Below are 273108 nucleotides of genomic sequence, written 5' to 3'. Positions count from 1 at the left end.
CCAACCAATGGACCAAGGAGTGATCATGGCAACGAAGAGGCTGTACCGACGGAAGTTCCTGGACGAGGTGATGGTTGTTCTCAAGGACGAGGACGAGCGCAGGGAGGGACGGGACACGCGAGGCCAGTGGACTTTGAAAAACCTTTGCAGCTACAAAATGAAGTCTGCAATCTACAACTGGGCCAGTGCATGGAAGGAAATCCCTGTCCAGACTCTAGAAAATGGTTGGTCTCGTCTGCTTCTCGGAACGGATGTGGAGCACGATTTCCTATGTTTTGACATGGATGACTTCCATGCACGTCTACGTGCACATGCCGACGATGTTGATGTGGACGAAGTGCGTGAGTGGTTGGATGACGACAAGGGCAATCCTGGGTATCAGACATTGTCTGATATTGAGATAGCATCTTCAGTTGCAGGTGTCAGTACCCAGCTTGAAGATTCCGACGAGGACGGCGACGATGATGCAGACTCCTCTCAGCATGACACTACTCCAGCCATCCCCAAGCTGAGCACGCTCCAGGAACACTTAGAGTTCATTCTGGACTACCTGGAGCACCCGGACTGCGACAGGGAGATGGGGCCCTTGGGACTTGTGGAGGAAGTGTGCGCTTTCAGGCAGCACATCATTAATCGTCCGAATCGTCGTTCCTTGTGTCAATCAACCATTGACAGCTTTTTCAGGCCCATGACCCCCGCTGTGCCCAGCCCTGGCTCCACTCCATTGCCTCCCCAAGACAGGCCCTCATGCTCCGAGCCACAGCCCAGCACATCAGCCACGGTGGAGTCACCACTTGACGTGAGTTTGCGCCTCTCTTCAGAGTCGTCTGCAGTGGGTATGCCATCACCATGACCCAGCGACGCACCCCTAGGTCACCTGCAAGAGCTACTCTCAGACTCTGACAGTGATTAGACGCCTACAACTTCTCCACTAGACCACACAGGAATTTACAGTGTTGTGCAGTGAAAAAAAACAGTGCATAGTGTTAAGGAATTACAATTCTGAGTGAAAAGACAAAGATTTAACTGACTTTCAATGTAACATAAATTAACTAGAGTGTGTTAGGTTTAGAAAATGGTTTTATGAGTGGAAAGACTAAGTGCAGAGTGTAACACATTTCATGAAGGTACAATGGAGCGCAAGTAAGACTAGAGTGCGCAGGGCTAAGAGAATGGAATTCTGAGTGCAAATGACTAAGTTCAGTGCAAGACTTCATGAACAGTGTACCGCAAGTGCTTCAGGAAATCCTTCTTACTGTCAGAATCTGAGAGGAGGCGCATTATTCATCGAGATGGCCAGGGACTTGCTGTAAGTACCCAGAATGTTTCATATTGTACTTTATTATCCATTCTGTACTTACCTCTAACACCTCATTTCACTCTTTTATGTCCCTTATTGGTGTCGTGTCAATAGCATCTTAGGTGCTATGCATGTGCAGTAGGGAGGTGTTTTTTTGAGTTACGCTAGGTTAGGGTCCATAACTACCACTCCAGGACCCAGAGACTTGTAAGTACCCAGAATGTTTAATACTGTATAAAATCACCTCTAAAACCTCATTTTATGGTTCTTTTGCATTTATTTCAGCCTTTTATGTCCCTTATTGGTGTGATTTGGGTGTTAAATAGGTGCTATGCATGTCCAGAGGGAGTTGTATAGGTGTTTTTCTGAGTTAGGGTCCATAAGTACAAGTCCAGGAGGCTGGGGCCCAATATCCGGACAGGACCAATTTCCGGACGTGCCTTTGGCTCTACTACATCGGATATTGGGGGTATTACATACATATATATATATATATATATATATATATGTACAGTATATGATCCACAGATATAAATGGCGAGTGATGAGAAGGGTGGGTGTTGAACTGAATGAAAGGAAGGCAATGATTGATTATGTGTGTGTGGATGAAAGGATGCGAAGATGTGTAATGGATGCAAGACCCTATAAAGGTTGGGGGAGTGGACTTTCTGACCACTACTTGGTGGTGGCCAGAATAAAGATCCAAACAAGATGGACAAATAGAAGAAGGGAAGGACGGGAAGATGGAGTATTTGCAAGGAGAGCGGAAAGGTTACAAGACGATGATAAAAAGGCAGAATATAAGAGAGAACTGGAGGAACGATTGGGCAAACATGAATTGGAGCAGATGGGAGACATGGAAGGTGTGTGCAGGATATTCACAGAAGAAATATGTGCAGCATGTGATGTGGTGTGTGGGATGAAGAGAAGACGGAGGGGGGTGCAAGGGACAGCGTGGTGGAATGAAGAGGTGAGACAGGCTGTGGCACAAAAGAAGAAAGCATACAATGAATGGATGAGAAATAGGGGCGTGGAAGAAGTTGAGAGGCGGAAGACAGAGTTATATGTAGAAAGAGAGAGAGAGGTGAAAAAATTAGTAGGAGAGAAAGAAGAGAGTAGATGAGGAATTTGGAAGGAATTTGAGTGTAAAGTGGAGTGACTAAGAAAATGCTCTGGAAAGAGAAGAGAAGAGAATAAGACAGGGTGGAAGTGAAGTTAGCAGGGGAGTGAAAGATAAAAATGGTAGATTACTAATGGAGAAGGGAGAAAAAGTGAGCAGATGGAGAGAACACTTTAAGGAATTGTTGAACATACAGGATGGAAGTGATGCGAAAATAAGTGGCTGGGGAATGGCTGGGAGAAGAAGGGAGGTGAGAAGACAGGAAGAAATCAGTAGGATAAAAGTTGTGGAAACAATGAAGAAAGTTAAATTGGGGAAAGCCCCAGGAATTGATGGAGTGTGTGGTGAAATGCTGAAGCATGGGGGAGAGACAGTAGTAGAATGGATGTGGAAGATGTGCAGATTGGCCTGGGAGGAAGGTAGAGTCCCGGAGGATTGGAAGTCAGGTATAATTATTCCCTTGTACAAAGGAAAAGGGGAAAAAGAAGTGTGTGGTAATCATAGGGGCATTTGTCTTCTTAGTATAATAGGAAAAGTGTATGGTAGGATACTCACTGACATAGTTAGAGAAAGAACAGAGGAACTAGTTGGAGAAGAACAGGGAGGCTTTAGGAAGAGAAGAGGTTGTACAGATCAGATATTCATTCTCAGATCTTTAGTGGAAAAGTTTCTAGGGAAGGGAAAGAAGTTGTATGCAGCTTTCATGGATTTGGAGAAAGCATATGACAGGGTCGATAGACAAGGATTGTGGAAAGTGGTAAGAATATATGGAGCAGATGGGAAGTTGTTGAATGCTGTGAAGAGTATGTATGATGATGCTAAGGCTGCAGTGCATGTGGATGGTGAACTGAGTGAATTTTTCTCTTTGAAGGTTGGGTTGAAACAGGGATGCGTCATGTCTCCATGGTTGTTCAGTCTGTACATGGATGGGGTAATAAAAGAGGTACAAGGTAGGGTAGTGGATGTTGGAGTGGCCCTTTGTGAGAGAGGGTAGTGTTTGGAAACTCCCTGTACTGTTGTTTGCAGATGATACTGTGTTGTTGTGTGAAGACGAAGGGGAGCTGCAAGGCTTGGTGGATGAGTTTGGGAGAGTGTGTAAGAAATGGAATCTAAAGGTGAATGTAGGGAAGAGTAAAGTGATGGTCTTTGAGAGAGGTGAAGTCAGTGAATGTACAGCGTGGTTGGATGGTAAGGAATTGGAAAATGTGAGTACGTTTAAGTACTTGGGAAGTGTGACGAGTAAGGATGGAGGTTTGGAGGGTGAAGTGCTTGAAAGAGTACAGCAGGGAAGAAAGGTTGCTGGTTCCTTGAAAGCAGTGATAAGAAACAAGGAAGTGAGCATGGAAGTGAAAAAGTTACTACACGACAATATTGTGATACCAACTCTAACATATGGATGTGAAACTTGGACGTTGTTGGAAGGACACAAGTCAAGAGTGAGAGCAGTGGAAATGAGTTATTAAAGAGAAGCCTGTGGAGTCACATGGAGAGACAGGTTGACAAATGAGGATATAAAGGAGCATTGTGGTGTGGATGTGATAGGAAGTGTTAGGAGGATCACAATGAGGTGGTTTGGCCATGTGGAGAGGATGGAGGGTGAAAGACTGACAAAGAGAGTGTATGCGAGTGAGGTGGAGGGGGGAAGAGGGAGGGGGAGGCCGAGGATGAGATGAAGGGATGGGGTGGAGAGGTATATGAGAGAGGGGGGTGTGAGTTGGGAGCAGGGCAGTGAAATGGCGGGGGACAGGGCGACTTGGAGGCGATTTGTTTGTGGCCACCCCAAACGGGATTGAGGCATCTGGCAATAGATAGATAGATAGATAGTCTAGTGGAGAAGTTCTTGCTGTTTAATCACTGTCAGAGTCCGAGAGTATCACTGGCAGGTGACCTAGGGGTGCGTCGCTGGGTCGTGGTGGTGGCGTACTCACTGCAGACGACTCTGAAGATAGACACAAACTCACATCGAGCGGTGACTCCACCATGGCTGATGTGCTGGGCTGTGGCTTGGAGCATGAGGGCCTGTCTTGGAGAGGCAACGGAGCGGAGCCAGGGCTGGGCATCGCGGGGGTCACGGGCCTGAAAACACTGTCATTCGTTGATTGATGCAAGGAATGACAATTCTGACAATTGATGATGCGCTGCCTGAAAGCACGCACTTCCTCCACAAGTCCCAAGGGCCCCATCTCCCTGTCGCAGTCCGGGTGCTCCAGGTAGTCAAGAACGAACTCTAGGTGTTCCCGGAGTGCGCTCAGCTTGAGGATGGCTGGAGTTGCGTCATGCTGAGAGGAGTCCGCATCATCGTCGCCGTCCTCGTCGGAATCTTCAAGCTGGGTACTGACACCTGCAACTGAAGATGCTATCTCAATATCAGACAATGTCTGATACCTAGGATCGCCCTCGTCGTCATCCAAACACTCACGCACTTCGTCCACATCAACATCGTCGCCATGCGTACGTAGACGTGCATGGAAGTCATCCACGTCAAAACCTAGGAAATCATACTCCACATCCGATCCGAGAAGCAGACAAGACCAACCATTTTCTAGAGTCTTGACAGGGACTTCCTTCCATGCACTGGCCCAGTTGTAGATTGCAGATTTGATGTTGTAGCGGCGAAGGTTTTCCAAAGTTCACTGGCCTCGCGTGTCCCGTCCCTCCCTGCGCTCGTCCTCATCCTCGAGAAGAACCATCACCTCGTTCAGGAACTTCCTTCAGAATAGGCGCTTTGTTGCCACAATCACTCCTTGGTCCATTGGTTGGATGAGAGCAGTCATATTAGGTGGCAGAAACATGCACCTAATGCGGCCATTCTCAGCCACCAAGTCCTTGTCGCATGGGTGGGCAGGTGCATTGTTGAGGAGAAGAAGGGCCTTTACCTGGTAGCGTGGGATTCCCAGTGTCTCCGTCTGGTAATGTATGACCTCCTTGAAGTGGCAGTGGAACCAGTCTTTGAAGATCTGGGCTGTAAACCATGCCCTCAAAGAATGGTACCAGACGACAGGAAGGACATCCATCACCCCACGAAGACACCGAGGCTGCTTTGCATGGCCAACAATAACGGGCTTAAGCCAGTGCATGCCGTTAGCACTGGCTCAACACAAAGCTGATATCCGTTCCTTGGAGAGCTTGCGGACAGGTACACGCTTCTCCGTATCCTCGGCTAGAGTGTTTGTTGGCAAAGAGCGATAGAATAAACCAGTTTCGTCAGCACTGTAGACTTGACCGAGAGTGAGGCCCTGCCTGTTGATCAAGCCCTTCACCTTGTGCTGAAACTCGTCAACTCCATCCTCGATAGCGTCCAAAGCTTCGCCATGAGCTTGACGGTTGGTAAGGCCATGCCGTAACTTGAATGCGAAGAGCCAACCCTCGGATGCCTTGAAGTCTAGGGCGTCGTGAAGCCTGGCGAACTTCTCAGCAGCAGCCTTCAGCTCCGTACCACGTACCATCACACCAGCAGCACGTTGCTGTCGATACCAAATCAACGCGGAGCAGTCGACTTTAGCAAACTTGGGAGTAAACATCACCTTCCTATCCACGTTGTGTTTGCTTCTCGATGAGAAGTCAGCCATGTACTGCATGAGTCTGTCTCGAGATCACTTAATATCGAACAAAGTAGATCGGGCCAGGTTGAACTCGCGGAGGATGCGGGAAGACCACCACCCCGCATCTACTTTCTCCAAAATCTCCCATTTCTTCTCCAGAGTCAACACCACTCTCTTCCTCTTCTCAGGCGGCGGGGCCATCATCACACACACGAAGGAGAGGCACGAGAGCAGCAGGAGTGCCTGCAGCAGGTAAGGCACCACCACAAAAGCGAGCACGTGGGCAGCCATGAACGACAAGCGTGCACTTCCGATGAGAGACAGGCGGAAAGTGGGGAGGATGCAGGGGCGCCCTAGCGGACGTTGGAGGAATGACGTGCCACAACAAAGCTGTCCCGTGCCCCGCGCGCCAAGTTCAAATTACGGGCGGGAAATATTCGTCCCCCCCCCCCCGGTTTTCAGACCATTTTGGGAATATTGGATCCCGGGATGATTATGTCCGGTTAGTGGGGATGTTCGGATATTGGGCGTTCGGATATTAGAGGAATTACTGTATATCGTATATATATATATATATATATATATATATATATATAGTAGAACCTCTCTCATTCGGACTATATGGGGGAAGGGTTGTCTGAAATAGCAGATTGTCCGGACCATCAGGGTAATCTCCAGTTCATACCAAAAACTATCTACATATGGTATGTTTGTTAATTATTAACATATGTGGCATATGTCAACCCTACGTAACTGCAAAAGATGAAAGGATACTAAAATAACCAAACTAATCATGTACGATAGTTCTATATTGCATAATTTACAGGTAAGGCCATGCCAAGAAACTAGCCTACATTTTAAATTGTATTAAGTGACTAAGGCCCATGTAGGCAAAAAAATAAATTAATTAACTGTAATATTTGGAATAAAAATAAAACTTATGAAGGCAAAAAATACATTGTCATCTTTGGCATATTGATAACGCCCATATGGGCAAGAAGCTAATGTTTGATGTACAAGTAAAGCACATTTAAGTACAAAAAATAACCTACAGTAATCATTAAACACTGCAGAATATTCTGACCCATTTTTGTGTAAGCAAACTCCTCCTTTTAACACCTTTATTCATTGCAGAAGCTACACTTGCATTAAGGGGCATGGTAAGGATTAACTTTTGAAATACAATGTAAAAATATAAATGGTTGGTGAACTAGTTGATGGAACGAATGCTAGCGTGAGTTTAAACAGGCGCCCAGGTAGCGACCTAGCGTGATCCGAGACTAAACGAATGACAATCGCTTTCCGTGCCGATACTGAAAATGACTTTAGAATTACTTTCAACATATTTTTGGAGCTTATTATTTTTAAATTTTGTCCAAATTAACAGAAATCCGGATTAAAGGGGTCCGGACCAAAGAGGTTCTACTGTATATCCATCCACCATCCAAACCTACAATGCCCCACGAGAAGCATAGGAGCCCGGGGCTAGGCAGTTGGTCCTGACATTTAATATATATATATATATATATATATATACAAGTGTATATATATATATATATATATATATATATATATATATATATATATATATACAGTATACAGGTAAGCCCTTAATTCAAGCGAGGGTTACGTTCCCAGACCCTTCGCGTATGTGGTAAATTCGCGTATATCTTCTGCCCTTGTGTGCACATAATTAAGCATGTCTACTAAGTATATTACATCTGAATAATACTGTTTATGCACTACATACACCTTATAAACTAGCATAAAGTATGAAAAACAACAAAAATGTAAGAAATTTAACACTGAAACCTGACAAGCACAGGCGTAGATGGAGACACTTCAGCAGTCTGGTGCACAACCCCTCAGTGCCTCCCATATGCTACATTCTGCCTTCTTTATTGTCCAAACAGTTGACTCATTCACCCCAAACACACGGTTCCAAGCCAGTTCACAGGCGTAGGTGGAGACACTTCAGCACAGTCTGGTGCACTAGCCCTCACTGCCTCCCGTATGCTACGTTCTGCCTTCATTATTGTAAGAACAGTTGACTCACCCCAAACACATGGTTCCAAGACAATTCACCACGAAGTCAATTCACCATCAAAACATGGATGATTTCCTGTCATTCTATAAATATACTTATTATTGATTAATTAATACTTTAATAACTAATTTTCAGGGGGATTTTATAACTCATATAAGTAAAAAACTAGTGTACTGTACTTGCTAAATAAACTGGTATGTAAATAAATGACGGGGAATTGTCCTGACAGAGAATTGTCGCCGACATTCCTCCCTGAAGTTTGTCCAACACTTTAACTTTCTCTGTCAGCAACATCACTTTACTATCATAGTCCGTTCTGGTGTGTTACCACATGCATCACTAGCACTACGCTTAGGCCCATGTTGGCAGACAAAGCAAGCAATCACAGGAAGGCAGAAAAATAAGCCACAAATAACGATTCGCGAGTCATGCATGGTTCGACCGTCGGATTCAAACTGACTGTGTGGACAGTGTGGTGCGTGGTAGACAGACCTCCCACACACACACACACACACACACACACATACATATATGTATGCACACGGGCAGCAGGTAGGCATTTTTATATTTTATTTATTTCTCTTGTATATTAAAATTATTTATTTGAATACTATAATTTTGTTTTAATTATTGTACGAAAAATTCGTGGATAACCGAAATCGTGTGAAAAAAGTTTGCGTGAATTAAGGGCTTACCTGTATATATAGGCTTACCTGTATATATAATACACACATATATATATATATCTATATATCTATATATATATATATATATATATATACATAAATATATATATATATATATATATCTATATATATATATATCTATATATATATATATATATATATATAAATATATATATATATATATATATATATATATATTATATATATATATATATATATATATATATATATATATATATTATATATATATATATATATATATATATATAATATATATATATATATATATATATATATATATATATATACATATATATATATATATATATATATATATATATATATATATATATATATAAACTTCAATATAACAAAACTTTTTATGGCAAACTTCAGATATAATGACCCACCATTTCCAGAGCGAACTTCCGCCAGATATAGCGACCTTTGGTCACTATATATGGCGGAAGTTCGCTCCCTGGCATGGTAAGTGCACTATAACAACAGTACTGTACGTTACATTATAGGCATTGTATTTATATGTACAACTTCATACAGGTTGGTATTTACTGTACATGTAATGTATAACTACATAAACCATTGAATTCTCCACATGAAAATTCATAAAGGAAGGTGTGGTTGTACACGTAGGACCGAACGACTCCATGGATATAGCGACCTTGCGTTGGTAATCCCTCGGTTAATAACGACTATCGGATATGGCAAACTTTCCGATATAACCATCCACCCCTTCCCCCAATTAGTTTGTTATATCGAGGGTTTACTGTACAGTATATACTGTGTATATATATATATATATATATATATATATATATATATATATATATATACAGTGGAACCTCGGTCCTTGAACGTCTCACATGTCAAACAAATCGGACCTCGACCAAAATATTCAAGAAATTTTTGCTCCAGAGGTCAACCAATATATCGGACCTCGACCAACACGAACGTGGCCGAACGAAGGGAAGCTGGCCGACCGACAGTCACGCGTCCACCTTTGTTGTTCGTCAACGTGGTCGTCCTGCTGTGCTTCACATTTTTCTTGATTCAGTGCAGTATTAGCCCCTAATAATGGCGCCAAAGAAAGCAAGTTCATCCAGTACGGCTACTGGCAGTGAAAAGAGGAAAGTAGTGCGGAAAATAACTGAAGAAGTGGAAAAATTATTGCTTCATCAATGAGAAACAGTTAGCAGGAGACAGTGTTAGTGAGGATATAATTTGTGAAAAGGCAAGAGAAATATAGTCACCTCGTAAAGGAAAGCACTGGTACCAGTGCTGAAACTTAAATAGGTAAGCATCTGGGGTCTTGGAACGGATTAAAATGATTTACATTATTTCTTATGGGGATAATTAGTTCGGTCCTCGACCAATTCGGTCCTGGAACAGCCTTCCAGAATGGATTGTGTTCGAGGACCGAGGTTCTACTGTATATATATACAGTAATCACTCTAATATCCGGACACCCAATAACCGAACATCCCCACTACCCGGACCTTATCGTCCTAGGATCCAACATTCCCAAAATGGTCCGAAAACCCAAAAAGAATTTTTAAAAAATCGATTTTTTGCCGTCCGTAATTTGAACTTGCCGTGCACGCTGCGGGAGAGCATTGTTTTGGTGCGTCATTCCTCCGACGTCCGATAGAGCGCCGCTGCATCCTCCCCACTTCCCGCCTGTCTCTCACCGCGACTAGACCTACGCTCTTCGCAATGGCTGCCCACGTGCTCGCTTTTGTGGTGGTGCCGTACTTGCTGCAGGGCCTCCTGCTGCTCTCGGGCCTCCTCTTAGTGTGTGTGATGATGGCCCCGCCACCTAAGAAAAGGAAGAGAGTGGTGTTGACTTTGGAAAAGAAGAGGGAGATACTGGAGAAAGTTGATGCGGGTTGGTCTTCTTCCCGCATTCTCCGCACGTACAACCTGGCCCGGTCGACTTTGTTCGATATCAAACATTCATGAGACAAACTCATTCAGTACACGGCTGACTTCTCGTCGCGAAGCAATCGCAACGTGGAAAAGAAGGTTATGTTTACCCCCAAGTTTGCAGAAATCGACCGATCCACGTTGATTTGGTACCGACAGTAACGTGCAGCTAGTGTGATGGTACGTGGAACGGAGCTGAAGGCTGCTGCTGAGAAGTTCGCAAGGCTTCACGACACCCTAGACTTCAAGGCATCCGAGGGTTGGCTCTTCGCGTTCAAGTTGCGACATGGCCTTACTAACCGTAAGGCACATGGCGAAGCATTGGACGCTAACGAGGATGGAGTTGACGAGTTTCGGCACAAGGCGAAAGGCTTGATCAACAGGGAGGGCCTAACTCTCGGTCAAGTCTACAATGCTGACGAAACTGGCCTATTCTATCGCTCGCTGCCAACGAACACTCTAGCCAAGGAGACGGAGAAGCGTGTACCTGGCCGCAAGCTTTCTAAGGAACGGATATCTGCTTTGTGTTGTGCCAGTGCTAACGGCATGCACCGGCTTAAGCCCGTTGTTGTTGGCCGTGCAAAGCAGCCTCGGTGCCTTCATGGGGTGATGGATGTCCTTCCTGTCGTCTGGTACCATTCTTTGAAAGCATGGTTCACAGCTGTGATTTTCAAAGACTGGTTTCACCATCACTTCGTCAAGGAGGTCATCCATTACCAGACGAAGACACTGGGAATCCCACGCGACCAGGTAAAGGCTCTCCTTCTGCTCGACAATGCACCTGCCAACCCGTGCGACAAGGACTTGGTTGCTGAGAATGGCCGTATTAGGTGCATGTTTCTGCCACCTAACACGACTGCTCTCATTCAACCCAAGGACCAAGGAGTGATCGTGGCAACAAAGCGCCTGTACCGTCGGAAGTTCCTGGACGAGGTGATGGTTGTTCTCGAGGACGAGGACGAGCGCAGGGAAGGACGTGACACACGAGGCAAGCGGACTTTGGAAAACCTTCGCCGCTTCAACATCAAGTCTGCGCTGTACAACTGGGCTAGTGCATGAAAGGAAGTCCCTGTGAAAACTCTTGAAAATGGCTAGTCTCGTCTGCTTCTCGGAACGGATGTGGAATACAATTTTCTAGGGTTTGACGTGGATGACTTCCATGCACGGCTATGTACGCACAGCGACGTTATTGATGTGGACGATGTTCGTGAGTGGTTGGACGATGACGAGGGCGATCCTGGGTATCAAACGTTGTCTGATATCAAGATCGCGTCTTCGGTTGCTGGTGTCAGTCCCTAACTTGAAGATTCCGACAATGAAGGCGACGATGATGCGGACTCCTCTCAGCAGGACACTACTCCAGCCATCCCCAAGCTGAGCGCACTCCGGGAACATCTAGAGTTCGTCCTAGACTACCTGGAACACCCGGACTGCGACAGGGAGATGGGGCCCTTGGGACTCATGGAGGAAGTGCGTGCTTTCAGGCAGCGCATCATCAATCGCCAGAATCGTCAGTCATTGCGTCAGTCAACGATTGACAGTTTTTTCAGGCCCGTGACCCCCACTGTGCCAAGCCCTGGCTCCACTCCGTTGCCTCCCCAAGACAGGCCCTCATGTTCCGAGCCACAGCCCAGCACATCAGCCACGGTGGAGTCACCGCTCGACGTGAGTTTGCGGCTTTCCTCAGAGTCCTCTGCAGTGGGTACGCCATCACCACGACCCAGCGATGCACCCCTTGGTCGCCTGCCAGTGATACTCTCGGACTCTGACAGTGAATAAACAGCAAGAACTTCTCCACTAGACCATACGGGAATTTTGAGTGTTGTGCAGTGAAAAAAACGGTGTGTTGTGTTAAGGTTTTCGAGTTGAGAGAAAAGACTCAGTGGAAACTAAATTTAACGTAAATAAACTTCTTTGTTTTGGCTTTGGAAATTTTGAAAAGATTGGGAAAAGTTAATGCGCAACACAAAATTAAACTGGAACATTATTTGGACTAAAGTGAACACCGTGAAGAGAATGGACTTCTGCGTGTTATTGACTAAGTTCAGTGCAAGACTTCAGGAAGAGTGTACTGCAAGTGCTTCAGGAAATCGTTCTTACTGTCGGAGTCCGAGAGGAGGAGGTTATTCATCGAGGTGGCTAGGGACTTGCTGTAAGTGGCCAGAATGTTTCATACTGTACTTTTTTCCATACTATACTTACCAAAATGTTTCATACTGTACTTTTTTCCATACTATACTTACCTCATGCATGTGCAGTTGGAATGTGTTTTTCAGAGTTAGGCTAGGTTAGGGTCCATAAGTACCAGAATGTTTATTAATGTACGAACATACTTCTAAACCCTCATTATATGTTACTTTTGCATTTATTTCAGTCATTTATGTGCCTTATTGATGTGATTTGGGTGTTAAATAAGTGCTATGCATGTCCAGAGGGAGTTGTATAGGGGTTTCTCTGAGTTAGAGTCCATAAGTACAAGTCCATAAGCTGGGGCCCAATATCCAGACAAAACCAATAACCGGACCTACCAATGGCTCTATTACGTCGGATATTGGAGTGATTACTGTATATAAATATATATACCTGTATGTATATATATATATATATATATATGTGTGTGTGTGTGTGTGTGTGTGTGTGTAGTAACCTCTCAACTAATGCAAGTTTAAACAACGCATTTTCGTTTTAACACAAGCAAATATTTAAGGAGATATATTTAACTAACAAGGGTTTCTTGATTTAACGTGACTTTACATGTACGTGTTGTTTTCAAATTAGCTGCATGCGCCTTGGACAGTCCCGAGCTGATAGACCTTCTTGGGGATGGTTTAATTTATGCAATTGAAAAAAAAACATACTGTATATATACTGTATCTGTTCCATTACGGTAAATTAAGTCTTTACAAATCAGGACAGGAGAGAGAGGAGGGGGAGCGGCAGGAGGTGGGCGAGAAAGGTGAGGAGGGACAGCAGCAGACGACGAGTGATGCACAGATGAAGTGATGCTTAGTGTTGTTAATGTTTGTGAACTACTTACCGTAATGAAAATGTTGCTTTTACTGTATTGTTTCTATGACCTAATACAGTATATGCATTAATAATGTTAAGGAACTTTCACAATGCCGTAAAAGACGTAAAATTGAAAGAAAATCCGTGTTAAAAACGAAAACAGTACTGTTTGTATTTGGGAAGAAGTAAACACCACTTCGGCCCAGCTAGGGCTCAAATGTTGTTTACTTCTCCTCAAATACAGTATACTGTTTTTGTTTTTTACGTGGATTTTCTTTCAAATTAATATTGTTGCTTTTAAGTTTAGAGTGGCATAACTTCCCAAATGGGTAGACTTTCCCAGAGTCCAAGAACGTAATCCCCTATACAATATTACCATTGTTTCTTATGGGAAAATTATGTTTAAATAACGCATTTTTAGATAACGTGACCTCTCCAGGAACATAACCCTCGTGTTATTTGAGAAATTATTGTATTATATATATATATATATATATATACAGTGCTCATCAGAAGTATGGAGCGCCCTGCGTCCCTCCTGAGAAACAAACCTTTCAACATTGAAAAACATATAAATAATGCATTTTATTTACCTTTAGTGCTTCGTAGGGTAGCCTTGACGTTTCTTCACGGACCTGAGACGTCTTGGAAGTGAAAGGGCGAGGCTCCTGAGGTGCTGGAGGGGTATTTTGTCCCAGGAGTCACGTATGGCGGCTTCCAACTTAGGCAGAGAGCTCACGTCTTTCCCTTGGAGACTCTTCTTTACGAGGTACCAGAGGTTTTCAATCGGGTTGAGGTCTGGGCTATTTCCTGGCCAGTCTGTCATGAATGATACCTCGCAGTCACGAAGCCAATTGGTGACCGATTTGGCCTTGTGAGCAGGTGCACCGTCCTGTTGAAACACTCGTGCACCTGTTAGCTCGAAGGAGTCTGGTAAATGATCACAGAGAAGCTCCAGGTAAACATCCTGATTCACTCTGAGGTTCTTGGGAAGTACAACAAGCTTCTCCAAACCCTTCCCTGAGAAACAACCCCATACCATGAGTGAATCAGGATGTTTAACTGTGCTTTCTACATACCGTGGGTCAAGTGGGTCACTACCTTTGCGTCGATACACACGTGCTCCTCAGTTACAGGTAACACTAAACGTTGCCTCATCAGACCACAACACTGACAACCATTGCTCCTCACCCCAGGTTAGATATTTATTAGCAAAGGCAAGCCTACGAATTCTCTGGCTCTTGGTGAGAAGAGGCTTTTTCACAGGCCTGTGACTTGTGTAACCAAGCTCATGCACCCTACGATACACTGTTCTCACTGACACCTCACCAAACACTTCCGGGTTGCTCTCCTTAATTTTCCTTGCACTCACACGAGGATTAAACTCCACTGCACGTTTTAAAACATTAACAGACCTTGGGGAAATTTTCCTAGGCCTACCAGACCTCGGTTTCTTTGTGGGAACTGCACCACTGTTTTCCTCCCGAAACCGCGCACACCAACGACGCACTGTCGATCGTGCCACACCAACCAATTCACTAATTTCCTTTGTCTGGTGGCCTGCCTCCTTTAGAGCAATGATCTGGGATATGATTTCACTCGATAGTTCACGGGTAGGTGCCATAACAAAGTTCTGAAGGCGAAAACACTGCGGGACACTCGGTAAAAAATGCCGCAATTTGAGAGGGACACTCGGCAGAGTTCCTCTCTCTCAGGCAGCCCGTGGGCGACTGAGGCGGGAACCAACCAGCGCGTCGGAAGGCCTCAGGCTACCGTGACGTCATGCTCGGAGCTCAAACTTGTGGCTCAATTCTTACCCCCCAAAATGGGTGATTCTTTTTGGACCATAAGTATTGCGCGCCTGGCGGACAACGCTGAATACTTCTGACGAGTACTGTATATATATATATATATATATATATATATATATATATATATTATATATTTATATAACTATCTATCTATCTATATATATATACACATATATATATATAGATAGATAGATAGATAGATAGATATATATATATATATTATATATATATACTGTAGCGGTATATATATATATATATATATATATATATATATATATATATATATATATATATATAGTGTGTTGGGTACACTATTACACTGTTGTATTATTTATAAAGGCTCCAACATGTTTGCATGCATCAGCCTTGGTCACCTAATGGCACCTCTCCATGCTTCTCGATCTCTGGCTGCCTCAATATTCAGTCTCTTCTCCCTGAGGTCATACTCCATGACCTCGTCCCTGGCTTTTTTAGGTCAACCTCTCACAACTCTATCCCCAAATATTCACACTTCTCAACCTCCATCCTTTCAACATGCCCATGTCATCTCACTCTACTCCTCTTCATCACACCAGTATATTCCAGTCCCATCCTTCCTCTTAACTCTTCAGTCGTAATCCTAGCCCCCCCAGGTATTTTGAAATTTTTCATGGGTATTTGGTATGATGACAGTAGCTGAATATCCTTAACAACCACTGCATTCTTGAATGTGTCCAAACACTACTTTTGAAGCTTTCAGGAACCCACAAAACTACAGTATTAACACACTCAGTCCTCACCTGACCCACTCAGCCCAGAGATGTCTTCTTTACTATATTTTTCCTAACTCCTATATTTTTTAGAAGGATAAGGTACAGCCTAAATAAATCCTTTCAATACAAAAGGCCTTTCCTACGTTCTGGTATCAACAAAAATAAACTACTGAGCAAAGGATGTCACTGAAATTCATGGGGTTAGTGTCTAGGATGTGTGATTGGAAAATTCTACTTCACAACAGACAACTTTCAATATGAGACAATTTGCTTAATGACTATGGAGATAAAAGTACAATCAGCCAGACCTCTTTTTCCATCTAAGAATGGGGTGAGGTAGGGTCCAGGAAGCAAGAAAAAATTGATAACAGCAAAAGAAGCCAAAGACTGTCCAATTAAATGGGCCACACACTCATCGTTCACCATTCAAGTCATTGGAATAAATCATCATGGGGTTGATGTGGATGTGGTTGAGAAGATTAGGAGAAATACACTGAGGTGGTTCGGACATGTGGAGAGAATGGAGAATGAAAGACTGACTAAGAGGGTGTATGTAGGTGAGGTGGAGGGAGGGAGAGGGAGGGGTAGATCGAGGATGAGGTGGAGGGATAGAGTTGAGAGGTATATGAGGGAGGGGGGGGGTGAGTTGGGGGGAGGGTAGTCAATGGTGGGTGACAGAGCGACTTGGAGGCGTTTTGTCTGTGACCACCTTTTGCGGGATTAGGGCGTCGGGCTATAGATAGATAGATAGATCATCATCATCATTATTAGCATCATCATTATCACCATCATCATTATCCCACCTCTTTTTCCCTCCCGTAGGTGGGGTGAGATTGGAACCATGAAGCATGAAAATAGAAAAAATATGACTGGTAGTGCCAACAACATGCTTAATTAGATGGCCCACACGCACGCACGCACGCACACACACAAACAAACACACACACACACACACACACACACACACACACATTAAATCAACATGAAATAAAAGTCAGCTCAACTCACTACTGCAGACACTGGAGAAGATATCCTGAGGTGCGGGTGTTGATGGCGGAAGCAGCCTCAGTAAGTTTGTACTGCCCATCTTCGTTGTACACACCCACCACTACACCCTTCTGGCAAAAATAAATACAGGTACTGTAAATAAATAAACAGTACTGTACTAGCTGACATAACTAGTCCAATACCATGACTTAAATTTTGTACCGGTGCAGTTACAAGAACTTTGTGGAGGGTGGGAACAGTCTCAAAGGTAACTATAATCAATGTACACTCCCACCACCACACCCTTCTGGAGAGAGAGAGAGAGAGAAAAAAAAAAAACTATTACCTGACAGAACTGGCTCACTCTCACAATTTAAATTCTATACTGGCAGGGTAGTATGAAATCTGAAGAGGGTAGGAACATCTTGGTTACTAGAGTCATTGCATACTCCCACCACAAGACCCATCTGCCCCCCCCCCCCAAAGAAACACTCTACTATCTGATGGAATTTGGTCACCCCCACAATTAAAATTCTGTACTGTTGTAGATTCATAAAATTTGACAACGGTAAGAATTAATTAGAAAATAAAAAATAAACCCAAACTTCTTTTCTAACCTAAGGATAAGGTGAGGTTCAGTCATCATCATCATCATCATCATCATCATCATCCAGACCTCCTTTCCCACCCTAGGGCAGGGTGAAGAGTAGCAATATCCAGACAGCCCAAATTTCCCCAATCCAATGGGCCACACTTCCGTTCACTCACCATTCAAGCCCCCAGAATCCTGGCTCTATCGGATACGCCAGAAACATTCACCACTTGCTGTAGCTTCACATAATCGTATCCGACAGAGTCAATCCAGACGCTGCCACGTTAAAAGGGGTGTCAAAACCCCTGATCGTGCACTTCTCCTCACAACATTCATCCAGCCAGCTTGATCTCCTGTCAGTTCCCTAGCCTCACCGACTTCCAAACCTCTCTTCCTCACACACTCATCCACCATATCTCTCCACCTTCTCCTTGGCCTACCTCGCCTCCTCCCTCCTTCGAATTCACTCAGATATACATTTTTCACCACTCTGTTGTTATCCATTCTCTCCACATGACCATTACATCTCAGTACACTCTCTTCAATTCTTGTGTCCACCGACATCTTCACTCCACATCTTTCATGAAACATTATTTCGTATCCTATCCACCCTCTCTACTCCACATACATTCCTCAGCAGTCCCATCTCCACTGCTCTTACTCCTAACTTTTCATTTTCATGCCACACCATAGTCTCACATCCATATGTTAAAGTTGGCACTCACGCTACGGTACTTCATGTTAGCCTCATGCAGCTGCAACACTCAAGCCTCTGTTTCTTATCAAGGCCTTCATTGCACCAGCTACTTTTCTTCCTTGTGTCACTCTACAGTAAAACCTCGATATAACGGACTTCAATAGACCGGAATACTCTTTTATCAGACTCGAGGAGCTATTGGACCAAACTCCTATGTATCAGAAAAAGTCTGATACAGCCAGAAGCAGTCGAGACTGCCTGACCACTTCAGCTATGTTCACCACAATAATGTAAATAAAAGACATATTTATCAGTTTACAGTACAGTATTATTATATATAATTATACCATTTGATTAATGTAGTGAAGTTATGACACTGTACTGTACAGTACTGCATTGGTAGTCAAAACTGTTTAAAACCGTTCATGTGATCCGGACTAATGTCTGATATACGGGAAAAAGTCCGGATTAGCAGGGGGAAGTCCAGATGTCACTTTTATCGGAATTTTGTATTTTTCGGAATGGTTTGGGCCACAATTAGTCCATTATAGTGAGGTCTTATTGTACTTTCAACTTCTTTTGCACATTTTCCTCTCTTTTCTATCACTGTACCCAGGTATTTGAACTCTCTCATCAATTCCAGTCTCTCTCCATTCACAGTTACATCACACTGGGAGTCACCTTCTCTCTCAATAACCATCACTTTACTCTTCTCTGCATTTACTCTCAAGGCACGACACACACACATCAGCAAAACTCTGCACTAGCCTACGAGGTTCTTGTCCGGTACTTGCAAGCAGTACTGCATCATCAGCAGACAACAAATCTGAGACATTCCATCCATCATCATTCATTATGAACGCCATCCCTCTCTCCATTCCTCGTGTTTTTACTTCTCTCATCACCCTATCCATATATATATTGAACAACCATGGGGACATCACACAACCTTGTCACACAACCACACTGATCGTGAACCATTCACTTAGATGCCCATTAACCCTTACACATGCTTCACTACCATCACAAAAACTCTTGACGGCACCTAGCAGCTCACCCTCTACACCGTACATGCGCAAAACCTTCCACAATCCTCCTCTGTCCACTTTGTCATATGCTTTTTCCAGATCCATGAATCCCATAAACATCTCATGGTCTTTCTCACAAGCCTTCTGTACTATCTGTCTCACTACAAATATCTGATCCACACATCCTCTGCCACTCCTAAAGCCACCCTGTTCATCACTCACTAGGAGTTCTGATATCTCTCTTAACATGCTCTATAATAATTCTTCCATATACCTTCCCTACCACATTCAATAAACTTAGGCCACGATAATACTTGCACTCACTTCGCTCACCTTTATTTTTGAACAGAGGTACAATCACAGCCTTTTTCCACTCTGGAGGCACAGTTTCATTCATCCATGCCTTCTTACATATCTCCAACAAGCACATCATTCCTCTCTCCACTACACTTAAGGATCTCTGCATACACCTCATCAATCCCAGCTGCTTTCTCATTTTTCAGCCGCTTCACGGCACTCTTCACCTGTGCGTGTGTCATGTCTCCTGGTACTGCATTCCTTCTCTGTACATCCCCAAAACCAATCATGTTTACAGTCGCTCTTCTCTCTCAATTCCCATTCATCAGGCTTTTGAAATATTCCTTCCATCTGTTCCTTACTTCATCTCCATGGGTTAATTATCTACCACCTACATCCTTCACACCATCACATTTCTTTCCACTTTCACTTCTATATTTCCACACTTTTTTTTTTTTTTTTTTTTTTTTTAACAGAACAGAGGAAGGAAAAACAAATGAATAAAAAAAAAATACTCCATACACCACATTATTGATGTCCTCTGTTCATAAAATATATGTAACAGTTAGACTTGAACAGCTGTAGGTTGAAGTTTTGAAGGAAACAACTCTGGGGAAGCAAGTTCCACAGAGATGCGGTTCGGGAAATGAAAGAATTCTGATAGGCAGAAGTTCTGCAATATGCTAATGTGACAGTCAACTCATGAGCGCTACCAGATGCCCGTGTAGCATGATGGAAGGCATGGAGAGGTGGCACAATGCACGCAACTTCATCTGAGCATTTGCTATAAAAATATCTGTAAAATAATGCAAAGGAGGCAACATTCCTTCCTACTTGTAGGGGAGGTAGTTTATTAGTATAGCAGGGTTATTTATAATTCTAACAGCTTTGTTCTGAATTTTGTCTAGTAGTTTTTAATGCAACCTCTCCACATCCATTCCACAAGGGTGAGTAGTATTCAAGCTGAGAGTGCACATGACTTACAACTGCTCGTCAGTGAAGAAGTTACGGACTCTGTACAATAATCCAAGTTTCTTTGAGGTAGTTTTAGCAAGTGATCTGACATGAGAGATCCAGCTGAGGGCACTTAAGTGAGACACTAAGAATTTCAATACTTTTGGAGATGGGAATATTTGTAACATTGAAGGTAATATACAAATCTGGCAATACCTGTCTATCAGTAAATTGTATAAATTTTTTACTGGCATTATGTGAGACAAGGTTGTTTTGTCCCTATTCACTGATCATAGATAAGTCTTGATTTATGGAGATGGCTGTACTGAGTTGAGAGTTAGAGATATCAGACTTTGTAAATGGGTGTCTGAGTGTGAATGAAGAGTTGAGTCATCTGCATATGAATGGATGGGACTGTGAGTGACAGATATGAGATCATTAATATGAACCAGGAATAGGGTTGGTGCCAGAACTGAATAACTTTCTATTTTCAGAGTAGTTCGCAAACATTTTTCTTCCTAGATCATCATTTACCTCCTTCAACATATTAACTTATTTCAACTGAACCCCTGTCCTGTAACCACTTTAGCCATTTCTTCCTTTTTTCCTCCACCGCTCTCTTTACCTCCTCATCTCACCATGCTGTACCTTTCTTCTTTGTTGTTACTCTTGCCACACCAAACACCGCTTTAGCATTCCTAACTCAGCAATCCCTATATGCATTCCACAGACTGCCCAGATCCATTTAATTCCAATTCACTAATTCTAACTCCTCCTCTACTTTGGTCCCGTAATCATCTGCCATTTCTTTGATCCTAAGCTTCTAAACTTTCAGTCTTTCTCCCTGACTCCTCCTCTCTCTCCTAATCCACCTCACTCCCCTCAGCTTGATCTTGCATACTACAATCATATGATCTAACAGACCTCCACATCGTCCTCTCACGGCCCTTGGATCAGCAACCATTCCCATCATCGACCTCTCTACAAGCACGTAATCAATCAGGCTTCTTTCAACACGATCCTCGTTCCCTCTATAACATATATATTTATGTGCATCTCTGTGTTTAAATACAAATTATAAATGCACAACCTCCTCTCCTGACACATATCCTTTAGTCTCTTCCCATTATCATTTTCTCCTGGTACTCCATAACAACCCATTAAGTCATCCTCAGGACCAGTGCCTACTCTTACCTTCATATCCCCCATTACAATCACTTTATAGCTCCTGGGCATTTCTCCAACTACTTCACTCAGCTCATCCCAAAACCTGTCTTTCTCTCTTTCATTCCCATCCTCACACAGTGCATATGCTGCAATCACTACCACTTTCACCTTCTCAAACTTGAACTTAACATATATACACCTCAAGCTGACACATACATAGTCTCTCATTCCATTCTGCCACACCTCATCCATCAACAAAGCAACTCCTTCCTTACATCTTCCTCGCTAATTCATTCCCTATCTTACACATTTCACACCCTCCCACTCCTCCTCTTTACACCCTTTCATCTTCATTTCACACAATGCCATCACGGCATATCTCGCACTCTTGAACATATACACCACTTCCACCCTCTTGCTCTCCTCATTCACACCTCTCACATTCCACATGGCCACACGAATCTGCTCATTTGGTTGAGGCCCTGGGCAGGTATTGGGCCCTCCGAGGCTCTCTGAAACGACTGCCATGATTAAATGATTTTGGATAGGGGAATCTGGGGGACACTTAACCCTGCCAGAAACCCCGGTTATATGGTTACCACCCTGTGCAGTAAATGGTTCCCGGGTACAGGAAACCATTTGGCTTGTCACTCAGTGTAGAGATCATATGGCATCTCTACACTGAGTGAGTGGATCATGGGTGCCACCACCTACCAATGAGGTTCAGTCTGGAGAAGTACCAGTACCAAAATTCTGACCGATACCGATATCACAAAATTGGACAGATATCGATATCAGTGAGGAAGGGTGGTGCCTGCCATCTGAGGGCCATAGCAGGACCCTGAGCCGCTGATGCGAGGCTACCAGCCTGCCTTGTACATGTCCATGGTGGCAGATGTGGCTCATTATCAAAGAATGTACTGTTTTACTACACACCATGTACTCAAAATAATATGATACTAAATAATTGGATAATACCAATAATTTATTTTTCTATCTATCTATCTATAGCCCGACGCCCTAATCCCGCAAAGGGTGGCCACAGACAAAACACCTCCAAGTCGCTCTGTCATCCACCATTTGACTACCCTCCCCCCAACTCACCCCCCCCTCCCTCATATACCTCTCAACTCCATCCCTCCACTTCATCCTCGGTCTACCCCTCCCTCTCCCTCCCTCCACCTCACCTACATACACCCTCTTAGTCAGTCTTTCATTCTCCATTCTCTCCACATGTCCAATTTATTTTTCATTCCTATAAAAGATCCAAATTGTGTTTAACAAAATAACTTCCAGTGAATGATATACTACGCATGAAATTCCTTTTATGCATCTGTAGTATCGGCAGAAAATCAGCCAATACCGATTTCGATACCCATACTCTAATAATGGGCCAATACCAGATACCGATACATCGGTACAGCTCTACTTCAGTCCAGGAAACAATATATATATATAAACAGAAAAGAACCAAGACTCTGTTCAATTAAATGGGCCTCACTCTCATTCACCCACAATTCAAGACCCTGCAATCCTGACTCCACCCCACAAGCATAACATCCACATTTACACACTACATGCCTCCTATTAGCTACATTATCCAACAAATATAAATAATAATAATAATAATAATAATAACTACAAAATGGTAATAATAATATTAATAATAAAAATAATAATAATGATAATAAAAATAATAATAATAATAATTTGAGATATTGTCGTTCTATTTTATGAAGGCAGTTTGGGTGGGGCAGCCTAAGACCGGCAGCCCAAGACCTCACACCACTAGCTCTGTTGACACATCACCGCCGCAACACACATGTAATTACACCTGCTCACCTCTCTCTCCATCTCCTATTTTAAGTTAGTAACTACTTATAAATGAATTTTACATGCTCTGTATAGATGTAATTTAAAAAATCTACAGTATAGTGTAAATCCGGTAAGACTTGTCAGCATTGCTTTTGCGACATTGTCAAGTGGAGTGACATGGGAGATAGCCTTGTGTGTGCGTCTCATACTCGGTCAGTCTCCCGCCATGGAAGCTTGCCCATCAAAATTCAAAACAAGAGAAAAAATAAAGAAAATAAAAACAGAAGTAATCCCTCTAATATCCGAACGTCCAATATCTGAACATCCCCACTAACCGGACATAATCATCCCGGGATCCAATATTCCCAAAATGGTCCAACAACCGCAAAAAAAAAAAAAAAGATTTTTCCCTGCTCGTAATTTGAACTTGGCACGCGGGGTGCGGGACAGCTTTGTTGTGGCGCGTCATTCCTCCGACGTCCGCTAGAGCGCCCCTACATCCTCCCCACTTTCCGCCTGTCTCTCATCGGAAGTGCATGCTCTCCAAGGAACAGATATCTGCTTTGTGTTGAGCCAATACTAACGGCATGCAACAGCTTAAGCCCGTTATTGTTGGCCATGCAAAGCAGCCTCGGTGTCTTCGTGGGGTGATGGATGTCCTTCCTGTTGTCTGGTACCATTCTTTGAAGGCATGGTTTACAGCCCAGATCTTCAAAGACTGGTTCCACTGCCACTTTGTCAAGGAGGTCATACATTACCAGACGGAAACACTGGGAATCCCGTGCCACCAGGTAAAGGCCCTCCTTCTCCTCGACAATGCACCTGCCCACCCATGCGACAAGGACTTGGTGGCTGAGAATGGCCGGATTAGGTGCATGTTTCTGCCACCTAATACGACTGCTCTCATCCAACCAATGGACCAAGGAGTGATCGTGGCAACAAAGCGCCTATACCTAAGGAAGTTCCTGGACGAGGTGATGGTTGTTCTCGAGGATGAGGAGGACCGCAGGGAGGGACAGGACACGCGAGGCCAGCGGACTTTGGAAAACCTTCGCCGCTACAACATCAAGTCTGCAATCTACAACTGGGCCAGCGCATGGAAGGAAGTCCCTGTCAAGACTAGAAAATGGTTGGTCTCGTCTGCTTCTCGGAATGGATGTGGAGTACGATTTCCTAGGTTTTGACGTGGATGACTTCCATGCATGTCCACGTACGCATGGCGACGATGTTGATGTGGACGATGTGCGTGAGTGGTTGGATGACGACGAAGGCGATCCTGGGTATCAGACCCTGTCTGATATCGAGATCGCATCTTCAGTTGCAGGAGTCAGTACCCAGCTTGAAGATTCTGACGAGGACGGCGACGATGATGCGGACTCCTCTCGGCATGACACAACTCCAGCCATCCCCAAGCTAAGCGCACTCCGGGAACACCTAGAGTTCGTTCTCGACTACCTGGAACACCCGGGCTGCGACAGGGAGATGGGGCCCTTGGGACTCATGGAGGAAGTGCGTGCTTTCAGGCAGCGCATCATCAATCGTCAGAATTGTCATTCCTGCGTCAATCAACGATTGACAGTTTTTTCAGGCCCGTGACACCTGCTATGCCCAGCCCTGGCTCCACTCCATTGCCTCCCCAAGACGGGCCCTCATGCTCCGAGCCACAGCCCAGCACATCAGCCACGGTGGAGTCACCGCTCGACGTGAGTTTGCATCTATCTTCAGAGTCGTCTGCAGTGGGTACGCCATCACCACGACCCAGCAACGCACCCCTAGGTCACCTGCCAGTGATACTCTCGGACTCTGACAGTGATTAAACAGCAAGAACTTCTCCACTAGACCACACGGGAATTTACAGTGTTGTGCAGTGAAAAAAAAATGTGCGTTGTGTTAAGGATTTACAGTTGTGAGTGAAAAGACAATTTTTGAACTAAATTTAACGTATAGACTTGTTTGTTTTTGCTTTAGAAAATGGTTAGAAGAGTGGGAAAAGTTAAAGTGCAGAGTGCAACACTTAGTATGTTACAATGGAGCATAAGTTAGACAAGAGTGCGCACTGTGAAGAGAACGGACTTCTGAGTGCGATTAACTAAGTTCAGTGCAAGACTTCATGAACAGTGTACTGCAAGTGCTTCAGGAAATCCTTCTTACTGTCAGAGTCCGAGAGGAGGTGGTTATTCATCGAGATGGCCATGGACTTGCTGTAAGTAGGCAGAATGTTTCATACTGTACTTTTTTCCATACTATACTTACCTCAAACACCTCATTTCACTCTTTAATGTCCTTTATTGGTGTGAATAGGGTGTTAGGAGCTCTGCATGTGCAGTAGGAAGGTGTTTTTCTGAGTTAGGCTAGGTTAGGGTCCATAAGTACCAGTCCAGGAGCCAGGGACTTGTAAGTACCCAGAATGTTGAATATTGTATGAACCTACCTCAAAAACCTCCTTTTATGCTTCTTTTGCATTTATTTCAGTTTTTTATGTGCCTTATTGGTGTGATTTGGGTCTTAAATAGGTGCTATGCATGTCCAGAGGGAGTTGTATAGGTGTTTCTCTGAGTTAGCATCCATAAGTTCAAGTCCATAAGCTGGGGCCCAATATCCGGACAGGATCACTATCCGGACCTGCCTATGGCTCTATTACGTCAGATATTGGAGGGATTACTGTAATTAACATATGAGAGAGAGAAGCACGGGTGTGGCAGCGATGTGGCAACAGAACTAGCGGTGTGAGGTCTTAGGCGGCCCCACCCAAACCACCTTCATAAAATAGAAAGCCTATAGGTAGGGCCACTCACCATCCACTCACTCAATTAAGTGCTGCTTTGGGTGTCTGCCCTTTCCTCTCTTCCTTCCTTCCTCATTTGTCTTCCTTTCCTTCATTCTTTCCTCTTCCTTCTGCCCACAACTGACTTTACACTCCCTCTTCCATCTTTCTTTCCTTCATTCTTTTGTCTTCCTTCTGTCTATGGGTGTCTCTACAATGAGTGACAAGCCAAATGGTTTCCTGTACACCATTTACTATGCTGGGTGGTAACCATATAACCAAATTATGGTGCCTGGGTGTTTAGTGAGTACTTACAGTGCTCCAGTTCGACTGAGCCAGTGCAGGTTTATATCCAAGGGGTGGCTGGAGTTAACTGCTCATGTATTACCACTCAGGGATGGGTGAGGCTGGTCACTCTCACCTTAACTGCCAGGACCAACTTGCCTAGCCCCGGGCTCTTACGCTCCTCATGGGGCAACATTGGATGGATGATGGATGTATAGATAATAATACCAGTAATACAATAATAATAATAATATTATCTATCTATTGCCAGACGCCTCAATCCCATACGGGGTGGCCACAAACAAGTTGCCTCCACGTTGCCCTGTCCCCCGCCATTGCACTGCCCTGCTCCCAACTCACACCCCCCTCTCTCATATACCTCTCCACCCCATCCCTCCATCTCATCCTTGGCTTCCCCCTCCCTCTCCCCCCCTCCACCTCACTCACATAATAATAATATTCTACCTATTATCTATTGCCAGACGCCATAATCCTGTACGGGGTGGCCATTTGACTCTGAGTTACAGTAATCACTCCAATATCCGACGTAATAGAGCCATAGGTAGGTCCGGATATTGGTTCTGTCCGGATATTGAGCCCCAGCTTATGGACTTGTACTTATGGACCCTAACTCAGAGAAACACCTATACAACTCCCTCTGGACATGCATAGCACCTATTTAAGACCCAAATCACACCAATAAGGCACATAAATGACTGAAATAAATGCAAAAGAAACATAAAATGAGGGTTTAGAAGTAGGTTCATACAATAATAAACATTCTGGTGACTGGCTCCTGGACAGGTACTCATGGACCCTAACCTAGCCTAACTCAGAAAAACACCTTCCTACTGCACATGCATAGCTCCTAACACCCTATTCACACCAATAATGGACATTAAAGAGTGAAATGAGGTAAGTATAGTATGGAAAAAAGTACAGTATGAAACATTCTTATGTCCGGATAGTGGAGATGTTCGGATATTGGGCGTCCGGATATTAGAGTGACTACTGTATTTGTTTTACAGGGAGGGGCACTAACCCTCCACCAACCCACTTGACACGTAGGGAGCACATATGGTTTGGTTATATGGTTATCATCCAGCGCTGTAAATGGTTTCTTGGCTTAAAGGAAACCATTTGGCTTGTCACTCAATGTAAAGCCACCTGTAATGGAAAGAAAAGCATTAAGTAGTGACAGGAAAGATGGGAGAAATAGGAAGAGAGGAGGGCAGGCACAGAAAAAGAATGATAATAATAATGATATTAAAAATAACTAATTTTTTCATTCATTCATTGCCAGACGCCATGTATCCCAAACGGGGTGGCCAACGGCTTAGAGTTAACTGTTTTACAGGGAGGGGCACTAATCCTCCACCAACCCCACTTGACACGTAGGGATGCCAACAGCATCTGGTGTTCCCAGGTGGTCACCCATCCAAGTACTAACCAGACACAACGTTGCTAATAATAAACAATAATAATAACAAAAACATGGGTAACAAATTATGGTAATAATCAGCATGAGCTTTAACAGATTTGCTGCAAGTATGTTTGTTATCTGATGACAAAGATCAGTTTTCCCTTTCCAGCTTTGCTGACGGCCAAGCATTGTAAATCAGACTATTAACTGAGGAGACTCATTCCTGTCATAACTAAGGCTCATTCAGTTTCACACAACCATGACTTAATACACAAGTTGTGGGAGTGGCAATGTTCCATCAGATGAAAACAAACTGGCTACTGATACACTCTGGTATGTTATGCACACTAACATCAGGCAAGTCAGGAAACCATTTACAATGCAGAGTGGTAACCATATAACCAACCCATACATGTTCCCTACATGTAAAAATATGGGTTGGCAGAGGGTTATTACCTGAAAAACAATTAACTCAATGACAACAACCACTCCTTACAGAATTATGACGTCTGGTTACAGATGTATCACATAAATCCTAGTGACAATTAAAGCAATCTGGATATGTTGTTGAGGAAACACCTAAGCAGTTAAATCTGGCTAAACTCCAACAATTTTACTTACCAGCAACTGAAACAAACCCTGATATTAAAAAAAAAAAATATAAAAAAAAATAAAAAATGGAAAAGAAAAAAATATAGCTGAACAAAAATATAAATAAATAAAACTACCACATAGTCAGAACAATTCCATCCGTCTTCTTACATTCTCATGTTTTTAAGGAAAGTAACTTTAGTACAATATGTACCACAGATGGCAGAGGCAGTGGCTGAACCAGTACAAAGGTGGCCTGCAGTCCTAATGTACCCAGGTTCGAAACCCGGCTGGGGCAGGGAACATTTTGAGGATCTGAATTTCATAAAGCAAACTTTACGAACCTATCAGAAGACCTGCCAATATGTCATAGAAATACCCCCGCTAATACCAGTCCTATATGAGATAGCCCTAGCATGTATTCAATATAGACAGAGGGTGTTAGTGCCGAAATCGTGATATATAGAGATGTATGGCATGTACGAAGACTACTGGGCTTTGGGAGCAGGCTGTGAAGCCTATGCCCAGAGTTGGATGCATAAAAAAATAAATAAATAAATAATAATAATAATAATAATGATAATAATAAATGCTTGTAGACTGCACAATGTACTGTGCTTTTTTTAATAATAACGGAAGAAAAAATAAATTAATACAAAAATAATAATCCATACACCAGGTTACTGGTGTCCTCTGTTCATAAAATATCTGTAACAGTTAGACTTGAACAGCTGTGAGTTGAAATTTGGAGGGAAACAACTCTGGGGAAGCGAGTTCCAGAGAGATGCAGTTCGGGGAATGAAAGAATTCTGATAGGCAGAAGTTCTGCAATATGGCTGAGTGACATTTCAGTCATAAGGGCTACCAGATGCCTGAGTAGCACGAGGGAAGGCATGGAGAGGTGGCACCATGGACGCAACTTCGTCTGAGCATTTGCCAAAAAAAATACATGTACGGTATCTGTAAAATAATGCAAGGGATGCAACATTCCTTCTTGCGGTACCTGCAGGAGAGGTAGTTTATTTGTAATGGCAGGTTTGTTAATAGAACAAACAAATTTTTAACAATTTTAGGGTATTTAAGGAAGCTGCCCAGACACTCACAGCAGTTTCTTTACTGACAATCCCACCAACCTAACCTACCTGGGGGCTTTGCCCTCAGACCCCGTATGAATTTAACCACCGAGGACTGCTACTACACATAACATTGGCCCTATGAATTTAACCACCAAGGACTGCCACTACACATAACACCGGAAGCCCCAAATTTCTATCAGATCAAAACTTCTACCCTAACCTATCCTAATCAACATGTGAAAGACTCATTTGAAGAGAAAATTTGGAAGACCTGTGATCATGCGATATTAATTAAATAAAAAAAATATATATATATTATGGTTTCAATCTGTCAACTTTGTCAAGTATTCCAGGCTATTTTTGGACAAAACCCAAACATGGGGGGGGGTGGTCTTCTCTAACATTTCCTTAACCCCTAAAACGCGGCTGTGTACGCACGATCCCCCCCCTGTGGCGGGGTTGTAGCGGGGTCTGAGTACCTGTGGAAAAATATTAGCCAAAAATCATAGATTAACCCTAGAGCATTAAAATTTTTATGGCATATATTACTTACATTCAGCTATCTCCTGAGCCACATGTTGAGCCTTCGTTGACTACCCAAGGACTTGTGAAGACTTGCAAAGTTGGGTAACAGTCTTCACTCTCACACCTCCAGAAACCCGGTTTTCTTTCTACCACAGCCTCAATCTGTCACAGTACACTTTATACAACAACGTACAGGTTGTTTGGAATCCGTATTTGTAAATAAGAACTGAAAATAAGGCTAAAATGGACGGAGCGCACGGCAGATATGCAGCGCGGTGGCGATCTTCCCGTCAATATTGTCACATTTGCCTTTTCTCGGCAAAAAACACGTATACTCCTTTTTTTTCCATCATAGGACTTCGCAAACGTTTGCCTGTCACTATTACGGTAATAAAAATCAATGTCACTGCCGGTATTGTGGACTGGGAATGAGGAAGACCACCGCGGCGCGAGTTTATTCAGCCTTACGGCAGGCACTTTATTCTCGCTCCTGTCAGCCACTCGCACTTCATTTCTATCGCTCACTTTCACTGTATCTTTTTTTTTTTTTGCCTTATTCATCAGTGTCACTGTCCAGTGTTATAAAAATAATATTTTATACACAAAAAACTTTTACTTTCAGAACACAGAATAGGAAAATATGCTTTTATCTTTTTACACTGGAGTGACTGTCACTCGCAATACTTATATGATTACTATGTACAATTATTTACAACAAAAAACACTGTAACTGTCAGTGCTTTTACAAGTACATACACTAATTTACACTCATCAGGCTGTCACTGTCAGCACGTAAAAGAAAACTAAACAATATTATCACTGTCACTCTCAGTATTTTTCCCAATATTTTTACCCTTATTTTCAAAATCTACTTAGGCTGTGGTAGTCGAAAAAACACGGGTAAGCACAGAGGGGAACTTTGCACTCTTTGCACCGCAAGGAGGTGCGCCTAAAAGCTCTTTCCTGCCTGGTAGTGTGGCTGCACACATAACACCTCCTCAGTGCTTTCCCCCTCTTTGCAGTGGCTGGCAGTGGCTCCAGGCGGTGTCGCTGAAGGTAGGCCATACACTGTAGGCGGTCTGGAGGTGTGTGAGGGTGGCGTTTGGGACCTGTTGAAAGCACCTGGCCATAACGCTGAACCAGCTGGTAGACACAAGTCTTGGAGAATCTTCTGAGAGAGTAGTTGGCTGGCTTCCTGTTCTTGATTTTATACAGGATGAAGGCGTTCAACATGCACATGTCAATCAAGTGCAAGAACACCTTCCTGTACCAACGACGATTTTTCCTCAGACAGTCAATCTCTCCAATCATCATATCCGACTTGTCCACCAGCCGCATATTGACGTTATAGTCAATTACAGCATCAGGCTTCATCACAGGCTCGCCAGTCCTTCTGTCGACCTTCCCTGTTGCCAGCTTTTCACCCTTGTGTACTGTGGTGAGCATGTTCACGACTCTCTTATCATGCCACCTGATCGCAAGCATCTTGTCAGATTTCTTCAGGTGCACGTCTCCCCGCTTTGACTTTTCAGCCTCTGGGAAGGCAGGGTAATGTGCCCTGTTACTTCTGACAGTGCCACAGGAGCCGACGCCGTGTTCAGAAAGGTACTTGGCGAGTTTTGGAGCTGTATAATAATTGTCCGTATACAGGACATGATTCTCGCCAAAGTACTTTTCCAAAAGCACTTTCACCACAGAACCAGAGAATCCAAGGGGGTCAGTCTTATCCAAGTCGACATTGCTGGCGGTGTAGATGACGAAGTCAAGGATGAACCCCGTCTTGCAGTCGCACAGCACGAAAAACTTGATTCCAAAGCGGTGGCGTTTGCTTGGAATGTACTGGACGAACCGAAGACGGCCCCTGAACAATACCAAAGACTCGTCAATCACGACTTTCTTGAAAGGGCGCAAGAACCTCATAAACTTATCTTTGATCATGTTCAGGATTCCCCTCACTTTCCATAATGGGTCAGTTTGGGAAGGCTCATCATTATTCGCGAAGTGAAGATAAGTCATCAGCTGCCTAAAATGATCGCGGCTCATGTATTTATTGAATATTGGTGTTGGGCACAGCTCGTCGGAACCCCAGTACTCTTCCAACTTATGCTTCCAGTTGTGCGGCATAAGCAACATCAAGGCAATAAATACAAAAAGCTCGCGGATCGTCAAAGGCACCCATGATGCCATCCGCGACGTGGATGGCGTCGCAGCCTCACCTTCTTCTTCGCGAATTGGCGCACATTGCCCCTCGTACCTGTTGGTCTCGGTACAGATGTGCTCCATAACCTCGTCGTCAAGGAAGGCCAACAGGTAGTCAACACATTCACCATCGTCGTCCACAGGGAAGTCAGCCTGAAGTCCACACTCACTTTCGTCAAAGGGCAGATCTTCAGGCACAAAATCTGATCCCTCTGACCACACAAAAGCATCTAAAGTTCCCTGCCTAGGCTGGGAGGTGCTTGGGGCGGCGGGGGGTGAGGCACGTCGTGTGGGAGTGGGTGAGGCAGGCTGGGCAATAGTAGGTAAGGAAGAGGTTATCCCAGGCCGTGTTGGTGTTGTGGTGGTGGTGGTGGTGGTTGGAGGGAGATTATCGCTTGGGTCAAGGTCACCCGCGGTGGCGTGACTCCTGAGTTGCCTAGTGGGAGTTAGCCTAGGGGACTTAACTTTACTGACACGAACACTAGGCCTACGATAACCTCTCATACGTAACATTGCTCGTCTACTTCCCTTTCTCGGTGGTGATGGAGACTCCGATGACTCAGGAGACAGGACAGCAGACGAGGAGGACGAGAGAAGAGGGCTGGGAGAACGTGGCGGGCTTGCGGTGGTGTGGCGTAGCGTAGTGGACAATGGCGGTGCACTGCTGTCTCCGTTCCTCTTCCTTTTCTCTCCCTTTCCATATTTGAGGCCCCTTTTCACCGGGGCCTTCCCTGTAGAGGTGCTGGGCACAGTCACAGTTTCCTCGGGCACAGAAATCATCACTTCAGGGGCTGAATCAGCACTCGATTGTGTCTCTGATTCAGCCAGGCTAGACAAAACACCCACGTCACTGCCGTAGTCCATAGAGGCTTTCAACAGTTCAGATGCTATGGCCGAGTCACTTAGCCCCTTGGTAGTCACTTGTAAAGTTTTGAAGGGCGTAGAGGTAACAAAACCCTTTTTCGGAGGGCTAGAAGGCACGGAACTAGAAGAGCTAGAGCCTGACATGGTGTCACCGTGGCAGATTTGCGTGGACTGACGCTAATCTGGGGCAAACCGCGCAAAAAAATGACAGTGTGACAACTGGGGAAACAAGCGTTTCCCAATAGCAAAAAGTGCTTGCGAGATGACGGCGCAGATTGACACGTATCAGCCATCCGCGCGTTGCCATATCGCACGACGAGGGAGGGCCGCGCATCGGTGCGTCCGTGGGTAAAAAAAATGAGACTTGGCAACAACCGAGGTCAGTAGTACAAAGGTCAAGTGTGCTAAAAGTAGCTCACGGGTGGCGGGACTGAGAGACAATACCAGCTTGAGCCTGCTTGCCCGCGGTTATTCAAAATTAACTCAAATCGCAAACGCGACGACCCGCCGTCTTGCCCTTTGGGCCGACCGTCGCAAAAGCGACGATCCGCGTTTTAGGGGTTAACAAATGTGTCTTTAACCCTAGAATGCTTATGTTATTATCCTCACAGTACTGCTTTCGCCAGGAGAATTTTTTTTTTTCGACATTTTCTTTCAGTTTAGTCTATTTTAGTCTCTGTACACTTTAGTCTCTTTGATATAATCATACACTAATTATACACCTGGGAAAAAACAAAAAAAATGTAACACAAATGCTTTTGTCGGGTAAAAAACACTGAATCCACATTATACCTGTGAAACACCTTTTTTATCAATTTAGACTCTTTTAGATTGTTTTCACCCTTTAGTCTCTTTGATTTAATCAAAATCTAATTATACACCTGGAAAAAAAGGAAAACACAAAAATAAAAAAAAATGTAACAAATGCTTTTGTCAGGTAAAAAACACTTTAAACCTAAATATCATGGTGATAAATGCGAGATGAAACCACACCACTACCTATGTAGGTAGGGGGTAGGGTGGATTGAAGGTATAGGGAAGGACAGCTCCAAAGCTCTTATCATAACAAAATAGCAAATAAATAAATCGCCGAACAGGGAAATTAACCCGACGTAAGCATTCTAGGGTTAAGATGTTATCAATTTTGTCACGTAAAAATTCACCATACTGTACACTGACACATGACCTATACCCTGCGACAGATGAAAAATTATGAGCTCAAATGGTGCTGCCACCTGATGGTCATCTTGGAACTGGAGTATTGACCCGAAAAAAGCTGAGGTGACTGGGGATTACCCATCAGTGCCAGGCATTTTAAAATAGCCAATGAGGGCTCAGTATTTTCCACAACCCAACCCAACATTTGCTGAAGTCACCCAGGTTTGTCCGTGACAGAAAGCGGTGCACATTTCCAAGATGTCCTCGCGTCGTGATGGTACCCACCTCCAGCATTGCCAAGCCAGCTTGAGGCCAAAACAACACTTCTTCTCTAAGGTAAGAGGTTTTCACAGTTAATTTTGGTTAAGTTAGGGGTTTGGTTTGGTTAGGTTAGGTTAGGCTGGATTTAAAAAAAAAAAAAAAAAAAAATCTAAAATACACCAGCTGAATTAAACCAAAGAAATCCCCACCTAGGTGACATTACGTTACGTTATGTTAGGAGGTAAAGGCACGCTTTATTTGATGCAGTGGAAACACCTTACAAAATCAGTTCTTCTGGATAGTCTATTATATTTTTCTGATATTTCTGGGGTGGTAAATAAACATTTCAAGTAAAATCTATTTCCCTGTTGTTTTTAGCTATATTCAGCTGTCAACTCGTCTGACTCATCAGGGTATTGGCGGAAGGGACTGTCCTTACCAAAGTGTCTACCTAAACCTAACCTAACCTAGCTTAACTGTACTGTATCTAATTATTTACTCTAATCTAACCTAACCTTACCCAGCCCAACCTAACCTAACCTATCATCCAGCTGGAAAGTTGGGAAACGAAAACCACTTTTGAGTACGGTACGATGAGTAAGATAGATATTCGTAAGTACAGGTTAAGGAACATGATGATAAAAACAGAGGGATGTGTTTCAGCAGGAAAAGGTAATTTACCACCCAGTAAATACTGTAGTCCGAAAAATACAGAAAACAAACTGGAGGACTATGAATTGAACTGGTAAGGTTCTTCTACTGCTTCAGGTAAAGCATACCTTTACCAGTTAGCATAATAAAAAAGGAAAAAAAAAAAAATGTATTTTGTTCTTTTTTGGACTTGTTATTTTGTATCGACTTCAACCCCATACAGGGGTTAGGGATCATTTGTGGCGGAAATTAATCCGAAACATTCCCCCAAGCTGCACCTCATTAGATCATATAGCCCTGCTAAGTGACAAGAGGACGCTACCCCTCCCGGCATGGCTAAGGTGACCAGAGTCCCGCTGTTTTGACGTCTGTCCCGCTGTTTTAATTGCGATTAAAACGTCCCGCTTTTTTAACAAATTATCTTAAGTGTCCCGCTTTTAGAAAATTACTATTACATTAGATATAAGATGACCTTCTTTTATGAAACTATAATGAATTAGTAAAATTATGCATAACCTAAACCAAATAATTGTTATTATAGAATCTGTTATACTCACTAACTGACAACTTTGGTCAGCCATTCGCCGTACCATACGGTATGTTCGGAGTTTGTCTAAGACATTAGGGTTGGCAGCCTTATGTGAGGTGCAGCACTGTATATAATATATATATATATATATATATATATATATATATATATATATATGTATGTATATATTATATATATATGTATGTATATATTATATATATATATATATATATATATATATATATATATGTACATATATATATATATATGTACATATATATATATATATATATATATATATATATATATATATATACATATATATATATATATATATATATATATATGTACATATATATATATATATATATATATATATATATATATATATATATATGGGCGACAATGTCCCGCTTTTAGCTCCAGTAAATCTGGTCACTTCAGGCATCGCACCTACCAGGCGTGGCTAAAACTCACAACCTCATGGTCCCAAGTCCGACGCTCTACCACAGAGCCACCCTCCCCCCTTCGAAATAGGAGTAAATCGTTCCCCTAGTGAAAAAAATATATATCTAAAATACATATACGGTAATTAATTAAACAAAACAAAACAAAAATGCAAAAAAAAATCTACAGCAAAATACATACCATACTGTAAGGCAACAGACTAAGTAAAATTTTACCAGCTAACCTGATTTTGACAAGCACTGATAGAATTACCCTAAATCGTATTTCACTCCTACTTTTATCTCGGGGAAACTTTTCTTAGCTGGAGGGGTTATACAGGCATCAATAACCCTTTCACTGCTTTAATTCTCCTCTACATTAAGTCTGGATATTTGAATAACGTAATCAAAAGACCACTTTCTCTTGTTATGTATGTGCTGTATACCTTTATAACAAAAACATTTCCATCAATTTTCTCTTGTTTAAAGAATTCTGTTACAGGTCTCGGCAACATTTAAGTTTTACCAATATGAACCGCCTCTTACCTTAGCCTGGGTAGCGCAGGATCTGCACGATCTGTGTAGTGGGGACGCCATAACCCTGTTAATTATTCTCCTGCCGCCTAAGACCGCCATGGTGGAGGATGAGGCCAGAAATATGAAGATTTCAAGGACGGCTGGCTGGCTGGTTGGCGTGATGACCCTCAACGTTCTCCCCTGTTTTACTTTTTTTTCTCTCTTGTCTCCTTACTTATCTTTCTTACATAATTCGGAATATGGCACAAAGGAGGCGAATGTCCCGTGGTTATACTTGGAAGTGATGAAAATCGTTGTGGATGAATGCGAGGATCAACAATTATTTCCCGTCGGTCCGTGAAGTGCAAATCAGTGTAGCCAAAGCAACCAACATCGCAAAACTTGCTCTCAAAAACCGCTAAAATACAAAACTATTCAAAAATCCCCGGAGAAGAGTATAATACCACTAGAATATTATTAAAACTTTGTAACATCTCTACAGTGAGGAATAGATATTATCTCTAAATGTGTTAAAAAACGCTAGATTGCCGTTAAATAGTTAAGATTGATAAGAATATCAGCAGAAAAGAACGATCTCTAAAACATTCCACAAATTTTGTAAAAAAAAAAAAAAATCTGTCATACAGCTAAATTTAATACCTTTAATAACTAAATATATTGCTACAAGGAGGCAAAAAAAAAAATGTTAACAAAAATAGCCAATTTGGCAACTCTGAAAGCTTAAACTATTGATATTGGTTAGGATGACTGCAGCCGTAGGTATAAACATACACTCACGGCTACGATGACGGCACTTACAGAGCTTTAATACATATAGTGAATGCTAGAGTTTATAGGCTAGGGTAGGTAAGCTTAATACCAGTACAATTCAGTTTAAGTTGCTAGAATTTAGCGGTTATGTTTGGTAGTTCGGTCAAGAACATGCTATATAGGTTAGGTTGAGTTAATACCGCTACAATTTAGCTTGAACCGCAGGAATTTAGCTGCCATAATCCTAACCACGACCTAAAATATTTCGTCATATTAAGTCTGTCATGTTAGGAGTTTTTAGGTCGACTTCCCGTCCCAAGAACACTAGCTACTGAGCGGGGTTCTCTTTCGAGACCGGAACTAGAATACACACAAGAGGGACAGGGCATAAAAACTCGGCAGACCAACCTTACACATATATTGCCTTACTTACAATCCTTCACAAAATATAGCAATAATATACAGGTACAGCTAAATATGGACATTGTCAGGCTTGACTTGTGCTGCTGGGTCCTGGGCTAGTTACAGGTGGTGCCCTGGCGTGGGAGGTAGCTCGTCAGGCATGCCCTCTCGAAGGGGCCATGGAACTACTGCCAGGGGTGATGTCGTCCGGGGGGGGGGGGCTGTTGGTTGGCGTACAGGGAGGCTCTTTCCTGTGGGGCCTCGACCTGGAAGGTGGCCCTCTGGACTGGGGCCGAACAGGGCCAACAGGCGTGCCTTCCTTCGCCTGCTCCTGGCGGAGGGTCGTCTGCGGGTGGGGCTCGGATGGTCCCGCCCAGGGGTCCTGGGGGTGTCCCTGGGTGACTGAGGGCTGCGCGGTCTCCACCGGGTTGGACCGCCGTCAGGAGCTGCCTGCCTACGGCATCCCTTCCTCGTGGCGTCCGTCAGCGGCGGGCGTTGTCCAGGGGCAACCTGTAAGGTGTGGATCCACGAGCTCGGAATAGGTCGACCTCCAGATGGGTGGTGGGCCAAGCCAGGAACTTCCTCAGAAGGGGTAGTCTCTGGGGCTGTGGATGAGGACGTACAGTGGCGCCGTCCCTTCCCCAGTGCATACAGAGGCCGTCACCGCAGTTCCACAAACCCTAGAGACAACAGCTGAAGGGCTTATAGTGGCCATTCCTTCCCCGGTGCGTACAGTGGCCATCACCGCAGTGCTGTTCCCTACGGAGGAGGAAGACGAAGGGCGTACAGTAGCCGTCCCTTCCCCGGTGCATACAGTGGCCGTCACCGCTGTTTGGGACTGTGCAGAGACAAGTCCCACCCCGATCCTGGCGAGGGCTGGCCCGGCTGAGATGTAGTTGGCCGGGACTGCTCTCCTGCTGGTGACCAGCTCGAGCAGAAGAGGGGCTTAGAGCCGTGGGACACCTAGGCCCGTCTCGCTCGGGCCCAGCGCTCTCTCTATATGCCCCTCCGTGGTGTCCTTCTGGGGTGGGTGTGAGGCCATCCTGGGGTGGGTTTTGCGACACTCCTCCCTGTGTTTCCCGTGGGGGTGGGTATCTCACCACCGTCTTTGAGGAAAAAATCACGTCCCCGTGGCTGGAGGTGGTAGGTTGATTGGGCAGGTGGAAACTTCCACTGTGCTTGATGCAGTCTTTGATGGGGGCTGTATTGGGGGTGGTGAGGCTTGTTGGGGGTGGTTGTGGTGATGTTGGGAGTGTGGGGGAGGGCATGGCGGTATACCTGGTCGTGCTGGTGGTGAGGACTGGTGTTGGTGGTGAGGTGGTGGAGCCACGTGGTGTTTTTGTCGTTCGTGTGTGGGTGGTTGAACGCCCTGGTGGGGGAGTACGTGGGGTGGTCGTGGTTGTGGGGCTGGTGAGCGGGGTGCTCATATGGGGAAAATGTGTGGGTGTAGGGGTGGTGGCAGGTGTTGCATGTGGTGTGTTGGCCGTACGCGGATGGTGGGTTGATTGTGTAGGTGGTGGAGTGTGGGTGGTTGTGGCGGTTGTGATGGGTGGTGGGCTGGGGCGTGGTTTGGTGTTGCCAGTGGGTGGGGAGTGGGTATGTGCGGGGGGAATCTTGGCAGGCGTGGGAGTGGTGGTGGGCATCGTGCTGTGTTGTGGTGGGGTGACGGGGGGTGGGTGGGGGCGTCCCGGGGAATCGTCCTGCGTGTCGGGCGGTGGTGGCATGGCAGCGGGAGGTGAGGTGTCAGGTGAGGTCGCCGATGAAGCGTCGAGGGCCCGTGGGGGTGGTGTGGAGCTGGGGGAAGGTGGGGTGGGAGAGGTGTTGGTGGATGAGAGGGTGGGTGACGGTGAGGAGGAGGAGGGTGTGAAATAATAATTGTACAGTATGAGTCAAGAAGAGTGTTCTGGGAAGACGAGAGATGGCGGGGCGGTGTGGTGGGGGGTGGAATGGGTGCGGCCTGGGTAAGCGTTGTTGTGTGGGGCACAAAATAGCTGCACATGGCGGTTGCAGTACATACGTGTGGTGCCGTGGTGTTGAATAGCAACTTGACGGTGTAGAGTCCCTCGAATCGTGGTGAGATTTTGCTCGGGACCAGTAGGCGTTCTACCACTACTGAATCTCCTGTTTAGTAGGGGTTGGATGTTGTGACGTCCGGCTGGAGATCTTGATGTTTCTGCAGATGGTGCAATCGCCTTTTGAGGTGATGAAGGGGGTCAGAGGTAAGGGATGGGGAAGGTGGTTGGAGATGGTGTTGAAGGGGAAGAGGAGGGGGGTTTGTCCGAACACCTGTTCATGTGGGGTGATCCCGTTGTCTCTCGGGCAGGTATTCATGCCCCACTGTATTATTTTAATATGCACCAGCCAACCCTCGTTGCCTGTTTCCTGTATTCAAGCCCACACTTGATTGAGGATGGTGCGATGGCTCCTTTCACATACTCCGTTCCCTTGGGGCCAGTAGGGGGAGGAGTGGGAGATCTGGTATCCGAACAAGGTGGCTAGTTCTTTCCAGATCTTGCTGGTAATTCTGAGGCGTTGTCTGAGTGCAGGGCTTGGTGAATTCCAAAGTACGGGAAGACATGGCAAACTAGTGCTTCAGCCATGGCCACGGCGTGGTGCTCCTTGGTTGGGCAGGTGATGAGGAATTTTGAGTAAACACACAAATTTTATGATGTATTTGTACCCTGCTTTGGATGGTAGAGGCCTGACTATGTTTACGGATAGTAGTTGCCATGGTTTGTGGGCAGTGACTTTTTCACAGTGGCCCAGGTGTGTGGGTGATGTCCTTACACAGTGAGCAGGCTCAGAAGGCTTGGATGATTTGCTTGGCCAGGTTGGAGTGGCCGGGTGTCCAGTAGATGTCATTGGACACTTTCAAGAGTTTTTTCGTGCCGAGGTGGATGCCGTTATTGGAGTGTAGGTGGGTCATGGTGTCGAGGGCGGTGTTGGGATAGAGGACTATGTGCCCGGCCTGAGTAAACAGGTGGTCGCCGTGCCTGTGGAGCTTGGAGAACATCTGGTGTGGTATCCAGGAAGGGCACTCCTTATCTTGCCATTGTTGTATAAGGTCGGGGGTGGCGTTGATGGAATTGATTGGTAGGCGGGACGAGGCGTCGACGTTGGTGTGTAGTTTCCCTGGTCTGTAGGCGATTTCGAAGTCAAATTTCTCCAGGGCCTCCCTCCATCTGATCAGTTGAGCGTTGTTGGTGTTGGATTGTCAGAGCCCCTGGAGGGATTGGTGGTCTGTGATGATCGTGACGTGAGTGCCGGAGAGGTATGCTCAGAAATGCTCCAGAGCCCATATAATGCCTAGGCATTCATGCTTGGTGGCAACGTATTTTTCTTGGCTTGGTTGAGGGTGCAGCTAGCACAGGCGATTATGTGTTCTCGTCCCTCTTGTACCTGGGCTAGGACGACGCTGATTGCCACTAGAGACACGTCTGTGTACAGGCGAAAAGGCAGGGTGTAGTCGGGGAAGACAACGACCGGGGCGGTGATGAGTTATGATTTGAGTGTGTAAAAGGCGGTGATTCAGGCATTGGTCCAGATGAATGGTTCGTCTTTCTTGGTTAGGTTGTGGGGGGTTTTGCAGTGTCAGCGAAACCCTTGACAAAGCACCGGTAGTAGGAGGTGAGCCCGAGAAAGGCATGCATGTTGTGGACATCTTTTGGTAGAGGGAGGTCTGCGATGGCCCGCAGTTTGTTGAGGTTGAGAGAGATGCCTTCTGCTGAGATTATGTGACCCAGGAAGGAGGTGGACCGTTCAACTAGGATGCATTTCAAGGGCTTGAGTTTGAGTTCCGCCTGGCAAATGCACATGAAGACTTGCTTGAGGCGCTGGAAGTGGTTGGCCCAAGTCCAGCTGAACACTATCACGTCATCCAGGGCTGCACCTGTGAGGGGAGAGAGAGAGAGAGAGAGAGAGAGAGAGACATCCCACTTGGCCTCCTGATGGGTGGTGGGCTGAGCCAGGGATTTCCTCCGAAGGGGTAGTCTCAGGGGCTGTGGATGAAGGACGTACAGTGGCCATCCCTTCCCCGGTGCGTACAGTGGCTGTCCCTCCCCCAGTGCATACAGAGGTCGTCACCACGGTTCCACAAACCCTAGAGACAACAGCTGAAGGGGATACAGTGGCCGTCCCTTCCCCAGTGCATACAGTGGCCGTCACTGCAGTGCTGTTCCCTAAGGAGGAGGCAGACAAAGGGCATACAGTGGTCGTCCCTTCCCCGGTGTGGACAATGGCTGTCACCGCGGCTCTGCATCTGCCTGGTTTGCCAGCCGACATGCTTACAGTGGCCGTCACATCCAGCCCAGTGCGTACAGTGGCCATCACCGTGGGGTTGGTTCCAGGGGTGGCTGCAGCCAACGTGCTACAGTGGCCATCACGTCCTGCCCAATGAGTACAGTGGCCGTCACCGCGGGGCTGCAGAGGGCAACAGCTGAAGGGCATACAGTGGCAGTCCCTTCTCCAGTGCATACAGTAGTTGTCACTGCGGTGCTGCTTGGGACTGTGCAGAGACAAGTCCCACCCCGATCCTGGCGAGGGCTGGCCGGCTGAGACTGCTCTCCTGCTGGTGGACATGTTGAGGGGAAGAGAGAAAGAGGGGTTTAGGGCCGTGGGACACCTAGGCCAATCTCGCTCGGGCCCGGCGCTCTCTCTATACTCTCCTCCGTGGTCTCCTTCTGGGGTGGGTGTGGGGCCGTGGGTCCTTCCTGGGGTAGGTGTTGCGACAGCCCTCCCTGGGTTTCCCATGGGGACAGGCATCTCAAAGTCTATGCTCATTTTACAAGTTACAGTCAGTGACAAATATACAAACGAAATAATTATGTACAGCACTGAGTAACGTAATCAGTGTAGCATTTGCTGAGAAATGTGAGTAATACAAGACTGAAAAACTAGTAAGCATTCATTGAGCGCATACCTCCTCGAATGCCATTGCCATTAAAAAGGATCCGGGTCCATATCCGTGGTTATATTGTGTGGAATACATAGGATCCGGATCCGTGGTTATATTGTGTGGAATACATAGGATCCGGATCTGCCCCCAAATTTAAACAATTGTTCCTTGACCTATGGCACACCTTTCCACAAAATTTCACTGAAATTCATTGAGGCCTTTTGGAGATATCGCGCAGGATACTCCGGACCTAGATGCGACCCCAAATTTAATAATTTCTTCCTTGGACCATGGCCCTCCCCTTAAACAGGATTTCATCAAAATCGGTACATAACTTTTTGAATAATCCTGCTAAGAGACATGCAAACAAACAAACGCTGGCAAAAGGATAATCTTGGCGTAGGTAGTAGTTGTATGTGTTACTCTCTGTGGTTACTCTATACGTTATGAATATGCTTTCTACTGTAGAATTTTGGTGCAAATTCAGGGTATTCACAGAGAATGGGAATTAATACATCTCACTTATTAACTACGAGATTTGTTTTGTTGGCGTATTAAGATGTGGATTCCTATGTAAGAGGAGGGTGTAAGTTGGAGAAAGGACAGGCAGATGGCGAAGGACAGCTAGGCTGTTCTCTCTCCAACTCGCCCCCCCTCCCTCATATCCCTCTCCACTCTATCCCTCCGTCTCAGTCACACCTAGCTTGCAACACCCCTATAGTCAGTCACAGACCAGTGCCTGTTCAGCAGCGGTGGAGTCAACATCTCTCTCTCCAGCCATGGCCTCTTCTCCTGCCTCAGCCTTCGACCCACTGAGGGGGAGCTAACACTGGCAGTGAGCGCCCACAAGCCGAGACCATTATGGGGACGGTGAAGTAATACAGTGTGAAGGCGGGGTGCGGGTTCATCTGGAGCCAGGACACCGGCACTGATGTATTCGTGCACCGCCTCGGGATCATTGCACCCACTTCATTGACGCCTCCAGCGCTCATTAGGCGAGGGCAAGACGGTTGTTTCGTCTCCACCAATCACCGAAGGGTCCCGAGGCTAAGGACGTCACCGGGCCGGGGGATGCAGCTGTGCAGGGCTCTGCCCATGCACGGCAGCGCCCTATGACCTGGGGGCGCCGGCCCAAGGATCGTTGATGTACTGGGGAGACTGACATTATCGTCGCCATGTGCACCGCGACGGCAAAGACGTTCTTTGGCGAAGACAAGGATGTGTTGCTCGTTTTTCTCCCCCAGATATTTGATGAGAATGGGGTTTTGCGTCTTGCCATCTCTCAGAGCTACGCCCGTGATGCACAGCCAGCTCCTCGTCAGGAGCGTCGAGCCCTGAAGCTGCAGCCTCCCAAACCCCGCACAACACCGGGGAAAAGGCTACAGCTTAAAATTTCCCTTAACAGGGCTACGTCTTCCTTCACCACCACACCTGCCCTGCCTATGGACATCGATCATGACGACATTCCCACCTCTCACCACTCGCCGTCAGCAGTCGTGGGGAGGGTTGCTTCTCCCATCCCATCCACCCACCAGGACGCTGACGTCCCTCCCCTCCCGGCACCACCACCCACTACTGATGGCAATCCGCCTGCCATAGCAGACCTCCAGACCACCATGGAGGCAAGTGCTTCTCCTTCGTCCACATTGCCGACGAAAAAGAACAAAGCGGGGAAGACGACAAGGCAACCTCCGGTTAATTGTTAAGTGCCTCGACCTGCCTCCACCCTCCACCAAGCCTGTCAGCGACCTTACATCCAGCGTGTCCCCTCCTACCAGCGCCGACATTGTCATCGACTGGAGCAAATCTGACGCTCATAAACTCGTCTACAACATTTTAAAGAAAATGAAGCTGAATAGCAACTTAGAGCCGTATAATGGACTCAAGTGGTTCCCTCTGATGTCCATCTTGCTTATTACTCTGACGGGCTTAGTCAGTCACAAAGATGAACCTGTGGCAATAGCTATTACTGCTACTACTAACCCATGTATTGGTAAGAAATAGGAGTATGATGACTATCTATCTATCTATCGCCAGACACCTCAATCCTGTAAGGGATGGCCACAAACAGATCGCCTCCACGTCGCTGTCCACTTCCATTTGGCTGCCCTTCCTCCAGCTCACACCCCCTCCCACTTATATATCGCCTATTTGGTAATTATAGGAAGAAAAAATAATATACTCTGTATACCTTTACAACAATGAATATTTCAACCGATCAATCAACATATCATAATATTAGCATCCTACCCGGGATATTTACGGCAGGAATGGCCAGTTGATGATCCTTAAGTGACATTATATGAGCAATAAGCCCACACTATACCCTGCAGTTAAACCCCCGATGGACCACAACATCCTTTAGAAGCGCCTTAGGCCCGTGTCCTATACTCAAATTCATCTTCGAGAACGGCCCCAATCACCACGATCTTACCCTTAAGGTATGATCTTCGTGAAATGCCACGATCATACCTCAAACGGTAGGCCTAAACGGCCATTTCATGACACAGTCACGTTAGTGCTAAAACACACAGAGACACTGCTACGACATCCCACGACACCCTACGAATGCGTCACGTTATCCTGACAACACACTACTGAAATACTAGCACCGGGAAGACCAGCACCAAGGGGAGACCACAGGAGGCGCGTACAAGGTCCGAGCCAAACAGGCATGTCATCTATCACCAGACATCCCTCTTCCCCTCAATGGAGCCCATGGAAAGTACGCCACCCCGCCGCACTACTCTCAGGCCGGATCAGCACCCGTCAGGATCAGGGTGAGACTTGCTCCTTGACAGCAGGTAGAACAGCAACAACAGCCACCATCCGCATCGAGGAGAAGACGGCCACCATACGCTTCTCATCTACCACCCCCTGCAGGACCGCAGCAATGGCCACCGTCCTTCCTGTAATGCTAGGTGTTTTTGGCTCGGCTTCCCGTTCCGTAAACGCCTAGTGTATAGCGAGGCTCTCTTTCGAGACTGGGGCTTAGACAAATAAGAGAGAGGAAGGACACTAAAACTCCAAGCAACAACCTTACAGGTGTATTGCTTAGTTAGACAGGGGAATGAGTAGATGTTACAGACACAAGTATACTGGGCGATTATAAACACTTATATCTACATATGGTCAGTAGTATCTCGCAGGATACTGTTTTACGTCGCAGTGAATAGCACTTAATGCAGAGCTTTCTCAATTATGGAAGTCTAGGGTTTCTATACGTGTGGAGTTGCTAAGGTTAATTCACAATGGGGAGGGTGGTGTGAGGCACTTGGGTCTGATTTTGATTATGGTAGTATGAGATACTTTCTGATGGCAGCGTGTTTACTTTATTACCCTCCACTTGTATTCCGCTTTTGACTAACTGTTATCACTCTCTCTACCGCTTTGATCTTGACACTGTATTATTCTGTACACTGTTCACTGTATCTATTATTCTCTGCAACACTGGGTATTGTTGCTGATTCCTGCGACAAGGTAAATTCACTGTTCTGCCTAGGCACTGTTTGATCACTGATATTTCACAGTTAGGATCACCCCGGTCTGCGTCTGGAGCCAGGGGCACGGGCGGAGGGGCGGCACAGCTCCGCTACTGACGGGGCTGGGCACCACCAGGGGCCTCCGTACTCAGAGGGCACGGGACCACATGCAGGGGCGTCTTTCTCGTCCACAGCTGTGGGTGGCGAAAAGTCCAGCGCTATCAGGGCTGGGGACAGACGTGTGGCCCTCAGGACTGGGGCCGAACAATTGCCTGAAACAGTCATTCAGGCTCCTGACGGAGGATGAGGGCCTCCGCCATCGAGGTGTGGGGAGTTCCCGCCTGGGAGTTCTGGGGGCGGTCTGGGGTTCCCGAGAGGTGCGGTCCCCGGGGCTTGGCGGTGCCGACAGGAAGGGGCTGCGGCACCGGTCTGCATCAGGGTCTGTCAGGTGGGTCTTCTCCAGAGCCAGTTGTAGGGAGTAGAGGCCAGGTGAGATTACCGGGCCTCTCCAATACTCCCCTATGCCCGAGACTCCCGCTGTGTCAGGGGTCGGGGAACAGGCGTCAGCTACAGGCGGTGGAGCGGCTACAGGCCGTCTCCTGCCGTAGGGCCTGGCTACAGGCCAGCGCCAAGGCCCGGCTACTGGCTGTGGCCTGAGAGAGTGGGTGGCTGCCAGCAAACCCAGGAGCACCTTCGGAGTGGCTACAGGCCATCTGACGAAGGCGGGAGCAGCTACAGGCCATCTCCTGCAGGAGGGGTGTTGAGCGGCTACAGGCTGTTTCAGGGGGAACACCTTCGGAGCGGCTACAGGTCGTCTGACAAAGGCGGGAGCAGCTACAGGCCGTCTTCTCGTTACCCTCAGAGCAGCTACAGGCAGTCTCCTTCAGGAGGAGTGAGCGGCTATAGGCCGTCTCAGGGGAATCACCTTCGGAGCTGCTACAGACCGTCTGACGAAGGCGGGAGCGGCTGCAGGCCGTCTCAGTGGGAACACCTTTGGAGCGGCTACAGGCCGTCTGACAAAGGCGGGAACAGCTACATGCCGTCTCCTCGTTACCCTCAGAGTGGCTACAGGCGTCTCCTTCAGGAGGAGTGAGCGGCTACAGGCCGTCTGACGAAGGCAGGAGCGGCTACAGGCTGTCTCCTGCAGGAGAGGGTTTGAGCAGCTACAGGCCGTCTCTGGGAGAACACCTTCAGAGCGGCTCCAGGCCGTCTCCTGGCGAAGATGGGAGTGGCTACAGGCCGTCTCCTGGTTACCCTCAGAGCGGCTACAGGCCATCTCCTTAGCGAGGGGCAAGCGGCTACAGGCTGTCTCAAGGAAGACACCTTCAGAGTGGCTACAGGCTGTCTCAAGGAAGACACCTTCAGAGCGGCTACAGGCTGTCTCAAGGAAGACACCTTCAGAGCGGCTACAGGCCGACACCTGACAAAGGCGGGAGCGGCTACAGGCCGACACCTGATGAAGGCGGGAGCGGCTACAGGCTGTCTCCTTAGAACCTTCAGAGCAGCTACAGGCCGTCTCCTTAAAGAGGGGTGAGCAGCTACAGGCCGTCTCTGGGATGCTGGCAGGAGCTGGATAGGCAGCTCCATCCCTTAGCTGGATGATGAAGGCTCGCCTGGAAGGTAGTGTGGTATTCCTGCTATGGTGACGGCGGGCGGGCTGCGGGTTATAGGGGCGCACAGCCCGGGCTGACTTAGGCCGTTGTCGCATCGTGTCCCAGCGTGCTGCTGCTGCTCCTCTATGGGCTCCTTGTGGGGGTGTCTGGGTGTTCACAGGGGCACTATGTTGCATTTTACCACCGTCTGCCGGGAAAAAGTCACGTCCCTGTGACTGGAGGTGATAGACTTGCGTATTGTAGGTGGCGTAGACTGGCTGCAGATGTCGGAGGAGGGCGTGCCAGGCGGTGGTGGCGGTGTCCTCGTCCTGTTCCTCATCGCAGGCAAGGAAGAGGGTGGATGTGGTGGTGAAGGAGTGGAGGAGTTGAAGAAGGTGGAGTGGTCCTCGGACTCGCTGGTTGTGTCCGAGTGACGGTGCCCATACAGCTCGCCGTATCTTCATGGTGGTAGTTGTTGCTCGTGGTGTGGTGTGGTGTTGAATGCTTGGGATGGATGGTGAGTGTCGGGTTTTATGCTGGGGTAATGCAGCATAGCGTCTCGGAGGAGTGTAGGTGGCTGGGATTTGTGCTTGCTGTATCATGAGTGTGAGATGGTTTAGGGTAGGGGTGGGGGTGTGATTTTGCAGCGAGGCAGGTGGGGTGGGGGAGTGGGTGTATCAGGTGGCTGGGCAGGAGAGGTGCCTGGAGTGGGTGGTGGTTGTTCTGAGTGTAGGTGTGGGTGGTGATGTGGGTGTGCAGGGCTGGCATGGGCGCGAGGTGCATGGGGCGCATACGGGTGGGTGGGGGGGTGGTTGGGGCAGGGCAGGGGGAGTTGGGAGTGTGTGTGTGTGTGTGTGTGTGTGTGTGTGTGTGTGTGGTGGGCTGGAGGGTGTGGGGGCGGCGGTGGGTGGTGGCAGAGGTGGGGGTGTGGGGGTGGGGGCAGGACATGTGGTGCTGGGTGTGGGGGAGGGGGTGGCGGGTAGAGATGGGGTGGAAGAGTGGTGGGGTGTTGGTGGTGTCAGTGGGTTGTCAGGTGAGGTGTGATGAGGTGTGACAGCCAGTGAGGCAGAAGTGATGGGGGGGGAGGGTGAGGAGGATGGGGAGAAGATGTAGCATTCATAGGTAGTAGGAGGGGGTAGCGCGGGAGTAGAGGGTGGGACGGGGCATGGGGCCGGGGCGGTGGGGGCAGGAGTGCGGAAGGGGCGCATGTGCCGGTTTCGGAGGGTGCGAGGAGTGCCGTGGTAATTAACGATGATCTGATAGGGGTTAGGGATGCGGGTGATGGTGTGGGGTCCTGTGTAGCGGGGTGCGAGCTTGTGGAGGGTAGGGAGCTGAGCTATCATGACTGTGTCACCCGGCTTGTAGGGGTTAGAGGCAGTGTTGGGGCTGAGGTCTAGGTTGTGTTGGAGGTGGGTCAAATGGCATCTGAGTTGGTGTAGTGGGTCTGTCGTGGGAGTGGAGGCGGGAGGTTGTAGGTGTTGCCGGAGGGGTAGAAGGAGGGGTGTTTCTCCAAACATTCACTCATATGGCGAAATTCCGTCCTCTCGGGGGCAGTAGTTGATGCCCCATTGTATGATTCATACGGGGGCGGGCCAGTCATCATCTTTAGTCGCCTCTATTCATGAGTGGAGCTGGTTCATCAGCATATGATGACTGCACTCGCACACTGCATTTCCTTGTGGCCAGTAGGGGAAGGAGTGGGAGATATTGTATCCAAAGATATGGGCTAGTTCCTCCCAGACCTTACCAGTGAATTCGGGCGCATTGTCTGAGTGGATTGGTTGGGGAATGCCGAAATAGGGGAATACGTGCCGAAGGAGGGCGTCGGCTACTGCGACAGCATGGTGTTCTTTCGCTGGGAAGGCCACGATGAATTTGGAGTATGTGTCGATGAAAGTGATGACGTATCTGTCGCCCGATTTTGGGGGTAAGGGCCCTACCATGTCAATCGCTAGCAGCTGCCAGGGTTTGTGGGCGGTGATATGGCCCAATGGTCCTGCGGTGCAGGTGATGTCTTTACCAAGGGCGCAGGCACGGCAGGTTTGGATAATTTTCTTGGCAAGGGCGGAAGGGTCGGGCACCCAGTAGGTGTCATTGAACACCTGCAACAGTTTTTTAGTACCCAGGTGAATGCCGGTGTGGGTGTGAAGGTGTTGCAGGGTGTCATGGGTGGTGTCAGGGTCTAGGAGGATATGGCCTGATGGGGTTAGGAGGTGGTCGCCCTGGTGATACAGTTTTTTGAAAAGGTGGTGAGGAATCCAAGGGGGCTGCTCCCTGCAATGCCACTGTTGGAGGACGTCTGGTTCGGGCTGGGCGGCGTGGATGGGGAGCCAAGAGAGAGTGTCCGTGTTGGTATGGAGTTTGCCGGGGAGGTATGAAATCTCGTAATTGAATTCCTCCAGGGTTTCGCGCCATTGGATGAGCTGGGCGTTGTGGGTGTCGGATTCTCGTAACCACTGGAGGGATTGGTGGTCTGTAATGATGGTGACTTGGGTCCTGGGGAGATATGCCTGGACGTGCTCGAGCGCCCAGATTATGCCCAAGCATTACCGTTTGGTGGCAGCATAGTTTTTCTCCGCCTGATTTATGGTACGGCTGGCACAGGTGATGATGTGTTTGCAGCCCTCCTGGACTTGTGCTAACACAGTGCCAATGGCAAGGAGAGAGACGTAAGTATAGATGCGGAACAGGAGGGCATAGTCGGGGAAGGCCACGATGGGGGCAGAAACGAGCTTGTCTTTAAGCTGCTGGAAGGCAGCTCGTCTCTTGTCTGTTCAGAGGAACAGCTCCCCCATACGGGTCAGGTCGTGGAGGGGTTTGGCGATGTGGGGGAACCCCTTCACGAAACGGCGGTAATAGGACGTCAAGCCGAGGAAGGCTCTGATCCCATGGACGTCCTGTGGTGGGGGTATATCCGCAATGGCGCGGAGTTTGTCAGGGTCAGGAGATATTCCCACCTGGGAGATGACGTGCCCCAGGAACGAGACGGTCCTGGCGACTAAAATGCACTTGATGGGCCAGAGTTTCAGGCCTGCCTGTCGGATCCTGGTAAAAACCCGGCGGAGGTGCTGCAGGTGGTCGGCCCAGGTTTGGCTGAAGACAATGACGTCGTCCAAGTATGCGAGGCAGATTTCCCACGTGAGACTGCTGAGGACGGATTCCATTAACCTGGAGAAGGTGGTGGGGGTGTTGCAGAACCGAATAGCAGGACGTTAAACTCGTAATGTTTCCTGTTGCTGGTCGAGAAAGCAGTTTTGCCTCGATCCTCCTGTCACATGGGAACCTGCCAATACCCCGACTGGAGGTCCAGGGTTGAGAACCAGGAGGCTCCATACAGGGAATCCAGGGAATCATCAATGCGTGGGATTGGAGTGGCGTCTTTGGTAGTTATGACGTTAAGTCGGCGGTAGTCGACGCAGAACCACATCGTGCCATCCTTCTTTTTTACAAGGACGACAGGGGAGGACCAGGGGCTGGTGTAGGGGGAGATGACTCCAACTTCGATCATCTCTTGCATTTGGTGGTCTTCATCTTCCCTCTGTTTGGGGTCCTTCCATCGGGATGGCTGTCTGATCGGTGGGCCCGTTGTATGAATTTCGTGAGCCAGGTAAATAGTATGTCCAATGTCCGCTGGTCCTGCTGCAAACAGGTCCTGGAAATCCAGGAGTAGGCGGCGAAGGGTGTCTGACTGATGGGCGGAGAGATGGTCGGGGATAGGGAGCAGGGGGATGGGGGAGTTGGAAGGGGAAGGGGTGCAGGGGTCGGCCTCCTCCATCTCTCTGATTACGAGCCCTTTTGGGAGTGTGAGGGGTGAGGGGGCAAGGTTGGCGATCCGGACAGCCATGTGATGTGGGGGAAGGAAGGTTGGGGGCAGAAGGCAGGCCAAGAGGGTTCCCGGCAGCAGGAGTGGGGAAAATAGGACGGAGGGGCCGGAGGGCCGGTTAAGGGGCACCCAAGCTTCATGGTGGGGGGAATGGGGACCGCGGCAGAAACGGTGGCAGGGAAAGAGGGAGGGGGGGTGGTGGGGGGAGAAGAGGGGGAGGAAGGGAGGGGGGGACAGAGTCTTCCGGCCAGGGCCAGGGCGTGCAGGTGCAGACGGCCTGGGGGGGGGGGCGGGGAGTGCACGGAACTGGAGCTGTCTGTTGCGGCAATCTGTGGTGGCTCCTAACTTCTGCAACAGATCCAACCCCAGGTATCCATCGTAATTCCGGCAGGAGGAGTCAAATATTATAAACTGGTGTTGGGTTGACACCGGTTGGTGGGTGTCGACTTTTGGGGTCCGTGTCTCCCCACGAATGGGCAGGGGGCCATCCCCCGCATCCACAAGGTGAGTGGCTGTGGGGCAGAGTGGGCCAAAGGTCAACTTGTGACGGGAGAAGTAATGGCTATTAAGGTAGGATCTGGCCGCTCCCGTATCGACCAGAAGTTTGGCTTTCACCCCTTTCAGCTTCATCTTGTGGTAAACTGGGGGGCAATATTTGGGGGAAATGGCCCCCGCCGCCGTGGGAGGGTGCGGGGACGGGCCTAAAAATCCAGCTCTCTGGGGCCTCCTTCTTGCTCCAGCTCCTGTTCCCCGGGGTCAGTCTCCTCCACAGGTGCAGGTTCGTCCTCTATTGCCTCGTCCTCCAGAGAGGAGACTTTGTGCTGGCCTGGGGTGGTAGCTTTCCGACGCTCAGCCTTTAACTGGTCCCGGATATCGTGCAGTGGGCACCTGGAGCTGCACACCGAGAATTCCCAAGGATTCACTAAGATGAGGTTGGGGTTCTCCCTGTGGGCGGGGCGCCGTTGTGTGGGGTGTGCCCTAGTTGGGCTAGGTGCTGGGGTGGGGCTGGTACGGGGCATAGGCGGACGTGGCTTGACTGGGGGAGCCGGAATTTTGATGGGAAACTTCCTCACCACGATGATCTGCTGGGGTGCAGGGCGGGAGGTCAGGAGGCGCCATATCAGTTGGACGTCTCTATCCATGTCTCCTGTAGGGTCATGGATCGTAAAGTGCTCTTTTACTACACTGGGGAGCACTCTCAGGAGAGTATTAAAGGTATGTTGTTCCAGGGTTTCGTCATCTGCCTCCGGGTAGGCAGAGGTGACCAGGCGTCTTGCCCGGATTAAGGTATCATCTAGATTCCCATCGAAAGGCAAACTATCCAGTTGGGATAGTGCCACCACTTTCCCTAGAGATGGGGTGATGGCTTGGATCACGAGTCTCGTGAAATTCTGCCAGGTAAGCTCCGGGACGATTTTGGGTGCTATATTAGCCGCCGCTTTGCCCAGCAGTGGGAGTGTAACTGCAATTTTTTGTTGGTCATTTTCAAAACTGATATCTAGCAAAGGTTTAATAATCGCCAGATATGTGTGAACATTATACTGTTCAGGGTCGAACTTAGGCAATGGCACGTGCGGTTTGGTTGCCATTTTTCCGGTATTTCCTGATTACCTCTCTCATACGCCCGGGTCAAGAACCACCGCTGTCCACCAGTGTAATGCTAGGTGTCTTTGGCTTTGCTTCCCGTTCCGTAAACGCCTAGTGTATAGCGGGGCTCTCTTTCAAGACTGGGGCTTAGACAGATAAGAGAGAGGAAGGACACAAAAACTTCAGGCAACAACCTTACACGTGTATTGCTTAGTTAGACAGGGGAATGAGTAGATGTTACAGACACAAGTATACTGGGCGATTATAAACACTTATATCTACATATGGTCAGTAATATCTCGCAGGATACTGTTTTACATCGCAATGAATAGCACTTAATGCAGAGCGTTCTCAATTATGGAAGTCTAGGGTTTCTATACGTGTGGAGTTGCTAAGGTTAATTCACAATGGGGAGGGTGGTGTAAGGCACTGAGGTCTGATTTTGATTATGGTAGTATGAGATACTTTCTGATGGCAGCGTGTTAATTACCCTCCACTCGTATTCTGCCTTTGTCTAATTGTTATCACTCTCTCTACCACTTTGATCTTGACACTGTATTATTCTGTACACTGTTCACTGTATCTATTATTCTCTGCAACACTGGGTATTGTTGCTGATTCCTACTACATGGTAAATTCACTGTTCTACCTAGGCACTGTTTGATCACTGATATTTCACAGTTAGGGTCACCCTGGTCTGCATCAGGTGCCAGGGGCGCGGGCGGAGGGGCGACACAGCTCTGCTACTGACGGGGCTGGGCACCACCAGGGGCCTCCGTGCTCAGAGGGCACGGGACCACACGCAGGGGCGTCCGTGCTCATCCAGGGCTGTGGGTGGCGAAAAGTCCAGCGCTATCAGGGCTGGGGACAGACGTGTGGCCCTCAGGACTGGGGCCGAACAATTGCCTGAAACAGTCATTCAGGCTCCTGACGGATGATGAGGGCCTCCGCTGTCAAGGTGTGGGGAGTTCCCGCCCAGGAGTTCTGGGGGCGGTCTGGGATTCCCAAGGGCTGCAATCCCCGGGGCTTGGCGGTGCCGACAGGAAGGGGCTGCGGCACCGGTCTGCATCAAGGTCCGTCAGGTGGGTCTCCTCCAGAGCCAGTTGTAGGGAGCAGAGGCCAGGTGAGATTACCAGGCCTCTCCAATACTCCTCTATGCCTGAGACTCCCTCTGTGTCAGGGGTCGGGGAACAGGCATCAGCTACATGTGGCGGAGCGGCTACAGGCTGTCTCAGGGGAAACACCTTCAGAGCTGCTACAGGCCGTCTGACGAAGGCGGGAGCTGCTATACAGGCCGTCTGACGAAGGCGGGAGCTGCTATACAGGCCGTCTCAGGGGGAACACCTTCGGCGCGGCTACAGGCCATCTCCTTAAAGAGGGGTGAGCAGCTACAGGCCGTCTCTGGGGTGCTGGCAGGAGCTGGATAGGCAGCTCCACCCCTTAGCTGGTTGGTGAAGGCTCGCCCGAAAGGTAGTGTGGTATTCCTGCTATGGTGATGGCAGGCGGGCTCCAGGTCATAGGGACGCGCGGCCTGGGCTGACTTAGGCTGTTGTCACACCGAGTCCTGGCGCACGGCTGCTGCTCCTCTGTGGGTTCCTTGTGGGGGTGTCTGGGTGTTCACTGGGACATTATGCTGCATTTTACTTCCCTCACCTGCATCCTTTGCTGGGAGTAGGACCACAGCGATGGCCACCAAACGTGCTGGGGAGAGAATTCCCACCATCCCTCTCTCATCTGCTGTCCAAGAGCAAGGCAGAACTGTGGTGATGGCCACTGTCTGCACCAGGGAGGGAACGGCCACAGTCCTTCCCCTGTCTGCCGCCTCCACAGGGAGCATGACCACAGCGACAGCCACCGTCCACGCCAGGGAGAGAACGGCCTCCATTCTTCTCTCACCTGCTGTCCCAGGGTCAAGTGGAACCACAGCAGCGCCCACTGTGCCTGTCAGGGAGGGAATGGCCACCATCTGTCCCTCATCTGCTACCTTTGTAATGAACCTCAAGGGTAAATCTCTTGCTCGTCTCACCCCTCCAAAGGCCGAGTGGGACATTCCTCTTGGTCTCCCCAAAGAGCTAGACCCCCAGCGGAGTTGCAGCTGGAGAGGATCTGGAGCAGACCCATAGTGAGTTCGGGGATAAGCTCCCTGCAGACAGTGCCCCTATGTCGCCCGTTGCTCTCGGACTCCTGGAGGAAGAGACGCTGCAGGCAGTCCCTGACGGCCTCTCGACCCAAGCAAGGCCACAGCCCCCAGCCACACATAGGTGTCCCCAGGGCTCCCAGCTGAGACCTCCCCAGCCTCACCAATGAGCAGTCCTCCCCCAGGAACAGGCACAAGGAAGCACGCCTGCTCGCCCTGTTTGGCCCCAGTCCTGTGGGCCGACCTACCCACCAAGGCCCCACCAGGGAAAGGCCTCCCTCTACACTGCCCAGCAGCCCACCTCGGACGACCCAGTCCCGTGCTTCCTGCGGGAGAACATGCCTGACAGGACCCCTTCCACACCTGGATGACACCTGTAGCTGCCCAGTCACTGGTAGCCCAACCCATGTCCTCTATGTCTCAGAGAGTGTATTTAATTTGTACATTGTATTGTGTCTAGTACTGTGTATCTTTGTGGCAATATACATGTAAGGTTGGTTGACCTAAGTTTTTATGCCCTGTTCCTTTGGTTGCATGCTATATGTTATGCAGAGTATTCTGGGTTCAACTTCTTGAACTCAGCATATGGGCATGGACTTGGGTTCTTTTGTTCAGGACCAGGCCAGGGCATGCAACAAAGGAAGAGGGCTCAAACATGGCTAACCAGTCTAACATGTATATTACCTACAAAAATACAGTGGACTTGCACATTATATAGAACACAGTACAACACTATATGGTACAGTAGTAAAACACAAAATCTAGTTCACAGGTAGGTGCAGGTGGCGGCCAGGTGTGGGAGGGGGGGGCCATCAGGGGTGCACTATCAGGAGAGGCGCTGCTCTCTGGCTGCATATTCAGGCATCTGGTGTAGGCTGAGGGGCAGCGTCATGGGAGGCCCTTTCCTGGGGGGGGGGGCTTAGAAGTGTGGTGGCCCTCAGGGCTGAGGCCAAATAGGGCCAGTAGGCACACTGCTCGGTGCCTGCCCTTGGCTGTGGTGGGAGTCCCGGTGGAGGGTCCAGGCTGGTCTGGACCCAGAGTTGTCAGGGCGCCCCTCAATGGTCGGGGGCTGCAGTCTCGTCAGAAGGGTGAGGCCGTCAGGAATCATCTGCGGCTGCTCACTCCCGTGGAGTCTGACAGCTGCTGGGGGCGTTGAGGGCTCGGCTGCAGGGACAGGACTCCAAGGCTCATAACTGATCTGCTCCAGACCTTCTCCAGCAGGAACTCTGTAGGGGAACAATCTCCACCCTTAGTGGTACAGGGGGAGCGTGAGGAGCGGGCCGAGCCAGGGACGTCACTCTCAGCGGGACCCTCCAGAGTATTTAACGAGGGAAGACCAGTGGTCTTTCCCTCGGCTTGGCAGGTCTCTGCTGGGACTCCACTCCGGGGCAGTGGAAGGAGATCTGGTGGATTCTCCTTCTGCCTGGTAGGTCCGGTGGACTCCACCAAGGCTCCCTCCCGGAGTAGTGAAGGAAGGAAATTCGGTGGACTTTCCTTCTGCTCAACAAGTCTGGTGGACTTTGCTGGGGCACCACCTGTCCTGGGGACAGCAGGAGGAGGAAGTCTGATGGACGTTCTGACTCCAGCTGCAGGTCCAGTGGACTCTGCCACTGTCCTGCTGCCAGGGGAAAGTCACAGCCGAGGGGTATCCGGTGAATTCTCCCTCTATGGCAGGTCCGGTGGACTCTACCAAGGCTCTGCTCCCTTCCCTGGGACTACAGGTGGGGGAAGTCCAATGCACGTTCCAGTGCCCCTGCTCCCGAAAGTAGGTTGCAGAAGAAGGAGATCCGATGGACTTGTAATGGGGTGTATAAATGCCCGTGTTGCTTAGAGCCAATGTAGGGATCCTCTCTTTGGCTCAGTGGTAACGTGCTCATGTACGAGGCGTGAGGGCCTGAGTTCAAATTTTGGCCAGACCAGTGATTAATTTGCTAAGTTTCAGTTTGGTCCATCACAGACTCCCTCTACAGCAGGTCCGGTGGACTCTACTGTGCCACTGCTCCCCTTGGGATACATAGGACTAGGAAGTCTGGTGGTCGTTCCTCCTCTTCTAGTGGCAGGTCTGGTGGACTCTACCGCCGAGGGCCTACGTGGGACTGTATGAGAACAAGTCCCACCCCGAGTCTGGTGAGTGCTGTCCTGGTCGAAGGGTAATGCACCTGGGCGATGCACTTCCTACTGGTCTGGATGGGTGGAAGCGGGGCATACGGTAGCGGGGGACGTGGGCCGGTGTGGATCGGGGCCCCTGTGCGCCTCCCCGTGGCCTCTTGGGGTGGTTGTTGCGCCCTACCTGGGGTCACTTCCTCGGGTGGGTATTTCATTCTCGACCCGGTCTTGAGGGGAACCCCAGACCAGTCGCTCGTGCACAGAGAGCAAGGAGTTGAGCTCTGGACACGTAGCATAACAACTACGATCATCCCTCAGTTAAAAAATTAACGGTCACTTTGACTGCACGTCACTCCAAGACATAGCCACGACAAGCTACGACACGCCACGGAACCGCTAAGTTACCGCTGAGATTATCAGGATATATGACGATACACGACGATATCCGGGATCCTCGGTGCGAGGCTACATATAGGAGGGTGGAATATAGGCAGGTGACAGTGTGTGTCGTAGTGGGTCTTCGGGATCTCTCCAAGTTATTGCTACGACACCTCAAGTCACACCTACGTCATTGCTAAGTCACGCTACGTTACTCATGGCAACATGCGGCGACACACGAAGACACGAAGACGTAGCGTGTCGTGGGAAAATTCCAGACAGTGGGTTAGTCTTTAACCCACTGGACCACTCTCCAAGGGAGTGCCGAAAATTATACTGATCTTTAAAAAAGAAATTAGAAAAAATATCTTTAAACGACTATGTAATAATATGAATTAAATAATAATACAGAACCAATTCAAAGAAAGGCAAATATCAAACAGCCGAAACGAAGAAGATTCCGAAAACGAATGCTGGCGATCAGCTGAGGCTGGCCTGGGACTGGAGGGTGAATGATACCTGAATAACCTGATGCTTATTTAGTGCCTGAATGCAGACCAGTGCTATGACCTCTGTAGTGGGCACGGCATGGAAGGTAAATAGGCCTTACTGAATATTTTTAACAACCTTCACAGACGTTTTATGTAAGTTCTTGATACTCCCAAACCACTTCCAAAATATGTATAATATTGCACGTGAAGGCTGTATGGTAACTGACTAACTCGAAAATTCGTTAAGTATTGAGCATTTGCCATATAGATTAGACAGTTCCCCAGTTTGTTGTCGTGGTCCCAGGCTCCTGTGGATATGAACCCGGTGGAGTGCAGGCAGAAGTTGACCATTTCCAGCATCCACGATCATATTTTCAGAGGATAGGAGGGGAGCCGAGGGATGCTTGTATATCTGTTGTAGGTTTGTTTTCATCTAATGAAGCTGGCCTACTCACAGCTTGATATATAGCATGCCATAGTTGGATGAAGTTTATTAAGTCTTAGTTATGGGGTAGGAATGAATATCCTTGATTCCTTGTCTGATCAAACCTCCCATGTGAGTACCAAGGTCTAGTGAGAAAACAGGTCTGATCATTCTGCCTCCTTGCGCATCTTCATGAAGTCACACGGTACATTTCTCGAGGGTTCAGAGAAAATAAGTGCAGTGGATGGGTAACTACGACATTACCACAATTTGCCAATTTATGTTGTTGCCCTCGTCAGTGTTGTAATATAACTATATTTGTGTTAATCTTACTATTGTTACTGAATGTTACCTAATTTATAGCTTCAGTACCATACTTTAAACTTCATAAGCAGAGTACCGGTACAGTATATGAACTTCGAATATCTGAATTCATAATTTGTACAAGTCTGATTGTTGTTCAATCTGTACATGGATGGGGTAATAAAAGAGGTACAAGGTAGGGTAGTGGATGTTGGAGTGGCCCTGGTGAGAGAGGATAGTGTTTGGAAACTCCCTGTACTGTTGTTTGCAGATGATACTGTGTTGTTGAGTGAAGATGAAGGGGAGCTGCAAGGCTTGGTGGATGAGTTTGGGAGAGTGTGTAAGAAACGGAATCTAAAGGTGAATGTAGGGAAGAGTAAAGTGATGGTCTTTGAGAGAGGTGAAGTCAGTGATTGTACAGTGAGGTTGGATGGTGAGGAATTGGAAAATGTGAGTATGTTTAAGTACTTGGGTAGTGTGATGAGTAAGGATGGAGGTTTGGAGGGTGAAGTGCTTGAAAGGGTACAGCAGGGAAGAAAGGTTGCTGGTTCCTTGAAAGCAGTGATAAGAAACAGGAAAGTGAGCATGGAAGTGAAAAAGTTACTACATGACAGTATTGTGATACCAACTCTAACGTATGGAAGTGAAGCTTGGACGTTGTTGGAAGGACACAAGTCAAGAGTGAGAGCAGTGGAAATGAGTTATTTAAGAGGAGCCTGTGGAGTCACATGGAGAGACAGGCTGACAAATGAGGATATAAAGGAGCGTTGTGGTGTTGATGTGGATGTGATAGGAAGCGTTATGAGGAACACACTGAGGTGGTTTGGCCATGTGGAGAGGATGGAGGGTGAAAGACTGACGAAGACAGTGTATGTGAGTGAGGTGGAGGGAGGGGGGGGCCGAGGATGAGATGGAGGGATGGGATGGAGAGGTATATGAGAGAGGGGGGTGTGAGTTGGGAGCAGGGTAGTGAAATGGCAGGAGACAGGGCGACGTGGAGGCGATTTGTTTGTGGCCATCCCGAATGGGATTTAGGCGTCTGGCAATAGATAGATAGACTGATCGTTTCCAGTATGATGGTGATGAAACATTATTGCTGTTTATTCCTTAGTATTAATGCTTTTCATCATTATCGTCGTCATCACTATTAACATACCTCTTATCATCGTCACCATCAACTTCTATAAATTTCATCACACACATACAGGTATTCTGACAAATAAGGCTTAACAGGACACTAGAAACATAAGTACCATCATCGTCATTTACCATGATTACAGCTACCACTGTCACCATCATTATCACCATTATAATAATTACCATCACCATATATGAGAGAGGGGGGTGTGAGTTGGGAGCAGGGCAGTGAAATGGCGGGGGACAGGGAAACGTGGAGGCGATTTGTTTGTGGCCACCCCATATTGGATTACGGCATCTGGCAATAGATAGATTGAGAGACCATCACCAGTGCATCACTACCGTAATTCCTTCAGCTTCTACAGTATACCTGTCTTACCATTATAATCACCAATACCTCATCCACCACCATCATCATAATCACCAGCCTGTGACACTTCCCTGTTGTTACTTCAACTTCCATACCAGTTGTTTTCACACACATATTTCAGGCAAAGAAGGGAGGGAATGGAGGGCACTACAAACACAGAGTGAACTTTTTACAACTTTCCTTAAAACATGAGAAAAAATTATGACAACAGTAGGCTGATCGGTCCATGCTAAGCAGCTCCTGCAAGACTGTGACTACACTAGTAACACAACACAACACCACTTGAGATATACCACATTGCACACACCACCACACCAAATCAGATATACCACATTGCACACACCACCACACCAAATCAGATATACCACACCATACATGCCACCACACCACATCAGATATACCACACTACACACACCACCGCACTACACCTTCCTAAGGATGATAAAGGTGTTAATATGTACTGTATATATTTTTGTCTTTCATTCCTTCATTCTTTCCTCGTTCTTCTGCCTATGGATGACATTACACTTCCTCTTCTGTCTTTCTTTCCTTCATTCTTTCCTCTTCCTTCTGCCTGTGGGTAACTGTACACTGAGTGACAAGCCAAATTGTTTCCTGTACACCAGGAAACCATTTACTATGCTGGGTAGTAACCATATAACCAAATTTTGGTGCCTGGTGGTTTAGTAGTTAATTACGGCGCTCCAGCTGGATTGAGCCGGTGAAGGTTTATATCCAAGGGGTGGTTGGGGTTTATTGCTCATGTAATGCCACTCGGGGATAAGTGAGGCTGGTCACTCTCATCTTTAATGTCAGGACCAACTTGCCTAGCCCTGGCCTCCTACGCTTCTCATGGGGCAACGTAGGACTGGATGATGAATGTATGAATGAAATATACTGTATATTTCAAGGTTATATTTTACAAAGTATCACCATAATGGCATCATTTACCTTGTTTTCCCTGAACATGGGGGGGAAGAGAATCAAGGTACAGTACTCTTAAAATTTTAAATGGTTGTGTTTTACTCTTAAAATTTTATTTGGTTGTGTTTTGATTTGACCCGGGAATTCAAAATTTCAGATGTGTCTAGACCATCTTACAAACTTTATAAGGCCCCATTTTTAAATTAATCCACACAAATAACTATATAATGTATATTTTATTTTGGCAGTCATTTCTTCAGTCAGTTATTGTAACCTGTATTGCTAATAATGGTTGCACTTTAACAACCAGTCAGCTGCAAGGTTACCTCTCAGCCTTGGTAAGTTGAATTTGCTGACATTAATATGATCTCTTCCACAAAGATAAATCCACCTTTTTTTCAATTTCTCATCCTTTGGGAAACAACATAAATGTTTATCTCCATTTTCCTTATTTTAACGTTGCGAGGATGTGCATATGTAAACTGCACGGCACACCATTAACCTCTAATGGGCAGATGACGTTACATAATGTCCATGCGTGAGGAGCCGGGCGACGTTACGTAACGTCCGGCCATTTTTGGTCCTAATTTATGGGTGAAATTGGGTGATAAGGCATCCTTGTCACCTGTTGTCTTGCCCCCTACTTTCCCAAGCCTTGAAACAAGTAAAATAGAATAGACATATATAAATTGTAGTGTTATAATTGTTCAAGTAAAATAGTACTGTATACGGTAAAACCTTGATATAACGGACTTCAATAGACTGGAATTCGCTTTTATCGGACTCGAGGAGTTACCGGACTAAATTCCCCTATATCAGAAAAAGTCCAATAAAGCCTGAAGCAGTCCGGACTGCCTGGCCACTTCAGTTATGTTCACCACAATAATGTAAATAAAACATGTCTGTATCAGTGTACAGTACTGTATTATTATATATAATATACCATTTGATTAATGTAATGAAGTTATAATACAGTAAAGTACTGCAGTACTAGTCAAAATAGTTTAAAAACTGTTCATGCAATCTGGACTAATGTCTGATATATCGGAAAAAGTCCGGATTAGCAGGGGGAAGTCCGGATGTCGCTTTTATCGGAATTTCACATTTTTCGGAATGGTTTGGACCCCAATTAATCCGTTATAGTGAGGTCTTACTGTACAGTTTATGTACTTCAGTTTTATTGTTATAAGTGTTCAAGTAAAATAGAAAACACATACATAAGATTCTGAAGACAATGAATAGTGTAAAGAATGCATAAGTGATAGTGTTCAGTGGTGAAGAACAAGCAAATGAGTGAATAGTTTGCTAGCCTTGCAGGTGTGCCTGGTGATAAGCTGCCTGCCCGCACTCCTCCCCTCCTGTTCCCACAGCCAGCAGAGACGTATTACCACGCATGTAACACCTCTTGCCTTCGTTTTTCATCCATTTTCATCGATTTATGTATGTTTAGGCTTATTCCTTGATACTTTATTTTTCCATAAATATGCCGCCCCACACAGTCGTATAATTGATATGTTGCCCGCCCATAAGGGGTTAACCTAGCTTGGAGTGAAAAGCCAGGAGCTGAGGATCTTCACCCAAGTGGAGTCCAAGTCCAACTGATCGCCTTAACCCTACTGGAGTGGCGGGCTCGGGTGTCACGTGACATCACGCGGGGAGTCGTCCCATTTTTAGCCAGAAATGATCAGACCTTATATCTCACTAGACCTTGGTGAGTACATTCCACCTTCAATTGAGTTAAAAGGGATTAGAGATTTTTTTCCTCTTAGGTCATTCTTTCCCTGTACCGGTACCTATAACTTCCACTTTCTTAGTCGCAACATACTGTATTGACGCTTCACAGTATGAAGTTTCTTATTTAACTCATTTAACTTTCTTTAGACAGACTGAGTTTTTGAATTTAACTTTCTCTAGACAGGGTGAGTTATTGAATTTAACTTTCTTTAGACAGGGTGAGTTTTTGCAGATTCAACCACTGGTTCCCCCTTAAGCATGAAAGTATATCAGTATTAATAATAAGTTCTCATTTGAAGTAGCTTTTTTATTTTTCTCCTTTTTTCAGGTAAATACCAAGTACATATTATACATTAAAAGGTGAATCACTGGTTAAACCTCTATAGTACCTATAAAGTCAGTTTGCCATTTCCTTCAATTCAGAGAACCGTTTGTATGAAAATTATGTAATGAGGACTACCGGTACCTGTTGTTGTTGCCCCAGGACCATTTGAAATGTGAATCTGGTGGACTAGAGACTGAAGCTACTGCTCCCCTGGAGTCCACCGTCTTTCTTGAGGACAGGAAACTAGTTTAGGGACGTTTTTATAACAAGGCAGTTGCTCTGCATGGTTATATCAGTGCCACCGCATAAAGGCATCCCTCTTTAGCGTTGAAATACTGTACCTTTACATGTATGGTTATTGAATGACAGCACAACACACAGTACATCACAGTATTTAAGACTCTTGCAGAATACTGTTTAAAGAATAGGGAGAATTCTGCTTTGTCTTGTTTTTGTTTTTTTTATTATTATTTCCTGCTGTACAATATCTGTCTATCTATTTAGGCTGTTGCCAGACACCTCAACCCTGTAAGGAGTGGCCACAAACAAATCGCCTCCCTGTCGCCCTGTCCTCCGCCATTTCACTGCCTTCCCCTCAACCCACACCCCCATCTGTCATATACCTCTCCACTTCATCCCTCCATCTCATCATTGCCCTACCCCTTCTTTCCCCCCCCCCCCTCCACCTCACTCACATACACTTTCCTCGTTGGTATCTCGCCCTCCATCTTCACGTGGCCAAACCACCTGAATGTATTTCTCTTAACTCTTTCTAACAACACCTACATCCACGCCACAACGCTTCTTCACGTCCTCATTTGTCAGTCCATCTCTCCACGTAACTCTACATGTGCCTCTCAAATAACTCATTTCCACTGCACCCACTCTTGTGTCCTTCCATCAAGGTCCAGGCTTCACTTCCATACATTAGAGTTGGTATCACAGTACTGTTATGCAGTGACTTTTTTACTTCCTTGCTCACTTCCCTATTTCTTATCACTACTTTCAAAGAACCATCAACCTTTCTTCCTTGTTGCACCCTTTCAAGCATTTCATCCTCCAAACTTCCATCCTTACTCATCCCACTACCTAAGTACTTAAATGCACTCATATTTTCCATTTCCTCATCATTCAGCCTCATTGTACATCCACTGACTTCATTTCTCTCAAAGACCTGAACTTTACTCTTGCCTACATTCACAGTGTACGCAACAACCTATCTTGCTCTCGTGTTCCTGGACTTGATTCTTCTAAATTCTCTACTCTCTGGCTTTGGCTCTCCTGTCATTCTCTGACTAATATATCTGCGCTATTTACCTATCTCCTAATTCTACTGACTATCAAAAATTCTTCGACTATCTTACTTCTACAAGGGAACACATTCTATCCATTTCTCCATTCTCTGAAATATCCATTCTAGGAGATTTCAGTGTTTACCACCACCTTTGACTCTTCTCTCCTTTCACTGATCCACCCGGTGAACAAGCCTTCATCTTTTCTATCCTTAATGACCTAGAGCAGCTTGTACAGCATCGTACCCATATCCCTGACAGCCTTGGAGAGAGCTGCAACATACTTGACCACTTCCTTACAACTAATCCTTCTGCTTACATATTAATCTTTTCTCTCCATTGGGCTCCTCCGATCATACCCTTATTACTTTAACCTGTCCTATCGCGTCGGCACGGCCTGTGGACCCTCCAAAGAACGTCATCTGTAGCACTTTGGAGCTGTGGATTGGGAGGCCCTCAGGCAGTACTTCTTTGCTTTTCCCTGGAATGATTATTGCTTCCATGGCCAGGAGCCATCTGAGTGTGCCTTGCTCATTACAGAGGTTATTCTTTCGGGCATGGAAGCATACATTCCTTTCTCATATCCTTTGACTAATGCAAGAAAGCCTTGGTTTAATCACGCTTGTTCTAATGCTGTCCGCAACAAGGAGAGGACCTATAAAAAGTACCGGAGCCAACCCACCCCTGAATCACGTCTATTTTATGTTTCTGCCCGAAATGCTAAGTCTGTTCTTCACTTTGCTAAAAATAATTTCATTCATACTAAATGCTTTCAACTCTCCAACTTGAATTCTTCCTGTTCCTTCTGGCACCTTGCCAAAAACCTTTCTAACAACTTTACCTCATCATCCTTCCCTCCTCTTTTCTACTCTGATGACTCTGTAGCCATTTCTTCTACTGATAAAACAGATCTCTTCGCTTAGACTTTCTCCTCCAATTCCACCTTAGACAATTCCGGTGCTGTTCCTCCATCACTTCCCCCCTCTGACTTCCTCATGGCTGACATTAAAATATCTTCAGCTGATGTATTTTCTGCCATCACTGGCCTCAGTACTAACAAGGCATATGGGCTTGATGGAGCCCCTCCTGTTGTCCTCAAGAACTGTGCTTCTGTGCTTACACCCTGCCTAGGTAAACTCTTTTGCCTTTGTCTGTCAACTTGTACCTTTCCTTCTTGCTGGAAATTTGCTCTCATTCAGCCAGTTCCAAAGAAGGGTGACCATTCCCAACCCTCTAACTATTGTCCAATTACGTTAACATCCTGCGTCTCAAAAGTTTTCGAGTCTGTTCTTAACATGAAAATTGTAAAGCATCTTTCTTATCATTCTTAACATAAAAATTTTAAAGCATCTTTCCTATTACAACCTTCTTTCTGATCGTCAGTATAGCTTCTGTCAGCGATGCTCCACTGGCGATCTTCTCACCTACCTTTCAGACTACTGGTCATCCTCCTTTTGGGACTTTGGCAAAAGCTTTGCCATTGCACTTGACATCTCAAAGGCTTTTGATCGAGTTTGGCATAAATCTTTCATTTCCAAACTGCCCTCTTACAGTTTCTATCCTGCTATCTGTGCCTTCATCTATAGCTTCATTTCTGGTTGTTATATAGTCGCTGTTGTAGACAGCCATTGTTCTTCTCCTAAATCTATCAACAGTGGTGTTCCTTAGGGCTCTGTCCTGTTACCAACTCTTTTCCTTTTATTCATCAATGATCTTCTAAGCTGTAGCTACATCTAACCCTATCCACTCGTACGCTGATGATTCCACCCTTCACCTTTCCATTCGGTTCCTGCAACGTCCACCTCAGCAGTTACTTCAACAAACAAGGGATGAGGCTATGGCACACCTAATATCTGACATGGCTCGTATCTCTGACTGGGGTAAAAATAATTTTGTTGTTTTTAATGCATCAGAGACTCAGTTTTTACCCCTATCAACCCGTCAGAATCTTCCACAGGAGTACTGTTTTGTTTTTCGTTTTTAAAGGCTCCAACATGCGTCAGCCTTGGTCACCTAATGGCAGCTCTCCATGCAGCACGATCCATTGCAGCCTCCCTGTTCAATCCCTTAACCCTGAGGTCAAACTTAATGACCTCGTCCCATGTCTTTCTTGGTCTACCCCTCATAACCCCACCCCTAGTATTAACACTTCTCACCTTCCTCACCCAGTTATCATCCCCCATCCTCTCCACGTGTCCAAACCATCTCAGTCTACCTCTTCTCATCACAACACCAATACACTCCACTCCCATCCTACCTCTCAACTCTTCCATCGTAAACCCAGCCCCCCCAGACCTTGCATGCAGGGACGCACTACACATCCTCCTAATCATTGTCATTTCTGTACGTCTGAGCTGGTGAATATCCTCCTCATTTACTGCCCAGGTCTCACTACCATACAGCATTACACTCATAACACATGCTGCATACAAAGACCCCATAGCACGTAGGGAGAGTCTTCTCAATGTCAGGAGAGGCAAGAGCTCCTTGAACTTCTTCCAACCACTCCTCACCCTAGCCATAGAGCTAGCTCCAGCCCCACCTCCAGCACACAGCATGTCTCCCAAATAACAAAACTCTTCCACACACTCAAGAGATTCACCAGCAAGTTCAATCCTTTCAAGCCTGACAATCACCACCTGCTCTCCCTGACAAGCCATACACATAAAATCAGCATTGTCTCGCAGTCTACCACTGATACCACTACATCTCTTGTGCACCCATTTATCACAAACACCACACAAGATGGAATGTGGCAAACTGCACATGGCCACTCTCCCTCGTCTTTGACAGTACCGCCACCAGCCCTAGATATCATCACTTTTGTTTTATATGCATTTACCCTTAATCCTTTGTGTCCCATACCATCTCTCCACTTCCTAAACCGTTCCTCCACCTCCCTTTTTGTTCTCTGCAATCAGCACCAAATCATCAGCATAAAACATCTCCCACAGGAGTCCGTTTCTAAAGGCACGTGAGAGGGCTTCAAGTACCATGATAAACAACATGGGACTTAAAACTGACCCCTGATGCACACCAACATTCACAGAAAACTCATCACTCAAATCTCCATTCACTCTTACCTGGATGTGAGCACCCACATACATAGCCATAACCACCCTAACTAGCCACTCCTTCAAGTCAAACTTTCTCATTGCCCACTTCACCACCTCTCTAGGGACTCTGTCAAAGGGCTTTTCCAAGTCAACAAAAACAAAATACAGATCCCTTCTCCTTCCAATATATTTTTCTTGGAGCTGTCGAACAATGAATATGGCATCAGTGGTCCCCCTACCTGGCATAAACCCAAACTGCATCTCATCAATATTCACTCTTTCTCTAATCATGCCTTCTAAAACACTCCATTACCTTCATTATCTGATCTAAAAGCTTTATACCTCTATAATTTCCTCTTTCCAGGACATCACCCTTCCCTTTATACACATTTATAATTACACTCTTCAACCAATCATCTGGGACAACACACTCATAAATAATCATATTTATCAGGTCAGTGACTAACCTCACCCCTGTATCTCCTGAGGCCTTCAACATTTTGGCAGTCAACCCAGACACACCTGCTGCCTTCCCTACCTGCATCCTGCCTATTGCCTCACTCACAGTAGCAGCGTCAATCAAAGGCCAAGGGACAAACACTGGATCTGCTGGCTCCAAACCTTCCCTGTCCCAGTCAAACTCCTCATTCAACAACCGGCTATAATGCTCTCTCCATGCATCTTTAATATCCTCGCTGTTCACCACTACCCTTCCTTCATCATTCTTCACACACTGCTCACCTTTAATATCCCGATTATCCCTCTTCATCTGATTTGCCACCTTTTAATATCATATTTTTCCTTTCTCCACGATTTAGCTTATCAAGTAAAAGTCTCTGTGACTCAGACTTCGCCCTGTATATCTCTCTTCTAGCCCTACGCTTGGCAGCCAAGTATTCCTTCTTGTTACCACCCTTCTTCCATTCTCGGAAAAGCCTTCTTTTCTCCTTAACTGCAGCTTCTACACCCTCATCCCACCACCAAGTAACTTTATGTCTTGGTGGTCCTCTTGTCCAATGGCATGTTACATCTGTAACTCTCAAGAGATTGTTCTTGACGGCTCTGTACTGTTCATTAACACCTCTGTCGATGGCTCCCTGCTCAGCCACCACTCTCCTCATGTCGCTATAGAAGGCATCCCTTACTACTTGGTTTTTCAGCTTCCATATTTTCCTCCTAGGTACATAAGTCCTCTTTTTCGTCACTCATTCGTTAAGCACCATATCACAAATCAATAGTTTGTGCTGCTGCACCCACTCCTCACTTCCTATAACTTTAACATCCCACACTAACCTCCTGTCAGCCCTCCTAACCAGAAAATAATCTACAGTATCTGACTACTATTTCCCCCAGACTCATACGTAATTAACCTACTCTTTCTTTTCCTAAAATATATGTTGCACACAATCATGTCTGTTGCCTCCCCAGACTCAAGTATCCTTTCCCCTTCTGCATTCCTTATACCATACACACATCCCCCATGTACTCCTTGTATCGGTACACGGCTAGCACTAAATATCGTGCCACTGCTAGCACCAATAAAATGTATCGTCGCACTGCTGGCCACCAATTTAGTGTAGCCGTTATGGAGTAGCAGTTGACTACATATTAAGTGTTCTGCTGTAAGTATAACTAGACCACCGTGTTGGATCGACGACACTGTCTGTAGTACACGTCAGCTACTCGCCGTCACTGCCCGACACTTCCCCACCAAAAGGTCCTCTGCCACGAGAAGGTGGAAGCTGGTCTGTTATTAAGTGGTAGCGTAAGGTGACAGAAATGAGCAGATTAAATCTCTCTTTACTGGGTACAGAATAATATAACTGCGACCCGAGAGATATGTAGGAGCGACACCACCTCCCTTTATAACTGTAAAACGGGTTCTGACGCTGAACGCTCACCGTGCCGACTAGGGCGCGGTGCTTAGGTCAGCTAAAAAGTGAGGTGCCAAGCATTACATATACTCTGGGCTTATGCAAAAAGTAGAGATAAATGACAACTCTACTAGCACATTATACACCTCTATAAAATGGTATTAAGTACATTCACATATACCAACATAATAAATGGTTCCCCAGGGCTTTACGCTTACGCACTTATTCAGATATCTTTTCACTTCTCCTAACCTTCTTTTTATAATTGAAACAGGGTGGCCCTTGTGGTCTGCCATCCACCTTCTTCCTGCAGTATACCACAGCTAACAGCGAAATGATATTTGGTTGTTCATCATTCACACTTCATTACACACTGTTAATTATGACTAAACAGCTTTAAAAATTATTATGTAAAATGTGTGATACTACAACTACATATGGAAAAAGATGTTGACACCAGAACATCGCTCGGCCACACCATAGACGTCCTCGTCGACATTGTTGTCCTAACTACCGTGTAGCCTAACCAGAGTGTAGGGTAGCTAATTATTCAGGAACATCCACTTGCAATCCTCGAGTACGGACACGTGGTATCAGTGGGTTCCTTAATTGGCGCCTTAAATAGTAGCCTAAACCACAAACACAGAACAAGACCACAATAAGTAGAAGACCAACGCCAGGACCAAAATAGGAACGAGAAAGGTATGAAGGAAGATAGGACAGTACATAAGGCTCTAAATCAGTCCTGTTCAGGTGGGAGAGGAAGGTAAGCTCCTTTAATACATGAGACAGCCTGTTCACATTCAAGAAGTAACATTGAATGAAGGTAAAAAGGGTCGTAACTGGGATGAGAAGTTCACTGTCAAAGCTAGATGATGCTTACCAGGCAGAACTGCTATCTCTTTACTGTGTAACTCACAAAAATCAGGTGCAACATAGTACCCCTTTACTGTAAGGAATTGATTCTGTGAGGCACAAATCACAGTTACATCCTCTGTCTCAGAAAAGTAAAAGTACTGTTTCGCATGAATATGAGCATGGAAAACTGACTTCAATTGAATGGGTTGGAAGGTGCAACGTTGCAGAGCAGAGGAAGTATTTGTGTTCAACAAGGCCCTCTTACGCTCCTCTACCTTTAATGGTACGAAGACAAAATGCAAAGTAGGACATACATGGAGATCAAGAAATGAGGCCTTACACTTCTCAAATTCATCTACAGTCGTTTCTGCTACATATTTCTTGTCATCTGAGACAACTAGCACCTCTGGACCCTCTTCAATAACAACGTGTATTATTAGCAGTAGCAAAAGGGAAGGTAATGAACCGCCATGCCTGGTATATTACAGCATTCCTCATAGGTACCAGTATAAGGATGCCTTCATGGGTCAACTGGGCCTCTAACAATGGGTAATAATATTCCAGCTGACTCAGATCAAAGAGTGGCATAAGTCCATGCTTCCACATCGCTATATCAGGTGCATTTGTTACTATATTAGTAGGCAGCAATAAAGCATTAACCCTGTTCAAACTTGCATCGATTAAGCCGTCCACCATATTGGCTGCATGCTTCTCCAAAGCAGTGGTTGACTCGTCGAGAGCATGTAAGTACTCAGTGAATAACACCAAGTTAGCAAGGGTTAGTAGATTAATTTAGATATTGTTCACAAGCTCTACTAGATGGTTGGTAGTCCTGTTTATCTTGTTAGCTTTGTTAGTGAACTCATCTAACTGTTTATACACATGCATGATTAATCTATTATTGGCTTTAGCGGCCAGTGTCAAGTCATGCATCTGTCTACCCAATTGCACTACATCCTTATCTAATGCCATACCAAAGAGTTATCCACGTCCTCTCTTAGTACGTGCATGGAATCAGAGTGTACGTTAGGTAAAGCTACATGCAAGTTAGTGAGCCTGTCGGTGAGCCTGTCTATATGCCTAGTCTGAAGCTCAACAAAGCTTCAGTGTCGGAGTTTGTCAATCGTGGGTTTCGATTAAACATCTTTCCCACTTCCAATAGTTGCTGTCTGAGATTCGACAAGCCCTTGGAGACCTCCTTGACAATATCTGGCGTTTGGAGATAGCCTTCCATTGGATAGTAGACGCATACTGCATCTTCCACTACCACGACTTCTCCAAGTGGGCTCTTCAGTGCTCCTGGCATTAACGCAGTCGTGTCCATGTCCGATGTCGTTCCATAGGTCCACCCCAAGCAACGCACGAGGAGTTTGAGCCACAGCCACATTTTTTTCTGCAAGAGTAGATACTCCCTTAATCACTCTTGTTGTGGGATCGTAGCTTGCTGCGATACTCTTGGTTAGGGACAGGTACGGATGACGACATAGACTGCGACGAAGACAGAGGGCACAACACATCAGACGATAGGCCTAGCTCTTGACTTACTAGTTTGATCCTATCAGCATATACTGCCTCCTGAGTTCCATTAGCTTCATCCTTTATTCTATAAGTATTTCCACATACTCGTTCCACAACGGTATATGGTCCGCGGAACTTAGGTCTGAGCTTGGAAATTCTCTCAGGGTTGTGGATTATGACCTTCTGGCCTGCCTGTAACGTCTTTTCTTGACTACCTTTGTGTTGTTTCGCCATCATCTCCGCTCTTAAGGCTTTTAATCTTTTCCGTACTTCATGTGTATAAGTTGGAATTTCAACAACTGTACCTTTGCGTAGTCTTCTTCGTTGTCTACTGGAGTAGGAGGTCCAGCCAACAAATCGTAGGGTAACACTTTCTCTTCTTCATAAAGGATATAATGAGGAGACTTCCCAGTTGATGAATTTTCTGAGGAGTTGATGGTCGCCGCTACGTGGTAACCAGTCTTCCCAGTTATCCTCCTGATTTGAGGTTACTGGTCTCAAGACTTCCAGTATCTTCCTGTTTGTTCTCTCCACCAGGCCATTGCTCTTAGGACTGTAAGGCGTTACAAAAACTTGCTTTACTCCATACATACGACAGATTTCTTGTACAACCTGGTTACGAAATTCACTGCCATTATCACTGAGCAATACCTTAGGTGTAGAGTATGGACAAATCACTGAAGTCACAAAAGCGTGCGCCACCTCCTCTGAAGTTTTCGTCTGTAAAGGTGCTAAAACAGTGAATCGTGAGAAATGGTCCACTGCCACCAGTACATAACTTGAACCTTGACGACTTCTCGGCAACGCTAAGAGATCAATGGAGACTGTATCCCAGGGTTTTTCCGGTAGAGGATACTCTAAGATGGGAGTCGGAAGTCCCGTCATTCCTCGTATTTCCGCGCATTTGACGCATTGACTGACGTGGGCTTCTATGTCCTTCCTCATGGTCGGCCAATAGTATTTCTTTCTCGCCTCACGTATGCATCTATCGCGACCGGGATGACCCGCTTGAGGTACGTCATGAACTAACTATAGCACGGCTTGCTGTAAGGTAGCAGGAACAACCACGTTGTTCCGCTTTTACCGTGTCTGAGGAATACTCAGCAAGAGCAACATCCTCGGCTTGGTAGCAGCAATGTTTCTACTCAACGCGTCGGCTACAACATTTTGACGGCCTGATAAATATCTGACCTCTGGATCAAACTCCATTACCTTGCCAAACCAACGCGCAACCTTACCGTGCAAGTTTTTTTCCTTTAAACAAGTCGCGTATGGGTCCATGGTCAGTTTAAACAATTATCCGGTAGCCAAAGATAATATCCCGGAAATGTCCTAACGCCCACACGACTGCTAATGTCTCCAAATGTGTCGTCGAATAGTTCTTCTCTGGGGGTCTTAATGCCCTACTAGCATACGCTATGGTATGTGTCTTACCTTGCTCATCCTTCTGCTGTAACACCGCTCCCAGACCCAGACCTGAGGCGTCCGTGCACAGACAGAAAGGGTGAGTATAATCAGGAAACGCTAATACGGGTGTTTCTGACATGGCTTGTTTGAGCTCGTTGAAGCTTTTCTCTTCCGAGGGTCTCCATTTCCATGCAGCGTCCTTCTTAAGTAGCGTTGTTAAAGGTGATGCTATGATGGCATACCTGTGGACAAAACTCCTATAAAAGCCAGTGAGGCCTAGGAACGATCTTATCTGATCCTCGTTCTGTGGTGTAGGAAAATAGGTCATCTAGATACGCTAAGACGTCTTGCCCTAACATCTCGCCAAACAATTGGTTTATCATCCGCTGAAATGTTAAAGGAGCATTACTCAGTCCAAAAGGCATCCGGAGAAATTCAAAGTGCCCACAGTGAGTGCTGAAAGCAGTAATGGGACGCGACTCTTCGGTCAGCTCCACCTGCCAATACCTTGACACTAGATCCAGACAAGTAAACACAGTATTTCCCTTACCTAATGATTGAAGTAAGTCTCGCAAAATGCGGAATCGGGTAACGATCCGGTACTGTTTGTTCACTTGCTGAAAATCCACAACAGGTCTCACACCACCGTCCTTCTTAGGCACTAGAAAGAGTGGTGCATTCCACTGCTTCCCTTTGGCTGTGCGGTAGACGGTATGCGGGCACATAAACTGGATTTGTACCAGGGCACAAACCAATATGATGCTTCACCCTATCCGTCCTACCCAGCGCTTCTCCTGGAAGTGCTACTACGTCGGAAAATTCTCTAAGGAGGGCTAGGAGTCGTGTTTTATGGTCTACATTATCCGTGACCTTCACGTATTGCTCCAGCTGTTTTTCCTTAGCCAGACGTATGGGTTCCGACTGAGTCGTTGCTTGAGATGTAACTACAGGAGAGATCACCGGCACGTCGTCGACTTCCTTTATGGGGGCACCATAGCACATCAAGTCGCCTATATAAACCATCTCTGAGCTTAACTGCGCCACCACTCATATTTGCAATGAAGAGGGGCGTCTTCTGGTCTTGGCCAACGCTAGTCAGAGTCGATTCCAGCGACAATGCCTTATGTTTCACAGTCTCAGTTAAGCATGCTACATCAGTTCCCACCGACACGTCAGGTACTCGGACAGGAATTTTACAGACAGTTTGACTGGGTAAGTGGTGATTACCACTCACTATAGCCCTGACTTTCTTCCAGTCCATACCCTCGGCTTCGTGTGCATCCGGGGACTCCCTTGACGCTTCACTTGTCGGGGTCACAACTGGTTGGACGGCTCCTGATTGGATGCCAGTTCCAGTTTGTGTTGCTGAGGGATTAAGGCCTACAAACTCTTTCCCGTTAAAGGAAATAGACTCAAAGCCTAACAGCCCATCAGCTGACAGAGGAAAATCCTCAACCACATAACGTAGCACGTAACACAGGAGATCGTTTATCTGCCCTCAATGTCAACGGCACCTGGCTTACAATCTTCATTCTACTCCCTGTCACACCTGTCAACATTACATCAGGTGGTGATAATGTCCAGTTTGTTAGAGGCAATTCACCTTTAAGTCTTTCCAGCGCTTTACTAGAAAATGTTTGTACATGCCCCTGTATCTACGATCAGGGACACTTGGCCTTTCCCTATGATCCAAGGAATAGATAATAAGTCCACCTTAGTAATAGCTGCCACACACGCATCGGTGGATTGTACTATTTTAATTACTTTTGCGCGCGGCCCTGAGCTTCCCCCGAACTAGCTGGGTTCCCTAGTTTCTTCCTCTTTTCAATGACAAAGGGGCAACAGTCCGTTTCATGAGGACAGTGCCCATGTATGACACACCATCTTTTCACCTCTGGCTTAACAGCCTTGGTCCTTTGCTGTGGAGAACTAGTAGCTGTATCTCTCCAGCCTGAAGTTTGCAAGGCTTTGCTAGCTTCTGCATAGCATATGCCTGCCTTCGCCAAAGCCTGACTTTCAGTACAGTTAGGATGCTGCTGTACTATATCAGTAGCCAGATTAGGTACAGGTATCTGCCACAAAGGAGGAGGGTTAGTCTGACTTTGCACGCCCATATTGTTAGTCATGCCCCAGGTATTTGGATAAGGGCCCTGGAATTGCATGCCAGTATTAGTATTCATGCCCCATTGATTAAGATTCTGGGTTTGCATGCCAATACAATCTGTGTTTATACCCCATGCATTTGAAGAAAGAACAGAAAATAAATTCTGTCCAGAACCTTGTGGTGTACTAAAAACATCAGAAGTATACACAGGTATGTGAGTGGTTGTAGTACTATCACTAATGACTGGATTTTGCATATCCTGAGTGACCAAAGGTACTGTTGTAGTCTCAGCTTTCACAGTCTCCTCACTAGGATTACCCTCATTAGCAAGACTAGTGGCCATTTTGGATCTAACTGATTGCTCTGGGACTGTTGAATAAGTATGACCAGAACGCAAATGTAACACGTTCAAATCCTCATCCTGTCCTTCAGAAATATCCTCATCACCTTGATCCTCAATATGTCCTTCACTCATTTAATATGTCTGAGCACTTTTATTTGATGTATCAACCCACTCATAAAATTCTGAGTCTAGTGGGATTAATCTCTATTTCCCTAATTCTACGTCCCCACTTCACTGTATCCATCCAACCTTGTCAGTAATATTCCCCTCCCAGTTACAGGAAGATAAACTGACATAAAAAGGATAGTTACTCCCAGTTACAGGAAGATAAACTGACATAAAAAAGGATAGTTATGGTAAGTGACAGAGAATGGAACATATATACAATACACAGAAAGTATATTTATTTCAAGGGAATTCTGAGAAACCTTTATTTCCACTCATCAACTAACTAACGTGTGTTGATTCAAGTGTGTGTGTGTGGATTACTAATGCATGGATGCTACCTAGATATGAAAGTCCAGGATGATGTTCCACATTCCACGTTCCACACTCCATCAGACTCCTCGAACCATGCAGCACACGCTCGCTGTGGGAGTTAGCAGCACGCCAGGCAGTGACGCCACTCGACGCACCACATACGATCGTGGCACCACATACGCCCGCTCTCGCTCTCCCTCGGCTCGCTGCGGCCGTCCGCGCCTCTGGAGTTGCCAGAAGTCGCTCGCTAGTTGACCCACTCCTCACCGCACTGGCTTGAACTCTCGTTATCTCGCCTCTCGCACACGAGAGCGAGATTCTTGCCAGTTTGCGTTTGAAGATGGAGATATCTCGCACACCACAGGGCGAGATAACTGCCAGTTTGTGCTTAAGATAGGAATCTCGCACTGGCAGAATAATGGGAGGAATTAATATTCACCACTCCAGTTTATCTGCTCCACTTAACTCACGAGTAATTAGTCCCTTTACAACAGTAGAGTAAGATTTTCTGTTTCACCTTCAGGAACGAGCGATTGCAAGGGTTACTGGTTCACAGCATAAAGCCCTTTAGCACGTATCGTATCCCAGCACTGAGCACCAATTTAATGTATCGGTACACGGCTAGCACTAAATATCGAGCCACCGCTAGCACCATTAAAATGTATCGTCGCACTGCTGGCCACCAATTTAGTGTAGCCGTTATGGAGTAGCAGTTGACTACATATTAAGTGTTCTGCTGTAAGTATAACTAGACCACCGTGTTGGATCGACGACACTGTCTGTAGTACACGTCAGCTACTCGCCGTCACTGCCCGACACTTCCCCACCAAAAGGTCCTCTGCCACGAGAAGGTGGAAGCTGGTCTGTTATTAAGTGGTAGCGTAAGGTGACAGAAATGAGCAGATTAAATCTCTCTTTACTGGGTACAGAATAATATAACTGCGACCCGAGAGATATGTAGGAGCGACACCACCTCCCTTTATAACTGTAAAACGGGTTCTGACGCTGAACGCTCACCGTGCCGACTAGGGCGCGGTGCTTAGGTCAGCTAAAAAGTGAGGTGCCAAGCATTACATATACTCTGGGCTTATGCAAAAAGTAGAGATAAATGACAACTCTACTAGCACATTATACACCTCTATAAAATGGTATTAAGTACATTCACACATACCAACATAATAAATGGTTCCCCAGGACTTTACGCTTACGCACTTATTCAGATATCTTTTCACTTCTCCTAACCTTCTTTTTATAATTGAAACAGGGTGGCCCTTGTGGTCTGCCATCCACCTTCTTCCTATACCACAGCTAACAGCGAAATGATATTTGGTTGTTCATCATTCACACTTCATTACACACTGTTAATTATGACTAAACAGCTTTAAAAATTATTATGTAAAATGTGTGATACTACAACTTCATATGGAAAAAGATGTTGACACCAGAACATCCTTCATAACCTTGTGCTGCTTCACCTACATGACCATTTAAGTCCCCTCCAAAACCACTATCTCAGCATCCCGCATACCACCTACTACACGTATTAAATCAACCGAAAATCTATCTTTCTCTGCTTCATCCAATCCTGCCTGTGGAGCATATGTTGATATAATTGCAGGTATCTTTCTACCGAATAGAATTTTCACTACCAATATCCTATCGCCTACTCTCATAACATTCATAACATATTCCATCCATTTCTCCGCAACCATCACACCAACACCCCCATATCCATCTGTCCCCCCCTGCCAAAACAACTTATAGTAACAGTCCTTCCCAACAATCTTTCTGGCTGATCCACCCCTGTACCGGACTTCCTGCAAACACATCTCATCCACCCACCTCCTACTGAATGCCTCAACGACTTCCCCTGCTCTTCCCCTCAAACTGCCCACATTCCATGAACCTACCCTCATCCCCCTGGGTGATTTACTGTCCTTAGGCTTCCTTTGAAACATACCACAGGCCCCACTCACTGCACAGACCCAGGTCCAGGCAATGGATCTGGGACCCCTAGCCCACCAGCTTACCAGTGGCTGTGGTAGTGGCCTCGGGGCACCCTGCCAGGACAGCTGCAGGGACACCCTCCAAGCGCGCCTTGGCACTGCAACTTTCCCGCCGTTATACACCCGCTGATAGGGCAGCCCCCTGGGGCGCTACTCCCAGGTTCAGGCCCCTCTCTATTGGGCGGAAGTGGCAGCCTGGGAACCGCAATGCCCTGTACCCTCTAGCATAGGCTCGAGCCTCATCTTGCCCCGGACCCATGATCTATGCCGGCAGAACCCCTGTCACGCTTACTGTCAGAAGTCCGGCACTAGGTAGCGGGGGCGAAGTTGTCTGGCCGCATGCCCTTGCTGTCACCAACCCCTGCAACATAGTGGGATACGTTGTGTGAAATGTAAAGTGCATGTGGTGTAGTGCATAAGATAGTTAGAGGAAATGTTTGGGAGAGTATGCTCGTCTACTGTCCATGTTACTGTCATGCTGAAAAGGTCAGCAAAGGGGGATGGTTAGATAGCTAGCAAAACAGGAGCTCCAGCTCTCCCTATCACCAGCATTCCCATTCCCCTCGGGAATACCACCCTGTTCGGCCCATGCTGCAGCCTCCTCCCAACCCACTAATGTATAATAATATCCAGCTCAATCCTGCATCATCCTTGAACATGCTTGGGGTTTCATTCACTCGGGACTTATCTTGGGAAGATCATATTGCATCTCTTGTAAAATCTGCTTCCAAGAGAGTAGGTGTGCTAAGCCGACTCTGTGCCTTCTTTACCCCTGCACAGTTGTTGACTTTATACACGGGTTTTATTCTGCCATTTAGAGTACAACTCTCATGTGTGGGGAGGCTCCCCCCATACAGTTCTTCTCAATAGATTGAGTCAGAGGCTTTTCGTCTCATTAACTCTCCTCCTCTTACTGGCTTCCTTCAACCTCTGTCTCTTTGCCGCACTGTTGCCTCTTCATCTCTTTTCAGTCGCTACTTCAATGGTCGCTGCTCCTCTGAACTGTCTGCTTGCATCCCTCCACCTCTATGATGGGCGCGTAGCATCCGTCTAGCAACAAACTCTCATCCCTTTTCTGTCCAGCTCTCTAATGCAAGAGTTAATTGTTACTCCCAGTCCTTCATTTATGCAACAGGTCAACTCTGGAACTGTCTCCTTCTGTCTGTTTTTCCTACTTCCTATGATCTCCAGTCTTTCAAACACAGTGTGTCCAGGCATCTTGAAATTAACGGATCTTGAATTTGGCTCTTTTCTTGTATTGTTTTTGTTATTATCTTGGAAGGAACTGTATTTGTGGGCTCAGCCTTTGATTCCTTCTTCCTCACTAAAACAAAAATATAAACAGGTATATTATAATTGTAAATGTCCCTCTGCAATATTATGCACACTTTTTCCATGCTTTGTGGATCCTACCTCACCCCATCCTTGAGTGGGAAAGAGGTCAGTAGTTGTAATGGTGATAATGATGACAGTGGTAGTTATTATAATGATGATGATGTTGCTAATTTCCACAGGCAGTGAAGCCACACATCCCTCTTATCAAGTTCCGGAAAGGAGGACTCATTGAACTAGGTAAGTAAACTGACATTATTTTTACCTTTGTGCCTGTGAGATTCCATAGGCTTAAATGGTGAGTGAATGAATGTGTCTGGCCCTGTACACTCAGCATGCTGTTGATAGTACTCCTGCTGCCATGTTATTTTTTATTTATTTTTTTAAACTCTGCCTCACTCCATACTTTGGTGGGAAAAAGAGGTCATAATGATGATATATACCTGAAGGAAGTAGAGATAGGATCATGATGATAATGATAAGCATGATGATGATGATATGTACGGGAGTAGGATTAAGATGATGATGATATTTCCCCAGTACGTGGAACCCCCCAGGCAGCTGCAGCCACAGCCATGCCCAGTGGTGGTGGTGCACCCAGCAGTGATAAGCAACCAGAGGTGTTGGAGGAATGGCAGATACCACACAAGTACCGTAGGGAACGCATCAGTGAGGAGGAGATTGAGTATATAAATGTAAGATGGAGTACATGTCATATTTCGTTCACCTGAACTTGGCAGTAATTTTTTTTCTTTTGCACCCTTTTTTTCCACACAGTGCTGAAGAAACAATAGATATTAGGGGAATGGCAGATACTGTACCTTACAAAAAGAAAAAAAAAGTAGATTTGTGCAAGGAATGCATCTCCCTGGAGATTGAGTATATAGATGTAATATGGAGTACACATTGTAGTTTTCACCATAACTTGGGAAAGAGTTTGTGAACAGAAGGCAGTGATTGATTATGTGTGTATGGATGAGAGAATGAGAAGGTATGTGATGGATGCAAGAGCATACAGAGGCTGGGGAAGTGGACTTTCTGACCACCACTTGGTGGTGGTGAAAATCAAGGTTCATGTGCAATGTATGAATAGAAGGAAGGACAGGAGGAAGCAGTCCATACAAGGAGGGAAGAAAGGCAGAATATAAGAGACAAGTGGAGGAGCAGTTGGGTACATATGATTTGGAGCAGATGAGGGAGGTGGAAAGCGTGTGCAAGATATTCACGGAAGAAATCTGTGCAGCATGCGAGGTGGTGTGTGGGGTGAAGAGAAGATGAAAGGGGGTGCAAGGAACAGTAAGGTGAAATGAAGAGGTGAGACAAGCTGGAGTGCCAAAGAAGAAAGCATATAGTGAGTGGACAGGAACCAGAGACATGGAGAAAGTTAAGATATGGAAGAGAGAGTAATATGTAGAGGAAGAGAGAGGTGAAAACATTAGTAGACAGAGTTAGAAGAGAGTGGATTAGGAATTTGGATGGAATTTGAGTGTAAAATGGAGGAAATGTAGGAAAATGTTCTGGAAGGAGGTAAAGGGTGTCAAACAGGGTGATAAAGTAGTAAGGGAGTGAAAAATAAAAATGGTAGACTGATAGTGGAGAAGGGAGAAAAAGCAGATAGAACACTTTAAGGAGCTGTTAAACACAGAGAATGAAAGTAATGCAAGTATAAGTGGCTGGGGAATGGCTAGGAGAAGGAGGGAGGTGAGAAGGGAGGAAGAAATCAGTGGGATGGAAATAATGGAAGCAATGAAGAATGTCAAAATGGGGAAAGCCCCAGGAACTGATGGATTGTGAGGTGAAATGCTGAATCATGGGGGAGTGAGAGTAGCAGAATGTGCAGTGGAATCTCCTAAATTGCACATTTCTAAACAGCGAATTCATAATACACAGCAACATCATGCAACAGTTTGCAATGTCAGTTGTTTACCAACCACTGCACCGACTGGATGCATCAGTGTATCACACAGTCTAAATCCTCATTTATAGCTTTCAGAGTTATGTTTATAAATATACCCAGTAGCTGGGGGTAATCCAGGAATAATAAAATGCAATCTGTGAAAGATTTATTTCAATAGAAAATAAGGAAAGCCTGCATCCATCTGGTAAAGAATTAATCACACAGCATATATCTTCACTTGAAGGGCACCGTGATTCTATGTAAAATAACAAACTCACGATCTCAAGTAAAATTGGTACATATGTAACACAGATTTTAACTGCTGTATTGACTGCAAGAGTGAGTGGAAGAAAACAAAATTGGGGTATTCAAGGAAGCTGGTAGGCCACTATCAGCAGTGTTTATGAACAATCTCTCCAACTGGCTGTGCTGTTTACCAACCACCACTGACTGGAGGCATCAGTGTATCACACATTCAAAGTCCTCATTTATAGCTTTCAGAGATAAGTTGATAAAAATGCCCAGTAGCTGTGGTTATCTAGGAATAATAAGTAACCTGTAAAAGACTCATCTCAATGGGAACTATGGAAAAGCCGCGCCTGTTTGGTAAGCTTAACGAATTACCCACTTACGATGACACAGAGGCAACTGGGGGCGACAACGACACTGCTTCTGTTGCCTCCGCACTGACCTTTGAGGGGTTCCTGAGGGAGGTTGATGAGGAGGAAGCAGCACAGAGGTGGCAGCATGAGACAGTTGCACACTCGCTTCATGTTGAGAGACTCTAGTCTGCCTCAAGCCTCGAAACCCCTCCCCTCGCATCACGGTCATTTCTGCCATAAACCAGTTCGGCTGTAGCAGCCTAAAGTGGCAAATGGCTGAATTGCCTTACAGCCAAAATGTAGATTAGGTTAGGTTAGGTATGGCCTAAATGTCTTCGACCTAACATGGTGATCATGGGCAAAAATAAATAGCCGGATTGTCCCGGACTCCTATCCCCTCCCGGTCCATTCAGTGTTGTCAGTCAGAGTCAGGTAAGAATCTTGCAGTATAGTTCATTTCCATTAAATATGCTTTACTAATTTCTTTTCTAGGTTGTTAGTGTTCATTGACAACCAGTTTGATGGAAGTTTGGGGGTAAGGAGGGCAACTTTTCAAAGATGACAGACTCATAAGTAATTTTCCCTATAAGATTACTTATTTCTAACTTGCAAAATTGTGCAAAGGAAAAGGGGAAAAGAAGTGTGTGGTATTCATAGGGGCATTTGCCTTCTTAGTGTAATAGGAAATGGGTGGTAGAATACCTACTGACTGAGGGAAATAACAGAGGAATTAGTTGGAGAAGAATAGGGAGGTTTCAGGAAGGGAAGGGGTTGTTTAGACGAGATATTCATCCCAAGGTGTTTTGTGAAAAAATTTCTAGAGAAGTGAAAGAGATTGTATGCAGCCTTCATGGATTTGGAGAAAGCATATGACAATGGATAGACAAGGAATATGGCAAATATTAAGAATATGTGGAGTAAATGGGAAGCTGCTGAATGCCATAAAGAGTATGTATGAGGGCAATGGGGCTGTAGTGCGTGTGGATGGTGAAGCGAGTGAATTACTTTATCTGAATGTTGGATTGAAACAGGGATATATATCATGACTCCATGGTTGCTCAGTCTGTATATGGATGGAGTTAAAAAGGATACAAGGTAGGGCAGAGGATGTTGGAATGGCCCTGATGAGAGAAGGCAGTGTTTGGAAACTTCCTCTACTGTTGTTTGCAGATGATACTATATTGTTCAGTGAAGATGAAGGAGAGCTGCAAGGATTAGTTAATGAGTTGGGAAGAGTTTGTAAGAAACGGAATCTAAAGGTGAATGTAGGGAAGAGTGAAGTTGTGGTCTTTGTGAGAAATGAAGTCACTGAATGCACAGTGAGGAAGGATGGTGAGGAAATGTAGAATGTGAGTGCATTTAAGTAGTGTGATGAGTAAGGATGGAAGTTGAGAGGATGAAGTGCTTGAAAGTGTACAGCAGGAAAGAAAGGTAGCTTGTTCTTTGAAAGCAGTGATAAGAAATAGGGGAGTGAGCATGGCAGTAAAAAAAAGTCACTATGATAGTATTGTAATACCAGTTCTGATGTATGGAATTTGAGCCTTAGACCTGGTTGGAAGGACACATGTCAAGAGTGAGAGCAGTGGAAATTGGTTCTTAGAGAAGAGTATGGTGAGTTATATAGAGAGACAGAACGACAAATGAGGAAGTGAGGGTGCGTTGTGGTGTGGATGTGACAGAATGCACCAGGAGAAATATACTGAGGTGGTTTGGCCACAGGGAGAGGGTGGTGAATGAGAGACCAATGAGGAGAGTGTATGTGAGTGAGGTTGAGGTGGGTATAGGAAGATGGAGACCAAGGATGAGATGAAGGGATGGAGTGGAGAGGTATATGAGAGGGGGGTGCATGTTTGGAGAAGGGCAATGTAATGGCAGGGGACAGGGTGATATGGAGGCGATTCTGTGGCCATCCCTTACGGGATTAAGGCAGTGTCTGGCTATACAGTCTCATCCTTTCGCAGTATATTTCCTGTATAGTAGGAAAACAACCAAAAGTGTTAGAGGAATGGCAGATACCACACAAGTACTGCAGGGAATGCATCACAAAGGAGAGTGAGTATATAAACATAAGAGGATCATCGTCATCTGGGCGTCCTTTCCCACCCTAGGGCAGGGTGAGGAGTAGCATTGTCCAGACAGCCCAAATCTGCCCAGTCCAATGGGCCACATTTCCATTCACTCATAGTCAAGCCTCCTGAATCCTGGCTCTATCGGATACGCCAAAAACATTCACCATGTTTTGTAACTTCACATAAACGTATCCGATAGAATCAGTCCAGACGCTGGCACGTTAAAAAGGGGTGCCAGATCCCTGATCATGCACTTCTCACAACATTCACCCAGCCAGCTCGATCTCTTGTCAGTTCCCTGTCCTTACTGACATGCAAACCTCTCTTCCTCACACATTCATCCACCATATCTCTCCACTTTCTCCTTGGCCTTCCCTGCCTCCCCCCTCCTTCAGAGTCACCCAGATATGCCTTTTTCACCACTCTATTGTTATCCATTCTCTCCACATGACCATACCATCTCAGTACACTCTCTTTGATTCTGGTGTCCACAGACTTCCTCACTCCACATCTTTCTCGAATTACATTATTTTGTATCCTATCCACCCTTTGTACTCTACATACATTCCTCAGCAGTCCCATCTCCACTGCTCTTACTCTTGACTTTTCATTTTCATGCCACACCATAGTCTCACATCCATATGTTAAAGTTGGCATTAACACTCCTTCATGTAAGCCTCGTGCAGCTGCAACACTCAAGCCTCTGTTTCTTGTCAAGGCCTTCATTGCACCAGCTACTCTCCTTCCTTGTGTCACTCTGCTTTCAACTTCTTTTGCACATTTTTCTCTCTTTTCTGTCATTGTACCCAGGTATTTGAACTCTCTCACCAATTCCAGTCGTTCTCCATTCACTGTAACATCGCAGTGGGAGTCACCGTCTCTCTTAATAATCATCACTTTACTGTTTTCTGCATATACTCTCAAAGCACAATGCTCACAGACATCAGCAAATCTCTGCACTAGCCTTCCAAGTTCTTGCCCAGAATGTGCAAGCAGTACTGCATCATCAGCATACAACAAATTTGAGATATTCCATCCATCACCATTCATTAGCATTGTCATCCCTCTCTCCATTACTCGTGTTTTTATTTCTATCATCACCCCATCCATATTTATATTGAACAGCCATGGAGACATCACACAACCTTGTCGCACTCCCACACTGATCGTGAACCATTCACTTAGATACCCATTAACCCATACACATGCTCCACTACCATCATAAAAACTCTTGATGGCACCTAGCAGCTTACCATCTACACCAGCCCTTTGCTAATGGAGCATGACTAGACTGTAAGAATAGCTATATTCCTGTACGAGAGCTATTACTGTACAAGAGACTTGGCATAGAGGTAGACTGAGAAAGAAATGGAACTAGATGATGTGTGCTGACCTTAAATCTGCTGTAGAGGTATTACTAGAGGTGGAGAGGTGGTGGTGGTGGTGAGGTATCCAGTAATGATAAGGAACCTGAGGTGCTGGAGGAATGGCAGGTACTATCATGAGTATTAGTTTCTTTACCCCCGACGATAACGAGGTCGAAGTCACGGTTGGAGACGGACCAGGCGAATGAACACAGACGGTTCACAATAGTCAGATATGCGTCAATACGACAGAGTCGTTCACTCACTTGGACTCAGCATCTTTCACGCTGGCATGAATACTTGTAACAAAGTTTAAAGGATGCTCTTATATCATCCACTTGTTAACCACTCCCACTGTGAAATAAGCTTCGTGGTTCGAAAGTATGACGCCTAAGACAGTCTGCTTTCAAGTATCAGACCAAAAATGTGTTGAAAGGGGACCTAGAACGATATCGAGAAATACACATAAACAGTAACACATACACTGAAAGAAACGTATGTGGGAATCACTTTACAAACAGTAACTAATTCCATGTTGTTTATGGCGGTGTGAGATGAGGGTAATATTGTGGCAAGAATGCCCCACCAAATCCCACGAAGCATTGACTGACTACTATGGACCGACTAATGTTCGAATGGCCCGTCTCCAGCCGGGATGTAGACTCCGCTCTTGCCAGAGGGGTAAAGAAACTAATTCTCGTGATAGTACAATATAAACACCAGAGAGAGTGCATCACTGAGGAAGAGAAAAAGTACAGTATATACTGTACACACAACATGGAGTACACAGAAGTGTTTGTTCACCTTAACTTGGCAGCTTTTCATTCTTTCACAGCTTATTTCCCATATAGTATTAAAGCAAGCAGAGGTGTTAGAAGAATGGCAGATACCATACAAGTACCACAGGGAACACTTTACTGTAAAGACTGAGTACTGTATATAAATGTTAAGAGGAAGTATGAATGAGTTTCCGTGCTTTCTGTGTCATTGTCTTCCTGTTCACTTTTTTTTCCCCTCACAGTAAATGAGTGTGGCCCATTTCACTAGACAGACTTTTGCTAGTTCTTCTACATTTTTTTTTTTTTTTTTTTTTTTTTTTTTTTTTTGTACCCTACCTCACTCCATCTTTTAAGTGGGAAGAGAGGTCTGGATGATGATGATAATGATGATGATGATCATAAATTTGTTTGAAGAGTAATCAGAACTAATAATTACGTAATTCCTAATCCTTCACTATTTACCATTTCAGCGAGGAGGTCCAGCCTAGGCTGAAGCTGCTACACAGTGTAATTAGTGTACATAAAATGGTTACTTTACATCTATTTTAAGTCATTACATGTTACATTTGGTTATGTAATAAAACAGTAAAAATTGATAATAGTTGTATGATTTAACATTCAATGTGATTCCACAGGCTTGAATACCTTGGTGAGTCAGAGGTGTGTGGCCCATTTCACTGGGCATCCTGTTGATAGTTCTCCTTCTGTCAGTTTTTTTCTTGTTCTCTGGATTCCTCACACCACTGTTGTGTTAAAAGAGGTCACGATGATGATGATGATGAGTTATTGTATTTAGAACTGCTAAAAAGAAAACCTTCATGTGGTGACTGATATAATCAGGCAGCCCAACTGTCTGGTTATGCAAATGTCCCTTGACTCTCTCCCTGTCCCCCAGAAGGAGGATGCTGGACTGCAAGAGATCAACTTAAGCATACAGTCCACTAGACGAACAGCATATCTTACTCAAAATTAGTCAGAGAACAACCTCCTGAACTCTGCCACATATTCAAGGAAAACTCTATACAGTATTGCATCTTTTCCTGACTGTTACATAATTTCTCCCACACAAATAGGAAACAAAGCATCTCCATGTATACAGTTTCTTGTTCTCAGTTCCATTGTTAACTCCTTCAGTATGATGACACCTTTTTCTGTTTTGTTCCTGCTTTATAGACAATTTTATTCAGCACAGAACAGCCACCTGTTGAGAAAGATGTTGATGGAGGCTATATCTAACCCTTTCAGTTTAAAGTCTCCATTTAGCTGAATACTGAACAATCATCTTGCAGTGACAAGACTAAAATACAAAACTACATCATACTGAAGGGAATAAATATACAGTATATTAAAATATCAAACATCTCAATTGGCCTGGAGAATGTAGGTGTTAAATTGTCATTACTTTAATGGCCAAAACTCCTGGATCTGCATCTATGTACTGGGTCCATGGTAACTGTCATACCCATGGTGTCATCCCTTGTTTTACACAAGTGATAAGGAATGGACACACCCACAAATAATGAAAACTCATCTAATACTGGTTCCCACATAATTTATGTAGCTCCCCAAAATCCATTTGTGGTAATCTAAAATATTACCAGACTAGATTCTCCTTGTTTAAAATTCCCTTCAATTGACAGTCTTTGGTTAGCTTTTAAGTCTGGATGATGATGATGAAGTGTATTTTTGGATTATTTAACAACACATTATGTTAAGTAATTCCAAAATATACCTTAAACTATTGTATTCTGTGATGGTTTACTCATCTGCAAATGGCCAAAACCATGAAAAGAGAAAAATGATTATCAGTGGTAAGGAATGACCAGAATATTATTGGAACATATAAAATTGTACTGCAGGTCTTTATTAATTTTTTAAAAACTGGTGAATCCCATAACAAATGACAAATGGACCTACAACAAGTAAATTTACATAGTATATCAAATCAATTTACCTGCACAGACACCCAGTCAAAATTTATGTACAGTATATCTAAGTTGGCCAAAATATATGTACATATTATTGACAGATGTCTTAATCTCCAAAGGCATGACTGCAAACAAACTACTTCCATTTCACCCTGCCCTCTGCCATCAGGCTAGCCTCCCCCCAACTCACACCACTTTCACTCACTGGTACTCCACCACCTCAGCCTTGATCTCCCCCAGACATAATCTATTTACAGTACCAATCTATACACGGAAACCTTCACCCTGAAGGGGGTGGCCACAACCTGTCTCCATGTTACTGTCATCTACCATCAGGCTGCACTCCCTCCAACTTGCATTACCTTCATTCATATACCTCTCCATCCCATTCCCTCCACCTCATCCTTGTGTCCCCCAATCAAAATACTTTTTATTGTACAATAATGAATGTGCATGGGTTTCAACTGAGTGGCCATTTAGAAAGAATGAGAGAAAAAAACTGACTTGAAGAATGTGAGTAAGGTGGAGTGGCCAATTGGAAAGAAAGGAGACTGAGAGATTGAACAGGAGTGTATGTGAATGAGGTGGATGGGGGAAGAGGGAAACCAAGGATAATGTAGAGAGATGGGGTAGTGAGGCTTATGAGAGAGGGGTATGTAGTTTTAAGAGGACAGCCTGATGGCAAAGGAGCAAGTGATGTGGAGGCAATTTATCTATAGCCAACCTCTCCAGATTATGGCATCTGGATAGATACATACTGGTAGATACAGGTAGACAAATACATACTGTTTGATACAGATAGACAGACATAAAACTAAACATCCACCATAATACAACAATAATACTGTAATAATAATAATAATCTGATCATACAAGTTTAAAAGACCAATCCCACAGTTTGTTATAAATAAATGAGTACAATATGAATGTTTATCTATTTATCTCTATCTATCTATCTATAGCCAGATGCCTTCATCCTGGAAGGAGAGGCCCCAATCAGGCTGCCTTTGCTCCACTACACACCACCCTTAACATTAAACAGAACAAGTGACCAGTTCATTATAAATACAGGGGTTCAATAGAAAAGTGTTATACAAAAAATAAATTACCGATTCTCACATGATCTGACCACCGAGCCTAGAAAATAATCTGGGTTATCGGCACGTGGATGCCTTCTTCCAGTGGCATCAACATGACTGGTAGGCTCCACTGCCCATTTATACAAATGTCCCTCATCGCCCTCACTATCCCCCTAAGGGAGGATGACTGACTGCAGGTGAAGGGCAACTTAAACCTACAATCCACTGGGTTCATGTTCAGATGAGCCTGGGGCCACAACAATGACTGAAATTAAACTACTGGTACAGTGACTAGAAGGGTAACTTATGCCTTCAGTCTAAAGGGTCCAGATTTCAGATGTGCCTTGGACCACAACAACATCTGAATATATACTACCCAAACCCACAAAATTATATAAAATTGCAGACTATAAAAATTGTGGAGGGATGTAAAAACTGGATGGCAGTGGTAGTGGTTGTAGCCCCTGGTTCATCTGAAACATGAACCCGGTGGACTGCAGGCTGAAGCTGCATTTCTCTGGCAGTCCCACTTTAGGGAAGAGGGAAGCAGACAGTATAGTATATAAACTAAAGTGGTAATACATGCTGGGCAGGCATACAGACAGCCTGAGCTACCTGACTTGGTGTAGTGGGTAGTATAGTGATAGGCAAGTCCCACACCATTGTCTCTATGTCTAAGCTACTCGGTGCTCGCCATTCTACCTGATCTTCGCCTTCCCGAGGTTCATCAATTTTTGCAATGCTTGTCACAAACTCAAAGTGGAGGTGCCATTGGAGACTCACTGAAAAAATAATAAAGTTTTCAGACAAGGATACAAAAAGACATCTTATTCAGGCTAACACCACATAATCTCATTCAGCACCAGAGATACAGGCATGGGACAACGTCATGTGGTGGCACCAATATAACCCAGTACCTGTACAATAATTCTGCTGTCCACTTATACAAACATCTCTCAGCTCCCTCCCTCTCCACAAATTGGAGGATGGTAGACCACAGAAGGGCACCTTCAGCCAGCAGTCCCATGGGGTCACTTGCCGGGGCCACAATGTTCATTCATTCATTTGTTTGTTTATAAAGTCTCCAACCTGCTTTTATGCACTGGCCCTGGCCACTTAATGATGGTTCTCATGCTGCATGATCTCTAGCAGCCTCTCTATTCAGTCTTATCTCTGAGGTTATACTCTACAACCTCGTCCCATGTCATTTTCGTTCTGTCTCTTGCAACTCTACCCTCAATATTCACACCTCTCACCCTCTAAACCTACTTGCTATCCTCCACAGTATATATTGTATAAAGGTACAACCTTATAAACAAACACACAAACACAAACTAAAAATGCCAATGAAAAATAATGGGGAATAGATGAAACCTTCACAGATGTCAATGGAAAAAGATATTTATCCAGTCTACCTATATACAAGACAATGACATACCGTATACTGTATAATACAAGTACACAGACATATGAAGATAAAGACATGACGAGAGACCAAAACAAACACAGACAGACAGACAGACAGAGACACACACACACACACACACACACACACACACACACACATACACACACACACACACACACACACACACACACACACACAATCAACAGAACATGGAAATTATCAGAAAAGGAGTTCAAGAATGTTTGGATAAGGAGAGATGCAAATGAGGAAGAAAGAGCTAAGATAAAGGAGCCAGTAAAGGAAGCAAAGGCAAAAAATGAACAGAGAATGGAGGAAGAGAAGACAGTGTTCTATTGGAGAGTTATGCATCAGAAATTAACCCGAGGCATCCCACTGACGTATGGGTACGTCACAACATTCTGTCACAGCTAGAGCCGTCAACGTACTGGTACGTTGCGCAATTGCACGGTTCATAATTTGCACAATTTTAGATTTTTGTGCGTGATTTTTGGTACGTATATACGGGACACCTTCCTCTATTCCTCTACAAGATGCCAGGCAGGGGAATGCCTTACACCGCATAACCTCCCCTCCCCCCCCCCTGCACGCCATTGTCTCGGCAATTCACCTGTTACCAGTGACCTGGCCAATAAAGACATTCAGGGCCAGAGTGATTCCCCAATCGATGACAATGTGGAGGACAAAGTTTACGTAGCATTAGAGGAAGAAACAGTCAGAAATGATGATCAGGTAATGTCGCCAAAGAAGGTCAGGAATGGTGATGTGTTAGAGAGTGAAACAATGCTTATATTGCCTATATTACTGTTTGAAAACCAATATACTCTCGTACTACATATAAATTCGTACCAAATAAATAAATACTGTTTATGAGTGACGTGGAATAGTTACCCTCCCACAGAACTCGTTTTCTTTGGAGTCAGCCTGATAGAAAACCCGGTAAAGTAAGGAGTAGTGCTATCTGTATCGAGTGTTTTAAACCTCAGGTGAGCGATTTCTCTATGAATTTTCGATATTTCTCACCAAAAGCGGAGGTTTGAGCCAAAAAAAAATTTTTCCCAAAATTGGTCGGGACTGGGGGGTCAGTGGCGGAAAATCGGTTGGGACGTGACGGGTTAAGGAAGTGGTACTGACGAGGAGAGCGAGCGAAGAGGAAATAAAGCACAACGAAAAAGTTGGACAGTGGCATATACTAATGGTGATGGTTTAATATCGGCAAGGTTAGAAATCAACGATTACTGGAGGGTACATGAACCAGATATACTGTATATTATGTGTTTTGTAGAGACCAAGTTAAGAGAGGATATTGATATCCATATGGGAGATGGTAAATACAAACTGCGGAGAAGAGACAGAAAAGAAAAACTGGAGGAGGGGTGATGATAACAGTGAAGAACAACATCAATGTGGAAAATGAGGAACTGGGAAAGGGTAAGGCTGATGCGATAAATATGAAACTAGAAACTGGAGAGAATGGCAAGAAAGACCGCATGGAATGACGATGAACACCTGGAGATGCTGTCAGATGTGGTAAAGTTATCTGCAGAAAGTGACTGACGAAAGTAACAACATAATTCTGATGGGTGATTTTAATTGTAAAGAGGTGAACTGGGAGGAATGGGACTCAGAAGGCAGTAAAGATTCGTGGGGCACTATATTGTTAAATATGGCAATGAATAGTGTAATGACCCAATGGGTCAAAGAAGAGACAAGATTCAGAGGTAAGGACACACCAGCAAGACTAGATTTACTGCTAACCAAAGAACCTGACGTAACTGAATCTTTGAAATATCCGTGACCTATAGGAAAAAGTGATCATGTGGTCACTGAGTTCCAGATAATAAGAGGGAACGTGGTGCCAGGAGATGAGCTTTATAGGCAGGGAAGATACACCTTTGGGAAAACAAACTTTACAGGATTGAGGAAATATTTTGAAAATGCAAATTGGAGAAAATTCAGAGAAGCAAGAGAGATACAGAGGAAGTGGGGTATCTCTCTAGACCTCTACAATTCAGGAGTAGAAAAAACGTTCCAAGAGTAAATGGGAAAGAAATCAGGAAGGATTGGTTTAACCGAAGGTGTATGACAGCAAAAAAAGAGAGGAACATGGCATGGAACAACTGGAGAAAGAGAGGTAATAATAGAACAAAGGAGGAATATAGAAGAACTAGAAATGAATATAAAAGAATACGTAGACATGAAGAAAGGAACTTTGAAAAAGGTATAATAGACAAGTGTAAGGAAGAACCCAAATAAATTGAAGCAAAAGGAAAGAATCACCAAACTAAAAGTAGGAGAGGTCTATAAATATGCAGCAATGCAAGTGGAAATAATGAACAAATGTTTCAAAATGGTTTTCACTAAAGAAAGGGATTTTATGGAAGGGGAGGGAGTGACTAGAAATCTATCTATCTATTGCCAGACGCCTCAATCCCATTTGGGGTGGCCACAAACAAATCGCCTCCACGTCACCCTGTCCCCCGCCATTTTGCTGCCCTGGTCCCAACTCACACCCCCCTCTCATATACCTCTCCACCCCATCCCTCCATCTCATCCTCGGCCTCCCCCTCCCTCTTCCCCCCTCCACCTCACTCACATACACTCTCTTTGTCAGTCTTTCACCCTCCATCCTCTCCACAATGCCAAACCACCTCAGTGTGCTCCTCAAAACGCTTCCTATCACATCCACATCCACACCACAACACTCCTTTATATCCTCATTCGTCAGCCTGACTCTCCATGTGACTCCACAGGCTCCTCTTAAATAACTCATTTCCACTGCTCTCACTCTTGACTTGTGTCCTTCCAACAACGTCCAAGCTTCACTTCCATACGTTAGAGTTGGTATCACAATACTGTCATTTAGTAACTTTTTCACTTCCATGCTCACTTCCCTGTTTCTTATTACTGCTTTCAAAGAACCAGCAACCTTTCCTCCCTGCTGTACCCTTTCAAGCACTTCACCCTCCAAACCTCCATCCTTACTCATCACACTGCCCAAGTACTTAAACGTACTCGCATTTTCCAATTCCTCACCATCCAACCTCACTGTACATTCACTGACTTCACCTCTCTCAAAGACCATCACTTTATTCTTCCCTACATTCACCTTTAAATTCTGTTTCTTACACACTCTCCCAAACTCATCCACCAAGCCTTGCAGCTCCCCTTCATCTTCACTCAACAACACGGTATCATCTGCAAACAACAGTACAGGGAGTTTTCAAACACTATCCTCTCTCACCAAGGCCACTCCAACATCCACTACCCTACCTTGTACCTCTTTTATTACCCTATCCATGTACAGATTGAACAACCATGGAGACATGACACATCCCTGTTTCAACCCAACCTTCAAAGAGAAAAATTCACTTAGTTCACCATCCACACGCACTGCAGCCTTAGCACCATCGTATATACTCTTCACAGCATTCAACAATTTCCCATCTACTCCATATATTCTCAATACTTTCCACAATCCTTGTCTATCCACCCTGTCATATTCATTCATTCATTCATTCATTGCCAGACACCATGTATCCCATACAGGGTGGTCAAGGGCTTAGAGTTAATTGTTTTACAGGGAGGGGCACTAATCTTCCACCAACCCCACTTGACGTAGGGATGCCAACAGCATCTGGTGTTCCCAGGCGGTCACCCATCCAAGTCTCCAAATCCATGAAAGCCGCATACAACTTCTTTCCCTTCTCTAGAAACTTTTCCACTAAAGATCTAAGAATGAATATCTGATCTACACAACCTCTTCCCTTCCTAAAGCCTCCCTGTTCTTCTCCAACTAATTCCTCTGTTCTTTCTCTAACTCTGTCAATAAGTATCCTACCATACACTTTTCCTATTATACTACCATAAACTTTTCCTATTATACTAAGAAGACAAATGCCCCTATGATTACCACACACTTCTTTTTCCCCTTTTCCTTTGTACAAGGGAATAATTATACCTGACTTCCAATCCCCTGGGACTCTACCTTCTTCCCAGGCCAATCTACACATCTTCCACATCCATTCTACTACTATCTCTCCATGCTTCAGCATTTCATCACACACTCCACCAATTCCTGGGGCTTTCCCCAATATAACTTTCTTCATTGCTTCCACAACTTCTATCCTACTGATTTCTTCCTATCTTCTCACCTCCCTCCTTCTCCCAGCCTTTCCCCAGCCACTTATACTCGCATTACTTCCATCCTGTATGTTCAACAATTCCTTAAAGTGTTCTCTCAATCTGCTCACTTTTTCTCCCTTCTCCACTAGTAATTCGTTTTCGTTTTTAAAGGCTCCAACATGCTTGCATGCGTCGGCCTTGGTCACCTAATGGCGGCTCTCCACGCCGCACAATCCATTGCAGCCTCCCTGTTCAGTCCCTTAACCCTGAGGTCACACTTAATGATTTTGTCCCATGTCTTTCTCGGTCTACCCCTCATAACCCCACCCTCAATATTAACACTTCTTACCTTCCTCACCCAATTATCATCCCCCGTCCTCTCCACATGTCCAAACCATCTCAATCTACCTCTCCTCATCACAACACCATTACACTCCACTCCCATCCTACCTCTCAACTCTTCCATCGTAAACCCACCCCCTCCAGGCCTTGGACGCAGGGACGCACTGCACATCCACCTAATCATTGTCATTTCTGTACGTCTGAGCCGGCAAATATCTTCCTCCTTCACTGCCCAGGTCTCATTACCATACAGCATTACACTCCTAACACATGCTGCATACAAAGACCCCTTAGCACGTAGGGAGAGTCTTCTCAATGTCAGAGGAGGCAAGAGCTCCCTGAACTTCTTCCAACCACTTCTCACCCTAGCCACAGAGCTAGCTCCAGCCCCACCTCCAGCACACAACATGTCTCCCAAATAACAAAACTCTTCCACACACTCAAGAGATTCACCAGCAAGTTCAATCCTTTCACGTCTGACAATCTCCACCTGCTCTCCCCGACACACCGTACACATAAAATCAGCATTATCTCGCAGTTTACCTCTGATACCACTACATCTCTTATGCACCCATTTATCACACGCACCGCACAAGATGGAATTACTTCCCACGCCCTTGTGGTAAACTGTACATGGCCACTCTCCCTCGTCTTTGACAGTACCACCACCAACCCTAGATATCATCACTTTTGTTTTATCTGCATTTACCCTTAAACCCTAGTGCCCCATACCATCTCTCCACTTCCTAAACCTTTCCTCCGCCTCCCTTTCGTTCAATGCAATCAACACCAAATTATCAGCATACAACAACTCCCACGGGAGTCCGTTTCTAAAGTCACGTGAAAGGGCTTCAAGTACCATGATAAACAACATGGGACTCAAGACTGACCCCTGATGCACACCAACATTCACATAAAACTCATCACTCAAATCTCCACTCACTCTTACCTGGGTGTGAGCACCCACATACATAGCCATAACCACCCTAACCAGCCACTCCTCCAAGCCAAGCTTTCTCATTGCCCACTTCACCACCTCTCTAGGGACTCTGTCAAAGGCCTTTTCCAAATCAACAAAAACAAAATAAAGATCCATTCTCCTACCAATATATTTTTCCTGAAGCTGACGAACAATGAATATTGCATCAGTGGTCCCCCCTACCTGGCATAAACCCAAACTGCATCTCATCAATATTCACTCTTTCTCTAATCACACCTTCTAATACTCTCTCCATTACCTTCATTATCTGATCTAAAGCTTTATACCTCTATAATTTCCTCTTTCCAGGGCATCATCCTTCCCTTTATACACATTTACAATTACACTCTTCAGCCACTCATCTGGGACAACACACTCATAAATAATCCTGTTTATCAGGTCAGTGACTAACCTCACCCCTAATATCGCCTGAGGCCTTCAACATTTCGGCAGTCAACCCAGACACACCTGCTGACTTCCCCACCTGCATCCTGCCTATTGCCTCACTCACAGTAGCAGTATCAATCAAAGGCCAAGGACCAGACACTGGATCTGCTGGCTCCAAACCTTCCCTGTCCCAATCAAACTCCTCATTCAACAACCGGTTATAATGTTCTCTCCATGCATCTTTAATATCCTCACTGTTCACCACTACCCTTCCTTCATCATTCTTCACACACTGCTCACCTATAATATCCCGATTATTCCTCTTCACTTGACCTGTCACCCTAAATATCATATTTTTCCTTTCCCCATGATTTAGGTTATCAAGTAATAGTCTCTGTGACTCAGACTTTGCCCTGTATACCTCTCTTCTAGCCCTACGCTTGGCAGCCAAATATTCCTCTTTGCTACCACCCTTCTTCCATTCCCGGAAAAACCTTCTTTTCTCCTTAACTGCAGCTTCTACACCCTCATCTCACCACCAAGTTACTTTATGTCTTGGTGGTCCTCTTGTCCAACCGCATGTTACATCAGCAACTCTCAAGAAATTGTTCTTGAGGGCTCTGTACTGTTCATTAACGCCTCTGTCTACAGCTCCCTGTTCAGCCACCACTCTCCTCAACTCGCTATAGAAGGCATCCCTTACTACTTGGTTTTTCAGCTTCCATATTTTCCTCCTTGGTACATAAGTCCTCTTTTTCATCAATTGTTCTTTAAGCACCATATCATAAATCAATAGTTTGAGCTGCTGCACACACTCCATAACTTTAACATCCCTCACTAACCTCCTGTCAGCCCTCCTAACCAGAAAATAATCTATCTGACTGCTATTTCCCTCAGACTCATATATAATTAACCTACTGTCTCTTTTCCTAAAATATGTGTTGCACACAATCATGTCCATTGCCTCCCCAAACTCGAGTATCCTTTCCCCTTCTGCTTTCCTTAGACCATATGCACATCCCCCATGCACTCCTTCATAACCTTGTGCTGCTTCACCTACATGACCATTTAAGTCCCCTCCCAAAATCACTATCTCATCATCCCGCATACCACCCACTACACGTATTATATCATCCCAAAATCTATCTTTCTCTGCTTCATCCAATCCTGCCTGTGGAGCATATGCCGATATAATCGCAGCTATCTTTCTATCCAACAGAATTTTCACTAGCAATATCCTATCGCTTACTCTCAAAACATTCATAACATATTCCACCCATTTCTCCGCAACCATCACACCAACACCTCCGTATCCGTCTGTCCCCCCCTGCCAAAACAACTTATAGCGACAGTCCTTCCCAACAATCTTTCTGGCTGATCCATCCCTGTACCGGACTTCCTGCAAACACGTCTCATCCACCCACTTCCTACTGAATGCCTCAATGACTTCCCCCGCTCTTCCCCTCAAACTTCCCACATTCCATGAACCCACCCTCATCCTCATGGGTGATTTACTGTCCTCAGGCTTGCTTTGAAACTTATTTTATTTTGTCATCTTCAGTATTAATAAAGGGGGACAGACATAGCACAGGTCCCACTCACTGCACAGTCCCAGGTCCAGGCAATGGATCTGGGACCCCTAGCCCACCAGCTTACCAGTGGCTGTGGTAGTGGCCTCGGGGCACCCTGCCAAGACAGCTGCAGGGACACCCTCCAAGCGCGCCTTGGCACTGCAACTATCCCGTCATTATACACCCACTGATAGGGCAGCCTCCTGGGGCGCTACTCCCAGGTTCGGGCCCCTCTCCATTGGGCGGAAGCGGCAGCCTGGGAACCGCAGTGCCCTGTACCCTCTAGCACAGGCCTGAGCCCTACCTCGCCCTGGACCCACGATATATGCCGGCGGATCCCCACCACGCCTCCCCCCAGAAGTCCGCCACTAGGTAGCGGGGGCAAAGTTTTCCGGCCGCATGCCCTTGCTGCCACCAACCCCTGCAACATAGTGGGATACGTTGTGTGAAATGTAAAGTGCATGTGGTGTAGTGCATAAGATAGTTAGAGGAAATGTTTGGGAGAGTATGCTCATCTACTCTCCATGTTACTGTCACACTGAAAAGGTCAGCAAAGGGGGATGGTTAGATAGCTAGCAAAACAGGAGCTCCAGCTCTCCCTATCACCAGCATTCCCATTCCCCTCGGGAGTACTACCCTGTTCGGCCCGTGCTACGGCCTCCTCCTACCATTTTTATCTTTCACTCCCCTGCTAACCTCACTTCCACCCTGTCTGACTCTCTTCACCTCATTCCAGAACATTTTCTTACAGTCCCTCCACTTTGCACTCAAATTCCTTCCAAATTCCTCATCCACTCTTTTCTTACTCTCTCTTACTAATCTTTTCACCTCTCTCTTTCTTTCTACATATAACTCTCTCTTCCACTGCTCAACTTCTTCCACGCCTCTATTTCTCATCCATATGATAAAAGATATAAAAGTGGAAGTGAAGGAAGTGTATACATTACTGGAAACTCAAGATGTAAGGAAAGCCCCAGGACCAGATGGGATCTCCACTTGAGTACTGAAAGAATGTAGAGAACAAATGGCGGATAAGATTCACAGTTTAATTAGAGGCTTCACCAAACCCTGTTTCAGAGGTCTGCCACCAGGTGGTCTAGCGTCGCCCAGCCTTGATTACATATTTTTGCGGTGTTTTAAAGACCTGTGAAATTGTACCTAAGTTTATAATAATACTGCTATTTAATGGAATATTTTTTCCTATTCAATCAAGCGCATATATATATATATATATATATATATATATATATACAGTGTGTATATATATATATATATATATATATATTTATATATCTGTAAAGAAAGAATAACCAGGCTTTCAGAGAATCTTAGCTTGGGGACTAAAATAGTGTGTGTCTATTTATATATATTTGAACAAATCGTGTGCAGTTAGTAAAAGAAGATTACCTTCAGGACTTCTGATGTGTGTGTTTTAGCATGCTTTAAAGAAGTAAGCAGTTCCACTGAAAATAATGTACTAAACGACTGCTTAGTTGGCGAATCATCCATATTAATCCAAACAAATGGCAGTGCGGTACGACACTATAACCATAACAGAGTATGAGGAGTTGAAGTGTAAACTTACTAAACTGTGCAGTGGAGCCAAGTAAACATTTAAAAGAATTATTTGTTAGACTTTGGTTACTATGATGACCAAGACGTCAAACATGTCCGATATTGTTAGGAAACGTCATACGTCAGGTAGGGCAGCATATCGAAAGGTGCTGCTAAATATGCGGCTACACATCTATTTTTTTTTGTGGATACTAACGAATGACAAATATTTTAATCACTGTTATCTTACTTTATGGATAGTTCTAGTAAAATTGCCTAGGTTTTGTCCCTATGTTATGCTTACAGAGATGAGTAAACTGATGAAAGTTGAGTTTACAAAATCTATCTATCCATCTATAGCCCGACACCCCAATCCCGCAAACGGTGGCCGCAGACAAAACGCCTCCAAGTCGCTCTGTCACCCACCATTTGACTGCCTTTCCCCCAACTCACCCCCACCTCCCTTATATACCTCTCAACTCCATCCCTCCACCTCATTCTCGGTCTACCCCTCCCTCTCCCTCCCTCCACCTCACCTACATACACCCTCTTAGTCAGTCTTTCATTCTCCATTCTCTCCACATGTTCAAACAACCTCAGTATATTTCTCCTAATCTTCTCAACCACATCCACATCCACCCCACAATGTTCCTTCACTTCTTCATTCGTCAACCTGTCCCTCCATGTCACTCCACATGCTCCTCTCAAGTACTGTAACTCATTTCCACTGCTCTCACTCTTGACTCGTTCCCCTCTTGCAAGGGGATCATATGTCAGGGTAGAGATCACAATACTATCATGCAGTGACTTCTTAACTTCCATACTCACCTCCCTATTTCTCATCACTGCTTTCAGTGAACCAACAACCTTCCTTCCCTGCTGTACCCTTTCACGCACTTCATCCTCCAAAGTTCCATCCTTACTCATCACACTACCCAAGTACTTGAATGCACTCACATTCTCCATATCTTCACCATCCAACCTCACTGTACATTCTGTGACTTCATTCCTCTCAAACACCATAACTTTACTTTTGTTTACATTAACTTTCAGCTTCCTCCTCCTACACACTGTCCCAAATTCATTCACAAAACCTTGCAACACCCATTCATCTTCACTCAACAATACTGTATTATCAGCAAACAGCAACACCGGAATCATCCAGATCTCACCCTCATTCTTAGAGCCACCCCACATCCACTGTCCCACCTTGCACCTCCTTTACAACCCCATCCATGTACAGTATATATAAAACAGCCATGGAGACATCACACAACCCTGTTTCAGTCCTACATTGAGATCAAAGAACTCAATCAGCTCACCATCCACTCTCACCGTAGCCCTAGCTCCTTTGTACATATTCTTCACAGCACTCAACAATTTCTCCTCCACTCCATATATTCTTAATACCTTCCACATACCTTGCCTATCTATTCTGTCATAAGCTTTCTCCAAGTCCATGAAGGCAGCATACACTTTCTTTCCCTTCTCTAGATACTTCTCCACTAAACATCTTAGAACAAATATCTGATCTACACACCCTTTCTCCTTCCTAAATCCCCCTTGTTCTTCTCCAACTAGCTCCTCTGTCATATGCCTAACCCTATAATGAGTATTTCACCATATATTTTACCAGTCACACTAAGAAGGCAAATACCCCTATGGTTACCACATACTTCTCTCTCCCCTTTTCCTTTGTATAAAGGAACAATTATACCTGATTTTCAGTCCTCTGGAACCCTTCCCTCTTCCCAAGCTCTACACAACTTCCATATCCACTCCATAACAAAACAATCTCACCCCCATACCTCAGCATTTCACCACACACTCCGTCAATTCCTGGGGCCTTTCCCAACTTGATCTTCTTCATTGCTTCCACTACTTCTGCCCTACTGATCTCTTCCTCCCTCCTCTCATCTCTTCTTCTCCCAGCCATTCCCCAACCACTTATACTCACACTGCTCTCACTCTCTACATTCAACAAATCCTCAAAGTGCTCCTTCCATCTCCTCAATTTCTCTCTTTTCTCCACCAACAATCTATTATTCATATTTTTCACTCCCCTACTATTTCCCCTTTCACACTGCCTTACTTTCTTTACCACCTTCCAAAACAATTTCTTACTCTCCCTCCATTTCACACTCAGATTCCTCCCAAACTCTTCATCCACTTTCTTCTTACTCTCCTTCACCAGTCTCTTCACCTCCCTTCTCCTGCTCACGTATAACTCTCTCTTCTCTCTCTCATCTTCTCCCCTACCTCTACTCGCCAACCATTCACTATATGCCTTCTTCTTTTGTTCCACAGCTCGTGTCACCTCGTCATTCCACCATGCTGTCTCTTGCATCTCCTCCTCACTCCACAAACCACCTCACACGCAGCGCCTATCTCTTTCATGAATATCTTACATACATCTTCCACCCCTTCCATCTGCTCTAGCTCAAACCTTCCCAATCTTTCTTCCACTATGCTCTTATACTCTGCCATTTTCTCACTATCCTGCAGCTTCTCCACTCTTCTCACAGGAGCTGTTTCCTCCTGTCTTCCCCTTCATCTTCTCAACCATTTTCTTTGCAGCTTTACCTTGGCCATCACTAAGTGATGGTCCGAGACTCCATTCCCCCACCCTCTCCACACTCTTGCATCCAACACTTGTCTTCTCATTTGCTCATCCACACACACATAGTCTATCATTGCCTTTCATTCAACAAGCTCACCATCCATCCTCCTCACTACTCTCCATGTATACCGGTGGATCATCTTGTGCCGAAAATAGGTGTTGGCTATTGCCAACCCCTTACCAGCACAGATGTCCACCAAAGAACTACCATTCCCATCTACTTCAGCTGGAACACCCCACTGACCAACCACTCCATCCGCTCGTACATTCCCAACTTTGCCATTCATGTCTCCAATCAAAAGCACTCTCTCGCTCCTCTCAAATTTGTCCATACATGCTTCTACTCTCGTCCAAAACTCATCTTTCACTCTTGCCACTCGGTCCTCTGTCGGAGCATACACACATACAATCACCCACGCTTGTATACTTACTTTCATCCTCACCCATACAATCCTAGCACCCACTGTTCCATACAAAATGACACTTATAATACATTATATACAATCAAAGGGCTCCCATATTGTAATTTCTTTGTAGCATTATCATGCCATCTGGGTAATTTGATGAGTAAAATATGTTCTGAGGTGTTTTACTTTGTGTCAAAATTAAAAAGAAATTAAGCACTGGATACTTTTTCAATGCCTACCTGGGCAACGGAAGTGAACCTAGTGGCAGATTTCTGAAACAGGATCTGGTGAAGTCTCTAACTGTGTGTTCACTGGAAGAAGGGAAAGTGCCTCAGGAATGGAAAAGGGCAAATGTGGCACCAATTTGTAAGGGAGGAAACAAGGAAGAACCCCTGAATTATAGACCAGTGTCCCTGACCAGCATAGTTGCAAAATTGTGCAAGAGAATCCTGAAAGATAAATGGATAAAATATCTGGAGGAGATGAACATATTGGCTAAGAGTCAGTTTGGATTCAGAAGTGGAAAGTCATGTGTTTCCAACTTGCTGAGCTTTTAGTCTAGAGCAATGGACGTCCTACAGACGAGAGACAGCTGGGTGGACTATGTGCATTTAGAGTTGGAGAAAGCCTTTGACATGGTATCCCACACGCGACTAATGTGCAACTTGGAGCGCATAGGAGGACTGAAAGGAAACCTCCTGGAGTGGATGAGAGACTTCTTGAGAGACAGACAAATGAGGTCAGTTATAAAGGAAAAGATGTCTGGATGACGGGAAGTAACAAGTGGAGTCCCACAGGGCTTGGTGTTAGCGCCAGTAATGTTCCTGATTTAGGTAAATGATATGGTAGATGGAATGAACAGTTATGCAAGTCTGTTTGCTGATGATGCAAATATCTTGAGGAGAGGAGAAGTCAAGGAAGACTGTAAATGCCACAGGAAGACCCAGATAGGATTCATGATTGGAGCCGGATGTGGGAAATGAAATTTAATGCAAAAAAAATGTAAAATATTGGAAATGGGTAAAAGTACCAAGAGGCCATCACTGAATTATATGATGGGTAATGAACCAATCACAAAAGTGACGGAAGAGAAAGATTTGGGAGTGTTGGTCCAGGATAGTTTGTCACCGGAAAAACACATTAACAAGATAGTCAGAGAGACGTGCAATCTCTTGACTAACATAAGAGTGGCATTCCATTACATGGATGAGAAGACGATGAAAAAATTTATAGAGGCCATGATCCGCCCCACGTTGGAATATGCGGCAGTAGTGTGGTCCCCACACAAAAAGAAAGATATAAACAGATCAAGAGAATACAAAGAACAGCAACCAAGATGGTCCCCAGCCTGGCAGATCTGTCATGGAGAGAGAGGCTGGAAAAGCTGGCTCTGCCTTCCCTGGAGGAAAGGAGAGAGAAGGGCAACATGATTGCAGTGTTCAGGACTGTGATGGGAGTAGATAAAGCTGACAGAAAAGATCTGTTTGTATGGGATGGGACAGTAACAAGAGGGCACGGAATGAAACTGAAAAAGCCAAGTTCCTTGAAGGATATCAAGAAATATAACTTTCCATATAGATGCACAGGCCCATGGAATAGCCTGGGCAAAGAGATCATCCAGTCTAAAAACTTAAACAAGTTCAATGCAAAATTTGTCTTATCGAGAAAGAGAGACGGGACCCCATGAGCATCTCATTTCCTGTATATCACAACTACCGTAGGTAAATACACACTAAACAGAAACAAACAAAAAAATACAGCCAAAGAAGTAACAAGATCTGTAGTTAAAGTAGGTATGAGATGGAGTGGTACAGACAGGGGAAGGTATGTGTGGGACATGATGAGACACAGACACACACAAAATAACACACAAAGACACATACTGTACATACAAACATACATCATCTAATTCTGTGGTGCCCCATGAGGAGCGTAAGAGCTCGGGGCTAGGCAAGATGGTCCTGACATTTAAGATGAGAGTGACCAGCCTCACTTTTCCCTGAGTGGCTGTAGGTGAGCAATAATCACCAGCCATCCCTTGGATATATACCTACACCAGCTCAATCCAGTTGAGCACCTTAATTACCCACTAAACCACCAGGTGCCATAAGTTGGTTATATGATTACCAACCAGCATAGTAAATGGTTTCTTGGGGTGCAGGAAACCATTTGAGTCACCCATTGACAGAAGGATGAGGAAAAAAAGAAGGAAAGAAAGACACATGAGGAAAGGGCAGTCACCCGAAACCAGCACTACATCAGGTGAGTGGATGGTGAGCGACATATAAATTGAAACATACCCATATCAATAAAAGCTGGTGTGAGGTAGAGTGGGTCTGGGTAGGAGAAGATGTGTGTCAGAGAAGTAGAAACACATAGGCACACACAAATCAGACACAAAGACAGACACAGGTAAAGAATCAAAGACACAAACACATACCCAAATCTGTAGTAAATGTAGGTGTGAGATGCAGTGGTATGGGCAGGAGAAGGTGTGTGTGAGATAGATTTAAACAAACTTCATGGCTCTTGCTGTATGCCACCAACATCGGCTTTTGGTTGACCCGCTGACGGCAGGATTCTGCAATGATCTCCTCACTCTGCAGCGTCACTGAGTACTGTATGGAGGAGATATATGAACAGATTAATTTCTGAAGGTCAACATCATCATCATCATCATCATAATCATCATCATGGCCAAACCATCTCAGGGTACTTCTACAACACATACACATCAACATCTGAATGCATCTCCTTCATTTGTCTATCTGCCTCTCCAGCTGACTCAACATGTTTCCTCTCTGTTAACTCATTTCTACTCCCTTCACTTGTCATATATGGGGTGTCCTATGAGATTTTTTAGAAACTTCATGAGGTCAGGGTTTGAGGGAAGGAGAGAACAGAAGGGAGGGAGAGAAAGAATGCATTATCAGTCTGTTCCAATTCACACCCATCATGGAGCTACAATTACTGATGACCTCACTGGTTCACTGTGAGGAAGACCATTTTCATTCATAAGGTCATCAGTAAATATAGCTCTCACAAACAGATGGACAATGACAGATGTAGACAGACGGATATGTAGACAGATAAACCAACAGACTGACTTGAGAATTGGACCCACGGTGATATAGCATTTTTTGTGACATTTGCTCATGAACAACTTTCATACATTTAACAAAATCTCATGGGACACAATGTACACAAGACACTCACCTGAACACAAGGAACTTCAGCCTCTGTAAAGTCGAAGGTTGCCACAATATCCTCACCGAGCCTAAAGCTGGTCTTGTAGATGCAGAAGCGCACGACTTTGCCTCGAGTGTTGGTTATGTTGTACTGGTTCAGGTTCTTGCGTGTTGATGCATTCTGTTCACGGGTGATGTGATTTTTATAAATTAATCCGTACACTACAATGACATCAATACATTCCTGCTACCAATGGACAAGTTGATACAGTCTGATCACATGGAGAAATGCTGTTTGGATTAACTAACTGACTACTTAAGGTGTCTTTTTGTTCAATAAAGTGATCAGTCTAGCTATTTATACCCAGACACCCTAATTCTGGAATGAGTGGCCACATCATAGGATCTATCTATAACCAGATCTTGCAAGGGGTGAACACAAACAAATCATCTCTATGTCACTCTATTCTTTGCCACTAGGCTGCCCTCTCTCATCAATCATTGACCAAATTTAAACAACAAGGTACTATTGATGCTCTAAAAAAATTATATTACTGTGTTTGGCCCTCTGTCTAAGCCTCCCCTCTGCTGACTAAAACTTTCTGCGGTCAGTGAAAATGAAACCTCTAAGGCTGGTCCTGTAAATGCAGATGCACACAACCTCCCCTCTCCCCCTCACTCACACTCCCTTGATCAACCATATTAAGTTACTCCTCCTAACACTTTCCAGGATATTCACATCAGCACTACAATGTGAATTTCCTCATTCATCTTAATTTCTCTTTAACTGGTAGGGACGCTACCAGATACGTTTATGTGAAGCCACAAAACATGGTGAATGTTTTTGGCATACCGGTATCTGATAGAGCCAGGATTCCGGGGGCTTGAATGATGAGTGAATGGAGGCATGGCCCACTGGATTGGGCAAATCTGGGCTGTCTGGACATTGCTACTCCTCACCCTGCCCTAGGGTGGGAAAGGAGGTCTGGATGATGATGATGATGAACTGGTAGGGTGCACTTTGCATTTTATTCTGGCTAAAATTACTATATATTATTCAGCAATGGGAAATGAACAGTATAGGTTGGTTAAAAGATATCATCATCATCATCATCATCATATGGACCTCCTTTCCCACCCTAGGGCAGGGTTGGAAGCAGCAATGTCCAGACAGCCCAAGTTTGGCCAGTCCACTGGGCCATGCTTCCATTCACTCATCATTCAAACCCCCAGAATCCTGGCTTTACCTGATACGCCAAAAAAACTTTCACCATATTCCGTAGATTCACACGAACGTATCCGATAAAGTCAATCCGAATGCTGTCATGTTAAAAAGGGGTGCCAAATCCCTGATCATGCACATCTTCTCACAACATTTATCTAGCTAGCTCAATCTCTTGCCAGTCCCCTAGCCTCACCGACTACCATACCTCATCCACAATATCCCTCCACCTTCTCCTTGGCCTACCTCACCGCCTCCCTCCTTCAAATTCACTCAGATATACTTTTTTCACCATTCTATGTTATCCACTTTCTCCACACGACCAAATCATCTCAGTACACTCTCTTCGATTCTGGTGTCCACAGAGTTCCTCACTCAGCATCTTTCATGAATCACATTCTTCCGTATCCTATCCACTCTCTGTGCTCCACACACATTCCTTCAGCAGTCCCATCTCCACTGCTCTCACTCTTGACTTTTCATTTTCCTGCTTCACCATAGTCTCACATCCATAATGTTAAAGTTGGCACTAACACTCCTTCATGTAAGCCTCACACAGCTGCAACACACAAGCCACTGTTTCTTATCGAGGCCTTCCTTGTGTCACTCTACTTTCCACTTCTTTTGCACATTTTCCTCTCTTTTCTATCACTGTACCCAGGTATTTGAACTCTCTCACCAATGCCAGTCTCTCTCCATTCACTGTAACATCACTCTGAAAGTTACCTTCATTACCATCACTTTACTCTTTTCTACATTTACTCTCAAGGCATGATGCTCAGACATAAACAAAACTCTGCACTAGTCTATCAAGTTCTTGTCCGGTATATGCTCGTAGTACTGCATCATCAGCATACAACAAATTTCAGATATTCCATCCATCACCACTGATTACGAACGCCATCCCTCTCTCCATCACTCGTGTTTTTACTTCTCTCATCACCCCATCCATGTATATATTGAATAACCATGGGGATGTCACACAACCTTGTCGCATGCCCACATTATCATGAACCATTCACTCAGATGCCCATTTACCCTTACATATGCTTCACTGCCTTCATAAAAACTCTTGACGGCACCTTACAGCTTATCATCCACAACGTACATGCACAAAACCTTCCACAAACGTTCTCTGTCTACTTTGTTATATGCTTTTTCCCGATCCATAAATGCCATAAACACCTTACAGTCCTTCTCACAAGCCTTCTCCACTATCTGTCTCATTGCAAATATTTGATCCACACATCCTCTGCCACTCCTGGCACCACCCTGCTCATCACTCACTAGGACTCCTGATATCTCTCTTACTTTCTCTATAATAATTCTTCCATACACCTTCCCTACAACACTCGATAAACTAATGCCACGATAATTCTTGCACTCACTTCACTCACCTTTATTTTTGTACAGGGGCACAATCACAGCCTTTTTCTACTCTGCTGGCACAGTTTCACATATCCATGCCTTCTTATATATTATATACCTGAATTATCTGGAACGCAGTGTGTCGCGGTGTGTCACGCTGTGGTGTATGTAGGAATGGGTTTGATGGTGCCAACTCACCACTCTCACTGTATACACATGCCTCACTCAGACCTGATGATATAATGTTACATTAGTTACACTGTCATTATCGTGATGGTCATATTTCTTGCTATGTTTAATAATAATAATAATAATTTTCGGTTTATTTACTCATCGCAGCCAGAATCTGAAAATACACAAGTCCTTAACCCGATAACTGCGCATGGCGGTTTTTTGGAGGTGTCTGTGGTGTGCGGACATAGGGGTAAAAATGAAATTTCCCAAAGGCCAAATTTTGTCATAGGAATTGATAGAACACATGCCAAAGTACATAGTAACGAAATATTAGCTCAATATTTACCTTGGTAAAGCCATAGATGAACATCAAAGTGTCTGATTCCCTATTGGAATGTATGGTTTTCATTTTGTTTTCGGTTTCGGTTTTGAGGGCTCAAACATGCTTGCATGGGTCGGCCTTGGTCACCATGGCACTATATTCGAATTTCACCTGCGTAGCCAGGGCTGTATTGAGCAGTCGCACTCGGAACAGCCCAGGATGTATAGAGCAGTTAACGGGTTAATCTAGTATCCTAACCTACGGGGGTCAACAGACTGACCCTTGCTGCTCCTGAGGAGCACCGACACACTGCCAAGCCTCATCGAGGTTGGAGTGAGGCGTAGGCACAAGGGGACAGATGGCCTAAGCTCTACCCCACTGAGTTTCGAACCCTTGTGGGTCTGCCACCACAGTGCGCCTTGAACTACACTTGACAGGTGAGAGCTCACCTCACCCATGCAAACAGCGCAGTCTAAGCGTGGCTTGAACTTGGGTCACTTGAACTGGGATTCGAGTGTTCTGTCAACTGTGTGTGTGTGTGTGTGTGTGTGTGTGTGTGTCATCTCTTTTTGTGACCTATTCCGAACAGAAACTTGATAGTAGAATTATCACCAGCATGAGAACTATCACTACTGTACCTTGCAAAACAATAACTCTGATGGGTATCCTCAGTAGCTTAGTAGGTGCTCCAAGTCTCTGTGTACCAATGGTAATCTTGTAAGCATACTTCAGTAGCTGCCCTCGGTAGGTTGGTGGTGCATCGCATGGGAGTGTCTCCTTGTACACAACTGCAATGGGTACAAAAATACATTCCTGGTTTACATGGCAGTATTTCATAATGTAAAATACAGTACCTACAAAAAGTATTCCTCAGGTGGGGTCCAGTGATATCCAAAATAATCAATACAGCTTATGGCTGACCAAGAATATTAATATACAGTATTATCATCTGATATTATCATCATACAAGGAGGGTGGAATGTTTACAAGAGGATGGAAAAAAGGCAGAATATAAGAGAGAAGTGGAAGAGCGAATAGGTAAATACGGATTGGAGCAGATGGGGGAAGCAGAGGGTGTGTGCAAAACGTCCAAAACAGTGGTCTGTGCGGCATGTGGAGTGGTGTGTGAGGTGAAGAGGAGGTAAGGGAGGGTGCAGGGAGCAGCATGGTGGAATGAAGAGGTGGGACAGGCTGTGGCGCAGAAGAAGAAAGCATATAGTGAGTGGATGAGAAGTAGAGGTGTGGAAGAAGCTGAGAGATGGAAGCAAGAGTTACATGTGTAGAGGAAGAGAGATGTGAAAAATTTAGTGGGAGAGAGTGTGGAGTAAGTGGATAAGGAATTTGGAAGGAATTTGAGTGTAAAGTGAAGGGAATGTAAGAAAATGTTCTGGAATGAGGTAAAGAGAGTTAGACAGGGTGAAAATGAAGATAACTCGGGAGAGAAAGATGAAAATGGTGGATTGCTGGTGGAGAAGGGAGAAAAACTGAGCAGATGGAGAGAACACTTTACGGTATTACTGAACACAAAGAATGAAAGTAATCCGAGTATAAGTGGCTGGAGAATGGCTGGGAGACAGAAGGATGAGAGATGAGAGGAAGAAATCAGTAGGATGGAAGTTGTGGAAGCAATGAAGAAAGTCAAAATGGGGAAAGCCCCAGTTGATGGTGGGGTGCTGAAGCATGAGAGAAAGATAGTAGTGGATTGGATGTGGAAGATGTGCAGTTTGGCCTGGGAGGAAGGTGCAGTTCCGGAGGATTGGTAGTCGGGTATACTGTAATTATTCTCCTGTACAAAGGAGGAGGGGAAAAAGAAGTGTGTGGTAATCACAGGGGCATTTGTCTTCTTTGTGTAACAGGAAAAGCATATGGTAGGATACTTATTGGCAGAGTTAGGGAAATAACAGAGGAATTAGCTGAAGAAGAACCGGGAGGTTTTAGGAAGGGAAAAAGTTGGGTAGATCAGATATTCATTCATTCTTAGACCTTTGGTGGAAAAGTTACTAGGGAAGGGAAAGAAGTTGTATGCAACCTTCATGGATTTGGAGAAAGCATATGACAGGGTGGATAGACAAGGACTGTGGAAAGTATTAAGAATATATGGAGTAAGTGGGAAGTTGTTGAATGCCGTAAAAAGTGTGTATGAAGGTGCTGGGGTTGCAGTGCATGTGAATTGTGAACTGAGTGAATTTTTCCATTTGAAGGTTGGACTGGAACAGGGATGTGTCATGTCTCCATGGTTGTTCAGTCTTTAAATGGATGGGGTTTTAAAAGTGGTACAAGATAGGGCAGTGGATGTTGGTGTGGCCCTAATGAGAGAGGGAAGTGTTTGAAAACTCCCTGTACTGTTGTTTGCAGATGATTCTGTGTTGTTAAGTGAAGACAAAGGGGAACTGCATGGCTTGGTGGATAAATCTGGGAGAGTGTGTATGAAACGGAATCTAAAGGTGAATGCAAGGAAGAGTGAAGTTATGGTCTTCAAGAAAAATCAAGTCAGTGAATGTACAGTGAGGTTGGATGATGAGGAAATGGGCAATATGAGTACGTTTAAGTACTTGGGTAATGTGATGAGTAAAGAATGGAAGTTTAGAGGGTGATGTGCTTGAAAAGGTACAACAAGGAAGAAAGGTTGCTGGTTCCTTGAAAGCATTGATAAGAAACAGGGAAGTGAGCATGGAAGTGAAAAAGTTACTGCATGACAGTACTGTGATACCAACTCTATTGTATGGAAGTGAGGCTTGGACCTTCTTGGAGGGACACAAGAGTGAGAGCAGTGGAAATGAGTTATCTGAGAGGAGCGTATGAAGTTACATGGAGAGACAGACTGATAAACGAGGAAGTGAAGGAGCATTGTGGTGTTGACGTGAATGTGATAGGAAGCATTAGGAGAAACACACTGAGGTGGTTTGGCCATGTGGAGAGGATGGAGAGTGAGAGACTGATGAGGTGTGTGTGAGGTGGAAGGTGGGAGAGAGAGGGGGAGGCCAAGAAGGAGATGGAGGGATAGGGTGGAGAGGTACAGTAGGCTTGCACAGTGCGCGTCATCACAGTGCACGATTCGCATTGTGTGCGAGTGACCAAAAATCATAACCAAAACCCTTGAATGCACGAGTTTATCTCACAGAATGCGAGGCAGAGGCAAGGAGTGGTTCAAAAATGCCATTTTCTATTAATACGCGACCACGCCTCACACAACGCATCGCGTGTCGTCACGTTGATGTGCAGAAATTTCCGGGCATTCTACTGTGCAGCTTGGGGTACAAGGCAGCAGGCACGCCATAACAGTCCTGGCTCGTGCACAGTGCGGATCCGCTCTCTACAGCTAACCTGACGCATACAACGTGTGGCGTTTTTTTTTGCTACTCCATCCTGGCCTGTACTTCACCGCACCATGGCACCAACCCCAAGAGTTAAGAAACTTCTGACGCATGCCATCAAGTTAGAGATCATCAAGATGAAGGAGGGGGGTCAAGGAAACACCGCCATCGAGAAAGCCCTGGGACTGGCTGAATCAACAGTGAGAACAGTGTGGAAGAACCGTGATGCCATAAGGGCTCTAGTGAAGACATATGGTGCCTCTGACCTAGACGGCCGTTCATGGGTGGGATAAAATGCGATGATACTAATGGCCGTTCATGGGTGGGATATCATGCGATGATACTAATGGAATGGTATCTTGCCACCTTCATAATGAGGAAGGAGAAGGAAGGTGTTCCACTGAATGGCAGATTTAGTCGGAACCAAGCCAAGCTCTTTTACAAGGCAGCATCTCGCAAGTTAAATATGGACAAACCTTTCAAGGCATAGGTTGGATGGCTGGACCATTTTCTCAAGCGCAAGGAACTCCGTCACGTCAAAGTGTCTGGTGAATGTGCCTCTGCCGACGAGCTGGCTGCGAGAGACTATCCTGCGATATTTAAAGCGCTTCTTGAAAAGGGACAGTACACCCAGGACCAATCTACAACATCGATGAAACATCATTATACTACAAGGCCATGCCCAAATCAACTTACATCGCTAAAACACAGAAACAAGCCCCTGGTCGCAAGCTCCAGATGTGTAAGATGACGGTAATGTTCACTGTAAACCTGTCTGGGAGCCACAAGATGAGGCCAGTTGTTGTACACACAGCTTCACACCCAAGGTGCTACAAAAACCTCAAGAACATGGACTCAAGTGGCGTGTACTGGTACAAGTCTGCAAATGGCTGGATGACCGGGAACATTATGGCAGACTGGTTAATGAGGCGCTGCGTCCCTGATGCCAGGGCCAAGTGTCGGGAACTGGGCATTCCATTTAAGATGCTCCTTGTGCTTGACAATGCACCAAGTCACCCTCCATACCTAGATGATCTGCACAAGGATTGTCGTGTTGTGTTTCTGTCGCCCTGCACGACGTCACTAATGCAGCCACTGGTTCAAGAACTGATCGCCAATGTGAAGCACTTCTACCATAAGCAAGTGTACGACTACCTATGCAGGAAGACCGACACACAAGAGGAGCTTCATGCCCTACAAGAAGATCACGATGAAGACCTCGATGAGGCACCTGCTCCCGTTTCATCTCCGTCAGCAGCTGTATCCCGACCCGCCACAGGTGCCATGACTGTTGAGGCATTTTGGTGTCATTTTTCAGTGAGGGACGCAGTTGAATTTCTCCTACAAGCCTGGCACCAGATTACATCTGCAACGGTGAACCATGCGTGGTGAATGCTCGTGTCTCGCTTATGCACGACCCAGGAGACGGCCATTCAACCACCGGCTGAGGCCGAGGCAGCAACACTGACAGCAGCACAAGCTGTACCAGGTGTCGAGGACGTTACATTGGCGGACATATGAGAAGTGCACGCTGCTAATGAGGAACAGCCTCCCGAGGAAGTGTTGCAATGGATAGACGAGGCTGACGCAGAGCCCGACGCCAGGCAGAGTCAAGTTGAGCAGCCTAGTGTGATGGAGGGCAGGACTGAGCTGTGTATGTCAAGAACAAGCAAGATCCTTGCTGCCGTGGATAAGCTCAAGGAAGAGGTGAGAGAACAGGAAGTGAGCAGCCTAAGAATGGAGGAAGTTCTGGTTGGTATCGACAAACTCTTCCGTTTCTACACAGATGGGCACAGGCAAGAAATAAACAGAAGAAGACAGACACTTGTAATAAGTTACACACAGCGGGCTCAAGTTAGTGAAATTCAGGAACCAGCTACATCGTCTGCTCCTGTTCCTGTTGAGGATGAAGAGGATGCAATGTCAGAAGTGTCAGCATAGGACTTCGAGGGTTTATGGCCGAAGTGAGTAACTTTGAGGCTCCTGGGGAAGGTGCTCAAGAGAAGTCTGTGGAGGGAAGTGTTGGTGCGGTGGGAGGTGCAGCAGGGAGTGCGGCGCTGTAAGTGTTGCCATGCTTCGGAACCCCCGTTATTTAAGATTATCAGGCCTGTTGTCTACTGTTGTTAAGGTGACTACCCATATTTTTGTTATTGTAGCTATATCTGTAGTACAATGTCCGAAAAATTTTACCTTTATTTTGTCTCTAAGGGCCAAAAAATGTCCAGGTATGAGGGGGTACCCCCCATATGTAATTTTTCTCACAAGATTATGTATTCACAGTGCGCGAGGTCGTGGACCATCCAATCTCTCGTGCACTGTGCGAGCCTACTGTAAATAAGAGAGGGGGGTGTGAGCTGGAAGCAGGGCAGTGAAATGGCAGGGGACAGGGCGACATGGAGGCGATCTGTTCATGGCCACCCCTTATGGGATTAAGGCATCTTTTTTTTTTTTTTTTTTTTTTTTTTTTTTTTACTATGTGTCCGACTCTGGGCAAAGGCTTTAAGGCCTATATCTCGGGGGCAGTAGCCTATCCCAAGGCCCAGTAGTCCTCCTACACCTCCACATGTCACCACTTCGGCGCTAACACCCACCGTCCATACTGAATACATGCTAGGGCTGTCTCATACAGGACTGGTGTATTGGTATTAGCGGGGGTATTTTCTCGACATGTCGGCGGGTCATCTGGTAGATCAGGAAAGTCTGCTTTTTATGAAATTCAAATCCTTAAACTGTTCCCTGCCCCAGCCTGGATTCGAACCTGGGTCCATCAGGACTGAAAGCCGCCTCTCTACCGATCTGTTGGCAACAAATAGATAGATAGATCACCTGAATATTTATATTATAATACTATTGACAAGGAAATGTAACAAGTAAGCAATACAATGCATCCTCATGAAAGCAGGTTTACCGTAATGGGCTGGAATCAAACATTTTGCAACAACCATTACCTGTGGTGTCAAGACTTTTTTACAGGAAGCGTATGGTACCTGTATTATATTCATGGCAAGGGTAATTGCCACAACCCACTCTCAAGACAACAGAAATACTGCAGTACAATATGGTCACTATCATTACCGGTATCTTGCTCCAGAATACAAACATTTTTTATTACTTGATTCATTATCATACTGACTGAATTTAAAATTCAAGAAATACTACAGAACATTATCATCCAATTCAAATACTGTACTGTAGCTATAGTACTCATTTTCATCTTGGGTCATTCCATCGTGAGGAACGTTACATTCAGAGACTATCTATCTATCTATCTATCTACTGCCAGACGCCATAATCCCGTAAGGGGTGGTCATTTGACTTTGAGTTATTTGTTTTACAGGGAGGGGCACTAACCCTCCACCAACCCACTTGTTGACATGTAGGGAGCACGTACAGTGCTCGTCAGAGGTATCGAGCGCCCTGCGTCCCTCCTACGAAACAAACCTTTCAACACTGAAAAAACATATAAATAATGCATTTCATTTACTTCTAGTGCTTTGTAGGGTATCCTTTATGCTTCTTCACGGACATGAGATGTCTTGGAAGTGAAAGGGCGAGGCTCCTGAGGTGTTGGAGGGGTATTTTGTCCCAGGAGTCACGAATGGCGGCTTCCAGCTTAGGCAGAGAGCTCACGTCCTTCCCTTGGAGACTCTTCTTTACGAGGTACCAAAGGTTTTATATCGGGTTGAGGTCTGGGCTATTTCCTGGCCAGTCTTTCATGAACAATACCTCGCAGTCACGAAGCCAACTGGTGATTGATTTGGCCTTGTGAGCAGGTGCACCGTCCTGCTGAAACACTCGTGCACCTGTTAGCTCGAAGGAGTCTGGTAAATGATCACAGAGAAGCTCCAGGTAAACATCCTGATTCACTCTAAGGTTCTTGGGAAGTACAACAAGCTTCCCCAAACCCTTCCCTGAGAAACAACCCCATACCATGAGTGAATCAGGATGTTTAACTGTGCTTTCTACATACTGCGGGTCAAGTGGGTCACTACCTTTGCGTCGGTACACACGTGCTCCTCTGTTACAGGTGACACTAAACGTTGCCTCATCAGACAACAATACTGACAATTATTGCTCCTCACCCCAGTTAAGATATCTGTTAGCAAAGGCAAGCCTACGAAGTCGCTGGTTTTTTGTGAGAAGAGGCTTTCTCACGGGCCTGTGACTTGTGTAACCAAGTTCATGGACCCTACGAGACACTGTTCTCACAGACACCTCACCAAACACTTCCGGGTTGCTCTCCTTTATTTTCCTTGCACTCACATGAGGATTATACTCCATTGCACGTTTTAAAACATTAACAAACCTTGGGGAAGTTTTCCTAGGCCTACCAGATCGTGGTTTCTCTGTGGGAACTTCACCACTGTTTTCCACTCGAAACCGCGTGCACCACCGACACACTGTCGATCGAGCCACACCAACCAATTCACTAATTTCCTTTGTCTGGTGGCCAGCCTCCTTCAGAGCAATGATCTGGGATATGATTTCACTCGATAGTTCACGGGTAGGTGCCATAACAAAGTGGCGAAAGTCAAAACACTGCGGGACACTTGGTAAAAAAGGGCGCAAAAAGAGAGGGAGACGCAGCGGAGTTCCTCTCTCTCAGGCAGCCCGTGGGCAACTGAGGTGGGAACCAACCAGCGCGTCGGAAGGCCTCAGGCTACCATGACGTCATGCTAGCGCCGCAAACTTGTGGCTCAATTTTTACCACCAAAAATGGGTGATTCTTTTTTGGCCATAAGTATTGCGCGCCCGGCGGTAGGCGCTTGATAATTTTGCCGAGCACTGTATTGTTTGGTTATGTGGTTACCACCCAGCATTGTAAAGTGCTTCTTGGCTTCCAGAAAACCATTTGGCTTGTCACTTGATGTAAAGCTACCTGTAAGGGAAAGAAAAGCAATAAGAAGTGATAGGAAAGATGGGAGAAATACAAAGAGAGGAGGGTAGGCACAGAAAAAGAATGATAAAGGCTAAGGAAGAAACAGGCAGCATGACATTTGGAAACAAGTTATTGAATTATTCTGTTATATCTGCAAAAGTATGAAATATAAACAAATGGTTTTTGCAAGCTATATAATAAACACTTCATCCTACATCATGGCACAGTCAGATTGTCTGCATGTTTTAATTTGGATGTTATACATACTTTCAAAAGTTCCATAAGGAACGTTACCACACTGCTACCCCCTCCTGTAGTTGGCATAAGTAATTTCAATAAGTCTGTGATTTGACTGGTTCGATCAAAGAGTGCTTCCTACCAATAATATGTTAATAGATAAGGATCATCACCATACCTAGCAAATTTGACTTTTGCTAATAACTGTTGTGCTGTTAAGGCATGTGACCGTGAGACACATTAGCAAAAAAGTGAGCAACGTTACTTGTGCAACTTTTATTGAAATATGATTATACAATCAATTCTTATTATGGTTACAGTAACTGTATCACAAACATAAAAAAAACGTCTACTGATGTGAAATCTAAACTTGAAAACTAATCAGAAAGTGGCTGGTGCTGGCACTCACCATAGCTGGGCGTACCAACATACAAAAGTGCCGAGTTACAGTTCAGGCACTGGTAGCAGTAGTGACGCTACTTTTTTCGTGTACCGAAATTACTACCGATGATACATTTTTAAGCATATTTTGTCAGTACTCAGTACCGGTACATCTTATTTATTCATATTCATGCATCATGTGATAATGAAAAGATGAGGAGAAGGCCTACATGGGGGTGCTGCTGCCGACGCTGGCCATATGCCTCGAGAAATTAAAAGAGGTGAAGGAAAGCACCAAGATGATGGTGTGTGACTCTCGATTCTTGTAGTAGGAGTTAAAGATGAATACAGGGAGTTGATCTTAATTTATTATCTTCAGAGAAAATCTAAGTTGAGCAGGGTATGTCTTACAGAGACTTAATATACTAAGTAAGTCTAGTTGGACCCCTCTTCTTGTTCACTCTCTCCACTACCTGGCGGTTCTATAGCTAGCCTCCTTCTAAGCTCTGGTTCCTAAATTCTGGTGTAGCAGGGGTGGTGTCACGTGTGTTACACTGTTGTTGGAATGTTCTAGAAACCTGTGTGTGATTATGTGTGTATGTGTGTGTATGGTCACTAGGCATTGTTCGTATGCTACTCGCTGACACACTACCTATATCATCCCCTGACTTGCTGCTTCCAGTGTATTGTCAACATTTCCTCAGTTACACTTGCAAGCTCATTTCCCATTCCCAGGCTTGCCTGGTGCTCTGTCTATCTATCTATTTATCTATCTATCTATCATGTTTTCTATAATTAATTGTATTTATAATATGGAGTCCTAACATTGCTCGGTCACGCGCTGGAGGTCCTCCGACAGTAATTATCACTGACATATGTTAATCTTTTAGTACATAATATTGATTATAATATTGTATACATATAATATTCATAGTAAATTGCAATGATCTAGTAATATTACATTACGCACTAAAGGTAAACTATTTATATAACTGTAATACAGTATGTACATGGGTTATTGTTGTGAAATGCATACATGCACATTATAAATACAATTAATTATAGAAAACATGATAGATAGATAGATAAATAGATAGACAGACAGAGCACCAGGCAAGCCTGGGAATGGGAAATGAGCTTGCAAGTGTAACTGAGGAAATGTTGACAATACACTGGAAGCAGCAAGTCAGGGGATGATATAGGTAGTGTGTCAGTGAGACAGCATATGAACAATGCCTAGTGACCATACACACACATACACACATACTCACATACAGGTTTCTAGAACATTCCAACAACAGTGTAACACACGTGACACCACCCCTGCTACACCAGAATTTAGGAAGCAGAGCTCGGAAGGAGGCTAGCTATAGAACCGACAGGTAGTGGAGAGAGTGAACAAGAAGAGGGGTCCAACTAGACTTACTTAGTATATTAAGTCTCTGTAAGACATACCCTGCTCAACTTAGATTTTCTCTGAAGATAATAAATTAAGATCAACTCCCTGTATTCATCTTTAACTCCTACTACAAGAATCGAGAGTCACATTTGGAGGCAGCGAACGTACGGACCTCGTCTACGAATCTACAGTGAATTTCTACAAAAGCAGGCGAAACTCTAGAAGATTAGCTTCAGTTCTACATTGAATTCCTACAAAATACAACCTACGAGCCTACAAGCCTATGAGCCTACAAGTCTACAAAACAACTCTATAATCTTCACGTAACTTCAAGCAGCAGCAAGAAGAATAAAAACAAAGCAAGTAAAGAAAATGAAAGACCAAAGCAACAAGCACACAAAACCCCAACACTCTCTCCCGCCTACCTCCATCGCTGACGCAGAGGTCAAGACACACAGCAAAACACCGGAGCCACATTTATAACACATCTTACTCACCTTTCTTCACCCAGGTTACGCATTGCTACTCAGTTACTCACCACAGCTACCAGTGTGGGAAGCCAAAGTCACCATGTGTACCTCCTGAGATGACATCACCACGCGAGTTTGCTGACATAAGGCCACGCCAATCAAAGTGTGACTGACACCAGGCACTTCTCACCCACTACTCATTACTCATTATTCACATAGCTCCTACTCATACTCATTTATTTCCACAGTACTGAGTTGGAAATTCGACATTCTATGCTATGGTTTGCCTGTGACTACAGCTGTTAACCACCACAAGCACCAGGCCATGGAATTTCCTGAGTAATATCGTCCATCAACACAGCCCTAGAATTATCAAGAGATCTTCAATCAACCCTGCATTTTTCTTCCGAGATCGACAGTTGCATCGACAAGCCTCTCCGATCTGTATCAAGTGGGTGAAATTATACTTACTCATTTCTTCTCAGTGCTAAAATTAGGTATATTCAACTCCTTTACTTATTTCTATATATACACTTATACACTCACTATCTATCATTTATTACAACTCATTTACTCATCTATTTAGTTGGGACAAAAACAAAAGGCATATTTCATAACACCATATCTTAATGACAGGGATAGTTTTGCCACCACCCACATTAATACCAGATGAAACACAATTAGCTCCAACAACGGATTCACAATTAGGAGAGCACCAAGGCAACACACCCACTGTACAAAACTCAACACAAACTAAAGATCAAGAAACAAATACGTCAGTTCTAGATGATGAGTGGGAAACCCCCTCTGACGTAGCAAGTGAGGACTTTGTCGCCGACTTGCACACGTATGCCAATATACTTAACAAGGTTCACCGTTCTGGCCGAACCTATTCCACCATTCCCTCACACAACGATAAACAAGTTCAAGTTAAATTAACAGAGCAAACAGTGAAAATGAATAACGCAACAAATACCGCGGATCAAACATCCCCACCTCATGTTTATGTTTACCATGAAGATAAAACTGCCCCAAAATTCTCTGGCACAGAAAAAGATCGTATTGACGTCATTTCATTGGTCAGTCAGTGTGAACAAATCTTTATCAAGCGACACATCCTCGATGAACAAGAGAAAATTGCCATTTTTTCATCTTGCATAAGCCAGGAAAGATGTCCAGCAAGCAATTTACAGAGATCAGATAAGCTCCTCAAGGCTAGGACATATGATGAATTTAAAACTGAATTTTTGAAGAAATTTTCTGGAGGTATGAACTTCTTGCCAGGTATAATTCCAGAATTACATAAGATTGTAGATCTTGTAAGGGAGCACACTACAAACCATGTGCTCAGTGAAATAACTGCTGATGTCTCCACAATCAAAAGAACATTGTTAGTTACTTTGAAAAACTCAAATTGGATAACAGATGATGGAAAGATGTCCCCAGACCTCGTCGTGGACATCATTGGTTATGTAGCTGCCTTGTGTAAATTACCTGATAGGACCCTTAAGATCGCCAAGACGATCACGTACACCCCAGGCATGCGCTTACCAGACTTAACCCCTAAAACGAGGCCATGGACAGCCGACCCCCCCCCGGGTGGCAGGGTTGGATCGTGGTCTGAGTACCTGTAGGAAAATATTAGCCAAAAATCAGAGATTAACCCTAGAACATTATACTTGGTAAAGCAGATAGCACTTACATTCAGCTTTCTCCAGAGACAGGTGTTGAGCCTTCGTGGACTACCCAAGAACTTGTGGAGACTTGCAAAGTTGGGTAACAAAATCTTCACTTTCACACCTTCAGCAACCCGGTTTCCCCTCTACCACAGCCTCATTCTGTCACAGTAAACTTTATGCTACAACGTACAGGTAGTTTGGAATCCGTATTTGTACAATAAGCACTGAAAATAAGGCTAAAATCAACAAAGCGTACGGCCGACGTGCAGCGCGGCGGCAGTCTTCCCGTCACTCAACAAACTTTTCCATTTTCACAGCTAAAAACACATATACTACATTATTTTCAATCATAGTACTTCCCAAAAGATCACCACGGTGCGCTTTTATTCTGCCTTACGCCCGTCACTATATTCTCGTTCCTGTCAGCCGCTCGCACTGACTCGGAAGAGCTAGAACTCGTCATAATGTCACTTTGAAAGCCTGCGGTAAACTGACGCTAAACAGGGGCAAACCTCGCGAAAAAAAGCTAGTGTGACAACTGGGGAAACAAGCGTTTCCTATTAGCATAAACTACTTGTGAGAGGAGAGCGCAGATTTACAGTTCTGAGCAGTCAGAGCGCTGCCATATATCACAGCCAGGCTGGCTGGGCCGTGGTGGGAGGGGAAGGGGGGAAAAACGCGATACTTGGCAACAACGGAGGTCAGTACTACAAAGGTCAAGTATGCTAATTGTAGCTAAAGGGTGGTGGTACTGACAGACAATACCAGCTGGAACATCCTTGCCCGCGTTTATTCAAAATTAACTCGAATCGCAAATGCGACGATCCGCCATTATGTCCTTTTTGGTGATTGTCGCAAACGCGACGATCCGCGTTTAAAGGGTTAATGAACGAGGTAGAGATGCAGTGCAGTAAAGCAGGTATGGTCGACACACACGCACATTCTAGTAGAATGAGAGTACCTGAGACAGTATCAGCTATGAAAACATCTACACCGACCCCAAACAGAGAACAAAATCGATCGCGACCCGAAAGCAGGCAGAGCAAACAACTAAACGTGTCGAGGGTTCGATCACAAACACCAGGCTACAGGCAGTTTCATAAGTTTACGCGCAGCCCGAGCAGATCTCACGCCACAAACAACACTACATATGGGAAGTCACCTCGTAGGTCACAGTCAAGAGATAGGTCCATTCTATGTCATTATTGTGCAAAACCAGGACACACAAGGAATGAATGCTTTATCAAAACAAAAGAGGATAGACAAAAGACACAAGGATTTGGTCCTTACTGTAGGCATCATAGATGCCAAGGACACTGGACCAGTAATTGCAAAACAGTAGAAAAAATTGTGTCGATGTTCAAATCGGGGGAAAACCAAGTCATGACAAAAAACAAACAAATGTAAAGAAAAGCAAGTCTAAAATTCACATAAGAGGCATGTTGGGAAATGAGTGTATCTTGATACCAGCTGTATGTAAGGATCAAAACGTTTCCTTATTTTTAGACACAGGCTCTCCAGTGAACTTAATAACACAAGAAGAAATAAATAGAACTCTTAAAAATAAGAAGAAAGTAACTTTTCTGGAAGAAGCTGATTTAGGTTTATATATGGTAGATGGAAAAAAAATTACAGTAAAAGGTATGATAGGGTTAAATATCAGTTTCACAGAGACTACAAGACCATTCTCTGCATTTTTCTATAGCGTTGAAAACTTAGCAATTAAAGCTCATATGTTACTGGGCTTAAGATGCATGAGAGCAGAGAACATAACTTTACTCCCACAAATGAATGGAATAGACTTTGACAATGAATTCATGGAGGAAATACCATCAGAGCCCTGACCGATTAGTAAAAGAGAACCAAAAAGAATTGGTAATATTAAAAGCTTAAACAAACATACACAAACAGATGAGTGTATAGATCCACTCACACCACCAGCCCCAGCCTCCATAATTAGAGACTCAGATAACAGTACTGATTTATCAGTTTTTCCTGCCCATCTCACCAATGATTTAGTTATACCACCTAATTCCTATATGAAAGTTACCATAAAGAGCAAATTACAGAATAGTACTGTTCTTGTCTTAGAAGAATTATGTAAAGTAAAGGGATTGTCAGTAGAAAACACATTATGTCAGATGAACGATGAAGGGCAAACTCAGATATTCATAATTAATCACATGAATGGGGAAGTTCAGTTGAAAAAGGGGACTTGCATAGTTCTATCTATCTATCTATCTATAGCCCGATGCCCTAATCCCGCAAAGGGTGGCCGCAGACAAAACGCCTCCAAGTCATTCTGTCACCCACCATTTGACTCCCCTCCCCCCAAACTCACCCCCCCCTCCCTCATATACCTCTCAACTCCATCCCTCCACCTCATCCTCGGTCTACCCCTCCCTCTCCCTCCCTCCACCTCACCTACATACACCCTCTTAGTCAGTCTTTCATTCTCCATTCTCTCCACATGTCCAAACCACCTCAGTGTATTTCTCCTAATCTTTTCAACCACATCCACATCTACCCCACAACGTTCCTTCACTTCTTCATTCGTCAACCTGTCCCTCCATGTCACTCCACATGCTCCTCTCAAGTAACTCACTTGCATAGTTAATACTGAAAAATGTCCCGCCCCTGTGAAGGAAATAATTATAGCTGGAGTGACAAGTGAGATAAAATCTACGGATAGAGAAAGCATAAAAGAGAATTTAATTCACTCAGGTGAATTTGATGAAGAAAATGATTTGTTAACCCTGCTGGAAACACACAGGGACACCGTAGCATTACCCGGAGAACAATTAGGGTGTACTAACCTGATTAATCACAAGATTAATGGGCACCCAGCAACACCACCAATTTTCGTACCAGCCTACCGCATTCCACACTCTCAACGTACACTTGCAAATCAGTATGTCGATGAAATGTTAAAACTTGGAATTACTGAACCTTCAGTCTCCCCGTGGAATGCCCCATTATTCTTCGTGCCCAAATGAGATGGAGAAATGCGTGAGGTAGTAGATTACCGTAAACTAAACAATCACACAATCCCAGACCGATTTCCCATGCCATTGCTAAGCAACGTTCTACAGAATACTGGACTGGAAAATAATATATTTTCAACAATCGATCTACTAAATGGCTATTATCAAATACCGGTTGAAGAGGAGTCACGTAAATACATTGCCTTTTCCACAAATACAGGACACTACCAATATACAAGGATGCCGATAGGACTGAGGACAGCCCCAGGCACATTCCAGCATCTTATGAATTACGTACTGTATTGTCCGGAATTTTAGGACAAGGAATATTTGTTTATCTTGACGATATTATAATCGCAACAAAAAATATTACAGATCATCTTAAGAAATTAGACTTACTCTTACAAAAGCTTAGTGATGCTGGTTTAAAAATTAAGCTTTCTAAATGCAAATTTTGCTTTAAGGAAATAAATTTCTTAGGCCACAAATTAAGTTCTAATGGTATTCAGACCACTGATGACAAAATACAGGCAGTGAGAGATTTTCCTGAACCCACTACAACTAACGAAGTTAGACAATTTTTAGGTCTAGCTGGGTACTATAGGTCATTCGTACCACAATTCTCTCATATAGCCTTTCCTCTATTCCAACTACTCAAAAAAGATGCTATATTCCAATGGGAAGAAGAACAAAAAAAGGCATTTAACAATCTAAAAATTAAACTAACAAATGCACCTTGTTTGGCATATCTGGATTACACAAAATCATTTCTTATCTGTACAGTAGCATCAGTTAAAGGATTAGGGGCTGTACTGATGCAGGAAGATAAAAGAGGAAAGAATCAACCAATTGCATTTGCCAGCAGACAAACAAAAGGTGCAGAGAAAAATTATTGCTTTACAGACTTAGAGGCACTTGCAGTGGTTTTTGCATTACAAAAGTTTCGAGATTTGGTATATGGTTACGAAATCCACTTATTCACCGACCATAAACCACTAGCGGGTATGTTTAAAGAAAAACTCCTCTCTGGGAGGACAGCAAGATGGAAAAATACAGCTTTTTTTTTTTTTTTTTTTTTTATGTAGCTGAAAACTACAATGTACAAATTCATTATATACAAGGTAAAATTAACATAATAGCTGACGCATTATCTAGGAACCCGAACACAATTCAGGTCGCGGCATTCGATCTCAAAGGAAATATCCCAAACCACGATGATATCGCAAAAGCACAAAGACTTGACCCAATATGATCTAAAGTTATATACAAGTTAGAAAGTGGAGATGACATACAATTACCCAAACTGCATGTACCACTCAAACAATTCACAATGGTCAATAATACATTATACAAGATCAACCTGAAACATCTAAAACACCAAAGAAATACTAACCAGTTGGTAGTACCTAATGACATGATACCCCAAGTATTACGAACGATACATGATAGCCCACATGCAGGACATCCTGGAAAGGATAAGACATTCAAACAGGCCCAGCTGTTATATTACTGGCCTTCATTACGAAAAGATATAAACAATCATATAGACAGATGCGAATCATGTGCAAAACACAAAGGATACCCAATCACACCTGCACCGACCATGGGTACCGGTACATCTTATTTATTCATATTCATGCATCGTGTGATAATGAAAAGATGAGGAGAAGGCCTACATGGGTGTGCTGCTGCCGACCCTGGCCATATGCCTCAAGAAATTAAAAGAGGTGAAGGAAAGCACCGATATGATGATGTGCTAGCCTCTAGTGAACGCAGTGATTGGGGGTGTGGAAGGCAGGTTCGGCCATCGTTTTGAGGACATTCGCTGCCTGCTTGCTGCTGCCTTTCATCCCCAATTCAAGCTATCATGGTTGGCATGGTTACCCGAGTCTGCCTCCTACAACACAGAGAAAATGAGGCGAAGGGTGGAGAAGAAGATGGTGTCACTACTGGAGAGCAAGCTAGAGGATGTGGAGAGCAACACCACTGATGATGATGACGAGCAGTATGTCAAGGAAGAGTTTTTCGAACCCCTCCATGTAAGAGGGAGGAAGAAAAGGGAGACTGAGATACAGCTAGTAAAGGAATTTCTGCAGAAACCCCAGAAACATAAAATCAACAAGGACTGCTTTCCTTGCAAGGTTTTCAGACTTATTTGTAACTTATAACACGCCAGTACCATCCAGTGCTGCTGTGGAACGTCTGTTTTCATTGGGAAAGGACGTGCTCAAACCAAAACAGGCAGGACTCAGTGACTATCATTTTGAAGCGCTCATTTTCCACAAGGGCAACAGTGGAAAAGTAAACTGAAGTGCACTGTGTAATTATTAATCACATTACTGTGCATGTAATGACACGATATAGTCATAAAATTGTGTTTACTTTGATAAACACTAAACTAGGTGTATAAGAATGTGAATTACAGTGGCCAGTTAAAGTTTAGTGATCTTTGTATTGAAAGTAAACGACTGAACGGTTGCAAAACCTTATGATTTAGTCACCCCATAGTTAATGTGACTGTGACAATTGTCTGACATCATCTTTCATCTCTCCTCAGGTCCGGCTCTTCTGACAAGACTGGCCTCTGGGTCCTCAGTATGGTATTTAAAAAAAAAATAATAATAATAATAATACTGAACAAGTTTACTTTATTCACATTCATGTACCGAGTACCGAGTTAGTTCTCGGTACTTTTTTTTTTTTGTACCAGTACAGGTAGTGACACTACAATTTTAGGCAAGTACTGGTACTGTTACAGACAATACTTTTTGTGTACCGGGTGGCGCTCACCATCCATTCACACGATGTAGTGCTGCTCTCGGGTGCCTGCCCTTTCCTCAATTCCTTCCTTCTTTCCATCCTTCCTCTTCTGCCTTTCCTTCCTTCCTCTTCTGCCTTTCCTTCCTTCATTCTTTCCTCTTCCTTCCATCTACAGGTGACTCTACACTGAGTGACAAGCCAAATGATTTCCTGTACACCAGGAAACCGTTTACTACGTTGGGTGGTAACCAAATAACCAAATTATGGTGCCTGGTGGTTTAGTGGGCATTTACAGCACTCCAATTGGGCTAAGCCAGTGCAGGTTTACATCCAAGGGGTGATTTAGGTTTATTGCTCAGGTAATGCCACTCAGGGATGTGTGAACCTGGTCACTCTCATCTTCAATGTTGGGACCAACTTGCCTAACCCCAGGCTCCTGCATGCCTCATGAGACAACATTGGATTAGATCACAAATGAATGAACTAACCAGACGACAATTCCTGTTTAAGTGACATCAACATATTCAGGTGACATAAACATGACATCAACACAGACTAGTTGATCATGGAGGGAAAAGTCATCCCATTGAAATTATGTTCTTGATACTTGGGGAGTTGCAAAGCTTGCACAACCATGTCCTTTGCTATCTCACCACTGCCTGGGTTGTCAGGGAAATGAAACTGAGTATGAACCACTCTGTTAATGTCCCTCTTTCTAAGGTAATTAACTTTGATCGTGCCCTCTTCAGGCATTGACTCCGTGACTGCAGTTCATAATGTTTACACAACTTCTTTGTTGTATAATGAACCAGTACAGCAATGAACACTAATATGGCAGGTTAATCACACACGTCCACCCCTCAGACCCCCACAAAACCACCGATTTGTCAGGCGGATGGATTGGAGTTCTGAAGCTTTGCTCTCTCACATTTTGCTGCATGTAATATTAGTATAATTTATTCTACTATTATGTGTCATATTATGAGTATACATCCACCTTCAGCTCAGTGAGAAATAATTATACTAAGGCTTTAGCAGATTTCAACAGAATGACCCCACTGTATAGAATTTTATTCAAAATATTTCTTCATCTTCTAATTAACTGTGACAAGTTATATGACTACTAGCCTTAAAAGTCCCACTTATACCTCGTCATGTGGGGTGCCACATATCCACCCATCCACATATCCACCTGCACACTCAACCCATCCAACACTCACGCTTCTCAGACACCTGTGCGACCCACCATGCACACTGATCTTGGTCATCCACCCCACCCACCCATGCAAAGCACCATGGCCACATCTACCCCCCCTGAACCCACCCACCCACCCACGCAGAGCACCCTGGCCACACAATCTTCTCAGCCACCCTGGCAACCCACCTTGTCACCACACACCCTGGTGGCCCACATATTCCAATGACCCATTTTGCCCACCAACCACAGTCACCCACCCTCCCCACCCACAAATGCCATCCACCCTGCTCACCCAACAATGCCATCCATGACATCAACCCATCCAGCCCTCCCACCATACACCACCCATCTCTCCCTGAATTCAGTGTAACTGCAGTGATTTCCTGTTTAAAACTAATGTTTCTCACGCTATGCATGTAATGTGTGTGACTGAGTATATCGCTTACCAGAGTCTCTTACAAGACATCAGAGGGGTACATTAGTAAGGCACTAGGATCCCTATTTATAATATACAGTTGTGTTAGTTTTCTACAATTCGTATGCTGTGTATGGGAAAAAATTTAAAAAGACGTCACACACGTTACTCCAGAAGTACCTCCACTTCAAGGTCGTGCCAGTCTGACCGCAAAGTATGTGTAAACAACTGTAGTGACAATTACAACTCAAATAGCTGTTATTTCAATAAAAACCAATGACAGCATTCCAAATACATACTTGGGTCAATGATGATAAGAAAATCACTAATTTCTGCATAAATTTTTCTTCCATGACACGGTAGGACTTTTTTTAATGTCTCACTCTCAGTAGAGTTTAAAAACTTTTTCTGTTCAGATTTGTAAAATTCAATGCTTATGCTTTAATCATCATCATGTTTGCAGGAAGTCCGGTACAGGGGTCGATCAGTCAGAATGATTGTTGGGAAGAACTGTTACTATTAGTTGTTTTGGCAGGGATATGGGGGTATTGGTGTGATGGTTGCGGAGAAATGGGTGGAATATGTTATGAATGTTATGAGAGTAAGGGATAGGATACTGGTAGTGAAAATTCAGGTTGGTGGAATGATAACTACAATTATATCGGCATATGCTCCACAGGCAGGCTTGGATGAAGTACAGAAAGATAGTTTTTGGGATGACTTCATACGTGTAGGAGGCGGTACGTGGGATGATGAGATACAGTATTGGTTTTGGGTGGGGACTTAAATGGTCATGTGGGTGAAGCAGCTCAAGGTTATGAGGGAGTACATGGGGGATGTGCATATGGTATAAGGAATGCGGAAGGGGAAAGGATAGTCGAGTCTGGGGAGGCAATGACCATGATGGTGTGCAACACACATTATAGGAAAAGAGAGAGTAGGTTAATTAGGTACGAGTCTTGGGGAAATAGCAGTCAGATAGATTATTTTCTGGTTAGGAAGGCTGATAGGAGGTTAGTGAAGATGTTAAAGTTATAGGAAGTAAGGAGTGTGTGCGCAGGAGCACAAACTATTAATTTGTGATACGGTGCTAAAAGAACGAGTGATGAAAAAGAGGACTTACGTACCTAGGAGGAAAATATGGAAGCTGGAAAACTAAGTAGTAAGGGATGCCTTCTACAGCGACATGAGGAGAGTGGTGGCTGAGCAGGGAGCCGTCGACAAAGGTGTTAATGAACAGTAAAGAGCTGTCAAGAACAATCTCTTGAGAGTTACTGATGTAACATGCGGCTGGACAAGAGGACCACCAGGACATAAAGTAACTTGGAGGTAGGATGAGGGTGTAGAAGCTGTAGTTAAGGAGAAAAGGAGGCTTTTCTGAGAATGGAAGAAGGGTGGTAACAAGAAGGAAAAGTTGGTTGCTAAGCGTAGGGCTAGAAGAGAGGTATACAGGGCGAAGTCTGAGTCACAGAGACTTTTACTTGATAACCTAAATCATGGGGAAAGGAAAAATATGATATTCAAGGTGGCAAATCAGATGAAGAGGGATAACCGGGATATTATAGGTGAGCAGTGTGTGAAGAATGATGAAGGAAGGGTAGTGGTGAACAGTGGGGATATTAAAGATGCATGGAGAGAGCATTATAACCGGTTGTTGAATGAGGAGTTTGACTGGGACAGGGAAGATTTGGAGCCAGCAGATCCAGTGTTTGTCCCTTGGCTTTTGATTGATGCTGCTACTGTGAGTGAGGCAATAGGCAGGATGCAGGTGGGGAAGGTAGCAGGTGTGTCTGGGTTGACTGCCAAAATGTTGAAGGCCTCAGGAGATACAGGGGTGAGGTTAGTCACTGACCTGATAAATTTGATTACATATGAGTGTGTTGTCCCAGATGATCGGTTGAAGAGTGTAACTGTAAATGTGTATAAAGGGAAGGGTGATGCCCTGGAATGAGGAAATTATAGAGGTATAAAGCTTTTAGATCAGATAATGAAGGTAATGGAGAGAGTTCTAGAAGGTATGATTAGAGAAAGCGTGAATATTGATGAGATGCAGTTTGGGTTTATGCAAGGCAGGGGGACCACTGATGCCATATTCATTGTTTGACAGCTTCAGAAAAATATATTGGGATGAAAAGGGATCTGTATTTTGTTTTTGTTGATTTGGAAAAGGCCTTTGACAGAGTCCGTAGAGAGGTGGTGAAGTGGGCAATGAGAAAGTCTGGCTTGGAGGAGTGGTTGGTTAGGGTGGTTATGGCTATGTATGTGGGTGCTCACACTCAGGTAAGAGTGAGTGGAGATTTGAGTGATGAGTTTTCCGTGAACGTTGGTGTGCATCAGGGGTTGGTTTTGAGTCGTATGTTGTTTATCATGGTACTTGAAGTCATCTCAAGTGACTTCAGAAATGGACTCCCGTGGGAGATGTTTTATGCTGATGATTTGGTGTTGACTGCAGAGAACAGAAGGAAGCGGAGGAAAGATTCAGGAAGTGGAGAGATGGTATGAGGCATAAGGGCTTAAGGGTAAATGCAGATAAAACAAAAGTGATGATATCTAGGGTTGGTGGCGGTACTGTCAAAGACGAGGGAGAGTGGCCATGTGCGATTTGCCACAAGGGTGTGGAAAGTAATCCCAACTTATGCAGTGTTTGTGATAAATGGGTGCACAAGAGATGTAGTGGTATCAGAGGTAGACTGCGAGATAATGCTGATTTTGTGTGTGCGGCATGTCGGAGAGAGCAGGTGGAGATTGTCAGGCGTGAAAGGATTGAACTAGCTGGTGAGTCTCTTGAGTGTGTGGAAGTTTTGTTATTTGGGAGACACATTGTGTGCTCAAGGTGGGGCTGGAGTTAGCTAGGGTGAGAAGTGGTTGGAAGAAGTTCAGGGAGCTGTTGCCTCTCCTGACATTGAGAGGACTCTCCCTACGTGCCAAGGGGTCTTTGTATGCAGCGTGTGTTAGGAGTGTGATGCTGTATGGTAGCGAGACCTGGCCTGTAAAGGAGGAGGATATTCGCAGGTTCAGACGTACAGAAATGACAATGATTAGGTGGATGTGCAGTGCGTCCCAGGCATGCAAGGCTTGGGGGGGCAGGGTTTACGATGGAAGAGTTAAGAGGTAGGATGGGACTGGAGTTTATTGGTGTTGTGATGAAGAGAGGTAGATTGAGGTGGTTTGGGCATGTGGAGAGGATGGGGGATCATAATTGTGTGTAGAAGGTGAGAAGTGTTAATACGGGGGTGGGGTTGTGAGGGGTAGACTGAGAAAGACGTGGGACGAGGTCATTAAGTGTGACCTCAGGGCTAACGGACTGAACAGGGAGGCTGCAATAGATCGTGCAGCATGGAGAGCCGCCATTAGGTGACCAGGGTCGACGCATGCAAGCATGGTGGAGCTTTCAAAAACGAAAACAAAGACGATCATCATCTGGACCTCCTTTTCCACCCTAGGGCAAGGTAAGGTGCAGCAATGTCCAGACAGTGTATAATACAGTTTTAAGCTTTAAAATGATATATAATTTTATTATTATTGATCATTTCAAAGACTGACACTAAAAGTTAACATTTTCATGGAATGACCCTCATCTTTGCAGCCAGTAAGTCCACTATGCTTCCTTTTATCAAATACCTGTACCCGTACTGAGGTTAGCCATGATACAGCTGATACATTCTAAGGATTCTAAGGACAGGAAGCTAAAGCAGATGCCAAAACCAACTAATTCTGGAAACTGTTGCTTTCATATTTTAAAGGCTCGAACAAGCTTGCATGCATCAGTCCTGGCCACCTAATGGTGGCTCTCCATGCTGCTCGATCTCTAGCACCCTCCCTATTAGTCTCACATCCCTGAGATCACGCTCAATGACCTCATCCAAGGTCTTTTTCGGTCTACCACTCGCAACACTACCCCTAATGGTAACAATTCTCACTTTCTGCAGCCAACTGTCATCCCCCATCCTCCCCACATGCTAAAACCACCTCAATCTACACCTTATCACAATACCAACACACTCCAGTCCCTATCTATCTCTTATATATTCCATTGCAAACCTAGCCCCCCCAGGCCTCGCATTCAAGGATGCACTGCACAACCACCCAATCACTGCCATTTCTGTAAGCCAGAGTGTGCGAATATCCTCTTCATACACTGCCCAGGTCTCACTACCATACAGCATTACACTCCTAACATGCCACATACAAAGATCCATTACCATGGAGGAAGAGCCCCCTCAATGTGAGGAGAGCAACAGTTCCCTGAGTTTTTTCCAACCACTCCTCACTCTAACCACAAAGCCAGCTCCAGCCCCACCTCCAGCACTTAACATGTCTCCCAAATAACAAAACTCTTCCACACACTTGAGAGACTCACCAGCAAAATCAGTCCTTTCACAACTGACAATCTCCACATGCTCTCCTCGACGCACTGCACACATGAACTAAGCATTATCTCACAGTTGGGAAAAATCAAATCTAAGATGCCTAAAACCTGTAACAATGTGAGAGTCTCAGTTTGGGCTTTGACTCATAAAGCATATTGAAGTGCTAGTAGATAATGAACCCACACTCTGACCTTACATGATCGACTTTCTCCTGGCAGAAGCTGAAGGTCACAGAAAAGGATTTTGGGCTTTGTTGAGAGAACTACATGGCCTCGTTCACCTCGGCATGGGGCAAATGATGTGTCTGGGGGATAGAGAGGGTTGTTAGAGGTCATTATTACATTATTATTATTATTATTATTATTATCCATCCATCCATCATCCAATCCTACATTGCCCCATGAGGAGCGTAGGAGCCCGGGGCTAGGCAGTTGGTCCTGACATTTAAGATTATTACAGTAATCCCTCCAACATCCGATGTAATAGAGCCAAAGGCATGTCCGAATAGTGATCCTGTCCGGATATTGGGCCCCAGCCTCCTGGACTTGTACTTATGGACCCTAACTCAGAAAAACACCTATACAACTCCCTCTGGACATGCATTGCACCTATTTAAGACCCAAATCACACCAATAAGAGTTATAAAAGATTGAAATAAATGCAAAAGAACCATAAAATGAGGTTTCAGAGGTGAGTTTATACAATATTAAACATTCTGGGTACTTACAACAAGTCCCTGGCTCCTGGACTGGTTTGAACCGCCAGTTTGCAGTCCACAGTTAATCCTTTGCACTCTAAATTCTAATTTCTTAACACAACACAACACTGTAAATTCCTGTGTGTTCTAGTGGCAAGGTATCGCAGTTTATTCACAAAAAACGAGCACCTGTGGCTTGCATTGCTATAAGCATCTGCTCTCGATCGGAGTTAGGCTGAGACTGTTAATCTATCTATCTATTGCCTGACACCTCAATCCCATTTGGGGTGGCCACAAACAAATCGCCTCCAAGTCGCCCTGTCCCCTGCCATTTCACTGCCCTGCTCCCAACTCACACCCCCCTCTCTCATATACCTCTCCACCCCATCCCTCCATCTCATCCTCGGCCTCCCCCTCCCTCTTCCCCCCTCCACCTCACTCATACACACTCTCTTCGTCAGTCTTTCTCCCGCCATCCTCTCCACATGGCCAAACCACCTCAGTGTGTTCCTCATAATGCTTCCTATCACATCCACTTCCACACCACAACGCTCCTTTATATCCTCATTCGTCAGTCTGTCTCTCCATGTGACTCCACAGGCTCCTCTTAAATAACTCATTTCCACTGCTCTCACTCTTGACTTGTGTCCTTCCAACAACGTCCAAGCTTCACTTCCATACATTAGAGTTGGTATCACAATACTGTCATGTAGTAACTTTTTCACTTCCATGCTCACTTCCCTGTTTCTTATCACTGCTTTCAAAGAACCAGCAACCTTTCTTCCCTGCTGTACCCTTTCAAGCACTTCACCCTCCAAACCTCCATCCTTACTCATCACACTACCCAAGTACTTAAACGTACTCACATTTTCCAATTCCTCACCATCCAACCTCGCTGTACAATCACTGACTTCACCTCTCTCAAAGACCATCACTTTACTCTTCACTACATTCACCTTTAGATTCCGTTTCTTACACACACTCCCAAACTCATCCACCAAGCCTTGCAGCTCCCCTTCGTCTTCACTCAACAACACAGTATCATCTGAAAACAACATTACAGGGAGTTTCCAAACACTATCCTCTCTCACCAGGGCCTCTCCAACATCCACTACCCTACCTTGTACCTCTTTTATTACCCCATCCATGTACAGATTGAACAACCATGAAGACATGGCACATCCCTGTTTCAACCCAACCTTCAAAGAGAAAAATTCACTTAGTTCACCATCCACACGCACTGCAGCCTTAGCACCATCGTACATACTCTTCACAGCATTGAACAACTTCCCATCTACTCCATATATTCTTAACACTTTCCACAATCCTTGTCTATCCACTCTGTCATGTGCTTTCTCCAAATCCATGAAAGCCGCATACATCTTCTTTCCCTTCTCTAGAAACTTTTCCACTAAAGATCTAAGAATGAATATCTGATCTACACAACCTCTTCCCTTCCTAAAGCCTCTCTGTTCTTCTCCAACTAATTTCTCTGTTCTGTCTCTAACTCTGTCAATAAGTATCCTACCATACACTTTTCCTATTATACTAAGAAGACAAATGCCCCTATGGTTACCACACACTTCTTTTTCCCCTTTTCCTTTGTACAAGGGAATAATTATACCTGACTTCCAATCCTCCGGCACTCTACCTTCCTCCCAGGCCAATCTGCACATCTTCCATATCCATTCTACTACTATCTCCCCCCCATGCTTCAGCATTTCACCACACACTCCATCAATTCCTGGGGCTTTCCCCGATTTAACTTTCTTCATTGCTTCCACAACTTCTATCCTACTGATTTCTTCCTGTCTTCTCACCTCCCTCCTTCTCCCAGCCATTCCCCAGCCACTTATACTCACATTACTTCCATCCTCTATGTTCAACAATTCCTTAAAGTGTTCTCTCCATCTGCTCACTTTTTCTCCCTTCTCCTCTAGTAATCTACCATTTTTATCTTTCACTCCCCTGCTAACTTCACTTCCACCCTGTCTTACTCTTTTCACCTCTTTCCAGAACATTTTCTTACAGTCCCTCCACTTTACACTCAAATTCCTTCCAAATTCCTCATCCACTTTCTTCTTACTCTCTCTTACTAATCTTTTCACCTCTCTCTTTCTTTCTACATATAACTCTCTCTTCCGCCTCTCAACTTCTTCCACGCCCCTATTTCTCATCCATTCATTGTATGCTTTCTTCTTTAGTGCCACAGCCTGTCTCACCTCTTCAGTCCACCACGCTGTTCCTTGCACCCCCCTCCATCTTCTCTTCCTTCCACATACCACATCACATGCTGCACATATTTCTTCTGTAAATATCTTACACACACCTTCCAGGTCTCCCATCTGCTCCAATTCATATTTGCCCAATCGTTCCTCCACTTCTCTCTTATACTCTGCCTTTTTCTCATCCTCTTGTAACCTTTCCACTCTCCTTGCAACTACTCCTTCCTCTCGTTTTTCCCTTCTCCTATTCCTCCATTTACTTGAATCCTAATTCTGGCCACCACCAAGTAGTGGTCAGAAAGTCCACTCCCCCAACCTCTATAAGCTCTTGCATCCATTACAGAGTTGCCAGATTGGAACGGCCACATTACCAAACTCCTCAATTTTCATTACCATTTTTAACTTTCATTACCAAATTCGTAAAGCTAGCATCTATTCTTCACTAATTATATACACAAGTGGAAATACATGTAATCACTCTTCTTATAATTAACTCTTTCAGGTCTCCTGGCCACTATAGTGGCTTTCTCGGTAGGGGTCTCCTAGCCACTCCCGTGGCAGCATATTTAGGCATGAATGAAAACTGTTGGGTGAGGCTGAGGAATGAAATGAGGATACGAGCTGCTCCCCAGACCCCTCTGCTTTCACCAGGCATGCATAGATCACAATATTTTAGTTTAAACAGTCTGGGAAGAGCTAATCATGGTGGGGGGTTGGGCTGCATGTACTGGTTTTATTATACTGTTGATCTGGCAATATTTTTTACTATTTTGGTATCAGACAGTTCATTTAGCAAAAGAATATTGTTTGCAATATATTTTTACTGCTCTGGAGGATACATAGCTCTCACCTCCCTCCTCCCTTTCATATCCCCCTTCCTCCAGCCCCCTACCTTCCACCAGTTCCCCACCCCTCTACCTCTCACCCTTCCACCCTCCCATTTCCCTCTAATCTCCCACCCCCTACTTCCTCCACCCTCCTACCTCCCACCGATCCCCCACCCCTCTACCTTCCACCCTCCACCCTCCACTCTCCCTCCAATCCCCCACCCCCTGCCTCCCGCCTAAGCACATACAGTAATGCCGCATCACAGGCAAGCACGAGATTTTCGCGTTGTATGTGTCAATATTTATTCCTATCCTGGGTATTAGAGTGTCTGATTGAGGGAAAATAATTACAGATTCATGATTTTATGTTTCTAAGGTTGTTTCTGTAGCCTTTTATACATGTACCATGGATTTATTTGTTACCAGGCAGACATACATGTGCAGCGAGTGTTGCCTTTTCATTGACAAATGATTGTTAGTGTCTCCTTACTTTTTTCTGATTTATATTTCATGAGTTTCTCACATTTCCTGGTTATACTTATAACAACGTCAAATTTGAGAAATAATTTTGATCACTCTCTCTACTGCTACCTGTAAGTGCACAGGATGATATAGTTAGCAACAATAAACTAAACATACGTACATACAAAAGGCAAGCTCATAGGCTTACCCCCATGTCCTCACCCCCACAGCCTTGGACAGTACTAAGCAAAATAAGAGCAAAGTAAAATAAATTAGTCAGTAGTAACTAGTAAGTGATAGTTTTATATGGATCTTGTAACTGTTTAGTTTGTTTTTTGTAAAGAAAACATCTCAAGAATCATTCACAAATCATGTTTTTTTTTTTTATGCGAGGAAGAAGGAACCAAAGGCCATGAGCCCGCAGTAACAGTTCCCTCCAAGAGAAAAACAAAATACAATAGAGAGCCAAATTCAAGATCCAATCATTTTGAGATGCCTGGACACACTGCATTTGAAAGACTGGAGATCATAGGCAGCAGGAAATACAGACAGAGGGAGACAGTTCCAGAGCTGACCTGTTGCATAAATAAAAGACTGGGAGTAACGGTTAACTCTTGCATTAGAGAGTTGGACAGAAAAGGGATGAGAGTTTGCTGCTAGACGGGTGCTACGCGCCCGTCGTAGAGGTGGAGGAATGCAAGCAGACAGTTCAGAGGAGCAGTGACCATTAAAGTAGTGATAGAAAAGAGATAAAGATGCAACAGTGCGGCCAAGAGACAGAGATTGAAGGGAGTCAGTAAGAGGAGGAGAGTTAATGAGACGAAAAGCCTTTGACTCCACTCTATTGAGAAGAGCTGTATGTGGGGAGCCTCCCCACACATGAGAGTTGTACTCCACACAGGGGCGGATAAAACCCCTGTATAGAGTCAACAATTGTGCAGGGGTAAAGAAAGAGTGGAGTCGGCTTAGCACACCCAATCTCTTGGAAGCAGATTTTACAAGAGATGTAATATGATCTTTCCAAGATAAGTCCCGAGTAAATGAAACCCCAAGCATGTTCAAGGATGATGCAGGATTAAGCTGAATATTATTAAACATTAGTGGGTATACCTGTGGAAGATTTTGTCGGGTTGATAGGTGTAAGAACTGAGTCTTAGATGCATTAAAAACAACCATATTATTTTTACCCCAGTCAGAGATGCGAGCCAAGTCAGACATTAGGTGTGCCATAGCCTCATCCCTTGTTTGTTGAAGTAACTGTTGAGATGGGCGTTGCAGGAACCGAATGGAAAGGTGAAGGGTGGAGTCATCAGCGTATGAGTGGATAGGGTTAGATGTACAGCTTAGAAGATCATTGATGAATAAAAGGAAGAGAGTTGGTGATAGGACAGAGCCCTGAGGAACACCACTGTTGATAGATCTAGGAGAAGAACGATGGCCGTCTACAACAGCGGCTATAGAACGACCAGAAAGGAAGCTAGCGATGAAGGCACAGATAGAAGGATAGAAACCGTAGGAGGGCAGTTTGGAAATTAAAGATTTATGCCAGACTCGATCGAAAGCCTTTGAAATGTCAAGTGCAATGGCAAAGCTTTCGCCAAAGTTCCGAAAGGAGGATGACCAGGAGTCTGAAAGGTAGGTGAGCAGATCGCCAGTGGAGCGTCCCTGACGGAACCCATACTGACGATCGGAAAGAAGGTTGTAATAGGAAAGATGCCTTAAAATTTTTCTATTAAGAATTGACTCGAAAACTTTTGAAATACAGGACGTTAAAGCAATTGGACGATAGTTGGAGGGTTGGGAGTGGTCACCCTTCTTTGGGACTGGCTGAATGAGAGCAAACTTCCAGCAAGAAGGAAAGGTACAAGTTGACAGACAAAGGCGAAAGAGTTTGCCTAGGCAGGGTGTGAGATATAATGTACATATAATGTACATATATTAATGTTTTTTTTTTTTTTTTAATGGAAAAACATGGAAACAAACAATGCAATCATGTCGCCTATGCACCAAGAAATTACCTACCCACCGAGATGGCAATACTCACACGCTACCACACACCACTTGCTACACAACTTCCCATCATTTTTGCAGCACTTGTATAGTAAGTAGAGCTCTAGTGTTTTATAGGCAGGTGTGTATTACTTCCCTGTGCATGACTATGATATTTTTTTCTTTATTTGCAAACCTTGACTTTTTTCAAAAAAATGCGTCTCTCAAACGTGACCTTGGGACCTATTTGAGACCTGAAAGGGTTAACAGCATGTTGATTATTATCACGCTATACAGGCTACTAAATTAATCAGAGAGAGCAAACAATCCACCATCTCCATCCTGTGTATCCTCATACATGTGAAAAACTCATTTGGTATTGTATTATTCTGATTCATTACAAAAAGAATATTTCATTACCAAACTGGCCCACATTTGGTAATGAAAATACCAAATGGCAACCCTGACAGGGGAGGGGGGAGGGGGGAAGGAAGGAAGAGGTGAAGGGACCATGGTGTAACAGCTGTTCGGCGCCACGCAGCAATTTCAAATTATGGGTGGGAAAAAAGTCAGATTTTTTTCAAATTTTTTGCGGTTTTTGGCCCATTTTGGGAATATTGGATCCTGGGACAAAAATGTCCGGTTATTGGGGATGTCTGGAAAATGGGCGTCCGGATTTTACAGGGATTACTGTATTATTATTATTATTATTATTATTATTTTCACTCTCATCTTCAATGTCAGGACCAACCTGCCTAGCCTCAGGCTCCTATGCTTCTCATGAGGCTACACAGGATTAAATGATGGATGGATGGATGTGGGATTATTATTATTATATTATTATTATTATTTAGTGGTAGATGGGGCATTCACTGTCCACTCACTCGATTTAGTGCTGCTCTCGGGTGACTGCCCTTTTTTCTTTGTCCTTCCTTTCTTCCTCTTCTGCCTTTACTTCCTTCATTCTTTCCTCTTCCTTCTGCCTACAGGTGACTTTACACTTCCTCTTCTGTCTTTCTTTCCTTCATTCTTTCCTCTTCCTTCTGTTTATGGGTGACTCTGTACTACGTGACAAACCAAATGGTTTCCTATACAACAGTAAACCATTTACTACGCTGGGTGGTAACCACATAACCAAATTATGGTGCCCGGTGGTTTAGTGGGTAATTCCTGTGCAGGCTTCCATCCAAGGGATGGTTGGGGTTTATTGCTCACGTAATGCCACACAGGGATGAGTGAGGCTAGTCACTATCATATCAACTGTCAGGAACAACTTGCCTAGCCCCGAGCTCCTACACTCCTCATGGGGCAACACAGAAGTAGATGATGGATGGATGGATTATTGTCATTATTAACATTATTATTATTATTACCATTATTATTATTATTATTATTATTATAATACTAACACCATCATCATGAAGCTTCATAATCATCACTACCATAGCTATCACTTTTATTATCAACATCATATCTTCCCCATCTTCCCTAAACTGATCATCATCATCATCATCATGACTGTTAACAGACTTACTATTATTTTCATCATCATCCCCACTGTCAGGCATTTCATCCTGGCTTACATCTAATTTTATTTAACAATCTTAAATCCCAGGCAGCTAAAGGGACAAAAACTACCATCTCATTATCTCTCGCACAAGCAATTTCACACTCACGTGTCGTTTGTTGAATTTGTTCACCTTAACATGGCACAGATTTTTGTCCATTTGTAGCCTACTTCCTGTAGCTCAGTGGCAGAAGAGGACAATACAAAGGCCCTGCACTCTTTCCACAGCACTTCAGTATTCTAGTTCATTCACTTTAACTTGGCAAAGATTTCTGTCCTTGAGCAACTTATCTACCATAATGCAATGCTAGAAAAAGACACTACTATGACCCTGCCTGCTTTCCACAGTACAGTAATCCTCATACTATCCGGACGTCCACTTTCCGGACGTCCCCACTTACCGGACATTATCATCCCGGGATCCAATATTCCCAAAATGGTCCGAAAACTGCAAAAAATTTGAAAAAAATCCGACTTTTTCCCACCCGTAATTTGAACCTGGTGTGCGCGGCGCGGGACAGCTTTGTTTTGGTGTGTCATTCCTCCAATGTCCGCTAGAGCGCCCCACATCCTCCCCACTTACTGCCCGTCTCTTGTCGTGAGTGCACGTTCGTCGTCATGGCTGCCCATGTGCTCGCTTTTGTGGTGGTGCCTTACCTGCTGCAGGCTCTCCTTCTGCTCTCATGCTTCTTCTTCATGTGTGTGATGATGGCCCTGCCGCCTGAGAAGAGGAAGAGAGTGATTTTGACTCTGGAGAAGAAGAGGGAGATATTGGAGAAAGTGGATGCGGGATGGTCTTCGTCACGCATCTTTCTTGAGTTCAACCTGGCCCGATCTACTTTGTTTGATATTATGAGATCCCGAGACAAACTCATGCAGTACACAGCTGACTTCTCATCGAAAAGCAAACACAATGTGGAGAGGAAGATGATGTTTACTCCCAAGTATGCTGAAGTCGACCGCTCCGCGTTGATTTGGTATCGACAGCAACGTGTTGCTGGTGTGATGGTGCATGGCACGGAGCTGAAGGCTGCTGCTGAGAAGTTCACAAGACTTCACGACGCCCTAGACTTCAAGGCATCCGAGGGTTGGCTCTTCACGTTCAGTTACGACATGGCCTTACCAACCGTAAGTCTCATGGCGAAGCTTTGGACGCTAACGAGGGTGGAGTAGGGGAGTTTCAGCACAAGGTGAAGGGCTTGATCGACAGGGAGGGCCTCACTCTCGGTCACGTCACAACGCTGACGAAACTGGTTTATTCTATCGCTCTTTACCTACAAACACTCTAGCCGAGGAGACGGAGAAGAGTGTACCTGGCCGCAAGCTCTCCAAGCAAAGGATATCTGCTTTGTGTTGTGCTAATGCTAACGGCATGCACCGGCTTAAGCCCGTTATTGTTGGCCGTGCAAAGCAGCCTCGGTGTCTTCATGGGGTGATGGATGTCCTTCCTGTCGTTTGGTACCATTCCTTGAAGGCATGGTTCACAGGCCACAACTTCAAAGACTGGTTCCACCGCCATTTCGTCAAGGAGGTCATACATTACCAGACGGAGAAACTGGGAATCCCACGCGACCAGGTAAAGGGCCTCCTTCTCCTCGACAATGCACCTGTCCACCTGTGCAACAAAGACTTGGTGGCTGAGAATGTCCACATTAGGTGCATGTTTCTGCCACCTAATACTACTGCTCCCATCCAACCAATGGACCAAGGAGTGAACGTGGCAACGAAGCGGCTATACCGACGGAAGTTCCTGGACGAGGTGATGGTTGTTATCGAGGACGAGGACGAGCGCAGGGAGGGACGGGACACACGAGTCCAGCGGACTTTGGAAAACCTTCGCCGCTACAACATCAAGTATGCCATTTACAACTGGGCCAGTGCATGGAAGGAAATCCCTGTCAAGACTCTACAAAATGGTTGGTCTCGTCTGCTTCTCGGAATGGATGTGGAGCATGATTTCCTAGGTTTTGACATGGATGACTTCCATGCACATCTACGTGCGCATGGGGACGATGTTGATGTGGATGAAGTGCGTGAGTGGTTGGATGACGACGAGGGCGATCCTGGGTATCAGACTCTGTCTGATATCGAGATCACATCTTCAGTTGCAGGTGTCAGTACCCAGCTTGAAGATTCCAATGAGGACGGCGATGATAATGCGGACTCCTCTCAGCATGACACTACTCCAGCCATCCCCAAGCTGAGCGCACTCCGGGAACACCTAAAGTTCGTTCTGGACTACCTGGAACACCCGGACTGCGACAGGGAGATGGGGCCCTTGGGACTTGTGGAGGAAGTGCGTGCTTTCAGGCAGCGCATCATTAATCGTAAGAATCGTCGTTCCTTGCGTCAATCAACGACTGACAGCTTTTTCAGGCCTGTGACCCCCGCTGTGCCCAGCCCTGGCTCCACTCCGTTGCCTCCCCAAGACAGGCCCTCATGCTCCGAGCCACAGCCCAGCACATCAGCCACGGTGGAGTCACCGCTCGACGTGAGTTTGCGCCTATCTTCAGAGTCATCTGCAGTGGGTATGCCATCACCACGACCCAGCGACGCCCCCTAGGTCACCTGCATGTGCTACTCTCAGACTCTGACAGCGATTAGATGCCAAGAACTTCTCCACTAGACCACACAGGAATTTACAGTGTTGTGCAGTGAAAAAAAAACAGTGCATAGTGTTAAGAAATTTGAGTTCTGAATGCAAAGACAAAGATTTAATGGACTGTAAATGTAACGTAAATTAACTTGAGTGTGTTTTGTTTAGAAAATGGTTTCAAGAGTGGAAAGACTTAAAGTGCAGGGTGCAACACTTATTTCATTAAGGTACAATGGAGCGCACGTAAGACAAGAGTGCGCAATGTTAAGAGAATGGAATTCTGAGTGCAAATGACTAAGTTCTGTGCAAGACTTCATGAACAGTGTACTACAAGTGCTTCAGGAAATCCTTCTTACTGTCAGAGTCTGAAAGGAGACGCGTTATTCATCGAGATGGCCAGGGACTTGCTGTAAGTACCCAGAATGTTTCATATTGTACTGTATTATCCATGCTGTACTTACCTCTAACACCTCATTTCACTCATGTCCCTTATTGGTGTGAATAGGGTCTAAGGTGCTATGCATGTGCAGCAGGGAGGTATTTCTCTGAGTTAGGGTCCATAAGTACCAGTCCAGGACCCAGGGACTTGTTGTAAGTTACCGGTACCCAGAATGTTTAATATTGTATAAACTCACCTCAAAACACTCATTTTATGGTTCTTTTGCATTTATTTGTCTTTTATGTCCCTTATTGGTGTGATTTGGGTCTTAAATAGGTGCTATGCATGTCCAGAGGGAGTTGTATAGGTGTTTTTCTGAGTTAGGGTCCATAAGTACAAGTCCAGGAGGCTGGTGCCCACTATCCAGACAGGACCACTTTCCGGACATGCCTTTGGCTCTATTACGTCGGATAGTGGAGGGAATACTGTACTGCTCTATCACTAGCACCTTACTCAAGTGTTAATCTATTGTTATTACTCTGTACTGAAGATTGAAAGTTGGCAATTTTATGCCTAGTTAAAGTTAACAAAGTACAGTATGCTCTAACAGTACGTGTGATCACAGTGAACGAATCGCATAGTACACAAGTGACCAAAAATCATAACCATAAAACGTTGAATGCACGAGTTTAGCCCACAATAAGCAAGGCAAAGGCAAGGAGTGGCCCAAAACCGTTATTTTCCCAGATTATGCAACCCCGCATGACACACCCGTCCTGACGTTAGAGGCTTGTGAGGAAGGTGCTTAAGAGGAGTCTACAGTAAGATCTCGCCCATAACGACTTTGACAAAAACGTTTCCTGCAATAATGGTAAGTTAGAATAGATACCCAGTTTCTATAACTACGTTTGGATTCACTTGAATGATGGTTATTTTGCGAATGCCAAGTTGTTATACTGCATACATGTCCAAAACAAGATAAGGAATGAAACAAAGAAGAAGAGATGAATGAAATCGCCGAAAATTTGAGCAGTAGCGAGGAGGAGATGGAGGATCCTCCCCTTGCCACCTCCCCTGACTCGCCTGCTGCCATCCCCTCCACCTCCACTGCCCAACCTGACTCACCAGCTGCCTCCCCCTCCACCTCCACAGCCCCACCTGACTCACCTGCTTCACCTGGCATACCTGCAACCCCCACCATAATGATTGCTGCTGCATTCTGTATAAAATATAACATCTGACATGCCATAAACTTCTTCGCCAAAGCCTGGAATAATACAACACTGGAAACCATTAAACACGCATGGTGCGGCCAGGGCAGTGGGGGCACTCTGAGCATGTTGCCGCGCCTCGGAACCCCTGCTATTTAAGCCATCAGGACTGTCGTTACTGTTTTTACAGTGACCGACCATATTTTTGTTATTTTTGCTGTATCTGTAGTGTATGTCTTAAAAATTTTTCCCTTTATTAAACAGTATCTCTAAAGTTAAAAAAATATCAAGGTTTGATGGGGTCCTGCCCTTCTGTTATTTTTCCCAAAAGATTATGTATTCATAGTACGTGAAATCACAGTGCGCGAGGTCATGGACCTTTCAACCACTCACGCACTGTATACTCTTTTCTACTCTAGATCATTTTACTGTTATATATAGCCCTTTTTCATATTCTAATTGTTTATATGGTTACCATTCAAAGTAAATGGTTTCCTGGGCTACAGAAACCATTTTTCTCATCATAAGTAGAGAGTCAAATGAAGGTGTCTTAAGTGAGTGGATGGTGAGCATTACCTGAGTAAACAAATCTATTAGACCTGCTAGCTTTCGTACCAGCTCTATACTCAGTTTTCTTAGGGCTGAATGGAGAGAGAAAGACCCTACCTCACTGACACATACAGTGAGAAAGATAAACAGGGGGAAAGAGAGAGAAAATAGAGAAAATAACCTACCAGCATTAGTGACAGCTCTCTCTTCGGCCTGCTTGGGGCTGGAAGGTGGTAGTCGGACCCGAGACTCATTGACGGAGCACTGGCAGTGAATTTGAGCACTGCCCCATGCTAACACCTCACATACATCACTGCAGCCAAAACAAATGATTACTATAGCAGATCTGTTTTCATCTAATGGAACTGAACCACTCTTACAACTGAATACTAGGCTGTGGTTGCATGAAACTCGATTTTTAGTTGTTTGATTGGAATAAGTCTCCTTGCTTACTTGTGACACTTATCTTCCAGTCTGAGTAAACTTCATCATCAACTGAACTAAAAGGGGTTAGTGATTTTTGCTAGATGAAAAAAAAATCCTTACATCACAAAACATCACTGAAAACATATGAAAATGCAATAATTCCTTGTTTAACACGTAAGTAAAGTTTTCATCATCATCATCTCCAACATCTTGTTCCCCCCTAAGAACCTCCAAACGGGGAGGGAAGGAAGGACGGAATAATGAAGAATTAGCAACACAACATAATATGGCTATATGGCACTATAGGAGCAAATGGAAAATAAAGACCAGAAGAAACACAGAAATATCAAGAGGGGAAAGACAGAAGAGCAGAAGAGAACAGTGGGGAGAGAAAGACTGGAGACAAAAAGGTCCCTTTTAGTTGCCTCTTATGACAAGCTGGAATACTGGGGAAGTATTCTTCCCCCCACCTGCCCCAGGGGGACTCCTAAACAGGGGATGGTCATGACAGAAACACCAAGTTACCTTATGCTCACACACTTTCCTCAAACTCTCAAACATTCCTCTACCTCTTTGTTCTCTTTCACCAATATAATATTCAACTTTATTCCATAACACAAGAGGAAAGGTTATCATATTCATAGCTGCAAATCTCTATTATTACATGACTGGGTGTATCTGTTTGCCTTTGTATTTAACCGTTCCACGTCGGGAGAGTTTTTATGGCTGGATGTCCCACACACAGGGGTTCTGAGATATATAAAGAGAATTGTTTTGCCAAAATATTCCTCACCCTGCCCTTGGGTGGGAAAGGAGGTCCGGATGATGATGATGATGATGATGATAAAATATTCCACACCAAAAAATCGACCATAGTTTTCTGTGTAAAATGATGTCCAACATAATGTAAAAAATAAGAGTAATTATAATTACCTGTTTTCTCAGCTGTCAAAACCTGTGATGCTTGAGCTCCTCCACTCCAACATGTATGCCATTTGGTATAATAATAAACTCAAAGCTGTTTTTTTTTTTTTTTTTAATAGCACCTTCATTTTCACTCACTTTCATCTGACAATTCTGAGTCGTCATACATCACTTTCATCAGATCCAAGTACAGTAGAAATTAGAGCAGCCAAAGGCTGTCATGGCAGCAGAAACATGTACCTCGTGCTTCAACATATTTCTGGTAAGTGACGAAAATGATACACAATAAAACAGTCCTCCCATGATGGCAACACCTCAGTATTGCCACCTCCTGATACGTGAACCATTATTGGGGCCCCAGTACTGGCGCGCAAATATAAAAAGTCCAGAACACGTATACGTGCCACCCAATGGCTACAGACTTTTTTTCGTGGCACTTATACATGACACCTGAAGTGAAAGGGTAAATATTAGCGGCAACAGTAGCTGCAATCTAATACTCATCTAAATGTGAACACATTAAACTGCTGGATTAAGTTACCTTTCTTGCAGCCTATCATCCTCCTTTTAGGGGGCAGGGAGGAAGCTAAGTGTATTTGTATACAGGCAGTGAACCAACCCAGTCATCTTTGTGTCGCCACGTGAAGGCATCCCATTTCAGTACGATAAAAAGTCCACAACCAGTTTAAGAAATTAGTGGTACATGGTAATGACATAATGGACGAGTTGTCGGTTCTGGATAAACATGGCCAGTGCACTCTGCCATGTACTTAAAAACTTACGGTATATGTATCTTTTAATTTAATTTATCATTTGCACTGAACAAGACGTGATAACTTTAATTCTTTGCGGCTGGAGGGAAGGAGCCGCCATGTTGGCGATGACGTCAGCATTCACACTGCAGACGACGCTCCAATCCATCACACAATACTTTACCAGTAACAGAGATGATAGTTGCACCTACATGGCCACCGTAGATCCAAACTACCCCCTTCAGGTATGTTGTGAAGGAATATTTTTCATGGTGTAAATATGGTGGTACCTGTTAGGTAAGTAAATTGTGGTGAAATCAACCAGAAGTAGCTTTACAGCTACACCATTCCCGAGCAGTGCTCGTACCTCATGAGGTGGGAAGTGTTAAATGTATGCCGTACAGTATCAGTTGTATGAGTTTATGATGGTATTATGCTCATATCATAATATCTGACCTCTTCATTATTAATGTTCTGAAGAAAAAAAAGTTCCAGTGACTCAACTACGGTACTTCAGGGGAGTGTGGCGAAATACCGAATCGGCAGTCATTTACAGAATCAACACCGAATTGGCACTTTTTAATTGGTAAGTGTTATAGATTTTATCACCATAGAGGTTCATACTCACCTAATTATTCGAAATCTGGTCAAATTTTTGTATTTATTTTACCTTTTAAAAAAATCCGGATTCACAGCGAAAACATGCTAAAATTAGCGGAAGTGTTTCTCCTTTAGCTGAACAGCTTGCCTGGGCAGACTTCTGCTTTGTATAATTATTAATTTAACAAACAAATGCACTTATTTACCCTTAAAATCAGTATCTGTGCAAAACAGAAGTCTGTCAAGGCATGTTGGCGATCTAAAGTAGAAATACCTGCTAACCTTAGCACGTTTTCGCTCTGACTCCTAATATTCTATTAATAATTAAATAAAGCATAGTTTTTTAACTGAATTTCAGATAATTAGGTGTGTATGAAGCTATATGGTGAAGAATATAATATTTTCACAACAGTAAAGACTGCATTCCAGCAATGGGAACTTCCGACGAGCAGCCAGCCACCACTGCTTTCGTTTATTGTTATTGGCTGGTATACAGAGGAATATTTTCCCTACTGTGCTTTTGTCAGTGCACTTACACATTGGAACGAAACATTAGCAATTATTCCTCTTGTCACTGGACATTCTTAGAGGTCAGAAATAAGCACAGTGTATCCTGGCTAAACATTAACAAAGCAGACTATGCTGCCTCAGTGTGAGTCGTGACGTCACGACCAATCACAGGCCGTTTCAGTGTCACGTGATTTTTCGGCTACTTTATCTATGATTTTTTCAAGTTTCTGTACATCTTTATTAGAAATAATGATTGACATAGTTATTTTCTGAGTATCTTTTACCCATACAAGTATCTAACTTCAAAAAAATTTTGACCGGAAACTCGTCCATTGTCTGTTCCAGCTGTATCAACCCTGATCCTTCACTGCATATTACAGGCACTTAATAATGAACAGTGCGCTATGTGTACAGTGTTGATAACTCTCAAAGGATGGGATGTGGTAGGATCTAGTTTAAAAAAAAAAAAAAAAAAAAAAAAGTGGGACATGTGAAATAGGTCTGATTCACACATCACTGTGAGGAGGAATACACTGAGGTGGTTTGGCCATGTGGAGAGGATGGAGGGTGAAAGACTGATGAAGAGAGTGTATGTGAGTGAGGTGGAGGGGGGAAGAGGGAGGGGGAGGCCGAGGATGAGATGAAGGGATGGGATGGAGAGGTATATGAGAGGGGGGGGGGGTGTGAGTTGGGAGTGGGGGAGTGAAATGCCAGAGGACAGGGCGACATGGAGGCGATTTGTTTGTGGCCACCCCAAACGGGCTTGAGGCATCTGGCAATAGATAGATAGCTAGACACACATCACTCAAGCTCATGGAACCCTAGAGCATATCTTTACCTTGACTGTGCAGTAAGTGCAGGGTCTAATGCTGGTGCGGTCACAGTAACACACACTTGAACCGTGTCACCGGCCAGATGTACCCCACCACCCACCACCTGGGCCTCCACCTCCACCATAATGATGCCTGCAACACAAAATATTGTAACAAATCTCTGGATATCACATACAGTGTCCCTCTCTGGATCTGGTAAGAAGTAACTGCATACCCTATATAAATACAAGGTACAATACTATATAAAGTACAGTATACTGCACTGACAAAAACAATGCAGTACAAATGAAAGCAAACAGCAATATATCTGTTGGTCCTTTTGTGGCTGTTTGTTATAGGGATGGTTATAACTAGCAAAACTATTCTACTAGAAAACAAAAATTTTCTTCTAAAATGGTTGTTAAGAAGTAGGAATGGCAAAAGTGCACTGATAAGAGATGAAAAAAAGCACAGAAACAGGAGAACATTGAGGATGGGAGGAGATTTGGAGGCTTATACCCATTACTACACTCCACCAGCTACAAGTTTATGGATAAAGTGTGGAATGTTGTAATGGGTATAGGGCTCCAAATCTCCTCCCATCCTGAATACTCTCATGTTTCTGTGCTGTTTTCATCCCCTATCTGTGCACTTTTGTCATTCCTACTTCTTAACTATCATTTTAGAAGAAAATTTTTGTTTTCTAGTTAATGATCTTTTTGTGGAACTACTGTATATTTATGCACAAAGCAGGAGTTGACTTGGATTGTTACATGCATAGCATACTGAAATACTAAAACAAGGGTGCTTTCCGGTGAAAAGAAGTGTTTTGGTAGGTTCTTTAAATGAAGGTGAGCTGTAGCCAACCAATATTGCACAAAATGGCGTACTTAACTTACACGAGACTACGATGTGATTTTCAAGCTGTAACTTGCGAACCGTAGCCTGAATGTTTTTCTAAACATGAAAAGAAACATCTACACTTGACAAACAGCATTTTGGTGTACAATACGCTAGCGTATGCCTTTTTGTTTTGGAGTTACAACTGATTAATATGAAAGAAGGAAAGAAATATGAATAAAATCGATAATTTTGTGGTTCAATTTTGCGACTCCTAAGAAGGTTAACAAGACTTTGCAAGTACTTTTGCACTTGAAGGTCTTTTAGTCTACAAGCTTAGAACTAAGCTTTGCGACTTTTCTTGCGAATGCTCCTTTCACGGATCCACCTGGTGAACAAGCCTACATCTTTTCTATCCTTAATGACCTAGAGCAGCTTGTACAGCACCCTACCCGTATCCCTGACCGCCTTGGAGAGAGCTCCAACATACTTGACCTCTTCCTCACAACTAATCCTTCTGCTTACTCTGTTAATCTTTTCTCTCCGTTGGGCTCCTCCGATCACAACCTTATTACCTTAACCTGTCCTATCACTCCGGTACGGCCTGTGGACCCTCCAGGGAAACGTCGTCTGTGGCATTTTGGAGCCGCAGACTGGGAGGCCCTCAGGCAATACTTCTTTGACTTTCCCTGGAATGATTATTGCTTCCATAGCCGTGAGCCATCTGAGTGTGCCTTGCACATTACGGAGGTTATTCTCTCGGGCATGGAAGCATACATTCCTTTCTCATTTCCTTTGACTAATGCAAGAAAGCCTTGGTTTAATCACGCTTGTTCTAATGCTGTCCGCAACAAGGAGAGGGCCTACAAAAGGTACCGGAGCCAACCCACCCCTGAATCACATCATCTTTACGTTTCTGCCCGGAATCGTGCTAAGTCTGTTCTTCGCTATACTAAAAATAATTTCATCCATACTAAATGCTCTCAACTCTCCAACTCGAATTCTTCCCGCTCCTTCTGGCATCTTGCCAAAAATCTTTCTAACAACTTTACCTCATCATCCTTCCCTCCTCTTTTCTACTCTGATGGTTCTGTAGCTATTTCTTCTACTGATAAAGCAGATCTCTTCGCACAGACTTTCTCCTCCAATTCTACCTTAGACGATTCCGGTGCTGTTCCTCCATCACTTCCCCCCTCTGACTTCCTCATGGCTGACATTAAAATTTCTTCAGTTGATGTATTTTCTGCCATCACTGGCCTCAGTACTAACAAGGCATATGGGCCTGATGGGGTCCCTCCTGTTGTTCTCAAGAACTGTGCTTCTGTGCTTACACCCTGCCTAGGCAAACTCTTTCGTCTTTGTCTGTCAACTTGTACCTTTCCTTCTTGCTGGAAGTTTGCTCTCATTCAGCCAGTCCCAAAGAAGGGTGACCACTCCCAACCCTCCAACTATCGTCCAATTGCTTTAACGTCCTGTATTTCAAAAGTTTTCGAGTCAATTCTTAATAGAAAAATTTTAAGGCATCTTTCCTATCACAACCTTCTTTCCGATCGTCAGTATGGGTTCCGTCAGGGACGCTCCACTGGCGATCTTCTCACCTATCTTTCAGACTCCTGGTCATCCTCCTTTCGGGACTTTGGCGAAAGCTTTGCCATTGCACTTGACATCTCAAAGGCTTTCGATTGAGTCTGGCATAAATCTTTAATTTCCAAACTGCCCTCCTACGGTTTCTATCCTTCTATCTGTGCCTTCATCGCTAGCTTCCTTTCTGGTCGTTCTATAGCCGCTGTTATAGACGGCCATCGTTCTTTTCCTAGATCTATCAACAGTGGTGTTCCTCAGGGCTCTGTCCTATCACCAACTCTCTTCCTTTTATTCATCAATGATCTTCTAAGCTGTACATCTAACCCTATCCACTCATACGCTGATGACTCCACCCTTCACCTTTCCATTCGGTTCCCGCAACGCCCATCTCAACAGTTACTTCAACAAACAAGGGATGAGGCTATGGCACACCTGATGTCTGACTTGGCTCGTATCTCTGACTGGGGTAAAAATAATATGGTTGTCTTTAATGCATCTAAGACTCAGTTCTTACACCTTTCAACCCGACAAAATCTTCCACAGGTATACCCACTAATGTTTAATAATATTCAGCTTAATCCTACATCATCCTTGAACATGCTTGGGGTTTCATTTACTCGGGACTTATCTTGGAAAGATCATATTACATCTCTTGTAAAATCTGCTTCCAAGAGATTGGGTGTGCTAAGCCGACTCCGCTCTTTCTTTACCCCTGCGCAATTGTTGACTCTATACAGGGGTTTTATCCGCCCCTGTGTGGAGTACAACTCTCACGTGTGGGGAAGCTCCCCTCATACAGCTCTTCTCAATAGGGTGGAGTCAAAGGCTTTTCGTCTCATTAACTCTCCTCCTCTTACTGACTCCCTTCAACCTCTGTCTCTTCGCCGCACTGTTGCATCTTTATCTCTTTTCTATCGCTACTTTAACCCTTTAACCGCGGGTATTGTTTTGGTCTGACTGTCCTCTCCCGCGGGGGTTTCAGCCAAATGTAAACAAACCTTTAAACCTTAATAACTCTGCACAGAATAAAGCTAGAGAAAAAAATAAGGTACCATTAGAAAGTACTAACCTTCAGCTTTCCATTGATGTAGGTTTCATGACTTTGTTGACTTTCACAGGACGGGCAGTGCCGTTAGAAGTGAGGGGTGTAAAATCACTATTTTTCGCTCACACATCATTACCTTCGTTCATACACCATTACCAAATGCCAACCTCATTCTGATAATAATACTATAAACATATATGAACACTGCACATACGATAAACACCCACTCTGTGTTCACTGAGGCAGGTAAAAGGCACTGTAATTACCTGCACTTCACTGCCACATCAGCGGTGTTGTAATCACTATTTTTCGCTCACACACCATTACCAAATGCCAACCTCATTCTGATAATAATACTATAAACATATATGAACACTGCACATAAGATAAACACCCACTCTGTGTTCACTGAGGCAGGTAAAAGGCACTGTAATTGCCTGCACTTCACTGCCACATCAGCGGTGTTGTAATCACTATTTTTGGCTCACACACCATTACCAAATGCCAATCACATTCTGATAATAATACTATAAACATATATGAACACTGCACATACGATAAACACCCACTCTGTGTTCACTGAGACAGGTAAAAGGCACTGTAATTGCCTGCACTTCACTGCCACATCAACATGTGTTGTCACTCACACAGCTGGACAGATACTGATGCGCGCTTGGTCAGGGGTGAGGTGGGGGGCCCAGGGGGTGGGAGGTGGGGCCCCAGGGGGGAAAGAGGGAGGTGGAGGTCGGCTGGAGTGAAAGAACTTAATAGCTACTCTCCCTTGAAACAATTGGCGCATGGAAAAAATGCGGGGTATTCAAAATATTCACAAACATTCGAGAATGACACCCGCGGTTTGGTCCAGTTTTTGCAACGTCATTCTGGAATGACACCCGCGGTTAAAGGGTTAATGGTCACTGCTCCTCTGAACTGTCTGCTTGCATTCCTCCACCTCTACGACGGGCGCGTAGCACCCGTCTGGCAGCAGACTCTCATCCTTTTTCTGTCCAACTCTCTAATGCAAGAATTAACCGTTACTCCCAGTCTTTCATTTATGCAACAGGTCAACTCTGGAACTGTCTCCCTCTATCTGTATTTCCTGCTGCCTATGATCTCCAGTCTTTCAAACGCAGTGTGTCCAGGCATCTCAAAATGATCGGATCTTGAATTTGGCTCTATATTGTATTTTGTTTTTCTCTTGGAGGGAACTGTTACTGCAGGCTCATGGCCTTTGGTTCCTTCTTCCTCGCATAAAAAAAAAAAAAAAAAAAAAAAAACACTGTAAGAGAGGACGCCACTCTGAACCTGCGCCATTCCTACTTCATGAGTGCTACTGCACTCCATGATGCATTAAAAACAAGGAGAAAAATTCAGGCAGGCTCCCTCTCACTCACCAAATCCGCATGGACATTAGCCTATTTTTCAGACATGGGGCTGAGGTCTGGCCCCAGCTTTATGCCCTCAGCCTCGAGGCCACAATTTCAGGTTCTCAGCCTTGCCCTCTGCCTCCAAAAACAGTCCTGGCTTCAGCCCCAATTTTACAAATACAGGTATTACGTGTGCTGCTGTCAGGTGTCTGCCCTTTCCTCTCCTCCATCCTTCTTTCCTTCCGTCCTCTTTTCTTTCTTCTTTCATTCATTCTTTCCTTATCCTCCTGCCTACGGGTAACTTTACACTCCCTCTTCTGTCTTTCTTTCCTTCATTCCTTTTCCTTACATTAGCTTGTCACTCAGTGACTCTACACTGAGTGACAAGCCAAATGGTTTCCTGTACACCAGGAAACCATTTACTACACTGGGTGGTAACCATATAACCAAATTTTGGTGCCTGGTGCTTTAGTGGGTAATTATTGTGCTCCAATTGGATTGAGCCAGTGAAGGTTTATATCCAAGGAGTGGTTGGGGTTGATTGCTCACGTAATGCCACTCAGGGATGAGTGAGTCTGGTCACTCTCATCTTAAATGTCGGGACCAACTGCCTAGCCCCGGGCTCCTATGCTCCTCATAAGGCAATGTAGGATTGGATGATGGATGGCTGGATGGACAATATGCATCGAAGTCCTATAAATCCAATGAAAATTTTTCATTTTATTCTTGCTATCCCCAAACATCTTTATTCAACTTCAGAGACTTTCTGAATGGGAGAGGAGGTTAGATACTGCACAGCCTTCACTAAAAGACATCCTCTCAAAGGTGAATAAAATCATCATGAGGCAGCAAGCATAAATCAATGAAACATGTTATCAAACTATCTATCTATCTATCTATTGCCAGACGCCTCAATCCCGTTTGGGGTGGCCACAAACAAATCGCCTCCACGTCGTCCTGTCCCCCACCATTCACTGCCCTGCTCCAAACTCACACCCCCCTCTCTCATATACCTCTCCACCCCATCCCTCCATCTCATCCTCGGCCTCCCCCTCCCTCTTCCCCCCTCCACCTCACTCACATACACTCTCTTAGTCAGTCTTTCACCCTCCATCCTCTCCACATGGCCAAACCACCTCAGTGTGTTCCTCATAACACTTCCTATCTCATCCACATCCACACCACAACGCTCCTTGATATCCTCATTCGTCAGCCTGTCTCTCCATGTGACTCCACAGGCTTCTCTTAAATAACTCATTTCCACTGCTCTCACTCTTGACTTGTGTCCTTCCAACAATGTCCAAGCTTCACTTCCATATGTTAGAGTTGGTATCACAATACTGACATGTACAGTACTCTCGCGTCCAGCACGGTAATATTGTCATGCATGGGTCACGTGTTGGACCAAAAACGTGTTGGACTAACAATAGAGCTTTTGGGGAAAAATGAATTATGTCAGCAACCCTCAGAAAAGTCACCCTAAATACCTACATATACCTATACATATATTGGTACTATTGTAATTATAATAAATGGTACTGTGCTATGAATGATAACTAACCTTTTAGGATAGTGTTGGTGGGCTTGCTGGGAATGGAAGGTGGTATCCAAGGCTGTAGTTAGTCCTACTGGGTCCCCGGAGGATGGCTGCTGGCGTCACTAGCGGGTAATGGCTGTTGCTCCTCCTCAACCTCCCTCATAAATCCTTCGAAATCACACTCAGAATCACTATCTTCGTCCACAGCCATGGAAGGTCCTGCTTCTGCCTGTCCTAGCACTGTGATCCTTGGCAAAGTGCATGCTTCTCACACTGTTGCCAGAGCCCCATCTCGTGACTGTGGAAAGTGATCGCTGTCGCTGACTCGGTAGAGAATAAGGAGAAGCAACTTTGTTTATAAACTGGTACGCACGTCGATGAGAAGGGTTTCAAAACAATTGATATTTATTCTAAAATATTAATATGTATTCAATGTCAGGCTAAATGTTCAATGCTGTAGTAAGATACATTCTCTGTCGAGTCGCCTGGGTTTTGGTCACACTGTTTGGCCGTCGTATGCTCGGCAGGAATCCATCCAGATGAATTCCAAATGCCCGTGGTATCGATGGCAATTTTACTACATTACCGTTCCGATTTACCATCGTATCCTCGGTAAACCTGGTATGAAGTGCCGTGTGATAGCCTTCGGCTGCCAGGATCTTGTCTAAAGTTTTTTATTATGATCACGTTGGCTTCATTCATGTCGTAGGCCTTGGCAATGTCAACTTTCCTCTCACCTTTCTTCTTCCTCTCGATGCTTTCTAGCTTGGTGGCCTGAGGGAGGTGCCGACGCTTCTTGGGGTTCTCAGAAGGCTTCCTAGGCATTGTGAGCAGGGTAAAATGCAGTAACAAGGGCAGAAAATGCAGCAAGAAAAAAGCACCTTCCAATGCAATTATGCGACTGAGTGGCACTGTGGCGGGAGAAATGTAAACAAAACATCATGTGACACCAGAAGCGTTTTTAATTGGGCGGCATCACAATCACGTCACGATAGCAGGCGGGGAAGGCTACTTGATCAGAAGTTTTTCATTGGCTATCATCATCATGGGAATGTCCAGTATGACCGTGTTGGACAGGGGGTGATCGTGCTAGAGTGAACTCTGCGGATTTCGCCCACTTCTCGGAGCTCTGTGCGTGTTATGCTAACACACTCGTGTTGCAGTAATTAAATCGTATTAAATAATACTAATTAATTGCTCTCCGTGCTGGACTCGAATCGTGCTGGACTAACGCGTGTTGGACGCGAGGGTACTGTAGTAACTTTTTCACTTCCATGCTAACTTCTCTGTTTCTTATCACTGCTTTCAAAGAACCAGCAACCTTTCTTCCCTGCTGTACCCTTTCAAGCACTTCACCCTCCAAACCTCCATCCTTACTCATCACACTACCCAAGTACTTAAACGTACTCACATTTTCCAATTCCTCACCATCCAACCTCGCTGTACATTCACTGACTTCACCTCTCTCAAAGACCATCACTTTACTCTTCCGTACTTTCATCTTTAGATTCCGTTTCTTGCACACTCTCCCAAACTCATCCACCAAGCCTTGCAGCTCCCCTTCGTCTTCACTCAACAACACAGTATCATCTGCAAACAACAGTACAGGGAGTTTCCAAACACTATCCTCTCTCACCAGGGCCACTCCAACATCCACTACCCTACCTTGTACCTCTTTTATTACCCCATCCATGTACAGATTGAACAACCATGGTGACATGACACATCCCTGTTTCAACCCAACCTCCAAAGAGAAAAATTCACTTAGTTCACCATCCACATTCACTGCAGCCTTAGCACCATCATACATACTCTTCACACAGTATTCAACAACTTTCCATCTACTCCATATATTCTTAATACTTTCCACAATCCTTGTCTATCCACCCTGTCATATGCTTTCTCCAAATCCATGAAAGCCGCATACAACTTAACTTCTTTCCCTTCTCTAGAAACTTTTCGCCTAAAGATCTATGAATGAATATCTGATCTACACAACCTCTTCCCTTCCTAAAGCCTCCCTGTTCTTCTCCAACTAATTCCTCTGTTCTTTCTCTAACTCTGTCAATAAGTATCCTACCATACACTTTTCCTATTATACTAAGAACACAAATGCCCCTATGATTACCACACACTTCTTTTTCCCCTTTTCCTTTGTACAAGGGAATAATTATACCTGACTTCCAATCCTCCGGGACTCTACCTTCCTCCCAGGCCAATCTGCGCATCTTCCACATCCATTCTACTACTGTCTCTCCCCCATGCTTCAGCATTTCACCACACACTCCATCAATTTATGGGGCTTTCCCCAATTTAACTTTCTTCATTGCTTCCTGTCTTCTCACCTACCTCCTTCTCCCAGCCATTCCCCAGCCACTTATACTCGCATTACTTCCATCCTGTACGTTCAACAATTCCTTAAAGTGTTCTCTCCATCTGCTCACTTTTTCTCCCTTCTCGACTAGTAATCTACCATTTTTATCTTTCACTCCCCTGCTAACCTCACTTCCACCCTGTCTTACTCTCTTCACCTCTTTCCAGAACATCTTCTTAAAGTCCCTCCACTTTACACTCAAATTCCTTCCAAATTCCTCATCCACTCTCCTCTTACTCTCTCTTACTAATCTTTTCACCTCTCTCTTTCTTTCTACATATAACTCTCTCTTAAGCCTCTCAACTTCTTCCACGCCCCTATTTCTCATCCATTCATTGTATGCTTTCTTCTTTAGTGACACAGCCTGTCTCACCTCTTCAGTCCACCACGCTGTTCCTTGCACCCCCCTCCATTTTCTCTTCCTCCCACACACCACATCACATGCTGTGCATATTTCTTCTGTTATCAAACTACAGGGTTAAAAAGTACAGTACAGTAATCTATTTTACACATGAAATACAGGATGGCTCAAAAACAGCACTCCACTAGAAACGCACATACCATACATGTTACAGGGACAGCTCAGTGGGTGTGGTTGAGGCATCTGGAGTAGGATATAAATAACTAATGCATGGTACATAGCTACTGATAACACTGAGTGAGGAGCTGTCCCTGCACCATATGAGAAATTGTCCAGCAGTGTGGAAGTGGAGTGTTATATAAGGGCATATTACTGTACTGTATGTTACAGGACAAGGAACTGCTAACCTATTTCACCACATGCTCTTAAAAACATTGTACATGTGATGCCATATGATAAAATTCTATCAAACAAATGGGGCAATTTGACTACAGAAATGAAATACATTTTATTCCTTTTATTCCAAATTGGCTTAAAATTATTTTCACTCTATCTGCATTGCTGAGCTGTAACAAGAGATTAACACTAAAATATGATGCTGGTCATGAACCGGTCATATGGAATGGAAGCAGATTTGTAGCACTGTCTTTCCCTGCCACTGAACTACATGAAACAAGATGAAAGAGGATGAAAATTTAGACCAGGTTAAGGTAAAATGGCTAAAGTATACAAACCACAACCGCCATACAGAATTTCCACTGTATTGTACTAAAACATCACTAAAATCATCACATACTTGATCCATTCAACCTACAGATATATTGATTTGTTTAAAATATATTTTTCTTATCCCCTGAAAAAAAATTTTCGGCACAGGATAATTTTCTCACATAATTTATTCAGATTTATTGAGGCTGCAACAGGATGCTGGTATTCCTATACATCGAGAGGTAGGTGGTGGCGACCATCATCCACTCACTTGATGTAATGCTGTCTACTTCTTCCTTAGCCTTTATCATTCTTTTTCTGTGCCTGGCCTCCTCTCTTCCTATTTCTCCCACCTTTCCTGTCACTACTTAATGCTTTTCTTTCTGTTACAGGTGGCTTTACATTGAGTTACAAGCCAAATGGTTTCCTGTAAGCCAAGAAACCATTTACGACGCTGGGTGGTAACCATATAACAAACCATACATGCTCCCTACGTGTCAAGTGGATTGGTGGAGGGTTAGTGTCCCTCCCTGTAAAACAAATAACTCGGAGTCAAATGGCCACCCCGTACGGGATTGTGGCGTCTGGCAATAGATAGATAGAATAGATCTGCAGGTAAAACTGGGCTGGTGGTGTAATGTTGCTTCAGACATATTCTGCATCATGTTTGCCTCCAAATTTATCAATTTTTCTATTGAAGATCGCAATTACAAGGGCTTCAACTATGTATGAAGGTAAACTAGTCCATGTGTCTGCTCCTGTGTGTGTAGTGTCTCCAAACCTGTAAGCCAGGAAATCATTTACAATGCTGGGTGGTAATCAAATAACCAACCCATACATGTTACTTACATGTCAACAAGTGGGCTGGTGGAGGGTTAGTGCCCTCCCATTAAACAACTTAACTCAAAGACAGTTCCCCTTATGGGATTATGGTGTCTGGCTACAGACGGATATAGATAGAAATTTTTTGGTTAGACCTATCTATCTATCTATCTATTGCCAGACGCCTCAATCCCATTTGGGGTGGCCACAAACGAATCGCCTCCAAGTCGCCCTGTCCCCCGCCATTTCACTGCCCTGCTCCCAACTTACACCCCCCTCTCTCATATACCTCTCCACCCCATCCCTCCATCTCATCCTCGGCCTCCCCCTCCTCTTCCCCCCTCCACCTCACTCACATACACTCTCTTTGTCAGTCTTTCACCCTCCATCCTCTCCACATGGCCAAACCACCTCAGTGTGTTCCTCATAACGCTTCCTATCACATCCACATCCACACCACAACACTCCTTTATATCCTCATTCGTCAGCCTGTCTCTCCATGTGACTCCACAGGCTCCTCTTAAATAACTCATTTCCACTGCTCTCACTCTTGACTTGTGTCCTTCCAACAACGTCCAAGCTTCACTTCCATACGTCAGAGTTGGTATCACAATACTGTCATGTAGTAACTTTTTCACTTCCCTGTTTCTTATCACTGCTTTCAAAGAACCAGCAACCTTTCTTCCCTGCTGTACCCTTTCAAGCACTTCACCCTCCAAACCTCCATCCTTACTCATCACACTACCCAAGTACTTAAACATACTCACATTTTCCAATTCCTCATCATCCAACCTTACTGTACATTCACTGACTTCACCTCTCTCAAAGACCATCACTCTACTCTTCCCTACATTCATCTTTTGATTCTGTTTCTTACACACTCTCCCAAACTCATCCACCAAGCCTTGCAGCTCCCCTTCGTCTTCACTCAACAACACAGTATCATCTGCAAACAACAGTACAGGGAGTTTCCAAACACTATCCTCTCTCACCAGGGCCACTCCAACATCCACTACCCTACCTTGTACCTCTTTTATTACCCCATCCATGTACAGATTGAACAACCATGGAGACATGACACATCCCTGTTTCAACCCAACTTTCAAAGAGAAAAATTCACTTAGTTCACCATCCACACACACTGCAGCCTTAGCACCATCGTACATACTCTTCACAGCATTCAACAACTTCCCATCTACTCCATATATTCTTAACACTTTCCACAATCCTAGTCTATCCACCCCGTCATATGGTTTCTCTAAATCCATGAAAGTTGCATACAACTTCTTTCCCTTCTCTAGAAACTTTTCCACTAAAGATCTAAGAATGAATATCTGATCTACACAACCTCTTCCCTTCCTAAAGCCTCCCTGTTCTTCTCCAACTAATTCCTCTGTTCTTTCTCTAACCCTGTCAATAAGTATCCTACCATACACTTTTCCTATTATACTAAGAACACAAATGCCCCTATGATTACCACACACTTCTTTTTCCCCTTTTCCTTTGTACAAGGGAATAATTATACCTGACTTCCAATCCTCCGGGACTCTACCTTCCTCCCAGGACAATCTGCACATCTTCCACATCCATTCTACTACTATCTCTCCCCCATGCTTCAGCATTTCACCACACACTCCTTCAATTCCTGGGGCTTTCCCCGATTTAACTTTCTTCATTGCTTCCACAACTTCTATCTTACTGATTTCTTCCTGTCTTCTCACCTCCCTCCCTTTCCCAGCCATTCTCCAGCCATTTATACTTGCATTACTTCCATCCTCTATGTTCAACAATTCCTTAAAGTGTTCTCTCCATCTGCTCACTTTTTCTGGTTTTGGTAATCCTTACGGAGATAGAGGACCACATTATTTTCCACTTATCTTCTGTTTTTTCCTTATGTTAGCTCTTTGATGGAATTCTTTAAGTATTTTCTGACAGCATTATCAAGTATCAATGTTTTTCATTTCTTTTAAAAGTGATGAAAAGCATTTTAAAAAGTCATGTTTGCTTAAAGACAAGACACCATCCTGTGGTATGTGAAGACAGACATACATCATCTTGTGGTGTATGAAGACAGACACCATCTTGTGGTGCATGAAGACAGCCAGATGCCATCTTGTGATGTTCTTACCTAATTGTTCTTACCTAATTGTATCTTTACAGGAATGAGTCAAGCTCGTATTGTCCCGTGTCTTAGACCATATTTATCGTACATATCCTTAATTTTGTGAATTGTTTTGGCACACACTATTTCATTCGGTAGTGCATTCCATTGATCAATTGCTCTGTTTGGGAAACTGAATTTCCTTACGTCTTTATCACCTCTCTTCTTATGCAGTTTTTTGCAGTGTCCTCTTGCTGATGCTTCTCCATATGTTAAGTAATCATTTATGTCTATTTTCTCCTTTCCTGATATGCACTTATATAGCATTATCATGTCACCTCTTTTCCTTCTCTCCTGTAGTGTTGGTAGATTCAGTTTATTTAGTCTTTCTTCGTAGCTTAGGTCCCTTAAGCTTGGTATCCATCTTGTAGCGGCCCTTTGAACTTTTTCAATCTTGTCTATATGCTTTTTGAGATAAGGACTCCAGACTACTGATGCATATTCCAGGGATGGTCTAATGAATGATGTTATTATCCTTTTTAGCATGTCTTCATTTATGTATGTGAATGCTATTCTCATATTTGCAAGCAGTGTATACATGTTCCATACCTTCTCGCTGATGTGGTCAGCCGGAGATAGTCTGTTATTGATAATCACACCTAGGTCTTTCTCTCTTTCTGATGTGTATAGGGTTTTATTTCCTAACTTATAATCCCAATCAGGTCTTTTTCCACTTTTACCAAACTTGATTACATGACACTTGTCCACATTGAATTCCATTTGCCATGTACTACTCCATTCATGAAGTTTATTTAATTCTTCTTGTAGCTCCCTACAAGAGTCTGTGCTAGTAATTCTCCTTTGTATTTTTGCATCATCTGCAAACATATTCAGATAGCTCTCATTTCCAGTGTTACTGTTTATATCATTTATGTACACTAGAAACATGATTGGTGCCAGCACCGAACCCTGTGGTACTCCACTAGTCACTTCTTTCCATGATGAGTAGTTTCCTCTTAGTACTGTCCTCATTTCTCTTTTTATGAGAAAGTCTTGCATCCAACAAAACAGTTTGCCTCGAATTCCTCCTTGATGGTACAGCTTCCATAAAAGTCTTTGGTGTGGTATTGTGTCAAAAGCTTTCTTGAAATCTAAATAGATACTGTCCACCCATCCTTCCCTTTCCTGTATTGTGTTTGTTACTCTGTCATAGTAGCTCAACAGATTAGTAACACATGATTTTCCTTTTCTGAAACCAAACTGTCTTTCTGTTATCATACTGTGTTTTTCTAGATGATTTACCCAAGCTTTTCTTATAAGTTTTTCTGATACCTTGCTTACAACACTAGTCAGTGATACTGGTCGGTAGTTGAGAGGATTTTGTCTATTTCCTTTCTTGAATAAGGGGACTATATTTGCTTTTTTCCAAATATCAGGTAGTTTCCCTTGACTCAAAGATTTCTTGAAAATTAAAAATAATGGTTTACTTAACTCCTTTGCACATTCTCGTAACACCCAACATGAAATTTCATCAGGACCACTTGCTTTTCCTCTGTCTAATCTACTTAACTCCTCTTGTATTACTTTTTCTGCTATTTGTATATCTGGTAGTATGTGTGGACATGCGTGTTCCACATAGTCCCTCTCAAAATTTTTTTCTTCTGTAAAAACTAATTGGAAATTCTTATTTAGTGCTTCACAAATATCTTTCTCTTGTGTATAAGTGATTCCCTCGTCCGTGATGGATTGTATTATATCTTTTACTTTGGTTTTGCTACTGATATAGCTGTAAAACAGCTTTGGTTGATCACTACTTTTATTTATTATATCCTCCTCAAACTGTTTTTGGGCTTCCCTCCTTATTCTTGTATAGTCGTTTCTTGCCTGTTTGTAATTATTATACGCCCTTTCACTATTGTGTCTTCTGTATCTATTCCACAACAAATCTCTTCTTTCTTTTGATTTTTACATTCTGTATTGAACCATTTCTGTATTTTCTTATCTGCTTCTTTGTGCTGTGGGATGTACTTCTGGACTCCTATTTCATAAAATTCACAAAAATTTTTATATACAGCATTTAAATCTTGTCCTCTAAGCTCATTTTCCCAATCAACTTCTAAGAAATACTTCTTTAGGTCTTGATAATTTCCCTTTTTATAGTTTAGTCTCTTTTTGTAACTGTCAGTGCTGTTTACTATGTCATATGCTATCCTGAAGTTATAATTTAGTACTGCATGATCGCTTTTGCCGAGTGGAGGGTGATATATTAAACTGTCAATGTCATTTTCTTGCCTAGTAAATATTAGATCTAGCACTGAAGGTACATCGTCCTCTTTTTCTAGTGGTTTCCCTCACATGTTGCGTTAAGAAAAACTCTTGTACGAGATCCAGGAGCTTTTGGTCCCAACAGCTTTCTTGGCTATTTATATCTAGAGTATTCCAATTTATATTTGTATTGAAATCCCCAGTTAGTATAATTCTTTCCGATTTCTCTTCCATTTTATGTAGCAAGGATCTTATACTCTGAATTGTACTCTCTGCCAGGTCCTCATATTCGTCTCTTTCCCATGTGTTTGATCTGGGTGGCATATACAAATTGGCTACAATTACTTTACCTTCAGATGTGTCGATCTCTACTGCAATCAGTTCTACTTGTGATGGTATATCTAGGTTTATTTCCTTGACTTTTAGATTTTTCTTAGTTAATATTATAATTCCTCCTCCTTTTTTTAAATTTCTGTCTCTTCTCCATATAGTGTATTCCTCTAAGTTTAGTATGTCATTGGATATCCTTGGTGTTAATTTTGTCTCAGTTAGGCATATTATTTGTGGTTCATTTTCTCTGACATAATCATTCATCTCTAGTAATTTAGATACCATTCCATCCACATTTGAGTACATCAACTTTATCATCTTGTTTATATACTTGTCATGACATGGTTCTACTAACTTCCTCCTTTTTCTTCCATCCTGTTTGTGTACCACTTTCGTACCTGCAATCCTATTACTTTGTAAAAAAATTTCTTCTTGTCCTCTTCTGATCTTCCCTCATTTTTTGTTTTTGCTTCCTCCCTTTTCTCTTTCAGTAATTCCAGTTCCTCTTGTGTTAGACATCTTTTTATCCATACATTTTTGAACTCCTCTTTTTCCATAAGATTCTTTGCATTTTTTAGTATCTCTTCCACAGTGTTTACACTCTGGAAAGTCACCTTTAGAGGTCTTGTCTTTCTTTTCTCGTATTTCCCTAACCTTTTGTGTTCCTCTATGTCTTTACTACAGATTTCCTCTGATACTTCTTTCAGTAAGCTCATTACATTTGCCATCTCCTTTTTGTCTCTAGTGATTTTGTTTTTAATTTCTTCCTCTTCTATACCAGTGATTACTATTGATTTATTTATTTCTACTGAATCTCTGACTAACTTTGGATTATTCTTTTCACTTCCTTTTTAATGTTTTTTTCCTCCACCCTTGTTTCTAAGTCTTTCTTTACTTTCACCATTTCAGCAAACGTGATTTCTACATCATTTTTGTAGCTTTGCACAGCTTCATTCACCTGTGTTATCTTCTCCTCAATATCACTGCTCTGGTCCATAAGACTGCTTGCTTGTCTAATTGTCTCTGTGTCATTTTTTAACTCTTCCATAACACTCTCGTGATTAACTACTGTACTTCCCATTGCACTCATTTTCTTCCTAAGGGTATTCAATTCCACTGTTAGTTCACTGATGGTTGTGTCTTTCTTATTGGCCACCCTTCCCAGTTTTTCTATCTCTTCCTTTTGCAAGTGCATTTGCTTCTTTATTTCATCAATTTCATTTTTGAAAGCCATTTCTAGTTTGTGTACACGTTCAACCAGTCTATTGTGAGTCTCCACTTCAACTAGTTCTTGGTAGAAATCATCATTTTGCTTTTTACTTTTATCCCTTTTCTTTTCCAAATTTGTTTTACTGAAGTATGTATCCATTTTGTAATACTAGAGGAACAGAGTATGTACTTACAGTGTGCACGCTTTCCCGGTCTTTCTGTAGTATAAACAAACCCAGCTGACTCAACGCATCGTGGTTCTTTGTTGTTTGAAAGTCTTATTTAAACTTATTATTTCTTTTCCTTTTGATAATGAAAAATCATTTAGTCTAACCTGGTACAGAGCTTGACTCATTCAAAGATACTTATTTTGGTAATGCCTCTGGCCATGTTGAGCTTGTATGGAGCGCTGGTACAGACGTCCACCTCCGACGATCCCGTGTGTGTGTGGGTGAACAGATGGACGCCACCTTGTGGTACGTGAAGACAAACGCCATCTTGTGGTGTGTGAGAAGAAAGAGATGCCATCTTAGAACATCTCTGAACTTTTTTTTTTTTTTTTTTTTTTTTTTAACATATCCAACTCTTGGCAAAGGCTTCAGGGCCTATTTCTCAGGAGGCAGTGACCTATCCCAAGGCTCAGTAATCCTCCTACACCTCCACATGTTGCCACTTTGGCACAAACACCCACCATTCATATTGAATACATGCTAGAGCTGTCATACAGGATTGGTGTATTGGTACTGGTGGGGGTATTTTTACAAGTCAGCGGGTCATCTAGTTGATCAGGAAAGTCTGCTTTTAGGAAATTCAAATCCTTAAACTGTTCCCTGCCTCCGCTGGGATTTGACCCTGGGTCCATTAGGACAGCAGGCCGTTCCTCTAACTGATTCAGCCACTGGCACCCCCTTATCAGAAATTATTTATCCATACCTGACCTAAATTTTCCTAACAACCCAACCTTATTTTCCTATCCTTACCTAACCAACTTTATGCCAACCTAACCAAACTTATCCTAACCTAACCTACCTTATCCCTTATGTAATCATATTTTCCTTGTTATCGCCCACCTAGCGAGGCAATATTGTAATTGCCTATGTCTGCAGGCATGTGTGGCTGTTCCCAAAAGTATCTCAAAATCAAGCGAGCAAAAAGTACCCAAACTTTGTGGGCAGTATCCTGGGATACATAGCTTGGTTGTTGAAGGTTATGGTGCAGCTGCAATATGCCTCCAAATGCCAGATGATATTGCATGATAAAATAATATCTAAGTTCTTGTTTCAGCTTATCATAATTCACCATTTTCTATTGTACCCTCAATCAAGGCAAGGGCTATTTAAAGAGTAACTATCAGTTTTTCAAAGACCTGTTATACTCAATGACCTTCCCCAACATAATACCCCTGACTTGTGGCTTATGAAAGCTAGTATGATATTTAACTCAGTAGGAGTACACAGCAAAAATCCTAAGACTTTCTTTTTTCAGTTTTCACTTTTGGCAAAGCTAAGAAGATAAGCCTCCAGCTGCCAAATGATTACTGATCTAGTATTTAAGTGACGGCAGATGAAACACAAATGTTTTGGGTTTTATTTTTATTAATGAAGCCTCTTCATACTCAACAGTGCACTTCTGTACACATTTACACAGTCACTTAATCTGTTCAAAAGCTGCTTTTTTTATTATTTTTCGACGGGGAGGGGGGGAATCCTAGGTCTCCATAAGGCTAGTTTCATAAACAGTATTTTATATGTGTCCCTTCAACAGCCTTAACAAACCCCTTCAGTGTTAAATGTCTAAACAAACTTGAATATAACCATAAAACACAACTACCACACAATCACTACTTACACGTGTGTAGTAAAAGTGGTGCTGGTGAGGGACGCCTTTACGTGATGGCAACGATATAACCAAAAGGCTCAATTCCCTGGCTATACAAACGTCCCTTCAATTTTGTACATCCCCATTCCCTGAAAGGAGAGCAAAGTCAGCAGACTGCGAGAAACGAAACTGAAGCCAGCAGTCCACTTCTGTAGGTTTCATCACAATTACTACAATAACACTACAGTTACCACAACTGCACTAATATGCATACCAGTCTATAAAACACAATCAGCTAGGTTTTTCGTGAAATTTACGGTAAAGGGCATCTCAACGTAAAACAAAATCAGCTGACGATTTGTTATTGTATGACGCCATGTGATAAGTATCGGAGGTAATGCCTTTACAACGGCACACCTTTCTGGTTCTCTATCTTCACATTATACTTGTACTGTACAACGGCACCGCCTTTCTAGTTTTTCTGTCTTCACGTTATTCTTGTCATCTTAAACTGATATCCTGTTGTGGATTTCTAATTTGGTGTAGATTCTTTAATATTCTTCTGTCTTCTCCATGTGTTACTGATTTGACTCGATAATATTTATATTTATTTATAACTATGTTGCTGTGTTGGCTGAAGAAGGTATCTGGCAAGACCCACCATCTTCTTTTGTTGTATTAGCACTCTGTACCTTTTACAACAATAAACATCGTATGAAAGTGAAGCTTGGACCATATTGGAGGGACAGAAGTCAAGAGTGACAGCAGTGGAAATGAGTTATTTGAGGAGCATGTGAAGTCACATGGGGATACAGACTGACAAATGGGGAAGTGAAGGAGCGTTGTGGTGTGGATGTGGATGCGATAGGAAGCGATAGGAGAAACACACTGAGGTGGTTTGGCCATGTGGAGACGATGGAGAGTGAGAGACTGACCAGGAGAGTGTGTGTGAGTGAGGTGGAGGGGGGGAGAAGGAGGGGGAGGCCAAGGATGAGATGGAGGGATGGAGTGGAGATGTATTGAGGGAAAGGGGTGTGAGCAGGGAGCAGAGCAGTGAAATGGCAGGGGATAGGGCGACGTGGAGGCGATTTGTTTGTGGCCACCTCTTACGGGATTAAGGCGTCTGGCGATAGATAGATAAAGGTAGAGTACTTATACAACAAAAGAAGGTGGTGGATCTTGCCACACACTTCCCTCATCAAGTAAAATGATATACAGTCAGTGGTTATATCATCATCATCCAGACCTTCTTTCCCACCCTAAGGCAGGGTGAGGAGTAGCAACGTCCAGACAGCCCAAATTTACCCAATCCAATGCGCCACGCTTCCACTAACTCACCATTCAAGCCCCCGGAAACCTGGCTCTATCTGATACGCCAAAAACATTCACCACGTTTTGTAGTGTAATGTTAGGTGAAAAAGGCCCGACTACTCGGTCCTAGAACACCTAACGTGTAGCGGGGTCCTCTTTCGAGACCGGGGCTTAGTGCAAATAAGAGAGAGGCAGGACACAAAAACTCCAGGCAATAACCTTTACACGTGTATTCCTTCAGTCAGACACAAGACAAACAGCAGATAATACAACACAGTATTTGAGGCACTGAGGATAACACTCTAGGTTTAGTGTACAGGTTTACCCAGAACACAGGGTCTCGGTGCACGTGGGGGAGTTGGGGGTCTCACACGCGGGGAGGGGCGACGCGCAGAGGAACTGGTTATAGTTATTGAAATGCGTGATTTACAGCACAGTGCCCCCAGAAACTCACCGACACCCCCACCCGGACCCCACGAAGTAGCCGCTGCCGAACCACGGGATGCCGTGCGGCAATGGCATAAGTCAGCCCAGGCCGTGCACCCCTATAGTACCCAGCCGCCACACCGTCACCCTAGCAGGAAGATGACACTGCCTTCAGGGAGTGGGACAGCCAGATCAGCTCAGGGTGGAGCTGTCTGTCCAGCTCCAACTAGCGCCCCTCAGGAGACGGCCGATAGCCACTCCCGGCTTCTACAGGAAGGTGCCTTCTCTTTAGGGACGGCCAATAGCCGCCCACCCCTCATAAGGGAACAGGTGTCTCACCGGCCTGAGGGTAACGAGGAGACGGCAGATAGCATCTCCCACCTTCGTCAGAAGGTGTCCTTCCTGGGATGGCCTATAGCCGCCCAACACCCCCTCCTGCAGGAGGTGGCCAATAGCCACTCCCTCCTTTGCCAGACGGCCAATAGCCGCTCCGAAGGTGTTGTCCCCGAGACGGCCGATAGCTGCTCACTCCTCCAGCAGGAGACTGCCGATAGCCGCTCCAAAAGTGCTGCCCCTGAGACGGCCAATAGCTGCTCCCTCCTCCGGCAGAAGGAGACGGCTGATAGCCGCTCCCGCCTTCGCCAGACGGCCGATAGCCACTCCATAGGTGCTGCCCCTGAGACGGCTGATAGCTGCTCACCCTCCCTCCTGCAGGAGACGGCCGAAAGCAGCTCCCACCTTCGTCATACGGCTGATTGCCGCTCCGAAGGTGTACAGAGGCACGCTAAGTCCCCCACTCAGGCCACGGCCAATAGCCGGGCCTTGGCGCCCTATAGTTGCGCCCTTGGGCAGCCACGGCCGATAGCCGGGCCCCATGGCCAGAGAGAGGTGCAAGCAGTGTCACCACCCCAGTGTGAGAGGAGTGCCCAGATCTCCAGCACCAAAGGACCCCAGAGAGGCCCTACAGCTTCCCCTGGCCTCTGCTCCTTACGCCTGGCCCCGGAGAAGACCCACCTGACGGACCCTAGCTCAGGTCGGTGCCGCAGCCCCTCCCTGATGGTGCCCCTTGACTCTGGAGGCCGCAGCCCTCAGTTACTCCAGGCCCTCCCCAGGACGCCCGGGCGTGATCTCTCCACGCCTCCGAGACGGCGAAAGACCTCCACCTCCGGCCGAAACCTGAGCCAGAGATTCCTGGACCTGTTTGGCTCCATTCCTGAGGGCCAGACGCCTGTACCTAGCCCGGAGACTACGGGCCCCTTCGCTACCTGCAGCCCTGGACGAGAGAGGATGCCCCTGCGAGTCGTCCCGTGCCCTCTCGGCACGTTCTTCCGTGGTGGTGCCCCTATTCCGGCAGAGTTGTCACCTGCGTGTCTCCCTGCCGCCCCCACTATATGAGTGAATTATGTTAAGTGTAGTGTTGCCCCAGAATTAGTTAAGTGACTTATGCTAAGTGTGACGTTGCCCCAGAATTACTGTAACAGTGATACAGTGACTCAGTGTATGTTGAATATCGGGGCGAGTGAAATCACGGGCGGATGAATAAGGACGAGTGCAGAAACTAAGTTCCGGTGAATCAGACTCACGAGTGACGCCCTTGTAGAAAACCAGTAAGACTACTACCCCGAGAGATTCTCTATAGTAAAATATACAAATATCCTTTGTTACCAAGAAACAGTAGGGAAAAAGTGTTAATCCTACACCCCCCCATTTAAGAATCTCCTCCCAGCAGTTAGTGTGTACGTAAGAACCTGGACGAGGAATAGAATCAATTGTCAAAATCCCTTTGCTATCAGAAAATACTAAGTTCGAATTAATAATACTCTCTCCCAATATTACTATAACTCTGTTCTGACCCTCCGCGCGTCCCCCCTCGTCCCCCCCCCCCCGTTAGAGACTCCCGCGCTCCCATGCGCACCGTAATCCTGTATTCCCTGTACACCTGTACTAAAATTACAGTGTTGGCATCAGTATCTGTTAAGCCGGTATCCTGCGAGATACTAATATCCTAGTTAAAGTTTCATTTTCTGCCACATACTGTGTTGTAATATCTGCTGTTTTTGTCCTGTGTCTGACTGTGGTAATATACGTGTAAAGGTTATTGCCTGGAGTTTTTGTGTCTTACCTCTCTTTATGGCACCAAGCCCCGGTCTCGAAAGAGGACCCCGCTACACGTTAGGTGTTCTAGGACAGAGGAGTTGGGCCTTTTTCACCTAGCATTACAGTTATAGTAATATAAAGTGGGAGTTAATGTTAGAAAGTTTGACTTGTTGTATTCTGGTAGCAAAGGGGCTTTGGCAATTTATTATAACACGATTCTAGGTTTTTTCACGTACTGTACGTGGGGAATGCAGGAGATTCAAGAACGGAGGGTGTAAGGCAATGAGAGTCTCGTTATATTTATAGTAATATGAAGGGGAGGGTATTACTAACACTTTCTCTTCACTATTTGCTGGTAGCAAGGGGCATTTGGATATTTTACTAACATGAATCCTTCGGGTTGAGTGTCTTACTGAGTTCATACAAGGGTGTCACTCCGTGAGTCTGGTTCACCAACACTTAGACTCCGCACTTGTTACTATTATTCCTCCCCGTGGTATAATTCATTCCCCTTCTAACTTCTCGTGAACCCTTGACCTGTTATTCGGGGTGCACTATGTCACTACAGCACTGTTACACTAACTTCGGGCAATATCACACTTAACATGAGTCACTTATACGGTGGGGACGGCGGGGAGACACGCCGGCAACAATTTTGCCGGGACTGGGGTACCGCCAGGGGAGGGCGTGCCGAGAGGGCACGGGACGACTCGCAGGGGCGTCTTCTTTCGTCCGGGGCTGCAGGTGGCGGAGGAGCCCGTATCTTCCGGGCTGGGTACAGGGGTGTGACCTTCAGGACTGGGGCCAAACAGGTCCAGAAATCTCTGGCTCAGGTTTCAGCCGGAAGTGGAGGTCTTCCGCCGTCGGGGCGTAGGGAGGTCTCGCCCGGGCGTCCTGGGGAGAGCCTGGAGTGCCCTAGGACTGCGGTCCCCAGAACCAAGTGGCACCGTCAGGGAGGGACTGCAGGACCGGCCCGAATCAGGGTCCGTCAGGTGGGTCTTCTCCAGGGCCAGGCATAGGAAGCAGAGGCCAGGGGAGGCATTAAGGCCTCTCTGGATTTCTCCTGCATCCCCTACGTCAGGAGTCTGGGCCCTCATTTCATGCGGGGGCAGCGGGACTTCTCTCGCCCATCTCCGGCGTGGGGCCCAGCTACTGGCCATGGCTTCCCAAGGGCGCGACTATGAGGCGCCAAGGCCCGGCTACTGGCCATGGCCTGAGTGGGGGAATCAGCACGCCTCTGGACACCTTCGGAGCAGCTACCAGCTGTCTGACGAAGGCGGGAGCGGCTACAGGCAGACTCCTGCAGGAGGGGTGGGGAGCGGCTACAGGCCAACTCAAGGTCAGCACCTTCGGAGCGGCTACCGGCCGTCTGATGAAGGCGGGAGTGACTACAGGCCATCTCCTTCTGCTGCAGGGAGGAGCGGCTACAGGCCGACTCGGGGGCAATGCCTTTGGAGTGGCTACAGGCCGACTCGGGGGCAATGCCTTTGGAGTGGCTACAGGCCGACTCGGGGGCAATGCCTTCAGAGCGGCTACTGGCCGTCTGGTGAAGGCGGGAGCGGCTACGGGCCGACTCCTGCAGGAGGGGGTGTAGGGCGGCTACCAGCCGTCCCTGGAAGGACACCTTCCGATGAAGGCGGGAACAACTACAGGCCATCCCCTGATTACCCTCAGGTCAGTTGTTTACCAATTCCCTTACGAGGGGCGGGCAGCTACCGGCCGTCCCAAAGAGGAAGACACCTTCTGAGAGGCTACAGGCACACTCCTGTTGAAGGCGGGAGTGGCTGCAGGCCAACTCCTGAGGGGCACTGTTTGGAGCTGGATAGGCAGCTCCACCCCGAGCTGATCTGGCAGTACCTCTCCCCGAAGGTAGTGTCGGATTCCTGCTAAGGCAACGGTGAGGCGGCTGCGTGTCATAGGGGCGCACGGCCCGGGCTGACTTGTGCCGTTGTCGCACTGAGTCTCGCGGTTCGGCTGCGGCTCCTCTGTGGGGTCCTGGTGGGGGTGTCGGGGAGTTTCCAGGGGCACTATGCTGCAGTTCACGAATTTTAGGTAGAGTCACTTAAATGTATCCGATAAAGTCAATCTGAACACTGTCACGTTAAAACCGGATGTCAAATCCCTGATCACATGCTTCTTCTCAAATTATTCATTCATCCAGCTCGATCTCTTGTTAGTTCCCTAGCCTCACGGACTTCCAAACCTCTCATCCTCACACAATCATCCACAATATCCCTCCACCTTCTCCTTGGCCTACCTCACCTCCTCCCTCCTTCAAAGTCCCTCAGATATACCTTTTTCATGAATCTATTGTTATCCATTCTCTCCACATTACCATAGCATCTCAGTACACTCTTCGATTCTGGCGTTCATACACTTCCTCACTCCACATCTTTCACGAATCACATTGTTTCGTATCCTATCCACTCTCTGTACTCCTCATACATTTCTCAGCAGTCTCACCTCCACCGTTCTTACTCTTGACTTTTCATTTTCGTACCACACCATAGTCTCATATCCATATGTTAAAGTTGGCACTAACACTTGATCCTTCATGTAGGCCTCATGCAGCTGCAACACTCAAGTCTCTGTTTCTTATCAAGGCCTTCATTGCACCAGCTACTTTCCTTCCTTGTGTCACTCTACTTTCCACTTCTTTTGCACATTTTCCTCTCTTGTCTGTCATTGTACCAAGGTATTTGAACTCTCTCACCAATTCCAGTCTCTCTCTCCATTCACTGTAATATCACACTGGGAGTTACCTTCTCTCTCAATAACCATCACTTTACTCTTTTCTACATTTACTCTCAAGGAACGATGCTCAGAGATATCAGCAAAACTCTGCACTAGTCTACCGAGTTCTTGTCTGGTATTTGCAAGTAGTATCACTTAATTAGTGATAGACAATATGGTTTTTGCCACGAAAGATCCACCATTGACATACTCAATCTTTTAACTCATACCATTCATCAATCAATTGATCTTTTTGGAGAAACTTATGCAGTAGCTCTTGATATCTCTAAAGCTTTCGACAGAGTATGGCACCGTTCCCTGCTGTCCAAACTCCCTTGCTATGGACTAACGTCTCTTGTTCCTTTGATTTCTTCATATCTTGGTGACAAGAAAATAAGAGTAAAAGTAGATGATGTATATTCCAATTTCCACTCAATTAACGCCGGCGTGCCACAGGGATCAGTTCTGGCGCCAACCCTATTTCTGGTTCATATTAATGATCTCTTATCTGTCACCCACAATCCCATTCACTCATATGCAGATGACTCAACACTACATAGTTCATTCACACTCAGACATTCATTTACAAAGTCTAATATCTCCACCTCTCAACTCAGTACAGCCATCTCCATAAATCAAGATCTATCTACAATCAGTGAATGGGGACAAAACAACCTTGTCTCTTTTAATGCTAGTAAAACTAAGTATATACAGTTTACTAATAGAAAAATATTGCCAGATTCGTACATTACCTTCAGTGCTACTAATATTCCCATCTTCAAAAGTATTGAAATTCTTGGCGTCTCACTTAACAGTGCCCTCAGCTGGACCTCTCATGTCAGATCACTTGCTAAAACCGCCTCAAAGAAACTTGGATTATTGTACAGAGTCCGTAACTTCTTCGCCGATGAGCAGTTAGCTACAATTTATAAGTGTCATGTGTGCTCTCAGCTTGAATATTGCTCACCCTTGTGGAATGGTTGTGGAGAGGATGCATTCAGACAACTAGACAAAATTCAGAACAAAGCTGTTAGAATCATTAACAACGCTGCCATTACATATAAACTACCTCCCCTGCAAGTAAGAAGGAATGTTGCCTCCCTTGCATTATTTTACAGATATTTTTTTTTTTTGGCAAATGCTCAGACGAAGTTGCTTCCATGGTGCCACCTCTCCATGCCTTCCCTCGTGCTACACGGGCGTCTGGTAGCGCTCATGGCTGGAATGTCACTCAGCCATATTGCAGACCTTCTGCCTATCAGAATTCTTTCATTCCCCGAACTGCATCTCTCTGGAACTCGCTTCCCCAGAGTTGTTTCCCTCCAAATTTCAACCCACAACTGTTCAAGTCTAACTGTTACAGATATTTTATGAACAGAGGACACCAGTAATCTAGTGTATGGATTATATTTTTTTGCTCATTTGTTTTTCCTTCCTCCATTCTGTTATTTATTAAAAAAAAAAGTATTGCATCATCAGCAAACAACATATTTGAGATATTCCATCCGTCACCATTCACCACCAACGTCATCCCTCTCTCCATTATTTGCGTTTTTAATTCTCTTATCACCCCATCCATTCATATATTGAACAACCATGGGAACATCACACAACCTTGTCGCACACCCACACTGATTGTGAACCATTCACTTAGATGCACATTTACCCTTACACATGCTTCACTGCCATCATAAAAACTCTTGACGGCACCTAGCAGCTTACCATGTACACCGCACATGGCAAAACCTTCCACAATCCTTCTCTGTCTACTTTGTCGTATGCTTTTTCCAGATCAATGAATGCCATAAACACCTTATAGTCCTTCTCACAAGCTTTCTCCACTGTCTTAATTGCAAATATTTGATCCACGCATCCTCTGTCACTTCCAAAGCAACCCTGTTCATCACTCACCAGGACTTCTGATATCTCTCTTACTCTCTCGGTAATTTTTATTCCTGAAATACCGGCCGTGGCAACTCAGGTTGCCACCATACCCCCAGGAGGAGACTACGGAGGGGTAGATGGTGCGCACGACATGTCTGGTCAATAGGGACTTAAGTCCTCTGGGCCGCGCGCCCCTATTCCCCAGCGTGCGCCCAACGAGACCACCCCAGTCTGAGTGCACTACCTTTCAGGCGAACCAGCCCTCACCAGGATCGGGGTGGAGCTGAACTTTCAGCTCCAAGCAGCACCCCAGTGATGGCCAAAAGCAGCGCAAAACAAGAGTCGGCCTGTAGCCACCCTGAAGACAAAGAGACGGCCTGTAGCCTAAAAGGCCACGGCCTGTAGCTGGGCCGCAAAAGAGGAAACGGCCTGTAGCTGCTCCGTCTGGTGCTGCTTACACTCCCTGCAGAACCCGTGATGGCCTGAAGCTGCACAAGGGGAGAGAAAGGTACGCCCCTTCTCCTTCTGCGGTTCCCTTGGAGGGCATGACACCGGTGACAGCCTGTAGCCACACCAGTAGGCAGGAGATGGCCTGTAGCCGCTCCCCATCAACATGTCACCTTCCATACGCCACGCCAGCAGGCAAGCGACGGCCTGTAGCCGTGCTATGCCTGAATTCCTGTCAGGGAGTCAGGCCCCAGTGATGACCAGAAGCCACACTGACAGCGAAGGGATGACCTGTAGCCGCCCTCAGTCTGTTGCACAAAGGAACCCAGCGATGGCTGGTAGCCACGCCAAGGAGGGACACCAAAGTCCCTCGCCTCCTGTGACTCCACAGCATGAGGGCAACCTGCGATCAGCCCTGCCTACCGGTGGGAGCACAGGCTGCTCCTCTGTCCACCCAGACCGAGGCAACCTCCAGGAGGAGGACTTCTGCCCTGAGGACTGGTAGAGAGGCCTGGTGTAATCCCCGGGGCTATTCTTCATTCAGTCAGCCCCCGAGGAGGACCCCCACCTGATGGAATCAGGCCGGGAGTGACGCCACAGCCCCAACCTGACTGCGATGCTGCGGGAAGGAGACCACAGCCGACGGACCTCTGAGGGCACCCCCAGGACCCCAGGGTGAGACCTCTCCCATCCCCAACAAAGGCGAAGCTTCCTTCACCAGGCGCCTAAGGGAGTGCCTCCAGAACCTGTTTGGCCCTAGCCCTGAGGCCCAGACCCCAGTTTCCAGCCCCGACAGTGAGGGGCCCTTCACCACACCCAGCCCAAGCCCTCGACAAGAGACGATGCCCCTGCAAGTAGTCCCATGGCTGCAGGACAAAGGGACTCCTGAAGAGACTCTGCCTACCCCAGGCCGACGATTGTGAATCCCCAGGCCTTCCCCTTTCCCCTGGCAGAGACCTTATGTATAACAGTGACTGTGATACATGGCTCCCACAGACTGTGAGTGAGAGACAAAGATTGTGCAGTGCATGTGAATAGTGAAAACATGTGAAGTGGGGAAAGACACTCGAGACAGTGCATATCCATCCTGTGCAAGACGAGAGGCAAAACTCAATATCATTATCCTAACTCTGTGACAGTGCATATCCACCCTGTGTAAATCAAGAAATAGAATCCAGTGACAATACATATAACTATCGTGAATCAGGAAATTGAGTCAGTGTCAGAATAAGGATTCTTGAACTACCTCACGCACAGTAAAACCTACATTTTGCCTACTCACTTGGAAACGAGCCTCCCGTGCAAGGACTATGAAAGTTGTGTATTGCCTCCTTACCCAGACCAAGACCTCTGTCTATCTAGTATCCCGTGTGATACTCGAAACCCATCTCCCAACCTATGTATTAACTTTGTTTAGTATACTGTGTGAACTTTCTTCCTGTTCCATAGCAGAGAATTTGTCAATATACGTGTAAGGCTATTGCCCTGTATTTTTATGCCCTGTTCCTCTCATACTGTGTCTAACCTCCAGTCTAGAAAGGGGACCCAGCTGCACCATAGGCATTCTGAGGGCGGGAAGCCGACCTAAAAACGCCTAGCATAACACTTCCTTATACCTTCCCTACCACACTCAATAAACTTATGCAACAATAATCTTTTCACTCACTTCTCTCACCTTTATTTTTGTGTACAGGGGTACAATCACAGCTTTTTTCCACTCTGCTGGCACAGTTTCATTCATCCATGCCTTCGTACATATCTCCAACAAGCACTTCCTTCCTCTCGCTCCACTACACTTAATTATCTCTGCATACATCCCATCAACCCCAGCTGCTTTCCGATTTTTCAACCGCTTCACAGCGCTCTTCACCTGTGCTAGTGTCACATCTCCTGGCACTAGATTCCTTCACTGTACACCTCCCAAACCAATCATGTTTACAGCCGCTCTGCTCTCCCTATTCCCATTCATCAGGCTTTCAAAATATTCTTCCCATCTGGTCCTTACTTCATCTCCGTGGGTTAACACCACCTACATCCTTCACACCCTCACATTTCTTTCCGTTATCACTTCCACATTTCCGCACCTCTTTCCAGAATAACTTCTAATTTTCAGTGTAGTTTGTATTCATTTTTCTTCCTAGATCATCATTTACCTCCTTCTTTTTCCTCTTCACTAGTCCCTTTAAGTGCTTCTTGCTCTCATTATGTTCAGTTCTTGTTTCAATTGTACTCCTGTCCTGTAACCATTCTAGCCACTTCTTCCTCTTTTCCTCCACCGCTCTCTTAACCTCTTCATCCCACCATTCCGTATCTTTCTTCTTTAATGTTAGTCTAGCCACACCACACACCGGTTTAGCATTCCTAACTAAGCATCCCTATATGCATTCCACAGGCTGTCCAGATCCATTTCATTCCAGTTCACTGATTCTAACTCCTCCTCTACTTTGGTCCTGTATTCATCTGCCATTTCTTTGATCCTCACTTTCTCGACTTTCAGTCTTTCTCCCTGACTACTCCTCTCTCTCCTGGTCCACCCCAATCCTCTCAGCTTGATCTTGCATACCACAGTCATATAATCTTACAGACCTCCTCATCGTCCTCTCACAGCCCTCGTATCAGCCACCATTCCCAGCAGTGACCTCTCAACGAGCAAGTAATTAATCAGACTTCTTTCAACACGATCCCCATTCCCTCTATACCATGTATATTTATGTGCATCTTTGTGTTTGAAATACGAGCTACAAATGCACAACCTCCTTTACTGACACATATCCTTCAGTCATTTCCCATTATCATTTTCTCCTGGTACTCTATTACAACCCATTATGTCATGCTCAGGACCAGTGCCTACTCTTCCAGTCATATCGCCCATTACGATCACTTAATAGCTCCTGGGCATTTCTCAGTGGTTATAAAATTAACAAAAGGGGATGGTGGATTTGGCCACACACCTCCCTCAATATTTTATATATATATATATATATATATATATATATATATATATATATATATATACCGGGACGGAGTGACACCCTCCCAGGAGGTGACCACGGAGGGGCTAGAGGGGCGCGCGCGAGGTCGAGGCTATATGGGTGTTTGTCCCAAACTACCTAGCGCCCCTATTCCCCGGAACAGACCCAGCGGGAGTGCCACAGTCCGCACACATTACCCTCCGACCGGACTAGTCCTCGACAGGTTTGAGGTGGGGCTGAAAAGACAGTCCCAAGCAGCACGGCCTCTAGCCGCACAAACGAGGGGACGGCCTCTAGTCACTCCAAAATAGTGATGGCCTATACTCACACACCGAACGTGACGGCCTCCTGCCACACACTAAAACATGACGGCCTCCAGCCGCACACCTAAACGTGACGGCCTCCAACCACACAACTATAGAGACAGCCTCCAGCCGCGCCTGGGGAGAGCTATGTACGTCCCCTCTCCTTCTGCAGCTGCTTGTGGGAGTACTACACCGGTGACAGCCTCCAGCCGCACCAACAGGCAGGTGATGGCCTCTGCCCGCACTTCAACTGCACGTCTCTTCCCCTGCATGACACAGGTGACGGCGGCAGACGGCCTCCAGCCGCACCTGTAGTCAGGTGACGGCCTCCACCTGCACCTCACCCACGGTCCTGCCACGAAGTCGGGCCTCGGTGACGGCCTCCAGCCGCACCGACAGGGAAGGGACAGCCTCTAGCCGCCCTCCCCTTGCTGCCTATGGGACCTCGGTGATGGCCTCCAGCCGCTCCGGGAAGAGGCATCACCACCAAAGTCTTTCACCCTCTGCGACTTCCACAGCAAAGGACGATCCTCGCTCAGCTCGCCGCTCCTGGAACTGAGCGAGACGTTCCCCAGCCCCTCTCCACCAAGGTAGCCCCCAGGATGAACCTCCCTGCCTGGAGGAAGTGTGGCGAGGTCCTGTACTGTCCTCGGGAGTGTGTGCCATCCAGCCAGTGCCCGTGGGAAATGACCATCTGAAGGACTTCTGCCAGAGGCAATGCCACAGTCCTACCCCGACGGCGGCCCGGCAGAAAGGAGACTGGAGATGTCGGACTCCCTGAGGCGCCCCTACAACCCTGGGGCACGACCTCTCCAGCCCCAGACGACGGCGACCTTCTCCCCAGAGGTGCTGCCATTCCAGGAGTGGTGGCAAGGCCCGGTCGCTGAAGGCGGGATCCGTGCCCTCCAGCCTGCCCCTGGACGATGCCGGGTCCTGACAGACGACCCACAGACAAGGTGCTGCAGCCAATCCCTGACCGCACCCCAGCCTAGAGGCGACTGCAGTCCCAGGCCTCCCAGGGCCAGTCCTCGGACCCCAGGACAGGACTGCCCCGGCCCCACTCACCGTCGGCCCTCTGCCCGGAGTAAGAAGTGGCAGGCCCAACTCCTGACACTGTTTGGCCCCAGCCCCAGGGGCCCAGGTCGAGGTCCTGACAGGAAAAGGCCTCCCTGCACCCCAGACCAGACCCGGGCTGTGACGCCCCCAAGAGCCATCCCGTGCCTACCGCAGGAGGGCTCACCAGTAGGGCTCCCTCTGACTCCCGGGCACCAACTCGACTAAGCCCAGATTTCGGCAGCCCAGTGACGACACAGGAAGATCCCAGTGTCGTGTTAGAGACTTAGCAGTGATAATGCCCGTGTATTCTAAAGACAGTGGGACAGGAACACCATCAGTAAAGTGTCCCTAACCTAACGTACTCAATGTGCTGTGTCAGTGCCTAAGTTCCCAGGACTAGAGCAATATACAAGTGTGTGGCGATACCTAAGTGCAGCAGACCAGTGTACTATGCAAAGTCTGAGGAGACAGATTGTATGAACAGTGTCACCATACCTATGTGACATACTCTTGTACAATAACTCAAGTATAATCACAGTGACATGATGTATTATTGTTAACTGGACTGTCACTATACCCATTGCACATCTAGTACACCACTGTATGTATATTATAAGGGAAGTTGGGTTAAGGCAATATATCTGTTAAGGTGTCTTGCCGAGCTTTTATGCCCTGTACCTTTGTAAGTGTTCTATTTCCGGTCTAGAAAGAGGACCCCACTCAGTTTCTGGTGTTTATAGGACGAGAAGTCAACCTAAAAACACCCAGCATAACAATTACAATCGATGGGCATGAAATAACGCCCTACAATAATTATTATGTATAGTATGCCCTGATGTAAACGGATATAGAAGATATATTACTGTTATGCTAGGTGTTTTTAGGTCGACTTCTCGCCCTAAAGACACCAGCTACTGAGCGGGGTCCTCTTTTGAAATCGGAACTAGAACACCTTAACAGAGGAACAGGGCATTTACTCGGCAGGCTACCTTAACACATGTATTGCCTTAATTCAACTATCTTACAACATACATACAATGGTATACAAAAATAGGGCACAGGTACAGTGGCGGGCTTATTAGTGGCAGTACTCACAACATACATATACATACAATGAGATTACCCTCCGTCTGGAACACATACCCAGTACAAATAATACATAAAGATTGGAGATACAGTTCACATATAGTCTTTCTCTCCACAGTCCTCATGTATAGTTCTCTGTTTCTAGACTCGAGTAACACACACAGTATGTCAGAGTTCACTCTTCTCAGTTACTTTCACTATTAGCTTCCACTGTTCACTGTTCTCAGTTCCAATACAATGTGAGTATGGTCTATCTCATTTTCTTGGCGAGACACTAGAATTACACTATAGAGTCTCTTGGGCTGCTAGCACCTGGGTCTTTAGTCGAGGTGGCGCCCGGGCGTAGAGGATGGGCCCACAGTTATGCCTTCCCATAGAAGGCACGGGACTACTGCCAGGGGCGTAGGGCCCAGGCGTGGTCCTGGCCAGGGGTGCAGGGAAACTCCCTCCTGACAGAGCCTCGACCTGGGGAGTGGCCCTCGGGACTGGGGCCGAACAGGGTCAGGAGCTGCTCCCGGCACCTCCTGCTCCAGGCAGAGGGCCATCACCGGGAGGAGCCCAGGAGGTCCCACCCTGGGGTCCGAGGGACATCCCTGGGAAGTGGGTGACTGCGGTCAACACGCTGCTGGGGTGCCGTCAGGGGACTGGCTGTGGCGTCTCCTCCGGGTGGCATCCGACAGGTTCAGGTGCCGGCCAGAGGTGATCTGAAGGGCATGGATCCCCTCCTCGGCAAACGGCCCTGCCAACAGTCCTAGAACTGCAGCTCCTCCTCCGAACCACACCTGTGGAGTGGGGAGAACGTCCTGCATGGTCTCTGGGTGGAGGGTGGGCTGTGCCAGGGACTACCTCCTACGGGGAAGCCCTAGAGGTTGTGGATGAAGGGTGTATGGTGGCTGACCCTTCCCCGACATGGACGGTGGCCAATGTCGCGGTTCCACAGACCCCAAGGGCAGCAGCAGAAGGATGTACGGTGGCCGACCCTTCCCTTACATGGACGGTGGCCGATGCTGCGGTGCTGCTCCCGAAGGAGGAGGAGGTGGATGAAGGGAGTACGGTGGCCGAACCTTCCCCGACACGGACGGTGGCCAATGCCACAGTTCCGCCTCCCCCTGGTACACCAGCCAAACTGCGTGCGGTGGCTGACACGTCCAACCCATGGCTTACACTGGCCGCCACTGCGGGGCTGCAGCAGAAGGGCGTACAGTGGCCGGCCCTTCCCCGACACGGACGGTGGCCAATGCCGCGGTGCTGTAGGGGGTAACAGCAGAAGGACATACGGTGGCCAATCCTTCCCCAACACGGACAGTGGCCAATGCTGCGGTGCTGTCTGGGACTGTGCAAGCAAAAGACCCATCCCGATCCTGGCAAGCATTCCCTCCACTGTAGTGTAGTGTACTTTTACTGTAAGGGTGCTGCTGGTCGTGTTGAGGGGAAGAGGGGCATAAGGGCATGACGTACTGGGGCCTGTCTCGCTCGGATGCGGTGTATCCTTTTCCTGCCCCACCGTGGTGTCTTGCTAGGGTGAGGGTGGGGTTGCCGCTCCATCCAAGGGTGGGGAATTCCTTGGGGTGCTTATCTCAATTACATAAGGAGTGAGTAACAATAGCAGACAGCAGAAATGTACAGCATGATAACCATGGCTGCAGCCAAAGATGCCAAGCTGACAGAGCACCACCCTATCAGTAAAGAGAATGGGGCTGGTGGATGGCTAAATAACATGTGCCAACTCGACACCCCACACTCCCTCTGGCTGACTCCATCTTAACTTCACAGCTCTTTAATTATTTAATTGTTCTATGCACATTCATAAGTGTTACACACCTGTGTTATATTGTGCATCGTCTTGAGTGGTATGTTTGTGGCAATTGCTAGGTTGTTTGACGTAGTTTGTGCGACTTTAATGGAGATACATGAACAAAAAACTTGTAATACTGAGTAATATAATTTTATATAATGCAGTGCAGTCTCACAGAGGGCAGCCCAACACCCACAGAAGAAGCCTACGGAGGGGGAAATACAGCGCAACCTGACTCCGGGCGACAGGGACATAAGTCCGCCCGGGCTGCACGCCCCTATGATTCGGAGCTCGCCCGCCGCCACCATAGCATGAAAGCGAAACTACCTCCTGGGCGAGCTGACCAACAACAACCACTGAGTGGGGCTATTACTCTAGCTCCAGTAAGCACCCGTGAGATGGCCGGTAGCCACTCAACCCTCCTACAAGAGACGGACTGCAGCCACTCTGGAGGTAATAAGGAGACGGCTGGTAGCCACTCCTGCCTTCGTCAGGAGATGGCCAGAAGCCGCTCTGAAGGTGCCCTTAAAGAGACGGCCTGTAGCCGCTCGACCCTCCTTCAGGAGACAGCCGGTAGCTGCTCTGGAGGTAATAAGGAGACGGCTGGTAGCCGATCTGAAGGTGCCTTAACAGAGACGGCCTGTAGCCGCTCGACCCTCCTGCAAGAGACGGCCAGTAGCTGCTACGGTGGTAATATGGAGACAGTCGGTAGCCGCTCCCGCCTTTGTCAGCTCCAAAGATGCCCTCGAGTCGGCCTGTAGCCGCTCACTTCCCCAGGCCACGACCAGGCCTTATCGACGGCCGATAGCCGCGCCCCTAGGCCACAGTTGGTAGCTGCTCCTCCATCAGGTGCTGACTCCTGCCCACAAGACTGACCCAGAGGGAGACTCCAGCCTGGAGTACTGGTGAGGCCCTGTGACTACCACTGGGCTCTTCTCACTACAGCTGGTTCCTGAGAGGACTTGCCTGACAGACCCCGATGTAGGCCGATGCCACAGCCCACTCCTGACGGCATCCCCAACTATCGGAGACCGCAGCCCATGGGACCTCCAGACTGCCCCCAGGACCCCCGGGCAGGACATCCCTACACCCCAACGCTGGAGACCCTCGTCTTCCATCAGGCGCTTGAGCGAGAGGTTCAGGCAGCTGTTCAGCCCCAGCCCAGAGGGCTAGACTCCCACCCCAAGCCCCGAGAGTGCAGGACCCTTTGCCACCAGCAGCCCCGGACGAGAGAGGACGCCCCTACGCATGATCTCATGGCCCCTGAATACGAAGGCCCCTGGCAGAACTCAGCCCCGTCAGTAGTGAGGCTGAGTTGTTCCTGCCGCCCTTGTACCTGACCGCCATTACGCCCAGTCCCTAAAGTGAGTGATGGTGAGTGTCAGTGATATAGTGAAGCAAGGGCAGAACAGTGAAATATCAGAATATGGGAAGTCAGTGAGAAAAGCATCAGTAGTAATGTAAAAGAAAGGTGGAATAAATAAGATAATAGTGAGACAGTGAATACGGCAGGGCAGTGAAATAAATGTCTAAGTGAACACGCTACCATATAGTGACACTGCCTCACATTAAGATCATACGGAGGCCCCAGTGTAAGAACAATAATTAACGACACGATGGACAAACCAGTTAGACTGCCAACTGTGAAAACAGTGCCACGAACTCCACCCGATTGACAAAATATAGACTTCCCCAAGTAACAGTGTTTGGCCTGAGACTCCTGATTGTAGTGCTATTCACCTTACCCGATCTTGTCCCAAGTAGTATCCTGTGTGATACTAACACTCATAATCTAGGCCTAAGGTTTATAATTGTTCAGTATAATTACTCGTGTGGCATCTACCCGTTCCACTTATAGAATTCAACAATACACGTGTAAGGTTGTTGCCTTGAGTTTTTGTGTCCTGCCTCTCTCTTATTTGTCTAAGCTCCGGCCTACTGTAGAAAGAGAACCCACCTACACACTAGGCGTTAGAGGGACGGGAAGCTGACCCTAAAACACCTAGCATTACATATATCTTTTATTTTGACCCTGTCCCTCGTCAGTACAAGGTAGTGTTTTATTCCTGACACTAGCTGGAGGATGACATTTGTTAGCAACTCTGGCTAGGTAGCGTAAAGCTTGAATGTTGCTGGTCTGCTTATGATAGAAACTAATGGCCGTCCCTCTCCTGCTGGTGCGGCTAATGATCGTCACCGGGGCCTGACTTGGGGTAGGACTGAGGGTAAGATGCGGCTAGTGGCCATCACCTGTCCACTGGTGCTGCAAATGGCCGCCACCAGAGTCCTGTTGAGAGACGTGAAGCTAGTGGCCATCACCTGTACTCCAGCATGGCTAGTGGTTGTCACAGGGGCCTCGTTCCCCGAGTGGATTGTGGGCTGGGTGCGACTAGTGGCCGTCACTTGCTCACGGATGTGGGTAATGGCCATCACCGAGGTCCTGTGAGGGGAGGGGACAGCAGACAAAGTGCGGCTAGTGGCCGTCACCTGCCTGCTGGTGTGGCTAGTGGCCATCACTGAGGTCCAACTCCCAAAGGCAGCTGCAGAAGGAGAGCAGGCGGTGGCCATCTCTTCCCCTAGTGTGGCTAGTGGGCGTCACTGGTTTCAGCACATGGAGGGATGCAGCTATAGAGTGGCTATACTCCTTTCGCACCAAGAAGTCCGTTCAGGGTGTGGCAGAAGTTGGACTTTTCCCCGAGTGCGACGTTGCCAATTTGACCACCAATTATCGGATTATCACTGTCTCCCTACCTACCCTCATCCCACCTGTTTCTCTCTCTCTCTCTCTCTCTCTTTCTATATATATATATATATATATATATATATTGTATATATTTATTATTTATTTTCAACTTTTTTTCCACACCACCTATGAGGTAAAAGTCTAGGCACGTTTTATTTTTAAGAGGTTTCCCCTGTAGGCCTAATCCTCTCTCTGATCTTTAATCATAATCTTCTTCGTCATCAGAACTTTCTGTTATATTGACGATGAATGACTCTACGAAATGTGGAGGCTTCCCACTGGCTGCTGTCCATTGTTTATATCCCGTGATTGGCTGACGGGCGGCCAATGGGAGAGCGCGAACTAACAGCTCCACGTGGACCCCTCACTTCATTTTTACATATCAATCAATGTATTCGGTCAGCCATTACTATAAATGTATTCGGTCAGCCATTACTATCCTGGGTGGTGGCTAGACAGGGAGTGACCTGGGTCCCTCGCCGACCTTGGCGTGGCAACATGGGAAAAAAGCTCTGTCACGTGTCATAGAATTCATTCAAATTGTTGTTATAATTCTAAAAAGTGATACTCAATGTACTATATAGCTTCCTATACTATATACAGAATATAAAAAAACAATTTCAAATAGCACATAGATGGGAAATAAGAGAGAGGCATGTACTACGGTTGATTTGGCAGCATCACTAGAGGTGATTCACAAGGTGGGCCCCACCCTGAACGGACTTCTTGCGGTGAAAGGACTATAGTGGCCATCTCTTGCCCAGTGTGGTTAGTGGTCGTCACTCAGGTGCTGTCTGGGACTGAGATATCAGCCCCACCCCGAACCTAGCGAGGGCTGGTCCGGCTGGAGAGTATTGCACCAGCGCTGTGTAATTCTCATCGGGTCTGTTGAGGGGAAAAGGGGTGCAAGGTAGCAGGGGACATAGGTTCATACTGCCTGGGTATTGCACACACCCACAGAGCCTCTCTGTGGTCCCCCACTGGGATGGGTGTCGTGACGTCCCTGGGGTGTCTCGTCATGGTGTGCATTTCAGTTTCATTACTTAAAACAATGAATCTGGTGAAGTTTAACTTCCTCATAGGAGAGAAAAAAGGCCACAGTTGGATCACTTGTAGTACGGAGCTGAAGTGGTCGTCATCTTGTTTGTTTACAAACAAGGGAGCGCGCTGACCGATCCACCTCATTCTTATGCTCTCTTCACCTGGTGGGCGGAAAAACTTTCTCGCCAAGCAATTCTGTCTACCAGAAGAGTGCTCTGTGGCACGCCATGGTGCTCGGCCAAGTAGAAACAAGGCTGCAGGGTGGGCCAATTGTTGTTCATAATGATTATAAATAGATGCTGTGGCTGGTGAGTCAGTATCATAAGCAAGGGGTCAGGGTTAAATATAACCCAAGTTGTGTAAAGTGAATATAAAAGAACAATAATATAAGTCCTTTATACAAGTAAGAGAAGTTGACACAATAAAACAGCAAAAATACCAGGGTCCTTTGAAGAACGGCATTGAGAAAAACAAAATAAATAAGACAGTCTTTAAGGAACACTGAAAGGAATAAATTTAAATAAGACAGTCTTAAAGGAACACTGAAAGGAATAAATTTAAATAAGACAGTCTTAAAGGAACACTGAAAGGAATAAATTCAAAAAAGTTCAAGACCAAACACACACACAAAAAAACACCAAACTTATTCAAGATTCCCCATCCTCATCACTTAATACTCTATATTCTGACAAGATCACACCTTCCTCGGTAACCAAAACCCTGGCATAATTCAGAATTACACTTAACCCAAAGATTGAATACCGAAAGTCTTTTACCACCTGAACATAACACATACTGGTATGATCGCCAAACCTAACAGGAACTGAACCAACACTTTCCTTATATATTTTTGTATAACCCCACGCTACTGACTGAAGGAGGGGGGTTTCCAACCGTCTGAGTTTGATACCACACTTTTTGGCATCATGTGGCAGCATTTCTACTCCGGCAGTACCAGTATCTAACAGCCCCTCCACCTCAACGTCATTGATGCTAAACACTGTAGTTTTTACCAAAGCCAATTTTGGTAATGACAAAGCCTGCTCAAAAAGTACATGCATACTATCATCCTCCGGATAGTTGATTAGCTGACACTTATAATTTATCAGTGTATCAATACCCAGTAATGGGGCATCAATATTGTCGTCACTTATAACAAGGTAAGGAAAAACAGTGGACTGTGGGCTGGGTGTGGCTAGTGCCCGTCACTTGCTCACGGGTGCAGCTAGTAGCCGTCATCGAGGTACTGAGGAAAGGAGATGGCAGACAAAGTGCGGCTAGTGGCCGTCACCAAGGTCCAATTCCCAAAGGCAACTACAGAAGGAGAGTGGGGGGTGACCATCTCTCCCCTAGAGCGGCTAGTGGCCGTCCCTGGATTCTTGCAGGAGGGGATGCAGCTACAGAGCAGCTAGTGGTCATCTCTTGCCTAGTGCGGATAGTTGCCGTCTCTCGGGTGCTGTCTTGGACAAAGATATCAGCCCCACCCCGAACCTGGAGAAGCCTGGTCCAGCTGGAGAAGACAGCACTGTGTAATTCTCGTCAGGTCTGTTGAGGGGAAAAGGGGCGCAAGGTAGTGGGGGACATAGGCCCATACTGCCTGGGTATTGTGCGCGCCCTCAGAGCCTCTCCGTGGTCCAGGGGTGTCGCAATGTCCCTGTGGTGTCTCGTTGTGGTGGGCATTTCAGTTTCATTACTTAGCACAATGAATTTGGTGACGTTCAACCTCCTCATAGGAGAGAAAAAAGGCCACAGTTGGAGCACTTGTAGTACGGAGCTGAAGTGGTCGCCATCTTCTTTATTTACAAGTAGGGAAGGACGCCGACCAATCCACCCCATTCTTATGCTCTCTTCGCCTGGTGGGCAGAAAAACTTGCTCGCCAAGCAATTCTGTCTACCAGAAGAGTGCTCTGTGGCACGCCATGGTGCTCGGCCAAGTAGAAACAAGGCTGCAGGGTGGACCAATTGTTGTTCATAATGATTATAAATAGATGCTGTGGCTGGTGAGTCATTATCATAAGGAAGGGGTCAGGGTTAAATATAACCCAAGTTGTGTAAAGTGAATATAAAAGAACAATAATATAAGTCCTTTAATGTATACAAGTAAGAGAAGCTGACACAATAAAATAGCAAAAATAACCAGAGACAATTAAAGAACAGCACTGAGAAAAACAAATTAAACAATACAGTCCTTAAGGAGCATTGAAAACAAAAATGAACTCAAAAGAGGTCAAGACCAAAAAAAAAAACACACACACACACACACACACACAAAAACACCAAACTTATTCAAGATTCCTCATCCTCATCACGTAATACTCTATATTCTGACAAGATCACACCTTCCTCGGTAACAGAGACCCTGGCATAATTCATAATTACACTTAACCCAAAGATTGAATACCCAATGTCTTTTACCACCTGAACATAACACATACTGGTATGATCGCCAAGCCTAACAGGAACTGAACCAACACTTTCCTTATATATTTTAATATAACCCCACATTGCTGACTGAAGGAGGGGGGTTTCCAACCGTCTGAGTTTGATACCACACTTTTTGGCATCATGTGGCAGCATTTCTACTCCGGCAGTACCAGTATCTAACAGCCCGTCCACCTCAACTCCATTCATGCTAATCATAGTAGTTTTTACCAAAGCCAATTTGGGTAATGACAAAGCATGCTCAAAAAGTACATGCATACTATCATCCCCCGGATAGTTGATTAGCTGACACTTATAATTTATCAGTGTATCCATACCCAGTAATGGGGCATCAGTATTGTCGTCACTTATAACAAGGTAAGGAAAAATAGTCATGTTTTCTGCCTCATTCTCGGTCTCCACCACCACCTCTGTGTTGCCCAGGCCACCAAGTACCCACTCCTAGGAGTCCCATTCAGGTACTGGCTTTAATTTGCTTTCACAATACAAACCGCATTCTTTTGCAAATGAAATGGGCAACACACTGAATGGACAGCCAGTATCAAGTAGTGTCAAGTACCACCTATCATTAAACTTGACCATAACATGGGGGTAACCATAACAGGGTATGTGTTCCTCACCGAAAGACAACTTTATCCTCGGCATTTTGCCAAAATGAAAGTTAAAATAAACGCTGTAGTACCAAAACACTTATTTATCGACTGAAACAATGAAGTTCTGGGCAGAAAACAAGTAATACGCTTAAGACTTACACGTGAGATGAAGCAACCGTCTCACCACCTTGCAGACGACACAACAACTGAGGCCGATGGCATTTTCTTGTGGCTATAAAGGGCCAAACACAGACCACAGTCACACTAAAACCCGACCAGGCATAATACGCCCCCTTTAAATGTACACAATTGATAGGAAGGTTTGTATATCATTATTTTTCAAAGAATCATTAATATAACAGGCATTCCTTACTGTACATTATTATTTTACTCACCAACGTGGACGGGCTGCTGATAACTACCTATTTACCACATTAGTGTCACAAAACGGAAATTATGAGTGTAATGCTGAGTAGAATTAGGCTCGACTTCTCGTACCTATTCAACTCAACGCGGAGCGGGGTCCTCTTTCGAGACCGGAGCTAGAGCAATGAAGAGAGGTAGGACATAAAAACCTTCGGCAACACCATACACGTGTATTACTTCAGTCAGACACAGGACACTTCAGTAGACATTACATCACAATATAGAGCAATACAAAAACCTTCTCTAAAATATTGTGTATCTCGCAGGATACTAGCTTTCTAGATACTAATGACAATACAACAAATCTTAGTACTATGATAGGAGTGCAGTAAATACCCGTGCGCGCGGTGCGCGTGAGGGGAGAGGGGGGGGGTTGTGCTCCACCAGGAGGAGGTAGGGGAGACACGGAGAGTGACTTAAAACGGCGAGGAGGAAGTTATGGTAATATTTGAGGATGCCCGATATTAGCAAGGGAGTTTAGGTGTTTTCTGTTGGCGAAGATTCTTTTACAATTAACTCTGGTTCTTATTTTGACTTTAAGAGCGGGAGTGAGGAATGGAGAGAGTTTTTAGGAATAGCGTGCGGAGCGGGGGAATATCGTTATTACTCGCCGTCCTTGTTGTTTTGGTGACACTGGGTTTCTGTCGGCACAACGTATGCATTACACATCTCCCCGATATGTTATGTAGACTCTCGCTTCCCAACGCGTAACAAAGTCGGAACCCTCGTAAATTCTATTCCACTATATTACTCAGGGCTTAGCCAATAGCACTCCAATAATATTTTAGTCTTTCTTCGGGCTCTAGAGATATGTCCTTAGAAAACTTCGGGATGACACTCGCACGTATTTTCACTTGAGGTCTCAACCCATATTCTCGTCCTTCAACGGGGTATTATGTCCTGGTTTACCCCAGTGGAGATTACATGAAATTACTGCACCACACTTATTCTAAGAGAAAAGGAGTCACACTTAACCTACTTCACGATTGTTACAGGATCACTCGCATTTCCTCATGAAGAGAAACACGGACACATCATTGGTGATCCGGTCGGACTGAGGGCGTCGTCAGGGTGGGGCGAGCCGAGAGGGCACGGGGCGACTCGCGAGGGCGTCCTCTCACGTCCGGGGGTTTCCGGACTGGGCTCCGGTGTAAGGCCCTTAGGACTGGGGCCGAAGAGGTCTAGGAACCTCTGGGTCAGGTCCCGGCGTCGCGTGGGCGTGGGGAGGTCTCGCCCGCGTGTCCTAGGGTGGGCCGGAAGAGGCGACGGACTGCGGTCTCCCACGAGCAGGGGCGCCGTCAGGGGAGGACTGCGGCAGCGGCTGTCACGGGGGCCCGACAGGTGGGTCTTCTCAAGGGCCACGCGTAGGGAACAGAGGCCGGGGGAAATAGGGAGGTCTCTCCGAGAATTTCCGGAGCGAGGCCCCTGGAGTTCAACCTCCTGTCGTGGAGACGTCTTTCTCCTCACTATACCCTGGGAGCGACCATCGATCGTCTCTACCGGAGTGCTGAGGGAGCGACCGTTGATCGTCTCTACCTGAGCTTCCAGGGAGCGACCATTGATCGTCTCTACCTGATTTTTATGGGAGCGACCATAGATCGTCTCTACCTTGTTTTTAGGGGAGCGACCATTGATCGTCTCTACCTGATTTTTAGGGGAGCGACCATTGATCGTCTCTATCGGAGTGCTGAGGGAGCGACCGTTGATCGTCTCTACCTGAGCTTCCAGGGAGCGACCATTGATCGTCTCTACCTGATTTTTATGGGAGCGACCATAGATCATCTCTACCTTGTTTTTAGGGGAGCGACCATTGATCGTCTCTACCGGAGTGCTGAGGGAGCGACCGTTGATCGTCTCTACCTGAGCTTTCAGGGAGCGACCATTGATCGTCTCTACCTGATTTTTATGGGAGCGACCATAGATCGTCTCTACCTTAGCACTATCAGAGCGACCATAGATCGTCTCTACCTTAGGGGCGCTGCCTGGAGTATAGTTTCTGACTCCACCCCTAGCTAACTCGGTGATTCCGCCACGCGAAGGTAGTGTCTTTCGCCTACGGTGGCGGCGGCGTGGTGGTTGAATGTCACAGGGGCGCACGGCCCGGGCTGACATGCGTCGTTGTTGCCCGGAATGGTGGTGGCTGGTGGCGGCTACCCCGTGGGGTCCGAGTGGGGGTGTCGGCATTCTCGTGGGCGAACTCCGTTGTTTCTGGTTCGCCTCGTTGTCGGGGATACTATGGTATTCTCCGGAATATTCTGGAGTACCGTATGTGTGTCTGTTAAAGCCACGCATTTCACCACCGTGTTCTTGAAAAAAGTCACGTCCCTGTGGCTGGAGGTGGAACGCTAGAGTGTTGGGGGTGGTGTAAACGGGCTGGAGGTGTCGGAGTGTGTTCTGCCAGGCGACAGTGTAGGAATTTTCCTCCTGTGCTTGGTCATAGGTGAGGAAGAGGGTGGAGGGGGCGGTGGTCGACTGGAGGATATTTAACAGGTGGTGTGGCCCGCAGAGTCGGTGGTTCTTGGTAAGGGTAGGGGCCCATACGGCCCGCTTAATCCTCATGTTGCTTGGTGTGGCTGTCGGTGTGGTTGGAGGCTGAATGCTGGACAGTGTGGGTGAAGGCCGGGTCTTGTGTCGTGGTAATACGGCGTTGAGTCTCTGGGGAGTAGAGGTAGAGGGGATTTGGGCCTGATGTAGCTTGACGGTGTGTGTGTATCGGGTGGGTGGGCATAAGAGTCGGCCGGAGGGGGTGGTGGTGGTGGTTCTGAGGGTGGGTGTGGGTGGGGAAGCAGGCGTGCGTAGGTGTGGAGCGGAGAGGGCGGTGGTAGTGGGTTGTCCTGCGGGGGTGGCGGGGTGGGCGGGGCACGTGGGCTTGGGTGGAAAGGGTGAGGCAGAGGAGGGAAGGGGTGAGGGTGAGCGAGGCGTGGCGGGTGAGGTGGCAGGAGAGTTGGCTTGGAGGGTAGGTGGCGAGGAGGGAGTGCGATCTTGTTGTGCCATCCCGGTGTTTGGTGGTGGAGTGGTCTGAGCAGTAGCAGGGCTCTGTGCTAGTGGTGTGGGGTGGGCAGTGGGTACGAAACTAGGGGATGGTGCGGGTGTGGGGGCGATGGCGGACGGTGTGCGGTGCTGAACCCGTGGTGGCCTGGCAGGGGCTGTGGAGTGGGATGTGGCCGGTGGTGTGTGCCGTCGGAGCCGAGGAAAGGTGGGGTGAAGTGTAGGGGGAGAGAGAGATGGTGGTGGTGGGGAGATGCGGTTTCGCGGGGTTGTTTGAATGCTTGGGGATGAGGAGGAGGGTGTGATAGGGAAGGTGAATGAGTTAACCTTGTGGGCGGGGAAAGCGAACGGTGGTGAAGTGATGGCGGTGGGAAGGTTAGAACTAGGGGCAGGAATAGGGGAAGGTAGAACAGAAGAGATAGTGAGAGGGGGGGAAAAGGAAAGATAACGTTCTCCCCTGTCGTAGACTGGGGGAGAGGTGAGGGCGTCATCAGGGCGGGGCGAGCCGAGAGGGCACGGGGCGACTCGCGAGGGCGTCCTCTCACGTCCGGGGGTTTCCGGACTGGGCTCCGGTGTAAGGCCCTTAGGACTGGGGCCGAAGAGGTCTATGAACCTCTGGGTCAGGTCCCGGCGTCACGTGGGCGTGGGGAGGTCTCGCCCGGGTGTCCTAGGGCGGGCCGGAAGAGGCGACGGACTGCGGTCTCCCACGAGCAGGGGCGCCGTCAGGGGAGGACTGCGGCAGCGGCTGTCACGGGGGCCCGACAGGTGGGTCTTCTCAAGGGCCACGCGTAGGGAACAGAGGCCGGGGGAAACAGGGAGGTCTCTCCGAGAATTTCCGGAGCGAGGCCCCTGGAGTTCAACCTCCTGTCGTGGAGACGTCTTTCTCCTCACTATACCCTGGGAGCGACCATCGATCGTCTCTACCGGAGTGCTGAGGGAGCGACCATTGATCGTCTCTACCTGAGCTTTAGGGGAGCGACCATTGATCGTCTCTACCTGATTTTTAGGGGAGCGACCATTGATCGTCTCTATCGGAGTGCTGAGGGAGCGACTGTTGATCGTCTCTACCTGAGCTTCCAGGGAGCGACCATTGATCGTCTCTACCTGATTTTTATGGGAGCGACCATAGATCGTCTCTACCTTGTTTTTAGGGAAGCGACCATTGATCGTCTCTACTGGAGTGCTGAGGGAGCGACCGTTGATCGTCTCTACCTGAGCTTTCAGGGAGCGACCATTGATCATCTCTACCTGATTTTTATGGGAGCGACCATAGATCGTCTCTACCTTAGCACTATCAGAGCGACCATAGATCGTCTCTACCTTAGGGGCGCTGCCTGGAGTATAGTTTCTGACTCCACCCCTAGCTAACTCGGTGATTCCGCCACGCGAAGGTAGTGTCTTTCACCTACGGTGGCGGCGGCGTGGTGGTTGAATGTCACAGGGGTGCACGGCCCGGGCTGACATGCGTCGTTGTTGCCCGGAATGGTGGTGGCTGGTGGCGGCTACCCCGTGGGGTCCGAGTGGGGGTGTCGGCATTCTCGTGGGCGAACTCTGTTGTTTCTGGTTCGCCTCGTTGTCGGGGATACTATGGTATTCTCCGGAATATTCCGGAGTACCGTATGTGTGTCTGTTAAAGCCACGCATTTCAATGAGCACTGCCGACAGTCTTAAAAATAACTTGCCAACATTTTTACCTCACACATTATCAACCTTGTGTAATTATAATCTTTTCTCTCCGTTGGGCTCCTCCGATCACAACCTTATTACCTTAACCTGTCCTATCGCTCCAGTACGGCCTGCGGACCCTCCAGGGAAACGTCGTCTCTGGCATTTTGGAGCTGCGGACTGGGAGGCCCTCAGGCAGTACTTCTTTGATTTTCCCTGGAATGATTATTGCTTCCATGGCCGTGAGCCATCTGAGTGTGCCTTGCGCATTACAGAGGTTATTCTCTCGGGCATGGAAGCATACATTCCTTTCTCATATCCTTTGACTAACGCAAGAAAGCCTTGGTTTAATCATGCTTGTTCTAATGCTGTCCGCAACAAGGAGAAGGCCTACAAAAGGTACCGGAGCCAACCCACCCCTGAATCACATAATCTTTACGTTTCTGCCCGGAATCGTGCTAAGTCTGTTCTTCGCTCTACTAAAAATAATTTCATCCATACTAAATGCTCTCAACTCTCCAACTCGAATTCTTCCCGCTCCTTCTGGCACCTTGCCAAAAATCTTTCTAACAACTTTACCTCATCATCCTTCCCTCCTCTTTTCTACTCTGATGGTTCTGTAGCTATTTCTTCTACTGATAAAGCAGATCTCTTCGCACAGACTTTCTCCTCCAATTCCACCTTAGACGATTCCGGTGCTGTTCCTCCATCACTTCCCCCTCTGACTTCCTCATGGCTGACATTAAAATTTCTTCAGTTGATGTATTTTCTGCCATTACTGGCCTCAGTACTAACAAGGCATATGGGCCTGATGGGGTCCCTCCTGTTGTTCTCAAAAACTGTGCTTCTGTGCTTACACCCTGCCTAGGCAAACTATTTCGCCTTTGTCTGTCAACTTGTACCTTTCCTTCTTGCTGGAAGTTTGCTCTCATTCAGCCAGTCCCAAAGAAGGGTGACCACTCCCAACCCTCCAACTATCGTCCAATTGCTTTAACGTCCTGTATTTCAAAAGTTTTCGAGTCAATTCTTAATAAAAAATTTTTAAGGCATCTTTCCTATCACAACCTTCTTTCCGACCGTCAGTACGGGTTCCGTCAGGGACGCTCCACTGGCGATCTTCTCACCTACCTTTCAGACTCCTGGTCATCCTCCTTTCAGGACTTTGGCGAAAGCTTTGCCATTGCACTTGACATCTCAAAGGCTTTCGATCGAGTCTGGCAAAAATCTTTAATTTCCAAACTGCCCTCCTACGGTTTCTATCCTTCTATCTGTACCTTCATCGCTAGCTTCCTTTCTGGTCGTTCTATAGCTGCTGTCGTAGACGGCCATCGTTCTTCTCCTAGATCTATCAACAGTGGTGTTCCTCAGGGCTCTGTCCTATCACCAACTCTCTTCCTTTTATTCATCAATGATCTTCTAAGCTGTACATCTAACCCTATCCACTCATACGCTGATGACTCCACCCTTCACCTTTCCATTTGGTTCCCGCAACGCCCATCTCAACAGTTACTTCAAGAAACAAGGGATGAGGCTATGGCACACCTAATGTCTGACTTGGCTCATATCTCTGACTGGGGTAAAAATAATATGGTTGTCTTTAATGCTTCTAAGACTCAGTTCTTACACCTATCAACCCGACAAAATCTTCCACAGGTATACCCACTAATGTTTAATAATATTCAGATTAATCCTGCATCATCCTTGAACATGCTTGGGGTTTCATTTACTCGGGACTTATCTTGGAAAGATCATATTACATCTCTTGTAAAATCTGCTTCCAAGAGATTGGGTGTGCTAAGCCGACTCCGCTCTTTCTTTACCCCTGCACAATTGTTGACTCTATACAGGGGTTTTATCCGCCCCTGTGTGGAGTACAACTCTCATGTGTGGGGAGGCTCCCCACATACAGCTCTTCTCAATAGGGTGGAGTCAAAGGCTTTTCGTCTCATTAACTCTCCTCCTCTTACTGACTCCCTTCAACCTCTGTCTCTTCGCCGCACTGTTGCATCTTTATCTCTTTTCTATCGCTACTTTAATGGTCACTGCTCCTCTGAACTGTCTGCTTGCATTCCTCCACCTCTACGACGGGCGCGTAGCACCCGTCTGGCAGCAGACTCTCATCCTTTTTCTGTCCAACTCTCTAATGCAAGAATTAACCGTTACTCCCAGTCTTTCATTTATGCAACAGGTCAACTCTGGAACTGTCTCCCTCTGTCTGTATTTCCTGCTGCCTATGATCTCCAGTCTTTCAAACGCAGTGTGTCCAGGCATCTCAAAATGATCGGATCTTGAATTTAGCTCTATATTGTATTTTGTTTTTCTCTTGGAGGGAACTGTTACTGCGGGCTCATGGCCTTTGGTTCCTTCTTCCTCGCATAAAAAAAAAAAAATATGTATATATATATATATATATATATATATATATATATATATATATATATATATATATATATATATATATATAAACTATATTCGAGTAATGTATTTGTTTACGATCATTTAAAAATTTTCCATTATCAGTGAATTTTACAAACGACTGGCAGTGACTCTTGGCTTTAAACGTAGTAGTGACGCAAAATCTATTATTTTTCATAATCTCTCCTGATTATTAGTTGTAAAATCAGGGGATTGCGAGTTCGAGCCTCGCCCGGGCTGCCGTGCCGGGAGTGGTAGCTCGCTCCTGTAACCCTAGCGGGGCTATATAGTCCAATACAGGGCTTAGCTCGGGGGAACTCCACTTCTCCCATTTCCTGATTATTAGGTAAGTCCGCGATTAGCAAGATGGTAAACTAAGAGGCGAAATAATATATCTGTCTTGAAATAGCTGAGAATGGATAACATCTATTTTTTGCTGTAATTATAAGTTGATCTTATTTTCAGGTCAAATATTTGAATATCAAACCTTGTAACTGGTGTTTATCTCACAGTAGATCTGGAAGAGGCCCAGCTAGGCCTGTACATCCAGCTCTGAACTTTCAGCTATGTGGTGGAGGCGGCAGAACTAACAATCTTATTGTACATAAATTTGGCTTTATAATTAAACTTTAACTCTTGATCACTCCAAGCCTTGTCTAAATTGATCTCAAATTTCATTATTGATTATATAACATACTGGGGCAGTTCATTCCAATTATCCACAACTCTGTTACAATATGAGTGTTTCCTCTTTTCTAATCTTGCTCTTTCCTTGAAGATTTTCTTGGGATGCCCTCTTGTTCTCGTATCCCCCCGTAGGACAAAGACACCTTCACACACATCCTGATCATAGACTTCTAACAGTATCTTATATGTCTCTATCATGTCGCCTCTTGCTCTTCTATACGCTAGTGTTGGTAATCCCAGTTTCTTTAACCGTTCCACATAACTCAGGTTCCTCAGTGTTGGTACCAACTTGCTTGCTCTTCTTTGTACATATTCTATTGCCTCTACATCTTTAATTAAATATGGAGCCCATACCTGATTTGCATACTCCAAATGGGGCCTGACGAATACAACATATAGAGACTTAAATATTTATTTCCTCGTCCAGAGATACAAACGTCCTCCATATCAGTCCCAATATTCTATTTTTTATTTATCTTCTCTGCGAGGTGTCCTGAATAATTTAACTTACTGTCAATTATCACACCAATATCTTTCTCAGAGTTGACTTCGCTCATTTTCTCACCCAAGCAATATCCCACGTCTCCTGTGTCACATTTCCCGATTCGCATATATTTACATTTTCGGGGATGGAATAACAGCAGCCATTTCTCAGACCATTCCTTCATGCAGTCGATGTCCTCTTGCAGCAACTTATATCTTGCTGGTTCCTTATGAGCCTGTACACTTTGGTATCGTAAGCATAAAGGTACATTTTACTCCCCTTTATTAGGGCTTCAGGAAGATCATTAATGTATAAAACAAACAATAATGGTCCCAACACCAACCCCTGGGATCTCCGCTTTTCACTGCATGTCCCTCGGACTTTTGGCCATTAACTATTACACACTGCTTTCTGGATCTTAAGAAGGCCTCTATCCACTTTAAACTCTTCTCCCCAGAGTTGAAGCTCCTGATTTTTTCTAACCTTTTGTGTGGCACTTTATTAAAGGCCTTCATAAAATCACAGTATAACACATCCGTTGCACCTTCCTCCTCTTAAGTTTGAGTCCAATCATCCATCACCTTTATGAGCTGAAGAACTGTAGAGCGTCCTGGTAAAAATCCAAACTGTTTCCTACTGAATAGCAAATTTGCTTGCATGTGCTCCGTGAGTCCTTCACTTATCAGTGTCTCCATCAGTTTACAAACCACACTTGTAAGACTTACTGGTCTGTAATTCCCGGGGTCACAGCGCTGTCCTTGCTTGAAGATAGCGGTTATGTTCGCTATTTTCCAGTCCGACGGTAATTCACCATTCTCGAAGGAATGCCTGAATAATATTTGTAAGGGTTCTGCAAGCTGCTCCTCTGCCTCCTTTATTATCCTTGGATGTAGTCCATCTGGTCCAGGTGATTTGTTCCTTTTCAATTTCTTTAGCGCTGTTTTTTTATTTGGTGATAGAGAAGTCAGTGTCAGTAAGTGTAGGTACTTGCTTAACTGGAATAGTGAGAACTTCCCCCTCTGGTTCTCCTGTAAATACTCCACTAAAATATTGTGCTAATAAATCTGCCTTTTCTCTGTCCGGTGATGTCTTGGCCGTTTTGTCATTATTCCTGTAGAGATCTGGTATACCTTGTCTTCTTATTAACTTTTCTTGGACTTACTTCCAAAATATCTTTGGGTTCTCACCTTTAATAGTTGTGAAATAATGCGTTCGCAGTTTTTTAACCCTTTCCTAGTTTCATACCTTACTTGGTTATTGATTCTTCTGTATTATATGTCCACCTCTTTGTATTCTGTATCATTAGCATCTTTATATGTTTCCAAATGTTTTAATCTTTCCCAAAGACATTTTCTTCGTTTTTGACCAAAGCTTCCGGTTTAATGGTAAATCCTTGTTAGTTCTCTTCCCCGTCATCGATTTGTCTTTGCATTCTTTTATCGGTACGCATTCTCTTATCACTTCCTAAAGTTTAGTTCTGAATCTGTCCGCAGGTCTTCTACAACTCCCACGCCCAAGTGTTCCAGTTCATATTTAGTTTGTGCCTCAGTAATTTATAATCTGCTCTTTCGTACATATAAATTTTCATTTTACTGGTCTTCTCTTCATTTTCTATATCACAGGTGAAGGATATGCACGCATGGTCACTTCGCCCAATGGGACTTTCTATCTTTATGTCCTCTACAATCTCTTCTTCACTACTAAATACCAGATCAATAACATTACCTCTCGTCTCTCCTCTGTGTCTTGTAATTTCCTTGATATGCTGCGTCAAGAAGCAGTTCCTCACCATCTCAGTAAATTTGTATTCCATACTCTTTATTCCAGATGTTGTGGTACAGTTTTCCCAATTGATATTATTTGGCAAAATGAAGTCCCCTAGTATTATCTTGTGTCTCATCGATTTGTTGTTTATCTCTTGCATTAATTTCAGTAATTTATCATCATCTGTCTTATCGGTGCTGGGACTTGCTGTTCGAAAGCTATCTCACTGAAAGAAATGTCTTTTCTAACATACACAAGCAAACCTCTCCCCTCATCAGCCTCCCTAACATTTTCCATCATTTCGTATCCATCAATACTGTACTCACCTAGCATTTTCTCAAATCTATGATTCTTGGGCCTAATTTCTAGCAAGGCAATAACATGTCGTCACCCTCGTAAAGAAACTGCCTAAGTCATTGTTTCTACTTTTCGGGAAATCGAGAAAAACCTGTCTCATTTTCTTAATATTCAAACACTTAGGCAGAAACTTGAGGCGCATTTTAGACCACTCATACCCTAGACCTGGCAAAGGCAGCTATACCAATAGGCGCGCCACATAATGTAGAACTGTTTTGGGCAAAAATCCAGAAATCGCCGAAAAATGACTTAGGCAGTTTCTTTATGAGAGTGACTATATGGTTTTACAATATATTCCTGTAGTCTAGATTTCAATTCTCTAAGTTTATCTGCTGTTAACACATGCACACTGCTAAACAGAACACTAAATTAATCTGCATTATTTACATGTGGTGAGATTACACTTTTGCCAACCTGTCCTCCACTGGGTGGTCCTCTTGAATTTTTGTTACTGGGTTCTGCATTTCGTCCTGTTTGGCTGTGGTCCTCCCTCCCTGGTGTCTTGCCTCCTGGCCTCTACGACGATCTTCATTTCCCCTTCCTCTGTTTCCCTCATCTTGGTCCTTGTTGTGTCCTCTTTTTGGTTCCTCCTCCTTATTCGCACTATGTGTCTATCCCATGGATCGCCTCTCACCATATAGCAGTTTCCCTAATCTATTTCGTTTTGACTTGCATTGCTTTCTTTAGCCTCCTCCTTAAGTTCCTTGTCCTTTTGCCTCTCCTCCCTGTTCATATCTTGTGAGAGAATTACTCTCCTCAATATCTCATAATGTTCACTTTCCGAGTCCTTTAATTTGTAGGCATTTTTTATCAATTTGTCCTTTATTCCTTCACGATGGGTTACCACTAATGGCCTTCCCTTAGTCTTGGAATTCCCTGCATCTTTATATGACTCATATTTCCCCACTCTCCTCATGTCCATTATGTCATCATCATATATCTCCACTCCAGTTACTGCACCTACTTCCTGAACTATCATTTTTTTCCTGCTTATATTTTTCTGATCGAAGACTAAAATTTGCACTTCTATTGACTTGTTCAGGCACGCCATAAATTACTAAATTGTTCCTCCTTTCCATCCTATTCAGCACTTGCATTAGAGTTGTCTTTTGTCCTCCTTTATGACCTGCCTCTCCTGGACATTATGTTGCTGAATTTGTTGGGCCTCTTTCTGCAGTGCATCCCTGTAGGAATCTAGATTATGTTTATTTGTGCCCATTTTTTCCCTCACCTAAGCCGTTTCACTATTCATTTTGCTTTTCACATCTGCCACCCCACTGATTATTTTCTCATACTTTTCTTCAAAATCCTTCTCTAGAGCATTCAACCTTACATCCATCTCATCCTGCCTTTTGGAGAGTTTTGTCACATGAGATACAATTTTTCCTGACACCACTTTACATTTGTCACAGTACCAGTGAAGATTTTCCACGTCATGACTCCTTAAGAACTTGTAGACCTCCTTCTGAACTTTTTCACAATCAATATGATGCCACATTGCACATAAATTGCACAACAAGGCTTCATCCTTGCTACTCACATTTCCTTTGGATATGCCGCAACTATAGACCGTAGTAGCTTGTTTCCCTTTTCAGGCTGTACCGTTACCCGCCATGCTTTGTTTACCGCACATATCGCTGTATATCTTTCTTCTTGTGTGAAATTAAGTCCAGTTTGCACCACTTCTTTCTCTTACCATAAGCTGTTTGACTCGTTCACTATAGTCGCGGCGCGCGACTCTGAGATTGTTATTATCGTGCCCTGGCAACCTATTATTCAAAGGTGCGTCTGATTTCGGGCATAGTATGAGACGCATGTGATTCGTGTGTAATATGGTCGTGTATAATAATATTCGTGTATAATATATCCGTGCATAATAATATGATTCGTGTATAATGATATGAAATCGGAAGCATTTTTGAATGGCAGGTTGCCAGGGTATGATAATGACACCCTCAGAGTCGTGCGCCGCGACTATAGTACTTTGCCCCAGTATGTAATCGTTATAAGCTTAAAATTTTACCAGATATCAGAGTTGGGTTCAAGCACGTCTGCACGCCACCGCACCATCCAGTCGGTTTGCATTCACCTGAGGGAACTGGGCCACTCACACAGCATGAATTCTGTTGTAATTGCATGACATGGGAGGAGCTTCAGCTGAGAGGTAGAAATGTTTTCATTGGTTACCTGCAAAGAACCATAAATCCACTTCAGCTTTGGTTGACGTCCAGATATTGTCACGTCGGAGGATAGATTTGACTAATGACCAAGGAGTTTCATTCCCACCTCATACAACTACAATTTTTAGTCATCAAGTTGTGAGAGTGGCCCAGTTCCGCCAGATGCAAACAAACCAACTATATTTGGCCATCTACTGAGCCGAAAGGGGTTAGGGATCTTTATTCAACTTACTATAGTAGGTGAATAGCCTACTCTATTTTAACTGCCTGGAATTGCCATCTCTCCATCTTGAAAAGAAAACTGACACGTAACATTAGATTAACATTATGGTGCTAGTCAGGAAGAAAGGCTATGAAAACGATGTAGAGCTGTTGCATTGTCTTTCAGCCACTGAACGTAAAAAAAAAAAAACACACACACGAAGACTGTCTCTTTCAAGACATCATAATGTACTGAATTAAGAGGCTAATAAAAGTGATTAATCCGTACAGGTATATATTTAATTTATCTTCCCACCTATCTATCTAACTGGGTCTATTTATACATTTATTTTTCAGTGGAATGCCCCGCAGGCATGAGATATGTTTTCAAGATTTTGCGTATCTGTATTTTCATCCTCATCCTACTGCTTGTGATGGCAATCGGTGAGTTGGGTTTGGGTATTTGGAAAACAGCTGTTCCTTAGCGATTTATTCTGTACGTAACACCTCAGCATCCTCTTAGCATCATCATCTGTGGTTTAATTTATCTTTTTCCACCTGCGGCTTTTGATATTGCCTTAACACCTCTGTAGCCATTCTTTCAACAGATCACACCTGGTTATCCTTAAGCGCCAGTTCTAAAGGCATCTCAGTACTGCTGCTGCTGCTACTACTACTACTACTACTACTACTAATAATAATAATAATAATAGTAATAGTAATAATAATAATAATACAGTTCAAGTGGTGGGAGTTCGCAAACCTGGAGTCATAGTCACAAAACTTTCTGACTAGTTTTTTTTTTCTTTTTTTTTCTTTTTTTAGTATTACAAGTGCCACACACTTCATAACGAAACCACCGAAAAACAGAAGTACAGGGAATAAACCAAAATGAAAGCTATGCAAACTTTATGTATCGTGGAAATTAGACAAAAATCGTTTATAACTACAACCCATAAACATCCAGTATCCGCCCACAATACGATTGATTTGATTTGAAATATTGTTGTAAATGTATACTTGTTGCCCCTCTTCCTCTCGTCACGCGATTTTTTTTTTTTCTTTTATCTGGTTTGAGTGTCAAAATACATCCTGGAGATGCTGGGCTATGAATTTCTGTCCTGGTACAACCTAAACTGCAATGTAAGTTCCTGTGGGGGAGATGGACGTGCAGCAACCTCTAAAAAGTCCTCGTGACGTGATGTATCCGAGCGATTTTGGCATGGATGGAAGGCTGGTTGATGGTGTTCGTTTGTCATAATGTGTTCTGGTGATGTTAAGCCCTGAATGTCTGCCTTGAAACATCGGAAGTGTAAGTAGTAGCAGCAGGAGCAACTAATGACGATGATGATCATGATGCAAGTGGTGGTAGTAAATGATAGTGATGATGATGATCTCTTACAGAGCTGGGCTACACCTTAACTGGGCAGGATGGTAGGCTGGATGTAGGATGGCTGCTAACACGATTATCGCCACACTTTTGGGCAGCACTTGGCATTGGTCTGTCTGTCGGCCTCGCTGGGCTGGGGGTTTCTGTGTGAGTAGGGAATCTGTATATCTGTCAATTTACCTGTCTGTCATTATTTATGTATATTTATCAGTCTGGCTATCTGTCTACTCTCACCACACTTTTGCGCTGCACACGACAATCCTCTGTCTATCAGTTTGTCAGTCAGTGTTCTGTGTATCTGTCTGCCTGTCAGTCTGACAGTCTACCTGTCAGTCTGACAGTCTACCTGTCTGTCTGTCTGTCTGCCTATCTACATGTCTGTATCTATTTCTGTCTATAAATCTATACTATCTTTGTGTATGTGTCTGTGTATTCATCTGTCAGTCTATATATCAGTTAATCTGTGTTTTACTCGTCGATCTTTGTCTACCCACTTATGTGTCTGTCTGTCATTCTATCTTGTGTCTATCAGGACTGTCACCACACTTTTGGGCCACCCTTGCAACACGTGATACGTTTATCTGTAGGATTTGGTACAACACAAATCTTTAAAAACAGGTTGGGGCATCAAGTGATAATTTGAGTTGTATGACAGTGGTGTATTTCACAACATATGTCTGTCTACCTGTCTGTCTACTGCCAGATGCCTTTAATCCTGCAAGGGGTGGTCGTATACAGATCACCTCCACTTTTACCTGTCTTGTCATTTGGCTGCCCTCCCTCCAGCTCATACATTCCTCCTCTCATGTACCTCCACTCCATGTCTCCATCTCATCCATGGTCTCCCCCTCTTTCTCTTCTCCCCCTTCACTTCACTCACATACACTGTTTTAGTCACAGTATAGTGTTAAGCTGCTGCTACAACTCAGCATTAAGAATGGAGAGATAGTAGTATTAGGCCAAGTTAGAGTGAGAAGAATATAACACCATATTGTAGTAATAATCTATTGCTACAGCTTAGCTTTCAGGATGGAGAGAGAGCAATTTTAGGCCAAGTTAGAATGCAAAAAGTATACAGTACATAGCCTAGCAGTGTAACTAACCTAATCTAACTCCACAGAGGGATGTACTTGACTAGCATTAGCAATTTCAGGTTAAGTTAGAGTGACAGTCTACCCAACACAGTAACAAACCTAAGTAACTCCACAGAGTGATGTACTTGACTAGCATTAGCAATTTCAGGTTAAGTTAGAGTGACAGTCTACCCAACACAGTAACAAACCTAAGTAACTCCACAGAGTGATGTACTTGACTAGCATTAGCAATTTCTGGTTAAGTTAGAGTGACAGTCTACCCAACACAGTAATAAACCTAAGTAACTCCACAGAGGGATGTTCGTGACCGGTGTCAGTATCCTGGGGGTTAGCGTGAAAAAGAACAAACGCTGGTAGCAGGAGTCTTATTTCCATCCTTCTGTGTGAGGCATTTGCTGTGTATGGACTCATCACTGCCGTTGTACTAGGAGACATGCTCAAGGTATGTCATTTTTGAACTAGGAGAAAATGAGAGACTGACTAGGAGAGTATGTGGGTGAGTTTTTTTGTATGCAAGGAAGATGGAGCCAAAGGCCACGAGCTTGCAAACTGTTCCTTCTGAGGAAAAAAAAAAAAAATCCAAGAGAGAGCCAAATTCAAGCTCCGATCATTTTGAGATGCCTGGACACCCTGCATTTGAAAGACTGGAGATCATAGCTAGCCTGTAATACAGGCAGAGGGAGACAGTTCCAGAGTTTACCTGTTGCATAAATGAAGGACTGGGAGTAAGGTTAACTTTATAGAACGACCAGAAAGGAAGCTACAGATGAAGGCACAGGTAGAAGGATAGAAAGCGTAAGAGGGCAGTTTGGAAATAAAGACTTATGCCAGACTCGATCGAAAGGTGATATGCAGTTTCATCATTACCATCATAAGAGTAGATCAGCTGAAGGTAGCTGTGTCCTATTTGAGCTGGGAGAGAAAGAAAGACTGACTAGGAGAGTGTATGTGAGCTAGTGGGTTAGTGTTGAGAGGTGTGTGAATGGTGGCGGTGTGAGGTGAGGGAAAGGCAGCTTGATGGTGAAGCAAGTAAGGGGGGAGACAGACTGGCGGATGTAGGCAACCGGTGTTCTGTATACAGAGAATGGAAAAAGAGAAACAGTGTATGTGGCTGAGAGGGAAGGGGTGATCAAAGATGAGCGCAAAGGATGGGATGGTGTGAGTTGGAAGGAGGATAACCTGATGATGGAAGGAGAGATGGAGCCTTGTATGTAACTGTTGTGTTTTGTGAATAGAATGGAGAATGAGACTGACCAGGAGAATGTATGTGAGGTTGTATACATTCTAATTAGTTGGCTGAACCTCCCGCACTCTGGTAATGTATTTTATATTCTTGTATTGATACTGGGTATGCATTCTAATCAGTTGGCTTAACTTCCCTCACTCTCATATTTTATACTGTATTCTGGTATTGATGGCACTGTAGTCAGTTTGGTTGTGCCCGACATGTATATATCCGTTCTCTGTGGTATTCGTTTCAATACCACAGCCAGCCACCTCAGCAAAGCAGCCCTAGTGGGTATTAATGCCACTGTAGTCAGTTTGGTTGTGCCCGACATGTATATTTCTATTCTGTGTGGTATTCATCTCAATACCACAGCCAGCCACCTCAGCCAAGCAGCCCTAGTGTGATAGGTTAGGTTTGGTTAGGTTAGATGAGGATCATATATGTAATTTTGGCTGGGAAACACATTTACCACATTTTTGAGAAGAGCCTATGGTTAGTTTTGAAACGACAGGGCGAGCGTCGTTCCTGGCTGAGGGTTGCCTAAGGTGAGACGAATACACATACAGAACAGAAATATGCTGCCTGGCATTGATTTGCTTTGCCTATTAGCCAGTTACCGTACCAATCCATATATAGCCATGTGCCTTAACCCCGTAAGGAGTGGCAGCAAGTAAATTGCCTCCTTGTTGCCCTCTCCTGTACCATTTGGCTTCACTAACTCCATGTCTCACCCTTTTCTCTCGTATATCTCTCCTCTCCATCACATCCTTGGTCTCCATCTAGTGATAGATAATTATGAAGCACATACGTGTGGAAAGATGTGCTAGTGGAGTACCTTCAGGATTCTGAGGGCTTCAATGTGAGTGATTGATGAGTGGCCCTTTTCATTGGGCATGCTGTTGATTATTTCCCCCCCCCCCTTTTTTTCTGGACACTACATCACCCGATCCTTAGGTAAGAAAAGAGGGCTGGATGATGATGATGATGATGATGAAAAGAAACGAAATGGAGTCCATCATCTTTTCTTCATTTTGCAGGATTTTTCAGCAGAGAAGGCCCGTACAGATCGCAGACTCTTCGAGGCACATATGTTCTCCAGTTATGTAATGTTTGCCGCTGGTCTGACTACTGGGCTCACTAACATGGTGTGTGCTGTGTGTTTAGGAGTGCTTGGTAAGTGCTGTAGGTAGATGGATGAATGGATAGATAGATTCTAATATATTGACAATGATTGACTGCCAGATGGATGAACAGATTCAATGACAATGATATACAGTAACACTATATTTAAGTGTGGTTGGTAAGAGCCCAGTGGTGTTACCGTGGCCCATTCAGTTGGACAGACTTTAGTTAGTTATTCTGGCTCTCAGGACCATACCTCACTCAGTCCTAGTGTGGGGAAAGATTTGTAGATGATGATGATAATATACAATCTTCCCTATTATCAGGTTCTTCTGTTGCCCTGGCTACTGCTACAGATGAATCTGCCCTCAACCGCACCCTCATTGTGGAGGTCTTCAGCTCTTCCCTCGGACTCTACGGACTTCTTCTTAGCTTCTACATGGTGAGATATTCGACATGGTTTGCTTTGCACTGGTGAGACAGTGGGTCATAGGACTGTATTCTAGGTGACATAGGAAGCTGCATAACACCTCTTCCTCATTAATATAATCTTCATATTGCATCACAGCATTCTCATGTCCTCTTTACTTCAACCCAGATCTCCTCCTAGGTGGGAGGAAGCAGGGTCATGAGAGCCAGGAAAAAGAATAAACTCCTAACCGAAGTTTGCCCAGTTGTTTAAGACATACTCCCATTCATTCATTGTTTAAGCCTCCGAAATCTTGGCATCATTTAACACAAAGGATACTGAGGTGTAACATGCAGCATAAATTGCTATAGAATCAGTGTTACTTAATCATCATACCTCATCTTAGTATGTTATCTATCTATCTATCTATCTATCTATCTATCTATCTATATATATATATATATATATATATATATATATATATATATATATATATATATATATATATATATATATATATATATATATATATATATATATATATATATATATATATATATATATATATATATAAAAATTGACAAAGTTTGTATTGATAACATAAAAAAGGATATTGAGGCGTAACATGTAGAATAAGATGCTATGGAAGAAATGTTATCACCACTGGCTTAGAAACTTCAGTCTCTCCCTTGGCCTTCCCTTGGGTTCTATGACTTACTGTTGGCTTCACACTGCTAAGATATTTGGCATTGCACTGGTAAAATATTTCGCATTGTACTGGTACGATATTTGGCATTTTCGGTATTGCACTGGTATGATATTTTGCATTGTTGGCATTGCACTGGTATGATATTTTGCATTGTTGGCATTGCACTGGTATGATATTTGGCATTGTTGGCATTGCACTGGTGTGATACTTGGCATTGTTGGCATTGCACTGGTACGAATTTGGCACTGTTGGCATTGCACTGGTGAGATATTTGGCACTGTTGGCATTGCACTGGTGAGATATTTGGCATTGTTGGCATTGCACTGGTGAGATATTTGGCATTGTTGGCGTCGCACTCTTGAGATGTTCGGCATTTTTGGCCTCACACTGGTGAGACAAGGGATGTTAAGTTTGTATTCTAGGTAACATTGCAGGCTTCATAGCACCTCTTCTTGAGCAGTTTATTTGGTGTATTATACCTCGGTATTCCCATTATGTTGCAGTGCAGTTGGGAGGAAGGAAGGAATAATCCCCCCAAGCTAAACCCCAATAGATCATATAGCCCTGCTAGGGTGACGGGACAGCACCGCCCCTCCCAGCAAGGCAGCTACTTGGGCAGGGCGTGAGCTCTCGATCTTGGAGTCTAGAGTCGAGTGCCCTACCACTGAGCTACGCTGCTCCTCATGTACTAGGGTGGGAACCCACCATCCACTTACTTGATATAGCACAGTTTATAGGTGAATCTAAACTGAGTGATAAATGATTTACTGGAAACCATGACAACAATTTTCTATGCTGGATGGTAACCATAAAATCAGATGTTGCTTGGTGGTATAGCGGGTTAAAACACGCCATTGATGGGCCCCATGAGAGTTTGTATCTGAGAGATGTTGCGGTTTGTTGCTCACATAATGCACTGAGGCTGGCAGTAGTAGTATGTGAATGAGGCTGGTCACACTTTCATTTGGGACTGGGTAGTGTAGCCCTGGGCCTTTATGCTACGAATAAGGCAAAAAAAGGCAAGGGTGATAGATAAAAATGAAAGAAATATGCTAAAATAAAATAAAGAAGGCCATTTATATGAACTTTCAACAATTATTTACAAATGCAACCTGCTGTCTTCAGTCGCATGGTGGGGAGGGATGCCTTCATGTGGTGGCACTGACATAAGAGTGCCTCCTCTGCCTAGTTATACAGATGATCCCTTAACTCCCTTCCTTTCCCTCTACAAGATAATGGTGAACTGCAAGATGAGGCCACCTTCAACCCGCAGTCCACCGGGATCACATGTAGATGAGCTTTGCGTAATGCTAGGTGTTTTGGGTGCCGGCTTCCAGTCCTATAAACGCCTAGTGTGTAGCGGGGGTCTCTTTCTAGACTGGAACTTAGACAAATAGGAGAGAGGCAGGACACAAAAACTCAAAACAACAACCTTACATGTGTATTACTAAGTAGGACAGGGGAACGAATAGATGTCACTGTTACAAGTACACTGGACAATTATAAACTCTTATATATAGGGATGGGCTATCAGTATCACGCAGGATACTGCTCAGATCAAATAACACTCGAGGCAGAATATTATTATCTCTAGGAAGTCTGGGTTTTCTATATTCGTGGAGTCGCTTAATACTGTTCCGTGTTGGTGAGATTTTCTTTGGCAGTGGGTCTGGATAAGGTCTTAGTATCAGGAGATATTTTCTGATAGTTGTATATGCACTCTGCTAGACCTGACTCTCACTGGGTGGTCGTATTTGGGGTTGCACTGTAACTTACTCACTCCACCACTTTGGTGTTATCATTGACTTCCACTAGCGGGTTAGTTCACTGTTCTGCCTCTGTACTAATAAGTCACAGACACTGCATAATCACTGTCACTGATTTTGGATCCGGTCGTCGGGGCGGTCAGGTAAGAGGGGCGGCGGAGACTTCACAGCTGCACTACTGACGGGGCTGGGTCCTGCCGGGGGCCTCTGCATCCGGAGGCCACGGGATCACGTGCAAGGGCGTCCTGTCTCGTCCGGGGCTGTGGGTGGCGAGGTGCCCCGCGTTCTCGGGGCTGGGGGCGGGAGTACGGCCTTCAGGGCTGGGGCCGAATAACTGCCTGACTCTTTCGGTCAGGCGCCTGACGGAGGAAGAAGACCTCCGGTGTTGGGGTGTGGGGAGGTCCCGCCCTGGGGGCTGTCTGGGGTTCCTGAGGGCTGCGGTCCCGGTGCTTGGCGGCGCCGTCAGGAAGGGGCTGTGGCACCGGTCTGCGTCAGGGTCCATCAGGTGGGCCTCTGCCAGAGCCGGTTGCAGGGAGTGGAGGCCGGGGGAGACCACAGGGCCTCTCCAGAGCTCATCTAGGCCCGGGACTTCCTCTGGGTCATGGGCCGGAGTACAGGTGTCAGCTTCTGATGGAGGAGCGGCTACCGGCCGTCTCCTGCTGTAGGGCCCAGCTACTGGCCGTGGCTTTCTAGGGGCATGGCTACCGGCCTTCGCCAAGGCCCGGCTACTGGCCATGGCCTGGGTAAGGGAGCAGCTACCAGCAGACCTAAAGACACCTTTGGAGCAGCTATAAGCCGTCTCCTGACGAAGGCGTGAGCGGCTACCGGCCGTTTCCTGATTGCCCTCAGAGCAGCTATAGGCCGTCTCCTTCAGGAGGGTTGAGCGGCTACAGGCCGCCGTCCCCTTCAGGAGGGTTGAGCGGCTACAGGCCGTCTCGAGAAGGACACCGGAGCAGCTATGCGCCGTCTCCTGACGAAGGTGGGAGTGGCTACAGGCCATCTCCTTATTGCCCTCAGAGCAGCTACAGGCCGTCTCCTTCAGGAGGGTTGAGTGGCTATCGGCCATCTCAGGGGTGCTGGCAGGAGCTGGAGAAACAGCTCCACCCCAAAGCTGGTTGGGGAAGGCTTGCCTGGAAGGTAGTCTGGTATTTCTGCTATGGTGGCAGCGGGCAAGCTCCGGGTCATAGGGGCGAATGGCCCGGGCAGAATTATGCCGCTGTTGCTCAGAGTCCTGTCACGCTGTCATTGCTCCTCTATGGACTCCTTGTGGGGGTGTCCAGGTGGACTTATGCCATTGTCGCTCCGAGTCCCGTCGCGCTGTCGTTGCTCCTCTATGGGCTCCTTGTGGGGGTGTCAGGGCACCTCCTGTGGCACTATACTGCATTTTACTACTGTCTGCTGGGAAAAAGTCACATCCCTGTGACTGGAGGTGGTAAACTTTGGTGTTGTAGGTGGCATAGACTGGCTGTAGGTGTTGGAGGAGGACGTGCCAGGCTGCGGTGGCGGAGTTTTCGTCTTGTTGCTCATCGCAGGTGAGGAAAAGGGTGGATGAGTCGGTGGCGGAGCGGAGAAGTTGTAGGAGGTGGTGAGGTCCTCGGACTCGTTTCCATCCAAGGGGCGGCTCCCATACAGCTCATCGAATCGTCATGGCACTGGTTGTTGTCTCTGGTGCAGGGAGGTGTTGAATGCTGGAGATGGACGGTGAGTGTGGGGTTTTATGCCGGGGCAATACGGCGTGGGGTCTCTGGGGAGTGTAGGTGGCCAGGATTTGTGCTTGGTGTATTGTGAGTGTGAGATGGTTTATGGCAGGGGTAGGGGTGTGATTTTGTGGCGAGGTGGGTGGGGTGAGAGAGTTGGTGTATCTGGTGGGTGGGCGGGAGAAGTGCCCGGAGCGTGTGATGGTTGTTTTGAGGGTGGGTGTGGGTGGTGATGTGGGTATGCGGGATTGGCGTGTGGGGCATGTGAGGGCAGCCGTGGGGTGGCAGGGGTGTGGACGGTACAGCTTGGGGAGCGGGGTGTTGGGTGGGTGGGTGGTGGCGTCGTGGGGGTGCTTGCAGGCAGCGGGCTGGGAGTTGTGAGGGTGTTGGTGGGCATAGGGGGTGTGGGAATGTGAGCAGGAAGCGCGGGGCTGGACGTGGGAGAGGAGGTGGGGGGTAGTGAGGGGGTGGGGGAGCGGCGGGGTGTCGGTGGGTTGTCAGGTGAGGTGGGATGCAGTGTGGCAGAAGGTGAGGTGGAGGCGGCGGGGGAGGGGGAGGGAGAGAGAGAGGGGGAGGAGGAGATGTAGCAGTCGTAGGTGGTAGGGGGGGATGGTGCAGGGGTATAGAGTGGGACGGGGCTGGGACGGTGGGGTCAGGAGTGTGAAAGGGGCGCACATGCCGGATTCGGAGGATGCGGGGAGTGCTGTGGTACTCGACGGTTTCCTGATAGGGGTTAGGGATGCGGATTATGGTGTGGGGTCTCGTGAAATGCGGCGCGAGCTTGTGGGGGGTGGGGAGCTGGGCTATCATAACCGTGTCTCCTGGCTTGTAAGGGTTGGAGGCAGTGTCGGGGCTGAGGTCCAGGTTGTTTTGGAGGTGGGTCAGGCAGCGTTTGAGGTGGTGTAACGGGTCTATTGTGGGGGCCGAGGTGGGGGGCTGCAAATGCTGCTGAAGGGGCAGGAGAAGGGGCTTTTCCCCGAACACTTGCTCATATGATGAAATTCCGTCCTCTTGGGGGCAGGAGTTTATGCCCCATTGCACAATTTTTACATGGGCGAGCCAGTCATCGTTTTGAGTAGCTTCTATTCGGGTGCGGAATTGATTCATGTGTGCGATGGCTGCGCTCACATATGGCATTTCCTTGGGGCCAGTAAGGGGATGAGTGGCAGATGTTATAACCGAAGATATGGGCCAGCTCCTCCCAGATCTTACTGGTGAACTCTGGTGCGTTATCTGAGTGGATCGCCTGTGGGATGCCAAAGTAGGGGAATATGTGTCGAATGAGGGCGTCGGCCACTGCAACAGCGTATGTTCCTTTGCTGGGCAGGCCATGACAAATTTGAAGTAAGTGTCGACGAAAGTGATCACGTATTTATAGCCTGATTTTGGAAGTAAAGGCCCCACTACGTCGATCGCCAACAGCTGCCAAGGTTTGTGGGCGGTGATATGGCCCGACGGACCTGTGGTATGAGTGATGTCTTTACCAAGGGCACATGCGCGGCAGGTTTGGATAATTTTCTTGGCAAGGGCGGAAGGATTTTGCGTCCAGTAGGTGTCATTGAAGACCCCTAATAGTTTTTTGGTGCCCAGGGGAATGCTGTTGTGGGTGTGCAGATGTAGGGTGTCGAGGGCGGCGTCAGGGGCTAGGAGGATATGTCCTGATGGGGTAAGTAGGTGGCCGCCCTGGCGATACAGTTTTTTGAAAAGGTGTTGGGGAATCCAGGGGGGCTGCTCTTTGTGATGCCACTGCTGGAGGAGGTCTGGCTTCGGCTGGGCGGCCGTGGATGGGAAGCCAGGAGAGGGCGTCCACGTTGGTAAGGAGTTTGCTGGGGCGGTACGACATTTTTTCATAGTTGAATTCCTCCACGGTTTCTCGCCATCGGATGAGCTGGGCATTGTGGGTGTCAGACTGCCACAACCACTGGAGGGACTGGTGATCAGTGATGATGGTGACTTGGGTCCCAGAGAGGTATGCCCGGAAGTGCTCAAGTTCCCATGTGATGCCTAGGCACTATCTCCTGGTGGAGGCATCATTCTCCACCTGATTTAGGGTACGGCAGGCGCATGTGATGATGTGCTCGCGGCCCTCTTGGACTTGCGCTAGCACAGTGCCGATGGCAATTAGGGAGACGTCTGTATAGAGTCGGAATGGGGGGACATAGTCGGGAAGGGCCATGATGGGGGCGGAAACGAGCTTATCTTTAAGCTGTTGGGAGGCGGCTCATCTTTCGTCCGTCCAGAGGAATGGTTCCCCCTTACAGGTCAGGTCGTGGAGCAATTTGGCAATGTGGGCAAACCCCTTCACAAAATGGCGGTAATAGGACGTCAGGCCAAGGAAGGACCAGATCCCATGAAGGTCTTGTGGTCGGGGTATGTCCGCGATGGCGCGGAGTTTGTCTGGGTCAGGGGAAATGCCAGCCTGGGAGATGACATGCCCCAGGAATGAGACAGTTCTGGCGGCCAGGACGCGCTTGGTGGGCCGGAGTTTGAGACCTGCCTGTCGGATCCTGGTAAAAACCTGGCGGAGGTGCTGCAGGTAGTTGGCCCAGGTTTGGCTGAAAACTATGACGTCATCCAAGTACGTGAGGCTGCTGAGGATGGATTCCATTAACCTGGAGAAGGTGGCAGGGGCATTACAGAGGCCGAAAGGCAAAACATTAAACTCATAATGTTTCCCATTGCTGGTCGAGAAGGCGGTTTTACCTCTGTTCTCCTGGCGCACCGGGACCTGCCAATACCCTGACTGGAGGTCAAGGGTAGAGAACCAGGAGGCGCCATATAGGGAATCCAGGGAGTCGTCTATACGTGGGAGTGGAGTGGCGTCCTTGGTAGTGACATCATTAAGCCGGCGGCAGTCGACGCAGAACCGCATCGTGCCATCCTTTTTCTTCACGAGGACAACGGGGGAGGACCAGGGGCTGGTGGAGGGGGAGACGACTCCGGCTTCGATCATCTCTTGTACCTGGCGGTCTTCCTCTTCCCACTGTTTGGGGTTCTTCCGCCGGGATGGCTGTCGAATCAGTGGGCCCGTCGTATGAATTTCATGAGCCAGGTAAGTGGTGTGTCCGATGTCGGCTGGTCCTGCCGCGAACAGGTCCTGGAAATCTAGGAGTAGGCGGCAGGGGATGTCTGATTCGTGAGTGGAGAGATGGTCGGGGATAGGGATCAAGAGGGTGGGGGAGTGGGAAGGGGAGGGGTTGCAGGGCTCGGCCTCCTCCGTCTATCTGATTACGAGCCCTTTAGGGAGGGTGAGGGGCGAGTTTGACAGTCCGGACTGTCGCATGATGCGGAGGAAGGAAAGTTGGGGGCAGAAGGCAGGCCGAGAGGGTTCCGGGCGGCAGGAGTGGGGAGAATAGGACAGAGGTGCAGGAGGGCCAGTTGAGGGGCACCCAGGCTTCATGGTGGGGGGGAATAGTGATGGCGGAGGAAATGGTGGCGGGGAAAGAGGGGGGTGGGGGGGAGAGGCGGTGGGGGGAAGGAGGAAGGAGGGGGGGCAGAGTCTTCCGGCCGGGGCCGGGGCGTGCAGGTGCAAACGGCCCGAGGGGGGGGGTCGGGTGACTTATGGAACTGTAGCTCTGTTGCGGCAATCGATGGTGGCTCCTAACTTCTGCAACAGGTCCAACCCCAGGTATCCGTCGTAATTTTGGCAGGAAGAGTTGAATATTATGAACTGATGCTGGGTCGACACCGGTTGGTTGGTGTCGACTCTCAGGGCCCGTGTTTCCCCACAGATAGGCAGGAGGCCATCCCCTGCATCCACAAGGTGGGTAGCCATGAGGTGTAACGGGCCAAAGGTCGATTTGTGGCGGAAGTAGTGGCTGTACAGGCTGGGTCTGGCCGCTTCCGTATCGACCAGAAGTCTGGCTTTCACCCCGTTCAGCTTCATCTTGTGGTAAACTGGGGGGCGGTATTTGGGGGAAATGGACCCTGCCACTGTGGGAAGGTGCGGGGGCGGTCCTAAAAATCCAACTGTCTGGGGCCTCCTTCTTCATGCTTCGGCTCCTGTTCCCCGGGGTCGGTCTCCTCCACAGGTGCAGGTTCATCCCCTATTATCTCATCCTGTAGAGAGGAAACTTTGCGTTGGCCTAGGGTGGTTATCTTCCATCGTGCAGCTTTTAACTGATCTCTGATATCGTGCAGTGGGCACCTGGAGCTGCACGCAGAGAATTCCCAGGGGTTCACTAAGATGAGGTTGGGGTTTTCTCTGTGGCTGGGGTGCCGGTGGGTGGGGTGTGCCCTAGGCGGGCTGGGTGCTGGGGTGGGGCTAGTGTGGGGCATAGGCAGACGTGGCTTGACTGGGGGAGCCGGAATCTTTGTGGGAAACTTCCTTACCACATTGATTTGTTGGGGTGCAGGGAGGGAGGTCAGGAGGCGACATATCAGTTGAATGTCCTCATCAATGTCTCCGGTCGGGTCATGGATCGTTAAGTGCTCTTTGACTATGCTGGGGAGCACTCTCAGAAGGGTATTAAAGGTGTGTTGCTCCCGGGTTTCATCATCTGCCTCCGGGTAGGCAGCAGTGACCAGGCGTCTTGCCTGTATTAAAGTGTCGTCTTATTTGCCATTGAAAGTTAAACTATCCAGTCGGGATAGCACCACCACTTTACCAAGTGATGGGGTGATGGCTTGGATCACGAGTTTCATGAAACTCTGCCAGGTGAGCCCCGGGACGATCTTGGGTGCTATGTTAGCTGCCGCTTTGCCCAGCAGTGGAAGTGTGGCTGCAATTTTCTGCTTATCATCCTTGAAACTGATATCTAGCAAAGGTTTTATAATTGCCAGGTATGTCTGAACATCATACTGTTCGGGGTCAAACGTAGGTAATTGCACATGCGGTTTGGTTGCCATTTTCCCAGTATTTTCCTGATTACCTCTCTCATATGCCCCGGTCAAGAACCACCGCTGTCCACCAGTGTAAGGCTAGGTGTTTTGGGTGCCGGCTTCCCGTCCTATAAACGCCTAGTGTGTAGCGGGGGTCTCTTTCTAGACTGGAACTTAGACAAATAGGAGAGAGGCTGGACACAAAAACTCAAAGCAACAACCTTACACGTGTATTACTAAGTAGGACAGGGGAACGAATAGATGTCACTGTTACATATACACTGGACAATTATAAACTCTTATATATAGGTATGGGCTATCAGTATCACGCAGGATACTGCTCAGATCAAATAACACTCAAGGCAGAATATTATTATCTCTAGGAAGTCTGGGTTTTCTATATTCGTGGAGTCGCTTAATACTGTTCCGTGTTGGTGAGATTTTCTTTGGCAGTGGGTCTGGATAAGGTCTTAGTATCAGGAGATATTTTCTGATAGTTGTATATGCACTCTGCTAGACCTGACTCTCACTGGGTGGTCGTATTTGGGGTTGCACTGTAACTTACTCACTCCACCACTTTGGTGTTATCACTGACTTCCACTAGCGGGTTAGTTCACTGTTCTGCCTCTATACTAATAAGTCACAGACACTGCATGATCACTGTCACTGATTTTGGATCCGGCCGTTGGGGCGGTCAGGTAAGAGGGGTGGCGGAGACGTCACAGCTGCACTACTGACGGGGCTGGGTACTGCCGGGGGCCTCTGCATCCAGAGGCCACGGGATCACGTGCAAGGGCGTCCTTTCTCGTCCGTGGCTGTGGGTGGCGAGGGGCCCCGCGTTCTCGGGGCTGGGGGCGGGAGTACGGCCTTCAGGGCTGGGCCCGAATAACTGCCTGACTCTTTCGGTCAGGCGCCTGACGGAGGAAGAAGACCTCCGGCGTCAGGGTGTGGGGAGGTCCTGCCCAGGAGTCCTGGAGGCTGTCTGGGGTTCCAGAGGGCTGCGGTCCCTGGTGCTTGGCGGCGCCGTCAGGAAGGGGCTGTGGCACCAGTCTGTGTCAGGGTCCGTCAGGTGGGCCTCTGCCAGAGCCGGTTGCAGGCAGGGGAGACCACAGGGCCTTTCCAGTGCTCTTCTAGGCCCAGGACTCCCTCTGGGTCATAGGGTGGAGTACAGGTGTCAGCTTCTGATGGAGGAGCGGCTACTGGCCGTCTCCTGCTGTAGGGTCTGGCTACTGGCCTTGGCCTTCTAGGGGCACGGCTACCAGCCGTGGCCTGGGAAAGGGAGCAGCTACCAGCAGACCTGAAGACACCTTTGGAGCGGTGGCGTCTTCGTCGTGGGTCTACCCCCCAGAGGCTGTCGAAGAGAAGAGGAGGACAGCATGGGGGCCAAACCACCGCAAACCCCCCCGGCCCCTCACGGGGCTCAAGTACCTGGGAGTGGCTTCGGTTGCCCGGGCAAGTACCACATCTCCCAGCACAACACACAGAACAACACCGTTTTTTCTACACCGAGAAATGACTCCCCGGCTGTCATTTCTCGACGACTTCTTCTAGCCGGGGACATTGAGAGCAATCCAGGACCCACCAACAAATACATATGTCCAACATGCTCAAAACCTATCACGTCGAGCCGACAGACAAATGGTTCAGTTCAGTGCAATTCCTGCAAGAACTGGACCCGTTACACCTGCACAACACTTGCATCCAGAAAACATTACACAAACACCTGGACCTGCTCCTTATGCTCCTTCCCCCCACGCACCAACTCCCCTTCCAATCCTATTCCTACTTCCTTCACACCTCCACAGCCAAACCCACTGATCCTTCCCACACCATCCATTCCCCCAACTCCTCCCATTCCAACCCATCCTAATCAACCTCAACCCTTACTTCCATCACAACCTCCTCCTACCCCTTCCCCTCCACCCACACCACCTACCCCCCGTGCTGCAGCAGCCAACACACATCGCACACACATAAACATCCTTCAGTTAAACATAGATGGCATAAACACCAAATAACAAGAACTCACACAATTCATCAAACAACAGAACATACACATTGCCATCTTACAAGAAACAAAACTACACAGAGCACAGAAAACACTGACATTTCATAACTTCACCATTCGACAAGACCGGGCCGACGGCGGTGGCGGTGGACTCATCACCCTGGTACACAGATCCATCAACTTTGCAGATACCAGTGCACACATAAAATCACTTCTCCCCCCACATGACACCACAACAGAAATACAGTCAATTAAAATACACACTGGTAACAAATCACACATAACAATCGCTAACACATACATTCCCCCCCAATCGTCGCCCACAGTACCACACAGTTACTCTCCACATACCCAACATCATCCTGGGTGGTGATTTCATCGCCAAGTCGTCGGCCTGGTATGTCAACAACCCTGACACAGACAGAGGGCTGGTACTACAATCCCAGACAGACCATCTTTTCATACTGAACAAGCTAGACCAACATACCCATATCCCACACCAAGCCCTCTTCCTCCCATCATCTCCAGACATCATCTTCTGCTCCCCAAACCTCGCCCCCACTACATCATGGAAAGTGGTCAAAACCCTAGGTTCTGATCACCTCCCAATCATCATCACTACCAAAACCAGAATCACCCCAGCTGGCCACAGGCACACATACACTAATTATAAGAGAGCCAACTGGGAGGCCTTTGTAACTGAAACAGAACAACATTTCGAAACACTAAACAGTGCACCCATCACAAACATCAACACCGCTGTGCACACTTTCAATACAATTATACAAAACGCAGACAAAAGACACATCCCTAGAGGTAACAGAAAGAGACACAACCCCAACTTCACACCAGAAATTCAAGGCCTCGTCAGACAACGGGACACACTGCGACACTCCCCAACACCCCATACACAAGACATCGTACACGAAATACAAGAACTCAACACTCAAATAAACAATAAAATATCAGAACAGCAAACACTAAACTGGAAAAATTACTTCCAAACACTTGACCACAAAACAAACATCAGCAAACTCTAGAAAACACTAAACAGCATCACACTTTCCAACAGCAACACCACACAATCACACGCTGCCATCACAACAACAGACACCATACCCTCAAACAAACAACAAGCAAACACTCTTGTGGGAAATATTTTCCCCCAGAGCAGTTGCGCTCTCTAAATTTATCATAGTTTATCCTTGGTTAAAGGCAGAGGACGTAGAGACGGTTGTTAATTATTCAAGCGGTTTTAATAACCCAGAAACGACCTTCTCTTTAATAATTCTTGTTATTGATAAATTAAATGCTACTGCATTTAACCCCTGAGGACAACTATGCATTGTAAATACATGTAATTATGTGGTATTTTCCACTGACCTAAGCTGCGTCTGCGCGATAGGTGACGTGGCAAGCAGGGAAAGATTCCCCAGTTAAGGCAGATGTGGAATTAAGATATTTACATAGTTAAAGGGAATAATTGGTCTAACTTTAGTTTAAGTGGAACTAAGATTAATTTGTTAGATTTGCCCTGTACATATCATGATGTAATTAGACTGTATTTAGCACTGTAAATAACTAAAAGTTGGCAACCTACCATTCTATGAGGGAGGTAGAATTGCCGCGTTCACTCACTCTGCTCCCAGACCTTGTGGAGTTGTGACTCTGCTCCTAGCTCTCGTGGAGTTAGCACGTTGTACATACACACCATAAGGACGCTTGCTTGCCCAAGCAACTCTACCAGGCAGCCTCATCGTCATCGGTTAACGATCACTCCCTCTTCATATAGCTAAGTAACTTTTACGAATTGGCCAATTCAAGGGGGGATTAGCGAAGAGATAGATTAGAAGATAGTATTGTAGGCGAGTTAAATTTAATTTACGTATCGCCTAACTCTGAGACTTGTTTGATTTACTTAGACAACTTTAGGGAGGAGTAACGACCTACGAGTTGTGTAGCGAGAAAATTCTTGCATAGCGGTGTCCCGGCAGGGATACCGAGTTGTATACATTAAACAGTTTTTACATTTTGGTGCCCAGAAAGAGGGCCCAGATTTGTTTACCAGAATTAATCAACATTTTTTACATTTTGGTGCCCAGAAAGAGGGCCCAGATTTGTTTAACAGAACTATTAATCATTTTTCACATTTTTTGGTGCCCCGAGTGAGGAAAACCAATGTGTGCCGAGGCGCTGAATGTGTTTAAGGTTGCTTTTGTGGGGCACAGTTTACTACCACTTTCGGTTGAAGTGGAAGACGTGGACGTACGTGTCTATAGAGCTCCGGGAGGAAGGCAAGCGCTTTCTCTGAAGATGAAAGGCTGAATGCCGTACTAGACTGGGAGCATGACCGTACGGTCCTTTTCCTTGGAGGAAATGATATCCATGAGGACGTGGAGGTCAATGAAGTTGTGGAGAATATTTTAGCAGTGGTAGGAGCCATAGAGGGCTCTTGTAAATCCTCAGTAGCCATAACCCTCCTCGAGCCAAGGAACCTGCCATATGGCTCTCCAGTTTGTTATGGAACATATAAATTAGTTAGCAGAGCTGTAAACCAGAAGTTGCAACGGGCCAGGAAGGGAAGGGATTTCATACATTTTAATGCCAAGCCCTTCCAAGCAATGTTGAAATCTGATGGTATACATTGGAACCATCATGGTAGGGAAGCGGTTCTGCAGAAATTTATAAATTATGTAGAACATAAGATAGGAGAGTTCTATGCTGTACAAGCTATGGGTGGGCCTATGGAGTATTAAGGTAATAAATTCTGAGCTCGGGGAATGTGGGTGTTTTGGCAATTGAGTGTGGGGATGAAATAAAACCCTAGAGGTTTAATAACCCTGGGGAATAGGTTGAAATTATAGACCTGATCCCTACACTCCTCAAAATTAAATTAAATAATTAGCTGAGCTGTAATGAATATTATGAAATTGGGAGAGGGGATAATTTGCACAATGAGGACTTAATCCCTACCCTCTTCAAAATTTAAAATAATCAAATCATTATTAAGTTTAGGTAAAATTGTGGTTGGAATTCATAATTAAATTATTAAATTAGAACTCCGTCAACATGTCTGTTTCTTTATTGCAAAGATCTTCTAGTAGTAAGGCAGGATGGGTAACTAGAGCCATAAATGATTGTAACCAGTCGCTGGACCAAATACCTCTGTCCAAGGAGAGAATAAATAGTCTCCTAAATATTCTGAAAGATCGATGGAGTAAGTACGAAGAGAGTTATTTAACTTTAGAAGCGGCTATAGTAAAGGCTGAGAATAAGGAACTCTTAGTCAGAAACTACGAAGTTTGAAGACAAATTAGAAGAATACTTAACTGTAGTAAAGACACTAGTCAGAATTAGCTGACACTGCCGCGGAAACACATGTTGTGGCACAGCAGAGTAGAGCTGTGTTACCACAAATAACGCTTCCGGAATTTGATGGAGAGCAAAACTGGAAATCTTTCTGGGATCAGTTCAAATATTTGGTACACGATAGAACAGATCTCCGTAAAGTCACCAAACTTACTTATTTGTTAGGACAGGTCAAAGGAACACCATATCAACTGATAAAAGAATTACCAGTAGAAGAAAATAACTATGAAGTGGCTTTGACCATCCTTAGACAAAATTACGAAGACAGGGAACAAATTATAAATCATTTATTGCGGGCTCTAATAGAATTACCCACGCCTAGGCACGATTTTGATTCCTTGCAAAAATTTAGAATTGCACTAAGTTGTAATTTAAAGGCCTTAGGTACTTACGAAGATATTAAGACATCAGATTGGGTGCTTTCAAGAATTGTGTCCTTAAAGCTACCACCGAAAACCAAGGATGCTTTGTATGGTAGGTACCAGAAGGATAATTTCTCCTGTGAAGAGATTGAGGAAGGCTTGATGCAACTCTGTAAACATTTGCAAGGAACATTAAACACTACTGAGGTCAAACAGAAGACTGAAGTAAAGAAAAAACCCACTAACCAACTGATAGGGAAAGTTAAGTCAGAGAAGACTAAGTATGTGCCTAAAGAAGAGATAGGTACTTTCCTTAGCTCCACAAAGGCCGAGGATAAAGTATTAAAGATAAGGAATAGACCTGCTGAGGATATTAAGGAAATAAAACCTTCCATGGTAAAAGACAGGAAAGTTTGTGTCTTTTGTGGTGAGCAACATTCCAGTGTAATTTGTCAACACTACCCTGATTATGCTTCTAGAGTAGGGAAGCTTCAGGAACTGAGGTGTTGTATAATCTGTATGAATTCCGAACATGCTGCCGAGGACTGTAAGACTAAATTAAATCTTTGCTTTAAATGCAAAAAATATCATCATAGTGCTTTATGCCCTAGGATGAAAATTGAGGTTCCTAAACCTGCAAGCGTCAATATGACAATTGCAAAAGGGAATGCTCCATTAGTAATGCCAGCTGCAGTACCAATAGCAGATGTGAAAGTATGGTTTGAGAATAGAAACCAATTAGTATGTACCCTGTTTGATACGGGTGCTCAGAAAACTTTCATTTCTGCAGACATTGTGAAGAAATTAAAGTTACCAGTTATCGGCAAGGTAAATCTAGCCATTACAGGATTCTTGACAACTAGGAAGGCTCAGTCTTTTGATTTAGTTAGACCTGTAATACAATTAGGCAGATATATATGCCGTATAACAGCAGCGGTGCTTGATACTATGGAGACAAGTATATACATAAAGGGATTGAAGGAAACCTCTGATCATTTGCAAAGCTCAGGGATAAAGTTGGCTAAACGGAATGTGGAATCAGATACTGTGGGTCCCATAAAAATGATAATTGGTTCTGATTATTGTGGAAGATTCCTACATAGGACTTTCAAAAGGAATAAGGTACAGTTGTTCAAGAGTCCAGGAGGTAACCTTATTATGGGTCAGTTGCCTTTTCCAAAACAAGTTAAAGGAGAGGCTAAACTAGTAGACTCAGTCTTTGTTACCCCCACACAGTCATTGATGGTAGCTAGAATAGGTGCAGAATTAGAACCTACTCAGATAAATGACTTGTTGGATGAAAATATTGAATCTGTACACAAACTGGGGGACCTAGACAGTATAGGTATACACTCTGAGGAACCAACCCCTGAAGATAAAATAACATTGGACTTGTATAATCAGTCTGTGGAATTTAAGGATGGACAGTATTGGGTAGGATTACCATGGAAACTAAACCACTCAGAGTTATCAACAAATTGCCAAGCAGCTAAAGCTCAGTTAAATTCTCTTCTAAGAAAGTTGAGAGAGAAACCAGAACATCTGACCCTATATGATATTATAAGGGATCAATTGAAGAATAAATTTATAGAAGAGGTAGAATACCCTGTTAACCACAAAGAAGGACACTACTTACCACATCATGCTGTAAGCAAGGATTCAGTAACTACTCCCATAAGGATAGTATTCAACTGTAGTAGTAAAGCGTCTAAGGGATCAGCTAGCTTTAACGATTGCCTATACTCTGGACCTACACTAACAGAGAAGTTAGGGAATGTGTTACTAAGATTTAGAGAGAAACCTTACGCTTACACAGCAGACATTAGTAAGGCTTTTCTCAGAATAGGACTGAGAGATGAGGATAGGAAATTTACAAAATTCCTCTGGCCTCATGATCCTCAAAATGAGGATAGTCCATTGAAAACTTACTGTTTCCGATCGGTGCTCTTTGGCTCTTGTGCTAGTCCTTTCCTACTTTGCAACACTTTAAAGCATCTTTTTGAAAATGCCAAATGTCCAGAAATAGGGCAGGCTTTTTATATGGATAATTTGCAAGGTGTTGCTGATACAGAATCGGAAGTCTTGAAGGCTTATGAAGTAGCCAATTCCGAATGTGGGAAGGCAAATTTGCCGTTACAGAGCTGGAATACAAATTCACCGCTTTTGAGGAATAAAATACAAGAGGACTATCCAGATTTTGACATTCCCAAAACTCAAAATGTGTTAGGTCTTAACTGGGTCCTTGTTAAGTCAGGTTTCCAAGCTATTTGACCCATTAGGATTGGTCAGTCCTATAGTTATTAGGGGCAAATGTTTAGTACAGGAGGCTTGGCGAGAAAAGTTAGACTGGGACACTGAATTAGGTGAGACATATGTGGAACAATGGGAACAGATTAGAAAGGAGTTTGAAACTACATCAAGCATATGTATTCCCAGGAAAATAAACAGTAATGAGAAGTCGCACTTACACATATTTTGTGATGCTTCTCAAAGGGCCTATGGAGCAGTAGCTTATTGCGCAACAGGAGAGGATAGTAAGATTATAATGTCCAAAGCCAGAGTTGCGCCAATTAAAGAAAGAACCCTACCTCAAATGGAATTGGCTTCCATAGAAGTAGGAACTAAATTGGCCAGGTATATAACCATTACTCTTGATACTCAATTTGAGGACATTTACATATGGACTGACAGTGAGATGTGTCTTTACTGGATAGGGAAGGAAGACTAAAATTCCTTTCGTCCGTAATAGAGTGAAGACTATTAAGGAGCTGTCTTCCAAATTTAAATTCATGCATGTGTCCTCCAAACAGAATCCAGCTGATCTGCTCTCGAGAGGTTCGACCGTAAAGAGACTGATCAAAGATTCCGTAACTTGTGGTTTAAAGGTCCTAAATGGTTACTCACTAAGGATTGGCCTGAACAGAAACAGTACAGTATTGCTGAGATTAGTGCAGTGAACTTGGATCCTGTAGTACCTGAGCCAGAAGTGATTGACATCAGCCGATTTTCATCAATAAGACAACTTCTAAATACTACTAAATTTGTTGTTGAATTTTTGAATAAGAAGGTGGGGTTTCAGAAATTAGATCCCCTAGAATACTGGCTGAAAAGAGTACAAAGAAATTCTTACGGGGAAATATATAAACTTTTAGGCCAAGACACTGGAAAAGGGAATAAGCTGATGAAGAATTTAGGCTTGTTCTTAGACGGAAAGGGTCTGATAAGATGTCGAGGCCGATTGTTAAAGGCTGACTTGCCCATCCAAACCAAACATCCCATTTTATTACCTAAGAGTGGATGCTTTGTACAACTTATTATAAAGGAAGCCCATGATTCCACTCTCCATGGAGGTGTACCGCAGACCTTAGCCCAAATTCGGGAAAGGTACTGGATTCCTAAGGGTAGACAGGTTATTAAAAAATATCTCAAAAACTGCATCATTTGTAGGAGGTATGAGCAGCGACCTTATATCTACCCAGGACCACCAGCCCTACCGAAGGATAGGGTGAACATAAGTCGGCCCTTCCATATAACAGGAGTGGACTACACAGGGGCTATAACAGTTACGGGTGAGGAAACTCCCCATAAAGTTTACATTTGTTTATTTACTTGTGCCTACACAAGGGCAGTCCATCTAGAACTAGCGGAAGACCTAAGCTCCGAGACATTCCTTAATGTCTTTCGCAGATTTGCCGCTAGAAGGTCTTGTCCTGGCAAGTTAATAAGCGACAACGGAACTACAGTAATTTCGTTGGAGCAGCTCCCTTACTGTTGAACATAATGAACGACCCGAAGGTTAAGTCGGCGCTGGGAATCAGAAATTGTATTTGGCAGTTCACAGCTCCAAGAGCTCCATGGCAAAATGGATTTACCGAAAGAATGATTGGTATTGTCAAGAACTGCCTGAGGAAAACATTACATAGAACTAAGATCACGAGAGAAGATTTAAGAACAGTAATAACTGAAATTGAAGCCAGGATTAATAATACAGTAGACCTCTGACTTATCAAGATGACACTAGCGACTCTAGAGTCCTTAACACCGGCTCACATGTTACATGGCAGGAAGCTCCATCCGATGCCTTGTGTGGATATCCAGGAAGAAGTTGATGATCCTAACATAGAAAATAATGATTTAGGACAGCACCTTCGGGAGGGATATCAACGTCTGAAAAGGGTGCTGGATACATGGAATAGACATTGGAGCGAAGAGTATCTTTTGAGCCTACGCGAGAGGTTTTATGGAGCTCAAGCTGCCAGCAACAAATCAGTTATTAACATAGGAGATGTGGTCTTAGTGAAGACTGAGCAGCCAAGATCTCAGTGGCCATTAGCTTAAGTGATCTCCACACACCCAGATTCTGAAGGGGTGCCGAGACTCGTAAAAATAAAATGCAGGGGACATACCAGTATAAAAACTATTGATAAACTGGTACCCCTTGAGTTAGCAGCCACTCCGGATTCAGAGAATGGTGAAGATCAAACGGGTCAAGAGGCGCGACCTAGTAGGGCCGCAGCACAGGGTTCTCTAGAATTATGGAGGGAACTCTTGGCTAAGGGTCATATTACATGATACAACGTATCATTTTCCGCCGGCCCCAAAACTGTGGGAAATATTTTCCCCCAGAGCAGTTGCGCTCTCTAAATTTATCATAGTTTATCCCTGGTTAAAGGCAGAGGACGTAGAGACGGTTGTTAATTATTCAAGCTGTTTTAAAAACCCAGAAACGACCTTCTCTTTAATAATTCTTGTTATTGATAAATTAAATGCTACTGCATTTAACCCCTGAGGACAACTATGCATTGTAAATACATGTAATTATGTGGTATTTTCCACTGACCTAAGCTGCGCCTGCGCGATAGGTGACGTGGCAAGCAGGGAAAGATTCCCCAGTTAAGGCAGATGTGGAATTAAGATATTTACATAGTTAAAGGGAATAATTGGTCTAACTTTAGTTCAAGTGGAACTAAGATTAATTTGTTAGATTTGCCCTGTACATATCATGATGTAATTTGACTGTATTTAGTACTGTAAATAACTAAAAGTTGGCAACCTACCATTCTTTGAGGGAGGTAGAATTGCCGCGTTCACTCACTCTGCTCCCAGACCTTGTGGAGTTGTGACTCTGCTCCTAGCTCTCGTGGAGTTAGCACGTTGTACATACACACCATAAGGACGCTTGCTTGCCCAAGCAACTCTACCAGGCAGCCTCATCGTCATCGGTTAACGATCACTCCCTCTTCATATAGCTAAGTAACCTTTACGAATTGGCCAATTCAAGGGGGGATTAGCGAAGAGATAGATTAGAAGATAGTATTGTAGGTGAGTTAAATTTAATTTACGTATCACCTAACTCTGAGACTTGTTTGATTTACTTAGACAACTTTAGGGAGGAGTAACGACCTACGAGTTGTGTAGCGAGAAAATTCTTGCATAGCGGTGTCCCGGCAGGGATACCGAGTTGTATACATTAAACAGTTTTTACATTTTGGTGCCCAGAAAGAGGGCCCAGATTTGTTTACCAGAATTAATCAACATTTTTTACATTTTGGTGCCCAGAAAGAGGGCCCAGATTTGTTTAACAGAACTATTCATAATTTTTCACAACTCTCATCAATCACTTTTCACAAGTCAGCCATCTAAACCCTCATCCCGAAGAACGACGTATCATCCGACGCAAGAGAGTTCCCCACAGACCCAGACTACGCGCCTTTCACGTACAACCAGACAAAGCACATCATTAACAACCTCAAGCACTCATCTGCCTTTGGACTAGACAACATAAGCAACATTCACCTTGAACACCTAGGACCACAAGGCATACAAGCACTCACCAGCATATCAAACTACAGCTACTCACACAACATAATACCCAACATCTGGAAGCATGGCAATATTTTCACTATCCCTAAACCCAACAAAGACACCACGTTACCCTCCTCGCATCGCCCCATCACACTCCTCTGCACCCCCTCTAAAGTCACCGAACGACAGGTACACCTCACATTCCCCTAGCCCAGTCACAACATTGCTTTAGGCCACTACCCTCCACAAACACCCTTCTTACAGACCTTACACAGAGTTTTCGATGGCATGAATTCAGCTAGGCCACCACACAGAACACTCCTAGTCACACTAGACATTAGCAAAGCTTTTGATGCCATCCCCCGCCACAACCTCACAAACAAAATGCTCAACACAAACATGCACAATGACACAGAGATGTCTGGCAAACTACTTAGCAGGCAGATGTGCACACGTAACATTTGCCGGTCAGTCTTCTGACATCAGAAACTTCACAAACGGCGTCCCCCAAGGATCTGTTTTGTCTCCTACTCTTTAGCCTATGCATGCATGACGTACCCACACACCACAGATACACATAGCTTCCTATGCAGATGATACAGTATAACACTTACATGTACAAACCAAAACGCAAACACAGCTGCACACATCATTCAACCTTACCTCAACATACTACACAAATGGTTCACCACAAACAGGCTCAAAATAGCCCCAGCCAAATCTACAGTGACCCTTCTCACAAACTGGACAGCAGAACACAGTGACATCCCACACCACACCATAAACAACACTCCCTTACCCCCCCCCCCACACACACACACAAAATCCTTGGTGTAACATACAATACATCAATGTCATTTAAACAACACATCACAAACATTAAAAATAAAATAACACCAAGACTCAATGCTTTGAGGTCACTTGCCCATACAACATTCGGACACAACAAAGAAACCACCACCACAGTATACAAACAATACATACTTTCAGTGATGAATTATGCAAGCCCTGCCTGGGCTTCTAACCTCGCCAAAACACACTACAACACTCTACAAACCATACAGAACACGGCCCTAAAAATAATCACAGGCTGCACAGCTACTACACCCACAGACCACCTACATCAAGAAACCAAAGTCCTCAAAGTCAAGGATCACCTAGACATGAGAGGCACCCAGTTTCTTGCTGCAGCCTCCACAAACCCACACCATCCACTACAGTACATGGCAGCACATCCACCCACACCAAGAACATCAAAACAACACCCAGCACACGATATCATACACAAATACTGTCATCTCTCCCCCCTCAGACCAGCTTCCAGAAGCACACCCACACTCAGATCACTCCCGCTCCATTCAGTCACTTAAAGACAACACTCAGCTGCATGCACGGCCTCCTAACATCCACCCTTCTGAATCCTAGCTTTCTCGTGAGGACAGGGTCCACCTGGTCAGGCTGAGATGTGGGCACCATCCAGCCCTCATAAGCTACCAGAAGAGGCTGGATGACTCCATCGCTGATGCCTGTCCAGGGTGCAACACAGCACCCCATACTATTCAGCACATTATGGAAGACTGCATTGCACACAATCACCTACGCCAGCAACACAACATACACTCTTTGAGAGCTCTGTGGGAAAGCCCGGTCTTGGCCATGGCCTTCCTAAGGGACTCAGGGCTGTTCGGCCAGACTGCCTAGGGAACAACTACTACTACACCTTTGGAGTGGCTACAAGCCGTCTCCTGATTGCCATCAGAGTGGCTATAGGCCGTCTCCTTCAGGAGGGTTGAGCGGCTACTGGCCGTCTCAAGAAGGATACTTCGGAGCGGCTATGAGCCGTCTCCTAATGAAGGCGGGAGCGGCTACAGGCCGTCTGCTTACTGCTCTCAGAGCGGCTACAGGCCGTCTGCTTACTGCTCTCAGAGCGGCTACAGGCCGTCTGCTTACTGCTCTCAGAGCGGCTACAGGCCGTCTGCTTACTGCTCTCAGAGCGGCTACAGGCCGTCTGCTTACTGCTCTCAGAGCGGCTACAGGCCGTCTGCTTACTGCTCTCAGAGCGGCTACAGGCCGTCTGCTTACTGCTCTCAGAGCGGCTACAGGCCGTCTGCTTACTGCTCTCAGAGCGGCTACAGGCCGTCTGCTTACTGCTCTCAGAGCGGCTACAGGCCGTCTGCTTACTGCTCTCAGAGCGGCTACAGGCCGTCTGCTTACTGCTCTCAGAGCGGCTACAGGCCGTCTGCTTACTGCTCTCAGAGCGGCTACAGGCCGTCTGCTTACTGCTCTCAGAGCGGCTACAGGCCGTCTGCTTACTGCTCTCAGAGCGGCTACAGGCCGTCTGCTTACTGCTCTCAGAGCGGCTACAGGCCGTCTGCTTACTGCTCTGAGTGGCTACAGGCCGTCTCCTTCAGGAGAGTTGAGCGGCTACAGGCTGTCTCGAGGAAGATACCTTCAGAGCGGTTATAGACCGTCTCCTGACAAAGGCGGGAGCAGCTGCGGGCTGTCTCCTTATTCCCCTCAGAGCAGCTACCGGCTGTCTCCTTCAGGAGAGTTGAGCGGCAGCAGGCTGTCTCAAAGAAGGCACCTTCAGAGCGGTTACAGGCCATCTCCTGACGAAAGCGGGAGCGGCTACAGGCCGTCTCATTATTCCCTTCAGAGCGGCTACCTGCCGTCTCCTTCAGGAGGGTTGAGTGGCTATCGGCCGTCTCGGGTGCTGGCAGGAGCTGGAGAAACGGCTCCACCCCGAAGCTGGTTGGGGAAGGCTCGCCTGGAAGGTAGTCTGGTATTCATGCTATGGTGGTGGCGGGCAAGCTCCGGGTCATAGGGGCGCGCGGCCCGGGCGAACTTATGCCGCTGTCACTTCGAGTCCCGTCGAGCTGTCGTTGCTTCTCTATGGGCTCCTTGTGGGGGTGTCTGGGCGGACTTATACCGTTGTCGCTCCGAGTCCCGTCACAGTGTTGTTGCTCCTCTATGGGCTCCTTGTGAAGGTGTCGGGGTGCCTCCTGTGGCACTATACTGCATTTTCCTTTGGGTTGCAACTACTATTACTACAAAAAAAACTTGGCCTAGAAATCCCATATCTCCATCTTGAATGCTGAGTTGTAACAATAGATTAACAGTATGACATTATGCTAGTCACAGTGAAATGCAGACTCCTTCCTCCTTTTCAGCTAACATGTGTAAGGATGGACTGGCTCTTCTAGTGCTACTTCAAGATACCTCTGTGAACAGCTGCAATACTGGTAGTTGGTTTATTTTCATCTGATGGAACTGGACCACTGACAGTTTGAATACTATGTTATGGTTGTATGAAATGTGCTAAGCTTTATTTGTGAATTAGTAATGAATCTCCTTGGTTACTAGTCATTTTTTCATGTGATGGAACTCAGATGCTGCCACAACTTGAATACTGAGCCAAGGTGGCATGAAATTCAATGAGCTTTAATTGCGAGGCAGGAAAGTCTCTTTGCTTACTATCACCAGTTTCTTTTCATCTGATAGAACTGGATCAGTCACACAAGTAGATTAATAAGTTATATTGCATGATATTCAGTGAGCTTTAATTGTGAGGTAGGAAAGTCTCCTTCCTTACTATCACCAGTTTCTTTTCACCTGATGGAACTGGGTTAGTCAAACCAGTATATTAATAAGTTGTGTTGCATGAAATTCTATGAGGTTTAGTTGTGAGGTAGAAGTGATTCTTCTTGGTTACCATAGCAGATTTGTGTTCATCTACCACAGCTATATTTATTCAGTGGTAAAATGAAAGCATAAGGAGTAAATATATTGCCTATATACTTGTATTATCCTATATATTGCAATGACAGTATATCACACAGTTAATATTCCCAATACATTGTACAGAAATGTATGACAGTTAAAAAAAATATCATTGCCCTTCTTGTGCTTTACATTTTGATACAGGATGAGTTTTTAAATTCTTGACTTCCTATGTTTTGTTATAATACCCACACTCCATTTTGTTTAACCCCTTCAGTCTGATTATTATTATTATTATTATTTTCTTTTGTTACTGTCAGCTACCGCCATACTCTTTTGTTCAGTTTGAGAGCTTTCCTGTAGTTAATGAGATAATCAAAGCTATATGTAAGATTTCTAGTTTGAAAAGTAATTTAATAATACTGTACAGTATTGTAGGTTGCAAGAACAGAGTTGAAAAAATATAACAGAGTGAAGGGGTTAAAGTACTACAACATGGCATTAGCCTGAAGTAACAGTTACTCAGAACAGAGACAAGAGAAGCTGACATAAACAGATAAGAGACATCTATCTATCTATCTATTGCCAGACGCCTCAATCCCGTTTGGGGTGGCCACAAACAAATCGCCTCCAAGTCACCCTGTCCCCCGCCATTTCACTCCCCTGCTCCCAACTCACACCCCCCTCTCTCGTATACCTCTCCACCCCATCTCTCCATCTCATCCTCGGCCTCCCCCTCCCTCTTTCCCCCTCCACCTCACTCACATACACTCTCTTCGTCAGTCTTTGACCCTCCATCCTCTCCACATGGCCAAACCACCTCAGTGTGTTCCTCATAACGCTTCCTATCACATCCACATCAACACCACAACGCTCCTTTATATCCTCATTCGTCAGCCTGTCTCTCCATGTGACTCCACAGGCTCCTCTTAAATAACTCATTTCCACGGCTCTCACTCTTGACTTGTGTCCTTCCAACAACGTCCAAGCTTCACTTCCGTATGTTAGAGTTGGTATCACAATACTGTCATGTAGTAACTTTTTCACTTCCATGCTCACTTCCCTGTTTCTTATCACTGCTTTCAAAGAACCAGCAACCTTTCTTCCCTGCTGTACCCTTTCAAGCACTTCACCCTCCAAACCTCCATCCTTACTCATCACACTACCCAAGTACTTAAACGTACTCACATTTTCCAATTCCTCACCATCCAACCTCGCTGTACATTCACTGACTTCACCTCTCTCAAAGACCATCACTTTACTCTTCCCTACATTCACCTTTAGATTCCGTTTCTTACACACTCTCTCAAACTTATCCACCAAGCCTTGCAGCTCCCCTTCGTCTTCACTCAACAACACTGTATCATCTGCAAACAACAGTACAGAGAGTTTCCAAACACTATCCTCTCTCACCAGGGCCACTCCAACATCCACTACCCTACCTTGTACCTCTTTTATTACCCCATCCATGTACAGATTGAACAACCATGGAGACATGACACATCCCTGCTTCAACCCAACTTTCAAAGAGAAAAATTCACTTAGTTCCCCATCCACACGCACTGCAGCCTTCGCACCATCGTACATACTCTTCACAGCATTCAACAACTTCCCATCTATTCCATATATTCTTAACACTTTCCACAATCCTAGTCTATCCACCCTGTCATATGCTTTCTCCAAATCCATGAAAGCCGCATACAACTTCTTTCCCTTCTCTAGAAACTTTTCCACTAAAGATCTGAGAATGAATATCTGATCTACACAACCTCTTCCCTTCCTAAAGCCTCCCTGTTCTTCTCCAACTAATTTCTCTGTTCTTTCTCTAACTCTGTCAATACGTATCCTACCATATACTTTTCCTATTATACTAAGAAGACAAATGCCCCTATGATTACCACACACTTCTTTTTCCCCTTTTCCTTTGTACAAGGGAATAATTATACCTGACTTCCAATCCTCCGGGACTCTACCTTCCTCCCAGGCCAATCTGCACATCTTCCACATCCATTCTACTACTATCTCTCCCCCATGCTTCAGCATTTCACCACACACTCCATCAATTCCTGGGGCTTTCCCTGATTTAACTTTCTTCATTGCTTCCACAACTTCTATCCTACTGATTTCTTCCTGTCTTCTCACCTCCCTCCTCCTTCCAGCCATTCCCCAGCCACTTATACTCGCATTACTTCCATCCTCCACATTCAGCAATTCCTTAAAGTGTTCTCTCCATCTGCTCACTTTTTCTCCCTTCTCCACTAGTAATCTACCATTTTTATCTTTCACTCCCCTGCTAACTCCACTTCCACCCTGTCTTACTCTTTTCACCTCTTTCCAGAACATTTTCTTAGTCCCTCCACTTTACACTCAAATTCCTTCCAAATTCCTCATCCACTCTCGTCTTACTCTCTCTTACTAATCTTTTCACCTCTCTTTCTTTCTACATATAACTCTCTCTTCCGCCTCTCAACTTCTTCCACGCCCCTATTTCTCATCCATTCATTGTATGCCTTCTTCTTTTGTGCCACAGCCCGTTTCACCTCTTCAGTCCACCACGCTGTTCCTTGCACCCCCCTCCGTCTTCTCTTCCTTCCAGACACCACATCACATGCTGCACATATTTCTTCTGTAAATATTCTACACACACCTTCCACGTCCCCCATCTGCAAACAGTTATATAAGAAACAAAGAATAAGAAACAGATAAACAATGATATAAGAAATATACACATAAACAGAGATGTAAGAAACACACACACACACACACACACACACACACACACACACACACACACACACACACACACACACACACACACACACACACATAAGGAAAAAACATTGCTTATTAAAATTTCTGGGCAATGATACTTTCTGACTAACTGTACATAATAATGTGCAAAAATACCAGAGTTTAAGCTTAGAATATACCATACATTAATAATGGGTAGAGTAAATCTACAAATATAATCATCACCAATATAATAATGAATCAATTTATCATAAGGATTAGGATATACGTTACATCACCATCACTATTTCCCACATGTAGGTAGAGTGAGGTAGAGGAAAGCCAAAAAGAAAAAATACAACAGAGGGAGTGGAAGAACTTGTCAACATGTCCAATGAAATGACATTCATTCCCCATTGCAGCCATTGGATTACTGGCTCTGTCTGATAGGTACACCTGTCTGCAGGTAGCTGCATATGTGCCTGTCACAATTACCTATTCTTTATTAGTTTTGTAACTAATGATCATCATACCTCCAGATGGTTTTTTACAGCTTTGAGGAAGACATTGTACCACAGGGCTTCATGGACGCTACATTTAACCTCTCCAGTTTGTATAGGATTTCGAAAGTTGAGGAATACTTAAATATCTTTCTTTTTCTGAATGAAAGTGTATTCCATATGAGGAGCTCTGTGGAGTAACTGTAAATGCGTAATAATCAAAATAAGAAATCAGAGGACAGAATATAGAATTTGAGACATATGGTACTTTTGGAGTTCCTCCATGGAACACATCATTTTTATACACTGCTCTGTGAAGGAACACAGAAGGCTTCACTGGAAAAATAATTCATTGTGTAACCTCCATTTTCTAAGTTTATAGAGTCTTACACATTCAGAGTTACTCCACAGAGCTCAAATGTTGTATAAAGTACTGTTAATAACCTTCAGCCCATTAATGTAATTCTGATTGTATTATTGCTTCCTCAATCTAACTCCTCAAAGTTCAAAAAAATCTCTACAGCTGAATAAAATCCGAAGAATAAAGTACGTCATCGGATTCACGGGGTTAAAAATGGCAGGCACAAACACACAAAATAAGCTACTGGAGACTATCTTAACCTCGACGATCCTAATGATATACAGGTTACCATATTCTGCCTAACTTCAAAATTATCTACAGTAGTTTATAGCTTAGCAGAGACTTTACAGCCTGAAAGTATTAACCCCTTAACCGCGGGTGTCATTCCAGAATGACATTGCAAGAAACTGGACCAAACCGCGGGTGTCATTCTGGAATGTTTGTAGCCGACCCCCACCTCCCTCCTCCCACCCTCCTGGCCCCCACCTCCCACCCCCTGGGCCCCCCACCCCACCCCTGACCAAACACGCATCAGTATCTGTCCAGCTTTGTGAGTGACAACAGCGCTGATGTGGCAGTGAAGTGCGGGCAATTACAGTGCCTTTTACCTGCCTCAGTGAACACAGAGTGGGTGTTTATCGTATGTGCAGTGTTCATATATGTTTATAGTATTATTATCAGAATGAGGTTGGCATTTGGTAATGCTGTGTGAGCGAAAAATAGTGATTTTAGATCGCTCACTTCTAATGGCACTGCCCATCCAGTGATAGTCAACGAAATCATGAAACCTACATCATTGCAAAGCCGAAGGTTAGTACTTTCTAATGGTACCTTATTTTTCGCTCTAGATTTATTCTGTGCAGAGTTATAAAGCTTTAAAGTTTGTTTACATTTTGGCTGGAACCCTCACGGGGGGGGGCCAGTTGGGTCAAAGCAATGCCCGCGGTTAAAGGGTTAAATGTAGTCATCATTAACCCTTTGTTACATCCATTTTACTATATTCTTGCTACCTTCAGTTTTCAGCTTAGGAGACTTTTCATAAATGGAGGGGTTAGAAAGAGCCTTCATTAACCCTTCCAATATAATGCATTTACTCAAACTGCCTTCATCCGAGAGGCCTCTTCCAAGTTAGATAAAACTCTGGTAACAACAGTTGTTGCTATTGAGTAACCCGTCTGCCTGGCTGAGCAGACCCATCAACTGCAGGCAAGCAACTGCCTCTGCAAGGCCATCCTGTGCAGTGCAGTGATGTTCTTATGTGGCAGACAGCATCTCACTGTGGTAAGGTGCAGGGAAGAATGTGATGGTTTGGTTCCCTGACACACTTCATTTGCATCTTTCCATGCAGTTAACAAGGGTACCATACTTAGTAAGCTTCACATCATCCCAGCAAGAATAAACTAAACAGGATGTAAGTGAATTCAAATGATTAATGTATGCACTCTATCAAGAAAGAGTCCTTACCAAGTGATTGCTGCTGTTTTTGGTTTATTTTATTTTATTATTATTATTTTTTTTTTGGTATATGCATACAGAATGTACCTGAAAAGTTACTGGAGAATATGTTCATATATTTTGTTCACTAGAAAATACCCTCATACTGTATTAAAATTCAGTATTGGGTATCATTCTTCCACTTTTAAGAATATAATTGTCAATGTTGAAGGGGGATGCCTTCATGTAGTGGCAGCAGTTCATCTAGGCACCTGAAATGCATGGTTGTACAAATGTCATTCAACTTCCTCTCTGCTCCCAGAGAGGAGGAGGGAATAGACTGCAAAAGGGTAAATTAAGCCAGCAGTTACACTGGGTCATGTTTCAGATGAGCCTTGGGCCGCAGTATTACAAAAATCAAGACTTATTTCATCCAGTTATTCAAAAAGTAAACAGGGTAGGTTTCATTGTCGTTTTGTGCCCCTAGGTTCATACGAAACAAAACTGATGGACTAGAATCATGCTGCCTTACTCCAGCTGTCCACCATACTCCTTTGGGGAGAAAGATAGGGCAGTAGTTGAGGGATGTTCATACGACCAGACACTGGAGCCACCTGGTCATACTGGTGCCACCACATGACAGGGTGTCTTCTGAATCAAATAAAAATGTAAAAGTAAACAATATTTTTTTAGTAAGTGTACTACTGTCAGATGATAAATAACATCTATCTATCTATCTATCTATAGCCCGACGCCCTAATCCCGCAAAGGGTGGCCGCAGACAAAACGCCTCCAAGTCACTCCGTCACCCACCATTTGACTACCCTCCCCCCAACTCACCCCCCCCCTTATATACCTCTCAACTCCATCCCTCCACCTCATCCTCGGTCTACCCCTCCCTCTCCCTCCCTCCACCTCACCTACAATCACCCTCTTAGTCAGTCTTTCATTCTCCATTCTCTCCAGATGTCCAAACCACCTCAGTGTATTTCTCCTAATCTTTTCAACCACATCCACATCTACCCCACAACGTTCCTTCACTTTTTCATTCGTCAACCTGTCCCTCCACGTCACTCCACATGCTCCTCTCAAGTAACTCATTTCCACTGCTCTCACTCTTGAGACTTGTTCCCCTCTTGCAAGGTCCACGCCTCGCTTCCATACGTCAGGGTAGGGATCACAATACCATCATGCAGTGACTTCTTAACTTCCATACTCACCTCCCTATTTCTCATCACTGCTTTCAGTGTACCAACAACCTTTCTTCCCTGCTGTACCCTTTCACGTACTTCATCCCCCAAAGTGCCATCCTTACTCATCACACTACCCAAGTACTTGAATGCACTCACATTCTCCATATCCTCACCATCCAACCTCACTGCACACTCTGTGACTTCATTCCTCTCAAACACCATAACTTTACTTTTGTTTACATTAACTTTCAGCTTCCTCCTCCTACACACTGTCCCAAATTCATTCGCCAAACCTTGCAACTCCCATTCATCTTCACTCAACAATACTGTATCATCAGCAAACAGCAACACCGGAAGCTTCCAAATCTCACCCTCATTCATTAGGGCCACCCCCACATCCACTGCCCTACCTTGCACCTCCTTTACAACCCCATCCATATATATATTAAACAGCCATGGAGACATCACACACCCCTGTTTCAGTCCCATATTGAGATCAAAGAACTCACTCGGCTCACCATCCACTCGCACCGTAGCCCTAGCTCCCTCGTACATACTCTTCACAGCACTCGACAATTTCCCCTCCACTCCATATATTCTTAATACCTTCCACATACCTTGCCTATCTATTCTGTCATAAGCTTTCTCCAAGTACATGAAGGCAGCATACACTTTCCTTCCCTTCTCTAGATACTTCTCCACTAAACATCTTAGAACAAATATCTGATTTACACACCCTTTTCCCTTCCTAAATCCCCCTTGTTCTTCTCCAACTAGCTCCTCTGTCATATGCCTAACCCTATCAATGAGTATTCTACCATATATTTTACCAGTCACACTAAGAAGGCAAATACCCCTATGGTTACCACATACTTCTCTCTCCCCTTTTCCTTTGTACAGAGGAACAATTATACCTGATTTCCAGTCCTCTGGAACCCTTCCCTCTTCCCAAGCCAATCTACACAACTTCCATATCCACTCCACAACAATCTCACCCCCATACCTAAGCATTTCACCACACACTCCATCAATTCCTGGGGCCTTTCCCAGCTTAATCTTCTTCATCGCTTCCACTACTTCCGACCTACTGATCTCTTCCTCCCTCCTCTCATCTCTTCTTCTCCCAGCCATTCCCCAACCACTTACTCACACTGCTCTCACTCTCTACATACCTTTAGTTATTTGTACAGTACTTTCCAAAATATAAAGGAACAATAAGAACCTAGTGTCAAAATCCAGCACGAAACCAGATCATCGGCTACAGGTTGTGTATGCTGGGCGAGCCACAAACACTTATGCAGTGTTCTTAAAGAACTGTATTAACGGAAGAAGTATATCATATTACAGATGGGACTACTGGGGGGGGGGGGGAGTCAACCTTCTGCTGCTACCAATGAACCTTGTATTTTATTCTATCTGTAAATCATTCTCCGACTTGGGGAAGACAAAGTACAGTAGAGTATCTATGCATCTACTGATCCATCTACAGCCAGACACCTTAATCCTGGCAAGGGTGGCTACGAATGAACTGCCTCCATGTCACCCTGTCCTCCACTATCAGGCTGCCTTTTTTAACTCGCAACTCATACAGCTCTCCACCCCAGCCCTCCATCTCATCCTTGGTCTCTCCTTCCTCTCTTAGTAGAATATGCAGTGATATGAATCTAGTCTGAGAATTACAGTATTGTCATTTTACATTAAGAAAAGCCACACAAATTTGACAGATGTAGGAATAATTGCTTGTGCCACTACACCCCTTATTTTCTAGTATCTCTTCCATATCATTTAATTTCATCATATGGTGCTTTATAATCCCCTTGTATGTTATATCACAGTTGAAACTGCTAACAAATGAGGCATACACAAGAACAGAAATGTGTACTGAGCAAAGTAATCATTAAAGCAGAGGTACTACAAAGCATCCTAAGCTAATGAGACTAAGGCACATATTCTCATCAGTCAGGGAAGCTCACGAACACCTGTTCCAAAGCACTTTATTCTGCTTATTACACCTTGGCATCCTGTTACCTGAATTCTTGTAATGCCACCATACCTTGCATAAATAACATACAAAACTACATTAACCAGATATATCCAAAAATAAACTGCTAAGGAAGAAGTGCTAGGAAGCCTCCTTACCCAGTGAGCATACGGACTTAAGACCCTACATCCTCACACACACACAAATATACATATATATATATATATATATATATATATATACATATATATATATATACAGTATAGTAATCCCTCTAATATCTGAACATCCCCACTAACCGGACATAATCGTCCCGGGGATTTTCCCTGCCCATAATTTGAACTTGCCGTGCGCAACGCGGGACAGCTTTGTTGTGGCGCGTCATTCCTCCAACGTCCGATAGAGCACCCCTGCATCCTCCCCACTCTTCGCCTCTCTCTCACCGCAAGTGCACGCTCGTCGTCATGGCTGCCCACGTGCTCATTTGTGTGATGGTTCCTTACCTGCTGCAAGCACTCCTGCTGCTCTCGGGCCTCTTATTAGTGTGTGTGATGATGGCCCCGTCGCCTGAGAAGAGGAAGAGAGTGGTGTTGACTCTGGAGAAGAAACGGGAGATATTGGAGAAAGTAGATGCGGGGTGGTCTTCTTCCCGCATCCTCCGCGAGTTCAACCTGGCCTGATCTACTTTGTTCGATATCAAGAGATCCCGAGACAAACTCATGCAGTACACGGCTGACTTCTCATCGAGAAGCAAACACAACGTGGATAGGGTGGTGATGTTTACTCCCAAGTTTGCTGAAATCGACCGCTCCACGTTGATTTTGTATCGACAGCAACGTGCTGCTGGTGTGATGGTACGTGGTATGGAGCTGAAGGCTGCTGCTGAGAAGTTCGCCAAGCTTCATGACGCCCTAGACTTCAAGGCATCCGAGGGTTGGCTCTTCGCGTTCAAGTTACGGCATGGCCTTACCAACCGTAAAGCTCATGGCGAAGCTTTGGACGCTAACGGGGATGGAGTTGACGAGTTTCGGCACAAGGTGAAGGGCTTGATCAACAGGCAGGGCCTCACTCTCGATCAAGTCTACAATGCTGACGAAACTGGTTTATTCTATCGCTCTTTGCCAACGAACACTCTAGCCAAGGAGACGGAGAAGCGTGTACCTGGCCGCAAGCTCTCCAAGCAACGGATATCTGCTTTGTGTTGTGCCAATGCTAACGGCATGCACTGGCTTAAGCCTCAGTGTCTTCGTGGGGTGATGGATGTCCTTCTTGTCATCTGGCACCATTCTTTGAAGGCATGGTTTACAGCCCAGATCTTCAGAGACTGGTTCCACCGCCACTTCGTCAAGGAGGTCATCAATTACCAGACGAAGACACTGGGAATCCCGCACGACCAGGTAAAGGCCCTCCTTCTCCTCAACAATGCACCTGCCCACCCATGCAACAAGGACTTGGTGTCTGAGAATGGCCGGATTAGGTGCATGTTTCTGCCACCTAATACGACTGCTCTCATCCAACCAATGGACCAAGGAGTGATCGTGGCAACAAAGTGCCTATACCGACGGAAGTTCCTGGACGAGGTGATGGTTGTTCTCGAGGACGAGGACGAGCGCAGGGAGGGACGGGACATGCGAGGCCAGCGGACTTTGGAAAACTTCGCCGCTACAACATCAAGTCTGCAATCTACAACTGGGCCAGTGCATGGAAGGAAGTCCGTCAAGACTCTAGAAAATGGTTGGTCTCGTCTGCTTCTTGGAACGGATGTGGAGTACGATTTTCTAGGGTTTGACGTGGATGACTTCCATGCACGGCTACGTACACATGGCGATGATGTTGATGTGGACGATGTGTGCGAGTGGTTGGATGATGACGAGGGCGATCCTGGGTATCAGACATTGTCTGATATCGAGATCGCATCTTCAGTTGCAGGTGTCAGAACCCAGCTTGAAGATTCCGACCAGGACGGCGACGATGATGCGGACTCCTCTCAGCATGACACTACTCCAGCCATTCCCAAGCTGAGCGCACTCCGGGAACACCTAGAGTTTGTTCTCGACTACCTGGAACACCCGGACTGCGACAGGGATGTGGGACCCTTGGGACTTGCGGAGGAAGTGCGTGCTTTCAGACAGCGCATCACCAATCGTCAGAATCGTTGGTCCTTGCGTCAATCAACCATTGACAATTTTTTCAGGCCCGTGACCCCCGCTGTGCCCAGCCCTGGCTCCACTCCGTTGCCTCCCCAAGACAGGCCCTCATGCTCCGAGCCACAGCCCAGCACATCAGCCACGGTGGAGTCACCGCTCAACATGAGTTTGCTTCTATCTTAAGAGTCATCTGTAGTGGGTACGCCATCACCACGACCCAGCGACGCACCCCTAGGTCACCTGCCAGTGATACTCTCGGACTCTGACAGTGATTAAACAGCAAGAACTTCTCCACTAGACCACACGGGAATTTAGTGATGTGCAGTGAAAAAAACAGTGTGTTGTGTTAAGGATTTACAGTTGTGAGTGAAAAGACAAATTTGGAACAAAATTTAACATAAATAGACTTGTTTGTTTTTGCTTTAGAAAATGGTTAGAAGAGTGGGAAAAGTTAAAGTGCAGAGTGCAACACTTAGTAAGTTACAATGGAGCATAAGTTAGACAAGAGTGCGCACTGTGAAGAGAACGGACTTCTGAATGCGATTGACTAAGTTCAGTGCAAGACTTCATGAACAGTGTACTGGAAGTGCTTCAGGAAATCCTTCTTACTGTCAGAATCCGAGAGGAGGCGGTTATTCATCGAGATGGCCATAGACTTGCTGTAAGTAGGCAGAATGTTTCATACTGTACTTTTTTCCATACTATACTTACCTCAAACACCTCATTTCACTCTTTAATGTCCTTTATTGGTGTGAATATGGTGTTAGGAGCTATGCATGTGGAGTAGGAAGGTGTTTTTCTGAGTTAGGCTAGGTTAGGGTCCATAAGTACCAGTCCAGGAGCCAGTAACCAGAATGTTTAATATTGTATGAACGTACCTCAAATCCCTCATTTTATGCTTCTTTTGCATTTATTTCAGTCATTTATGTGCCTTATTGGTGTGATTTGGATCTTAAATAGGTGCTATGCATGTCCAGAGGGAGTTGTATAGGTGTTTCTCTGAGTCAGGGTCCATAAGTACAAGTCCATAAGCTGGGGCCCAATATCCGGACAGGACCACAATCCGGACCTGCCTATGGCCCTATTACGTCGGATGTTGGAGGGATTACTGTATATATATATATATACAGTAATCCCTCCACTATCCAACGTAATAGCGCCAAAGGCATGTCCGGAAAGTGGTCCCATCCGGATAGTGGGCCCCCGCCTCCTGGACTGGTACTTATGGACCCTAACCCAGCCTAACTTTGAAAGCCACCTAAATAGCTCCCTACCGGACATGCATAGCACCTATTTAAACCTGATTAAGACCCTATTCACACCAATAATGGACATAAAGCATGATATAAATGAAAAGGAACCAAAGAATGAGGAATTAGAAGTGACTGTACCTCAGCAAGGGTACTTACAGCACATCTGTGGCCGCCTTTTGCAAGATTTGGCAGTGGTGAAAATGCTCTTGAAGCACGTACAGTAATCCAGTGTTGTGCTGCACTTACAGTAATTCTTTGCACTGTAAGTTATAACTGTTTAACACTGCACATTGTTAACTGCATCAGGCCAGTTTCAACCGTCAAGTTTGCACTCCATAGTTAATCCTTTGCACTCTAAATTCTAATTTCTTAACCCGAGACGTCCCAATGATGTACAGGTACGTTGCAACATTTTGCATTTGCCAGTCCCAGCAACGTACTGGTACGTCGTGCAATTGCAAGGTCCCTAATTTGCACAATTCTCAATTTTCCTGCGTGACTTTTCGTACGTATACACGGGACACCTTCCTCTATTCCTCTACAAGATGCCAAGCAGGGACAATGCCTTACACCGCATAACCTCCCCCCCTCCCCCCACACGCCACTGTCTTGGCAATTCACCTGTTACCAGTGACCTGGCCAATAAAGACATTCAGGGCCCGAGTGATTCCCCAATCGATGACAATGTGGAGGACAAAGTTTACATAGCATTAGAGGAAGAAACAGTCAGAAATGATGATCAGGTAATGTGGCAAAAGAAGGTCAGGTATGGTGATGAGTTAGTGAGTGAAACAATATTTATAATGCCTATATTACTGTTTGAAAACCAATATACTCTTGTACTACATATAAATTTGTACAAAGTAAATAAATAAATACCGTTTATGAATGATGTGAAATAGTTAACCTCCCATAGAACTAGTTTTCTTTGGTGCCAGCCTGTTAGAAAACCCAGTCAGGTAAGGAGGTACTGATACCTGGATTGAGTATTTTAAACCTCAGGTGAGCAATTTCTCTATGAAATTTTGATGTTTCTCACCAAAAGCGGAGGTTTTAGCACAAAAAAAAAAAAAAAAAATCGAAAATACCTCGGGATTGGGGGGTGTTGGAGGTGCGAAATAGCTCGGGATGTGATGGGTTAACACTGCACAACGCTGTAAATTCCCGTGTGGTCTGGTGGTGAGGTATTGCAGTTTATTCACTGTTTATTCACAAAAAAATGAGCACATGTGGCTTCCATTACGATAAGCTACCACTCGCAATCGAAGTTAGGCAATAACTGTTGGGTGTTGGTGAGGGGGAAACAGAGTTGCCAGATCGCAACGGCCACATTACCAAACTCCTCAGTTTTCATTACCAAATTCGTAAAGCTAGCATTTATTCTTCACTAATTATTTTTACAAGTGGAAATACATGTAATCACTCTTCTTATAATTAACAGCATGTTGATTATTTTCCCGCTATATACGTTTGCAGATTAATCTGAGAGAGTAAACAATCCACCATCTCCATCCTGTGTATCCTCATACATGTGAAAAATCCGATTGGTAATGCATTACTCTGATTCATTACCAAATGAATATTTCATGACCAAATTGGCCCACATTTGTTAATGAAAAATACCAAATGGCAACTCTGACAGGGGAGGGGGGAGGAAGGAAGGGGTGAGGGTCCGTGGTGTAACAGCTGTTCGGCGCTGCGCAGCAATTTCAAATTACGGGTGGGAAAAAATTCAGATTTTTGGGGGGATTTTTTCTTTTTTTGGCCATTTTTGGCTTTCAAAGGTCCAAGCCCACAATATCCGGTAAGTGGGGATGTCCGGAAAGTGGGCGTCCGGAAAGTACAGGGATTACTGTATAACATCATCGTCCCACACAAAATACAAATCATCCTCATCACCACCCCACACAAAATATATGATCATCAGCAAATCTCACATACAAAACACAACAAACTCCCTGAAGCCACGTAGCCTACAATATGACCCTTACTTATCACAAAACTGATGCTATGATTCCTGTTAACCCTCTGATGTGGGTTCACGTCTACGGACATTTTCATATTTCGTGGGCATGTTTGAATTTCAAAGTGCGCCAAACTCACTGAGAGTGGTGTGGTAAGCTCTCTCATGTGCCTGAGGGTGCGGGGAGTGGCTAGCTGGGACAGAAATGGGGTGGGGGCTGGGAGAGAGGCACCTGGAGGAGCAAAGTACACGTGTGCTGATTGCAGTCAACCACCCAAGCACCAGTAGAGATGTACACCAGCAGAGGGTAGGTACACACATTTTTTTGTGTTTGTATCATTTGCGATTGATGTTACTTAAAAAAAAAAAAAAAAAAAAAAAAAAAAAAACAAATTCCCAAAATAATCCCAGTTGTGGAAAGGGGATTGGGTGCATGGAGCCAGGTGTCAGGGAGTTTAAGGAATCCCTGTACTGGGGTTGGCCATGGTGCAACTGAAGTTTTCTATGGACTGGATGCTAAATCAAGTGCCAAAACCAGCTAATTACTTCCCAAACAGTTGCTGGAAGCTGTTGAGTAAAAAGAAATTTGACATGGGTAATAAGACTTGGAACACAGTGTGGACTTTGACAACATGCAGATACTCAGAAAAAAATATCAACATCAAGTGACTGTGCTTGTGGCTGCATGTTTCCTGACTAAGAGTGATGACTGTGTGGCTGGTTACCAAGCCTGAAGCCATATGACACTCACATGGCAGTACCTCCCACGGTTGATGGTAGCCACCTACCTGTGACCCTTAGACAGCAAAAACTAATACAGTGCAAAGAAAAAAAAAAAACTACATTCATAAACTTCTATGCAAATATAAGCTGGTTTACAAAAGACTAAGAAAATATACAACAACAAAGTATCCCAAAAGTGGACCACATAGTATCCAAATTCACCACCACCACTGTCATCATCACCATTCAAACCTCTGTTCCCACTTAAGGATGGGGGGAGGTTTATAAAAAAAAAAAAAAAAAAAGCCACAATGAAATATACCAGAAAAAATCACTCATGTACTTAAATATTACAATCTGTAATCCAAAAATATATTTTATACATTAATTTTCTTGACCTGGAATTCTGATTTGAAAAACTCTGTTGTATACTACTGTATATGCAAAATGAATTTCCTACACGACTTCATCAACCACGAGACATCTCAGTTTATTCACACTGCCAGTATGGACCCCATCAGCTCAGACGATGGCTAAGTTGTCTGACTGGAGGATATATCTGACCAGTAACCAAGGAGATTTATTCCTACCACACACAACAATGGCTCACTGAATTTCGTGCAACCATGACTTAGAATTCAAGCTGTAGGAATGGCCCAGTTCTGTCAGGTGAAAATACATGACTATATATGATTGTGTTCAATTGCTGGTCCTGCTGAGGGATGCCTGCAAGAGGCAGCACTGATATAACTAGGCTGTGGAGCTGCCTGGTTATACAAATATCCCTCAACTCTTATCTCCCTGAAAGGAGAATGGTGGACTGCATATGAGGGACAGTTTCAACTTGCAGGTCACCGAGTACAATTTCAAACGAACCTGAGACTACAGTTACGACTATACTACTACCACTACTATTCAAATGTCTTTGGGAATGGATTAACTATGACAATTTTAACCTCTCCAGTTCAAAAAGTATCTCTATCTATCTATCTATTGCCAGATGTCTCAATCCCATTCGGGGTGACTACAAACAAATCGCCTCCATGTCGCCCTGTCCCCCGTCATTTCAATGCCCTGCTTCCAGCTCACACCCCCCTCTCTCATATACCTCTCCACCCCATCCCTCCATCTCATCCTCGGCCTCCCCTTCCCTCTTCCCCCCTCCATCTCACTCACATACACTCTCCTTGTCAGTCTCCCACTCTCCATCCTCTCCACATGGCCAAACCACCTCAGTGTATTCCTCCTAACGCTTCCTATCACATCCACATCCACACCACAACGCTCCTTTATATCCTCATTTGTCAGCCTGTCTCTCCATGTAACTCCACAGGCTCCTCTTAAATAACTCATTTCCACTGCTCTCACTCTTGACTTGTGTCCTTCCAAAAACGTCCAAGCTTCACTTCCAGACGTTAGACTTGGTATCACAATACTGTCATGTAGTAACTTTTTCACTGCCATGCTCACTTCCCGGTTTATCACTGCTTTCAAGGAACCAACAACCTTTCTTCCCTGCTGTACCCTTTCAAGCACTTCACTCTCCAAACCTCCATCCTTACTTATCACACTACCCAAGTACTTAAACGTACTCCATCCATCCATCCATCCATCATCTAATCCTACGTTGCCCCATGAGGAGCGTAGGAGCTCGGGGCTAGGCAGTTGGTCCTGACATTTAAGATGAGTGACCAACCTCACTCATCCCTGAGTGGTATTACGTGAGCAATAAACCCCAATCACCCCTTGGATATAAACCTTCACCGGCTCAATCTGATTGGAGCACAATAATTACCCACTAAACCACCAGGCGCCAAAATTTGGTTATATGATTACCACCCAGCGTAGTAAATGGTTTCCTGGTGTACAGGAAACCATTTGGCTTGTCACTCAGTGTAGAGTCACCCACGGGCAGAAGGAAGAGGAAAGAATGAAGGAATGAAAGACAGAAGAGGGAGTGTAAAATCACCCGCAGGCAGAAAGACGAGGCAAGAATGAAGGAAAGAAAGACAGAAGATGATGGAAGGGAAGAAGGATGGAGGAGAGGACAGGGCAGACACCCGAGAGCAGCACTACACTGAGTGAGTGGATGGTGAGCGCATCCACCTATTCCTCCCCATCCAACCTCGCTGTACATTCACTGACTTCACCTCTCTCAAAGACCATCACTTTACTCTTCCCTACATTCACCTTTAGATTTCGTTTCTTACACACTCTCACAAACTCATCCACCAAGCCTTGCAGCTCCCCTTTGTCTTCACTCAACAACATGGTATCATCTGCAAACAACAGTACAGGGAGTTTCCAAACACTACCCTCTCTCACCAGGGCCACTCCAACATCCACTACTCTACCTTGTACCTCTTTTATTACCCCATCCATGTACAGATTGAACAATCATGGAGACATGACACATCCCTGTTTCAACCCAACCTTTAAAGAGAAAAATTTACTCAGTTCACCATCCACACGCACTGCAGCCTTAGCATCATCATACATACTCTTAAAGCATTCAACAATTTCCCATCTACTCCATATATTCTTAATACTTTCCACAATCCTTGTCTATCCACCCCGTCATATGCTTTCTCCAAATCCATGAAAGCCGCATATAACTTCTTTCCCTTCTCTAGAAGCTTTTCCACTAAAGATCTATGAATGAATATCTGATCTACACAACCTCTTCCCTTCCTAAAGCCTCCCTGTTCTTCTCCAATTAATTCCTCTGTTCTTTCTCTAACTCTGTCAGTAAGTATCCTACCATACACTTTTCCTATTATACTATGAAGGCAAATGCCCCTATAATTACCACACACTTCTTTTTCCCCTTTTCCTTTGTACAAGGGAATAATTATACCTGACTTCCAATCCTCCGGGACTCTACCTTCCTCCCAGGCCAATCTGCACATCTTCCACATCCATTCTACTACTATCTCTCCCCCATGCTTCAGCATTTCACCACGCACTCCATCAATTCCTGGGGCTTTCCCCGATTTAACTTTCTTCATCACTTCCACAACTTCTATCCTACTTATTTCTTCCTGTCTTCTCACCTCCCTCCTTCTCCCAGCCATTCCCCAGCCAGTTATACATGCATTACTTCCATCCTCTATGTTCAACAATTCCTTAAAGTGTTCTCTCCATCTGTTCACTTTTTCTCTCTTCTCCACTAGTAATCTACCATTTTTACCTTTCACTCCCCTACTAACTTCCTTTCCACCCTGTCTTACTCTCTTCATCTCTTTCCAGAACATTTTCTTAGAGTCCCTCCACTTTACACTCAAATTCCTTCCAAATTCCTCATCCACTCTCTTCTTACTAATCTTTTCACCTCTCTTTCTTTCTACATATAACTCTCTCTTCCGCCTCTCAACTTCTTCCACGCCCCTATTTCTCATCCATTCATTGTATGCTTTCTTCTTTTGTGCCACAGCCTGTCTCACCTCTTCATTCCACCACGCTGTTCCTTGCACCCCCCTCTGTCTTCTCTTCATCCCACACACCACATCACATGCTGCACATATTTCTTCTGTGAATATCAGGCACACACCTTCCACGTCCCCCATCTGCTCAAATTCATATTTACTCAATCGTTCCTCCACTTCTCTCTTATAGTCTGCCTTTTTCTCATCCTCTTATACCCTTTCCACTCTCCTTGCAAATACTCCTTCTTCCCTTCTTCTATATCTCCATCTTATTTGGATCTTGATTCTAGCCACCACCAAGTAGTGGTCAGAAAGTTCACTCCCTCAACCTCTATAAGCTCTTGCATCCATTACACATCTTCACATCCTTTCATCCACACACACATAATCATTCATTGCCTTCCTTTCATTCAGTTCACCACCCACCCTTCTCATCACTCGTCATATATACCTGTGGATCATTTTATGTCTGAAGAGGGTATTGGCTATCACCAACCCCCTCCCACCACAAATGTCCACTAACGCACTGCCATTCTCATTTGTCTCAGCAGGCACACCCCACTCACCAATTATTCCATCCACCTTCACATTCCCTACTTTACCATTCATATCATCGATCAAAAAGTATCTCCAAAGTTGAATAAAATCATCCACGAGTATCAAGATGTCCTTAGGTTGATGGGGTTAAAAATGTACAAGTGTAAACAAACTACAACCAGTCTTACAGAAAAAAACAAAGCATCAACTGAAAAATCACAGTACAGTAAATCATCACCACCATCCTAACTCAATTTCCCACTACTGAATGGGGTGGGTACAGTAAAAAAATAAATAAATAAATAAACAAAAAATAAATAAATAATAATAATCATCATCATCATCCAGACCTCCTTTCCCACCGTAGGGCAGGGTGAGGAGTAGCAATGTCCAGACAACCCAATTTTGACCAATCCGATGGGCCACGCTTCCATTCGCTCACCATTCAAGCCCCCGAAATCCTGGCTCTATCTGATAATAATAATAATAGCTGCAGAAATCAATCCCACATTAGCTACTCTGAAATGTAGGGGTTCAAGTCTAAGATTCATTCACTCATGTATCATCTAATCCAGTGTTGCCCCATGAGGAGTGCAGAAGCCTGGGGCTAAGCAAGTTGGTACTGACATTTAAGATGAGAGTGGCCAGCCTCACTCATCCCTGAGTAGCATTATGTGACCAATATATCCCAGCCACCCCCTGGATATAAACCTGCACTGGCTCAATCCGACTGGAGCGCCTTAATTGCCCACTAAAGCACCAGGCACCATTATTTGGTTATATGGTTACCAACAGCGTTGTAAGTGGTTTCCTGGCATACAGGAAAGTATTTGGCTTGTCACTCAGTGTAGAGTCACCCGTTGAAAGAAGGAAGAGGACTGAATGAAGGAGAGAGAGACAGAAGTGGAAGGATGGAAAGAAGGAAGGAAGGGAGGAATGCACAGGCACCCAAGAGCAGCACTACATCAAGTGAGTAGATGATAAGCACCCCCACCAACCACTAGCCTCCTGCTTGGGCTTCTACCCTCACTAAAACACACTACAACACTACAGACCATACAGAACAAGGCCCTAATCCTATCTTCCTAATGGGGAGAGTCCACCTGGCCAAGATGAGATGTAGGCATCATCCAGCCCTCTTGAGTTACCAGAAGAGGCTGGATGACTCCATTGCTGATGCCTGTCCAGGATGCAACAGAGCACCCCATGCTATTAAGCACTTTATGGAAGCCTGCATAGCACACAATCACCTGCGCCAACAACACAACATACACTCCTTGAGAGCTTTGTGGCCTTCCTTAGGGACTCGGGGCTGTTCGGCCAGACTGCCTAGGGAACAACTACAGTACAACTACTACTACTACCACCAGTCTAAGATACTGACCTACAATACATTCAAGGGTAAACTATCAACTGACATCCCTTGGTTGCATTTAATATGGTAGAACTATAAATGAACTCACAGACAATGAGAGAGCAAGTACAGTATATTACAACTCTGTCACACTTCTACTTCAGGTGGGCATGTGATGAACATTATATAATACATATAAAAACAAGCAAGCCAATCCGCTATTACCCCTATGAAGTGGAGGAGGCTGAGGTTAAGCTTTTAAATTCCAGAACATTTAAGGATTGGAGTGAAATATGCCCCCTAATACACTGCTGCCTTTGGGTGACCCTGCACAGAGTGAGAAACCAAAGAGTTTCCTGTAACCCAGGAAATCATTTATTACACTAGGTGGTAACCATATGACTAAACAACATCTGATGGTTTAGTGGGTTTAGGCACTACAGTAGGACTCAGCATGTAAGGGTTTATACCCAAGGGATGGTTAAGGTTTACTGCTCACATACTGCCACTTGGGTGAGTGAGACTGAGCATCTGCACCTTAAGTGTCTGGACTAAGCAGTCTAGCCCCAGGCCCCTACACTCCTGATGGGGCACAAATGGACTGAATGGCAGATAGGTAGATACAGTAGGTAGTATAAATTAGCCACAGCTCTTTGACCTGCCAACTCTACCACCAGACAATGTGAAAAAAGTTACGTGAAATGTGGCTGAGTATTCTATGCAGCAATTTGTTTTGACCTGACAAAGATCTGAAGCCTCTTTGAAGCTCAGCTGATAGCCAGTTGTTGTCAGATTGAAGGATTAATTAGTCTAGTAACCAAGGAGACCCATTCCTATATCACAACTAAGGCTCAACATATTTCACACAACTCTGGCTTAGTATTCTTATGACTCAGTTCTGTCAGATGAAAACAAACCAGCTTAACCTCAAAATTATCTCCAATGCCCACATTTGAGATAAAGTATATATAGACAAATTCACCTTCAGTTTTTTTATCATGGTAAAAACTAAATAATGAGATCCTCAAACATCTATTGTCATAATGAGACTTCTGTGTCAAGAGGATGAATCCTGAGATCCTGAAACATCTACTTGGTTACTGAGATTATTGTTCATTGATCTACATCAAAATCTTTAGCAGGAAGATTTGTCAGATACTTCCTGCTTCCATCATCAGAGTCACGAGACTGAAGGAAACAAAGTACAACCAATCCATATTATAAATTAGTGATCATTCAAAATATAACACTGACGAGAAGCCAACACACAGTGACGCTATGTACCTTGGGTGGTGTGAAGCACCTGTGGAATTTACCCAGAAGACAGACCACCTCATATTTCCCTGTACCTCACCATGGGAAAGGACGCAGGTCTGACCCTGGTGAGGTGTTGTCTACCCCAAGGGGATACTGGATCTCCACACAGTATTAAGTGCCGTACTGTGCTGTATCTGCAGAATGGCTCCACAGAAGCAGTTGCCTACCTGCGGTCAATGGCTGAGAGGGTGTAGCTCTATGGACATGTAGCTCATACATTTATCTATCATTTCCCAGATGCCTTAATCCTTTAAAGGGTGGCCACAGACAAACAGCCTCCACATCACTCTGTCCTCTGCCATTTGGCTGCATTGAGGTATGTGAAATAATGTGCAAAGGGATGATAATTTCGGCCAAGTTAAGATGAAAAGAGTATAGTTAGTGTATACCTGTATCATAACTTGTGCATTTCATGAATTACATCACAGAAATAAAACCAATAAAAATAAAAACCAATAGGATAAAAGTATAAATGGGATCAATTTTTCATGCAAGATAAACTTTCCTGACACAAGAAGTTTAAAGATACATTTAGTCTCTATCTCCCTATACTGCCTTTTTTGATAGAGAGAAAGAGAGAGAGAGAGAGAAATTCCAATACACTCAACCCCCTGCTATTGCGCCTAACTGGTCACAGCAAACGCGCGTGATAGCTGAATACGCGATACCTGAACTGAACAATCAATGGGAAACTTTCTAATTGGTTTTTCAGTGGCCCATTTTTCTAACTTTTAACCATTTTATGCCTGCAATTTCCTCCCAATCTCTCCTCCAACATGACATAAGCATTATTATATTAATAATAACAGTATAATGAATAAATAAACAACATAAAAGGCCATCAAACTTTTATAAGGATTAAGGCTTGGGTGGTCTGATGGGTTCCAAGGCTTGGGAGTGGCTTAATTGCCGCCAGATCTCTTTAGCTGTCTCCCTGATTTCTGATTTCTTAAGGTCCACAGCTAAAGGGGGTATCACACAGTACATCGTATCAGGAATGGCTGAGGAAGATTTAAGTGGAACCAAACGCTCACAGTATCACACATGTTCCTCTGTTGCCAGAGCCCCGTCTCAGTTGTAAACACATGATTACTTTATCGACATCACAGTTTTCTCGGCATAGGAAATATTAACTCTTTATAAGGGTTTCAAAACGATTGATATATATTCTAAAATGCAGTATTAATAAATATTCAGTGTTAGGCTAAATTTCAATGCTGTAGTACGATATATTCTTTCGATTCAAATGGGTTTTGTTCACAATGTTTTGTTTTGCCCGTCGTATCCGCGGCAGGAATCCGTTCAGATGCATTCCAAATGCCCGTGGTAGGTATCCTCGGCAAACCTCATATGAAGTGCCGTGTGATTAAGTTTTCTTAGCCTGTCTCCAAACTCGATGCGTGATAGTGGTCTTGGGGTGCATGACAGCATGTATGGTTGTGCATTTGATGTGTGCGTGATAGCAGATAAACGTGATAGCTGAACGCGCAATAGCAGGGAGTTGAGTGTACATCACAGATGTTCACTCAAAATACAAAAAGACAGACAAAGCATGCAAACAGAATACCCACCTGACCCAACCAGTGGTCAGGGATGCACCTGTACACTGTCACCAATATAATGAAACAAACATCCCTCTACTCTCCCAGTGCACAAAAAGCAGGATGGTGAACTGCAGGAGGGCATCTTCAGCCTGCAGTCCACTGTTCACATTCAGATGATACTGGGGCCTCAACAACAACACCAATCCTACCAGTCAAAAGCCTAACCCCCACATGCACGATGATGCAGAATGAGTCAAAATGGTGTTTGGCTGAAGAGCAACAGACGACGCCCTTTGACTCATTATCAGTGTTGGTCTGAAGGGATACCAATTAGGCAATTTGGGACAAAAATATTCACCAAAAATTAAGTTTTAGCATGAAGTGCATCAATCTTTGAGGGATCATAGAGGTACAGTAAAAACATCAGCGAAGATGATGGTACACAATTTATACCAATATAACCAATTTCTGGGGGAATATAAAATTCATGGGAATGTTTACCTTTGTGCATGGGTCCAGGTTGCCCTCGTGGCATTTTCTCTGATCACGTCCCACAAACTTACAGGAAACTTCAGTGCGCAAGGGGGTTAATAAATATGCAGAATATCATTTTATGGACATACTCAAGCATATAATACTGACAGAAGTGTTGACAGTCAAAAGGTTCAAACAATATCTATATGAGATGAATTTCCTATATTTGGCATCAGTACAGCATACTGCCACTAAATGCTATAGCTAAATATATTCTCACTACCAGTATATAATTTCCCTCTCAGCACAATCTTACATGAAGCTGCGAGTCATTTAGTGTTGTTTGATGCCCACAATCTCCCGCATCATCCTCAGCGCCATATCACTCGCATCAGCTGGGATCTGTCAACAGTGAGGTGTCATTAACCTCTCTTACAGTTGTTGGTAATGAGACCAGGCTAATCTGGACAGGACTAGTCTGGCACTCCAGGATACCTTTCGTTGAGGTTATGTCGAAGAGCTGTGTTGTGATGGTGTGATGCATGAAGTGAGGGCCTAGGAGACATCTTGGGACCTAGACAACAGGGAATATTAAGGCCCCTGACCCATTACCCATTTATCTATCTATCTGTTGCCATACACCTTAATCCCATAATGGGTGGCCACAAACAAATCGCCTCCATGTTGCCCAGTCCCCTGCCATTCCACTGCCCTGCTCCCAGCTCACATCCCACTCTCTCAGATACCTCTCCACTCCATCCCTCCATCTCATCCTTGGCCTCCCCCTCCCTCTCCCCCCTCCACCTCACTCACATACACTCTCCTCATCAGTCTCTCACACTACATCTCATTCTCCATCCTCATCACATACCCAAAACACCTCATTGTATTTGTCCTAATGCTTTCTATCACATCTACAACACCAAAATGCTCATTTATTCCCTCATTTGTCAGTCGGTCTCACCATGTGACTCCACATGCTCCTCTCAAATAACTCACTTCCATTGCTCTCACTCTTGACTTGTGTCCCTCCAACAAGGTCCAAGCTTCACTTCTATACGTTAGAGTTGGTATTACAATACTGTCAGGCAGTAACTTTTTCACTTCCATGCTCACTTCCCTGTTTCATATCACTGCTTTCAAAGAACCAGCAACCTTCCTTCCTTCCTTGCTGTACTCTTTCAAGCACTTCACCCTCTAAACTTCCATCCTTACACATCATACTACCCAAGTACTTTACTGCACTTATATTTTCCTTTTCCTTCTCATTCAACCTCACTGTACATTCACTGACATCATTTTTCCCGAGGACCATAACTTTACTTTGTCTTACATTCACCTTTATATTTTGTTTCTTACACACTCTCCCAAACTCATTCACCAAGCCTTGCAGATCCCCTTTGTCTTCACTTAACAACACAGTATCATCTGCAAACAACAGTACAGGGAGTTTCCACACACTGCATTCTCTCACTAGGGCTGCCCCAATATCAACTGCCCTACCTCGTATCCTTTTTATAACCCCATCCATATACAGATTGAACAACCATGACACATCCCTGTTTCAATCCAACATTTAGATAGAGAAATTCACTCAGTTCACTGTCCACATGCACTGCAGCCTTACCACCCTCATATATACTCTTCACGGCATTCAACAACTTCCCATTTACTCCATATATTCTTAATACTTTCCATAATCCTTGTCTATCCACCCTGTCATATCCTTTCTCCAAATCCATGAAGACCATATACAACTTCTTTCCCTTCTCTAGAAACTTTTCCACTAAAGACCTAAGAATATCTACACAACCTCTTCCCTTCCTAGAACCTCCCTGTTCTTCTCCACTTACTTCCTCTGTTATTTCCCTAACTCTGTCAATAAGTATCCTAGCATATCCTTTTCCTATTACACTAAGAAGACAAATGCCCCTATGATTACCACACACTTCTTTTCTCCTATTCCTTTGTACAGGGGAGACTTCCAATCCTCCAGGACTTTACCTTCCTCCAAAGCCTATCTGCACATCTTCCACATCCATTCTACTACTATCTCTCCCCCATGTTTCAGCATTTCACCACACACTCCATCAATTCCTGGGGCTGTCCCCAATCTGACTATCTTCATTGCTTCCACAACTTCTATCCTACTGATTTCTTCCTGTCTTCTCACCTCCCTCCTTCTCCCAGCCATTCCCCAGCCACTTATATGCACATTACTTCCATCTTCTATGTTCAACGATTCCTTAAAGTGTTCTCTTCACCTACAAACTTTTTCTCCCTTCTCAACTAGTAATCCACCATTTTTATCTTTCACTCCCGTACTAACTTCACTGCCACCCTGTCTTACTCTCTTCACCTCTTTCCAGAACATTTTCTTCGAGTCCCTCCACTTTACACTCAAATTCCTTTCAAATTCCTCATCCACTCTCTTCTTACTCTCTCTTACTATTCTTTTCAACTCTCCCTCCCTTTCAACATATAACTCCCTCTTCCACCTCTCAACATCTTCCACGCCCCTATTTCTCATCCATTCATTGTATGCTGTCTTCTTTTGTGCCACAGCCTGTCTCACCTCTTCATTCCACCACGCTGTTCCTTGCACCCCCCTCCATCTTCTCTTCACCCCACACACATCACATGCTGCACATATTTCTTCTGTGAATATCCTGTACACACCTTCCACGTCCCCCATCTGCTCCAATTCATATTTATCCAATCGTTCCTCCACTTCTCTCTTATATTCTGCCTTTTTCTCATCATCTTGTAACCTTTCCACTCTCCTTGCAACTACTCCTTCCTCCCGTCCTTCACCTCTTCTATTTCTCCATCTTACTTGGATCTTGATTCTGTCCACCACCGTCCACTCCCCCAACCTCTATAAGCTCTTGCACCCATTCTGTCTTCTGAGAAAAAATAAAAAATGTCAAAATTGCAAAGCATGACAAATTAAATATTAAATACGGTATGCTTAGTTTCTCATAGTTCCTGGGTTTATCTAATTGGAAACACTTGTATATTTTGAAGAACTGGGTTGCTTTAATTTTAAATTTATAAAGCTTGGCTGAAAAGAAAGCTGGCAATGAAAATTACATATGATACATTTCTCAACTGAAGACTTCGTTGTTCAAAAGTAAAGTTTCCCTCCTCCAATATAACCCTTCGATAAATATACATACATCCTTAGTTACTGGTTGGACCTTTGTGGCTTACCATCATTATTAGCATAGGTTCTGCCTGCCCTTTCCCTCAGGAAACTTGGCAGTACAGGTGAAATTTGGCTTGGACTGACAATTGTGGATGGTTGTGAGCTCATTCCACGGAACTCCCTAGGCACATCTATCTTTGTATGAACTGGTGTGGATGAACAGGGCCTGTCAGTCAGGTCTGTCTCTTCTGTGAGAAAAGCAAATGATAAAAAAAATAAATGGACTTCGAAAAACAAAGAACCTAACTCTATACTGACTTGCCAACACAAAAAGCGTGCAAGGAGTTTTCCTCTGCTGTAAGGGTTTGGTAATCTGGTCAGGCTAATGTAACAGTCAACTAAAATATTCCAAAATTCAGAACTCTTTCCAGCAACATTATGGCTTCTCAATCGTGCATTTATTTAATAAATAGGGACATCATAAGGCACTTCTGCCACAAACAGTGCTATAAGAAATGTCTTCAGTGTGGACTTATTAGATTCCTGTAACGACTTGGGAATAATAGCCTAAACAGGGATACACTTTTAAGAAAATCCTTGACTTTTCCCAGGACTTACATTAGGTAGTTGTTATGGTACGGTAACTGCTGTTATGACATACCCTTAGTTGAAGGCATAAACCTGACACCTGAGGCCAAGACCTGGATGGTGTGGCAGAGGACAAGTTGGTCCTGTATTCAACCAACTTCATCTTCATCTGAAGAGAAAATTTATAAACAAAATGCTGAAAATGTTTGCATCTTATTAGTAGTGCAGAAGTCATGTTCCTCAGCAAGTTCAGTGTCACACTCGAAAAACTTTTAAAAGTGAACAATACTATTTATTACATTTATGTTGGTGGACCAGTAGTTAAATCATGAGATATATACTTTGCTTTCTCTTCCAGAGAGAAGTAAAAATTAATGATTTATGAATCACCTACCATTTGTGTGGATTGCAGTGTTGAAATTATGTAGACATGGAAGGTTAATAGACACAGGCTTCTTATAACCAGAAAAACCATGTCTTCCTGGCTTGGATGATGAGTTTGCTGGACGTTCTACTCTTCTGCATTTTTTGTCTTCATCTGAAGCAAGTATCAAAGCTGAATAATTAAACTGTATAACCAATCATGCATTTAATATGTTTCACAATTTATATGTCTGACTAAAGACAGGTGTCTAAAATATGAGAGCAGCACTTTGACAACTGGGCAATACAATATGGACGTAGCACCAATCAACATAATTTATACTAGGCCACAGTTAGCATTATGGCAGCCATAAGTATACACTCACAAACTAGGATTATGGCAGCCGTAAGCTAAACTCACGAACTACTGTTATGGCAGCCATAATCTAACCCAACATAACCAAATTATTTCTAACCTCACCATACCACCAAACATAGCCACTAAAGTCTAATGGTTGGTATAACTTTAGAAGAAACCAACGTTACCAATTTTCATTATATTACGTCCCTGAACTATTCTAACCAAGACTTACCTTTTAAGCCCAGTTTGAGTTGGGGGAGCTAATTTTGTAGGGGTCGTCATGTAGTGGCTTAGGTTAGGTTATCTCTCAGTAGCGGATGAATGTCGTGCCATGTTGGCTGGTGCAGGCATTTGGACTCGGTCTATGTCAGGCCCTAGGTTAGGTTAGGTTAGGTTAGTTTGGGTTAGTTTAATGCAGATTAGTGTGTTTTCAATTAATTTTGATCTTGATTTGGGGGGATAAACCCACTTTTGGAAATTTTACTCAAAATTACAAAAGAGGGATTTTCCCCAAAAAATGAAGGTCAAAACTAATTAAAACACGGTATTTTGCATTGGAAACCATAAAAATAATAATAAACGAAAACGCTGGTTACTTCTAAAAATTTAGCTAATGGTTTAAACTGAATTGTAGCAGTATTAACCTAACCTAACAGCTCTATCATTCATTACATGTATACAAGCTCTGTAAGTGCCGTAAGCATAGTCCTTGAGTGTATGCATATTATTTCGGCTGGTGTAATACTAACCACTTTATTTATACTAACCATCACCACTGCAGTCCTCCTGCTGATACTTCTGGGGTTTCTTCCTCTTTCTTTGTGGAATGTTGTCATCCAACTCAATGTTGGAAATGTCCTCTGCATGTTTGGCATGGCAAAGAGCCTGTTCATAGGTGTCTGGAACCAAAGTGTAAGGTTCATTTAGACTGCACTGTCCATGAACTCTGGAGTAATTCAGACCTAGCCTATATGGCAGATATGGAAATGATATTCTACTAATTCTGTAAAATGTACAACTAACATCTAAATAATAATGTACCTTACATTTGCTAAAACATCTGGTTAACATCATTAATTTGGGGGTGTCTTATGGGCAACAGAGTATAACAAAAAATTCCTTGCTCATAGCAATTAAGGAATTGTACATCAAATACAGTGGGGCACTCTTCCTTTTCCAGTGAATCAATGAGCAGCACAGAGAGTCTAGTCATACATTATTTTCAACACTGCTTGTAAAATAGTTCCAGTTAGTTTTGAGAAAAAAAATATATATATAACTTCAAACATCAGAGGCATCTTGTAATTTTCAACACCCAGTACTCACAAACCTTGCTGGAAAAGCCAATGCACATAGTCCAAGGAACTAGAAGTTACCTGGATAGGATAATATCATGTTTCCATATTTGGTCCACCATTCCTTGTCTGCCAACTTTGCCAAGTAAGCAGAAAAATATGAGCTAAAATCTTACACAGAAATACTGTTCATTGCAACTTATAACATTAATGTATGTTTATAATATACCACAACCATCCAAGTAGATGAGTGAATATTTACCCCTGTGGCGGGGGGAACACAACCTGGCCGCATTATGGGGTGGTACTACTAAGCAACGTTGGGTCTGGTTAGTACTTGGATAGGTGACCGCCTGGGAACACCAGATGTTGTTGGCATCCCTACGTGTCAAGTGGGGTTGGTGGAGGATTAGTGCCCCTCCCTGTAAAACAATTAACTCTAAGCCCTTGGCCACCCCGTCTGGGATGCATGGCGTCTGGCAATGAATGAATGAAAAACTACTACTCTGCGGCCAGGTTGTGTTAGGAAGAATACTGCCACCGTATTCCCTGCGTGTCGTAAAAGGCGACTAAAAGGGACGGGGTGAGGGGACTAGGGACCCCCTCCTCTGTTTTTTAGTTCCTAAAAAGAGACAGGCCAGAGAAAGGGATGGGGGATGGAGTTATCCCCGTACCCTGAAGATCGGGTCTATGAATGTGCGTGGATGTAGTACGATTGAGGCTAAAAGGGAGGAGATTGGGAGAATGTTTGTGAGAAGAAAGTTGGATGTGTTAGCTTTGAGTGAAACGAAGATGAAAGGGAAGGGGGAATCTATGTTTGGAAGTGTGAATGGAAGATTGTCAGGTGTTGATAGAGGAAGGGCAAGAGAAGGTGTGGCCTTGTTAGTGAGTCCGGAAGTACAGCAGTGTGTGATTGAATGGAAGGAGGTGTCATCGAGACTGATGTGGGTGAAAGCGAAATTTGAACGTGAGTTGTGGGTGTTTGTGAGTGCATATGGGCCTGGTAGTGAAAAGGATGAACAAGAGAGGGAGTCTTTCTGGAATGATGTTGATGAGTGTCTGCAGAGTTTTGGAGCGAATGTGAATGTGGTAATGATGGGAGATCTGAATGCTAGAGTGGGAAATGTAGCAGTTGAAGGCGTAGTTGGTATGCATGGTGTGCCTGGAAGAAATGAAAATGGGGAACGAATGATAGCGATGTGTGTTGAGCGAGAGATGGTGATTGGGAATACGCTGTTCGAGAAGAAAGATATTTATAAGTATACATGGGTGAGACAGGAGGGTGGAAGGGTTGTTGATAGAGCTTTGATGGACTATGTGGTTGTGTCTAGGAATGTAATAGGAAGATTGTTGGATGTGAGAGTTCTAAGAGGGGAGGGTGGAGGTATGTCTGACCACTACCTGGTGGAGGGAAAGTTAAGAGTAGGTAAGAGATGGGTGAGAGCTAGGAGGGTTAGGTGTGGCAGGGAGGTTTTGAAAGTGAGTCAGTTGGATAAAATAGAGAAAAAGATAGAGTATCAGGAGAAATTGAAAGATGAGTGGAGCGCAGTGAAAGATCGGGAAAATGGCAGCGTGGAGGAGGAATGGCAGTTGTTTAAGAGTGCTGTGGTGGGGCATGCAGAAGAGGTGTGTGGTGTGAGACGTGTGGGTGGTGGTGTAAGAAAAGGAAGTGAATGGTGGTGCGAGGAAGTAAGTATGGCTGTGGCCGAGAAGAGACGTGCATATGAAGTGTGGCTGCAGAGGAAGGATGAGATGTCATATGAGAGGTATAAGGAAAAGAGGAATAGAGCGAGAAGGGCTGTGCGTGATGCTAAAGTGACAGCAGATGAGAGGTGGGGTAGGCGGCTGACAGAGAATTTTCAACAGAATAAGAAAATGTTTTGGAAGGAGGTGAAAAGGGTGCGAAAGGGAGAGTCTGGGAAGGAAGAACGAGTAAAAGCAGAGGATGGAAGGATGTTAATTGAGATGGATGCAGTAAGGAAGAGATGGGCAGAGTATTTTGAAAGATTATTAAATGTAGAGGAGGAAAGGGTGGCTGAGATTGTGGCAGATGGAAGGGTGCAAGGAATAAATGTGTTGGGAGAGTTGAATGATTCTTTGATCACGAAGGAGGAAGTGGAGAAGGCAGTAAAGGAGATGAAAACAGGGAAAGCTGCAGGTATGGATGGGTGTGCTGTGGAATGCCTGAAGGGTGGTGGAGTGACTATTGTTGACTGGTTAGTAAGATTGTTGAATGTGTGCTTTGAGAAAGGTATGGTGCCAATTGACTGGGCAAGTGCTTGTGTGGTCCCGTTGTATAAAGGCAAGGGTGATAAGTATGAATGTACTAGCTTTAGGGGTATAAGTCTGTTGAGTGTTGTAGGTAAGGTGTATGGCAGAGTGTTAATTATGAGAGTTAGAGAGGGTACAGAGGGAGTGATAAGTGATGAGCAGTGTGGCTTTAGGAGAGGGAGGGGATGCGTTGATCAGGTGTTTGCTGTGAGACAAGTGTGTGAAAAGTATTTAGCGAAAGGCAAGGATGTGTTTTGGGCATTTATGGATTTAGAGAAAGCGTATGATAGAATTGATAGGGAGGCTTTGTGGACTGTTTTAAGATTGTATGGACTTGATGGTAGGTTACTAAAAGGGGTGAAAAGTTTTTATGTAAATAGTAGAGCATGTGTAAGAGTGGGAAATGCTGTGAGTGATTGGTTTCCCGTGAGAGTGGGGCTGCGACAGGGATGTGTGATGTCACCTTGGTTGTTTAATATTTACATGGATGGTGTTGTAAGGGAGGTGAATGCAAGAGTTTTAGGTGGTCTGAGTCTGGTAAATGTTGATGGTGGAGAGTGGACTCTGAAGCAGCTGCTGTTTGCAGATGATACTGCACTGGTGACTGATTCAGAGGAGAGATTGAGACAGTTGGTAGAGGAGTTTGGAAGGGTGTGTGAAAGGAGGAATTTGAAAGTAAATGAGAATAAGAGTAAAGTGATGAAGTGTACGAGGTTGATAGATGGTAGGGGGATGAACATAGTTTTGAATGGTGAGTTGCTTGAGGAGGTAGATTGTTTTAAATATCTAGGGTCACATGTTGCTGTGGATGGAAGAATAGATGCAGAAGTGAAGTTTAGAATAAATGAAGTAGGAAAGGTGCTGGGAGGAATGAAAAAAGTGTTTAAATGTCATTCGCTTAGAATGGATGTAAAGAGAAGGCTGTATGAGGGTGTTGTGGTACCGACTGCATTATATGGGGCAGAAACATGGAATATGGGTGTAGCAGAGAGGAAAAGTTTGAATGTAATGGAGATGAGGTGTCTGAGGAGTATGTGTGGAGTGACGCGTATGGATCGGGTGCGAAATGATGAAGTGCGAAGGAGAACTGGAGTTGTTCAGGAGATGGCTGGTAGAGTTGAGCAGAGGGTGTTGCGATGGTTTGGGCATATGGAGAGAATGGATAATGAGCGATTGGTGAAAAAGATAACTAGATCTGATGTGAGAGGTGTAAGGCTGAGAGGAAGACCACGAATAGGATGGATGGATAGTGTGAAGAGAGCGCTGGATGCGAGAGGGATGTCTGTCGAGCAAGGAAGAGTGGCTGTGCGTGACAGAAATAAATGGAGAGAAATTGTGAATAAATAAGTGATGACGCAGCCCTGAGGGGATATTCTCCCGCATTTGGTCTGATCAGCTAGTCAGGTCAGGTGCGGGTAAGGGGATGGGTATGTTATGATGTGGCAGGGGTAAACCAGCTCTGCTGTCGGGCCCTGCTGCGGATGTCACTGATTGCATTGCGCAGTTGACCCTTGTGCGGTGTGGTGCGGTGAGGATCTGTCCGTTCTCCTCTTTGTAGCAGATGTGAATGAATGTGTTTAAATGGATGAGTAAATGGAGAGTGTGTCGTCCTGTCTCGGCTACCTCCCTTTCCTTGGGGGAAGCAGCCTAGGTATATAGATAGATAGATAGATAAACCTTGGTTTTCCTATCTACAGGTGATATATTATTTCTCCCAGTTTTACCTAAAAATTTGTTTACTTTTCACCTAAATTATACTAGGCCTTAAATGGCATAGAAGAACAATGAAGCTTAGTTGCGTTTCAATGAGGAAAGATGAGATTTGGAGGGCTTTATACACAGTAGAAAGTTGCCTGCCGCTCCAGTAGCTGTGCTGTTGAATTTGTTTGAATTTGTAAACAAATGGTTGCCATATCTCGCTTGGCACTGAATACGTGATATTATAATTATACCCAAGCATACAGTCACGATGCAAGAAAAATATTCATGAAAACATCAAACAGATATTTTATAACATTACGAGTTCATGCAACAAAAAGAACAGCAAAAAATTATCAATCATAATAGAACAAATGGCACCTGTTTACGCATTTCGTTACCAAACTATTCGACTTTAATATGATGTTACTTAAATGAAAACTGCTATTGCAACGTCGATAGTGGAATGTACTCTCCAATATTTCGCTTATTATAGTATATTTAGGCTCGTAATTCACAAATGCAAGAAAATTCTCAGAGACGAAAACTCCAAGCAAGTTTAGATTGTCTTCATTGATTCGGGAGGACACGCTCGAGGAATAACGTGCCTGCACTTTATTTGATGATTTACGTGTCCCATCAAACTGGTTTTGCCAACTAGAGTCCCTTACCTTTTTCCGACGCTGAACCCTGATGGCTATATGCACGAGGGGGCCCCAGTAGGCCGGGGTGGTTTACGAAAAAGGTAAATAGGGTGGCACTTTGGTTAGGGCGGTAGGAGATAGGCCCCCTTAACAGGGTATCCCCACAGCCAGGGAAGAACATCCCTTTACATCTTTCAAGCGGTGTACCCCTTTTAGCAGGAGGGGGATTTGTAATTCTCCTTGGACTACTGTGGGGCTTAGGGAAACCAGTGGTGGGACAAGTAAAGATAAAGAATCAGAACAAAAAGACTAGGCAAACAAAAAGGCTATGGCTCTGACTCAAGGTCACGGCAGCATGGAGATGGAAGAAATCGTGACAAAGGAGATAAACAATTCCCTCAAGAAAATGAAATTCATGACTGCACCCAGACTAGGTGCAAAACATGCAGACCCAGAACATTGAATAGCCACACCATGCAAGACAGAAACACAGCAGGCATCAGCAACTCCTGGTAGAAAAGAAAATACCAAGGAAAAAATATCAAAAGAAAAACCTGTGTGGAAGCTGCAACAAAAACATCATGTCACAAGAAAAAGCAATGCGTTGTGATGAATGCAAAACCTGGTATCACATCACTACAAGTAACTGAAGGAGTTGCAGAGAACTTATGTTAAGCCAGGAACTGTACAGGACAATGGCAGAAGAAGAATCCCCTAACCTATAATTCTTCTGTAATGAATGTACAAAGGTAATAAACAAGAAGCAAGAACAAGGTAGCTCTGGAAACTTTGAGAGAACAGAAAACCAGGAAAAAGAATGGAAAAGTAAGGTTGAAAACAATGAAACAAAAATATATACTTTAGAAATGATGTTGGAGAAAATGGAGAAACAAGTGAAAGAATGTGAAACCAACATGGAGAGGCTAATACATGAGAAAAACTTTGCTAGGGAAAATGAAAAACATCTAAATGAACTTGTACTTAACTTCAAAGAAATCATTAGACTGTAAGACGAAGACTTCCTACAAACACTAAAGATGATAGAAGAAATGGAAGAAAATAGAAGAAATGAGGAAAAAACAATCAACAAACAAAAAGCCGAGACAAACATGGAAGTACATGAAAAACAACAAATACCCAGAACTGCAGAAAAAGATAGTATCAGCAGTCAGGACAAACATATACTGTAGGTAAAGTCTGTTGGTACTATGCAGGAGTGAAAACAAACTGCTTGAAAAGAGACAAATGCAGTTATGAACACCCTCCTCTGTGCAGGAAAGAATACTGCATGGGAATACAGTATATTGTAATAAGTTACATGTGAGGGAAGGGTGGAACTACAAATGCCAGAGCCAAAAGCCCCCACACAAGGATCAGAGGTATACTGCAAGGGCCAAACAAGAAAGTGTAGACAGAAATAGAAGCTCTCAAGAGATAGATAGAGAAAATGAAGAAGGGATAAAGCAACGGAAGAAAATGGGAACTCCTCCAAAAACACACAAGAATGAGAACACCCAGATAGATCACCAAAATTCCCAAAAGAAGGAAGAAAACAGAGAGAATTCTGGAAGAGCAAATAACATAAAAGGAGAAGAAAACATAGTAGAGAAGGGAACATCAGCTGAAGAGGTCAATATAACTATGAGGGTAACAAAAGAATCACAGGAAAAAGAGAGCAAGAGTACTGGTATGCAGAAAATTTGTAGGTATAAAAAACGGCAATGCCATTTTGGTTGAAAGTGCTGGTATTCACACATACCGGTCATCAATAGAAAGACACACAATAATGAAAGTTACCGTATGAAAGTAAAACCTTGAAAGAATGGCCAAACGTGGGGCACAGAGAAAGGCATGACAATGACGGAAAGCAAGATGTAAGTAAAGACAAGATGGAATCTTTTTTTCACATAACCAAGGAACTTTGGGAAGGGATGATAAAAATGAAGGAAGAATTGAAGGAGATGAGAAAAGAGAGAAGGAAAAGGATACAGAATGAAAGTTAGTAAAAAGAAAATATGCAAATACACAGATACTAAAAAAGAATATCAGAACCATAAAGCAAAGAATACCAAAAACAAGCTAATTAAAATATTCTTGATGAACATACAAGGCCTAACAAACCCAAAAATGTATGAGATAGAACAACTTTTGGAAGAAAACATGATAATACAGTATGTCTCACTGAAACTCAGCAAAAATTAGACAAGATACATTAAAATGAAACCACAACAAAAATAGATAATATGAGAGATGCAAAGAAGAAGAAGGGAGGAGGACTGATGGTACTGTAAAGTCAAATGGACAACATAAACCTAGACAAAATAGAATCTGTTAGCAAGGATATATTATATATAAGAGGAACTGTATGGAAGAATAGAATAAGATTAATTGTGGTATATTTTTCAGTGCAGAATAAACGAGAAGATAAAGAAAGAAAGAAAAAAATTAGGCTAGAAATTGAAGCAATTACAGAAGAGTCAAATAGAGAAAGTGAAGCAGCTGCAATTTTAGGAGACTTCAGTGGCCATGTAGGATTTCTAGGATACCAAAGGATTGATGAAAATGGAAAAATGGTCACTGACAGGATGAATGACTACAGACTTACACTACTGAACTATGATGAGGAGTGTAAAGGAATGTACACATGGTGTAGAGGAGAACAAAGAAGTGTGGTAGACTATTTTCTGGTGAACCAATATTTCCATGACGTTTGATGAAAATTTATGAAGATAAATAATTGATATCACAGACCATAATCTAATACAGGTAAATCTGTCAATAAATACAGACAGTACGAAAGACTTTAAGAAAGCTAAATGGAAAGAGACAGAATACTACAAAACTGATACAACATCACTGCAACAGTTTAAGGAGGATGTAGAAAGAGAAATACAAGGCAGAGATATTAGTTGCATAAAACGGTTGAATGGAATAATGAAAAACATTGCAGACCAAGATTAAAAACGAAATACAGATGAAAAGTTTATAGAAAAAACAAACAAAAGGAACCCCCGTGGATAAATGAACATATAAGAACAGCAGTTAAAGAGAAAAAAATCCTGAATAGGCAAAAAAATGCTACTGATGGAACAGAAAAAGAAAGATTAACCAAGCTCTATACAACAAAAAAAAAAAAAAGAAAAAAAGAGGCACAAAATATGATTAAGGAAGAAATGTATGAACATGGAAGAAATATAACCCAAGAGATAAGAGAAAGTTCTAACAAAAATAAGAAACTATGGGACAATATACATAAGTTAAAACAGCAAGAGGTGAAAAGAGTAAGACAGAGTGGAAGTGAAGTTAGCAGGGGAGTGAAAGATAAAAATGGTACCAGATTACTAGTGGAGAAGGGAGAAAAAGTGAGCAGATGGAGAGAACACTTTAAGGAATTGTTGAACATAGAGGATGGAAGTAATGCGAGTATAAGTGGCTGGGGAATGGCTGGGAGAAGGAGGGAGGTGAGAAGACAGGAAGAAATAAGTAGGATAGAAGTTGTGGAAGCAATGAAGAAAGTTAAATTGGGGAAAGCCCAAGGAATTGATGGAGTGTGTGGTGAAATGCTGAAGCATGGGGGAGAGATAGTAGTAGAATGGATGTGGAAGATGTGCAGATTGGCCAGGGAGGAAGGTAAAGTCCCGGAGGATTGGAAGTCAGGTATAATTATTCCCTTGTACAAAGGAAAAGGGGAAAAAGAAGTGTGTGGTAATCATAGGTGCATTTGTCTTCTTAGTATAATAGGAAAAGTGTATGGTAGGATACTTATTGACAGAGTTAGAGAAGGAACAGAGAAATTAGTTGGAGAAGAACAGGGAGGCTTTAGGAAGGGAAGAGGTTGTGTAGATCAGATATTCATTCTTAGATCTTTAGTGGAAAAGTTTCTAGAGAAGGGAAAGAAGTTGTATGCGGCTTTCATGGATTTGGAGAAAGCATATGACAGGGTGGATAGACAAGGATTGTGGATTGTGTTAAGAATATATGGAGTAGATGGGAAGTTGTTGAATGCTGTGAAGAGTATGTACGATGGTGCGAAGGCTGCAGTGCATGTGGATGGTGAACTAACTGAATTTTTCTCTTTGAAAGTTGGGTTGAAACAGGGATGTGTCATGTCTCCATGGTTGTTCAATCTGTACATGGATGGGGTAATAAAAGAGGTACAAGGTAGGGTAGAGGATGTTGGAGTGGCCCTGGTGAGAGAGGATAGTGTTTGGAAACTCCCTGTACTGTTGTTTGCAGATGATACTGTGTTGTTGAGTGAAGACGAAGGGGAGCTGCAAGGCTTGGTGGATGAGTTTGGGAGAGTGTGTAAGAAACGGAATCTAAAGGTGAATGTAGGGAAGAGTAAAGTGATGGTCTTTGAGAGAGGTGAAGTCAGTGAATGTACAGCGAGGTTGGATGGTGAGGAATTGGAAAATGTGAGTACGTTTAAGTACCTGGGTAGTGTGATGAGTAAGGATGAAGGTTTGGAGGGTGAAGTGCTTGAAAGGGTACAGCAGGGAAGAAAGGTTGCTGGTTCTTTGAAAGCAGTGATAAGAAACAGGGAAGTGAGCATGAAAGTGAAAAAGTTACTACATGACAGTATTGTGATACCAACTCTAACGTTTGGAAGTGAAGCTTGGACGTTGTTGGAAGGACACAAGTCAAGAGTGAGAGCAGTGGAAATGAGTTATTTAAGAGGAGCCTGTGGAGTCACATGGAGAGACAGGCTGACAAATGAGGATATAAAGGAGCGTTGTGGTGTGGATGTGGATGTGATAGGAGGCGTTAGGAGGAACACACTGAGGTGGTTTGGCCATGTGGAGAGGATGAAGGGTGAAAGACTGACGAAGAGAGTGTATGTGAGTGAGGTGGAGGGGGGAAGAGGGAAGGGGAGGCCGAGGATGAGATGGAGGGATGGAGTGGAGAGGTATATGAGAGAGGTAGGTGTGAGTTGGGAGCAGGGCAGTGAAATGGCGGGGGACAGGGCGACTTGGAGGCGATTTGTTTGTGGCCACCCCAAATGGGATTGAGGTGTCTGGCAATAGATAGATAGATAGAAAACAGCAAGATCTAAATAAGTCAAAAGGCACCACTTTGTACAATAGAGAAGGACAGCAGCTGAAGGAAGAAGAAGCAGAGAGAGAATTAGAGGTCTTCTGGTTGAAAATATAAAGAAAACATGAAAATAATATTGAGCAAGTGTGGAATGAGAGAACAAAACAAAACTATAGAGAGGAACTAGAAAGAAACATAAACTGGAAAAAAGATGAACAACAAGTCCCAGTTCTAGGAGGAATAAATAGACAAGACAATAGAGGAAATACTGGCGGACCAATGGAACAACCAAAAATATCTAAGGAAAGAGTAATGAAATGCCTAAAAAATCTTAAAAATAAACAAGCACCAGGACCAGATGGTATTAAAGGAGAGCTGTATATAGCATTGTCAGAGACTGAGGTGTGTGTTGAAACACTGACTGAATGCCTTACAGCAGAAATTGAAAAGACAGAAAAACCAATGGAATGGAAGACATCTAAAACAAAGATGATCCCCAAGAAAACAAAACCAACAGTAGCAGACCTAAGGCCATTTGCCCTAACTCATGTCTCATATAAAATGTTCATGACATTAATAGAAGAGATTGAAAATTATCTGGAAGAGAACAAAG

General features: G+C 45.1%; 3 protein-coding genes across 5 annotated transcripts in view; 1 reads left to right on the top strand and 2 right to left on the bottom strand.

Moving 5' to 3' along the window:
• Positions 1–37381, bottom strand: part of LOC145394557 (cytosol aminopeptidase-like) — a 102152-nt gene extending 64771 nt beyond the window's left edge. For all 3 annotated transcript variants that reach the window (XR_013896434.1, XM_080268396.1, XM_080268395.1), the window contains exons 1-2: positions 37064–37381; positions 17217–17326 (exon numbers count right to left, since the gene is read on the bottom strand). Coding sequence is in view for 2 of the 3 variants with exons in the window: in XM_080268396.1 (XP_080124522.1) it covers positions 17217–17326; positions 37064–37153 (200 nt within the window). In the remaining variant the exon portion in view is untranslated. The remainder of the gene's footprint in view (positions 1–17216; positions 17327–37063) is intronic.
• Positions 37382–58523: 21142 nt separating this feature from the next.
• LOC145394563 (alpha-ketoglutarate dehydrogenase component 4) lies at positions 58524–87512 on the top strand. The gene is made up of 4 exons (XM_080268404.1): positions 58524–58800; positions 80366–80423; positions 80724–80878; positions 87365–87512. The coding sequence occupies exons 1-4, from the start codon at positions 58756–58758 to the stop codon at positions 87380–87382; spliced, it is 276 nt and encodes a 91-aa protein (XP_080124530.1). The 5' UTR covers positions 58524–58755; the 3' UTR covers positions 87383–87512.
• Positions 87513–88737: 1225 nt separating this feature from the next.
• Positions 88738–168945, bottom strand: LOC145394561 (RAB6A-GEF complex partner protein 2). The gene is made up of 10 exons (XM_080268402.1): positions 168834–168945; positions 168590–168708; positions 150225–150351; positions 146360–146487; positions 133869–133976; positions 110225–110374; positions 109209–109321; positions 106529–106681; positions 105753–105930; positions 88738–90683 (listed from the first exon to the last, which is right to left on the bottom strand). The coding sequence occupies exons 3-10, from the start codon at positions 150341–150343 to the stop codon at positions 90469–90471; spliced, it is 1164 nt and encodes a 387-aa protein (XP_080124528.1). The 5' UTR covers positions 150344–150351; positions 168590–168708; positions 168834–168945; the 3' UTR covers positions 88738–90468.
• Between the last annotated feature and the right edge of the window lie 104163 nt (positions 168946–273108).

The sequence above is a fragment of the Coenobita brevimanus genome, chromosome 27 (assembly GCF_032717465.1).
Source record: "Coenobita brevimanus isolate Jiangsu-jjx chromosome 27, ASM3271746v2, whole genome shotgun sequence".
NCBI lineage: Eukaryota > Metazoa > Arthropoda > Malacostraca > Decapoda > Coenobitidae > Coenobita > Coenobita brevimanus.
This window is presented reverse-complemented; position numbering and strand designations above follow the sequence as displayed.

Coding starts and splice junctions, on each gene's coding strand:
- LOC145394563 (XM_080268404.1), top strand. CDS start 58,756: ATGCAGACCAGTGCTATGACCTCTGTAGTGGGCACGGCATGGAAG. Junction 58,801..80,365: donor TAGTGGGCACGGCATGGAAG/GTAAATAGGCCT, acceptor TAATTTCCACAG/GCAGTGAAGCCACACATCCC. Junction 80,424..80,723: donor AGGAGGACTCATTGAACTAG/GTAAGTAAACTG, acceptor ATATTTCCCCAG/TACGTGGAACCCCCCAGGCA.
- LOC145394561 (XM_080268402.1), bottom strand. CDS start 150,343: ATGGTGGAGGTGGAGGCCCAGGTGGTGGGTGGTGGGGTACATCTGGCC. Junction 106,682..109,208: donor CTGCGTTCCAGATAATTCAG/GTATATAATATA, acceptor ACCCGTGAACAG/AATGCATCAACACGCAAGAA. Junction 105,931..106,528: donor CTGAAGTTCCTTGTGTTCAG/GTGAGTGTCTTG, acceptor TCCTCCATACAG/TACTCAGTGACGCTGCAGAG.